Below are 246,281 nucleotides of genomic sequence, written 5' to 3' on the forward strand. Positions count from 1 at the left end.
CTGGCCGTAAAATGGGAATAACATTTGCACCAACTTCATCGGATGGTCTGTAGAGATTCAACGACATATTGCTTTTAAAGTGTTTAGTACAGTGTCTGATCCGTGGAAAACATTTTAAAATACTAGCTACTAATATTACTATTATTATTTGGAGAAAGTTACATAGTACAGTCATTTTACACAGGGTTATGATACATTACTCTGGAATTTAATACCTGAGTGTTAACTGTATGTGACATTAACTTCAACATACTGCTTGATCTTGCATTTCACTGTCCAATCAACTTGGACTAACGTCAAGATGAAAAAAAAAAGTAATTCCTCTATACTTAGCCAATCCTTCCCTGCCCCCCCAGTAATCATCTCTCAAACTCCGTATCTCCTCCCAAGTGTTCTCTCTTCTTGACTCATAAGAAGAGGCATCACTGCCAGTTGAAGATGGTGATCAACTACAGCGTGATTGTCAACAGAAAGGGCGTGTGTCCTCCAACAGCTCCCTCAATGCTGTGTGCAGCTCAGTGAAAAGGTTGTGTTTTGATTTGCAAAACGGCTATTTGCAACATCTGTTCCAAGTAAACAAATATACCAAACTACTTCTTGATCCAGGATTTGGGGTTTGGAAGCCCTGCCTTCTGTCTTGTTTTTCCAGGTGGAGAGTCTGATCACAATTCTCTCTCTCTCAAGCTTACCTCACGTTCCTGGGTCATAAACACCACGGCCATCACTCACTACCTCCCCGTAGTGTAAAATATCTCTCCCAAATACACTCTCAGTCCACGGACTTGGGGCCCACCCGTTTGTATCTTCTGCCACTGACAAGCTAAGCCACGATGTCCTTTCCAGACTCCTCCTCGACTGCAGATCCCCAGGTCTGCAGCCTTGCCCCTCATTCAACCTTGAAGTGGCCAGTCATCCTTTGTGTGTCATCTCTTCCAATGACACAGACATCCTCCCATTGGCCACCAAGTTCCCCTCTTTAGATTAGGTCTCTGAGAGCTTTTGATCCACAGAACATCTCCAACTCAAATTAATCTTGGGGTCATCAATCGAAAAGTTAAGGACTAGTAGCAATGAAACTAGGGCAGAGGCTCTGGCTAAACCACTAACTAGCTTAGCTAAGCACATCTCAGCTCCACCTCTACATCATGAGGGGATGGTCTGGATAAAGTGCTACCTTATAGCTCTAAGATCCTAAACTCCCACCCTCCCCATGTCAAAGTACACTTGTTTATTTATTAATGCAATAATTATTGAGTATCTAATACTGCAAAGCTACGTGCCTGGCACTGTGAGGGATTAAAGGTCATCTCCCAAAGAACTTATCATCTAGAATGGCAAATGAGACAACCACATCAACAGCTGTAAGAAACAGAAAGAGAGAATGCCACCGTTGGAGGTTATTTATAAAATAAAAAGAACATTACCAACACCCCAAACCTGAAGCTAAAGCAACTTTCAGAGTATCTTTTCTTCTCTGCATCTAGTTTCTGGCAACGTGGCATGCGGGATCTTAGTTCCTCGACCAGGGATTGAACCAGTGCCCCCTGCAGTGGAAGCTCAAAGTCTTAACCACTGGATTGCCAGGGAAGTCCCAGCATCTAGTCTCTTACAAATGCTTTCCCCTTTACAACACTTCTCACATCTGTGCCCTCCACTCTGCATTTAGAATCATATGCTTAAGTCCAGGCCTTAGGCAACTCTCCCCTGTTATGATTTGACTTTTGTCCCCAGAACTGCCCTAAATGGTCCATCATGACCTCTCACGAAGATATGAGAATCATCCCATCAGGCTGGTTTGACTTGGCCACTGTCTTGCTATAGCTCTAAGGTGGCCTCCCTCATTTCACAGAACATCCACATCAAATCCCTTTACCAAACCGTCCCTACTTCACTTCCTCCCTCCCACAAACAGTACCAAGAACATTACTGGTGCTTAATTCTGGGTGGGTTGTCTAAGTCATAGGCTTGAAGCTCCAAGAGCTTACACACACTGGTCAGGAAGTTGGGTTATGTACTAAAATTCAACAATCCTGGATACTAAAGACGAGGGATACTAGCACAGGCAACAGTAATAAACGTTAGAGGGTTCAGAAGGGGGAGAGCTACTTTCTGGCTGCAGTAATCAAGGAAGCCTTCTAGGAAGAGGCACACGTGAACTACACCTTGCAGCATACGCAGGATTTCAACATGGAGGGAGGCAAACAAGCATTCTGAGGCAAGGAAGGAGGGCGTCTTCAAGACCAGCCAATTGTTAGGTGGGGCTTGAATGAGAGGGTACTCTTTGAAAGGAGTTTACAAGGTACTAGCAAGCTTAGTAGCAGGAAGAGCTAATCTTCTGCCTAAGCCAGATTACAAAGTATAAGGAGGTAGAAGAGAAAAAGAAAGTGTAATAATCTAACCAAACTCTGAGGAGAGTATTGGCCAGGGATGGTAAAAAGAGCCCTGCAAATCAGAAAACCTGGGGCCTGGGCCCAGCTTTGCCAAGGAGGGGCTCCAGCAGCCACAGCAAGTCATTTAACCTCCTTGGTTTCAGTTTTCTCATTTGTAAACTGAAGCAGCTGAACTGGCTGACCTCGAAGGTCTCCACTGGCCAAAACTAAACCAACTGTATATTATTTCTGCCATTAAAACATTCATCATGGGCGGGGGCAGGAGGGGGGTGAAGGAAAAGGCAGATATCTGTATTCCCTTTCCATATAGGTTTCTCCTCCTGAACTAGAAATTTTTTTCCCCTAAACTTATTAATTCCATGTACACGCCTCCCACATCATAAATTTAACACTTAAAGAATGTTCAGTGTGGGGTCCCCAAATTTTGTTTATGGCTTACAGGTTATCCAAGAAATTTGTGCAGCATAACCTTAACCTCGTACACGCGTTGCCAATACCGCAGCCCCAGGGTAAAATATCTCTGTGAACTATTAAATGTGACAGGGTAAATAAAGGGGAGAAAAGTGAGAATTCTGTTACTCATGTAAAAGACCGCTTCCCGACATGGATGGATCTAGAGATTGTCATTTTGAGTGAAGTCAGACAGAGAAAGACAAATATATGATATCACTTAAATGCGGAATCCAAAAAAATTGGTACAAATGAACTTATTTACAAAACAGAAATAGAGTCACAGATGTAGAAAACAAACTTATGGTTACTAAGTGGTAAGGGGGGAAGAGATAAATTGGGAGATTGGGACTGACATATACACACTACTGTATATAAAATAGATAACTAATAAGAACCTACTGTATAGCACCGGGAACTCTACTCAGTACTCTTTAATGACCTATGTGGGAAAAGAATCTAAAAAAGAATGGATATATGTACATGTGGAGCTGATTCACTTTGCTGTACAGCAGAAACTAACACAACACTGTAAATCAACTATACTCCAATAAAAATTAATTTAAAAAAATAAAATAAAAGACCGCTTCCTTTTAAGACCAAACGATGCCTGAAATAACAGTAATGTAGAAAAGTAAGGGGGGGGGGAAATCTTCAACTTTACGAAGTCTCTACTTAAAAATGCAGCTGAAATGCAGAAAGTTTTGGGCACTGAAATGCGCTGAAAGTTAGCTTTTTTTTTTTTTTTTTTTTTTTTATGCCGCATCCAGGGACCCCCTGCTCCAGGAAAGGCACCAAAACCAGAAACCACGGATGCTGATTTCACTCTAGTCCTGCTGATCCTATGCACCAAAAGACCAAAGGCAAATAAACCAGTCACAGAAGTCCAGCGAAACAGGCTGGATCAGAAAGCCTCACCAGCGGCCACTCAAAGTTTAAAAGAGAGGAAAATAGAAAAGTTAACGCAATGCCTAACTTCATGCAGAGAATCATAATGCAGTACTCAGGCTTAGTGGGTAAATAGCATAAATACACGAGTTAACACCTGCCCGCACTACACGCTGCCCAGACTGAGCAGGAGCGCGCCCTGAGGTCGCCGGGCGCCGCACTGCACAGCGGACTCCGGGAGCCACCTCTCCAGCGAGGGAAACCCGGAGAGACTCCCCTGGAGCCGCCGCGGAGCGCCTGCGAGGAAGTAAAGCTTTGTTTTCTGCCTGTCGGTTCAGGCTTCCTCTCGGACCCCACCGCCGCGCCGCGTACCTGCCCTCCAGTCCGCAGCTCCCGCTCCCGCTCCAGGCACCCGCGGGTCAGTTCTGCGGCTACCCTGGCCGCGCCCGCCTAGCTGCTGCGCTCGCGTCACTACGCATGCCCGGCCGGCACCCGGGTCAGCAAACTTGAAATCCACTTGCCGGGTTTTGGTTGCGGCTCCCAGCGGAAAGGACCTGAGGCCAAGAGCTGAAGTGGAGCTGCAGGTGCTGGGAGAGGAGAGGCGGGGAGTGGTGGAGGGGCGCTGCGGCAACCTTATCCTTACTGCCCAAAGCTACCCAGGACGCACCTTCCTCCAAGCCTAAAGATGACCATCTACACAATTGGAATGATCTTAGCACAGTACTTCTCAAACTTGAGTGTGGATCTGAAGCACGTGGAGGGCTTGTTGAAACACAGTTCCCACACTCAAGTGTGGGACCATTCGCATGCCTAACATTTTCACAGGGGAAACAGGTACTACTAACTTGGATACCACACGTTGCGAACCTCCGGTCAAAAGAAAAGATATACATATTTGGTATTAAAAGAGGAAAGTTTTCTCTCCCCTTCTCCCTCTTTTTGGGATTTCACATAACACTTCCTCTTCATTTAACAGCCACACCTGCTTAAAAAATAAATAACTACAGCGCACACGCAAAGGTGGGATAGTTCCTCTAGCATGTGAATCAAGTAAGTGGAATGCAACGAGTTCTCAAGTATTTTGCCTGTAGCATAGCCTATGGTTGTGGTGTCTCCAGCTGTGTCCACACAACAGGAGGGGGCCCTAATTTGTTGCCCCTTTAACTCAAAGTCCTGTGTGACCATTTAGCGCCTAGGATAATACTGGGTACAAAATAGGTACCCAAGAAATCCTGAGATGATATTAGTATGGCTTGAGAGATGAAAAAGAAGGATGTTGGAATTATTTTAGGAACCCAACAGAATCGATAATCAATTAAAGATGGAAGTACGTGGGCTAAGGCTGAGGAGAATAAGGATATCTCCCTGCCTTACACCTAGAGAAATCAGTGGCTTAAGTATCCTTATCTGAGCCCAGATATAAAGGAGTTGTGAGTTATCACAATACATTTCTTAAAACGTTAAACACACATCTGCCATATAACCCATGCATTCCATTCGTAGTTATTACCCAAGAGAAGTACATGTTCACACAAAGATTTGAATATGAATGTCCACAGCGGCTTTTTATTTTCACAATAGCCCCAACCAGAAGGAACCCAAATGCCCACCAACAGGTGAATGGATAAACAAATTGTGCAATATCCATCTACGCAATGGAATACTACTCAGCAAAAAAAAAAAGGAAAGAATTACTCATATAGGCTTCAACATGGATAAATCTCAAAATTATTATGCTGGGTGAAAGAGGCCAGAGACAAATATATGATTCCATCTATATAAAGTTCAAACTAACCTAAAGTGACAAAAAGCAAACCAGTAATTGCCTGGAGCCAGGGGTAAAGGGAGGAATAGGCTGTCAAGGGGCAGTAAAAATCTTTTGGGGACGATGGAAAAGAAATCTTGTCTTGATTATAGTGGAGATTTCACAGGAGTCTCCAACTGTCAAAACTAAATTGTACACTTTAAATTTATTAAATGTATTTTATATAAATTATTTCCCCATAAAGGTAAAGAAAGAAATGGTGGGGTTTTTTTGGCTGCGTTGGGGCTTCGCTGCTGCCTGTGGGCTTTCTCTAGTTGAGGCGGGCGGGGGCTACTCTTTGTTGCGGTGCGCGGGCTTCTCAGTGCGGTGGCTACTCTTGTTGCGGAGCACGGGCTCTAGGCGCGTGGGCTTCAGTTGTTGTGGCGCGTGGGCTTAGTTGCTCCGCAGCATGTGGGATCTTCCTGGACCAGGGATCGAACCCACGTCCCCTACATTGGCAGGCGGATTCTTAACCACTGTACCACCAGGGAAGTCCGCAAGATACTTGTTAAAAGAAAAAAATATCCCAGGAAGACAAGAAAAACTGCCATGAACAAACCAGAAATGTTAAGAAAAGACAAAATACAGAGAGGATCATATCTCAGAGAACGAAGATGGAAGGAACGTTCAGCTCAAATCATACAGAGGAGGAGGCTAAGGCAAAGGATGGAGCAGTTGGGGGAAGGGCGTGCAAACTCAGCTAACAGATCAAGAAATGGAAGGAGGGCACTGAGGCACTGGTCAGAGAGAGTAACTGGGGAAAGAGATTTAGAGCAGCTAGGCTAGTCAACACCTTTTTCCTCCGCAGCCGGGTCTAAACTGTGGTCCTGGTAGCTACGGACTTCCAGGAAGAACACGAGTCTCCCATACCTGGAGGGTGAGCTGCCAATACATCCTGGCCTCTCGAGTACTGTTCCTTACCCCAAATTGGCAAAGGATGGCTACAGTGAATAAAAAGGTAAAACGAACAGAGGTTCTAAAATACAAAATTGTTAAATCAACACTACTTCAATAAAAATAAATAAAATAAAATACAAAATTGAACAGATAACTAAACATTATATCATACATTTGAGGAAAAAACAACTATGAGAGAAGCACCATCTCTACAACTAACAGTAGAGAAAACAGAGCTAGGCAACCATCAGATGACATTTGGAAAGTATAATTAATACCTTCAAATAATCATGAGAAGATGTCGCAAGTACAGAAATTTTGACCAGAGAGTTGGGAATTTAATACTTTGGTGACTGAGATAAAGAAGCAAATGGATGATCCAGGTTTCAGAAAAGACGCAGATGGTGAGCAGGTAGGGACTGGAAGATCAAGCTGAGGAGTTATTTCAGGATGAAGTCAGCCTAACAGGCAATGGCGGGGAAACGGCTTCAGGGCATAGAAAGATGATCTGGGGCAGTTTACTACATTCTTTATCCTCCCTCCACGCCCTGCCCATCCTTAGCTGAAAAAAATAAACTCATGTACAACATTAACTGAAACAGATGGGAAATAGGAAAACAGCTGTGGAGTGTGGCAAAGACTGATTGTTCTCAAATATTTTTTCATCTGTGCTGTACTTATGAAAACGATGATACATCAAAATAATGGGAGGGCTTCCCTGGTGGCGCAGTGGTTGAGAGTCCGCCTGCCGATGCAGGGAACACGGGTTTGTGCCCCGGTCTGGGAAGATCCCACATGCCACGGAGCGGCTGGGCCCGTGAGCCATGGACGCTGAGCCTGCGTGTCCGGAGCCTGTGCTCTGCAATGGGAGAGGTCACAGCAGTGAGAGGCCCGCGTACCACACACACACAAAATAATAATAATAATAATAATGGGAAAGTGATGGACTAGTCGATAAAACATTAACCAGACACTGTGGATTGCCCTAACTTGCTTCTTGAATCCCTTCCTGGAAAGCCAAAAACTACATTTCCCAGATGTACTTGTAGGTATAGTTCCAGATATGATTTAGGTTTCATCAGGTCATGTAAGACTTTGGTTGAAAATTGAATCGCATGAGGAGAGAGGGAAAGCATGATCCTCTTCTGGCAGCTTCCTGATCCTGTCAGAGTTAGCAACTGCCTTTACGGTAATTTGGGGAGTTCTTGGATTCTCATGATGAAGTCTGTTTCTCCCAATGATTCCATATATTATCTGCATCTCGTAATAAACGTCTTTATTCTTAAACTAGCAAAAGGGACTTTGATACTGACAAATGCATGTTCCATCTGGGAAACACATTGTCTTACTTGAAAATGATCAGTAAATAAATGAGAAAATGAATACTAGGAAACTCAAATACAAAAATCTTAGTAAAAAGTACAAAAGAACACTTGTAACCTTGAGGTTAACCTTCTTAGGCAAGACTCAAAACCCAGAAGCTGTAAGGGAAGATATGGACAGATCTGATACAATAAAAATGAAAATTTCTGTATGACAAGAAGAAACTGACAAAGAGAAAATATTTTCAGAGTATCTATCAGAAAAGGGTTAATGTCCATAATATATTAAAATGCTCCTATAAATCAATAAAAAGATAAAACCAAAATAAAACTCATAAAGTCCTGAGTAGGTAATTAACAGAAAACAAAATCCAAATGATTAATAGACATATGCATAGATGCTTGTTGGTAAGTAGACAAATGCGTATATATATATACACCTTACTCCAAATCAAATCAGAATCTCTGGGAATGCCCAGATACTTTTTATTTTTTATATTATTTTATAATTTTTTCTTCCAGTTTTATTGAGATATAGTTGACATACAGCACTGTATAGGTTTAGGGTGTACAGAATAAAGATTTGACTAACATACCTCATGAAATGTTTATTATAATAAGTTTAGTGAACATCCATCATCTCACAGATACAAAATTAAAGGAATAAAAACAAAATTTGTTTTCTTGTGATGAGAACTCAGGATTTATTCTCTTAACAACTTTCATATGTAACATATAGCAGTTAATTATATTTATCATGTTTTACATTACATCCCTAGTACTTACTTATAACTGGAGATTTGTAACTTTTGACCACCTTCATCCAATCCCTCCTCCCCCAACCCTTCTCCTCTGGTAACCACAAATCTGATCTCTTTATCTATGTTTGTTTATTTTTGAAGTATAACTGACCTAAAACACTATATTAGTTCCTGTTACACAACATAGTGAGTTGGTATTTCTATATATTTCAAAATGATCACCACAATAAATCTAGTTATGATACGTCACCATACAAGGATGTTACATAGTCATAGACTATATATCCCACACTACACATAGCCATATGTATGTGATTATTTTAAGTTGCTGATCCCTTAAGTTCAAAGCTATTTTAACAAGCCTGCATTTTTTTCTCCCCACCCCACACTTACTGTTTTCGACATCATATTTTACATTTTGTGTGTGTGTGTGTATCCCTTCACTACTTATCGTGGATATAGATGATTTTACTGCTTTTGTCTTTTAACCTTCCTACTAGCTTTATACATGGTGGATTTACTACTTTTATTGTATATTTGCCTTTGAGCTTTATCCTTTCATAATTTTCACGTTTCTAGTTGTGGTCTTTTTTGCTCAGCAAAGTCCCTTTAACATTTTTTGTAAAGTCGGTTTGGTGGTTCTGAACTCTTAGCTTTTGGCTTGTCTGTAAAACTTTTGATCTCTCCATCAAATCTGAATGAAAGCCTTGCCAGCTTGAGGTTTTTTTTTTTTAATAAATAAATTTATTTATTTATTTATTTTTGGCTGCATTGGGTCTTCATTGCTGCACGCAGGCTTTCTCTATTTGTGGTGAGCGGGGGCTACTCTTCGTTGCAGTGCGCAGGCTTCTCATTGCAGTGGTTTCTCTTGCTGTGGACCACGGGTGCTAGGTGTGTGGGCTTCAGTAGTTGTGGCTCACGGGCTCTAGAGCACAGTCTCAGTAGTTGTGGCGCACGGGCTTAGTTGCTCTGTGGCATGTGGGATCTTCCTGGACCAGGGCTCGAACCCATGTCCCCTGCATTGGCAGGCAGATTCTTAACCACTGTGCCACCAGGGAAGTCCCGGCTTGAGTATTCTTGATTGTAGGTTTTTCCCTTTTATCGCTTTAAATATATCATGCTACTCCGTTCTGGCCTGCAGAGTTTCTGCTGAAAAGTCAGTTGATAGGCTGATGGGAGTTCCCTTGTAGATAACTTGTGGCTTTTCCCTTGCTGCTTTTAATATTCTCTCTGTATCTTTAATTTTTGTCATTTTAATTACAATGTGTCTTGGTGTGGTCCCACTTGGGTTGATCTTGTTTGGGTCTCTCTGTGCTTCTTGGACCTGGTTGTCTGTTTCCTAACTTCTATTAGGGAAGTTTTCAACTATTATGTCTTCAAGTATGTTTTCTGTCCCTTTCTCTCTCCTCCTTCTGGGTTCTCTAATGTGAATGTTAGTATGCTTGATGCTGTCTCAGAGGTCTCTTAAACTGTTCTCATTTCTTTTTTTTTTTCTTTTTTCTGTTCAGCTTCAGTGATTTCTACTACTCTGTCTTCCAGCTTGCTAATCTGTTCCTCTGTATTATCTAATCTACTGTTGCTTCCTTCTAGTATACTTTTCATTTCAGTTATTGTATTCTTCATCTCTCTATGTTCTTTATATTTTTTAACTCTGTTAAAAACTTCTCATGGGGGCTTCCCTGGTGGCGCAGTGGTTGAGAATCTGCCTGCCAATGCAGAGGACACGGGTTTGAGCCCTGGTCCGGGAAGATCCCACATGCCGCAGAGCAACTGGGCCCGTGAGCCACAACTACTGAGCCTGCGCGTCTGGAGCCTGTGCTCTGCAACAAGAGAGGCTGTGATAGTGAGAGGCCCGCGCACCGCGATGAAGAGTGGCCCCCGCTTGCCACAACTAGAGAAAGCCCTTGCACAGAAACGAAGACCCAACACAGCCAAAAATAAATATACATTAAAAAAAAAAAACTGTTTTAAAAAAAAAAAAGAGTCCATAGTGGCCTCTGAAAAAAAAAAAAAAAAAACTTCTCCTGTCTCACTCTGTTCATCCAGTATTCTCCCTAGTTTTTTGAACATCTTTATGATCATTACCTTGAACCGTCTATCAGGTAGATTGCCTATCTCCGCTTAGTTCTTCTTCTGGGATTTTATCTTCTTCCTTCATTTAGAACATATTCCTCTGTTGCCTCTGTTTGCCAAATTGGCTGCTTTTATTTCTATGTATCTGGGAGGTTGGTTATGTTTCCTGACCTTGGAGAAGTGGCCTTTTGTACGAGATGTCCTATGTATTCCAACAACACACTGCCCTCTGGCCACCAGACCTATATATTCTAGGGGTGCTCCCCATTTGGGCTGCATGGGCCCTTCTGTTGTGGAAGGCTGACTACTGTGGGCAGTCTGTTAGGCATGGCTGGTCCCTGGTCTGGTTGGTTGCCAGGTCCTGCCTTGTGCAGAGGCTGCTGGCTCTGGTGCCCTGGTGGGTCTGGGGGCTAGTGCTGACCCACTGGTGGGCAGGGTCAGGTTCTGGAGTATGAGATTACAGGGTTGTAGGTCCTGGATCTAGTATTGGCCTGCTGGTGGGTGAGGCCAGTTCCTGATATAGGGTGTCCCAAAGCTGGTGTTGGCCCACTGGTGAGTGTGGCTGGATCCCAGGGCAGCTGGCTGAGGGGTACAATGTGTCTCAAAGCTGGTATCGGCTTGCTGGTGGGCAGGGTCAGTGTCCGGGTGGGGGATGTCCTAGGGCTGGTGTTAGTTTGCTCATGGGCTGGACTGGGACCCAGAGGGTCCTGGGGCTGGTGCTGGCCTGCAGGATGGTGGGTAGGGTGCAGGGCTGTAGTGGTCCTAGGACTGGTGTCCACCCACTGGTGAGTAAGGGTGGGTCCTAGGGCTAGTACCAGCCCACTGGTGGGCAAAGTTGCATCCCAGGGTCTCTGGTTGTAGGGCTTGGGGGTCCTGGAGCTGGTGTTTTGGCCCACAGTGGGTGGGGCTGGAGCCCAAGGGGTCCGAGGGCTGGTGCTTACCCACTGGTGTGCTACGCTGGTCCTTGGGCTAGTGCCAGCCCCTTGGTGGATGGAGCCAGATCCCAGGGTCTCTAGCTCTAGGGCTGTGGGGTCCCAGGGCTAGTGCTGGTGCACTCTCCCAGGCCCTCTGCTGTGTGGGGTTGGGTTAGGGTGTCTATGGGCTCAAGGGGTCTTAGGGCAGCAAGCCTGCTGGTAGTGAGGCTGTGTCTCCATCCAGTTAGTTGCTCGGCCTGAGGTTTTCCAGTACTGGTGCCAAAAGGCTGGTGGGCAGGGCTGGGCACTAGTGCTAATAAGCTAGAGTCAGGACTTCAAAATGGCATTTGCCAGCTCCAGTGTCCATGGGGTAGATGGTGCTCCCCAAAATGGCTACTACCAGTGCCTTTGTCCCCAGGATGAGCTCCAGCTGCTCCTGCCTCTCTGAGAGGCTCTCTAAGATCAGCAGGTGGGTCTGACCCAGGCTTGTTTCAAATTATTGCTTCTGCCCTGGGTCCTGGAGCGTGTGAGATTTTATGTGCGCCCTTTAAGAGTAGCCCTTTTCCCCCAGCCCTCTAGTTCTCCCACACTTGCCTTCAAAGCCAAACTTTCTGAGGTCCCTCTTCCTGGTGCAGGACCCCCAGGCTGGGGAGCCCAATGCGGAGCTCAAACCCCTCACTCCTTGGGGAGAGCCTCTGCAGTTGTGATTATCCTCCAGTTTGTGGGCTGTCCACCGGGGTCTTGACTATACCGTCTTTCTGCCCCTCTTACCCATCTCACGGTGGTTCCTTCTTTATATCTTTAGTTGTAGAAGATCTTTTCTGCTAGTCTGCCAGTCTTTCTCATCAGTAGTTGCTCTGTAAATAATTATGATTTGGGGGACTTCCCTGGTGGCACAGTGATTAAGAATCTGCCTGCCAGTGCAGGCAACACGGGTTTGAGCCCCGGCCCGTGAAGATCCCACATGCTGCGGAGCAACTAAGCCTGTGCGCCACAACTACTGAGCCTGTGCTCCAGATCCCACGAACCACAACTACTGAGCCCGTGAGCCACAACTACTGAAGCCCACGCGTCTAGAGCCCATGCTCTGCAACAAGAGGCCACCGCAATGAGAAGCCCATGCACCGCAAAGAAGAGTAGCCCCCACTCGCCGCAACGAAGAGTAGCCCCCACTTGCCACAACTAGAGAAAACCCGCGCACAGCAACGAAGACCCAACGCAACCAAAAATAAATATAAAAAAATAAATTATAATTTTGATGTGCCTGTGAGAGGAGGTGAGCTCAAGGTCTTCCTACTCCGCCATCTTGGACCCTAATGAGGCTCCATCATCACCCAGATACTTTAAAAAGCTTCCCACTCGTTGGGCCTCCCTGGTGGCGCAGTGGTTGGGAGTCCGCCTACCGATGCTAGGGGACACGGGTTCGTGCCCCGGTCTGGGAAGATCCCACACGCCGCGGAGCGGCTGGGCCCGTGAGCCATGGCCGCTGAGCCTGCGCGTCCCAAGCCTGTGCTCCGCAACGGGAGAGGCCACAACAGTGAGAGGCCTGCATACCGCAAAAAAAAGCTTCCCACTCACATAATTTCAATGCATAGTCAAGGTTAAGAAATGCTACTCTATAACAGTGCTAACTCAAAGTGTGGTCCATGGACAAGCAGCATCAGCACTACCTAAGAGCTTGTTAAAATGCAAGTTATTGCCTTCTCTTTCAGACCCATTGAATCCGAATGGGCTGGGGCTCAGAAATCTGTTTTAGTAAGCCCTCCAGGTGATTCTGCTGCATGCTCAAGTTCGAGAACTCAGAAACCTCTCCTCAAGCTTTATTTACATTACAGAGCTACTGGGAGGATAACAGCAGACGAAACCGATGAAAGGATTTTGAGAAAAGTAAAAAAATGGTTGCAAATGCAAATAATCATTACCATTTAAACACATTTGATATAAGCTTAGGGTCATGCTTGAGACCTTAGCAATGTAAGTGCCAATAATTCATTACTGAGATAGAAATCTCCTGGACACATGCAAAGGTACTCCATGTCATTTCTGAATTGTATCCAAATACAATGGAGTTCTTCTCCAAAATACAGACTTAGCAGATGTGAAACTGCCACATGGATAGGAAGACATATAGCTTTACATTTAAGTTTCTTCAATATTTTAAGTTCCTCTATGACAACTAGGTGTTTTTTGATAATGGGCTTTTTCAGTGTTTCTACTAAATGGGTTTAATAGAATTAAATTATTCATTAATGCAGTTTGGCTGTACAGGATCATTTGTTCTGCTTTATTAAGTTTCAGAATGTTGACTTGTGGTTATGTTGGTCTGTTATTTGAGGCTTTAGCCAATGAAAACCATTAGACACGTGCCCCTTTTTACCCACTAATCTGACAATATTCAATACACAGTCAAGCTACTGAAGCAGGGGAATTGCATAATCATACCTGGGTTTTGAAAAGGTGCTCTGTCTGCCATGTAGAACAATTCCAAACAACACTGGCATCATCTAGGAGCAAAGTTTTAAAAACTATTAACAATTGAAATTATTAAATAATAAAAAATAAATAACTTTTAAAATTATTAAAAATGAGGGACTTCCCTGGTGGTCTAGTGATAAAGAATCCGCCTTCCAATGCAGGGGATGCAGGTTCGATCCCTGGTGGGGGAACTAAGATCCCACATGCCGCAGGGCAACTAAGCCTGCGCGCCACAACTACAGAGCTCATGCGCCTCAATGAGAAAGCCCGTGTGCCACAAACTACAGAGCCCACGCTCCCACAGCCACAGCTAGAGAGAGAAGAACCCGCATGCCACAACTACAGAGAAGCCCGCGCCACAACGAAAGATCCCACATGCCTCAACGAAGATCCCAGGTACCGCAACTAAGATCTGATGCAGCCAAATAAATAAATAAATAAAAATTATTAAAAATTAAAGTTATTAAACATTATTTAAAATGAAAATTTGTGTGTGTGCGTACCAAGGAGGTGCATATTGAAGTCCATTCAGTTGTAGAAAGGAACATGGAAAACTGTTTATATTTTTAAATCTCATTTCTTTTAAGATTTCTATTTTAGTGTACACAGTAAAATCCTGACAAAATGGAGTTAAAAAAAAAAAAATCCAGGGACTTCCCTGGTGGCGCAGTGGTTAAGAATCTGCCTGCCAATGCAGGGAACACGGGTACCAGCCCTGGTCTGGGAAGATCCCACATGCCGCGGAGCAAGTAAGCCCGTGCGCCACAACTACTGAAGCCCTTGCGCCTAAAGCCTGTGCTCCGTAACAAGAGAAGCCACCGCAATGAGAAGCCCGAGCACCGCAACGAAGAGTAGTCCTCGCTCGCCACAACTTGAGGAAGCCCCGCGCACAGCAACGAAGACCCAACGCAGCCAAAAAAAAAAAAAAAATCCAATGCATTACAATGGAACTTGCAGAGCTAGGCAGCCAGGGGTTTGGGCATCTGACTGAGAACGAAGTCCATCTTGGTCTCATTTGGGTTGTGGTGCCACCTGGTGGTCACCTTCCACTCTAGTTTAATCATCCTTGGGGACAATTCTATACACACAGGCCGGCTGAAACTTCCAGGACATTGGTTGGTGCCCTGTTGTCAACTTGATCTGAGATGCTGGGCTTAGGAAACCAAGGTCCTAAGGACATAGGAACCCACCCACCTCATCCTCTCAGCTTCCTGCTTCACTCTCCCGACACACTCAACTTCCCAAATGATAAAACCGGGAGGGGGTGAGAGGAAGACAGGAAGCAATCAACAGCTGCATTATGTCCATGCATATTAGGATATATTACTAAATATATGTGGTTAGTAAATATGCACATATTAGGGTGCATATTTTAAAAATTTTCAATAATACTGTTGAAGAGAAAAAAAAGTTGTAATACTTCAGTGTAGAGAATACATTGGAGGGGAAACAAGCCCAAAGGAAGAAAGGCAAGCTAGAATGTCATGTAAGTAATCTGGGCACAAGACAGCAATGGTCTGAAACTAGAATGGTGATAATGGGATTTGGAGGGAAGTGGATGGGTTTGATATTTAGTAGGTAGAATTTAGTCCTTATCTTTAAGAGATACAAAATAAAGTGTTTACAGATAAATTGATGAGTTGTCTGAGATTTTCCTTAAGATAATCCAATTAGAGACGGGGAAATGGGAGGGGTAGTTACAGATGAAACAAAGACTGGTCATAAGCTGATAGTTGTTGAAGTTGGATGATGGGCATAAGGAGGGGGTCCTTATTCTACTCTCTCTACTTTTGTATATATTTGAAACTTTCCATAATAAAAATTTAAACAAAAATAAAATGCCTGGGGGGACTTCCCTGGCGGTCCAGTGGTTAAGACTCTGCGCTTACAATGCAGGGGGTGCGAGTTCGATCCCTGATTGGGGAACTAAGACCCCACGCGCCACATGGCAGAAAATAAAATAACATAAAATAAAATACCTGGGAAAAATTCAAGGGAAAGTAATTCAGTAGAAAGGAAGACATAATGAAATATAAAGCTCAGAGAGAGATCTGAACAGAAGGAAGAATTTGGGAGAGATCAGCACGTCATCCAAATATAACAAATTGTAGATTTGTCATGGTTAATCCAATCCTATTAAAAGAAAGCCTTCACAGATATGTTGAAACCTTCTCATTTCATTCCCTTCTCTCCCTCTGCAGAGGTACAACTCTCCTGGAGTTGATGTATATCCTTCCCAACCATGTTTTTATACTTTTATCATGTATGTATGTATACAAAATTCACTCACTAAAAGTCTTATTTTGTGGTTTTAAAATGGTATGTGATTTAATATTGTTATGTATACCTTTGCCATTTGCTTTTTTTTTCACTCAACATCGTTTTCAGAATTCATACTTCATTCATTTTAACTAAGAAATGGTATTCCACTGTAGGGCACTACCAGCTCTTTTTTAATCTTTTTTTTTTTTTTTTTTTTTGCGGTACGCGGACCTCTCACTGTTGTGGCCTCTCCCGTTGCGGAGCACAGGCTCCGGACGCACAGGCTCAGCGGCCATGGCTCACGGGCCCAGCCGCTCCGCGGCGTGTGGGATCTTCCCGGACCGGGGCACGAACCCGTGTCCCCTAGCATCGGTAGGTGGACTCCCAACCACTGCGCCACCAGGGAGGCCCCTCTTATTTAATCTTTACTGTAACCTTACAAGATAGATATTACTAATCTCATTTTATAGATGAAAAACTGAAGTACAGAGAGGTTAAGTAACTTTACTGAGTAACTTTAGTAACTATAGTTGCTAGCAGGTGAAATGAGAACTTGCACAGGGCTTCAACTTCTAATCCCATGTTCTTCCCACTATAGCATTCCACAATTTTACAAATATTTAGTACACACCAACTATGTACCAGGCACTGTTTTAGGTCCCGAGTATCTAAGCAGTGAATAAAACAGACAAAATCCTGCTCTCAGGATTTTAGCTTATATTCTAATTGGAGGAGACAGTCAATAAAATAGTATATAATTTGTTTCTACGTGTTATGAAGAAAATAAAGCAGGATGGAGGGGAAAAGAGTGTGAGTGTAAGTGTGCTAGTCTATGTGCTCTCTGGTGACATTTCAGCAAACATCTGAAGAAGGGTGATGAAAGAGGGGTGTTTAAGGTCAAGGCAAAGGGCACAGCAAATGTAAAATCCCTGAGGCGGAAGCGTATTTGGCTGTCACTCCATCACTTTGATTTTTTTTAGCATACTGTATAACGATTATTCTCATGTGTAAGGAAACAGTGTAAGCACACTGCATGGCCTTGCCTCATTAAATACATAATTTTGACATGTTAACAGCTTCTTATGATGACCATTTTTCGTATAAACAAACTGGGTTGAGGTAGGAAATGTCTACAGCCAAAAGCCACTGATTTTACTTTAAAAATTAAATCATAGGTAATAGATGCCCGTAATGGTGACATAAAAATACATAGTACTGCTGCTGACTAAATGAGACACAAATAAATATAATTCAACCCTCTTTTTAAATATTAAACGTTGGGAGAATCCTCAAGGAAACCTAACGGAGACTTCAAGTTGGGAAAAACAAAGGAACAAAAAAAACCCTGCTGAAACAAAAAGGACAAGGAGGAGCCCATCTTTTGCCCCGTATCTCTCAGAAAGGATGCCAAGAAAGTGGAAGAAAATGAGGGACCTGGAGGTGTGACTCCGCGGGGAGACCTGCGGTCTAATCCTGGGCCTTTAGCTGCTGAATTGTCTCAGTCTTCACATTTGTGATGCGAGGCGTTCTGCGCTGCTGCCCACCACGCCCCTTTCCTCCCCAGATCCAGGGGTCAGGCTTATCTGAGCCGCTCAGGCTGGGAGTGAGTGACAGAGCAGGACCGCAAAAAACCAAAACTCTCGCGAATCTCGCCTGCCGAGCTTTCCCGGCTCAGAACGCCCCCGACGCTGGAAATTTGACCGGAGCGCACCCCGCCCTTGCCCCGCCCCTTGCCCCGCCCCTTGCCCCGCCCCCTCGAGTCCTACGCGGAAAAGAACTCTGGCCTGGAGAGCGGATCGGCCGCGGCTTCCGGGAGGAGTTTTGGGCCCTGCGAGCCCCCGTCGGGCGCCGCGGTTTTTCACCAGAGAGAGCTGAGGAGACGCCAGGAGCCCGCCTCGGCGTGGTTGAAGAGTGCCTCGCGTCCTCACCATGGGCGAGCATGGCCTGGAGCTGGCGTCTATGATCCCGGCCCTGCGGGAGCTGGGCAGGTAGGGCCGGGCCGGCGTCTCACATGCTCTCCCTTCCCAGCCACGGACGTCCCGGCTCCGATCCCCTAACCCAGGCCGCGGCCCTTGTGGAGATGCTCCTCCGCTGACTTGAGCGCTTCTCCCTCAGAGAGGCCGTTGAAAGGACGCGGGGCGTCGCCGCAAACCTGCGGGATGCGGATCCGAGGGGAGGGGTAGTCGGCTGGCCCCACTTTACCTCAGCGGCGCCGGGGAGCTCGTCCCTCTCCCCCCCCCGCCCCAAACCCCAGGGGGATTGCCTCCGCAGCGGGAGGGAAAGGTCCCTTCCGAACACTTTCTGGTCACTTTCCTACATTCATTTGCTTCTTGAAAGCCTCTTCCCTTACATGGAGTACTTGACGCATGGACTTTCCCCAGTTTCTGTGCTTTATGATCGCTGGTGGAGGGATTGATTTTTACCTTTACGTTTTGACCCAAAACTACCCTCGGAAGAAAAATCACTAGTTCTGATTTCTGTCAAGGAAGGCCAGTTGCTAGGAAGAGTTCGTTTCTAAGTGAAATCATATGCCATTCTGGAGATGGGACCCCTTTCGTATCGATCATCCAGTCCTCAATCCGTTATTTTAGTCAGAAACCCCAGGGATCGGCCACAAAGTCCACAGAATATAAATGTGCACAGAGTATTGCCAACATTTGAAGATAATGTTCCATTTGCAAAAGCTCTTTTTTTTTTTTTCCTTTCTGTAAACCCAAGAGTAAAATCGTGTAAACCAGTATTCTGCCCGAAGAGAGTAGGTAGATGTTGATGGCTGCTGCCCCCATTCAGGACACACACAGCCTTTCCTAAACCTGACCTTAAGACGAGAAGGCAGGGTTTTTGTTTGTTTGCTTTTTAAAAAAAAAAAAAATTTGTAACCCACTGTGAACAGAAAATAAGTGAGCTTGTACCACTGCTGCTTGAACTATCAATTGGAATAGTTGCTTTCCGATTTCTTGAACTGGTTGGAAACTTAGCACGCAGCCACAACTGATGTTAAGCCCATGGGATATTTAATTCCCTTTCTTTTTGCAGTGCAGCTGTGTCCATCTCCACTTGTTGACCGTACAGAGACGCTGACATTTAGTCTTCCTCGATTACATACATAAGAGGATATAAATGAAGGGGCCATACTTGTCTTAACTGAATCATCATATTGTTGTGTGTATGATTTTTTTTCCACTTTGTATGAATGTTGCAAGCATACTTGTGTTAACAGTTTGTAAAGTAACATCTACCTTTCTAAAAGAAGATGAAGGCAAGTGTTCATATAGGAAGTTGATGTACAGATTTCATCTTTCAGGCTCGATGTGAAGCTCAGTGTACTTTTCCCACCTTGCTTTAATATAGAATTTGCTGATTAGTACTTCTCTTCCCTTTTCTTTCTTTCTCTGTGATACTTGTTAGTAAAAATAATAGGATCTTGGATTTATTTTTAGTCGCTTTCATCAACAGAGCTTATAGTTACCTTTCACTCATTTGTAGCCATTCTAAGAGATGGAATAGAAAAACTGACCCGTAGTGAATTGTCTGATAATAGTTTTTAATTGTCATGACTTTTTCATTGCAACTGCTTCATTCAAGCTTATTCAGTCTCACAGTATCTCCATGATATAGAATGGAGCAAATATTATCACTGTTTATTAAGAATCAGAGTCACAGGAATTGAAGTACCAAAGCCAGAGAGATAGCAGTTAGTATTAGAGCTGGGTTTCAGATTCAAGCCATCAAGACCTTGTCTCCTCAGTTGTTTTTTTTTTTTCTTCATTGACCATGGCAATTAGATTTCTGAAAAAAGTAAGATGTTACTGTTTTAATGTGTGGGCTCTTCTTCCTCTGTCTCTCAGGGATAAATTTTGCTTCAGTGTTTTTTTCTGTTAGCACTCTTTTCTCTGTCTAGTCTCTCTGGGTGATCTCATCCACTCTTCCTGCCTTCAACTACCACCTGCTATTTGATGACTCCAAATCCGTGTCTCCAAGCCATGTTTCTTTCATATAGAACCATATATGCAACTGTATACTGGCAGACTATGTTAGTATAACCCATTTGTTCCCTGGGTGTCCTATATGCAGTTAAGACTCAATATATCCAATTTAAATTCTTTGCATATCCCAAGCGGTTTTTCTTTTTGGTTTTTTTTTTAATTCCTCTTATTCATTGAGGTAGGGATATCTCAGTAAATGATACCGTGTCCACTTATTTTTCCAGACTGGAAATCTAGGAATCATTCTTGACTCCGTATGTGCTTTCGGGCTATATCATTAGTCCTCTTTCAATCTTCACTCTCTTCCTCAGTAACTTTGTCTAGTCCTATAAATTAAAATACCATCTATATGCTGATAACTCCCAAATTTATCACTCTAGCCCAGAGATATATATTAGGTTGCTTACTCAACATCTATACTCAGAAATGAAAATTAACATATCCAAAGCAGAACTGCTGATTTATTGTCCTTAAACCTGTTCCTTCCCCAGCTTATTGTAAATGTAGGAACCAAAAGCCTAAGAATTATCCTTGATTTTTTTTTTTTTCCCTTACCCCTTAATAATCCATCAGCAAGTCCTGTCAACTGTACCTTTAAAAACACTTTTTGGGCTTCCCTGGTGGCGCAGTGGTTGAGAGTCTGCCTGCCCATGCAGGGGACACGGGTTCGTGCCCCGGTCTGGGAAGATCCCACATGCCGCAGAGCGGCTGGGCCTGTGAGCCATGGCCGCTGAGCCTGCGCATCTGGACCCTGTGCTCCGCAACGGGAGAGGCCACAACAGTGAGAGGCCCAGGTACCGCAAAAAAAAAAAAAGCACTTTTCACCATCTCCACTGCTATCACCAAAATTTCTTATCTGGACTATTAGAGTAACCTCTCAGCTGATCTCTCCATTTCCACTTTTACCCACTTACAGTGGATTTCCCACTTAGCAACCAAAGTGATTTTTACAACTATAAATCATATTGTAGGTTATATAACATTACTCCCCTGCTCAAAATCTTCCTTTGGTTTTCCAACATACTTAGAATAAAATCCAAATTCCTTCCCAGGGCCTCTAAGGTCTGCCATAATCTGGCCTCTGCCTACCTCTGACCTCATGGCCTTGCTCATCCTGCCTACCTCATCCCTCCCTTGCTCACTCTACTCCAATGACATTCGCTTTATTTTTTTAATACACCAAGATCATTCCTGCCTTCATTCCTTTGCACTCGTTTCTTCTCTCTGAACACTGGCTAGTTCCATTCAGATGTCATTTCCAAGAACCTTCTCTGACCTTCCTTTTTAAAATTACTTTGTAATCACAAGATCTTTTCCAACAGTGATAGTTGCCATTAAAATGTTAAATGGGAAATGAGAGGGAGATGAGGGGCTGGGGAGCAGCAACATTAGCCACTAGAGGAGGTTTGGATGGTGAGAAGCCGCCAGTCATGTGAAACTGGGAGGAGAAGTGTCTGAGATGGAATAGAAAATACAAAGATCTCTAGGTGGGAATGAGGCTACTTTTTAAAGAGGAGGAAGAAGCCTGGAACATAGGGAGCAAAGATGGGAGTAGTATTAAGGATGGAAGAGTAGGCAGAGGCCAGATCCTTTAGCACTTTATAGGGCAGAATGAGGAATTAGATTTTATTTTAAGTTCAGTGGGAAGCCATTGGGGTGTTTTAAATAGAGAAATAACATAATTGAATTCATGTTTTAGAAACATGTTTAACCTTCACTCACCTGCTTAGAACCCTTCAGTGTCCTATTGCCTTCAGTACAAAATTCAAACTCGTTAGTCCTTTGCGCTTTGACCTTATCTTCCCTCTTCAGCTTCATTTCTAGATATACCTCCCTGTTCTTTGGCCATGTAGAACCTCTGACAGTTTCTAGAGCAGCTTATGTTCTTGTTCCTGACCCTTTGCACATGTTGTTTCCTCTGCTGGAATACTCACCTTCCTTCCCTTATTTTACCTGCCTAGCCCCCTAGGGACTCAGCTTTGTGTCACCTCCTCCAGGGAGCCTTGACTGATAGGTCCTGCTCAGGGCTGAGTTCTATCTTGGCTCTATTAACACTTAACCATGCTGTGTTAAAACTGCCTGCTTACTTTTTTGTCCTTTAAACTACGAATTCTTTTAGGGCAGATATATGGTACCTTGGTTTTCCTGGCGTTTGATACTTGCCCCAGGGGAGGTTTTCAAGTGTTTGTTAAATGTATCCAAACTTTATGTGATAAATTACCACCCAAATATTACTGTATACTTTTGAAAAAGTATACCCTCTTAGCTCAGTTCCAAGGTAGAGGTTGCAAAATAAGAAATCCTTACTCCTCAATGAATTTCTTTATTCTGATAGTACATCTAATAAATGACAATCACATCACCTTTATAAAAAAACTGATTTTTAAAAATTATGCAAATGAAATATGAATGCATAACCTTTTTTACAGAGTTACTTTATAGGAAACTCTGACCACCAGCCACAATCCTGGTTCCTCTCCACCACAAACCTCCTCATTAACATTTTTAAATGACACTCGTCAAATTACATTTGGTTTATGACAAAATCTCCTGACTTTGTCTAAAACAATTCATGTTATCTTGTAATTTCAGACTTAAAATTTTTTTTGTTATATTTAAATCTGTGATGTCCTATAACCTACTATGGACACCAGCCAAATGTTGCCACTGAGCGTTTCACATGTGGCTAATCTAAACTGAGATGTGCTCTAAATGTAAGATACTGGGTTTCAAAGACTTAATTACCACCCCCCTCCAAAAGGAATGTAAACAATGTCATTAATAATTTTTATATTATTACATGTTCAGATAATATTTCAGATATATTATTGGGATTAAAATTGCCTGTTTCTTTTTACATTCTTAATGTGACTACTAGAAAATTTAAAACTACACATGTGGCTTGCATTGTATTTCTATTGGTCAGTGCTGGTTTAAATAAGATAAGAAACACAAAATTTTTTCTCTTTCACTTATAAATACAACTACTTGTTCTTTGATTCTGTACACCTAGAGTTTATATTACTTGCAAATATTTATTAAGTTCAGTAACTTAGTTGTTTTCTATCAAGCAAGATACAGTTCTAGGTGTGGTGTAGGAGATGCAAAGGGAAGTGAAACACATTTTCTCTCCTGCAGGAGCTTATGGTCTAGTGGTGCTGCAGGAATTCATAGAGAAATAAAACATAGTCTCCACCTCTAGGAGCCTATGGTCTAGTGGCAGAGAACAGGTAGATAGATATTCCACAGGTCTGAAAAAGTTTATACATTAAGGATGAAGGAGACACAAGATGCAGAAAGATTCTTATGAACCGTTCATTCATTCAGCAAAATTTTTTGGAGTGTTTACCATGTACCAGGACCATTTCCATCATGGCAGTTATTAGCTGTAGATGCCTTGGATCCTGTATGTAATCAATTAGGATCGGACTTTGTGATTGAATAATCAAGAAAATAATTAACCTTCTCATTTTTTCTTTTAGCATTGTTTAAGTGGGAAAACATATGTACATTTATAGTACTATGTGGATGTTATAAGTTGTTATTTATATGAAATACATAATTTTATTTTGTGTAAATAACCAGCTTACCAGTTACTATATCCTCAGCTGTTTTGTTAGTAGAAGTGATGGAGTGAGCTAATCATTTATACACAACTTTCCATGAATCCTCTCTGCAGAGCTAGTTATTTCCTGCTTTGGGTGTATATGACACCTGATTAAAATTATTTGTGTGCTTTCTTACCCTCTCCCCAGTGACTTCCTTGAAGCAGGGCATCTGGCTTTATTTGTGTTTTGAATTTATTGTATTATTAAAGTCTGTACTCATCCTTTCCTCCTGTATTAATAAATATATATTAATGATTGTCATTAGGATTACTGATAATCATCCTGTCCAAGGATTATCTCTTTACTTATACATGATCCCAGGAAGGAAAGCCAAATTTCAAGAATAAATTGTTCAAGTCTTTCCATCTTAAGGGAAACAAAACAAAACCCTCTTGACCTCATATATTCCTTTAGTTACCACTAACTCCCAATTCTTCTCTTCATTCCATGGTCAAGCTTTAGAGAGAGCATGCTATTCTCAATATTCACATTTCATCTGTTTTTCACCCTTTGCAATCTGGCTTCTGCCTTTATCTCTACACTAAAACTTTAAAATCCAAAGGACAAAAAAAATTAACTCAAAATGAATCAAAGACCTAAATGTAAAACTATAAAACTCTTAGAAGAGAACTTTTAGGGGAAAAGCTTCCCGACATTAGATTCGGCAGTAACTTCTTGGCTATGACACCAAAAGCATGACAGCGTATGAAAAAATAGATCAAATTTAAAATTAAAAATTATCAAAATTTAAATCTTCTATGCAGCAAAGGACAGTATCAACAGAGTGAAAAGACAACCTATGGAATGAAAGTAAATGTTTGCAAGTCATATATCTGATAAGGAGTTAATATCCCCAAAATATTAAGAACTACATCTCAGTATCAACAACAAAAAGCAACCTGATTTAAAAATGAGGAAAGGGTCAGTAGAGTATGAGACTCTCAAAAATGAGGAAAGGACTTAAATAGACTTTCTCCAAAGAAGAAAGACAAATGGACAAAAAGCACATGAAAAAATGTTCAGCATCCCTAATTATTAGGGGATTGTGAATCAAAAGTACAATGAGATACCATTGCAGACCCATGAGGATGGCTGCTATTTTAAAACAACAACAACAACAAAACCAACAAGTGTTGGTGAGGATAAGGAAAAATTGGAACTTTGTAAGTTGTTGGTAGCAATGTAAAATGGTGCAGCTACCGTGGAAGCAGTATGGCAGTATCTCAAAAAACTAAACATGGAAGTACCATATGATCTTGCATTTCCACTTCTAGGTATATACCGAAAATAATTGAAAGGGACTGAAACAGATACTTGTACACCCATGTTCATAGAGGCATTAGTTACAGTAGCCAAAAGGTGGAAGCAATCCAAGTGTCTATGGAAACATGGATAGATAAATAAAATGTGGTATAAACACAGTAGAATATTATCTAGCTTTAAAGAGGAAGGAAATCCTGACACGTTACAACATGGATGAACAGTGAAGATGTATGCTAAGTGAAATAAGTCAGTCACAAGAGGACAAATATAGGATTCAACGTGTAGATGTAAGTAGTCAAATTCATAGAGACAGAATTGTCGGCAGGGGGAATGGGGAGGTATTGTTTAATGAGTACAGTTTCACTTTGGGAAGATGAAAAAGTTCTGGAGAGGGATGGTGGTGATGGTGTAGGATAATGTGAATGTACTTAATGGCACAGAACTGTACACTTAAAAATGGTTAAAATGGTAAATTTTATGTTAAGTGTATTTTACCATAATAAAAAAATATATCCAAAGGACATTTTAACAAACTAATTTTATTTGATTGTGTTGACAGCTCCCTCCTTAAAATTCTAACCTCCTTGGATTCTAGAACACATCTCTCATTGTTTTTCTTTCTGTTTCTCTGGCCCTTTCCTTTTCTCCTCGTGCCTCTACTAACCTTAACTTTGGGTTCTCTCTGGCTTTCTTATTACTTATTACATTTGCGTTCATATCCAAGGCTTCCACTACTACTAGCTCTAATAGTGGTAGATTATATAATCTCTGTAAGCACCAGTCTCCACATATGCAAATTAGGGTCCAATATCCCTATCTTATTTCTTGTGAAATATGAAATAATACAATGCGTTTAGCCTTGCTTGTTATGTACTATTATATATCGATAAGTTAATCTATATCTCTAGGCTAGAACTTGAGGTCTAGAACTGTAATTACAAAAATCTTTTGGACATTCCACTTAGTTGTTCCCTTGAGACCTTAAACTCAGTATTTCTAAAACTGAATTTCTTTTCTTCCCGTATGTGTGCTTCCACCTGTGTTAACTGTTTGGGTGAATGGCCTCATAATCCAGCCTGGATAGAGGGCTAGATTGATTTATCAGTCTCCTCCATTAAACTGTCTTTCACCTTCCCAACAGTAGCTTCTGATGTGTTGTGTGGTGCATTATAGGTACTCAGTAAATGTTTGTTGATTACACGAATAACTGTATGATTCCTCATTATGTAGTGGAACACAGGCTTTCTATTATTATGTTCTATTCCTTGGTTATTTACACAAATCATGGAACTCAGGTTGAGTTCATTCAGGATTCTAGGATACTCTTCCTCTGCTTAATTATTGTATCTCCTTTTAATAATATTTTTTTTTTTTTTTTTGCGGTACACGGGCCTCTCACTGCTGTGGCCTCTCCCGTTGCGGAGTACAGGCTCCGGACACGCAGGCTCAGCGGCCATGGCTCACGGGCCCAGCCGCTCCGCGGCATGTGGGATCCTCCAGGACCGGGGCACAAACCCGCGTCCCCTGCATCGGCAGGCGGACACTCAACCACTGCACCACCAGGGAGGCCCTATCTCCTTTTAGTATTGTTTTTTCATGATTGTTCTTAAGACTCAATATGTGTATTTTTCCCTAACATTTATTGAATTTTTATTGTGGAAAGTTTCAAACTTACAATAAAAGAGAAAATGGGGCTTCCCTGGTGGCACAGTGGTTGAGAGTCCGCCTGCCGATTCAGGGGATACGGGTTCGTGCCCCAGTCCGGGAAGATCCCACGTGCCGTGGAGCGGCTGGGCCCGTGAGCCATGGCCGCTGAGCCTGCGTGTCCGGAGCCTGTACTCCGCAACGGGAGAGGCCCACGTACCGCAAAAAAGAAAAAAAAAAAGAGAAAATGGTATAACTGATTTCCCATTTCACCTAATAATGATCAATTCATGGCTCGCTTCCTCTCCTCAGAGTACTTTGCAGCAAATTCCAGGCATCATTTTATCAATAAATACCAGTATTTATCTCTAAAAGATAAAGACTTTTTTGACATACCACATACCGTTATCACATCTAAAAATATAATTTCTTAATAGCATCAGATATCTAGTCTGTGTTCAGATATTCCCAATTGTCATATATAGTTTGCTATTTTTAGTTTTGATTCAGAATCCAATGTAGAGTCATATATTATAATTGGTTGATATGGCCCTTAAGTTCATTATGGGTTTCTCCTCCTCTATTTTTTCCCTTGGAATTTCTTTGTTGAAGAAACTGTTTTCTCTTGATTTTCTAAAAGTCTAGATCTGTTCAATAGAAATATAAAGCAAGCCATGTATGTAATTGAAATTTTCTAGTGGCTACATTACAAAAAGAAAGTAAGTGAAATTAATTTTAACAATATATATTATTACCATATTATATTACTTATATGTGGAATCTAAAATATGACACAAATGAATTTATTTATGAAACAGAAACAGATTCAGACATAGAGAACAGACTTGCGGTTGCCCAAAGGTGGGGGAGGGGAGGATTCGATTGGGAGTTTGAGAATAGCAGGTGCAAGCTATTATATATAGAATAGATAAACAGCAAGGCCCTATTGTATAGCACAGGGAACTATATTCGATATCCTGTAATAAACCATAATGGAAAAGAATATGAATCACTTTGCTGTACATGAGAAACTAACACAACATTGTAAATCAACTATACTTCAGTAAAAAAAGAACAAGAAAAACTTTAAAACCTCACAAAAAACCCAATGTATATTATTTAACTCAGTATATCCAGGTATTATCATTTCAACATGTAATTAATATAAAATTATTAATGCAGTATTACACATTTTTGGTAATGAATATTCAAAATCCAATGTGTATTTTATACTTGTAGCACATCCCAGTTTGGACTAACTACATATCAGGTTCTCACTAGCATGTGATAAGGGCTACCATATTGCGCAGGGCAGGTCTAGACTTTGCAGATTGGATACTTTGCAGAAGAATACTATCAGTGTCAACATTAAAACTAAGCACATTTGATAAGTTCAACTTTAGAGAATTTTTTACAAATGACACTGTGAGTCCCTTTAAGGGTTAAAAACATTTTATTTGTATTTTAGTTCCAGTCCAGAGGAATATAATACCGTTGTACAGAAGCCAAGACAAATTCTTTGTCAGTTCATTGACCGAATACTTACAGATGTAAATGTTGGTAAGAAACAATTATTTCTGGTATAAATTTTATAACTTAAATTGTTTTCTTTTCCATGTATACACATTATACTAGCATTTTTCTCCATATAATTTTAGATATATAGTTAGTGTTTATGTTAGTTACTATTTTCAGGCAAGTTCTTTACAATATTACTTGTTACATAATGTGATTTAGGCTTAATGTGATTTAGGCTTTTAAAGTAATTCTGTTTTCCTCTTTGTTATCTAGATTTTCTGCTGCTTGCTATGAGTTCTTCTTTGATATATGATATTATTATAGGTAAAAATATTTGGCCAGTTCTGTTTTAGCTAGGTCTTGTGTCAGTGGTTGAGAAACAGCAAATGCCATTAAAAAAAAACTCTTTAAATAAGGGTTGGCACCTTTGTCTATGGGAGGTAATAAGATTCTGTGAGTTGTCGAATCAACTATTTCCTGTTTGTGGCAATCTAAAAGATAAATATTACCAACTTGGCAAGATGGTGTCATATGTGTCATGTCTGTTAAAATTACGTGGAAGGGATAATACAGAGTGGCATTTGGCTCATGGTTTATAAATTTAATTCCAAATTTGACACAGATTTCATGACTTAACAATAGTCATTTAGCCTTTCTTTTTCAATCAGCGAAATTATAAGTTCCTGAAAAATAACAAATGACTACTGAATACTTGCAGGATGTGTTTTCATATGGTACTCCATCTGTTTAGACCACTTGTCCTTACCCTGTCTGTTTGACCAACTCCTCATCATCTAGGAATCAACTCCTTCAAGCATATTCCCAGACACTTGTTTCCTCTTTTGTAGATTAGTGCAGTTTACATATAATGACTAGTTTATTTGTCTGACTCCCTCACCTGATTTTGAGGGTTTTTTTAATCCTCAGATTTTCACACAGTGCCAGGCGTATTGTAGGCCTATGGCACATGTTTGGTGAATGGGTATATAACAGATGAATACATGTGATTATTAAACATTTAAAATTAGATAGGATTGTAGTGTGTTTTTAGCCCCATCGGTTTATCATGAGCACTGTGTTGGACATAATTCTTGTCACCAAAGTTTAGTTTCTTAAAAGCACTGCCATTTAATTTGTCATGACTCTTTAAAATGAAGCTTTTATTGTTTTAGTTGCTCTAGAACTTGTAAAGAAGACTGACTCTCAGCCAACCTCTGTGATGTTGCTCGATTTCATCCAGCATATCATGAAGTCCTCCCCACTTATGTTTGTAAATGTGAATGGAAGCCATGGACAAAATGAGGCCAAAGGCAGTTGTATTGGTAAGTCCTGCTGTTTGTGCATTCATTTTCAATTTCTTCTATGAATTCTACCCTCTTCTCTTCTGAACTATAACATTATAAATATAACAATATACACATTGTTACACATATTTTCGTCAAATTTGGTATAAACTGAGGGAGCAAAATGGTAATGGTTAGTTTTATTTCATGCATCCTTATTGTTTTCTTTTATTATGAACTAGGTACCCAGAATGGAGTGGAAGTAATTGAATATGTTCATATGCCATTGAAAACTTTAGAAGTTTTCTTTTTTCTGATTTTGGTAATCTCTTTCTTCTAGATCAGGCGTTAGCAAACCATGGCCCACAGGCTGGCCGCCTGTTTCTGTGAACAAAGTTTTATTGGAACACAGCCATGATCATTCGTTTACTTATTGTCTGCAACTACTTCAAAGGCAACACTGAGTAGTGGACATGGAGATCATATGGCCCTCAAGCCTAAAATGCTACTTTTGTCTCTTTATTGGCTTCCTCATAAAGAGGTGTAAAGCACATAGCTTTTTCTTTTTCTGTACAACACATAGAGTATTTAAAAATTTTTTTGCTTGAATTTAAGACTCAACTTTGATAGTATGTCCTCTAAAAAGTCTTTTCTGACCATTACTGACTGCCTACTCTAGGACTGGCTTAGTTGTTCTTTCTTTATGCTGTTAGTACAGAGTGTTCTATATTTCTTCTATCATAGTAGTTTTTAAACTATATTATAAATACCTGTTTGTCTAATATTCTTTGCTACACTGATTTTTAAAAAACAGGTTATAACCCATTTAGTGGGTATTGAAGATTAAATATAATTGACTAGAAAATATCATAGTACATTGCATGTAATAAGTACATGCAATGTACATGTAATAGGTACATGAAACTTTTGTTTCACATATTTAAATTTTTAAAATATGTATATGTATACTGGGTTGTGATATAAAATATATCTCTTAGTTGCAGTTAAGAAGTTTGAGAAACTATATTATAGGATTCAGGAGGACAGGACTATGACTGATTTGTTCTTATGCATCTGAGACAGAGTCACTACTCAATAATATTTGTTGAAGGAGTGATAATTACTATTTATTGAGCCTTTATTTAACTTGAGGCACTATGCTGAGAATTTCAAATATATTATCTTACTTGACCAGGGTAGCATATAAAGTAGGTGTCATTATTCCCCTTTCATAGATGAAGTTACAGAAGTTTAGAGAAATGAAAAGTTCACACGACTGATAAGTGGAGAGCTAGGAACTTGTCTGACACCAAAATTGGTATTCTAAATTATTATAATATGTTTCCATTGTGTAGGGAATGTTTTAGACTATTTTGTTAGTGAAGTTTACACTTTAAAAATAAATCATCAAGCATTTAGCAAATTGATTGGCACTCTTATGTATTTATTTATTTAATATCTTTTTTGTTTGTTTATTTCAAAGAATTCAGTAACTGGATCATAACAAGACTTCTACGGATTGCAGCAACTCCATCCTGTCACATGTTACACAAAAAAATCTGTGAAGTCATCTGCTCATTATTATTTCTTTTTAAAAGCAAGAGTCCTGCCATTTTTGGAGTACTGACGAAGGAATTATTACATCTTTTTGAAGATTTGATTTACCTCCACGAAAGAGATGCAACGGGACACTTTGTGGAATGGCCAGTGGTAGTTAGCCGATTTTTAAGTCAATTAGATGAACATGTAGGGTATTTACAACCAGCTCCTTTGCAGTTCATGAACATGCAAAATTTAGAGTTTATCGAAGTCACTTTATTAACGGTTCTTATTCGTATTATTGCAATTGTGTTTTTTAGAAGGCAAGAACTCTTGCTTTGGCGGATAGTTTGTGTTCTGCTAGAGTATGGTAGTCCAAAAGTTAAATCCTTAGCAATTAGCCTTTTAACTGAACTCTTTGAGCTTGGAGGACTACCGGCACAACCAGCCAGCACTTTTTTCAGCTCACTTTTGGAATTATTAAAACACCTTGTAGAAATGGATGCTGACCAATTGAAACTCTATGAAGAGCCATTATCAAAGCTGATAAAGACACTATTCCCCTTTGAAGCAGAAGCTTATAGAAATGTTGAGCCTGTCTATTTAAATATGCTGCTAGAAAAACTCTGTGTCATGTTTGAAGATGGTGTGCTTATGCAGCTTAAGTCTGATTTGCTAAAAGCAGCTTTGTGCCATTTACTGCAGTATTTCCTTAGATATGTGCCAGCTGGGTATGAATCTGCTTTACAAGTCAGGAAGGTTCATGTGAGAAATATTTGTAGAGCTCTTGTGGATGTGCTTGGAGCTCAGGTAGATGCAGAGGTAAGTCATTTGTAAGGTTACTTGTTAAGCATGTAATTTGTTCTTAATTTAAGTGTATGCATATATGCAAGATTAATAATGAGAAAATAAAATATCTTTAATAATGTACATTCAGAATGGGATGATTTTCATAATGTACTTTGGCTTCCTATTATGGATTTTTAATTTGATTTTAGAAACATTTGTGCACTACATTGGTAATGAACTGCCAATGGAGTTTTAAAGTAGAGTTTGTGAAGTGTAAACATGTTCGTTGCATTATTAATTAAAAAGGAGCCAGTTATCAACTTCATTGCAAAAACTTTGAGCACTCACATAGATTTTTCTTTGACAGGTTATAATCAGTCACTTCTAGAAAACCTATGAGTATATAGTACTAGTCATGCCAAATTATGCCTTTTTTTTCTATTTGGACTGTGGGAGACACTACAATAAAATAGATATACAATAAATTGATTAAATATTTTAGTTTATTTTATCTGTAAGTCTTGCTAGATTTGTAGTATAAAAGAAGTTAGTAATTCCCTTGTAGAATTTTTCTTTGTGTCATTTTGGTTTAGGGAAAAACAGGTTATAGAGAGAAGGATTTGTCTTAGGCCTTCTAAGACTATAGACCATAGTTCTAGATATAGAACTATACATATGTCGATGTATAGACTGTGAAATAATATAGATTAACTTAGGTTTTTGTTTGCCTGATGAGACTCTGAAAATAATTTACCTTATTTGACATCTTAATACCTAATACATTTTTGCTATGAATAATATAAACTTATTTTCTAAGAATTAGTTTTTTAAATTATTTTTGCTTTCTCAGTATTTGTTGGGCCCACTTTATGCAGCCTTAAAAATGGAAAGTATGGAAATCATTGAGGAGGTTCAGTGCCAAATTCAACAGGAAAACCTCAGCAGTAATAGCGATGGACTGTCACCCAAAAGGCGTCGACTCAGCTCATCTCTTAACTCTTCCAAAAGAGCACCAAAACAGACAGAGGAGTATGACCTTCATTCAGTTTGTATTTAGCCACTTAATAAAACTTTAGTCACTTAAAAATCATCTTTACGTAAGTGCTTTGACTTAAATACACAAAGAACATTTGTTCTTTCTATAGTTAGTCAAAGGAATGCTTAAAATATCTTAATAGTGCTTGTAGTCTATTCTAGTATAAGAGATTTCATGGCTAAATATGGTTACTTAAAAGACTTTTTAAGTCTTTACTTGCCTAATTTAACTTTTTAATACATGAAAAATCTCTGAGACTTTACATCTATAAGCAATTTAAAAAATGTTAACAAACTATTTTTTTGTAATGTAGCCAAAGAATTCCCATGCTTCAGCCAACTATAAAAGTTGTTTTAAATTTCAATAGTTGTAGGGTCCCTGGCAGTCCAGTGGTTAGGACTCAGTGCTTTCACTGCCGTGGCCCAGGTTCAATCCCTGGTTGGGGAACTAAGATCCCAGAAGCCACACAGTGTGGCCAAAAAAAAAAAAAATTTCAGTAGTTGCCATTACATGCTATCTTTTGTTTTAAATATTTTTCATATGTGAGCAAAATTATATAAGTTCATATGAATATCTTTATACTCTGGTTATAATTAATTACAGAATTAAACATGTGGATATGAACAAAAAGAGCATATTATGGAGTGCACTGATACAGAAGGCTGAGTCCCTTCAGGTTTTCCTTGAATTCAATAACCTGAAGAATCCTGTTATTGAGACTTTAGAAGGAATCGCTGTCATCCTACAACTGACTGCTCTGTGTACTGTTCATTGTTCTCATCAAAACATGGACTGGTAAAACAACTTGTATTTTCTGGGTGGGTTTTGTGTAATAAATTTGAATTTATTGTTTTAGAAGACCTCTTTATTCACTTGATTTTTGTGACCTTAGAACACAAACATTTCAGTGAAATAGAAATTTTTTTTTTGAGCACCTGCTAAATGCCAGATACTGTGTTAGGTACTGTACATATCTTATTTAATCTTTACAACAGTTCTGTGAAGTAAATGCTGTTATGTCCACTTTACACACTAGAAATTGAGGCTCAGAGAAATTGAGGCTCGTTTTTGTCTGAAGCCTAAACTAACTTTCCTGGGCAGAAAAGTAGAACACATTTTTATACAACTCAGAAGCCAGTGCTCTTCTAGCCAAACGTTTCGTCAAGAGAACTTTGCCCTTTGATCATAAAAGTAGGAATTTAAAACTCGTTAGAGGTATATTTTCAGTTTAGCATTCTTAATATAGGCTGATTATCAGAAGAAACAAAGTGTGAACCCCCTCTGAAGATTTAGTCTTATTTTTACTGCCACATTATAGACCAACACTCCTTGTTAATTTTTTACATAATCGTTTATTCTGTATTTTCTGACTCTTAGCTAGCTAATACAAAGTTATGAAGGAGATTTTAAAGAAACTGTATTAATTCAGATTGCATTAAATTTGGAATTTGAGATAACTTGAAGGAATAGCTAATTAGGTTGAAGTCTGCCTTTCTCATATAATTAAGAAACGGTTTACACGGCATATCTTCTATTATTTTAAAGCCTGGTGGTGTCACATTTAGGTATCATAGATTAGCTTTACCAAATCCTGAGTGATTTAGGCATAAAGGGATTAAACTTAAAATAATAATGATACATTCATTGATATGCACATTTACTTTGAATTAGTTTAAAGTTATAGGTTAGTTTCATACTCACAATTTTTTTTAATTAGTTTATTTATTTTTGGCTGCGTTGGGTCTTCTGCTGCGCACAGGCTTTCTCTAGTTGCAGCGAGCCGGGGCTACTCTTCCTTGCAGTGCGCGGGCTTTTCATTGCAGTGGCTTCTCTTGTTGCAGAGCACAGGCTCTAGGTGCGTGGCCTTCAGTAGTTGTGACATGTGGGCTCAATAGTTGTGGCTTGAGAGCTCTAGAGTGCAGGCTCAGTAGTTGTGGCGCACGGGCTTAGTTGCTCTGCACCATGTGGGATCTTCCCGGACCAGGGCTTGAACCCGTGTCCCCTGCATTGGCAGGCGGATTCTTAACCACTGCACCACCAGGGAAGCCCCATACTGAAAGTTTCTTTTGGCTTACTATGGTACTAGTTTTGACTATAACAAAATTCATTTTAATTCTATGTCTTAAAAAATGTTTTAACTGCAGCTACTGTGATTTCAAGGACTGTCAACAGAAATGTAAGAAGAAACCTTCAGTAGTGATAACTTGGATGTCTTTGGATTTTTACACAAAAGTGCTTAAGAGCTGCAGGACTTTGTTAGAATCTGTTCAGAAACCTGACCTGGAGACAATTATTGACAAAGTGGTAAAAATATATGATGCTTTGATGTATATTCAAGGTGAGTACAAAAACCCAATAGATCAAAATAACCTTAAAAGGTAATCAGTATAGAATAGGTTTTCTCTTTTGCCTGAGGCTTAAATATGCAATTGTTGGGACTACCCAAAAGTTTTTTCTTGACTTTAGTTCTATTAAGCTGAGTAATTTGTAAGTTCTAAATTTATTTGTCTAACATTTTGATTTATTCTTTTTCAGTCAATAGAAACTATAACTTTAAAATTTTTGATTTGAGAATCTGAAGAATGCTATGCTTCTTCTCCTAAAACACATATAAATGCATTTTTTTTTTTTTTTTGGCGGTACACGGGCCTCTCACTGTTGTGGCCTCTCCCATTGCGGAGCACAGGCTCTGGACGTGCAGGCTCAGCAGCCATGGCTCACGGGCCCAGCCACTCCGCGGCACGTGGGATCCTCCTGGACCGGGGCACGAACCCGTGTCCCCTGCATCGCAGGCGGACTCCCAACCACTGCGCCACCAGGGAAGCCCCTGTAAATGTATATTTTTATAAAGTCACATTTAATTCCTTTGAATTCACAGACCTCAGAACATCATCTCTGTGTTAAGAACCCCTGTTTATTGAATGTTTGCTGTAATTCCACTTGTAAAAGATGTTTAGAATGTCTTTTTTTTATTGAAAGAAGACACAGGTAAATATGATTAAAGAAAAGGTATAATTAATCACCTATTGTGTATTTCTGTAGTAAAAACTTCATTTGAAGATCATATCCTGGAAGACTTATGTGGAATGCTCTCACTTCCATGGATTTGTTCCCATTCTGATGATGACTCTTTAAAGTTGACCACATTTGCCACCAGCCTTCTAACAGTAAGCCAGAGGATTTCAGATAGCTACTGTAAGTGGTCACAAAATTCTATATGTGTGATTTGTTTTCTTTTCATTTATCTCTATATAGGACTTCTAACACTTATCATTTCTATTTTTTCAATAATTAGAAGAGAAGGTACGTTTTTTAATAATTTAAAAAGAAGGAGTTAGACATATAGAAAGGAGTAAATTGTAGGATTTGTACATCCTCAACTCTATCCTGCCAACATTGTTCTCCAAAGATGTCATTCCAGTTTATATTTCTGTTAGCAGAATATGTGAGTTCCTGTTGTTTCATATCCTCACCAGCACTTGGCATTGTCAAATTTTAAAATTTTGTTATCTTAAAAAAAAAAAAAAGAGGGAATTCCTTGGCCATCCAGTGGTTAGGACTGTGCTCTCACTGCAGAAGGCCCAGGTTCGATCCCTGGTCAGGTAGCTAAAATCCTACAAGCCACGCAGTGCGGCTAAAAAAAAAAAGAAAGAAAGAATGTCAGAGACATAACTACCTAAACAAACATATGTTTTTTGCTATCTGATGGGTGTTTCAATTTGGATTTCCCTGATTATCTAGTAAGATTGGGCATAGACCTTTTTCAGTGCACATGCTTTATTTTTGGAAAAGGAGCTTTTAATTAAATACTATATGTATTTTAAATGTTATTGACTTTACAACAGAGAGTAAATATATATATGTGTGTGTGTATATATATATATATAAAATTAACACTTAGAAATCTTGATTAATAGACTTAATTTTTTCAGCACCACAGGCACAGTCACGATGCGTATTTCTTCTAACTCTTTTTCCAAGAAGAATATACCTTGAGTGGAGAACCGCAGTTTACAGCTGGGCCCTGCAGAGCTCCCATGAAGTAATCCGGACAAGTTGTATTAATGGATTTTTTATCTTATTACAGCAGCAGAATTCTTATAACAGAGTTCCCAAGATTCTTATGTATGTATTAATATTTTAATTTGAATATACAACTTGATTGGACAGATATCATATATGCAAATTTATGTTTATTGCTGGGTATATAGAACAAACATTGCTTTTAGTTTTAGAATTAAAACTTTTTTCCTTCTACCTTTTGTTTTACCAGTACTTTTGCCTCAAATTAAACAAGACTATTTAGACCACAAAATTAAGCAAGAACGTTTAGTACTTTTTGTTTTTTTCCCCATAGAGATAAAGTCAAAGATGATTCTGACATTGTCAAGAAAGAATTTGCATCTATACTTGGTCAGCTTGTCTGTACACTTCATGGCATGTTTTATTTGACAAGTTCTTTATCAGAGCCTTTCTCTGAACATAGACGTATTGACCTCTTATGTAAGAGCCTAAAAGTCACTTCTCAACATGAATGTTCATCTTCTCGACTAAAAGTGTCTGTTTGCAAGCCATTCCTTTTCCTACTGAAAAAAAAATTACCTAGTCCTGTGAAACTTGGTGAGTGGTTTGTTATGATATATTTAATATTTTAAAACCTATTTAAGGGCTTCCCTGGTGGTGCAGTGGTTGAGAGTCCACCTGCCGATGCAGGGGACACGGGTTTGTGCCCCGGTCCGGGAAGATCCCACATGCCGCGGAGCGGCTGGGCCCGTGAGCCATGGCCATTGAGCCTGCGCGTCCAGAGCCTGTGCTCCACAACGGGAGAGGCCACAACAGTGAGAGGCCCACATACCACACACACACACACACAAAAAAAACCTATTTAAGCTCTGTTTTTAAAATCAGTGGTGGAATTAGGCTAAAGCCTTAAAAAATTAGACTTGCTTGATAGAGTCAATGCTTATGTAATGATCGTTCATAAAAGGGATGTCTGGTATTAGACTGTATCACAGAACTAACAATGGAAGTAATTTTTAGATTTTCTAAATGCTTTTTTGATTTGACAGTATAATGGGGCATACCTGATGTTTGTTTCAATATTGTGAGTTTCAGTATTCTGTATCCTCTTCAGTGATCCCAGGGACCTTGTTAATGTGTCCCCTGCCACTACTTTGGACCTTAAAACTTCAAATAGTTAGATACTTTGCCCAGCTGAGGAGTATGGATTGTACCTTTGCTGCTTTCCGATGGTAATGGTGTATGGATTTGTTGGGAGCATGAGATTTATACACATACTTGGAAGATTGCTTTGTTTGTGTAATAAATTACAACTTGCCCTCAAGTTTTCAAAGCAATGTATGATAGGTGATTTCTAGGACTCCCTAAATCTAGTAATGTAATGTAATGTAATATAAGATTAACAGGGACTGCCCTGGTGATCCAGTGGTAGAAAACCCGCCTTACAGTGTAGGGCACACAGGTTCAATCCCTGGTCAGGGAACTAAGATCCCACACCCGCGGGGCAACTAAGCCCCTGCGCCACAGCTACTGAGCTTGTGCTTCCTGGAGCCTGCGCGCAACAACTAGAGAGAGAAAACCCGTATGCCACAACTAGAGAGAAGTCTGTGCACCACAGCGAAGAGCCCGAGCACTGCAATGAAAGATCCCGCGTGCCGCAACTAAGACCTGACGTAGCCAAAAATAAATAAAATAAATAAGTAATAAATAAATCTGTAAAAACAAAGTAAGATTAACAGTAAGGCTAAGCTTGCCCTTAATTCACAGTTCTTTAGATTAGTGAAATGTGCTTTTAAATCTATCCCAGTAATATAATGATCTACAAAATCTAAGTGACTAGTCATTTTAAAACTTTAAAAAATTCTAGAATTTATTTTAGATTTAAATTATGTATAACTTTTATTAAGTAAAAGTAAATTTAAAAGTATTCAGTTTTATAAGTATTCAGTATTTATTCGTTTTAATCCTCCAGAATTCTGTGTGCTTTACAAATTTAAACACTAAATATTGACTTTATTAGACAACTTAGCATTCTTTGTAGTATATTATTTATTGACAGCATTTTTATAGTAAAACTTTTCTGTTTACTGTGTTAAATTAAGTATTTTATGCTTTTGCCCTTTAGCTTTCATAGATAATCTGTATCATCTTTGTAAGCACCTTGATTTTAGAGAAGATGAAACAGATGTAAAAATGGTTCTTGGAACTTTATTAAATTTAATGGAAGATCCAGACAAGGATGTTAGAGTGGCTTTTAGTGGAAATATCAAGCATATATTGGAATCCTTGGATGCTGAAGATGGATTTATAAAAGAGGTTGATGATTTTTATTTTAAATTTAAATTTTATTTTATTTTATTTTTATTTTATTTTATTTTATTAAAATTTTATTTAATTTTTTTGTGTGTGTTTTCATAAACCTGACTTTAAAAATTTAACTAGTTAATTTTATTGGTCTAGCTTTTTGTCTTAAGAATGAAGGAAGCATATACACATGCTCAGATCTCAAGAAATAATGAGTTGAAGGATACCTTGATTCTTACAACAGGGGATATTGGAAGGTATGTTTGGCAGCTTTTGTATACTTCCTTATTTATTTTGGCCATTTTCCTTTATTGTTTGCCTGCTGTTAGAAATGGTGATAGGAACAGGAATAAAGACACAGACCTACTGGAGAACGGACTTGAGGATATGGGGAGGGGGAAGGGTGAGCTGTGACAAAGCGAGAGAGAGGCATGGACATATATACACTAACAAACGTAAGGTAGATAGCTAGTGGGAAGCAGCTGCATAGCACAGGGATATCAGCTCAGTGCTTTGTGACCGCCTGGAGGGGTGGGATAGGGAGGGTGGGAGGGAGGGAGATGCAACAGGGAAGAGATATGGGAACATATGTATATGTATAACTGATTCACTTTGTTATATAGCAGAAACTAACACACCATTGTAAAGCAATTATACCCCAATAAAGGTGTTAAAAAAAAAAGAATCAAGAACATAAAACAGTTAAAATTCTAATTTGTGTACATTTTTGTTGCAGAGAAGCTTAAGAGGTGACTAATAAAAGATTTTCAAGCATTAAAAAAAAAGAAATGGTATTAGGAGAGATGTAATGTTATAGGAAGAAGTGTGATATCAGTATGCATTTATTTGTGGATTTCCATTTATTTTCAAAACATTGATGGTAACTTTTTTTTTTTTTAATAATTTTAGGGCAGCAAAAGGGGATTTGGTACCTTTTGCACTCTTGCACTTATTGCATTGTTTATTATCCAAGTCAGCATCTGTCTCTGGAGCAGCATACACAGAAATTAGAGCTCTGGTTGCAGCTAAAAGTGTTAAACTGCAAAACTTTTTCAGCCAGTATAAGAAACCCATCTGTCAGGTGAGAGTCAGCATTGGCCTTGACTATAGGAAATAGAATTACTTTGCAAAAGTTAAAAAAAGAACACATATATGTTTTACTTTTCTTGCTTTAAAAAAGAGGTATTTTTTAAAATGGTTTATTTAAAAGAATGTAAATCTCATTTTTATATTTTCGTATCTTGGTCTGAAGATATTGTTTATAAATGGGAGAGGGGAAAAATCATCTTATAATAATTATTACTCTCTATTGTTAATCTGTTAAGAGAAGCCTTTCTGTATTAGCCTTTCTTTTAGTGATAATAAACTTTTTTATGACTTGATATTATGGATAAGGCACTTTGTTTTAAAAAAAAAAGGTTGATTCAAGGCTGAAAAGTAAGGATATGTTTAAAATACAGGCTTTGTACTGTGTTAGTGGTGTAATCCTTAGCAAGATATTCAAGTTTCTTAACTAAGCCTGGTTACTTCATCTGTAAAAGGGAGTATATGCACAGTCTACCTCATTAAGATTGTTACAAAAATTAAATGAACTAATTTAGGTAATATGTTTAGAACACTGTCCAATACTGTCCTTTATGTTAACTTAAAACATATTAGTTAAATGTTCTTCCTTGTGTGAAAACTAATAAATCATTTTGCTTTAGTTTTTGGTAGAATCCCTCCACTCCAGTCAGATGACAGTGCTTCCTAGTACTCCATGCCAGAATGCTGAGATGCGGAAACAAGATGTGGCTCACCAGAGAGAAATGGCTTTAAATACCTTGTCTGAAATTGCCAATGTTTTTGACTTTCCTGATCTTAATCGTTTCCTTACTGTAAGTTGCAAAGTATAGTTGACTTAATTGAGGTTTTCAATTTAATATTTTGTGTTTATTCCATTCTAGATTTTTTTAAAATAAAATCTGGCAAGTACAATGTAGACCATAGATTTTCAAATTTGCATGTTTTCCTTTGACTTTGATATGATAATATTACTTATGTTATAAAAGTGAAATACGTGTTGATTTGAGTCATTGCTCTATAGAGTTAGCTATCTTGAAAGGTTCATACTATTTAATTAATGCTAATGAGTTCAGTTTACTGAGCCCTTATGTCTTTAGTGCTATGATTGGTTCCATTGGTAATGGAAAGTCTAATATGATCTTACCTAGCCCTAAGGAGTTGGAGTAATATAGTACAAACTAGTGCTATAGATGACCTGTGAATTCAGATGATAGAGTTTGTAGTATGAAGTAGTTTGGGAAGCCTTTGAAAAGTCATTAGTGGGGCTGAGGTTTGAAAGATGGATGGTGTAGATTATCTTCTTATGTTTTCCTGAAGGCAAAGTTTATTTTTCTTAGTTAATATTATAATAGTGACCCATGCAGAATTTTTCTCTACAGTATTATCATATTTTAACAAAGTTAAATTGCATGTAAATTGGACAAATCCTAGAAGGAAATATGATACTATACACTAAGGACCACAAAGATATTTTTACTTTTTCCCTCAGTAGTTCCATCTGGGAGCCCCAAAGCACAGATGTTTATTGCAACATTTTCCAAGTAGCAAATAGACAAAACCCAGAGAAGAAACTAGGTGTCTAATATTTAGGTCCTAGAATATTATGTACCTTAACATAATAATTATAAATACTTTAGAGAAACTACCTTATAATGTCATAACAGTCTTACAGGATTAATATTAAGTTGAAAGGCATAACAGAAATAAGGTTTAAGTGTCTCTGAGGGCAGGGCCTGAGTGTTATTTGCTGTCACATCTTCGGTGCCTAGGATAGTGGCTGACATGTAGTAGTTGTTCATTAGATACATAATAAATGAAAGATCAACCATTTTATGTTTGGAATTTTGTGTATTATTTTATGAACGAGATCTTAAAGGAAACAGACCAAAATCAAAGTAGATTTGCTGCCATGTTGGAATGGTGGGTGTGTTAAAAAGGTTTTCTTTAATTTTGCAGCATCAACTTTTTAATTTAAAAAATTTTAAATATTGCATTTATGGCTACTCTTGCTTATTGTCTAAATACTATAGTTAGCTCAAATAGTAAATCAGGCTTGGAACCACTGCCTTAAGAGCATGAGTATATTTTAACACATACTCATGAGAAATTATTTTCTTTGCTACTTGTACATTAGCTTATTTATTGTCTGTCTCTCCCCCTCTGCAGTGTAAACTCTGTGCCATCAGGGACCTTGTCTGTTTTTTCACTGCTGTATCTGAAGTGCCTGAATCATAATAGATGCTCGTTAAATATGTGTTGAATGAATAAATGGTATATCTGAATTCAGATATGTTGTATGTGGACTCCAAATTTGTGTGGCATTTTAAATTATTTTTGAACATAGCTTATATGAATATTTTATCACCTGGACAAATGTACTTTTTAGTAATTGTAGTGTTTCTTTTTCAGAGAACGTTACAAGTTCTGCTACCTGACCTTGCTGCCAAAGCAAGCCCTGCAGCTTCTGCTCTCATTCGAACTTTAGGAAAACAATTAAATGTCAATCGTAGAGAGATTTTAATAAATAATTTCAAGTATATTTTTTCCCATTTGGTCTGTTCCTGTTCCAAGGATGAATTAGAACGTGCCCTTCATTATCTAAAGGTAATTGAATATTTGTTTATATTTTACTCTTTTGTTTAAATTAGCATTATAGGAAAGCTGTTGTGACATTCTTATAGGAAATAGAGTGAGTAGTTTGTAGTCTATCCGTAGTTTATAATCTATCCTAGGGTAATATAAGTTCAAATGGTACGTAAATAAGCTTTGCCCTGGGCCAAGGAGAGTATTAAATAGAATTATTCTTTTGTTATATTCTTTGATTGTTTTACCATAATGGTATATGATAGGTAGTCATCCATTCATGGATCAGATTCTCAGCTAATTTCATTTTTTTTTTTTTTAATTTTATTTATTTATTTATTTTTATTTTGGCTGTGCCGGGTCTTAGTTGGGGCATGCGGGATCTTCACTGTGGCATGCAGACTTCCTAGTTGCAGCATGCAGACTTCTTAGTTGTGGCACGTGGGCTTCTTATTTACAGCACACGGACTCTTAGTTGTGGCATGCATGTCGGATCTAGTTCTCCGACCAGGGATCAAACCTGGGACCCCTGCATTGAGAGCATGGAGTCCTTCCCACTGGACCACCAGGGAAGTCCCAGCTAATTTCATTTTAGAATTTATTAATTGATTGGAGCTGTAAAATGACTAATGATATGCAAGTAATTACATCTATTGGAAGAGGCAGTATCCTTCACCTGTAGTACAGTGTTGGCACTGAGTTTAGTTACTTAGTGCTCTGATTACAGTTTGGCCCAGTTTCTTGCTAGTTTTCAAATTTAAAATTATAGCTTGTGCTTCTTTTTTTGGTGTTATAGTAGCAACAATATCTGAGGAATAAGAGGCTGTATGGGAACAAGAGAACCTATCAGATATGCATATGTAACTCTACTCTTTTTCTCTGATGTTAATTTATTTCACGTATTTCATGATATGCCAGCTATAGATCTCTTTCCACATGAGACTTTTTGAATATTGAGTATATTTATTCATTTTGAGAAAGAAAATCTTTATTGTAAAGGTGGAATGATAATAACATTTCAGTGCTTCTTACTACATGCCAGAAATTTTGCTAAACAATTTTTATGGATCATTTCACTTGGATAACTCCTCACAGTTACCCAGTGAGATAAAAGTACTATTTTTCCATTTGATAGTTGAGAAAACTAAGGCAGAGAAAGGTCAGATTAGGTTACTTGTCTAAGTCACAGCACAACTAATAAATGATAAAGCTGGAATTTAGATATCAGCAGTCTGTCCAGAAAGACTGTGCTCTGAGCCACTGATTTTCCTGTCAGGGTTACATTTCCATGAATAATGAGTGAATGACATTTTGAACCTTTATAGAAAACTAGACTCTCTTTTAAAAATTTTATTTCAAAATAAAGTCTGATCACTTGTTTTCATTACCTGTAGCCCATGGCAGACCTACCAGGAGAAATCAAGGTCAGAATCCTTTTCCAATGACTTTTTTATATCATTAGTAATTCTTGTCACCTGATCTAGAGCTCCTGATTAACTAATAGTGTATTAAAATCAGTATACTTATTTCCAAGGTATTAGTATGGAGAAAAAAATTTTTTCTTAAATTTTTGAAATGTGTCTTTGGGTTAGAATGAAACAGAAATTGAACTCGGGAGCCTGTTGAGACAAGATTTCCAAGGACTGCATAATGAACTATTGCTACGTATTGGAGAACACTATCAACAGGTTTTCAATGGTTTGTCAATACTTGCCTCATTTGCATCTAGTGATGATCCATATCAGGGCCCAAGAGATATCACGTCACCCGAACTAATGGTAAGGAATATGTTGTATGGGTTTTTTGCTTGGTTTTTCTCCTTTTTGTAGCTTAATTATGAAATTGGAGAAACAGGTGTTTTATATATTTTCCAAATGCTAGAGATTTATTTAAATTTTCGATTGGGATTTTTATTTTGAAAAGGCTGATGATTTAAATTACATTGTCACAGCATACATATTAGCATTGAAAAATATGCATTTTCATATGATCTTAGACTTTATTTTTTCATTCGGTAAAAATGTTCATTTTTCTTCACCACTTTTTCACTGTAGATTAGAGTGTGTTTGTAGCTCCCCGCGCTACCCCTTCCGTGGCATGACATGCTAACTTTATCACTTCTAACTATATTTAAATCCATTGTTAGATTTAAGATAAGTTAGAAAATATGTTATTCCTTTTTCTTTCCTTGTCTTAAATTCGTATCTGAAATCATCTTACTATTTTATTTCTTCACCTGAAAAAACATAAATCCTGAGGCTTACTATTTTTTATTTTGATTGCTTTCATTCTTTCAAGAGACTCAAATTTTGCTGATATTTTGCTGATATTTTGTCTATCAGCAAAATATCTTGAGAGGTTTCTATCTCTGCTTTCTCATTTCCCATTCATTCTTTAGCTTATTTTAGCCTGACTCTGTTCTAAATATTCTACTGAAATTCTCATCTTAAGGTCAAAAGCAGTCTTCCTGCTATCACATCTAATGGTCACTTCTCTTTTCCTATCTTATTCAGCTTCCAGTAGCATTCAGTACAACTGACCATCCTTTCTTATGTGGCATCTGTGACACTGCATTTTCTTGGTTTTCTTTTTGCTTCACTGTCTACTCATTCTTTATTTTTAATTTATTTTATTGAAGTATAGTTGATTTACAATGTGTTAATTTCTGCTGTATAGCAAAGTGATTCAGTTAACATACATATATTCTTTTTCATAGTCCTTTCCATTATGGTTTATTACAGAATACTGAATATAGTTCCCTGTGCTATACAGTAGGACCTTGTTTATCCATTCTATATATAATAGTTTACATCTGCTAATCCCAAACTCCCAATCTATCCCTCCCCCACCCCCTCCCCCTTGGCAACCACAGGTCTGTTCTCTATGTCTGTGAGTCTGTTTCTGTTTGGTCGATAAAGTTCATTTGTGTCATATTTTAGATTCCACATGTAAGTGATAGCATATGGTATTTGTCTTTCTCTTTCTGACTTATTTCACATAGTATTCACATAGTATGATAATCCCTTGGTTCATCCATGTTGCTACAAATGGTATTATTTCATTCTTTTTTATGGCTGAGTAGGATTCCATTGTATATATGTACCACATCTTTATCCATTCATCTGTTGATTGTCCACTCATTCTTTTTTTTTCTTTTTTTTGTCCACTCATTCTTAATCTTTACTTTATCTACTTTATCCTCTAAATGTTAGATTGGTTCAGTACTGTGTAATTGGGTCTTTTTCTCTATAAATATTCTCTCTTTAAATGAGAAAGAATCTGAATTCATCTGGTCCTGTAATATGATTTACATTTTGATGATTTCATAGTGGAAGTTCTAGTCCAGACCTCTCTTGAGCTTTGGACTTTTGGGCTTATGCAAGTTAGGTCCTGGCAGGAAACAGATGGAATACACAAAAATGTTTCACTGAAAAGAATTTAATGAAGGGACTATTTTCATTGATATGGGCAAGGTTAAGAGAACCAGCATGGAATGTTAAGGAGCCCAGGGACTAGAAACGGCAGAAAACATATGCTCCCCTTAGTCCTGGGCAGGAAGAAATGGCATTACCAGAGCCTGGTTGAGAGCTAGAATCATGGTGTGGGGGAAGGGCTCTCATTGTATATAACCACTGCCAGGGCCACCTCACAACGCAGAGAGAACAGGAAGTATAAATACCACATGCTCTCCTCCTGCCCTTTGTTCCCTTGTTGGTGCCTCCTGTTGACTGAATTTAGTGGGAAGACAGAGGGAAAGATACCTTGAGTGATGAAATCTGGTTAGCCTCCTAGGCACATAGCAAGGCAGGAAAGAGCAGAGAATGGATCTGAGGATGAGGGAAGATGACAGATAGAGACTGTCCAGCTTCCTCTTTGTAATCTCTATTTGTCCGTCTTTTAAACATCTCAATTCCAAACATTACATGTCCGTTAAAAAATCTTTATTTTCCCTTTAACCTGTTTCTCTCACAGTCTTCCCTTCTCAGGAGATGGTACCAGTGTCTACCTAGAAGCTCAGTTGCTTCAAAACCTGGAAGGTATTCATGAGCCCTTCACTTCTTATATCCTTTAAAATTGAGTAGCAACAAGTCCTTCCAAGTCTAGCCCCAAAATATATCTTTCCATCTCTGCCGCCACCACCCTTATACAAGTGACCGTCATCTTTCTCCAGGAATACTATAAAAACCTCCTAACAGTTCTCTCCTATTGCTCTTCCTTTCCTGCATCTTTAATCAGTTATTTACACAGCATTTGAAGTACTCTTCTTACAACTTATACTCACATTATCCCCTGCCTAAATTCCTTCTGTTGTTTTCATTGCTCTTATAAGGCTGTACGTGGTCTGTATATCTTTCCACCCTCATATTGTGCAACCTTTTTTTTTTTTTTGTGGTACGCGGCCTCTCACTGTTGTGGCCTCTCCCGTTGCGGAGCACAGGCTCTGGACGCGCGGGCTCAGCGGCCATGGCTCACGGGTCCAGCCGCTCCGCGGCATGTGGGATCTTCCCGGACTGGGGCACGAACCCGCGTCCCCTGCATCGGCAGGCAGACTCTCAACCACTGCGCCACCAGGGAGGCCCCATATTGTGCAACTTTTATCTTCCTTTCTCCCTGTATTTCAGCATTGTTTTGTTTGTGTTTCTTAAACATGTCAAGTCTTTTCCTGCTTTACAGCCTTTGCAATACGTAGTTTCTTTACTTGGAATATTATCCTGGATCTTTTTCATTCTTTAGATCTCAGAGTTTCCTGATCACCCTATCTAAGTTCCTGATCACCTCATCCCAGTTCTCTCTCATGTGATCACGTTTATTTCTTTATAACACTTATCACAACCTTATGTATGTACTTGTTTAATGTCTTCTTCTCATATCAGTGTCCCATGTAAACTAGTAGGGAGAGCTTATCTCGTACACCTGGCACAGTATTCTAGGCATACATAATAAATATTTGGTGAGTGGCAGATGAACGAACTATTTGTCTAAATATAAGAGCTTTAAAATTAGAATGTTGACACGGACTATGTGAGTATCATCTATATCTGCTTTTCATTTAAGAATGGGCTGGAACCATGCGATTAATGAATTATGGCTTATTAAACCTAAGTTGAGTCTTAATACAAATCAGAAGTTTGTAAATTAAATGTAATTTTAGGCTTTGGTAAAACTGATGATTCTCTGTGCTTTGGAAGAGAAAAAAAGTTTATCCCAACATCTAACCTGGAGAACGTGTTGGACACCTAATTTCCTCTCTACTGTGAGGTAGTGCACACCCTTCTTACTGCCCCCCGACCCCAGCCTGGCAGTGTGTGTAACCTAGAGATACTTAAATTAGGTGCCTCAATGCCAAACAATGCAACTTTCTCCTGGAGTTGGAAAATATTCTAATTGCTACTTCTCCCCAGCCCCCCCGCTTTTTTTTTTGGTCCCTTTTCTTGCCTATACATAAAGATTTTTAAAGAGGGGGAAATTCTTCTTTGCAGAGTACTCACATTCCCAGTTTTTAATAATACTAACTTAAGTTTATTTAACACTTTACTATATTCTAAGGGCTTAACACGTGATATCTTATTTAATCTCTACAACAAACTCTATGCAGTTGGTGCTTTCATTGTCCCATCTTACAGACCCAGAGAAGCTAAGTAACTTATCCAGCATCAAATACTAGGAAGTGTCAAAACTGGGATTCAAACCCAGGTTTGGCTGATTTTAAAGCCCATACCCACTCCTCTAGGACCCTTTTTCAAGAAAGAATTAACCCTGTCCACTTCAGGAGACCCAAAGTGCCATGGACAGTGATACCTAACCTGTAATTGTTGATGCCCAAGGCTTGTACCCCTTTGTTACTATTACATCAGTGGATTTGACCTCTATGTCAGACCTTCATTCTGGCAGGGTACCTATTCCGTAATCAAGTACTTTTTTTTTTCCACCTTAGCTCTAAATGCTCTAGATAAGGACATTCACTTGTCTTTCTCTATTCTTCTTCTCCTTAAGATAAATATCCTCTCCACTCTGGATGCTGACATGAGTCAGATCCTGAAAATCCCACCATAGCTCAACTGTAATTCAAAAGCTTATGATTTTCTCACTGTACAGTACTGTTTAATCATATTTTGATTGTAAATCAGTTTCACTAATTTTTAAAGTATTACATGTGAAAATATATGCTTTGGGAAAAATTTAATTCACCGACTGTTTATTTCCAATATTCTAACGTAGTTAGATAAAATAGAAATAATATAAATAAATTGTTGATTTATGAAATTTGATCTGTATAAAACTTATGTAGTACCTTTTTTATGTGGGTTTTTTTTTTCCCTTAGGCTGATTATTTGCAACCCAAGTTGTTGGGCATCTTGGCCTTTTTTAACATGCAGTTACTGAGCTCCAGTGTTGGCATTGAAGATAAGAAAATGGTAGGTGGTGATAGTTGAGTTGCAAAGTGCCAGAACAGAATTCATATAGAATATGCAGGAGACATGACTTCTCCTTCTAGCTGCAGACATTCAAAGATGAAAAATAATCAAACACATGATATTCTGTGTTCCTGAACAACTCACATAAGCTTTCGGGGAATCTAAAAAGAAAAATTATATCATTTACTGTTCTTTTGTTTATAAGGGACAGAAAACTCACCCAAACTGGCTTAAAGGAATTTGTTGGCTCTGTAACTAAAAGTGTAAGGATAATATAGCTTCGGGCATAGCTTGATTTTGGACACAGTATTCTCAGAATTAATCAGTTAGCTCAAATTCCTTTGGATTGGCTCTAACTTAAGTGCTAGGTGATGGCCCCAACGGCTTCAGGCTCACGTCGTCACAACATCTAGCTCAGTGGGAAGAAAAGAGACCAGCACTCCCTGATAGCTCAAACAGAAGTTGCATTATTGAATGCATTGGCCCAAATTGGTCTCATGTGAGTCATGGCCCATGGTGCTTTTGAATACCAAAAATGTTAAGTTACAGAAAGTAAAGTAACTTCAGTATTTGTCAGTGTATGTTTAAATACATTTGGCACAGTGAAATTTCCTTATGATTGCTGTCACAATTGGTCACCCCTGGAAATTTTTGTCTGTAGATTGGGATAGAATTTTAGGTACTGATTAAATTTCCCTTTTTATTTGTCTCCACTCTTCAGTCAGTAAAATTATAATGAAAGCCCATGAATGGAAGCTTTTATTTCAGTCTGTACTTCCCTTCTCTTAATTAATTAACCTCTAAAAATTTCAGCAACCAATACTTGTCCTTTTGGTGTCAACTGGTAAATTTAATCCCCCAAATAACTTGTATCTATGTGAAATCTTTCTTACTGTTATCCCAAGTGAGAGAATAACCTCAAATCTAAGAATACTAGAGTTAGTTTTAAACCATAAAGAGTTTGCATATTTTGGCACATAGTTAAGGTTGACTGGAGAGTTTCTTTACCTCTTCATTAGAATCTGGAGCTATTCATACAAGTCTGATTCTGTATTCCACCTCAATACAAATGTGTGTATTATTTTCTGAGTATGTCATTAGTTACCTATTTGTTTTATTACTAAATTAGAGCATGTTGAATTTAGTACCATTAGGACAAAAATGCATGTGCTGCATAGCAGTTTGGGATGGATATGAAGAAGATTAAACAGTAGGTATTAGATTCTTAATAAATTGGAAAATTACTGCTTAAGAGGACCATCAGAACCAAAATAACAAATCACCTTCAAAGAGGGAAAAAAAAAAGAACTCAACTCGTGTTTTTCAAATTTATAACTCTTACATAAGCACTTGGACAGAATAAACTGCCAACATTTATTAGACCTTGTGTTGCCAGAGAATACGTACTCTGAGATTAGTGTGGGAAGCACTTGTCCTTAAGGCTCATCTGCTCCTGCCAGCTTCTTTATGGCTTTATTTTGAAACCCTGCTTATTTTATAGGCCTTGAACAGTTTGATGTCTTTGATGAAATTAATGGGACCCAAACATGTCAGTTCTGTGAGGGTGAAGATGATGACCACACTGAGAACTGGCCTTCGATTCAAGGATGATTTTCCTGAATTGTGTTGCAGGTAAATGACTGCCTGAGTTCATTAGATTTTTTGCATTTCCCAATACTAACTTGATTTCTTCATCTCTTTGAGGGAATTTGGGTTCAAACCAGAAATAAGAAATAGTTAAGGTAGAAAGGCTATTTGTATTGAAAAGGGACTGTGTTTCCTTCTTTAAAAACATTTTTCTGTGAAGTATTTTAATATATTGGGAAATAGAATAATATAATGAACCCCTATATACCCGTTTCCCAGCCTCAGTAGTTATCAATATTGTTAATCTTATTTAATCTTTCCACCTCTACCTTTTTTATTGTTACTTGGAATGTTTTAAAGAAAACCCAGTATCATATCATTGTACTTCTAAATATACCTCAGATGTATCTAGAGGATAAGGACATTTAAAAAACTATATAACCATCATAAATTATTATACTTAGCAGAACTAATAGGAATTCCTTAATATTATCTAATTCAGCTTTCCCCAATTGTCTCAAAGATGTTTTTTCCCAAAGATGTTGGTTTGCTTGAATTAGAATCCACATAAGATGCACATGTCACACGTTTGGTTGTTTGACCCCCTAAGTAACTCTTAGAAACAGATTCGTCCCTTAAGTCTCCTCTCCACATTTCTTTTAGGCCACTGAGATTTTGGCGTGTAGGATTTAGCTGATTGCTAATTTAATTTAATTTCAGTAATACTGCTAACAATAAAACTACTGAATGCAGTTTAAGCTTCTGAGAGTTTCTTTTTGTTCTTGACTATATTTTATTGGAGATGTACAGTCAGAATAATATATTTTACTATATTCAAAACCCTGTGATAAACCATAATGGAAAAGAATATTAGAAAGAATTTTAAAAAATAATATGTTTTAAAGTCATGTGAAAGAATTCTTTCCTATATAGCTGTGCCATCTACTTGGTATTATTAGGTTCAATTTAAGTTTGCTTAAAATTTTTAGAGGTTGCTTTTTCCTTCTATTTTATTTAATTTAAAAATCATATAAAGCATTTACTTTGTCCCAAATTCAAATTTATGTAACAAGTAACACTCAGAGAATCTAGCCTTCATTCCTGAATTGCTAAAAATAGATGTGTCTATTTTTATTAATTTTTGTATAATCCCCCCCTTTCTAAAAGTATAAGCAAATGCACACTTACTCACAGATACTTTTTTTTTCATGTTAACCCTGCACCAAAAGGTAGCATATTATAAGCATTGTTTTTCACCTTGCTTTTTTTGACTTAGTGTATTACAGAGATCATTCTATTTGAGTATACAGTACTGATCTTTATTCCATTTTTACAGCTGCCTTGTAATCTTTTTGCTTGTATGTATCATTGTTTGTTCATCTAATAATTAACTGATGGAGCTCTGCAAATAATAAAAATGATGTGACTTTTAACTTTTGTTTTTTCACATAGGGCTTGGGACTGCTTTGTTCGTTGCCTGGATCACGCTTATCTAGGCTCCCTTCTCAGTCATGTAATAGTAGCTTTGTTACCTCTCATACACATCCAGCCTAAAGAAACTGCAGCTATATTTCACTACCTCATAATTGAAAACAGGTATTGTAAGTGAAATTAATAAAGATAACAGCTTTCTATTATTGCATTTTTATGTCTAAATGAAATTAATAAAGATAACAGCTTTCTATTACTGCATTTTTGTGTCTCAGGGTATTAAGGTTACTGTTGGTAGTGTGGAACTGTTCACATTCTTTTTAATTTAGAGTCCGTTAATAAACAGAAGTAATTGACATGCTTTAAGTCAGTACATACCAAACTGACACTCTTTCAGTTGTGACATGGCTTTTATTATTATTATATTTTAAGCTTAGTTGTTAGTATGTCAGTAACTCAAAATTATTTTTCATCAATTTTGAAAGGGGTGAGACTAATATTACCTTTCTTCTCACAGTTAAAAGGCAGACAATTGAATGCATGAGAAAGATTAGGAGAGCTAATAACTTTTTTTCTACAGCTTACCTTAGTTGAAACCCTTATTACTTCATTGCATTAACCAGCCTCCCTTCCTTTAAGCTTTTATTATGTTTCTTCATATTGTTCATATTTTAAAACATCTCTTTATCTGTATCATTTCAGCGTGCAGAGACACTCTGTGTTTCTCTGCTTCCTAGCTGATAAATTCCAAATTGTTTATTTTGATATTCAAGGCTTTCTAAAATCTGGCCACATCTTATTTCTTAAAATCATTTCCCAAGATTTTTCAAAGCAGATATTAGGCTGTAGCCAATCCAGACTGCTAATGCAAGAATATACATTACTCCTTCCCATTTTTATTTTTCACTCAGGCTGCTTTTTAGCCTGGAATGTCTTTCTATACACTGAAATTTTTTTTGTCCATTTTTACACATACTGTTGTATGTCATAGTTACTTCTGAAAAATTAGGATTTAAGTACTATTTATTTACTTACTTATCCTTATTCTGTTGCAGTTCCATTAATCATTTTCTGTAACTGTTCAGTCGGAGAAAATACAGAAGAAAAGGTTAATGGAGTTTTTTTCCAATTAAAATACTCTTATTTTTGGTATTTTGTACATAATGGAACAATATAATCACTGATCTAGATCACTTTTTAAATACCTTTTGGATTATTAAGCAAATAGCATATCTTTGCTGTTTATTTTAGAGGAATTATTTCTCTGCCTTTTCATATAATAAAAAAATTCTCTTTCACTCTGCCAGATAGAAGACCTTAAGCTCTCTGAGTGAAGGAGTTACCGCAGCTTTCTTTATTTTTACATCCCCAGTTTCTAGCAAATAGTAGCACACAGTAGTTACTTAATACCTGTTTGTTGCATGAGTTAATGAAGACTAGAATTTAGAAACACTTTTATTTGGACCCAGAAATATTAGGGCTTTATATTTGAAGCAAGTTAAAAATTGCAGCCTCAGTAAGAATTACTTACGTATTTTTCTCTAGTATATCTTTGTGAGAATTTGTGTTTTGGGGTTGGGTTTGTATTGCCGCATTATAAACCACTCCAAAACCTAGTGTCTTAAAACAACAAGCATTTTTATTTACTGATGATTTTGCAGTCTGGGCTGGGTTCAGCTGGTCAGTTCCTTGGCTGTTGTTACCAATGGTCATTGCAGTCAGCCAGCAGGTAGACTTGGCTGGGCTTCTCCCTCTTTCATTTAGTCTCAGAGCTTCTCTCTGTCTCCATGTAACCTGCCTCTGATGGTAGGCAGACTTCTTACATGGTGACTCAGGACTCTCATGAGGACAAAACCAGAAGCTTCCAGACCTTTTTAACACTTAGACCCCAAATAGGCCCAACATCTCTTCTGCCACATTCTGTTTTTTAAAGCAAGTCACACACCTAGCCCAAATTGAAGGTGAAATGACTACACAAAGGAGTATATACCAAGACATAGAGATTATTCAGGGCCACCAATGTAGCAGACTGCCACAGGGTGATTTTGTTAGATTTGATTATTTGTCACTATTACCTGAGAATCCTAGACATGGTTAGGAAAAATAATTTGCATGTCAACAGTCAACTAGCACTTTCAAGTGTGAATTAAGTTGGCCTTAGTTTCAACCTCTGCTTTGTGTTTTTTTTAATTTCATATTTGGCAAGTAATTCTTTTTCTTCCACCTAACTATTAGGGATGCTGTACAAGACTTTCTTCATGAAATATATTTTTTACCTGATCATCCAGAATTAAAAAAAATAAAAGCAGTTCTACAGGAATACAGAAAGGTATTTAATTTTTTATGTATGGTTTAGGAGATCATTGATACAAAATTATCCCTGAGTTCCAGAGCACTGAGTAGAGATTCTTTAGAATCATATCTAAGGATATTATAGTCATATTCTGGTGGGTAATTTCTGATGACTAGATAATCCTATCTTGAGTCCATGATTTTTAGAAGGAAGTTTTCATCTAGATCAAAGATGTAATAGGATTAGATAGAACAGAGAGCAAAGGATACAGTTCTTATGCCTTTACTACCCAGATCACTATGTTCTTACTTACAGTCCCTAAAAGAAGTGACTGTAGCTGTATACTCTGAGTAAAGAAAAAAAGCTGTGGGAGGATTCCAATTTTTTTGTGCTACAAACCATGTTATGGGAGTGTCAGATCTGATTCTGAGCTTAGATCTGATTACAAGGGGAATCATCTGTAGTTCCAACATCCTGAAGTTCAGTGAACTCTCTGAAATTATAAAAATATTAGTGATGATTCCATAGAATTTTAGGGCAGGAAGTGGGATACCTGACCTTGGGTCAGAATAGCAGATGTATTGACTACAGATCGCAAGATTGATTCTGAAGACTTTATATGCTTTTTTACTGGGTAAATCATCAGTCATAAGAAAGTAAGTCAAAATAAGGGGTGAATTATCTGCTTAATCTGTAGACCTCGTTCAAGGCTATTGTGTAGCCCTTTGTAAATTAAGGGAAACTTGCCTTTCTTACCAAGAAGGATTTATTTTGGATAAGTAAAGTCTTTAGTTGAAATAAAATTTTTCTCCAGATCTAAAGATTTTTGAATGAAATCCCTTTCCCTGAGAATTACTAAAAGTTCATATGCTATACAAAGGAAGAGATAGAAATTATTTTTTAAAACTGCTTTCAATTGGGGTACAGCTTAACTACTTTAATGGTAACTATGTAGGAAATACAGGCCTTCTGAAATGGTTCCTGAAGTGGTTAATTGATAAGGTGTATCTCTCTGTGCTCTTTATATAGGAGACCTCTGAGAGTACTGATCTTCAGACAACTCTTCAGCTATCAATGAAAGCAATTCAACATGAAAATGTAGATGTTCGTATTCATGCTCTTACAAGCTTGAAGGAAACCTTGTATAAAAATCAGGTATACCAAGATATAATTAAAGAGCTATAGAAAAGAAAGGTTGGAAGTTTAAAGAAAAGATGACCGATTGGTGTATTTGCTTGAGATTCAGTAGGTTCAATGAAAGAAGTGATTTTTATTTTACCAAGATTATCGATATGACTTAGAATCAGTAATTCATGAGATACCCTTTGAGGCTGAAGAGCTTTGCATATTTTTTTGTTGTTTTTGAATTGTCATGATTTGGCGGTTATATTTTAGGTTTACTGCATCTTCCTGAGGAAGGGTTGTTTGTGTTTGTACAGCAGCAGTTTTTGTGAGTTTTCTCATATAACTTCCTGTAGCTATCTTTCGTATACAATTTCAGTAATTATGCCATTTTACATTTTGATGGAATTAACTGTGTTTTAATGAAGCTAAATTTTTAAATTTCCTTTTTTATGGGACCATGAACTTTATTCTTTTCCTTGTCAGCATAATGTAGATTATCCCTAACCTTGGTAAGAGTGAGAATTGGTATTTAAAATACCAGATCACTATAGACTATAAATCATAAAGTGGAAAAATTTTAAATGAGGTATTCATTTTTGCATATCAAGAACCCATATGATGGGTCTTCCCTGGTGGGCCAATGGTTAAGACTTCGCCTTCCAATGCATGGGGTGCGGGTTCAATCCCTGGTTAGGGAGCTAAAATCCCACATGCCTTGTGGCCAAAAAACCAAAACATAAAACAGAAGCAATATTGTAACAAATTCAGTAAAGACTTTAAAAATGGTCTACATCAAAAAAAATCTTAGGGCTTCCCTGGTGGCACAGTGGTTGAGAGTCCGCCTGCTGATGCAGGGGACACGGGTTTGTGCCCCGGTCCCGGAGGATCCCACATGCCGCGGAGGCCGCTGAGCCTGCGCTCCACAATGGGAGAGGCCACAACAGTGAGAGGCCCGCGTACCGCAAAAAAAAAAAAATCTTAAAAAAAGGAAAAAGAACCCATATGATAAGATATGAGAGCCTAAGACCCTCGGGAGTTACTGAATTGCAAAACTGTGTTATATTTGTTTTCATGATAGAAGGAAGCATTTACTTAGGACAAAAGATATACATGATGGTAACAAGTACATGCTTCAGAGTCAGTGCACTTGTGTAACCAGTGTGGGAAACAGCCAACATGGAGATGATCCTACCACATGTGAGGAGCCTTGAATCTCCTTCACTGTAGGTTTCACACCCTCCTAACTTTAGATCTAGATTATCAGTAGATAATACAGTCAGTATACTGGCCCAAAACACTAGGAAAAAAGAGAGAAGGAAATGGTTTCTTTTCCAACTATAGCAAGAAGGTAACATCAAAGTTGAAAGCAGTTCAGTTAAGTTCTTGAATAGTGCTATCCAAAAGAATTTTTGGCGAGGATGGAAATGTTCTGCACCACATTGTATAAGTATTGCAGCCACTAGCCACATGTGGCTCTCTGGAGCACTTGAAATGTATGATTGAAGAACTGAATTTTTTATTTTATTTAATTTTGCTTAATTTAAATTTAAACAGCTGCATGTGGATAGTGGCTATCTTATTGGACTATCTTAGTGCAGCTCTAGAAGAACCTACAGCAATAACCAGAGTAGGAAAATGATGTAAGATAACAGGGTTAGAGATCAAGAGAGTCTTTGTAGCGATGCTGTGAGAGTCCGTGAAAGAACAAACACAAAAGATATTCTTTTAAAAGTTCAAATCTTAGCCACAGAGAAAGGAAAAGATACTTTAGGAGTGCATTGAAAGACAGTGTTTATCTAAAAATAGATCTAAAGTTGTATAACTGTATAAACAAATAATTTGGTATAATGTAGTAATAAAGCACACTTAAAGATGGTTTGACAGTTAATAAGGTGACGGCTAATGTAGCCTTGGATGCGTAACTATTTTGATGGACTGACCTTGCAAAAGTGCTGTACTCTAGGGTAGTCACCAGAGGCTCATTGACATTAAAGAAATGACAGCTTCTACTCCTTACTTTTAAGGAGGAATATACATTTTTGAAGGAATAGAGGGCAGCTAAGCTCAGTGGATAGCAGAAAAATTTAACTTATGTGTCAAAAAAAATCAGGCTATAGATCAAACTAAGCAACCGTATAACCACTTTATGAAAATTGATGCTGTTCAGGTTGAAGTGAATCCCTATGGTAAAATCCCAGAAGGACAAGTTGTTTGTGTTGAGACCAAAATAAACTTGGATGACAATGCAGAATAAATAATAAAAAGATATATTTACTAATAATTAAAAATCTGAGAATGAGCCCATTGAAAATAAAGCTGCTAGGGACTTCCAAGTTATCCTGGGATAATGGTGGATGTCTAAATGTGAATCTCTGTATACCCTGCAAAACGTCATAAATAGCAAAAAGGAGAGCAAATAAAACCACACATAAGTCACACCTTCAGCACAACTGTGAGACTGAGAATACTATGAACTTCAAATTACATGTAATCAGCAGAGCTATCTCTGGAGCTCATGCCACAAGCTTGTGTCGAGAGCAGTTAGATTCCGAGGAGACCCTATGAAAAAAAAGTGGACTGAAGGAACTATGGATGATGATAAAGCAAAGACAAAATCACCAACCGAGACGATCCCACTCTAGGTGCAACGATACTGAAAGTTGGCCTAAGATGTGGTACATCAGAGAATTGGTTATGGGGAAGGTACTTGAAAGTGTGTAGACCCTAAGGTTGCAGTCTTTGGAAGCTATTATCTCTGGGGAGAAGTAAAAGAATAGGTAGGGGAAGGCACTTTTTGGAGACAGTAGTAAACAGAAGGAAGAAAGTAAGAGAGAGAATGTTAAGGGTCCTGCAGAAATAAAAAGAAATCCACAAAATCAAAGATATACCTCCCCATACTACTCTCCTGCCAGTAAAAGCTACTTATGAAAAAAATTACACTGAGCTATGCTGACAGAAAAGAGTACTTACAAAATCAGAATCTTGTAAGCCACTACAAAATCCTTACTGTTAACTGCATACAGCTATTATGAAGGGCCCACAATATAAATAGAAAAAAATATGTGTTCTATACATATACTAAGTTACTATAAGACAAAAACAGAAAATGAAAATTAAATCTTTGGTTGATGACAATTTCTACCCCAAAACCAATCATAAAGCATAAGTAAACTAGACTTAGCACTATAACCTGAATTAAATATTTCAAGCAAGCATTTGCAGATATAAAAAAAGAATTAAGGGAATTTCCTGGCAGTCCAGTGGTTAGGACTCCACACTTGCACTGCTGAGGGCCCAGGTTCAACCCCTGGTCTGGGAACTAAGATCCTGCAAGCTGTGTGGCGTGGCCAAAAAAAAAAAAGAATTAAGTGAGAAATTTAAACAGAGAAATGGATAAAAAAACAAGATATGAAACAAGAGGTGACTGAACTGAAGAAATTGAAGAAATGAACGTTAAATTATAAGGACCGTGGGGGGAGAATATATATGACTAAAACTTTAGTAAGGAGCATTGACGAAAGGCAGAAGAATTATCAAGAGAACAAAAATGAGATTAGAGAAAGGAGTACAAAGGATCAAAGAAGTAGGTGAAATAGAAGTTCGGCAAAGATTTCACATACAAATAGAGTTTCTCAAAAAGAAAAATAAAACAATAGAACATAATATTTAAAACTATAATCCAAGAAAATTTCCTGGAAATAAAAGACTTTCATTTCATAAAATGAAAGGATCCATTGTGTACCTGTGAACATTGACGCCAGAATAGTCAACCCTGAGACATATCTTAGACTTTAATAATAAGAAATCTTCAGGACCTACAGGTGAAATATTTTTTTAAAAATCACTTAAAAGGGCAAGAAAAGTAAGTTAGTATCAGAATTCTCAACAGCAATATACAGAGTGAGCCTAGAGGATAGCAGCATTTTCAAAAACGTAAGGGACACAAAAATAAGCCAAGCTGTCCTTAGAATATCACAGATAAGAAACACAGTTTTAACATACAAGAATTGAAGAAATGAACTTTCCTGGCGCAGTGGTTGAGAGTCCGCCTGCCGATGCAGGGGACACGGGTTCGTGCCCCGGTCTGGGAAGATCCCACATGCTGCGGAGCGGCTGCGCCCATGAGCCGTGGCCGCTGAGCCTGCGCGTCCGGAGCCTGTTCTCCGCAATGAAAAAAAGAATTGAAGAAATATGAGTTTCACAAGCAAGCCCTTCCTAGGAGGTATGCTAGAGAATGGCTTCACTCAATCAAGAGATGACTGGGGAGACTTTGGCAAAAGAACTTATGGTTACTAGTTATATATTTAACTGAAACAACGGTGGGGACAAATTTGGGAGAATTCTATGTAAATGCTATATATTTTAATAAAATAGAAATTATGCAAGTTTTTAAATGGGAGAAGAAGAGACTAAGATATAAATTAAGTGAGCTTAGTCACTATTGCGTAGGCAACAACTAGGAATCAAAATATACTATTTAAAACTGGTAAACAGTTAAAGAAGGTTAAATAAAGAGACCAGAGACATTACAAAAGATATTTGTGTAAAGGGCACCTCTAGAACAAAAGTATAAATTTTCTTCTATACCAAAAGAAATTAATTTTTAGGAGCTAATTATAATTTTAAAAAACTTATAGAATTGAGGCCCGGCATATCAGGCATATTAATAAATGTGAAAGACCTTAAAAGAAAAAATATTACAAATTGACTTACAAAGCAGGAAACAACTCTGTGCAGTTTGTAATACACACGTATAAAATAAATTATTTAGAAAGGCTAAAAATAAAGGAGTGAGCAGATTTTTAAGTTGAAATAAGAAAGCAAGAATTCTGATTCTGCCCCTAGACAAAGTAGAATAGAAACCAAAAAGTATGAAATGTGACTAAAAAAGGGTACTTTATAATACTAAAAGCCGTAATTCACAAAAATACAATAGAAGATATGGAACTTACAAAGATGATACATTATGAATATATATACTCCTGAGCAAGCAAACCCATAGAGACAGAAGATAGATTAGTGGTTGCCTGGGCCTGGGAGGTTAGGAGGAAATGGTGAGTGAACTAATAATAGAATTAATGAAAAAAATCATACTGTTATTTTCATAAATGCTGAAACAGCCTTTGACAAACTGTACTATCCATTTCAGATAAAAACACTAAAGAAAATAGGAATCGATGGATAGTACTAATATATTATAAATGTATACATATACATATGTGTGTTTATGTTTACTGCATACACACGTGCACACACACATATGCACGCATGCACACTTGATGGGGAAATAAGATGCATTCCCACTGAAAGCAAGCTTGCTCATTATCTCCACTGCAATTTAACATTCAGTTGGAAATATTGACCAATGAATTTAGATAAGAGAAAACAATCAGAGGCATAAGAATTGGAAAAGACATGAAACTATCTCTATTTGCAGATGGCATGCTAATATACTTGGAAAACTCTAGAAAATATCAATAAACTAGCTCAGACAACAAACAAATTCAGTAAGATAGGAGAATATAAAAATCATAATCTTCATTTAGCAACAATAACCAGTTGGAAGACTTGTTGGAAAACCCAATTTACAGTAGTAACAGAAAAAGATAATATACTTAGGAGTAAGCGTAACAAGAAATGTATAAACCAATAAGAGGAAAACTGAAACACTTCTGAAAGACACAAAAATGTAATTGATTTAAACAAACAGAAACACCCCTTATTTATTGGGTAGGTTGACTCAATATTACAAAGATTTTAATTCTCCCTAGGATAGTTTATAAATTTAATGCCATCCCGAAGAAATGCCAAGTTGTTTGTTTTTTTAACTAGAGAAGTTCATACTAATGTTAAGATGGAAAAACAAACATGTAAAAAATAGCTAGGAAAAATCTGAAAAAAAAAGCAACTGTGGGAGTTCAGTAGCCCTCCCAGACATTAATATACTCTACAGCCTCTATATAACAGTGTGATACTGGTACATGAGTAAACAGACAGACCAGTGGGAAAAAAATAGTCTAGAAATAGACCCAAGTGTATATGGACATTTAGGACATGATAAAAACATGGATTTGTTTTTTTTCTTTTCTTTTCTTTCTTTATTTATTTATTGAACACACACTCATTTTATAAATTCTTTTGGAATTGAATATTTTTTGCTGAAAAATGAAACCCAGTTTATCTAACCTAGAAGTGAAGTAAAAACATTTTTAAGCACTTAGGAGAGAGGTATATTTTAAAATTACCTTTCTTTAGTGTTCATGTATGTATCGTCTTGAGTATGAACTGCATTTATCTTTGCCAACTAAAATGTTCTTTTCCTTATTGTTTTCTGGTTTTAGCAAGGTAATGTATGTCTATAATTATATTAGTTTTGCTGTTTATTGGTTACTAGTTCATCTATTTTAAGTATGCCTGAATAAACCTGTAATGTTATTTAAATGAGTTAATGTTGAAGTTTCTGGATGACATAAAATGTCTTTTTATTTTTCTTTTGAAACGTATTACTCTAATTTGAATCAGTTTTAACATGGAGTTTGAGATGCTCATATATGCTTTACTTTTGCTAGAAGGAAAATTTTGTAAACAAAGTAGTTCTAAAGTGGTCACACAGGTACAATATCTAAATCTAACTGGCTTGAGAATAGTCATTTCTTATGCCTAACAGTTTTTCTTACAGCATCCTCAGTAGATAGATGAAAAAAGATTACTTGAACCAACATATTTTTTCATAAAGCCTACCTCTTTCTTCCTATGTCTTTTTTTTTTAAATCATCCCCACAGGACTCTTTTCCCATATCTTTTTCTGCTGTACTAGCTTTTTATACACTCCTCAGTTTTCTTATTTTAATTAATAGCTCTTCCTTATTGACTTATTTACTAAAATATCTATTATCTTTGAAAAGATACTCTGAGCTCTTTTTCATCTTCTTCATTTCTTCTTTACCTTGTACACATATTTGTTATTGTACATATTGTATGATATTTTATCTGTTCGTTTGCATGTTTATTTTCCCTTTAGATTATAAACTCACTGGGATAAGACCATGTCTTATTTCTGTATACTGATGTAATAATACTCAGTAACTTTATTTAATGGATTAATGATTAAAACTTTTAAGCACACTTAATGATTCTAATCCCACAGAACATATTGTGGACTATATTATGTGAACTCAGCAAAAACTAGGTGAAAAGACTAAAGATATAGTAATTTAATTTTGTCAATATTTGTCAGATATTCCTTAATATTTTTAAGCTTTCTGGTTAGGACAATATACTAGTTTGTAGAAGTTATATATAAACTTTCTACTTTTATTTTAGGAAAAACTGATCAGATATGCAACAGATAGTGAAACAGTGGAACCTGTTATTTCACAGTTGGTGACAGTGCTTTTGAAAGGTTGCCAAGATGCAAACTCTCAAGCTCGGTTGCTCTGTGGGGAATGCTTAGGGGAATTGGGAGCAATAGATCCAGGTCGGCTAGATTTCTCAACCACTGAAACCCAAGGAAAAGATTTTACATTTGTGGTAAGTTCTGGTAATTTGGAATGACCAGAAGAGTTCACTGGCCTAATGGGGTTTCTATATTGCATTTACAAGAAACTGTTCAGGTTATCCTTAGTGGCAGCTTGATCTAAACTAGACAATTTAGGTAATTTCTGAGTTTATTCCTTAATACTATTGCAGAGACCTTTAGCCAAAAACTATAAAGTTGGAGTCCAGTCTAGTGTGCTATGTTCTTTTAAATAAACTTTCTAGGGACTTCCCTGGTGGCACAGTGGTTAAGCATCTGCCTGCCAATGCAGGGGGCACAGGTTCGATCCCTGGTCCGGGAAGATCCCACATGCTGTGGAGCAACTAAGCCCGTGTGCCACAACTACTGAGGCTGCGTGCCACAACTGAAGCCCCCGCGCCTAGAGCCCATGATCCGCAACAAGAGAAGCCACCGCAATGAGAAGCCCACGCACCACAGCGAAGACCCAACGCAGCCAAAAATAAATAAAACAAAAAAAATAAATAAGCTTTCTAACCTAATCACGACAGATACTTAAAATCTAATTATTTAAATTTTACTATTTAAACACAATTGCTAAGTGTCTCCATGGGAAACTGATTCCCAGGGTGTTTTAATAGTGTGTATATAAAAATGTTTCCATAGTCGAATGAGTGTGGGAAATCTTGTAAAACAAAATTAAACAGAACTTTTAATATATTGGGGAATGTTATGAATCTCCTAGAGAAGAGTGTGTGAAATTTATTTTTTGGAGCTTCTCAGCTGACCAAGGTTCTACAGAATGCAAGTTAGGAAATTCTATATGTACAATTTTCTTTCTAAGAGGTAAAAAACAAAAAATGCAAATTGCTGGATTTATGTAAAAGTTGAATGAGTCTAACACTTTATAAATGGTCTGAAAAGCCTTAGATTTGGCTTCTTAGCTACAGATTATATTTTAGTCTTGGTACCAAACTTTGTTTAAACCTTACTGAGCTTTCCTTTTCTAAGTTAAATTGACTTAGGTGACTAAGTTAAATTCACCATGGAATGAGGTACAGTTTAAGAAAATGTATACAAATTAGCCTGTAATTTTTTCTTGTTCTTATTGAGACTGGAGTAGAAGATGCAAACTTTGCCTATGGATTATTGATGGAACTAACAAGAGCTTACCTCGCATATGCAGATAACAGCCGAGCTCAAGATTCAGCTGCTTATGCCATTCAGGTAAGAGTGCATATAGACATTACTGGCTTTATGTTATTAAATTCTAGTAAGAAAGTTGTAAATTCTATGCTTTAGAAACTCCTATTTTTTTTTGACTGTCATTTTTATTATCAAAGTAATACAAGTTCTAAACAAAAATTTCAAAGAGTACAGAAGTGTACCCTCCTAACAGATTATTATATGTACTTTGAAGTTTTTTCTATGTATATACAAATATATATATGTTTCCTTCACCAAACAAGCAGATCATAGTACTTGATTTTCTTCTGTGCTTAATAGTCTTATCTTGTGTAATTTTCCATGTCAGTACATATATCTCTAATTCATTCTTTTCAATGACTTAATATTCAGTATGAACGTGCCGTAATTTGTTTAAGAAATTTATTTAACACATTTAGGTTGTGTTCAGTGTTTTGTTTTTACAAAAAAATGATTTTGAAAACATGCATAATTTCTAAGTACTTGAGTGAATATATATCAATAATATAAATATCCAGAAATTAAAATGTCTCAGAGCAGATACAGAGTTTACGTTTGATAGATTTCATCAAAAAAGTTTCACCAGTTTATATTCCCTTGACAAACCTGCCCTTAATTAAAATTTTAAGTCTTTGCCAGTGACAAATAAAAAATGATGTTGTTTCATTTTAATTTACATTTAATTATGAGAGAGGTGTAACATCTTTTATATATTTGTTGCTTTTTTGTGAATTTTCTCTACATGATCTTTTCCCATTTTTTCCTTGGTATTGGTCTTTTTTTTAACTGATTTTTTTTTTTTTTTTTAAGATACTGGGGGTAGGAGTTTATTTATTTATTTATTATTTTTGCTGTGTTGGGTCTTCATTTCTGTGCGAGGGCTTTCTCTGGTTGTGGCAAGCGGGAGCCACTCTTCATCGCGGTGCGCAGGCCTCTCACTATCGTGGCCTCTCCTGTTGCGGAGCACAGGCTCCAGATGCGCAGGCTCAGTAGTTGTGGCTCACGAACCTAGTTGCTCCGTGGCATGTGGGATCTTCCCAGACCAGGGCTTGAACCCGTGTCCCCTGCATTAGCAGGCAGATTCTCAACCACTGTGCCATCAGGGAAGCCCTTAACTGATTTTTTAAGACCTATTTTGATGTAGTGGAAATTAACCCTATGTCTACCATACGTGTAATGAATATTTTTCCAGTTTGACTTTTTTTGCCCCTTTTCATGATTTTTTTTTAATTAAAAGATTTTTTATTTTGTTAGATATTCAGGTCTGAAATTCATGGTTAGAGGTATGATTTAAACATATTTGGAAGTTTTCATAGTTCATAGTAGAGATAGCATTTACATCTGTGATTCTGGATGGGATGATCAAGAGAGGGAGTATGTATAGATTAAAAGGTTCTAATAATTGAGACCTGGAAAATGAGAGCTCAGTGAGAAGAGGGAAAAAGTAAGAAAACTGAGAAGGAGCTACCAATAAGGTAGGAGAATATGGTGTTCTGGAAGACAAAGTGTTTCAGGAAGTATGGAGTGATCCAAATGCTGATCATAGGTTTGATAATTTCAGGGTTGAGAATTGACCATTGGCTGTATTAACATAAAGGTCATTGGTGACCTTGACAAGAGCAGTTTCAGTGTAGTTTAGAAAGCCTCATTAGAGTATTTTTAAGAACATGTGGGAAGAGAGAATTAGAGAAATTACAGAAACTCTTTTGAGAAGTGTTGCTATCAAGGAGGGCGAAAGAATGAGATAGTAGCTGGGGAGGAAAGGGCGTAAAGATGACAAAAAAACAACATGTTTATCTGTTGCTTGGGAACAGTTCAGTGGGAGGAGAACAGCGTTGTTGTATAAGAGAATTGGTATAATACTATTTTAAATAGGTAAAGAGATGTGGAATATAGTGTACCAGTGGAAAGAGTAGCCTTAATTAAAAACAAACACAATTTGGGACTTCCCTGGTGGTCCAGGGGTTAAGACTCCATACTCCCAATGCAGGGTGCCTGGGTTTGATCCCTGGCCAGGGAACTAGAGCCTGCATGCTGCAACTAAGACCTGGCGCAGCCAAAAAAAAAAATTTAAAAAGAAAAAAAACAAACAAGGGACTTTCCTCATGGTGCAGTGTTTAAGAATCCACCTGCCAGTGCAGGGGACACAGGTTTGAGCCCTGGTCCGGGAAGATCCCACATGCCACAGAGCAACTAAGCCCATGCGCCACAGCTACTGAGCCTGTGCTCTAGAGCCCACGAGCCACAACTACTGAGCCCATGCGCCACAACTACTGAAGCCCACGTGCCTAGAACCCATGCTCTGCAAAAAGAGAAGCCTCCGCAATGAGAAGCCCGCGCACCTTTGGTAGTGTATATATGTCCATGCCACTCTCTCACTTCGTCCCAGCTTACCCTTCCCCCTCCAGCCGCATAGCACAGGGAGATCAGCTTGGTGCCTTGTGACCACCTAGAGGGGTGAGATAGGGAGGGTGGGAGGGAGATGCAAGAGAGGGGAGATGTGGGGATATATGCATATGTATAGCTGATGTTATAAAGCAGAAACTAACACACCATTGTAAAGCAATTATACTCCAATAAAGATGTTAAAAAAAAAGAAGCTTGCGCACTGCAGTGAAGAGTAGCCCCAGCTCGCCACAACTAGAGACAGCCCACGCACAGCAACGAAGACCCAACGCGGCCATATATTAACTAATTAATTAATTAATTAAAAAATAAAACATACAATTGTGACTCATTAAATTAGAGTAAATTAAAAAGGAAAAAACAACTCATCTGTAGTAACAAAAGAGAAAGCAGAGCATATAAGCACTGATACTGATATTGCCAGGCTGGGGAGATATTAGCATGGAAGTTGTGGAGATCTCTTGTGATTGCTTGTTTTCTCAGTGAAATATGAAGCAAGATCTACAACTGTAAGTATATGTGTTTTTTGTTTTTTCTTCCAATTTTATTGAGATATAATTGACATACAGAGCTGTCTAAGTTTAAGACGTGTAGCATAATGATTTGACTTACATTGTGAAATGATTATCACAATAAGTTTAGTGAACATCGATTATCTCATATAGATACAAAATTAAATTTTAAAAAAGATATTCTTCCTTGTGATTAGAACTCTTGGGATTTATTCTCTTAACAACTTTCATATATAACATATAGCAGTGTTAATTAATATTTATCATGTTGTACAATACATCCCTAGTATTTATTTATAACTGGAAGTTTGTACCTTTTGACTGCCTTTATCTAATTCCCCTCCCCTAACACTAAAAGTATAAATGGTCCCAAGACCAAAAAGTTAGCCGATTGCTGATTTACTAAGTCTGTTATTGGAGGTTGATTATGAGGACTTCTGTAGCCAGAGTGACTTTGCAAGCATCAGAAAAAGCTGGCTTCAAACAAAATTTTAATAACATTTTAAAGTTAAATGAAAATGTTTTGAATATTTCTGTATTTGAACTTTCATAAACTTCCTTACTTTTATTAAAAAATGCTAAATATAAGTATAAAGTACATATTCTATTAGACAGTATTTATACTTTGTAATTATTAGGAATACATCTATTGCATGTGGTCCTTTTCAGTGAAATTAGAAAGAAAGAATAGTAGATGATGGGAGATATAATACCCTAACATATTTGTCTTGTTTTAAAGATTGATATTGGAGACAAAGATTTTTCTTTTTCTTTATAAAATCCCACTTGTTTTATTTTCAGGAACGTAAAATATAACCATTTCATTGATGGACTTGAATAGTAAATTGGTCTTTAACATTTGCATCTTATTTTCAGAATTTTAAGCTCAGTACTTTATATATAGAATTTGAGATATCTTGAATTTTTGAACTATTTTGGATTTGTAGTTACATTCATTAAAATTCAGAAAAGGTTAAGTTCTAAAAATTCTACAAATATAGAAAATTCCAATTTTTTCCTCCAAATAGCTTAGTCATTTGTTTCAATACATGTTATGTACAACACAGAAATTGCATGTTCAAATATTACCACAGCTTTGTGACCTTGAGTAAGTCACCTAAATGGTTTTAAGCATTGAGACAACTCCAAAATTTTATCATTTTATGTATTTTTCTATGTATTTTTATGGCTGTAATGTGAAGAATGTTGACGGATGTAAAGGTTTATCTGTTTCATTGATGATTTACAACTGTAAAATATGTATTTGTAGGAGTTGCTTTCTATTTATGACTGTAGAGAGATGCAGACCGATGGCCCAGGTCACCAATTGTGGAGGAGATTTCCCGAGCATGTTCGGGAAATACTGGAACCTCATCTAAATACTAGGTCTGTAGACTCATTAAAACTATTTTCATAAAATTGTTTTTAATTTTATAAACTAAATGTTATCCTTGATATAACTTTTTAGCATTAAAAGTATTTTTAGTATGTTCTAATATGTGTTTTGCACTAAGATTTATGCTTATAATATTGTCAAAATGAGAAGTATAGTCTGCTCATTGTTTAAATTCTGTAACTTTATTTAGTATTTAGACAAATTCATTGAAGCTGAAAGGATTGATTTTTTTTTTTAATTCAACTGTCAGTAGTACTTTGAAAAATCTACTTTAAATTGAATGTGAGTTGAAATTTTTGATGGGTCTAATTAACACAGAAATTTAAGAATTTAAAGCTAGTCCCAAAGCCTTTAGTAATCCCGGTTAGAGATTAGAGATTTTTAGCCCTACCAATTTCTCCTCATGAAAATATTTTCTCCTTCTACTTTTAAAAAAAGTATTTTCTACCTTTTTTCCTCCCCATTTTAATAACTTTGTTAGGACTGATTGAAGGCCATAAATAATTTTTAGTTAGAAACTTTAATTTTAGGTAGTCTAAGTCACAAGCTTATTGGATATGTGACCTTGCATAAATGTAGTCTTTGAGCCTTAGTAGACATGTAGTAAAATCCTTTATAAAAGCCCTTAAGTATGCATACTTATTTGCTAGATACCCTTTAATATTTAGAAACCTTTTAAACATCATTTTATTTCTTAGGAAGAGCATTGTTTAAAGATGTAAAATAAATGTTTGTGTTTTCTTTTTTGAGGATTCCATACTTCTCCATTTATCTATATTTTATAGCACATATAGATGCTTAAGAGTTTCTGTGATCTCGTGGAAAGTTTATGGTTTTTAGAGTCATGTAGACCGAAATTTGAATCTTTTTTTTTTTTTTTTTTTTTTTTTTTGCTGTACACGGGCCTGTCACTGTTGTGGCCTCTCCCATTGCGGAGCACAGGCTCCGGACGTTCAGGCTCAGCGGCCATGGCTCACAGGCACAGCCGCTCCGCGTCATGTGGGATCTTCCCAGACCAGGGCACGAACCCGTGTCCCCTGCATTGACAGGCAGACTCTCAACCACTGCGCCACCAGGGAAGCCCCGAAATTTGAATCTTGACTCTGCATTTGCTCACTCTAAAAATCTTGGGCAATTTACTTAATATTTCCAAGTCTCAGTTTTTTTCATCTTGAAAATGTGGATAGCTTTACTTACGTTATATGACTGTTAGGAATAGAGAAGATAATGTTAAAAAGTACCTAGCAGAGTGCCTGACATTTGACTTAGACTCAATAATAAATGCTTATTCAATGTCAGCTTGTTGAATTTTGCTTTTTTTTGGAAGGGGTAGTGTGGCTATTCCCTACTTCATGTGAAGTAGAAGCCACCATTTCTGCCCACTTGTTATTCAATTTAGTATTTCTTAAGAAGCCAACATTTTCTGCCAACTTCTTATTCTTTCATAAGAAGAATATTTAAGTGGTCATTTATAAGAGTGATCTTAGCAAAGCAATGAGAATTCTTATGATCCTTCTACTTTTATATCTGGGAGTTTGAAGGAACCTCTCAGATGGTCCCTCAATGGTAGAAGTTCAATTTATCTAGCTGGAATCTGCTCATTGAAATCACCACCTCATAAATGTAAGAAGTCAATAGAGAGCAATATTAATGGAATTGACTCACTTTTGTATGAAACACCAAGATACCAGGTTAGCCTGTAGGGCAGTTTTATAGCTTGGACTGCTTGATATTTTCTCCACAGGGCCTAGGAGAAATAAAAGACTTCCTAAAACCATATCCTTGTTTTTGCTGCTTTAAAGTTACACTTCTATACTCTAATTTATTTTTTTTTCACTTGGGCTGTTTATACGCAGTCACTAAACCTAGGTCAAAGGGATGGCTATGTTTGGGAGATTTGATTTTTAGAACTAGATAGATCAACTACAGTTCAAAATTGCCACAGAAATAATTTTAGGAGAAAATATCAGGATGTGTCTTGACAGAACCTGACTTGTACCCCAATATCAGTAGTTTTCTAACTAAGTTTACCATAAAACTTGGTAAAATCATCTAGAGAATTCATGAAGATTCAAAATAGTGATGGTTAACTGAGAGATTATTGGGTTTTTCAGTTTTTAGCAATTTGTGATACAGTGAAATATATAATGTTTGCCGAGAACCTTGAGTATAGGGCATTAATTATATTTGTCATTTCCTAACCTTGCATTGGTGATTAAAAAGGAACCCACTCACCTCAAAAAATTGCTGTACACATGGGTAAGATGAGACCTGTTTGAACATGTTTAAGTGTTAACACTGAGGAGCAAATAGAAAGGATCATGTTGAAGTTATGGAAGAGAGAAGTGGTAATTGATATAATAGGGACCCCGAGGGGCATCCAAAATGGTAGCCATATATCTAATGGGAGATTAGATTAGAGGAAGTGAAATCTCTTTCTCTGTAATAGGGGAAGATAAAATAATGGATGGAACTCAGCAAATTTTACAGATTTAGTTGTGGGATTGTGTTAATGGTTTCTTCTTTTTTTTTTTTTTCATGAAGTAAGAAGTATAGGAGATGAGATTATTGGCTGAAAGTGGCAGTGGAGTTGGTATAGGTGATGTAAGGAGAGCGGTGATGATTTGAAATAGCCACTGTGGAAAGAGAAGAGAGAGCTGATAAGGAAAACTTAAAAGGATTTCTGGGCAGCGTAGAGGTCCGTTGAGGTTGAAGACTAAGATATGTAGTAGTACTAATCTCATAAGCAATTTAATGATTTTTCCTCTATCAATGCAGTGGCCTAGGTATCATTTCAGTGAAGGCAGGCATTTAGACTGATCCAAGGTTGGGAGCTTGGTGGATGGGTACAGCTGGTAAAGAAAATGTGGGAGTGGAGTGCATACAGGATATTACCAAGAGAGTACTTGAAGTGAAGCACTGTGGAGACCAAGCTGGCTAGGGAGAGAGGTAATGAAAGGAGGGTATTATAGATCAGGAGAGTTTAGCAGAGTCAAGGGACAAAAGGTTTCAGTGAGAGAACAGATGTGTCAGAGTAACTGAGCAAAAGAACTGGAACTTTGGGAAACTGGCCATAAAGTGAGGTCTAAATAGTACATTTTGGAAGTGAAGAACTTTCTCTGTATTGGGAAGGGAGTCCCGATAAAGAAGTAGAGGGGAAAGTCATTGAGAAGTTTTCATTTTGACTAGATGGTCCAGCCAGACATTGAAGTCACTCAGGATGATAAAACTTGGTGAAGAAAGAAAATGCAGAGCAATTTACTAAATTTATCAGTGAGTTTGGTAATCAATGGGTTTGGTAGATGCCCATAATGAGGAGTAGAGAATAGTATATATACCTGGGTGGCTTGAACCTCAAAGGAACAGATCTTTCTCGTACAATGATGGGGTTGGAAGGATCTGAAAGGAGCATTGAGGAAGGGAGGAAGCAGACTTAAATCCTTTGAAGTACTTGGGGTGTGCATGAATGACCTACTGCCCTGCCATTAAGAAGGCTTTAGGGAAAGTAATGTCTTTAGCCAGATTTCAATAAAGGCAAGGCAGTAGTGAGGTAGTCAGTGAAAGAGTTGATGTAGTTTCTTATGCTTTCTTTACTGAAGTTCTAAACAGATGGATATATATATATATATTATATTATAAAATATATATATATTTTTTTAATAAACAATTTTTAAAATTACAGATATAAGAGTTCGCAGAAGTCAACAGATTGGTCTGGAGTAAAGAAGCCAATTTACTTAAGTAAATTAGGTAATAACTTTGCAGAATGGTCAGCATCTTGGGCAGGTTATCTTATAACAAAGGTAAGAACTCTGTTCAGAATTTTTAACTGAACAGAAATTGTAAAGGAAACGAGAACATCTATCTGAATGCATAGTACACACAGTAGGAATTGTAATATTTGTGCTGATATAGAAGTTTTCATAGGAAATGTTTACTACTAGAGAGTAACAATTTCTCTGTTGTTACTAGTAACAGTTTCTGAGTAAGAAGGTAGTTGTTTTATCAAGCAAATTGCTATGTTCTTCATGTGTTTGTAAAATGTCTATTATGTCTGTTCATTTAAGGTTGTAAAATAATACTGTTTAAAAGGATATAAATGCTTTATCAGACTTTTTTACATAATAAAACGATTTCTTAGGTAATAAAAAGATAATATTATCCCTTAGTGGCTACTTCTAAAAGAGGATACATTATCTGAACTTCCTCCAAAATAAAAGTAGAGGTTTTTTAAAAATGAAATTTCATGGAAAAATAGAGGTATATTTCTGACGTTTTCCTAATATGAAATTTTTACATACCTGACAAACAAAAAGGTACCCTGTGTTCACCCAAAATGTTTAAGGTGTATTTAAATTTCACAACTTTTGTTTTTAATTCATATTTCTGTTAGTGTTTTAAAATATTACTATAATTTGTACCTGGTAATTTCAAGAAAGTGTCTCTCGTTTTTTAATGAACATACTGAAAATATGTGAAATATTAAATTAATACTCTTTAATTATTTTCAGCTATGGAATATTTTATTTAGTTGTAATTTAGTTTGTTTTTTTTTTTAAGTGAAGGATTTGTATTTGAAGAAGAAAAAGCCTTTAAATTTTTATAAGAGAACAGTAATGTTGGTAAATTGAAGGTTAGATTATACCAATAAAATTTGACTCTAACACCAAGTAATTTAATTGTTTTATTTCTTTCATTTTGTTTCCTATAGTTAATCACTGTTTATTACTTAATAAAAATGTGATCTTGTACTTAATGTGCTGGCCCAGAGAATACCTTCTGGTTACTTTCCTCATCTATGTGCTCAAGGAATAAATATACTAAATTTAAAGTTAGCTAAGTAAAATATTCTGTATTTAGGGAAGTTAATCTGTAACAAAACGTGATTCATTTTAAAATGAACTGTAAGGGGAAAAGACCATTTTTGCTGAGATAGTCGGCAGCCCAGGTAGCTACATTGCCTGTAGGGGTGTCAGCAGTTCAGGCACTTGACCAAAGGGATGGTGATCTGAAATTCTCCCTGCTTTGAGTGCATTTCTCCATAGAATACCCACTCTGCAATGTTAAATTAGCTCACATGTTATTTTTTGGCATTAATCAAAAGAATAAAATGAATAAAACTACTTACTCTCTCTAAACCATTGGAGTTTATAGGTGCGGCATGATCTTGCCAGTAAAATCTTCACCTGCTGTAGCATTATGATGAAGCATGATTTCAAGGTGACCATCTATCTTCTTCCACATATTCTAGTGTATGTTTTGTTGGGTTGTAATCAAGAAGATCAGCAGGAGGTAAGAAATATCATTTTATTTGGTTTCTGTTTGTCCAAACATTTATGCAGTATGATTAGTATTAAAAAGGCTACATATTAGTAGGAAATGTAGATCAAGGTATGCTATAATATGTAAGTACATATGAAAATGCTTACAAAATCCTTTTTTTATACTTTTATTTATCAAAGAGTTATATAATGCTTAGTTCATATCCTTTACCTATTTGTGGTTGTGTATGTGTGTGTCCTTTTTAAATAATTGGTAGTTCGATATGTATTCTGGATACCAGTTTGTGCCAGTCATATCTCACAGAAATTTTTTCCAGTTAGTGGTTTTCTTTTTAACCTTTGTTTATACCTTTTGCCATGCAGAAATCTTAAATATAAATGCCAAATTTATAAATCTTTTATAGCTTTTTAATTTAAACCTTTTATGTGATGCCTTCTCTTATCCAATGTCATGAACATATTTTCCTACATCTTTTTGATCCTTTTGTTTTAACATGCCCTTCAATTACTCTGAAATTGATTTTTACAGATACTGTGAGATATTGTTTAAAATTTTATTTTCTACTAGTTAACAAGTAGTTTCGTGATCATTTATTGAATAATCTAGAAGAATTTTTAAATATTTTTATATTTACTCTTGTGACTCTTTTACAGTATATTTTCTTTTCAGGGAAACATTTTATTGGCTTAATTATAGACGAGAAAAATGATTTATTATTAATGTATGATGGATTTTTTTCTTTTGAAAATTATTGCCTTAAAGTGGTTAGTCTTATATGTCAGGTAATTGTAAAATGATATTATGCAGACATATTATTCACCATAAAATGATTCTTCTTAGGTTTATGCAGAAATTATGGCAGTTCTAAAGCATGACGATCAGCATACCATAAGTACCCAAGACAGTGCATCTGATCTGTGTCAGCTCAGTACACAGACTGTGTTCTCCATGCTTGACCATCTCACACAGTGGGCAAGGCACAAATTTCAGGCACTGAATGCTGAAAAATTTCCACAAGGCAAATCAATCAGAAATAAGGTGGACTCCATGAGTAAGTCATAACTTCTGTATACTTCCTTCTCTTAATTATTAACAAGTTAGCTCCTTTCTGTATCAGTTCTGTAATTTAAGCATTAGCTTTTAAAAGACCTATGTTTTCTTGCATGCCTTTTCTTCCCCTTTAAGATGGCCTTTTTACTGAGAAAGAGCAGTGAATTTATAGTTAGAAAACCTCTCTTTAAATTCTTACTGTCACTTCCTTAAGCAAAACACATACCCAATTTTTCTTTGCATAAAATAGGGTTGATTTTATCTCCCTTAGAAGATTGAGGATTAATTGGGATGGTGATGATATAAATTAAGTGCGTATATATATGAATAGTGAAGTGTTCTTTATACTTTTTCACTTATAAGATACTCTTTGCAGTCTTTTTCACATTTAAGTTTTAAATTTCAAAGAGTTTACTTTCATTCACTTCATGGCCTATTTTTTTTTCTTTTTTAAATTCACCTCATTCTTTTTATTCTTCTTTCCCTTTCTCTGGTAGTGTTTGGTATCCAGCAGGCTCTCCAAATATGCTTAATATATGTTACTATACTATACTCTGCTACACCTACTATCGTGCTATTTCTTTCCCTGTGATATTACAACTCCCACAAAGGTGTCTAAAAGAAGAATCTCATTAGAGTTTAAAATGACACTTGCCCCTATGATACAAGCACTTGGTGAGAAGAATTATATTCATCAGACATTAATAGATACTCTTAATGTCTTTGAACTTTTGTGTTTTTCATTCTTGCAGCAAGTGGGTAAAGCATATGATACTTCTGCTTCTTGTATACTTTAGCCATTTAGTGGGATCACATGATTTTCCCCCAAAGCTTCGAGGCTAATTGGAAAAACTGACTAAGACCCTTAAAGAGGCCTTCACTTACACCAAGTTCTGTTTGTGAGCATTTCCCTCTTGTTCCTATATCTGTGGAAGCACATACATTCCTGTTGTTAAGCACAACAGTTTGTTATTTTTCTAAGATTTTTTGGACTTGCAAATAATTATGTTTAGGGGAATGTTTTTCTCTGCAGTGAGACTAATTATTGATATATTTTACATTATTTCAACAATTGAATGTTTGTTTCTGTTTCTGCATGTGAAAATGATAACAAAAAAATAAAACGCGAACTCCGTTATTACCATTTCTTACTAACATAGTAATGAAAATTCTAGCTTTTAAGAGTAACATTTGTAATGTTTCAAAAGTACAATACTTTAACATTTCTCATAATTTGAAATGATTTACAAATTTTGATGGAAGTAAAGAATTTATTTTAAATATAATTTCTTTTAAATTTACTATCTTGATTATGAAATTTATTTGTTTCCTGTTTTCTACATGCTGTTATGAGTCGTTATTGAAATTTATAAGTTTTAAATAAGAATTCTTAAACTGGATAGTCCAGAAGCTTCTCAGTTAGATCTTTTCTTAGACTCTTTAAAAAAATTACCATTTTAAAGTATTTGTGATTTTACTTGAAAGGTACTTTTACTTTTTATTTCCATTGTATTAGTTAATATTGTATATATAGCAACACAGGAAAAAAATTGTTAACAAATAATTTTAAAATTAAAAAGAAGGCTATTTCTATAATTCTGCTTTTTTCCTACTAATAGCTATACTTTATCAGTGTTTTTATAGTTATTAATAATAAATAACTCATCTCTGTATCTTTTGTATCATCTTTATATCTCCTCAACATTTAATATAAATTTACATTTAATTGTCACAACAGAATTGTAAGTAAGGCAAGACAGATACTAATATTTCCCTTTTATAAATGAGGAAACAGAAGCTCAAATAAGTTAAATGACTGTTCAAGGCAAGATAAGTCATAATGGTGCTGTTGGAGCAGGAATCTTCTGAGCAATCTTCTTGTTGGTAGTTACATTCTAAGTAAGATACCCTAATACATTTAGATTAATTTATTTCATGAAATAAATTAAAAATAAATAAATTGAAATTTAAACGGATACTTTTAAAATTTCATCTTCTCAGTCTTTAATTACTCAATTATCTTTTTATAATCTAGTACCTACTGTGGATTATGAAGACTATCAGAGTGTAACTCGTTTTCTAGACCTCATACCTCAGGATACTCTGGCAGTAGCGTCCTTTCGCTCCAAAGCATACACACGAGCTGTAATGCACTTTGAATCATTTATTACAGAAAAGAAGCAAAATATTCAAGAGCATCTTGGATTTTTACAGGTTTGATATTAGTATAGTGAACTTAATAATGACATTTAATATTGCCAGTCTTTTATGTTTAGATTGTTCATTTTATTGGTTTAGACAATAATACTATGACTGTGTAGGGAAGAAAAGAAAGTAAGGGCCAGTGGGCCTAATACAATGGATTAAATAAGAGGTCAAGATTGTTGGGCTTATTTTCAGGTCAAAAAGCAGAGTGTGGTGAGAGAACTGGAAAATGAGTAGCTTGTAGTCTTTGGATGATTAGTCCTATCCTGTCTTTTTCTCCCTTGTCTAGCTCTGAGTCTCTTGTTCATTGTTAAAGTCATTCCTTTACAAGGATGTTCAGCTCCCTCATCTTTCTCCCTCTGTGTTGTATTCACTTTGTAAGACTCCAGTGCTGGATAAACTCACCCATCTGCTTTCCCAGTGTCTGCATGTAAGCAGCTGAACATCACTGGAGAAAAATCACACAATGGATTTTTAACTGGTTTTCCTTTCAACTCATAATCTCAAACATCAGTGGGACTCTTTAACACTGCCTTCAGTCACTCTATGTTTCTCTAGTAAAGACTACTTTCGCACTCTTCAAGATGACTATTTCTTACCTTCTCTTCATTTCTCTGCTTCCACCTCACTTACTCTGTTGAGATGATCTTGCTTCATTGTTCATTAGGAAAGTAGAAGCCAGATGTCTACCAAATCTGAAAATACGTTGGCTTCTGTACCATATTCTCTTTCTTCCCTTCTCTTGTTCCTAAGGAAGGATCCTTTCCTGCCAAAATTCAGTTCTTCTACTTTTGTTCTTGATTTCAATCCTTCAGATATTCCTGCTTTCTCCAATATCATTAATTTTTCTTTCTCAACCAGAGTACATAGAGCATATAGACATGCTCTGGTGTCGCCTGTAAAAAATCTTAACTTTTTATAATTCCCTTGATCTTACAGTATCTTCTTCAGATACTTCCCATCTTTCTGTTTCCTTTCACAGTCAGTTTTTAAAAGAATTGCCCATCTTCTCTGTATTCCTTCTTTACTTCCCATTTACTCTTTGCCCGTTCCAACAAGAGTTCTTTCTCCATTGCACTGACACTACTCTTGCTAAGAAAATTGGTGGCCTCCATGTTACCAAATCCAATAAATGCTTCCCAGTCCTCATTTTCTTAATCTCATGGCATCATTTGACCACTTCTTTATTAAGGTATTTTCTTTTCTCTCACAACTTCTGGGATACCACATTCTCCAGGTTTCTTCAAACTACTCTGGCTTCTCCTCTCAGTTTCATTTGTTAGTTCTTCCTTGTCTATAAATATACAGGTACTCTGATGTCCTTCCCCAGTCCTCTTTTCTTCTCTCCCTCTATTCATTTCCTAAATCATTTCATCCTTTCCCCTGCCATCTTTGTGCTAATTGCTCCCAAATTTTTATCTTCATCCTGAATATCTCCTTTGAACCCAGATTTAGTCTCTTGTGTTTCTTGAAAGCATCTCAATATGAATATATTAAAATGCTGTTTAAAATGTTTTTAAGTTTTAAAATGCAATAAAATACTTATAAACTATACTCAACAGAATTTATTATATATTGGATTTTTAAAAGAGTTCAGGACTTTGAGGTTCTTTACAGCTCTCATTATCAATAACAGTTATTAGTATAGATTTGTATTTAAGCGGAATATGAGTATATTTAAGTGGAACAGAATGCCTGGAAATAAGTTTGCAGTTTCACTGTGAATCTATCTTGAAACAAATACATATTGTTGCTTTGAGAAAAAAATTCTTATATATTTTTTTACATAAACTGGTGGCTTTATAGTTTTATTTCCAGTTGTGTTTTTTTCCTCCCTTGATTGTTTTTTAATGATTGAACAAAGAAATTGTATGCTGCTATGCATGAACCAGATGGAGTGGCTGGAGTAAGTGCAATTCGAAAGGCAGAACCATCTCTAAAAGAACAGATCCTTGAACATGAAAGCATCGGCTTACTAAGGGATGCCACTGCTTGTTATGACAGGGCTATTCAGTTAGAACCAGACCAGGTAAGAGATAAATGAAAGGCCTTGTAACAAAAAGAACTCTGAACTAGGAACTTTGGAAACCTTAATTTCAATACTGTCTCTACCAGGGTCACAGTGTGTCTGGAAAATATTTAACCGTCTCTGAACTTGAGTTTCCTGATTGATAAAATTAGAGACATGCTAGAGGATCTCAGAGATCCCTTCCAATACCAAATTTCTGTGACCTTACAAATCTCCCAAATAAATGAGATTTACTGTGAAGTATACTTACATTAAACTCTATGTTGCATTACTCTAAAATTGATATAATTTTAGATTGCTATTAAAAGTATAAGACTTGCATCAATTTTTAATAATAATAGTGATTCTCTACAGCCTAAGAAACTTTTTCAGATTACACATGCCCCCTATCACCATCTGGGAATCTCTGAAATGGTCCCTTAGAATCACTGGGCTACAGTTGCTAACTGGGGGACGTTGCATATCTCATGTATGTTGGAACAGGAAAGGGGTTTAGAATCATTGATTTATAATCTTGACTTAGATCCTCTCTAATCTCGGGGTATTCCTTTTTGTCATAATTGACATGTTCATTTTCTCAGAAGTTCAGTGTGTAGGGCCTTTATTTTTCACAGGCTTGTTTTCAATTTTAAAGAATATTTCACAATCCTATTTAACTTTTCAGTTACTGAAGCCCAAAATCGATATTAATAATATTGTGACGTTTGAGTTTTAATTTTTAGGTGAGAAATAATATGACAAATAATCTTTAAACAAAGTATTAAGGAGTACTTGTTACTTTTATATTTGATCTGAACCAAAAATCAGACCGTATCTGGAAAAGATAATGAATGCAATCTGAGATTTTTTTATAGGTTATCTCCATTAAAAAAAAAAAAAATTCAGTTGTGTTTAGGACATCAGTAGAGGGCTCTGCCATATAGCCAAGCAAGTCAGTTGTTAAACTAAGAAAGGTAGGCTCAGTGAGGTAAATAGCATTTTTTAATGAATATCAGTTAAACACTTTTTGGTTCCTAAGATGTATTTGAAGTAACCGTTGCTATTTTAAATACTTTTAAATTTCCAGATCATTCACTATCATGGCGTAGTGAAGTCCATGTTAGGTCTTGGTCAGCTGTCTACTGTAATCACTCAGGTGAATGGAGTGCATGCTAACAGGTAATGTTTTTTAAAAGAATGATTTTCTTTTGTTGTTAGTTTGGAATGGGAAATTTTTAATTAATTAATTGGGTTGAAGTAATGTTTACTAAAGTAATGAAATCTTTTTTGTTTTCATGGTATTGGAGATAAACACCAAAAAATAATTTTTCCTGCTGTCTCTTAAGTCAATCTAGCACTTAACAGCTTATCGTCTATGCAAAGAGTCATCCTTGAATTAAATTTGCTTTATAACAGGAACCTGCAAGACTTCACCTACTATTGGTGAAGCTCATATTAGTATTTCCAGAAGATTATCTAACCTCTGCCTACATTATCAGCACCAGTTATTTTCTGTGCTGGGGAGAGGGAAACTTTGTGACTGAACTAAGGAATACCACTCTAGAATGTGTGGGTCGATTTTCTCCTAAAAGACTAGTAAAAATGAAATTAGCCTTCCTTTCCTAAAGAAAATGGTTTCTTATAGCAAACCAAACGATACCCACCAAAAAAGTACTTACATGTGGCAGAGATTAAGACATGCATGTTTCTTCTAGTTTAGAGAATTACTAGGAAGGTTGGTTGTGCTCTTGAAAAAGCCTTACTCCTTAATGTATTTACCAGACCCCAGTTGACTTTTCTGGACAGTGAGATCTGGTCAAAAGTGATGGGATCTTAGTTTGCCAAAGAGCACAGGCCACTGTTTTTAGTTAGTTCACGCTGAAAACAGCTCTATAATTTCTATAAATTCCAAACTGATTTATTAAAGACCACTGTTCTACAGTGTCTGGGAGTAGAGAAGCTTAGTGTTAGTTGGATGGTTAGTGGATTTACGAAATGATGAAAGAAGCTTTACAGAAGCAAGGAAAGATTTGTTATATGTTTTAGATATGTGTCTCCAGATTAATTGAGAGACCTTGTGAATAAAGGGGTTGCAGAAATTTGGGAAAGTTTGTTTTAGCTCAAGCCGAGGTGTCATGTTTCCTTATGATGCACACTGCACAGTCTTCTCTTTGGATCTGGGATACATAGAGCCTCCTGATCGTTCGATTTGTGGAAAGGCAAGTTTCAATATTCAATGAAGGATACTGTATCCTTGAAGCAAATGGTCATTGAGGGGACGAGTTTTCTTTGGGGAGAATATTTGCATTTAAACAAATATTTCTCCAAAATTATTGACTGTGCTTAACCTACACAGTCATTTTTTTAATACATTTATGGAAGTAAGTTCTCACAGCCTGATCCTCATTGCCATTTGGTACTTCTTGGTGTGATATATCCCCTCTGGAGAGCAACTCCTGCTAATTCTACTCAGATTTGTGTCCTAAAATTTTGATACTTTGGCATCGAGTGATAAGCTAGTGAAGTTATTCAAAGTTGGACTTTTGAAAATTATATTTCTATTGTATTTCTTTTAGCTTTGTTCTAAATTGTTCTTGGTGGTATTTAGACATTAGAGAATATTCGATATTTATGCTACTACTTTAGTTTTTTTTAATAAAAATTAATTGACTCATTTGTTATGTTTTCTTTATGTGTTTTTACTACAGAAAGAACAAGGAGGGCTTTTAAGGGCATTGATCCCAGCCTCCCTGAGTCTGTTACCTTATTTATAGTATGTGTACCTTTGGTATTATTAGGTAATTAAATAGAAAAATGTGCCTAGCTGAGGGTCTAGTATATAGCAGGTATTCAAATGATATGATTTAATAAAGAAGAAACATGGGGAAGTATAGCTTCTTCTATACAGTCATGATCTAAACATCACTAGCCATCTTAGTGTCACATAAGTAGGATACTTAGAAAAAATAATTACCTATATAATGCTGCTTTTAAAAACCCCAATTTTAAAGTAACTGAAAATAATTTAAGAATAGTTATGTATTTTAGGTAGCTAATTTTGTATCCTTTGTCATACTATTGACACATAATTTGTAACATTGTTATGCCTTTATTATTGAGTGTCCTATGTACCCCAGTACTCAACCTACCCCACCAGCTTCTATGTTTTTTGTCTTAAATTTAATTCAAAATACCAAGTTATTAGAATTGCTTACCTCTGAATGCATGTATGTTCAGTTGGCTCTTTTTTCTCCCTGCTCTTTGTTCAAGTTAAGCATGCAACTCATTTTACAACTGCTCTTTGTAATTATCCAGGCATTAATTCTGCTCTAATATATGACAAATTTGTCCAAAAAAATGGCATTTTTAAATGGCTGTATCAGAAGTAATTATTGAAAAAAATGTTTTGGGGGACTGGAAACATTAAAATTTGGGGGATTGTTTTGGCTAGAGATAATTATTTTGTACCTACATACAAAATACAATACCATACAAATACAATGAATAGAGCAATAAATAACTACAATAAATAGAGTATCTAAACCAATGAAAAAACCTCTAAATGCCACTTTAAATAAATGGTTAAGTGATACGTATTTCTTTTAACAGGTCTGAATGGACAGATGAATTAAACACATACAGAGTGGAAGCAGCTTGGAAATTGTCACAGTGGGATTTGGTAGAAAACTATTTGGCAGCAGGTAAAATTACTTCTTAAAATATAAGCAGTTTTAATATGCCATAAATATTTAGACTTAAGTAGCTAAGCAACTTTCGTAATTAATCTCTCAGCTTGTTTTATGATTGCCTTGTTTAAGTTCAAAGTGGAATGAAACTATCTGTTCCGGATTTCTGTTGACCATTTTATCAAATGAAATAAAGCTTGTTCTGGAATCCAGCTATCATGGCATGCCTTGACTCTTCATTTGTTTTTCAGATGGGAAATCTACAACATGGAGTGTCAGACTGGGACAGTTATTATTATCAGCTAAAAAAAAAGATATCACAGCTTTTTATGACACATTGAAACTAGTGAGAGCAGAACAAATTGTGCCTCTTTCAGCTGCAAGCTTTGAAAGAGGCTCTTACCAACGAGGATATGAATATATTGTGAGGTATTTTGAGGTTTCCATTTTTATATTCCTGGTCTGTAGGTGTCATATGACAGGCTTGGAATTTTGTGCTCGCTAAATAAGTGATAGTGTGTTTGGTGTTACGCAGAGCTCACAAAATGGCTCTTTTCATTTTTTTACCTCACAATCACCCTATCTATAGTTTTTTAAAATGTCCTAACATACATCCTTTTAATTAGAAAGGCAAATATGAGACTTCTAAAAAATAGCAAAAATATCTTACATTTGTCTTGTTGTGATGTCAGAGTTTATTTTCTATATAACCTAAATAACTAGACGTCTACTCTGCCTGGCACATTGGTACTCAGTACTTGTTGGTTCCCTTTCCTTTTTCTCTTTGAGAAATGCATTTGACATTTCCCACTCCCCCCTCAAATGTAGGTACTACATTACTCACAAGTAATATTAATATTACTCACAAGTAATAATAATTTTTAGAGGTAAGGAAGAAAATGATGGAAAACATTTTAGGTCTGTTAATTTACCTGAAGAAAAGAATAAAACATATGTTGTAATTGAACAACAGTAAATTAAAAAGAAAAATACGCTATTTTTTAAATTATATTTTGTATCAGCCCCTTTGGTAACAGCTTAATGAAACCAGAGATTGGACCACTGGGATTAATTCAGTTATGTAGCTACTCAACTGCATGCTTGAACACTGGGTTGTAGGCATGGGAAAAAGTTAATTTGAATGTATCACAAATGTTTCCATCAGCCGTAGGAAAAAAAAAAATTAAAATTGCATTCATTTCACAATTTTTTACTGGCATCTACTATGCCAGGTCCTCTTACAATAGCACCAGCAATATATACAAATATTTACATTGATTTATATTTTCTTTTATCTTTATACAGGTGGTAAAGTCTGGCTTTCATACATTTGAATTTAGTTTTATATACCCTTCTCCAATTTAATTAGAGGGGTCTAGGGATCATAGCAAAGCACTAACTATTCAAATCAACATAAATTAGTGTTTATACCCAATTTGAAAAGTTTTAAATGTTACTGTTTATATACCAAGAATATATATTGGTTAAAGTTCTTCCAAAGAAAACTGCACATTTCATATTCTTTATGGTTAATTTAAAGTACGTGCTTTATATGTCAGATTAATATGGCTGACTATTATAACATATTAACATAGGCTCTATGTGTCTTCAGATTGCACATGTTGTGTGAGTTGGAGCATAGCGTCAAACCAGTTTTTCACCAGTCTCCAGGTGACAGTACTCAAGAAGATTCACTAAATTGGGTAGCTCGACTAGAAATGACCCAGAATTCCTACAGAGCAAAGGAGCCCATACTGGCTCTCCGGAGAGCTTTATTAAGCCTCAACAAAAGGTTTTACACACTTTTTTTTTGCATGTCAGTTATTGTGAATTCAGTGTTATATTTGCATATTACTTGGGAGTATTTATCTTTCCTAATTTTCTCTCTGAATCTGTATTTTTCTATTGTCAGTTGTCAAGTCTACACTGTATAGTTAAAATGAGCCTAGAACTTAAAAATTACTTTTATGTGCAATATATCATGTTTTTAATGTTGAAAACGTATCTGGGGAAGGTACAGATATAAGTCAATAGTAAGGTCTTCATAGGCTTGTAATTGATAACAATGGAGAACTCTAAGAAAATTAAAATTAGTTTTTTAACATAAATATTCTTTGATTCCTTTGAAAAGATATATTGAGAAGGTTCCATGTTAGGAAGAGATATTTTAATTAAGCTGTTGAATATACTTAAAAATGCTCTTTCCCCCCGCCCATTTTGTCACATTCCTTTAGACCAGATTACAAAGACATGGTTGGAGAATGCTGGCTACAGAGTGCCAGAGTAGCTCGAAAGGCTGGTCACCACCAGACAGCCTACAATGCTCTCCTTAATGCTGGAGAATCACGACTTGCTGAACTGTATGTGGAAAGGGCAAAGTGGCTGTGGTCCAAGGTAATGGCCAAGGGGACGTCATTGTACGTACTTCCATCATAGGTACTTCCTACAAAGGCATGACAGAGATTAGATCCCTAATCTAAATTCAGAACCTTCTTTTTCTGTCACCTTTCTGCATCATTTATCTACTATCATCTGGAAGAAACTTCCTTCTATCCTGAAGTCCCCAATTTCAAGACTGAAAGTGCAGTTCTCTCTGTTTTCATCTGTCTTCCATTTTTTTCTTGAGGGAAATGACCAATTTTTCCTTTGTTTTTACTATATATATATATATATATATATATATATATACATATATATATACATGAGTGCACTCAAGAAATGTTTAGGTGAACATAACACTGTCCTTATTACATTCTTGGCAGATAATTAGTTTTGTGTAGACTTGCCACTGTTGCTGTAAAGATCCACTTCTAATCTAGCCTGTCAGAAAGGGCTTAGCTTCAGAACAAACGTCCTCAGCAATCCTCAGATTAAAGCTACAGTTATAAGAAGGGGGCTTTAAAATACACAAACTCCTTGAAAAGCTCATGCCGCAGATTTAAAGGACTCTTACTTTCATATCTCCTCATGCTTGCCACCAGTCTAGAATTAGTAGTAGGCATAGCATGTTCTGAAATTGACGGTTAGCAACTATAGTTGGTGCCATTTGTGATTAAACCAACTTTTATGGTGGCTAAGAAAGGACAGGGGAGGAGATGTTTCCTGGATGGGAGATGAAAGTAATAATTCAGCCCGCATTAGTCAGGTCATTTTCAGAGCTAGTGCTAGAACATGTATGTATTGTAATACCTTAAATTCAGTATGCTCAAAATGCAATTCATCATGTAAAATTCACTGCCTGTTTCTCCTCCCATATTCCTTATTTTTCTGAGTAGGACTCTGTCTCATCCTCTCATTTATGACAGTAATCTGGGCATCATCTTGAACTTCTTCCTCTCCCTCACTTTCCACATCAAGTTGGAGACTAAACTGACCTTAGAAATATCTTTTGAATCCTCTCCCTCTTATTTATCTTTGCTGCTTTCCTTCATGCCCTTAGCATTTACACCCTCTGGCAATATTAAGTTTTTTTTGAGGTCTCACCATTTCTTGGTGTTCATTACTGCAGTCTGTCATCTTTCTAAAATGTACACTGAATCATGTCACTCCCCCAGTTAAAATCCTTCAAAGTATTCTTCATGGCTTTAGGATTAAGTCAGAACTTTAGAAAGTACACAAGGCCCTTTCTCATCGAGTCTCAGCCTACCTCTTCAGGTTCAGTTGTCACAAACCCTTTAGTATTCACAAACCCTTTAGTCTTCACAAACCCTTTATCTCACAACCCTTTAATCTTCAGCTAAAACCAGACTACTTGCCTTTTTCTCAACTAAAATTGAGACACTCTTCTACCAAGAGTGTCCTTCACTGAATTCTTTGCCAGGAAAATTTCTACTCATTTTTTAAGACCTAACTTAGATTTTCCTCACGTGATTACTTTGCCTGACCACTGCTCAACTCCATTTTCCTATATCTTCAGGTAGATTTAGCAGACTGTCTTCTCTTTCCTACATAATATGCATGTATATTCTTCTGTTAATAACACTTAGCACATTGTGTTGTTGTTTTATAGTTTATTTCCTCACTTGGCTTTGAACTTTTTTTTTTTTTTCGGTACGCGGGCCTCTCACTGTTGTGGCCTCTCCCATTGCGGAGCACAGGCTCCGGACGCACAGGCTCAGCGGCCATGGCTCACGGGCCCAGCCGCTCCACGGCATGTGGGATCCTCCCGGACCGGGGCACGAACCCGCGTCCACTGCATCGGCAGATGGACTCTAACCACTGCGCCACCAGGGAAGCCCATACTGTGAACTTTTTTAAGCTAGAGATTTTGACATATTTATGTTTGTTTATCCCTAATCATCTACATATATCTTCAGTTCCCTGCACTTTGACTGACTGTAAAAAACAAGTGAATGAATGAATACAGGAGTTCTATATGAAATGAAGCAATGATTCCTGTTTAGGATTTTACTTTCATAGGAGGAAAATGAGAGATGAGCATGAAATTACAAATAGATTTATACATAAAATACCTTATGAACTTTAAATTCTAACAATTTTATTTGCTTTTCAGAAAATGGAAATATGTTCTTAAATTAAAAGGCTTGTTGTTGCCTTTTTTCTTTCAGGGTGATGTTCACCAGGCACTAATTGTTCTTCAGAAGGGTGTTGAGTTATGTTTTCCTGAAAATAAAACCCCAACTGAAAGTAAGAACATGTTAATCCATGGACGAGCTATGCTACTAGTGGGCCGTTTTATGGAAGAAACAGCTAACTTTGAAAGCAATGCAGTTATGAAAAAATATAAGGTAAGTGAATGTATAATGCAATTTCAGTTAGAAACTCACTTTTTTTGTTGTTTTTGAGAATAGATAAAATTATTTTAAGGTCCATATGGGAAGAGCACATGTATAAAAATAGCCAGGAAGCTTTTTTGACTTTTTAGTGAATATATAACATAAGTATAGTTGGAGGAATTATCACAAAATAAATATAGTCATGAAACCGCCACCCATATCAAGAAGTAGAATGTTCTTAATGCTCTAGAACTCACCCTTTCATCCTCCTTCCCAAAGTTAACCACAGTCTGGCCTGAAAATTTTTGAACAAACACAGTATATACTTTCCTTACTACGTATTAAGCCTTACATAGATGGTGTTAGAAAAGAGATACTTCTCAGTAACCCATGGGTCAAGGAAAAAATTGCAATGGAAATTGAAAAATACTTTGAACTGAATGATAATAAAAATATGACATAGCAAAACTTGGATTTAGCTAAAGCCATTCTTACAGGGAATTTGAAGTATTATTTACATATGTTAGAAGAAAATAAAGGCTCAAAATTAATAAGCTAAGAATCCATCTCAAGGAGTTAGAAAAGGAACTGAAAAAAAATTAAAAACATGGAATATAGAAGATACAAAATAATAAAATAAGAGTGGATGGCTAGAATTGTGAAGCAGACTAACCTGGAAAAAGGAGTTAGACAAAAAGTTCTAGATCTGCATTAGAATCACCACTGAGTCTTTGACTGAATACCATGATACACATGCATAACTCAAAACTATGAGGCCCCGCTGGAAACAGCTGCTAAGGAAAGAACAATCATGGGGGAACTATAAGAACAACAATTTCCAGAAGGCAAATAGGCCCACTGATAGAAATCAACAATGTCAATCTTTTGGATTATAGAGCAGAAAAGAGTGGAGTGACAAGTGTATTTTAGAGGGGCAAACTGAGAATAACCAGGATGTGTTTCAAGACTTATTATAAAGGCATAGAAATTAAGATGATGTTGTGTTCATGTAAGGCTAGGCAAATAACCAATAGAACAGAAGAGAGAACCCAGAAACAGATTCTAAGTGGTATTGTAGAGTTGAGAGAATGATCTTTTCCATAAACATTGTTGTGTTATTTGGATAGCTTATGGGAGGAGAAGTCAAACTTGATCCCTTCTTTACAACATAAACAAAAATAAACTTCAGGTAGATTGTAGATCTAAATGTGAAAGGCAAAATAATAAAGGTCCCAAAATAGAATATAGGAGAGTATCTTCAAACCTAGAGGTAGCTCAGGACATCTTAAACAGATCAAAAACAATAACTATAAAAGAAACGATTAATAAATTTGACTAGCTTAAAATTATGAATTTCTGTTCATCAAAAGATACCATTGAGAATGTAAAGGCAAGAAAGACGGGAGGTGGGTAGGGGGGAATAGATGAAGAGGATTAAGAGGTTTAAACTTTCAATTATATAATAAATAAGTCATGGAGACATACAGCATAAAGAATATGGTCAATAATATTGTAATAACTTAGTATGGGGACAGGTGGTTACTAGACTTATCATGGTGATCATTTTATAGTGTATGCAAATGTCAAATCATTATGTAGTACACCTGAAACTAACATATTGTACATCAGCTTTTATTTTTTACTTAAAAAATAAAAATATATATTTATTAATAAATATTTTTTAAAAGAATGTAAAGGTAAGCAATAGATTACAAGATATTTGCAATACATAAATGGTGAGGCTTATATCCAGAATATAATAAGAACTCTTAAAAGTCAATAAGAAAAATACAGACAACTCAATTTTAAAATTGAATAGAAGACTTAACAGAAGGATATATATAAATGACCCAAAAAAAGAAAATATCTTCACTGTAGTAGACAGGAATAGATGCAAATTTAAAAAGTATTATGATGAAACTAATACAATATTATAAATCAACTGCCGTTCAGTTTAAAGAAAAGTATTATGAGCTAACACTATATACCTACAAGAATGGTTAAAATTTAAAAGATTGATATTTTCAAGTGTTAGCAAGGCTATAGAGCATTTAGACGCTCATACAGTGCTGCTGGAAGTATAAGTTATTACAATCATTTTGGAAAACAGTTTGGTGTTTTCTCCTAAAGGTGATAATACTGTGACAGCCACTTTATCAATGCTCAACACGTCTCCATAGAACATGTACAAAAATGTTTATACCAACGTTATTTGTAGATTTTAAACTGGAAGTAGAAATGTCAATCAATTATAGAATGGATAAACGAATTATAACATATCCCTATAATGGAATACTGTATGTATAGCAATGAAGACCAACAAACCAAAGTTACATCCAACAACTTGAATGGTTCTCCCAAACTTAATGTTGAAGGAAAAAAGTCATATGAAAAAATCATACATGTAGTATGATTCCATTTATATAAAGTTCAGAAATGAGCAAAACAAAATTATTGTATCAGAAATGGAGATAGTGGTTGTTTTTAGTCCATATGCACTGCTATAACAAACATACCATATACTGGGTGGCTTAAGCAACATTTATTTTTCACAGTTCTGGAGGCTGAGAAGTCCAGAATTAAGGTGCTAGCAGATTCAGTCTGGTGAGGCCCTGCTTACATAGACAGCCATCTTCTCCTTATGACCTCACATGGCAGAAGAGGCAAGGGAGGGCCCTGGGGCCTCTTTTATAAGGGCACTAATCTTATTCATGAGGGTTCCACACTTGTGAGCTAATCACCTCCCAAAGGCCCCACCTCCACATACCATCACATTGGGGATTAGGCTTCAACATATGAATTGGGCGAGGGGGGAGGGGGGACAACACACAAATATTTAATCTGTAGTAGTGGTTATTTGGGAGGAGAACAAAGGGAGTAGTGTTTGGGAGGGCGAAAGGGGAGGCTCGTGTTTCTGGAGTTCTTATATAAGTGTGATCGCTTTGTGATAATTGAGCAAGCTTTGCATATAAGATTTATCTTTCTGTATGTAGATTTTATTTTCTAAAATAAAATTTTAACTTAAACCAGGAAGGAAGGAGAGAGGGAGGGAGGAAGAAAGGAAAGGAAGGGAGATAGAAAGATGATGAAACCAGATTGAAAATATCTTTTTAGAAGCAATCTTAATTAGCATTTTCCTTCATTCCATTTGCTTCTCCTTTGACTAGATGAGAAAAGCACACTGGGAGCCTCGTCCCTGTGGCCCGTTTTAGGCACATGAATCCAGCATCTGTTCCATATATCTAATCATGTCATTCTGTCCTCTATCCACAAGCAGGTTTGTATCTGTAAGGTTTTAGGATTAGATTTGGAGGAAACTTACAATCTCATTTTAAGGTTCCTGGTCTAAACTGTGTTCTCAAATTTGCTTGAATTAAGAGTCGAGCTGTATTTAAAAAATTTTTTTTACTCAGCTGTTCTATGTATTTTCCATCACATTTCAAGTAATATAATTAAAAATTAATAAACCACACACAATATACAAATATAAAGGAAAGGGAGAGGAAATGACAAAGGCGACTGAGTAGGAGTGGCCAGAAAGGTAGGAGAAAACTTGGAACACTGTGGCCTCACAGAAGCAAAAGGAAGAAAGTGATTCAAAGAAGAAATGGCATGGACAACAGAAACATGCTGAAGAGAGGTCACTCACGTGAGATCAGAATTGGAAAGTATGTCTGTTTAAGTTGCTACTTTAGTGGAGTGGTGTCTACTGAACCAAAAAGAAATAGTTTGAGGAATGACAGTGAGTTGGAGAATTCTTTTCAAAAGCCTGATTATGAAGGAGTTGAGAGAGAGGGCAATAACTTGTAGATCTTAGAGAAAAATGATATGTGATTTCTTTTTTAAACCATATTTGAATGCCTTTAAAGTCCTGTCCTCTTCAGAGATTTGATATTCTTCTTTCTCTGAGGTTTTTTTTTAAAACAATAAAAATATACCTGTACACACATACATGAAATACCTTAATCCATCTGAAAATTATTTTGATGTATCATATAAAGTGGCAATGTAAGTGGAGTGTTTTTCCCTATATAGCAAATTAGCATGACATGTTGATCAGCGGGCAACCCACCAGAACCCACCAGCTATCCTGAGAAAACCTTTGTAAGAAAGTAGCTATTCCTTATTTACACCAGAGTCAGTCTGCCTTTGACTTTGCTCTGCCTAGATGTCGGTCTCATACTTTTGATCCCTAATTATCTATTTATACTTTACTTCCCAGCATAGTGGGGGGTTTTATTAAGTGGATATTCTCTGTTATCTTTTACAGGATGTGACCTTGTTCCTGCCAGAGTGGGAGGATGGGCATTTCTACCTTGCCAAGTACTATGACAAATTGATGCCCATGGTCACAGACAACAAAATGGAAAAGCAGGGTGATCTCATTCGGTATATAGTCCTTCACTTTGGAAGGTGAGAGTGAGAACTGCATGTTTGCTGATTAAATATATCAAGGTGACTCTGTTGATGTTGAACTATTATCACAGATCTTAGCATATGTAGGATGTTTTCTGCTTTATGATTATCACCTTAGATAAGATATAAATTTTTTCTTTGTACAATTTTTTCCTTCCCTTTAAATGATAACTATTTTAATGGAATAAGTAATATATGCATTTTTTTTTAAATTCAGTAGTACCAAGAATATACAATGAAAATTAAGTGTCCTTCCCATTCTGGACCCTCATCCTCTGAGTCCCCTTCCCTAGAATTCCAGAAGACCCTAAATCTAGTACATTTAATGGTTTTATTTAATTGCTGTGGAATGTTTCCTTCCAGCCCATTCTCTAAGAAGTAGTATATATAAAAATGGTTTTGACATTAGACTTGTAGAAAGAGCTTATCGCTTAAACTAGGTAACAGGTGAAATGTAACTTAATTTCGTATATTAGTGTATTATAGTCAAATAGTGTATTGTCTCATGCCTACTGTTTATATTATCACAAGTTATTAATTCCTAAGAAGTAATAATAACGTTCCACTTATTTTCTTGTCATACTCGTGGACCATTGCTTTACTGATGAATAACTTACTTCATACTAATAAATTTATTTAAAGTTGCCTATTATCAGGTATTTTGACTTCTCAGTTCAATATTTTCAGGAATCAAAGCAATATATTTTTGTTCATCAGCAGTGTTAGGATTGCAAGATTTGGCCAAGCCTTTCTTCCCAAAATGGAATTCAATTTTTGTTTGCTTGTTTGTTTTTTTGTTGTTTGTTTGTTTTTTGGCCATGCCATATGGCTTGTGGGATCTCAATTCTCCAACCAGGGATTGAACCTGGGCCACGGCAGTGAAAGTCCGGAATCCTAACCTGTTGGCCACCAGGGAACTCCCTGGAATTCAAGTTTTATAAAATCCAAACCTAATTTAATTTATTATTGATTATTAATGACTTGTTATTGAGGAAGAATTCCTGGCATATTGGCATTTTGAAATGGAAGCATAAGCAGAGGACAGTTATTAAATTCATTTTTCTTTTCTAAAATGAATAATACCTCTCATTTGCTCTTTAGTCTTGACATATATCATATGCATTGGTATACAGAATTTATTTAATACATTTCTTCTAAAACGAGTTATTTGGAGTCCTTGATATGCATAAAACTATTAGGTATAGTGTGAGATTTTTAAAAGTACAGTTTAAGAAAGTAAGACTATTTTAGAATATATTTTATCCATAGTAGTTAAAATAAAACATATGGATGCTTAAAGGAGTAAATAAGCTCAGCTATCGATGCTTTTCCTCTGAGTCATTGAATTACTGTGTTATTGCTAATTAAGCATTAGTGTTTGCCCTCAAGGAGCTACAGTCCAACTGGGTAGAGAAACCTTAGCACACAAAATATTTAAATAATGGTACATAGTAGAATGTGATCAAATATCAAAATAAGTGGTACAAATATTAGAAATATCTTTTTGATATTAGCAAGATACCAAAAATGAACCAAACAAGTCCAGGAGTCATGGATTTGGGGCAAATCTGAAGTCAAAACTCAAACCACTGGCTTCATGATATCAAAAGTATCTCTTTGCACTGCATTGCCAGAGAAGTTTGGTAGGCCTTGTGAAGAAGGTAGGATTTAAAAGGTAATTAAATTCAAAAAAGAGAGGACATTACAGGCATATCTCATTTTATTGAGCTTCACAGATGCTGTGTTTTTTACAAATTGAAGTTTTGTGGCAACCCTGTGTTGAGCAAGTCTATCAGTTCCATTTTTCCAACAGCATTTATTCACTTCAGGTCTCTGTATACTCACATTTTGGTAATTCTTGCAATATTTCAAACTTTTTCATTATTATTGTGTTTGTTATGGTGATCTGTGGTCAGTGATCTTTGCTGTTAACTATTGTAATTGTTCTGGGGCACCATGAACTGCACCCATACAAGACAGCGAACTTATTCCATAAATGCTGTGTGTGTTCTGACTGCTCCACCAACTGGCCATTCCACCATCTCTTTTCTTCTCCTTGGGCCTCCCTATTCCCTGAGACAACAATATTGAAGTTAAGCCAATCAATAACCCTACAATGGTCTCTAAGTGTTCAAAGGAAGTGTTGAAAGGAAGAGTCACACATCTCTCACTTTAAATCAGAAGCTAGAGATGATTAAGCTTAGCGAGGAAGCCATGTCAAAAGCTGAGACAGGCAAAAAGCTAGGCCTCTTGTGCCAAAGAGTTAGCCAAGTTATGAATGCAAAGGAAAAGTTCTTGAAGGAAATTAAAAGTGCTACTCCAGGGCTTCCCTGGTGGCGCAGTGGTTGAGAGTCTGCCTGCCGATGGAGGGGACGCGGGTTCGTGCCCCGGTCCAGGAGGATCCCACATGCCATGGAGCAGCTGGGCCCATGAGCCATGGCCACTGAGCCTGCGCATCCAGAGCCTGTGCTCCGCAACGGGAGAGGCCACAGCAGTGAGAGGCCCGCGTACCACAAAAAAAAAAAAAAAAAAAGTGCTACTCCAGTTAACACATGAATAATAAGAAAGTGAAACAGCTTTATTGCTGATATGGAGAAAATTTTAGTAGTTTACAGAGATCAAATTGGACACCATATTTCCAAAGCCTAATCCAGAGCAAGGCCCTAACTTGCCTCAATTCTAAGAAGGCTGAAAGAGGTGAGAAAGCTGCAGAAAAAAAGTCTGAAGCTAGCAGACATTGGTTCATGAGGTTTAGGGAAAGAAACCGTCTCCATAACAGAAAAGTGCAAGGTGAAGCAACAAATGCTGATGTAGAAGCTGCAGCACATTATCCAGAAGATCTAGCTAAGATCATTAATGGTGGCTACACTAAACAACAGAATTTCGATGTAGACAAAACAGCCTTATATTGGAAGAAGATGCCATCTTTCATAGCTAGAGGAGAAGTCAATGCCTGGCTTCAAAGCTTCAAAGGACAGGCTGACTCTCTTATTAGGGCCTAATGCAGCTAGTGACTTACAACAGAATTTCGATGTAGACAAAACAGCCTTATATTGGAAGAAGATGCCATCTTTCATAGCTAGAGGAGAGGTCAATGCCTGGCTTCAAAGCTTCAAAGGACAGGCTGACTCTCTTATTAGGGCCTAATGCAGCTAGTGACTTACTACTCTGAAAATCCTAGAGCCCTAAGATTTATGCTAAGTCTATTTTGCCTGTGCTCTGTAAATGGAACCACAAAGCCTGGATGACACCACATCTGTTTACAACATGTTTTACTACATATTTTAAGCCCACGGTTGAGACCTACTGCTCAGAAAGAAAGATTCCTTTCAAAATGTCAGTGCTCATTGACAATGCACTTGGTCACCCAAGAACTCTGATAGAGATGTATAGTGAGATTAATGTTGTTTTCATGCCTGCTAACACAGCATCCATTCTGCAGCCCATGAATCAAGGAGCAGTTTCAACTTTCAAGTTTTATTGTTTAAGAAATACATTTTGTGATTGGAGTGATGTCAGCATTATGGCAGAGTGAAAAGCTACCTTTGTCTCACCCCATCAATCTACAACCAGTAAAACATCCACAGTACAACAAGGGTACTTCAGCTCAATACACCAGCACACCGGAGAATCCACACATTGGTACATCTAAAGGTGGGTGTACTGAAACACATAGAGAAGTTGAAAGCAAGGGAACAGCAGAGGTGGTGCCTGCAAAACCCAGCCCTCCAGCCACAGCAACTGAGTCTGCAGCCCCAGAGAACCCAACAGTGGCAGAGGAGGGAGGTACACATGATTCTAGCCTCCTGGCCCCAGCAGCTCCTGTGGCCACGGGTAACTGGGAAACAGTGGCAGTGGGGCCTGAGACCCTGTCCCTCCAGCCACTGAGGCGCCAACAACTCCAGGTCCACTGTGGCAGAGCCCCATGAACCTTACAATACCAGACACAGCAGAGACGCCCATGCAACCTCAGCTCACCTCCCAACTCTCCTCATTCCCCTCCCCCCATGGCAGTGGAGCCTGCAATTCATGGGATCCCAGATGAGATGGCAGAGCCTACCATCTAGATGTACCAAGCAGCAACACCAGTAACAGTGGGAGAAGGAGCTACCGTCGACTCCAGAGGCACAAGGTGCGATAATGAGGGCAGGGAGTCACACCTCTAACAGAGGAGGTGGAAGGTGGAAAGGGCCGACTCAAATAGAGCCAGAGGCACCTCAGGTAAAAGAAACCAAAAACCTATGCTATAGTGCCACCTACTGGAAAACAAAAGAAAGGCCTCTAATCTCAAACCTGTCCCTACTTCAGATGTACTGGCAGAGGAACAACTCATCTAGCACCATGAATAACCACAGTGACAGTACCACAAAAAGCAAATGATGATTTTCCAGAAACCAAACTTAAAGATGCAGAATATTGCAATTTGATAGATAATTCAGTATAGCTGTCATGAAGAAACCCAGTGAGCTGCAAGAAAACTTAGAAAGGCAGTTCAGTGAGCTCAGGAATAAATATTAATGAACAGAAGGAGTACTTAAACTCTAAAAAAGAACCAAACAGAAATTCTCGAGTTGAAGACCTCAATAAATGAGATGAAGAGTACATTTAAAAGCATTGGAAATAGAGCAGACCATATGGAAGAGAGAATTAGCAAACTTGAAATGGTACAAGTAGGACAGGAAAGAGAAGATATTTTAAAAACGAGGAAATTCTAGAGAGCTATTCAACTCTTTTAGGAAGGGCAACATTAGGGTAATGAGTATCCCCGAAGAGAAGAGAGGGAGAAGGGAGCAAAGCATTTATTTAAATAATAGCTGAGAACTTCCCAAACCTGGAGAAGAAACTGGGTATACAAGTTCATGAAGCTAAGAGAACACCTAATTACCTTCTCTAAGACAGATTGTATTAAAATTGTCAAAAGTCAATGACAAAGAAAGAATTTTAAAGGCAGCTAAGGAAAAAGGGATGGTAACCCACAAAGCTACTTCATTGGGCCATCAGATTTCTCAGCAGAAACTCCACAGACCAGGAGGAAGTGGAGTGACATTCTCAAAATACTGAAAGTCATCACTCAGCAATACTCTATCCAGCAAAGTTATCATTCAGATATGAAGGAGAAATAAAGACTTTCCCAGACAACCAAAAGCCAAGAGAGTTAATCAACATTAGACCTGCCTTACAAGAAATGTTGAAATGAGCTTTTCTACCAGAAACAGAATGGCAAAAAGTACACAGAACTTTGACTAAGGTGATAAGTAGACAGAATCAAAAGTTGCAAGTCTTTATCGCAACAGGTTTTTAAACACTTTGTTATAGCGTAAAGGTTAAAGAGGGAAAATGTTGAAAAAACAAATATAGCTGCTTCAATTCAGTAACAAACTCACAACATAAAATGGGATAATTTGAGACAACAAAAATATAAAAGGGAAAGAGGAAAAGGATGGAACCTATGTAGGTAAATGAAGGTAAGATCCTATCAGCAGAAAAAGGGCTATTTTATCTATGAGAGATTTCATACAAACCCCATGGTAACCACAAAACATAAATATAGAGTAGAGACATGAAACATAAAAAAAGAGGAAACTACAAAAAACAGAAAACCTCCAAACCAAAATGGCAGACAGAAACACAAGGAAAAAACAAAACAAAACAAAACAATGGATATATAGAGCAACCAGAAAACAAAAGCTAAACTGGCAGTGCTAAGTCCTCATCTGTCACCTAAAATGTAAATGGATTGAATTCACCAACCAAAAGACACAAAGTGGTTGGATGGGTTAAAAAAAACAAGACCCAACTATATGCGGCCTCCAGGAGCTCAGCTCTAAAGACAAACATCGGCTGAAAGTGAAGGAATTACCAAGAAAATGGAAATTAACAGCAACACAGTAATGGTAGGGGACTTTAACATCCCACTTGTGTCAGTGAATAGATCATCTGGAGAGAAATTCAAGGAAACAGCAGAACCAGATGGATTTGATAGATCTATACAGAACATTACATTCAAATGCAGCAGAATACATATTCTTCTCAAGTGCACGTGGAACTTTCTAAAGAACAAATCTCAATAAATTTAAAAAGATTGAAATCATATCAAGCATCTTTCCCAATCACAATGGTATGAAACTAGAAGTCAACTACAAGAAGAAAGGTAGAAAAATGACAAGTATATGGAGACTGAACAGCATGCTACTGAAGAGCTATTGGGTCAAAAAAAAATCAAAGAAGAAATTAAAAATTACCTGAAGACAAATGAAAATGAAAATATGACATACCAAAAAAATCTATGGGATGCAGCAAAAGTGGTACTAAGAGGGAACTTTATAGCAATACAGGCCTACCTCAAGAAACAAGAAAAATCTCAAACAATCTAACCTTACACCTAAAGGAAATAGAAAAAGAAGAACAAATGATGCCCAAAGTCCATAGAAGGAAGGAAATAATAACAATCAGAGTGGAAATAAATGAAATAGAGACTAGAAAGACAGTAGATAAGATCAGTGAAAATAAGAGCTGGATCTCTAAAAAGATAAACAAAATTTACAAACCTTTATCTAGACTCACCAAGAAAAAAAGAGAGAAGGGTCTGATAAATAAAATCAGAAATAAAAGAGGAGAAATAACAACGGATACCACAGAAAAACAAAGGATTGTAAGAGAATATTATGAACAAATTGGACAACCTAGAAGAAGTGGACAAATTCTTAGAATCATACACCCTTCCAAGACTGAATCATGAAGAAATAGAAGGACCAGACAGCTTCACAGTGCATTCTACCAAACATTCAAAGAAGATTTAATGCTCAAAGTCTGCCAAAAAATTGAAGAGGAAGGAATGCTTCCTAACTCATTTTATGAGGCCAACATCACCCTGATACCAAAACCAAACAAAGACAACACACAAAAAAGAAAATTATAGGCCAATATCTCTGATGAACATAGACACCAAAATCCTCAATAAAATATTAGCAAACCAGCTGCTACAATGCGTTAAAAGGATCATACACCATGATCAGTGGGATTTATTCTAGGGATGTAAGGATGATTCAACATACACAAATCAACCAGCATGGTACACCACATTAACAAAATGAAGGATAAAAACCATATGATCATCTCAATAGATGTAGAAAAAGCATTTGAGAAGATTCAATATCCATTTTTGATAAAAAGTGTCAATAAAGTGGGTATAGTAGAAACATACCACAAATTAGTAAAGGCCATGTATGTCAAACCCACAGCTAACATCATAGTCAACCATGAAAAACTGAAAGCTATCCCTTTAAAATCAGGAACAAGACAAAGATGCCCCCTCTCACCACTCTTATTCAACATAGTATTGGAAGCCGTAGTCAGAGCAAATAGGCAAGAAAAAGAAATAAAAGCCATCTAAATTGTAAAGGAAAAAGTAAAATTGTCACTATTTGTGGATGACATGATTTTTTATATAGAAAAGCCTGAAGAATACACGAAAAAACTATTAGAAATAATAAACAAATACAGTAAAGTTGCAGGATACAAAATCAGTATACAAAAATCTGTTGCATTTCTATTATACATGCTAGCAGTGAGCTAGCAGAAAGAGAAATTAATAAAACAATCCCATTTACAATTGCAGTAATAAGAATAAAATACATAGCAGTGAATTTAACCAAGGAGGTGAAAGACCTGTACACTGAAAACTATAAGACATTGCTGAAAGAAATTGAAAAAGACACAAATAAATGGAAAGATATTCCATGCTCATGGACTGGAAGAATTAACATTGTTAAAATGCCCATACCTAAAGCAACCTACAGATTCAATGCAATTCCTATCAAAATCCCAAGGACATTTTTCACAGAAATACAACAAAAAATTCTAAAACTTATATGGAACCACAAAGGACCCCAAATAGGCAAAGCAAACCTAAGAAAAAAGAACAGGGGCTTCCCTGGTGGTGCAGTGGTTGAGAGTCCGCCTGCCGATGCATGGGACGCGGGTTCATGCCCTGGTCCGGGAAGATCCCACATGCTGTGGAGCAGCTGGGCCCGTGAGCCATGGCCGCTGAGCCTGTGCATCTGGAGCCTGTGCTTCACAACGGGAGGGGCCACAACAGTGAGAGGCCCACGTACCGTAAAAAAAAGAAAAAAAAAAAGAACAAAGTTGGAGGTATCACATGCCCTGATTTCAAACTATATTACCAAGCTGTGGTAATCAAAATAGCATGGTACTGGCAGAAAATAGATACATAGATCAGTGGAACATAACTGAGAGACCAGCAAAACACCCAGGCTTCTATGGACAACTAACATTCAACAAAGCAGCAAAGAATATACAATGGAGAAAGGGTAGTCTCTTCAATAAATGATGTTAGGAAACTGGACATCCATGTGCAAAAAAAAAAATGAAACTAGACCACTATCTCATACCATACACAAAAATCAACTCAAAATGGATTAAAGACTTTAATGTAAGACCTGAAACCACAAACCTCCTAGAAGAAAACCTAGGCAGTACAGTCTTTGACATCCACGTCAGTAATATCCCTCTGGATATGACTCCTTAGGCAAGGGAAACCAAAGCAAAAATAAACAAATGGGACTACATCACACTAAAACATTTCTGCACAACAAATGAAACCATCAACAAAATGAAAAGACAGTCTACCAAAAAGGAGAAGATATTTGCAAATGGTATATCCAATAAGGGGTTAATATCCAAAATATATGAGAATTCACACAACAACAACAAAAACCAACCCAATTAAAAAGTGGGCAGAGGAGCTGAATAGACATTTTTCCAAAAAAGACATTCAGATGGCCAGCAGACACATGAAAAGATGTTCAACATCATTAATTATTAGGGAAATGTAAAACAAAACCACAATGAGATATCATCTCACTCCTGTTAGAATGACAGTTATCAAAAAGGCAAGAGAAATAACAAGTGTTAGAGGATGTAGAGAAAAGGGAACCCTCCTACAGTGTTGGTGGGAATGTAAATTGGTGCAGCCACTGTGGAAACAGTATGGAGATTCCTCAAAAATTTAAGAATAGAACTAGCATATGATCCAGCTATTCCACTTCTGGGTATTTATACAAAGAATATGAAAACACTAATTTGAAAAGGTATGTGCACCCCTATGTCCATCGCAGCATTATTAAAATAGCCAGGATATGGAAACAACCAAAGTGACCATCAACAGAAGAGTGGGCAAAGAAGTTGTGGTGTATACACGTATACAATAGAATACTACTCAGCCTTAAAAAAAGATGAAATCTTGCCATTGTGACAACATGGATGGACTTTGAGGGTATTATGCTAAGTGAGATAAGTCAAACAGAGAAAGACAAACACCGTATGATTTCATTCATATGTGGAATATAAAAAAACAAAGACACACAAAAACAAAACAAATGAACAAAACAAACCAAATAAAAACAAACAGGTAGATACAGAGTAGTGGTTACAGAGGGGAAGGGGAGAGTGAAATGGGTAAAGGGGATCAACCGTATGGTGATGGATGGGAACTAAATTTTTGGTGGTGAGCATGCTATAAGGTATATAGAAGTAGAAATGTAACGTACACATGAAACTTGTATAACGTTATAAACCAATGTTAACCTAAATAACATAAATAAATAATGAAAGTAAATTTTTTAAAAAAGAAATACATTTCGTATTGTAATAGCTGCCACAAGTAATAGCTGCCATAAATAGTGATTCCTCTGAAGGATCTGAGCAAAGTAAATTCCGGAAAGGGTTCACCATTCTAGATGCCATTAAGAACATTTGTGATTCACGGGAAGATGTGAAAGTATCAACGTTAACAGGAATTTGCAAGAAGTTGATTACAGTCCTCATGTATGACTTTGAGAGGTTCAAGACCACTGTGGAGGAAGGAACTGCAGATGTGGTGAAAGTAGCCAGAAGAACTAGAATTAGGAGTGGAATCTGAAGATGTGACTAAATTGCTGTAATCTCACGATAAAAACACAATAAAACGAATGAGGAGCTTTATGGATGAGCAAAGAAAGTGATTTCTTGAGATGGAATCTACTCTTGGTGAAGATGCTATGAACACTGTTGAAATGACAACAAAGGATTTAGAATCTCACCTAAACTTAGTTGATAAAGCAGTGGCAGGGTTTGAGAGATTGACTGCAATTTTGAAAGAAGTTTTCCTATGGGTACAATGCTATGAAACAGCATTGCATGCAACAGAGAAATCGTTCATGAAAGGAAGAGTCAGCGCAGCACACTTCATTGTTGTCTTATTTTAAGAAATCGCCACGGCCACCCAGCCTTCAGCAGCCCCCACCCTGATCAGTCAGCAGCCATCAACATCGAGGCAAGAGCCTCCGCCAGCAACAAGATTACAACTCGCTGAAGGCTCAGGTGATGATTAGCATTTTTTAGCAATAAAGTATTTTACAATTAAGGTATGTATATTGCTTTTTTTAGACATATGCTATTGCACACTTATTAGACTACAGTATAGTGTAAACATGACTTTTATATGCATTGGGAAACCCAAAAATTCGTGTGACTCCCTTTATTGTGATATTCGCTTTATCGCAGTGGTCCAGTACCAAACCTGCAATATGTCCGAGGTATGCCTGTACTAACTTTTCACAGATTTGGCAGAGACACAGGGTTGAGTGGTTTGTTGAGAGGATGGTGAGGAAATTGAACTTGATGGAAGATGTATGTGGTGAATAGTGAGAGACTAAGATTGCAAAGTTATAAAGAAAAAGCGCTGTATATATTTGAATCCCGAGCAGAGTCATTCATATAGTCTTAATCTAAAGGTAAGTGATTGCTGTTTTTAAACGGGGGGAGTATGATAAAGCTAGAATTTCAGAAATGGTAGCCTGGAATTTATTGAAGGGAAGAAATGTGGAATTAGGGAGACCAAGTTACTGTAATTTCCCAGAAATTGAGTGATTGGGCCTGACCTAGGCTTATGACCATGGAATACAAATAAAGGCACAGATCCTAAGGACAATTTAAAAGAAGTACTGACAGGAGTTTGACCAGGTCAAAACTTGAATTATTTTTGGTCAGTGTATTGATACTATAGAGGTTAGTGAGGAGTGAAGAAAGAAAAAAGTGGGGAGAGAGGAGTCAAAGATAATGTGTACTAGGAAGAAATACTGATGCTATAAAAATTTTTTTCAGAGGCCATATATTTCTCAAGTGATAGTTTAAATCTTTATATTTAATTCATATAATGTAAGAAAGAATACTACGTTAATATATTTTCTATGTAATTGCAGGTCTTTACAGTATGGAAATCAGTTCATATATCAATCAATGCCACGAATGTTATCACTATGGCTTGATTTTGGTGCTAAGGCATATGAATGGGAAAAAGGTATAATTTTTTGGTAAAATTTTTAAGGGACTGAGAAGAATTATGATTTATGTGAGAGCAAGAAACGAAATGTTAAAAAAGAGGAGAAAGACTAAGCATAGACTTTTTAAAGTAGTTGGAGTTGCAGGGCCTGGAAGTGTAAACCTGCTTGTTCCTTGGTAAACCTAACACATTTTGAAAAATATTAGTTTAAGCCAAATAATTTACGTTAAAAATTACAATGGATTGTGGCTTGTTCTGTTTGCTTCTAGTGAAAATATATGTATATGTATAGCTGATTCACTTTGTTATACAGCGGAAACTAACACACCGCTGTAAAGCAATTATACTCCAATAAAGATGTTAAATAAATAAATAAATAAAGTCTGTTTAAAAAATTTTAAAAAGAAATGGGCCTTGAGATTTTCAGTGGACTTAAATATTTTTTCCTACCTGGACAGAGAAAAGCATCTTTTCACAAATAGGCAAGTGATCTAGCTTTGGACATGGGAATAACATATATCTTAAAGCTGTTTTTAAAACAAAATTTTTTTTCTGTGAAATTGATATACTTTTTTACTGATATTTTTAACTTTGATTTTTTTTTTCCAGCTGGCCGCTCTGATCGTGTACAAATGAGAAATGATTTAGCTAAGATAAACAAAGTTATCACAGAGCACACAAATCACTTAGCTCCATATCAATTTTTGACTGCCTTTTCACAATTGATCTCCCGAATTTGTCATTCTCATGATGAAGTTTTTGTTGTCTTGATGGAAATTATAGCCAAAGTGTTTCTGGCCTATCCTCAACAAGCAATGTGGATGATGACAGCTGTGTCAAAGGTGATATATTAATCACAATAGTGTCTTTCCATTTTAATGCTAATATGTAGATACAAGTTCCAGGTTTTCTCTCTTATGTTAGATTTGTAGCAAGAAGATAAATTTTAAGTATTTTTAAAAAGAAACTATAGTACTATGTCTCATTATAAGATTTAGAAATATTTACTGTATCAAATGAAGTGACTAGTATGTTTAAGATTGAAGGATTTATCATGTGTTTTCTTTATGAAGTATAGTAAAGTGTTAGTGCTTGGTATAAAACAGTAACCTATTTTTTTTCCAAGTTTTTTAATCCAAAGTATCAGAACTATTAATACTAGAAAATTTTATTGCATTATTAATAGGAATGTACAAATTGGTAAATATATTGAATTAATAAATATTTTAGAGAATTTAGAAAATACAGAGAAATATAAAAAAGAAAATTAAAATTCACTGTTTATATCATTAATATTTTGATGTATTTTTGTATGTTTATTATCTATGCATATTTTAACACTAAATTTGGATTGCATAGATATGTAATTTCATATTTTTCACCTAAAATTGTTACCATAATCATGTTCCCATGTTAAATATTCATTGAAGAACCAATTTTTAAAATTTTATAAAATTCTATAATGGTTAGCCATCTATAATTTATTTAACTGCTGTTGATCATTAAGGTTGTTTACTTTCTTTGCTGTTGCAAAACATCTAGACACATCTATATTTATTCTCATTTCTGATTATTCCTTCAAGATAGACCCTAAGAAGGGAACTCATCAGGTCGCAGGATAGCAGCATTTTTATGGCTATTGATAGTATTGCCAAATTGATTTCCAGGAAATTTCTATCACTGTAAACTTTCATCATGCATACTGTTTAAGTTGATTTTTGTCAATCAGAACTTTTGTTATCTTTTAACAATTGCATTTAACTTTTTTTTTTTTATGACAGTCTTCTTATCCCATGCGTGTAAACAGATGCAAGGAAATCCTAAATAAAGCTATTCATATGAAAAAATCCTTAGAAAAGTTTGTTGGAGATGCAACTCGCCTAACAGATAAGCTTCTAGAATTGTGCAATAAATCGGTACTATCATAAATCTTACTACTTATAGACTAAGTTGGATGAAACTTCTATATGATTTCAGCTGGTTGTATTTCATTTGATTAATTAAATTTAAATTCTCATATATGTTGGTATACACATATATCAAAAGTTATCAAATTGTATACTTTAAATACGTGCAGTTTACCTTAATAAAGCTGTTTTTAAAATTTCTAACATATGTCCCTCTCTCAAATATCCTCTAAATTTCTAAAAGTTCTTCTTAATGTAAATTCTTCTGAGAGTAAATTATCCATATTTATTAGAAGTTTTTTTAAATAGAGGATATGAAATATAAGAATATAAGATACTCAGTTAAAGTTCTCTCTGTGATTGTTTTCTGTCTTATCTTTGAACTTTCAAAGCTCATATACATTAACCTACATACATGATAGGAAAGAAGACTGGAGTTTTGGGTTTCATCCTTTCAGTAACATTTCATTGTCTACCAGGGAACAAGCACTGTGCCTAAGGGAAACAAAGATGAGTAAGACATGTTCTCCTGCCTTGAAGTGCTCACAGTCTCATAGGAAGCCACTCAGATGGTTATCATATACTGTATAACTACTTTTTTCAGTAGGTTTATGACTAGAGTATAGACATGCTTATAGGAATGAACTAGTATTCTACCCAAGAAATTGGAGGGGAAAAAATCCTGAAGAATGTGTAGGAAGGGTAAAAGTGGGGGTAGGAGTAATTATAAGGAGGGACAGACTCTATAAGGTAAATAACTAGACTTTCCCTTACAAATATTCACTCTATCATCTATTTACAGGTGAGAAGGTAGAGACTACCCTATTTCTCACCTTCCCTTCCAATAAACATCTTGAAAGAGTAATCTGTTTTTGCTATCTGGATTAATCCTGTTTGTCCCCTGACACTCTTGACATTATGAAAGATAGTGTTATGATAATGGCCAACATTTATTAAACACTGGCACTTTTCTAGGTGCTTTACTTGTACAAACTTCCAGTTCTCTATGTGAAACCTTTGTGGCCAACTACATTTAGAAATTCAGGATTTTTAGATTTTTAAAGGTAATGCAGTACATATACTTTTTATTAAGTATCATCACTAGGAGTAATCTGGTAGAGTATCCTGTAATCAGATACATAGCTATTTCTTCAGTGAAACATATTAATCTTTGTACTAAGTGAGAAGTTCAGATATCTTTTTGCTGCCAAATGAGATTTGGTACAAAAAAAAAAGTTTGATTTACAGAGCTCTTTGGAATTTGTAATGTGTGATAACAAATTGTAGGCCGCTATTACCTACCTTAGTCATTTAACATCGTATAATGTAGGTACTATTTATTGATAAGTAAAAGAGTACAGAGAGGCTTAAATGAGGTGATGTATTTTTAAAAATTAGAAAAGTACAGACTGCTGAGCTATTGTAATTAAGATATTATAGAAGTGAAATTTTTGTTTTGAGTAAAAATAAGCATTCTATAATTCAAGGTAAACAGAGAAATTAAAATGTACTATTTTTCCCCCCCAGGTGGATGGAAGTAGTTCCACGCTGAGCATGAGCACTCATTTTAAAATGCTTAAAAAGCTGGTAGAAGAAGCAACATTTAGTGAAATCCTCATTCCTTTACAATCAGTCATGATACCCACTCTTCCATCAGTTCCGGGTGCCCATGCTAACCATGAGCCATTTCCTGGGCATTGGGCCTATATTGCAGGCTTTGATGATATGGTAAACTGCAATTTTATATAACTGTAACTATGCTTTTAAAATTAAGTTGAAATTTCAAATTAAGTTTAAAAGTGTTTTTCTCAGAGACTAAGTGGATTTTATTTGCAAAGAAAAAATGATTGGAAATACAGAAAAGTAAAACTATATAGTGATGGGACAAAATTAAGTGATAAAAATCTCATGTTCAACCTAGTATTTTGATTTTTTCAGATGTTCATATTGTTTTAATATGACTAAAATCTTTATTTTTTCCATAATTTGATTTTTCCATATTCATCTTTGTCCTAAAAATGGGGAACAGAAAGAGAACGAAATACAATTTTTGTTTGTAATTTGTATTTTGGGAGGAAGTGAATTTCAGCTAGGAAGAGCTTGATTCTTTTTTGTTGCTGTTGTTACTATCTTAAAGAAATGGTACCAGAGCACTTCTGAGTAAATACTTTTGAAAACTCTGTATTTATTCCAGTACTTCTGTGGCTCAAAACATTTGTTTAACTGCTTCAGACCAGTTAATAAGCCACATAATAAAATCATTCTCGTTACTTATAGTCATGCTTTGTTTTTAACTTAATATTATTCAACTTATTTACTTATATCTTTAGTTGGACATGATTTTGGAGGCATTTCTTTTGTCAAAAATAAAATTACTTTCCATTGATAAACATTTCTTACCATTAAAGAAAATTAAAAACCATCTTAGGTTCTGCAGAAAAGTCCTAAGAAAATGTTTCAAAAATCTTTTAAACATTACGGCTGCTTTAAGAGGCTGCCTAAATTTGAATGTGTGTATATTTACTTACACTGCTGACAGAATAATCCTGGTTTTTTTTTTTTAATAAATTTATTTATTTATTTGTTTGTTTTTATTTTTGGCTGTGTTGGGTCTTCGTTGAGGTGCGCGGGCTTCTCATTGTCGGGGCTTCTCTTGTTGCAGAGCACGGGCTCTTGGCGCGCAGGCTTCAATACTTGTGGCACATGGGCTCTAGAGCGCAGGCTCAGTAGTTGTGGCGCACGGGCTTAGTTGCTCCATGGCATGTGGGATTTTCCCAGGCCAGGGATCGAACCTGTGTCCCTTGCATTGGCAGGCGGATTCTAAACCACTGTGCCACCAGGGAAGCCCCAGACAGAGTAATCCTTTTACTTCAATAGCCATTTCTAATGGGTGAAAATGTGTCTCTATTTATGTCCAACCATTCTTTTCATAGATCATAATTAAGATAAATTATTAAAATAGTAAATTTGCTACATAATATAGGTTATTATATTTTCCTTTTTATTGTGTTAGGTAACACAATATTTATAATACACATAGAAGTTTAAACAAAGAATTTTGACCTTTATTTATATATAACTCATCATCTTTTAGGTAGAAATTCTTGCTTCTCTTCAGAAACCAAAGAAGATCTCTTTAAAAGGATCTGATGGAAAGTTCTACATTATGATGTGTAAGCCAAAAGATGACTTGAGAAAGGATTGTAGACTAATGGAATTCAATTCCTTGATTAATAAGGTTTGGATATAGTTTGCTTTTATTTTAGAATTGCCATAATTACTATCAATGAGATATGGGCAAATAGATCTCTCTTAAAAAGAGGAAATGAAGTACACTGCCTTTTTCATTTTCACTTAATTTGTTTTATTGGGATAAAATATACATAACATAAAATTTACCATCTTAACCATTTTTAAGTGTTCAGTTCAATTCAGTGGCATTAAGTACATTCACACTGTTGTGCAACCATCCCTCTCCAGAACTTTTTCATCTTCTCAAACTGAAACTGTATATCTGTTAAACAGTAACTCCCTATTCCCCTTTCCCCCAGGCTCTGGTAACCACCATTCTACTTTCTGTCTCTATGAATTTGACTACTCTAGATACCTTGTATAAGTGGAGTCATACAGTATTTGTATTTTACTGGCTTTCTTCACTTAGCATTATGTCTTCAAGGTTCATCCATGTTATAGCACATCAGAATTTCTTTCCTTTACAAGGTTGGATAATATACAGTTGCATGTGTATACCAATTTTGTTTATCCATTCACCCATCAGTGGATATGTGGGTTGCTTCCACTTTTTGGCTATTGTGAATATTGCTGCTATGAAGATAAGTGTACAGATAACTGTTCAAGTCCGTGCTTTCAGTCTTTTGGATATGTGCCCTGAAGTGGAATTGCTGGTTTCACTTAATTTTTAAAAAATAAGATACTTTTGTTATATTGAGAAAAATGTATAAGACATATTAACAAAGGAAAATATTTTCTATTTAATGTTTAATTATCTATAATATACTTTTTCTATCAGATTTATGTTTTATATTTTGATGCCAGAAAAAAAAATGTTAGGTTCTGTTTTTACCAACACACTTTTTAGAGGTGATCATTAGTATTTTTTTCAGTTCTGTTGGTAAGTGCTTGATTTCTATCTCAGAGATGATATGAGAAATCTCACTAAAGGGTTATTATAAATGTATAGTCTTAGGGGTTTTGAATTATTCTCTAGCCAGGTATTTATAAGTGCATAGCATCTGTTTTTCCATTGGTAAAAAATTAAACCATACTGTGAAAACTTTATTGTTTTCCTATAAGCTCTTTGTTCTGCCTCTCTATCCCCTTCCTGCATTTTACTGGTACCTCTTTTATTAACAGGAAAAAGTTATGGACCTTTAACATAGAAAATAAATAGCAGCAGATGAGTTCATTTTTTAAAAAGGAGAATTATGGTTTGTGCTTAGTTTAACCAAAAGTAATTTAAAAATTAATACCACAATAAAAACCCATTTCATAGGTATTAAGGGAAAGAATATTTTTATTTAAAATGTTGTTTGGTAAATTGGTAACTTAATTCCCAAAGCTCCTGGAGTGTTTTTCTAGTTGGGAGTATCAAGTGGCCTGGCTTTAATTTATAAATTTATCTTAATCAGCCTTGTTACCAATTAAGTTGTTTCATTACCTTTCCCCCACATTAACATGGTCAAATAAAATAGCCTGATTGTGAAAAACTCTTCTCATTACGTTGGTCTAGGAGGCTGTATACTGATATTTACATGTGATTCTCATGCCATACTATTTGGCTGACATTTATGTAGCCTATCTATTCCTAAAGTTTAAAATGTATTTTTGGTCAGTGATTGTGCTTTAAAATTTGACAGGTTACAATTATAGATGTGTGCTTAGTTTGTTTATTTCATACAGTTCCAGAATTAAACAAAATACTGTTTATCCTTACCTAGTATATTTCAGGATTAATCAGATGAGATGTGTAAAGCTTTCTTCTGCTAGGAGATAATTTTTCAAATGAAGCTATAATATTAAACTGTAAGAATAAGATATATGTTTTGGGGATATCATGAGACTCATACTTTTCTGTTCATGCATTGTTTTAGATAAACAGCATTCCCTGCGCCCAAGGACTTACTATTTCAGTAATATCTTAGAAGCAATTTTTAAAGACTATTTTGTCATTGTTAAATATATAACTATAACATTTTTGAACCCAGTATTGTTGTCACATTAGTACTGAATAATTAAAAGAAGTACTTACCCAAGGCATTTTTAATGATTTGGAAATAAATTAAGGATATTGTCCCAGTAGTTTCCTGCTCTACCTTTCTGAAGAATTATTCATCTATACTACATAATAAGCTTTTATGGACATTATTTTGCTATGAAATGAACAATCTTTAGATAGGTTTGATATAACATTTAGAAATTTTTAACTTTTAAGTTTATGTGTGTTTTTTTTTTATAGTGCTTAAGAAAAGATGCTGAGTCTCGTAGAAGAGAACTTCATATTAGAACATATGCAGTTATTCCACTGAATGATGAATGTGGGATTATTGAATGGGTTAACAACACTGCTGGCTTGAGACCTATTCTGACCAAACTGTATAAGGAAAAGGGTACTAAAATTAATTCTTACAATATAAGTATGTAATATGGGTATAATAGCTGCTAACATAATATAGGTATAATGGTTATTATCATTGTACATTTTGGGGGTATAAGCCATAGTAAAATTTCTTGGTACTATTGATACATACAGAAGTAGTTAAGTGATTTCTTCTTTCCTTCCTTGCGTTTTAATTCTTTCTCTATCTTTATCCCGAAAGAATTTGAGGTAGCTTACAAAAATGTATATGAAAATGTGTTTTTCTAGGAGTTACTGGTTAGCAATTCTGAAACTACTTTATGTGTAAACTAGACTTCAGCAAATAAGTAAATACATTGTGGCTAATGAGAGCTAGTTTTTCATATTAGAGAAAGAAAAAGAAAGGGAAAGCTAGAATGAAACCGAAAGTGTTAGATTAGAGTTAGAGTCTCCCACTGGCCAAACCTGGGATAACTTGAGCACCAAAATAAATAATAATAGTATTAGATTGTAACCCATGGAATAAAATAGACAGGAGTCCACACTTATGTAAACAAATACTTGAATTAATAAATAAATAAGTAGGAAGGTAGGAACAAGTTCTTCCTTAGAGTAGAATTACAATGAATTAATGTAGAAGAGATGATGAAAACAGAAAATTGCTAATTAGTAAATATCACAGTAATAATTGTTGCAGACAGTGATTAGCAATGACTGCTGCAATTCGTTGGCAAAAGTATGATGGAAAATAGGTTATTTGCAGAGTCTCAAAGTATCTCTCCACCAGATACTTATTAATTACAAAGGGGAAAAGGTAGTAACTTTACAATGAAGAAACAAAAATATAACAGGTCAGAACTCCTTAAAAATTTCATGGTAATGGAAGACAAAAACAGAAATTTCCCAGATTCGAGGACATTAAGGAGACATGACAACTGAATGCAGTAAGGGATCCTGAATTGGATCCTGACCCAGAAAAAGGACGATAGTGGGACAGTTGAATAAAGTCTGAAAGTTAGTTAATAATACTATGAAAAAATAATTTCTTGGTTTAGGTAATTGTATTCTATTATGAAAGAGATGAACACTGACAAAATCTGGCTGATGAATATATGGGAAATCTGTATATTTTTTGCAAGACTAAAATTATTTCAAAATAAAAAGTTTTAAAAATGTTTATGATAAAAAAATGTTTATGATGCAATACATTAAAAACAAATAGATCAAGTTACTAGAGTAAAGTAAAAAATATTAGTTCCCTAGGACTGCCATAACACATTACCACAAACTGTTCACAAACAACAGAAATTTACTCTCTCACAGTTGTGGAGACAAGGAGTCTAAAATCACTGTGTCAGTAGGGCTACAATATCTTTCAAGGCCAAAGGGGAGAATCCTTTCTATGCCTTTCTGTAAGTTTCTGGTGTTGCCAGCAATCTTTGACATTCCTTGGCTGTAGATGCTTCACTCCATTCTCTGCCTCTGTCATCACACAGCATTCTCCCTAAGTCTGTATGTCCCTGTTTTCTCTAATAAAAATATCAGTCATACTATATTAAGGGCTCACCGTAATGACCTCGTCTTAACCTGATTACATGGGCAAAGACCTTATTTTCAAATAAGGTCACATTCACAGGTACAAGGGTTATTTTTTTGACGGATACAATCAACCCATAGCATTAAGTAATATTGATAAATTACTATATTATGGGTATTATGCTAAGTATTTTGTATATATCATTTTTTTATTATTGTTAACAAGCCTAATTATCACTATTTTTGGACAGTGAAGTAACTTAATCCAAGTTACTAATATGTTGTAGAGCTGAAGTTCAAGCACACTTGAATCTGATTTCAAGGAACTTGCTATTGACTATTTTATTTAAAGATGAAATATTATATAAGTGTTAGTTATTGCTATTGGATTTTTAAAAATATATATATATTTTCCATCCTATCATGAACATAGTTGAACTGTGCAACATTTGAGGCTAAAAATCTCTAATCTCAAAACTTGTCTATGGAAATTTTAGCTGAACCTTGGGTCCAAAAAGCACCAAACCAAGGTGGGCCTAAAAGGCACTTTATAGACTGGAGTCATGTCAACCATATAATATGAACTCACAAATACATCAGAAGGAAAATTTCTTCTGCTTCCACTTATGATTTGAATTATACAAGATTAGTTTTAAAATCACGTATCCTGTGAATCTTATAGGCTAGCCTTCACACAGAGTAAATTATTTCAGAGCACCATTGTAGGTTTCTTAGTAATGATTCAGTGTGGACCCATACTGCCTGCTGATTAACAGAGAGATCACTGTAAATTTAGTGAGGGCTGTAGCATTTTTACATGCAGGGGCACTATTCACATTGGATTTATTCTGAGTGGCATCTTCTGGTATGTGTGGTCTTACTTGGCACTGATTATCATCAAGAGGCCTCACTCTAGATGAGTATTAAGTGAAGATAATGTGTTTATTATTTTCATATAGTATCAGAAGAAAGTTTACCTATGCATAATTGAAATGTTTCCATTTATTCTTGCTTTTGAATAAAAGTAGATATTTCCTGTCCTATTTTCACCAAAAAAAAAAAAAATACATTGCCCCTTTTCTCATTTGGCTTGTGTGATTAATGGAAATCACTCTACCTTGCAGGAGTTTATATGACAGGGAAGGAACTTCGCCAGTGTATGCTACCAAAATCGGCAGCTTTGTCTGAAAAACTCAAAGTATTCCAAGAATTTCTCCTGCCCAGGCATCCTCCTGTTTTTCATGAGTGGTTTCTGAGAACATTCCCTGATCCTACATCATGGTAAGTTACCAAAAATATAATACATTGTTATGGTTAGATTTTTTAAAAAATATTTTAGATGTATGTGACCCCATATGATACAAGGATACTTGATAGGCATTGTGTTTCCTTTAGGTACAGCAGCAGATCAGCATACTGCCGTTCCACTGCCGTTATGTCAATGGTTGGTTATATCCTGGGCCTTGGAGACCGTCATGGTGAAAACATTCTCTTTGATTCTTTGACTGGTGAATGTGTACATGTGGATTTCAACTGTCTCTTCAATAAGGTATATGATATGACTTACTGTAGTTAATTGTATGTTTTCTCCTAACTTCCTTTCCACAACAACTGTTCTTCCTAGACATACCTGTTAGTAGCAGCTATAGTCACAGTTGAGTCACATTGAGAGTGTGTTGACTGGTTTTGATCAGTGGATCCCATAGCCCTCAGTAAAGCAACGTAGGTTGGAGAGAACTCAGAAGAGTCATATAGGAAAACTAGCACTGAACTTGAAGTCCAAAAGCATAGATCCAAGTTCTGACTTATTGGTTCTTGGTTATATGAACATGGGGTGTTCATATAATATATGAACAGTTCATTTTACTGAGACTCAGTTTTAGAGAGACAGAGTAGTTTAATGTGATTGCTTCCAAACCTGGCAGCAGCATCTAAGAATTTTTTTTTTTTTTTAATGCAGGTACCTAGGAAACATCACAGGAAATTCAGATTGTGTAGGTCCAGCTGGGGTCTGGGAATAAATTGAGGTCATTTAGCTCTCCTTAAGGACCCCCTCCAGTTTTCCAATGTCATGATCCTGAAAGGCAGACTAATTATTAAACCCATTTTTTCCTTCATCCTTAGTTCTCTATGGGTTGCCGTCTGCTATCACAGGAAACCAAGAAAGGTCACAGACCCAACTGAAAACAAATCAAAGATAAACCACTGGTATAGGGGATTCATACAAGAGAGGAATTTAGGGAAACTGATTGGAGGGATGAAAAAGCCCTAGGAAAGGCAGGTGTTAGAGAATGGAAGAAAATAAATGAACTGGACTTCATTGTATTACATGTTACATTTCCTGTCTCAGGGATTGTGAGCATCTAACACTTGGCTATTTCTTTTCCCGTCCTGTTTTAAAGTGAAAGTCTTAAAGAAAAGAAGAAAATTATGAGAGTATTTTGTTTGTACTTTATACTATTCAAGAAGGATATTAAGGGAGTTAATATAAGGCTAAATATTGAATGCATAAATATTGCTCTATAATTCTCTATAATTACTTTAGTAATTCAGTGAAAGATGAATCCATCCATCCTCTAGATCTTATACAAGGAGTTGTGTTTCAACTCCTCAAAAGCAAAGGTAGAGTCATATGGCTCCTTCAGGATGTAGGCCTCTAACATAAGTTGCACATACAAATATTTTGAGGGTATGTTTGCTCTCTCCTAAAAGCTTTTAATGTTTTGCATAAAGATTTTTAAATTCCAGCATCTTTACTTTTTAATAAAATGCATTGTTTTAAGGGAGAAACCTTTGAGGTCCCAGAAATTGTTCCATTTCGCATGACTCATAATATGGTTAATGGAATGGGTCCTATGGGAACAGAAGGTCTTTTTCGAAGAGCTTGTGAAGTTACAATGAGGCTGATGCGAGATCAGAGAGAACCTTTAATGAGGTAATCATCTATATTTCGTAAACAGTAGTAACTTTGAATGTGATTATTGGTTTCTAAGTTGTTTTCTTTATATAGAGCTACTTTATACTGGTTGAAGTAGATGTTTTTTGGGGGGTTTTTTTGGGGTTTGTTTTTTTTTTTTCGGTATGTGGGCCTCTCACTGTTGTGGCCTCTCCCGTTGCGGAGCACAGGCTCCAGACGCGCAGGCTCAACGGCCATGGCTCACGGGCCCAGCCGCTCTGCAGCATGTGGGATCCTCCCGGACTGGGGCACGAACCCTTGTCCCCTGCATCGGCAGGCGGACTGTCAACCACTGCGCCACCAGGGAAGCCCTGAAGTAGATGTTTTTTAATAATAGCTTTTATTAAGATATATTTTACATACCATAAAATTTAGTCTTTTTTTTTTCTTAATTTATTTTTGGCTGCATTGGGTTTTCATTGCTGCTTTCTCTAGTTACGGCAAGCGGGGGCTACTCTTCCTTGCAGTGCGTGGGCTTCTCATTGTAGTGGCTTCTCTTTGTTCTGGAGCACAGGCTCTAGGCACACGGGCTTCAGTAGTTGTAGCATGCAGGCTCAGTAGTTGTGGCTCGCAGGCTCTAGAGCACAGGCTCAGTAGTTGTGGTGCACAGGCTGAGTTGCTCCATGGCATGTGGGATCTTCCCAGACCAGGGCTCAAACCCGTGTCCCCTGCATTGGCAGGCGGATTCTTAACCACTACATTACCAGGGAAGTCCAAAATTTGGTCTTTTAATATACATACTACAGTGGTTTTAGTATATTCACAAGATTGTGTGACCATCGCTGCTATCTAATTATGAAACATTTTCATCACCTCCAAAAGAAATTAGCAGTCACTCCCTAACTCTACTCCCCACCATCTCCTAGCAACCATGAATCTTTCTGTCTCTATAGATTTGCCTATTCTGGATATTTCATATATAAGTAGAATTATACAACATTTGGCCTTTAGTGTCTGTCTTCTTTCAGTAGCATGATGTTTTTAAGGTTTATCTATGCTCTAGCATGTATCAGTACTTCATTCTTTTTTATTGTCAAATAATATTCTATTATATGGATATACCACCTTTTGTTTATCCATTCATCAATTAATGGACATTTGGGATTGTTTTGGCTATTGTGAATAGTGTAGCTGTGAACATCTGTGTACAGGTTTTATGTGGATATATGTTTTCAGTTCTCTTGGTTATACCTATGAGTAGGATTGTGGATATGTTAACTCTAAGCTTAACATTTTGAGGAACTTTCAAACTGTTTTCCAAAGCAGATGTAACATGTTATAGTCCCACTAGCAATGTCTAAGTGTTCCAATTTCTCCACATCCTTACCAAAACTTGTTATTGTCTATCTATATTATTTTATCCATCTTGCTGGGTATGAAATTGTATCTAATTGTGTTTTAATTTGCATTTCCCTAATGACCAGTTATGTTGAGCATCTTTACATGTTTATTGGTCACTTGCATAACTTCTTTGGATGAATGTCTATTTAAATCCTTTGCCTGTTTTTTTTAATTGGATTATTTGTTTGTTTTTTTTAACATCTTTATTGGAGTATAATTGCTTTACAATGGTGTGTTAGTTTCTGCTGTAAAACAAAGTGAATCAGCTATACATATACATTTATCCCCATTTCTCCTTCCTCTGGCGTCTCCCTCCGACCCTCCCTATCCCACCCCTCTAGGTGGACACAAAGCACCAAGCTGATCTCCCTGTGCTATGCAGCTGCTTCCCACTAGCTATCTATTTTACATTTGGTAGTGTATATATGTCCATGCCACGCTCTCACTTCATCCCAGTGAGATGTCCATCCCCATATCCTCATGTCCATCCCCATATCCTCAAGCCCATTCTCTACATCTGCATCTTTATTCCTTTCCTGTCCCTAGTTTCTTCAGAACATTCTTTTTTTAGATTCCATATATATGTGTTAGCATACGATATTTGTTTTTCCCTTTCTGACTTACTTCACTCTGTATGACAGTCTTTAGGTCCATCCACCTCACTGCAAATAACTCAATTTTGTTTCTTTTTATGCCTGAGTAATATTCCATTGTATATATGTGCCACATCTTCCTTATCCATTCATCTGTCGATGGACACTTAGGTTGCTTCCATGTCCTGGCTATTGTAAATACTGCTGCAATGAACATTATGGTACATGACTGTTTTTGAATTATGGTTTTCTCAGGGTATATGCCCAGTAGTGGTATTGCTGGGTTGTATGGTAGTTCTATTTTTAGTTTTATAAGGAACTTCCATACTGTTCTCCGTAGTGGCTGTATCTGTTTACATTCCCACCAACAATGCAAGAGGATTCCCTTTTCTCCACACCCTCTCCAGCATTTATCATTTGTAGATTTTTTGATGATGGCCATTCTGACTGGTGTGAGATGATATCTCATTGTACTTTTGATTTGCATTTCTCTAACGATTAATGATGTTGAGCATTCTTTCACGTGTTTGTTGGCAATCTGTATATCTTCTTTGGAGAAATGTATATTTAGGTCTTCTGCCCATTTTTGGATTGGGTTGTTTGTTTTTTTGATATTGAGCTGCATGAGCTGCTTGTAAATTTTGGAGATTAATCCTTGGCCAGTTGCTTCGTTTGCAAATATTTTCTCCCATTCTGAGGGTTGTCTTTTTGTCTTGTTTATGGTTTCCTTTGCTGTGCAAAAGCTTTTAAGTTTCATTAGATCCCATTTGTTTTTGTTTTTATTTCCATTTCTCTAGGAGGTGGGTCAGAAAGGATCTTGCTGTGATTTATGTCATAGAGTGTTCTGCCTATGTTTTCCTCTAAGAGTTTGATAGTGTCTGGCCTTACATTTAGGTCTTTAACCCATTTTGAGTTTATTTTTGTGTATGGTGTTAGGGACTGTTCTAATTTTGTTCTTTTACATGTAGCTGTCCAGTTTTCCCAGCACCACTTATTGAAGAGGCTGTCTTTTTTCCATTGTATATTCTTGCCTCCTTTATCAAAAATAAGGTGACCATATATGCATGGGTTTATCTCTGGGCTTTCTACCTTGTTCCATTGATCTGTATTTCTGTTTTTGCCAGCACCATTTTTGAAGGGATTATTTTTCTCTATTTAATTGTCTTGACATTTCTGTTGAAAATCAATTGACCATACATGTAAGGGTGTATTTCTAGATACTCAGTTTTATTCCATTGATCTGTATGTCTAACCTTATGCCAATAGCACATTCTCCTGATTACTATAGCTTTGTAGTATGTTTTGAAGTCAGGAAGTGTGAATCCTCTGACTTTTTTTTCTTTTTCAAGACTATTTGACTGTTATGAGTCTCTTGCATTTCCATATGCATTTTAAGATCATCTTGCCAATTTCTGCAAAGGCCAGCCTGGAGTTTGATAGGAATGGCATTGAATCTGTAAATCAATTTAGGGAGTATTGCCATCTTAAGTCTTTTGATCCATGAACATAGGATATCTTTCCATTTATTTAAGTCTTCTTCAATTTCTTTCAACGTTTTATAATTTTTCGTTTGCAAATCTTGTATTTAACTTTTTTAAAATGTGTTCCTAAGTATTTCTAAATGGAATTTTTTTCTTAATTTCATGTTTGGATTGTTCATTGCTAGTGTATAGAAATATAACTAAATTTTTATATTGATCTTGTATCCTGCAACCTTAATGAACTCATTTGTTAGTTGTCATAGTTATTTTTGCAGATACCTTAAGATTTTCTCTCTACAACAACAGGTCACCTGTAGATAGGGATAGTTTTACTTTTTCTGATCTAATCTCAGTGCCTTTTCTTTTTCTTGCCTAATTGCCCTAGCTAGATCAATGTCAAATAGCCATGGTGAGACATCTACATCCTTGTCTTGTTCCTAATCTTAGGGGTGAAGAAGCCAGTCTTTTACCATTAAATATGATGTTAGCTGTGGGAAGTAGTTTTTCGAAAGGACATTTAAAGCTCACTTATTCACTTTTTTATTTAAAACCTGTCTACCAGGCATTATGGTAGAATACATTGGATAGTTAGATGTAGGCAAAGGCAAGTTCTCTGAAGGAGGAAGCATAGCATTTTCTGAAACGGTAGTAATGTGTTTTGTAAGAGTATTACCATTAGCTTCTCATCCTTCAGTAGTTATCCTTCACCTAAGTGTTGACTTTAATGAGAGTTCTTTTTACAAAGATAACATTGTATTATTACCATAATATTTGTTTCCATTTTAGTGTCTTAAAGACTTTTCTACATGATCCTCTTGTGGAATGGAGTAAACCAGTGAAAGGGCATTCCAAAGCACCACTGAATGAAACAGGGGAAGTTGTCAACGAAAAGGTTAGTAGAAGGTGTAGCTTGATATGAACTGATATTGTATATCTCTACAAATGGGAACTAATTCTAAATACTGTCAGTGACTGACCATTGAATACTCTGAAATTTAGTTCTCTGTCTAGTATGACAATGCCATAAGTTTTCTTTATTGTCATTACTAATGTTAACATTCTTATCATTAGTATAGTAAAAACAGAGTTCAACACATGCTTGTTTAACCATAAACAAATCACAGTTATGATATAGAGTGGGAAAAACTTGAACACAAATTGCCTGAATTTATAGAGCAGCAGGTCTCAGCTTCAATATGTAGAACTCTTTACTAACATAAGTAGTCCCTTGCCCCTTGATTTCCATGGGGGATAGGTTCCAGGACCCCCCTGTGGATACGAAAATCCTGGTATGCTCAACTCCCGTATATAAGATGCTGTAGGATTTGTATATAACCTGTGTATATCGTCCCATATACTTTAAGTCATCTCTAGATTACTTATAATATCTAGTACAATGTAAATACCATGTAAATAGTTGCAAATACAGTGTAAATGCTATGTAAATAGTTGCTGGTGCATGGCGAGTTGAAGTTTTCCTTTTTGGAACTTTATGGAATTTTTTTCCCCTGAATATTTTCAGTCCATGGTTGGTTGAATCATTGGCTGCAGAGAGCTGACTATATTAGTCGAATCCTCAAATTTTCCAGATAGTTATTTTAAATAAGTTAGAATAGATTTGAGGATTGTTTTTCTAATTACATCATTCTCACTTTTGCATTCTGATATGCTTTCTTGATTGAGAAAAATATGTAGAATTCCAAGTAGCTCACTTAGAACTCCCATTTGCATATAACATAATCTAAACATTAGGCATTAGAGTATTGTTGCTGTTATTAGAATACTAATATTCAAATGTTTAAGTCCTAAACACTTTTCAGAGTAGATTTTTTTATATTATTATTTTTCTAGACTCCTAACATGGAAGAGATTCCCTTGTATTTCAGAGTCCTGAAAAATGTCCAAACAGTTGATGTTAGATCAACATTGCAAGCCTCGAGATCAGTATCTCAAGTTATTGTATTTGTTTCATTGCTTCTCTCCTTTGTCTGCATTTGCTCTTACAAAAGGGGTAATGATCAGTAAAATGGCATTAATATTTGTTAGATAAAAGAAAGGCAGTAATTCCAAATTATAAACATCTACATGTCATTGGGTCCTTAGTCCTTATGATTTTCAATTTCTTTTTAGGCCAAAACCCATGTTCTTGACATTGAGCAGAGACTACAAGGTGTAATCAAGACCCGAAATAGAGTGACAGGACTGCCGTTATCTATTGAAGGACATGTGCATTACCTTATACAAGAAGCAACTGATGAAAACTTGCTATGCCAGATGTACCTTGGTTGGACCCCATATATGTGAAATGGAGTTACTTCAAAGAATATGTTAATAATCTAAAATTAATGCACTTGGATCATTAATCTGTGGTTGTATCTATTCAATTCCAAAGTACAACATGTTTATGTTCTCACAGTAACTGATATTTCTCTCTGATTGTTAACAATATTTAAAATAATATATGTTGTTAAATAAACTGCTTTCTTAACATATACTGTGTATAACTGGAGAAATGGAATATCATATGTTCTTATGCTCTTAAAAAGATGTATTTGCGAGAAACAAGCCAGCCTAATTTCATTTTACAACTTTCGTTGATTTTAAGTACTAACATAAGGATTCATTTGAACAAAAAATCATATTGAATAAATACTGTAGACAAAGCACGGATCCCCTTCCCTCTGGGAACTTTCTAGTAAGAGAGATGTAAACATAAATAGCACATCATTAAGTTCACTTAGTAATACTCTTTTTGTATTTGTTGAAAATGTGATAGGGAAAAAAAATTAGCCAATTAACATGAATATGAAAACTATATAAACATTCTGTAATTTTAAAGATGCTGCCATACTAAGTGTACCAGAATGCAGAATCCAGTGGTTGGGGGAAACAGCGTTACTTAAGATTTCATGAGGTTTTATAATCTAAAAAATTTTAACGTTAAATTTGGGGGTACATTTTATTGCAGAAGATTTAAAATAATTCCAAAGCAAAGAGGTTATTACATACAAATAAATGAAAACATAATCTTTTTGTAACAGATAATTTCACTTAAGTTTACCTTACAAAATTCTGCCTTTTTGTACAGCTGAAGTGTGATGGGGGAAAATATAATAACCCAAGAGGTATAAATGTGAAAACTAAACGTATACTTTCCTATCGAAGGCCTAATGTTAAGAGTTAAAGAGGAAGCTGGGTGGAGGGGAGTTAGGAAATCATTTTACGCAAATAATTTGGAAAAGAACGTTTTTAAGAGAAATTTTTGTTGTATCCTGAAAGAAAAAATTTCCGCTCACAAAACAAACTAAACCAAATAAATCATCAGACCTTTCCAAATCTGTGTTGAAAAACAGAGATTAGTAATCCCATAAGACGGAAGCAGCCAGGACTCTTCCAGTCGTCTCGTGAGGTTTTCACCCCCTTCCAAATCCACTTAACAGCGCTCAGGTCTGTCAACTGACATTTTCAGAACTGAATTTCACACACGCGTTCAAAAACACCTGGCGCTCTTAAATGTAACCAAGCAGCTCCGCGGCAGCGAGTTCGGGCCGGGGCTAGAGCCCCGCCCCGGAGATGCAGTCTCGAAGCCGGCCGCTCTAGGCCCGGCGGCCGCTCTCTATGGTTGGCCGGGCGGTGTGTTGTCATCTGCGGAGCGACGGCTGGAGGCGGCAGCGTAGGCCCCGGCGGGGCGTTTGGTTTCGGTTTGGCCCTGACTTGAGTTAGTACTGACGGTCGAAATGGGAGTCCCCAAGTTTTATCGATGGATCTCGGAGCGGTATCCCTGCCTCAGCGAAGTGGTGAAGGAGCATCAGGTGGGTAGGCAAGGGGTCAGAGGCCCAGAAGGCGGAGGACCCGGGGCTCGGCGGCCCTTTCTCCACCCTGGTACCGGGGCTCTCCGCCGCCTCCTTCTTGCTCGTCGTCAGCTGGCTGAGTGGCGAAGGGAGGGGAGCAGAACGTTTGAGGACACCCTGGTGATCTGAGTGGGGGCGAAGACGCAAGTCGCTTTCCTGTGGGCAGAGCGGCGGGGATGCGGCTGTTCTGACAGCTTCTGCCCGGCCCGGGCCTGCCGCGACTTCGCAATCAAGTCCCGGGGAGGAGCGCTTTCGGGAGTGCTTCCCTTTCCTCCCCAGGGAGCTGCAGGTTTCGTTTTTCTTTTTGGAGGTGGGATGGTTGTCCTCCTAGGACCTTCCTCCAATCCCCAGCCAGAGCAACAGGCCTACGTACAAACAATAATATCGGCCAACGCAGTTGAATCCCCTTGTTTACTTTCCCTTATCTAGAGCTGCATCCCGCCCTACCCCCAACGCGTAGACTTTTTGACGTGGCTGATGGTTCATATTTATGATACAGTTCGTTACTCTTTTTCTATTACCCCAAGGACCGTACCAATCCCCTGTTCCAAAAGAAATAAAAATACATTTGGACGGGGCCGGGGCAGTTATTTGGAAGCTTCATTGTGTGAATGTGCGTGTGTGTGTGTGAAAGAGAGAAGGGAGAGAGAGGGAGGAAGGAGATGAGGGAGGAAGGAGACGTGGGGTGAACGGAGAGAGAAACAGATTGTTAGAGCACTAATACTAGGAATAGTAATATTCGGTATATAATGACCCCAGGGCAACGTTTATGTGCAGACTTCAAAAATGTAGTTTAGGTATTGGAACTGCGGAAAAAAAATAGTAAGCAGTCGTCTATTAGGTAAAGTGGACTTTGGGTCTAGTGTTTGTCACATTTAATGGTTTTGGTAGCTCTTTTGCCCATTTTATATTTTACAGAAAAAAGTCATTTTTGTCTCCGAATGGAGGCGTGGGTTCAAATCCCACTTCTGACACACACACACACAAAGTCATTTTTGAAATTTGTACAGCTAATTGAGTTAGTTGAGATGGATAGCATTGTATTAACATGGAGGGAAATAATACAGTGAACACCATCATGCTGTCTATTAAATTATGGTTTATTATTTTTAAAAAGTACTGTAAGCATGAAGATGGGGTTAAACTTCTGGAAACGATTCTTTGTTGTTGGATTCCAGTCAGGTTTGGTATATGAGGAAAAGCTTACCAAAAATTCCAGAATGGTGGTTTGTCTTTAATTTATTTGAAGCATGGGTTGAATTAGATTTAGGGAAACATTTCTCTCTAGAGAAGAGGATAAAAATGGTGACAACTAACTTAGGCGTTTCCTGGATCCTTCACTCAAATATTTGAGTACCTGCCATGCATCAGGCACTTTATCTCTAAATTGAAAAATTCAGACTAACTTGACAATGCACAATCTGTTCAGTAATCTTTTTACTCTGTACTCTTTGGCACAGAATGTGGTTTGGTGTAAGGATCTTGGATTTTCTCCATCTTGAGGAATTTTGTTACTGAACAAAAATAATGGCTTTAAGGCAATTTTATGACACGAACACTAACAATAGGTTTAAAACTTGGTTCATCAAAGTGATGTCTTTCAAAAAGAAATCACCAGCTACTCTCTCAAGCAGTACTTAAAACATGGTAGTTCCTAAGTCACAGCAGTTCAAAAGCTAGTCCTTGGGGAAAGGGACTGGATGGAGGGGTGGGTTCTGGGAAGATGGTGGCAGTGGTGACATAGCATAGTTTTTGGTTTCTCTGAATCCTCATTTGAAAACAGAAAGAGAAACTAGATAGCTAAATTTAAAATCCATAGAACAATTACAACAAAACCATGTGACAGGGTATCCCCATGAACCCCAAGATACAATTTGGTGGGGACAGACTACCGATAGCCTCTAGACCCAGTTGGTATTGGCATGTGTGCAAGAGGAAGAAGGAGAAATGGGGCAACATCTGATGAACCTGAGAGCAGAACTCCAGAATATTCACTAAGGCTCTACAGGCCTATTAGATAGCAGTAGCTGTAACTGGGGGGTTTTAAAGGGCAGGAGCAGTCTAACTCCTGTGAACCCACAAAACTGACTTGGCAAGGTACCATTCTAAGGCAGAGCCCACCCTAAGGAGAAAGTGCTGGGAGTGAAATAAAATTTTATCAGGAAGGGGACAAGAGAGATAAGAAGGTCAAGATAAAAGTGAGGGAGGGTTACAGAGTCAAGAAATCTTAGAAAACAAACCAGGCAAGCCACCATATTTTTTAATACTACCCCAAAATAGCAGAAGAGGGAGCTTTGTAAAGTTAAAGCTTTCCTGAACCCCTTCTCATTCCAAAAGTTCAGGAAAATTAAGTTTACATAAAAATGAATGATAGAAAAGTGTCAAGGTCAAATAGTATACAAAGTTATTATGGGGGAAAAGGGGAACAAAATAATATTCATACAGACAGTAAAAGCTTGCAATAAAAACATGCACACATAACAGACCAAAACTACAACCTACTATTTCAGAATGAGCTAAAGGCACTAAGAAAATAAGACATGAAAGAACAACATATATCAATTACAAAAACTCAGGAATAAGGTGACAGAACCTAAAGAAAATCAGACATAAATGGCAAAATCACGTCAGAAGTGAAGCCTAAAGTAGTAGCAAGGCAAAAACAAATGATGCCATAAGAAAAAGATAGAAGGTGGAAATAAGAGAAAATTTTAGAAGATAAAAAGGTTCAAAGCAATATAACAGAACAAATACTAAAACTATAATTAAAGAAACCTTTCCTGAAATTTAAAAAAAAAACATTGAAGCCATGTTGAAAGAATATACCATGTACCCAAGAATATTGACTCAGATGACCAACATCAAGACATGTTCTAGTTAAATTCATGGACTTTAAAGAAAAAGAGAAAAAAGCTTTTGTCACCTACAAGAAAGGAACATATGACTTGCAAGGGAAAGAAAATCAGGTTCCCATCATAGTTTTTCACAGTAGTGCTTTATGCCAGAAAAAAGTGGAGTAACATAAAGATACTCAACTGATTTTTTTTTTTAATTTTATTTATTTATTTATTTATTATTTTTGGCTGTGTTGGGTCTTCGTTTCTGTATGAGGGCTTTCTCTAGTTGTGGCGAGTAGGGGCCACTCTTCATCACGGTGCGCGGGCCTCTCACTGTCGCGGCCTCTCTTGTTGCAGAGCACAGGCTCCAGACGCGCAGGCTCAGTAGCTGTGGCTCACGGTCCCAGTTGCTTCATGGCATGTGGGATCTTCCCAGACCAGGACTTCCCAGACCAGGACCGTGTCCCCTGCATTGGCAGGCAGATTCTCAACCACTGCACCACCAGGGAAGCCCTCAACTGACTTTTAAGTATAAACGATAAGCTGGTCAAATGATCAGTGTAGGAGAAGTCAGGCAATATTGTTCCTTTGAGCACTTTCTTGAGGAATCTGCTAGAGAATGAGCTTCAGACAATCAAAAGGACTGGGGAAATATCAACATAAATACCAGTGTTGAACATTAAATATAATTTCCTGTAGAACAAAATCAAAATAAGAGTGAAGAGAGAGTTTAGTATATGATGGCTATGTGTTCTGACAATGTTTAGATAGCACAACTATAAAATAAATGGGAGTAAGAGAGAATGGGGAAAAGTTATGCAAAAAAAATTGTATTACCATTAATCATATTAGTGGTAATATTAATATTGTTTTTCTGAAACTCGTGTGTGTGATATGATAAATACCTAATTAAAGGGTATTTTATTTTATTTATTTATTTATTTTTTGCGGTACGTGGGCCTCTCACTGTTGTGGCCTCTCCCGTAGCGGAGCACAGGGTCCGGACGCGCAGGCTCAGCTGCCATGGCTCACGGGCCCAGCCACTCCGTGGCATGTGAGATATTCCCAGACCGGGTCACGAACCCGCGTCCCCTGCATCGGCAGGCGGACTCTCAACCACTGCGCCACCAGGGAAGCTCCACAGTTCCCAATTTTGAAAACCTTTCCTGTACCACTGGGTAACCAAGAGGCAGAATGATCCCCTTTATAAAAGTATTACAATTAATAAAAAAAGAAGTGATAGAATATCACCATTTTGCAACCTCAAATAAGTTAATAGAAATAGGCATTAAGCACCAATGGCTGGTAATATTAGAAAAAAGAAAGAAAGGTGACACAAACAAATAGTAGAGCTTAACTCTATTCCTATTTTAGAGAATTCTTGACATGGATAGTACATACAAGACTTATATTGGTGTTTGAATGTGTACACACCTAGAACTACTTTTGATGCCTTGTTCAAGTGGTCCAGTAGTTTGGTAGAAGTATATTATGACTATAAAATTATAGTTATTTCATAAATCTGTATTGAATATAAAAATTATGTACCATAGGATCCAAAAATACGGAGATATATAATACTTTGTGCAGTCTTATCTCTTACTGTTAGCGTATTTCTTGTTCAGTGAAGGCTTGGGAGTGTAAGGAGTTAAGTAAATAAGTAAATAGGGAGAAAGAAAGGAAGGAAAGGAGAGGGAGGAGGGATGAAACCAAGCAAAACATTATTTTTTTAAAAAAGCACTTTCCTTAAAGTTGAGGACAATAGACTAGACCAGAATGTGGAAATTACAGAAAGATTATAAAATAGCAAACAAACAAAAAACAAAGCCTAATACAGAAAATCCAAGGGGAAGTTGCACGTCTACTATATGCTTACTCAATGTCCTAGGTTACTGGAGGTAGATGGGGGAAAAGAATTAAACCCTCTGACCAATAACATTTACCATTCTAAGAAACCACAAATTGCCCATACACTATGGTCCAGTTTCTATGCAGATACATATGTAGATAAATATTTTCAATAAGTGGGATAATAATTTACCTGCTGTTTTATAAACTACTTTTGTCACTTGACCATATGTATTATGTACATTATCCCATGCCAAATATGAATCTATATTATAATTTGTAATTGCTTTGTAGCAGTCCCTTGTGTAGATGTACCATTATCAATTTTCTTTATTATTAGGCATTGTTTTCATTTTTTATCTTTTCTTTTTTTTAACTTTTTATTTTATATTGGAGTATAGTTGATTAACAATGTTGTGTTAGTTTCAGGTGTACAGCAAAGTGATTCAGTTACACATATATTGACACGTATCCTTTTTCAAATTCTTTTCCCATTTGTTACATAATATAATTTTTTATCTCTTCCAAGCAATACTGCCATGAATAATCTTGTACTTATGTCTTTGTGCACATTTCTGATTATTTCTCAGGATAAATTTCCAATAGTAGAAGTCCTGGGTCACAGATGTGCACATACACACACACACACACACACACACACAAAAGATGTGCACGCCTCAAATTTTGATATATATTTTCATATTAGTTACACCAGTTTATATTCCCATCCGAGACTGTTGGGTATATGTCTATGCCACCTCTCTCCCTTTTAGCCCTGTGATTTTCCTCTAATATAAAATGGGGAATCGAAATATCTCTCTTTTAAGATTGTTATCATAATTAAGTGAGAGAATGAATGTAAGTGTTTAGCCCAATGTTTGGCACCTAATAAGCTAATAAATGCCAGCTATTGCTTTTAATAACATGAAATATGCATTTCTCCAAATCCTTACCAATATTGGGTAACATCCATCTTTCTAATCTTTGCTAACATGATGGGGAAGATGATGTATCATTTTAATTAGAAATTTGGGAATGTTGAACATTTTTTTCATATCATTTAGACTTTTGTGTTTCTTCTTTTGAATTGCTTTGCATTTTCCATACTTACTTTTAACATATGCTCTTTTTCTTACTTGATATTTGAGGGTTGTTCTATACATTAGGAATGTTGACTTGGTCCTAATTTGCAAGTATTTTCCTGCATTTTGTCATTTTCAGTTGGGCTTGTTTATGGCACTATTTTTTCCCTACAAGATTTTAAAAATACATTTTTAGGTAGCCAACTCCATCATTTGTTTGATTTATGATTTCTAACTTTCCCACGTGAAAATTGCCAAAATATTTGTATATAATTGTTTTACTTACATTTCTCACATTAAAATTTCTAATCCTTCTGGAATTTATTTTGTTATAAGGTGAAATACAGTTTTGTTTCCAAATAGTTACCTAGGTGCCCCATCCCTTTCTTTCACTGATTTGAAGTGTCTCTTATATACTAAATTTCTGTGTACATTTGGACCACTTCTAAACTATTTGGTTCAATTAAACTGTCTATTTTATAATTAAAAATATCATATAGGGCAGGTTTTCCTTCATTACGCTCCCTTTAATATGCTCTGTTACATGTTTATTTTTATTCTCCTAAGGAAACTTTGTAATCATTTTGTAAAGTACCCCCACCCCCTCAAAAAAAAATCACATTGAGATTTTGATTGAGGTTTTTAGATTTCTTGAAACAAACAGTAAATCTTGAATGTACATTTAAAACCCCATGATCACAGTTGTCATTTCATTCGAGTCTAATACTCACTACTGGCATTTAAATTTTTTTTACTTAGTCCAATCCTATGTAAATAGGTGTTTTATAAATGTATTTTTATGGTGTTCATTGATTCAAAGACCAAAACTTTTTACTCCTAAAACTCAAAGGCATGTTATTTTCTCAATAACAGGAAAATGTATTGTTACCTATGCATATGGTAAAATTTGAATAATTGTTTCAGAGATAGTTTTCATTAAGTTTATACAAAAATGCCCATTATGTTTTTATGTTTGAAAATTCAAAATACTTTTCTTCAATTAGTTTGTAAGGCAGACTACTCTCAGATCCCTTAATTACACTAGATATTAAGTTGTGCCCATTTTAGTTCCTTGTTAGTTTATATTTGTTTCAGTAGTGTTCCCAGTACTTGTTCACAGACATTTAAATAGAGGAAACGTCAATCAGAGTCAGAACCATGAAGGCCTTTCTATAAAAGTAGATGCCTGTTAGCCAAAGTTTAGAAACTATTTAATCCACCTATAAAAAACAAATCAGTTTTCAAAGTTTCCTAAATTTCTTGGCATAATCTAAGCTTTTTAAGTTAATATAACCAAATTAATGATTCTGTTTCAGTGAAACCAGATATACAATAAGGCTTTAAATCACTTGTAAAACCTTTTAATGACCATGTACAAATAGCCTTTTGATATAAATGGGCATTATGTTACTCATTTATAGAGGAAATTGAGGCTTTGAGGAGTTAATGTCAAATTGTAGGAAGAAAGGAAACTAATATTTTGAGTACCAAATCAACCAAGAGCTTTATTTGGTGTTTTCTCAGGTTACCTTATTTTAAATAAGTAGATAATTTCCTGACAGTAAATGTGATCAAGCTTTTGGTGCATAATGTAACCACATAATATGTCTCTGTCTTACTTATTCCTCCTGTTTACTTTCTTTATTCAACTGTGATTGTTTACTCAGTTTTTATATAATAAGAATAAGCCCCTATATCCTGCTTTTGATCAGATGTCTAGGTATCTGTGTTTGATTATAATAATGATCTTGATCATTTTTCTTTGTTTTTTAGATTCCTGAATTTGATAACTTATACCTGGATATGAATGGTATTATACATCAGTGTTCCCATCCTAATGATGATGATGTTCACTTCAGAATTTCAGATGATAAAATCTTTACTGATATTTTTCACTACTTGGAGGTGTTGTTTCGCATTATTAAACCTAGGAAAGTGTTCTTCATGGCCGTTGACGGTGTGGCTCCTCGAGCAAAGATGAACCAACAGCGTGGGAGGCGTTTTAGGTAAAACATTTATGGTTTATTTTAGAACACTATTTAGATTAATAAAATATACTACTTCAAAGGTAATTGACTTAACACAGTGCATCTCCCATTCATGTTTCTTTTCTGCTTAAATTTCCCCCCAGAAGTGGAAGTATCTCAGACTTACAATGTCATGTTTTATCAATCAAGTAAATGAATTAGGAATTCAAATGAGGTGTCATTTCTCAACGTATATGATGGGTTGTATAAAGTTACTCTGTTGTTCTCTGTCACAAATTTTTCAGACTTCCTAAAACTTGGTAATTTGGAAATGGTAGTAGTAGAGAAAGTTCCTAGAGTATTTCGTCCTGAGCTGTGGAACTGCAGAGTGAACTGAGAGATTGTTCTAATGAGAATATCACTGACATTTAATTTGACCCTGGGCTAGTTGCTGACCCTGCTTGAACATGGGTCCCCACTGGGTAGAAAGGCAAATTAGATTAGAAGGGGATGGATAGAGTATGAGAAGAGAACTGAGTTAGGACACTCGAGATATTATCAGCCCAGTGCATGACTTGGGTAGTAGAAGCAAAAGGTTGAAAAGGAGTTGTATACAGAGAGGATTTTAAAGTCAAAATCCTGGACCTGTGGAATATTTCTAAATAACAATGAAAACATGCAGTGTCCTTGTTATGAGTAACAGGAGTAAAGTTAAGAGGGTTGTTGGAACTGAAGGAAAGAAACCCTGAGTCTAGTGAGTTTGATAGGTCATTAGCCTAATAGATCCTTTCCTTTCATCACAATGACAGGTAAAGAAGTAGAAAGGGCACCTATGAATCAGATGTGGAAATCATCAAGGAAGGTGGGAGAGTACCTTGGAGAAGGCTAGCAGTGAGAATGGGTAGAGGATGGTAAACTCTACTAATTTAAATATCAAAAGAGAAAAGATACTGAAGATATTGGAACTGTGAAATCCTTGAAGACAAGGGCCATCTCTTACTAAAATTTAGATTCTCAAGTACCACCCAAGACTTACTTAATCTGAACCTCTAAAAACTAGGCCCTGGAAACTATGTTTACCAGATTCCCCTGGTATTTGTTAAACTAGTTTTGGGATGCTGCTGGGCTAGATAATCTAGTGTTGAGAAAGGGTTATATAAGCCCACTGTGTCAGTCAGTTGCAGGTAATAGAAATTTAACTATTCTGAGCAGAAAGAAGTATAATACAGAGAATTGGGTGCTTATAAAAGTCATTGTAAAAGCCAAAAGGTTGTGCATTTAGGTTAGCCTTTAAGAATGACTTCCAGAACAACACCATAGAACTCACCCACTGATGGCATCACTACTGCAACATTCAGGAAGGTGAGGAGTTCAGAGGCCCTGACCAGAACAGGTAGTTCTAGGAATTTATTCCTTTAGCTCTGATCCGGAGGTTAAGAAGCTAAGTCATATCCAGAAGCCTAGCTGCAGGGAAGCCTGAGAGTTTAATTTTTTTATAGCTTTCTTCCAACCTCTCCAGTATCAGAAGACAGACTAGGAGAGAGGAATGGGCGTCGAGGGCCAGTTGACCCTAACCACCACAAGCGTTCGCTCGGTACTGTGGCGGCATCGAGTGTGCCATGTTTCCTCCAAAACCCCCAGTCAGCTTTTCCTCATTCTCCATGGCGACTGTTTTCTTCGCTCATAATCTTTAATCCTCATCACTTCGCATCTCTGCCATCTTTTAAATCTGCTGCCATCTGTCTTTCATCCCCACCGTGCCACTGAAACTTCCTTACAAGATTATTAATAGACTCCTTAAAGGGGCTAAATGTAGAGAGTAATTCTGTCTTTACATTACTTCATTTATCTCTGGTATTTAGCAGTGTTGACCATTATTTCTTTATTGAACTTCCTTCCCATGACCTTCAGGTAACTATACTCTATGACCGGGGATTGAACCTGGGCCCCGGCAGTGGAAGTGCCAAGTTCTAACCACTGTACACCAGGGAATTCTTTCTGACTGTACCTTCTTAATCTCCTTGTTATATTCTCTTCCTCTGCTTTGTCTCAAATATTGATGTTTCTTAAGGTTCCGTCCTGGGTCCTAAGATATCTTATCCAATGACTTTAAGTACTGAATCTGTACTGATGACTCCCAAACTTATCTTTCTGGTGGATATCTCTTTCCAGAGCTTGTATACATCCAAATGCCTGCTAAATGCCTCCTCTGGATACCATAGATACATTTCAGGCTTAATATATTCAGAACTGAACTCATCTTTGCCTCAAACCTGCCTTCCTTCTATGTTTCGTGAATAACATCATGTAAATAGCTGCTCAACTCCAAAGTCCAAGAGTAATTGGACTTCTCTCTCTTCCTTATTCCTCACATCTAAGTCATATCTACTTACTTCTTTTCACCTTTACTGCTACTGTCAGCCTAGGCCACCATAATCTTCTACCTAGATTACTTTAATAGTTTTGCCTTGCCCCTGTCCCAAACATTCTCTATATTGCAGCTACGTTAGACATTATGGCTGTTTAATTTCTGTCTCCCCACTAGAGTGTAAATTCCGAGAAGAGGAATCATTTCTTTTTTGTTGTATCCCAAGAACTTGTCACATAGTAACATTGAATAATCATTTCTTCAGTCAAAGAAGGAAGGGGAGAAAAGAGGAAAGAATGGCTTCCACTGGAGAGATTACAAATGAGTTGATATCTTCAGAGTCTTTGTTATATTGAAGAGGTTGGTAAGAGAGAGAGGTTAAATATGAAGAAGAGTTTGTTTATCGCAGAAATAGAATTCCACAGGGCACAGTAGATAGAGCTAATAACAAGGCTGTAGAAAATGTACATAAAGCAGGACTTCCTAACTTGTATGCCATGTGACATATTTGTGTGCCACACATGGGTTACTGGAGAAGCCAGATTGGAATTGGGATGCCAGTATTCAAACCTGTGTCTATCGGACTCTAAAAATCATGTTCTTCTTAGTAAATCCTGTTGCCTCAAAAATGAGATCATTTTGGCTACTGATGTCATTAATGTTATTAGGTTTTCGCTTTAGATGTTTTCATGAGGAAACCCAAAGATATACATTACAATTTTATAATTATTTTTATATAATATTCTTAGAGATCATTTTAATGATGTACTTATTTGATATTATTAAATGTAGTGTGTATAATGAATGTTTATGCTATACTTTTGAAATTATTTCTAGAACTAATATGCTGTATATTTGTGATTAGAAAAGAATTACTTTATAATAAGTATTTGTAACATTCTTTGTCAGTTTTATACTGTTATAATGTTCTACTTCTATAGTCCCTAGCTGAAAAACTCAGTTCTTTAAATGAAAAGAAACAATTCTGAGGCTCATCTTTATTGATTATAGACATTTCAAAACTTATATGTTTTGAACTTAAAATTGAAGAATTAGTATTTTAGTTACAAAAACTTCTAAATAACCGTTTACTTTATGTAGAGATCTCTATTTTTTCCAGAAAGTTGAGCACTTCTTTTCCCCCTTAACATTTAAGGTCAGCAAAGGAGGCAGAAGACAAAATTAAAAAGGCAATAGAAAAAGGAGAAACTCTTCCTACAGAGGCCAGATTTGATTCCAACTGCATTACACCAGGTAAATTCACTGAGAGAAAAATTCTGGCAGATTTAAAATGTAAATGTAAATTTATTTCTCTTTTCTAACCTCTATTTATTTTGTCCTTAGGATTATATTTGCTCTATTTTCCCAGTTATGTCTCTTCATGAGATGGTTTGGTCACCTTGGTCATAAATGCTCCTATGGAGACCCACTGTAGGGATTTACAGATGCTGATAAGGGCACCTATGGACAGGACTCTCCCAGATGCACAAAATTCCTGACTTAGAAGGAACTTACAAGATCAGTCCTACTCCTGCCATTTATTTGTATGAAAGCTGACTCAATGAGGTTGTGGTTCACCCAAGTTCATAGAGCTAGCTTGTATTCAGGAGAAGAAACCCACTTTCCTCGTCTAGAGTGCTTACTCTTCTTCTCAGAGGCTGTTAAGATTTCTGTGACTTTAAGGAAGAATTAATTTATCAGTATTACAAGTTTAATCTTATATGCAACAGCACAGTCTGCCCTTCCTAGAGTTTTGTCTAACATTATTATAATTCTTTACATTGAAAAAAAATCTTATAATCATACTATCTCATTAATTTTTACTATGGTAGTTTTCTCTTTCATTAAGTCCCCTAATGACACATTGCCCAATTTAATAACCAGTTTTATCGTTATACAGTTTAAGACTTATTGCCTTTGACTATTGACTATCTGGGCTTTTCCTGAAACATAATCATTGTAGACTCAGTTTCCAGATTAATAGTAATTTTTCAGGTTAAAAATAGTAATGATAATAGTTGTTGTTACTGGCAATCTTATTGAAGCTACATGCCTTAAAAAAAAACAAAAAACTTTAGAATCCAGCAGAGAAATAGAAGATTGAAGTTTGTTGGAGTGTTGAAACCCTGCCCTTGTGTGAAAATATTTGAAGCATAGTCCTGAGGCAGTAGTAACCTTCTTTGAATTTCCCCATCTGACATTGACTTCATTTTGGGGTGCCTGGTAAAATTGGAAATAGTTGTGATATTTGGTTGGGAAAGATACAACATTACTCGCTTTTCAAGATAAGCAAGAGAGCTTTCGACCTCCTTGGGAGATCTTATACCTAGCTATTCCCTGGACACCCAGATCCAATTTCATGTTGTCACTGGGAACTCACTGTTTTTATATCTCTCTCAGATTAAATTTTTAAAAACCTTTTATTTTTAGGGACTGAATTCATGGCCAGGTTACACGAACATCTGAAGTATTTTGTAAATATGAAAATTTCTACAGACAAGTCGTGGCAAGGAGTTACCATCTATTTCTCAGGCCATGAGGTTATTATCTTATTTTATTTAAAGAGTTTTTTAAATTTAATCTTGAGAATTATAGCATATTACCGCATTTTTTTTAAACATTATATTTAGACTCCTGGAGAAGGAGAACATAAAATCATGGAATTTATCAGATCCGAGAAGGCAAAGCCAGATCATGATCCAAACACCAGACACTGTCTTTATGGCTTAGATGCTGACTTGGTAGGTATAATGTTTATTGTATTCTAATCTTATGCCATTGTAGTTAAAATATCTAGGAAACTTGGTCTTAATAAAAGAAGATTTCTGGGCTTCTCTGGTGGCGCAGTGGTTAAGAATCCGCCTGCCAATGCAGGAGACATGGGTTCGAGCCCTGGTCTGGGAAGATCCCACATGGTGCAGAGCAACTAAGCCCGTGCGCCACAACTACTGAGCCTGTGCTCTAGAGCCCACAAGCCACAACTACTGAGCCTGAGCTCTAGAGCTCGTGTGTCACAGCTACTGAAGCCCGTGCGCCTAGAGCCTGTGCTCCACAACGAGAAGTCACCACAATGAGAAGCCCACGCACTGCAACGAAGAGTAGCCCCCACTCGCGACAATGAGAGAAAGCCCACGCACGGCAATGAAGACCAAACGCAGCCAAAAAAAAAAAATTAAAAAAAACATTTAAGAAGATTTCTGGCTGTGGGAACAAATATCAGAGATATAATAATGATTGCTACTTCTGCTATTACCAAAGTTCTAAAACATTTGGAAAAGGAGTTCTTTTGCCATAGTTTATGATCAACAGGTCTCTATAGTTAGTGTTCACACCTGACTGACCCTAGTGCTATGAATACTCTGCTGACGTCAGGATAGAGGACCCTTTTTACCCTCATTCTTAATACACGATTTTTAATACCACCTGATCTGATGACTCCATAACCCAAGTTTGCTAGACTCTTTTTGTTTTAACTTTCTATTACAGAAATTTGCAAATATAAACAGATGTAAAGGAGAGAGCATAATGAACCTCCTTGTGTCCTTCATCTGTCTTCAGTAACCTTCAGCTCCTTTCCCTAATCATCTGTCTCCTTCCTTCTCCTCCCCTGGATTCTTTTTTTTTTTAAGACTTTTTTTCTTTTTTTTAAATAAATTTATGTATTTATTTATTTTTTGGCTGCGTTGGTCTTCGTTGCTGCGCGTGGGCTTTCTCTAGTTGCGGCGAGCGGGGGCTACTCTTCGTTGCAGTGTGCGGGCTTCTCATTGCGGTGGCTTCTCTTGTTGCAGAGCACAGGCTCTAGGCACGTGGGCTTCAGTAGTTATAGCACGTGGGCTCAGTAGTTGTGGCGCACGGGCTTAGTTGCTCCAGGGCATGTGGGATCTTCCTGGACCAGGGCTCGAACCCGTGTCCCCTGCATTGGCAGGCAGATTCTTAACAACTGTGCCATGAGGGAAGCCCATCCCCTGTATTCTTGAAGTATATGACATGTATTATTTAATCTATAAATATTTCATGATGGAGAATATTAAAAATGATAACCCCAATGATATCCCACATAAAACAAAAATTAACAAACCACTGTTTAATATATAAATAACCATTTAGTATTCTCATTTCCCTGATTGCTTCATAAATGTTTTATTTTCTTTGAATCAGGATTAAATGAAAATAAACAATATACATTGCAATTGGTTGATATGGCTCACTAGACTATTTGACTTACTTTGGGGATTAGAATACTATGTGAGAATATTAACTGAAAATATCCTTTTCCAGTTTTTTCTGAGTTTTCACATACTAAAGGTATCTTGGCCTCCAGAAGAGTCCTGTATTCTTCTGTCATGGAAATGCTGTTGCCCTAATTCCTTACCCATTCCTCCGTGGCAAGTGGAAAGGTGTAAAAACCAAGAGAACATTTTTGGGATTTTTTTATGGGGGTACAGTGGGGTGGTTATAAAGGTTATGTGAGTCTAAAGTGAACATTTTTTTTCTTAGAAAAGTACACAGAATTTACGCAATTTATAACCTGTAGATGTATCATATTTTGATATTTATACATTTAATTTGCTAATGAATTATTTTCCTTAAATAAGCATGTTCTCTATATAGAAACGTTTTTTGATTGCTTTTGTGAACCCGATGCTATAAAAAATGAGAGAATAGAAACATTTCTTCATCATTTTTCAACAGATTATGCTTGGATTAACAAGTCATGAAGCACATTTCTCTCTTTTAAGAGAAGAGGTTCGGTTTGGTGGCAAAAAGACACAAAGGTAAATCATACTGCCTATATATCAGAAGGTAGAACAGAAATTAAATTAGGAATAGTAATCCCTTAACAGGTATATGACCGGTAAATATTTTCTAGTCCATGGGTTGCCTTTTCACTCTGTTGATAGCATCATTTGATGTACAAAATTTTTAATTTTGATGAATTCCAATCTATTTTTTTCTTTTGTTGCCTGTACTTTTTAGTGTAATATGCAAGAAATCATTGCTGAATGCAATGTCATAAAGCCTTTTCCCATTTTATTCTAAGGGTTTTATAAGTATTAACTCTTAACATTTAGGTCTTTGATCTATGTCGAGTTAATTTTTATATGTGGTGTAAGGTAATGGTCTGTCTTCATTCTTTTGCATGTGGATGTCCAGTTTTCTGAACAACATTTGTTGAAAAACTGTCTTTTCCCCATTGAATGATCTTGGCTCCCTGGTCAAAAATCATGTGACCATATATGCAAGGCTTTGTTTCTGGGATCTGTATTCTATTCCGTTGGTCTATATGTCTGTCTTTATGCCAGTACCACAAGTATTTTGATAACTGTAGCTTTGTAGTAAGTTTTGAAATCAGGAAGGGTGAGACCTCCAACTATATTCTTCTTTTTCACGATTATTTTGGCTGTTCGGGGTCTCCTGAGGTTAATAATTTTTAAGATAGGTTTTCTGGTTTTTTTTGTAAAAAAGTTGGGATTTTGATCGGGACAGCATTGAATCTATAGATCCCTTTGGGTAGCATTCACATCTTGATATCAAGTCTTCCAGTCTGTTAACATAAAATGTCATTCCATTCATTTATGTCTTCTTTAATTTCTTTCAGTTTTGTAGTTTTAGTGTACAAGTCTTTTGCCTCCTTTCTTCTTTTTTATCCTTTAGTTGAAAATAATGTTTTTAAATATAGTTACCTGCTGTGCATTACATCCTCAGAGCTTATTTATCTTATAACTGGAAATTTATACCTTTTCATCGCCTTCACCCATTTCACCCACCCCCATCCCCTACCTTTGTGAATCATCAGTCTGTTCTCTGTATCTTTGATTTCAGTTTTTTGGCCTCTGGCTTTTTCTTTTGCTTCCTTGGTCAAGTTTATTTCCGAGTGTTTTATTCTTTTGGATGATATTGTAAGTGGAATTGTTTCTTAATTTCCTTTTTGGATTGTTTATTGCTGGTATGTAGAAACACAACTGATTTTTGTGTTGACCTTATACCCTGCACCTATGCTGAATTCATTTTTTAGTGCCAGTATTTTTTTTTTTTTTGTAGATTCTATGGGATTTCTACATATAGAATTACACCATCTGTAAATAGAGTTTTACTTCTTCTTCTGCAGTTTGGATACCTTTTATTTCTTTTCTTGCCTACTTGCCCTGGCTAGACTTCCAGCGTAATGTTGAATAACTATAGTGAAAATGGGCATCCTTGTCTTGTTACTGATCTTAGGAACAAGAATTCCTTTCCTTGGGAGGAAAGCTTTCAGTCTTTCACCATTGATTATGATATTAACTGTGGATTTTTCATAAATTCCCTTAATCACATTAAGGAAATTCCCTTCTGTTCCTACTTTGCTGAATGTTTTTATCATGAAAGAGTGTTGAATTTTGACGTATGCTTTTTCTGTTAAATGATTATGCGGGGGGTTTTCTCCCTTTGTTTATTAATATGCTGTATTACGTTGATTTATTTTCTTATGTTGGACTATTTTTGCATTCCTGAAGAAAATCCCATTTGTTCATGGTGTATAAATGCTTTTAATATGCTGTTAACAGCTTATATTCTTACTTGTAATTAATCCTGGAGTATAGGCCACAACCAGGAATATAGACCCCTATACCAAGCCCGGAAAAGGTAAGAGGAGGAAGTGATGGTGCCTCAACATTGAAGCCTTGGACTGTACTGCAGTAGATATAAAAGTATATGTACTCACTTATCTATATGCTTTCTGCTGGTGGCCAGCCTTAAATGGACCAGATCCCACTGGTTTATTACATCTATTATGTATTACTTAGACTTTCTCAATTCTGAGAGTCCTTCCACAGAAAGCATATTGTAAACCAATTATTATGAACTTTATCTCTGTTGTAATTGTAGTTATATTTTTATCTTAACATTACCCTGCAGCTTGCCTATAAATTACATGCCTTAATGACAAGAATTAACTATTTTCTAATGATGTTCTATTTTAAGCTACGTTTTTAAACTTGAACCTTAAAAATATAATAAGCTCTGTGTTGATCATCTGACTAATTACAGGGTATGCGCACCAGAAGAAACCACATTTCACCTTCTACACTTGTCTTTAATGAGAGAGTATATTGACTATGAGTTTTCAGCATTAAAAGTAAGTATTAATATAACCATGGGCCAAAGATGAATATGCAGAAATTTCCATAGGATTTGACTCTTCTCTTCATATTGCATAGGACAAGATCACATTTAAATATGATATTGAAAGGATAATAGATGATTGGATTTTGATGGGATTTCTTGTTGGCAATGATTTTATCCCTCATCTACCTCATTTACATATTAATCATGATGCACTGCCTCTTCTTTATGGAACATATATTACCATCCTGCCAGAACTTGGGGGTAAGAAAAGTTTAATATTTGTTTGAAGCTACTTTAAGTTAGCACTCAACTAACCCTAAAAATGTCACTCAGTTTATTAGATTATGGCATGCACAACTAAAGTAGGAAAAGAATTTGGAGTTTCTTTTAGTCTAAGGTGCCAAGCTCTCTAAAGTTGTAATTTTCAATGGTTCACAAGCAAAGAAGATGACGCCAGTTAAGCAGTCTCATTTATTGATACCTAACTAATCTCCACCTTAAATGGCTTAAGAAAGCCAGCAGAGGTTGCTCGTTTCACTTAGCTCGTTTCGTATTTAAGCATAGAAATTTAGTTTCCTGAATGGATAATCATCAGAGTATTTAATATGAGGGAGAGATTTTCAAGTTAAAATGGGAAACTGACAGATAGTGGTGATGCTGAATAAAACAGACGACAGGGAATTCCCTGGCTGTCCAGTAGTTAGGATTCCGCATTTTTACTGCAGAAGGCGCGGGTTCAATCCCTGGTCAGGGAACTAAGATCTGGCAAGTCACGCTGCACAGCAAATCAATCAGCTAATCAATCAGTCAATCAGCAGAGTAGCAGGACATTAGTCTTTTCTTTCTTAAGTTAACATATCAAATGAATGAGCTAGATAGATTCTAGAACATATTTAATTTAATTAACTGTCTCCCAGTGTTGTTTGGAAATTTGGGAAGATTATTACTATGTAAACCCGGAATTTTTTATATTTTCCTTCAGTTCTTACATACTGTGTACTATAGTAACATCAAGTTCATAGAAACTAGGGCCACTTACACAGTCCAACACTGAGTGTTTTTTCTTGATTAGTAGAATGTCAAAACTCAGTGTTTTGTAAAAATTTTGTAGAATTGTTTAGAAAAAATAATGTCAGCTTTTAGTACAAGTTTAGATTTTGTTCCTTTTAGGTTATATTAATGAAAGTGGACATCTCAACTTACCTCGATTTGAGAAATACCTTGTGAAACTATCAGATGTAAGTAACTAGAAGTTTTTGTTTTCCTGTCCCAGGGTAGCTATAAATGATCAGTAACCATTTACATAATACCAGAAGAAAAAGTTTTTGTGATTCTACTCAAGTTGGTCATTCTGTATAAGTAATTTCACCTAAGTTATTTTCATTTCTATTTGCTTTTCATTTTTAGTTTTCAGAGTAATAGATGAAGTCCCCATGTAAAAAAGTAATATCCTCTGATTTCCTATGCCCTAGAAGTAGTCACTGTTAAAAGTTTGGTCTGTATTCATCTAAACATACTTAAGTTATTTTAAACTAAATGTAAATATTTCTGTACAGTTTGATCGAGAGCACTTCAGTGAAGTTTTTGTGGACCTAAAGTGGTTTGAAAGCAAAGTTGGTAACAAGTACCTCAATGAAGCAGCAGGTGTCGCAGCAGAAGAAGCCAAGAACTACAAGGAAAAGAAAAAATCAAAGGTGTCCATTTTTTTAGGTGTCCTTTCATTTTTTTAGCTGTAAAGGTAAAACTGATATTCCTTGTTTCTCATTTTCTTTCTTATGATTTTAGGGTTGCCTCATTTTAGTTTCATTTCTTCTTTTCCTCTATGGACATTTTAAAAATTGTTTTGGTTTCTTTTTCTCTATTAGATCCTATCATTTAAATCTGATCTTTAAAAATCAGTTTATTTTTACCATCGAAGAACATTGTGTTTTCTTTGTTCTTCCACTCTATTAATAAGTGTATAAAACATTTCTAAATATAAGAGGCCAGAAAATTAGTTAAAGTGTGGATATTTATAGCATTTAATGTTATGAGACATTAACTAGATCAGTGATTTTTCTCTAGAAGTAATTTATATATAAAATCGTGTGTAAAATACAGTGATAGGCTAGGCTAAGAGTAGTTAATAGCACAATATGTGGTAACAGTTAGGTCCTCAATAAGTGACTAGAGTCAGAATATGCTAGTACACTGTAAAGCACCTCCAAGAAGCCCTAAAGAATGTCTTATGTGTGTTAGCTTGGAAAATAAACCTCTTCTGAAATTTTCCTCAGCTAACCCATAGTTATTGGATTCTGGTGAAACTGATGAGTTTCCTGCACTCTCTTTGCTGTACTGGTTTTATTCAGGCTCAAGCCCAATATCTCTTGCTCCAGGAAGGGCAACTGTCCTGATTTTCTTTAGTGCAGTCTTTCTAATTGCTTAACTTTTCCTCAGTGGAGCTTAACAGTAGTCAGTCTGCATTCTACTCTGTTTCTTATCTTAATAAAACAGGCTCTGCAACTTTTGGGGGACCCATACCCACGAACTTAAATATCAATAGTCCATGACTCCGCCCACCTCAGCTCAGTCCTTAAGCTTCACCAGTCATCCATGGGTGTGTAGTTAACATTAGAGACACTCGTAGATTGAAAGGAGCTGGAGAAACAGCCCAGACGCAGGAAATTGGCAGAGGCCCTAGCTTGGATGAGGAAAAGGAAATTGGGAATAAGGGAGTAGGAAGAACTAATGAGAGGCACCGGCAGTTGATAGGCAGTTAGAAGTAGAGGAGAGAAAGGATGAAATCACAAGGAGGAAGAATAGATGGGCAGGATATGAAGGATGTGATGAAATGGAAGAACTTTAGAAAAGCAGATGAGTTACATGGAAGAAAATTTAGAAGTGGCTGGTAGAGTCATAGGAATGATGGGATCCAGGGATACAAAAAAATAGGTAATGTTTGTAGTTATTGGATTCAATCATAAACAAACAGATTGTGTTAACAATAGCCCAGAATTTGACATATAAAAATGTTAAAGTTGAAAGAATTTGATATTGATTGTGTACTTTTCTCTAAGTAAATGAAATATTCTTGAAGTGTTTTGTTTTTGGAACACATATATAATTAAATATATTTATCTTTTATATTGGTGAACATTACTTGTTATTTATCATTGAGGGGTCTGAATGTTAAGTTCTACATAATAAAGATTTATAGCTTCAGGAAACAGTGATATAAAACCAAAAGCATTTACACAGCATTTGAGGAATATTTTTAAAACAAACTTTTGCAGTGTGTCACTGAAGGATCATTCAGTTATCTTTAGTATTTTTTAAATCTCCCTGTTAAATGTCTCACCTTAAAGTATATCCTGCCTTAATTTTATATTGATTTATAATTTGTATAGGGCCAGGAAAACTCAATATGTTGGGCTGCTTTAGACAAAAATGGAGAAGAAGTGGTAACTTCTAAGGGTGAGTACAAACTATGTATTTTAATAGATGCAATTTTTTTTGACAGAATAGTTATATCTTTCCTTTATTAGTACTAATTCAATAATATTGGATGAAGTAGATGTCTGTGGTAGTTTATAAGCATCTGCTTTGATATGTATCAAAGCATTAGATGTAAAAACGGAATGTTCGTAATTGTCAGCCACTGTCTTTGTGTCTTTTTTCCAGACAATTTAGAAGATGAGACTGAAGACGATGACTTGTTTGAAACCGAGTTCAGACAATATAAAAGAACATATTACATGACAAAGATGGGAGTTGACGTAGTTTCTGAGTACGTTTTTGCCAATGCTTTTACTTTAAAGTAGAAAAAAAATTAGACTTTGCAGCGAAAACAACATAATTTTGATAGTTATGGTAATGGGTGGAAAGGATTTTTTGTTTTCATAAATTATTGTAAGCCTTTCAACTAGTACCGTTTTGGACAAGGTAACATTAATTGACATGTGTTATGCAGTTGACCTTTGAACAACACGGGTTTGAACTGCACAGGTCCACTTATATACGGACTGTTTTTACTAAATACTTAATGCAGTACTACATGATTCACAGTTGGTTGAATCCACGATTGGTTGAATTCACAGATGCAGAACCACAGATACAGAGAGCCAACTAGTTATAGGTGGATTTTCTACTACACAGAGGGTTGGCGCCCCTAACTCCTGCATTGTTCAAGGGTCCTATGATAAAAATTGCCAAATAGAAAATGGTTAGTGTTTTGCTTCCCATCTTCAAAAGCTCACATCACACTTATCTCAAAGGGCACCTGGCTCAGCCCCAGGTTAATAACTAGTACAAAAGTTCCTTAACAACTTGACCTCTAGAATGGTGGTCCACACTTCTAAACTACAGCCCACAGTATGAATTACATATATTCGTATTTTATTTATTTTAATTAACAAACACTTATAAAGTGCTTACCAAGTACCAGGCACTATTCTAAACATTTGAAAAATATTAACTCATTTATATTTTAATAATATAAACATATATATATAACATGAAAATGTTAACTTGTAATTCTCACAATAATTCTTTAAGATAAGTAGAATTATTATTACCTTAAAATAGAGGAAATTAAGGAATGAGAGGTTTAAGTGACTTGCTTGAAGTGACATGCATAGGTAGTGAGTGGGAGAGCCAGGATTTAAACACAAGCAGTCTGGCTCCAGAGCCCATGCTTAACCACCAGATGAGGCTGCTTATCTATAAGTGAAATAAGAGTTTCGTGAAATGCTATGTACCCTTATTACATTAGAAAGTAGGACTTCTGAGACTTGAGAAATAACATATTTAAAATAGTTATGCTTTTAATCCTTTTTTCCTTTGTTCTTGTATTTCCTTGATTACAGTTAGATAGAACTGTAGTACATGCAGTTGACATTAAATGCTTAATTTGATAGGAAACTAGTCTTCTGTTTTATTTCTTTTTCCTTTTATATAGTAAAATATAGACTTATGAAAATGAGATACTATTTGTTTGCCTAGCAAATAAGCAAATCTTTTTAAGTTGTTATATTCAGTGTTAGTCCAGGAGTGGTAGTAGATTTCTTCCCTTAATTACTGGTGGAAATATAAATTGGTAAAATTATTTTGGAAACTACATATCCAAAAGCCTTTAAAATAGTCATCCCTTTGACCCAATAATTCTAATTGTTAAAATATCTTAAAAATATAAAGTTAAACACAGAAGATCCTTATACACAAGGAAGTTTATTACAAAGATTTTTAAAAGTAAAAAATTAGAAACAATGTACATGTCCAGTAAGAATGTTCATCATAATTGTCTCCACCTCCTCCTCATTACAGTCACTATCTCTGCCATTTCCAGTGTTTCCAGAATATGCGGAACTGTTAAACTGGTACTTATAGAAAGTTCATAACAATTCAGAAAGATACTTTCAGTATATCATTAAGTACAAATTTTAAAAGCAGGATACAAAAATAATGCACAGTATCCTCTCATTAATACTTAAAACAAAAAAAAAAAAAACCTGGGCATAGAAAAGAGATTGAGAAAAATACCAAAAGGTAATAGTGATTGCTATAAGGTGATAAAAATGCTTTTTGTCATTATCTGTATTTTCAGTAATGAGGAAATATTTCTTTTATAATAAAAAAGTAATGCATTTCATTTTAAAAAGCATAGCTCCCCGGACTTCCCTGGTGGCACAGTGGTTAAGAATCTGCCTGCCAATGCAGGAGACATGGGTTCGAGCCCTGGTCCGGGAAGATCCCACATGCCGTGGAGCAACTAAGCCCATGTGCCACAACTACTGAGCCTGCTCTCTAGAGCCCGTGAGCCACAACTACTGAGCCCACACACCACATCTACTGAAGCCCGCACGCCTAGAGCCCGTGCTCTGCAACAAGAGAAGCCACTGCAATGAGAAGCCTGCGCACCACAGTGAAGAGTAGCCCCCGCTCGCCTCACCTAGGGAAAACCTGCGAGCAGCAACGAAGACCCAACAGAGCCAAAAATAAATAAATTTTTTTTTTTTAAAAAAGGGCTTCTCTGGTGGCCCAGTGGTTGAGAATCTGCCTGCCAATGCAGGGGACACAGGTTTGATCCCTGGTCTGGGAAGATCCCACATGCCGCAGAGCAGCTAAGCCCACAACTACTGAGCCTGTGCTCTAGAGCCCGTGAGCCACAACTACTGAGCCCGCGTGCCACAACTACTGAAGCCCGCGCGCCTAGAGCCCATGCTCCACAATGAGAGAAACCACCGCCATGAGAAGCCTGCACACTGCAAAGAAGAGTAGCCCCCGCTCACCGCGACTAGAGAAAGCCCGCGTGCAGCAACAAAGACCCAACACAGCCAAAAATCGATAAATAAATAAATTTATTTTTTTTAAAAAAAAACGTAGTTCCCAGAAATAATGTAGATTCTAGAATTTCTAAGTGTATCTCTACCTGAATTTTGGTAACAGACACTAACAAGGTTTATAGCTACTTTGGGGTTTAACCTAGAGTGCTCTTTTTTGCTCTGTGTGTGTGTGTGTGTGTGTGTGTGCGCGTGTGTAATGTGTGTGTCATTATTTTACCTTAAATGATGGTTTTTGAGAAAAAGGGATTAGAGGGAATATTGTTCAGTGGATATCGCACTTTTCAAAGTGTGTTCTAGCTCTATAACCAGATTTTAAGATCTTCTGATTTCCTCCTGTGATTCTGTCAGGCATCCTCCCAAATAAAGAAGATTCCCATCCCTATCTCTCATCACACCCTGAATATTTAAGGAATTGGTAGTGCCACATTATAGAAAGTTTCATTAACTAAATCCTCAAACTTTAAACCAAAGGCACAGTACATTGACTGAATAAATATGCACAGCATGTTTAAGTATTCTGATGGTTGGTTTAGGAAAACTATAAGGCAAACCTTTAATCCGGCATGATGGAATTTTTAAAAAATAATATTTTGGAGTTTTTCTGATTGCAGTTTTTGGTTTATTCATTGATTAACTAAAACGTGAGACAGAATGTGATATCAGGAGATATGCTCTAAACACAATGGCCTGTCTTCAAAAAATAATGTTATAATGAAAATATTCTTTTCTGTTTTCAGTGACTTTCTGGCTGATCAAGCTGCATGTTATGTTCAGGCAATACAGTGGATTTTGCATTATTACTATCATGGAGTTCAGTCCTGGAGCTGGTGAGGGAATAAAAACAAAAAGCTTTGTCTTTTATAATGGTTCATTCTACTGTAAGCTCATTTGAGAATCTCTTTTCTTTTTATTTCTATTTATGATAGTATTTTTTAAAAGATACATACAGCCAAGTTTAAATGAAATACAGGTAATCTTTTTTTATATGAAAATACTTTAAAAAGACCCTTTTATAACAAAGATACTTCCAGCTATAGCAGATGGCCCATAATAAAAGCTCTCTGTTAATCTAAGGATTTAAAATTTTCTGTTATAATGAATGAAGTGTGACAAAGTCTTGATAATGAATGGGTCTGAGCAGTGGTTAAGTGGGATTGTTTATTATATTCTTCTCTACATTTTTATGTGTTTGAAAAAATTTTTCTATCAGGAGTAATTATTGAAGAATGGGTTATATGAATGTTAGACTGGGAAGGGTAAAGAAGAAAGGAGAAAGGAATTACTTGCTTTTCCTGGAAATAATAATAGTTTGTCTCGTTTCCTATTCCAGCAAGTTCCATCTACATTTCCAAACCATCCACTTGTTATAGAAAAAATAACAAGCCAAAATATGCTGCAGGGAAAAGCAGAGACTTTTAAGTGATGAGATAGCTTGTTTTGTTTTGTTTTCAGAACACCTACTAGGCTCTGTTTTAAAGCACCAACAGCAAAACAGACCAGTGCAAAATAATGTGGCATTAATTTCACATGATTTCACTTACTAATAGCCTTTACAAATCTTTGCAATAACTAACATGATTCTCAGGGCGTCTCTGAAGAGTATTCTATGACAAAAATCCTTGATTTGCCATTTTTTAAGAGGGTGAGTATAAGTTATCCCTATTATATTACCAGGCGTTAAGGCCAGGCACTTGAAAAGCATGTTCTCATATAATCCTCACAACTATTTAAAGTAAGCATTGTTCTCTGCCTTTTACAGATGAGGATTAGAGAGGTTAAGTAATCTTTCCAAGATGACATATACCCAAGAATCAAGTCCAAGGCTATCTGATTCCCAAAGTCTATACGTTTTGCCTTGTCTCACATGCCATTCTGCCTCCTAAACTTTCCCACCCTTTTGAAGTATGACATAATTGTGGAATATAAAAATATTTCTTGGGCTTCCCTGGTGGCACAGTGGTTGAGAGTCTGCCTGCCGATGCAGGGGACACGGGTTCGTGCCCTGGTCCGGGAAGATCCCACATGCCATGGAGCACCTAGGCCCATGAGCCATGGCCGCTGAGCCTGCGCGTCCGGAGCCTGTGCTCCGCAACAGGAGAGGCCACAACAGTGAGAGGCCCACGTACCGCAAAAAAAAAAAAAAAAAATTTCTTCATTGTTTTGTTGGTATCTTTAGTCAAACATTAAGAACATTGAAAGTTTTTTTAAAATTGTATGTTTCAAGTTTTGTAAAAATATTTTTCCTGTAGTTAAATATGGGAAAGTATTAAAAACAAAAATAGTTGGTGTGTATGATTGGTAAGTGGTTTAATCCTTACCACGAACACAATATGTATATACTAATGCAAAGATAAAAGTTCTTAGAACTGACTAGTAACAACCATATGAGCTCAGACTCACTGTTCCCTCTGTCCTTACAAGAGAAGCTCAGGCCCACATGAGCTAACTGAACGTCTTCTGACTACCTCATTACTTCATTCTAAGAACCTATTGTTTGGAAGACTCAACAGTCAACATTTTCGAAACTGAACAGCCATTATCGTATTTATATATATAAATAATAAATTATATATTATATATATTTATATATTATTAATATATATATCCTTGCATGCATCCAGATTTTGAGTGTGAAACTGCACTTAAAAAATTAAGGAAATAGAATATTTGTTGCCATCAAATGACCTAAATTCTCCAACATTGCTGATTTTTTATATTCAAGTAGCAGAATTATGAATGATTTTTTGTCTTTAGAATTATTGCCATGTGTTGTTAAAATAGAATATGGAGAAGTATATGCTTACCATTGACCTGTTTCATAAAATTGCCAATTGTTTAAAACTCAGTTTTGTTTTATAGGTTTTATCCGTACCATTATGCACCTTTCCTATCTGATATCCGCAACATCAGTACACTCAAAATCCATTTTGAACTAGGAAAACCTTTTAAGCCATTTGAACAGCTTCTTGCTGTACTTCCAGCAGCTAGCAAAAATTTACTTCCTACATGCTACCAGGTGAGTTTTAGAATTAAATGTGTTTACGGTCTTTTTAATATTTAGGAGCTCCTGCAAACTTAGAAACATCATACCCAAATTTCTTTAATAGCTAAATATATTTATATTCAGTTTCAAATACAGGATTCCTTAAACAAATCCCTTGAAAAGTAGTTTCTTGATTTAAAGTTAGCTTTGTTTTATATTTTATTTTTATTTATTTGGTTGTGCCGGGTCTTAGTTGCAGCCTGTGGGCTCCTTAGTTTCAGCACGTGGGCTCCTTAGTTGCGGCAGGTGGGCTCCTTAGTTGTGGCTCCCCGGCCCCTTAGTTGTGGCATGCGAACTCTTAGTTGCAGCATACATGTGGGATCTAGTTCCTTGACCAGGGATCAAACCTGGGCCCCCTGCATTGGGAGTGTGGAGTCTTAACCACTGCGCCACCAGGGAAGTCCCCAAGTTAGCTTTGTTTTAAAAAGGCAAACAAATTTCATAAGCCATTCAGAGCATAGCTTCTTTATTTTCAGTATCTTTAAGCACATCTTCAATTTGTCTCTGCACTGATGAAAGTAAACTGAGCCAGGCAAAATCCGAAGCCATCTACTTTGTCCAAATGTTTACAGATTTCATTTCAGTTCTCTTTTACCCTCTACCTATTAGAATACGGATGATTCTAATAAGTTATTTATACAACAAAAGTATTACCTCCATTTATATTTGGATTTTAAGCATTTCATTTATCAAATTGCGGAATAAAAGGCTTTTCTCTGGTTAACGTGTTTCACGTAACAGGAAAAAGATATTTCAGGGGTGATTGAGTCACCAAAATTACGCCAAGCCTGCTAAGCTGATTCTGAGAGTAAACTTCATTTAGTTCTTCTAGAGCGTCAATCTCTTCTTCTAATTCCATGGCCTGGTACAAGGAACTGGAGTAGGCACATATAAACACAAACACACACACCTGCCTTCACTGCTTGAACAGTATCAGGCTTCCTTCTGTATCTTTCTGAAACTTAACCTGTCCTTCATCCTGGCCCCTGGCCTTTCTTTCTTAAGTTTCTTTGATGGTTTTTTCCTACCTTCACATACATTAAGGATTGATACTCAACCACTCTGGACCAGTAACCATGCAGGTTTTTATAGCCACATCTGTTTTGATTGTTCTGTGCTCATGACTTGCTGATTATTAAATACTTTGAATATGACCTTGAGAAATATGCTATTTCTTTAAATTTTTTATATCATAATCTTCCATATTCTATTCCTAGAAGACATCTTTAACTTTCTTTATCTACTTCTGTTATAAAATCTCTAATAAAAACGTCGTATTGAACTTTTTATCTTTGCTATTGGTAGTAAAGAGATTTTGGATTTTAGGATTTTTTTTCTTTTTAATTATCTTAGTTCTTATATAACTTAATAAAATCAGTTGATTAGGACATGAAAATAAATTGCCTAAGGTTAAAAATGGAGTGTGTGAAATGAACTGAAGTCTGAATGGGAAAACAATTTAGATAGGCCTTGTAAAGTGAAAAGACAATAGAAGATAGAAATGATAAAATTCAGAGTAAAGATAGTTTTGCTACATAACTAGGTTAGTGGAACAGGAAAGTGGTGAACGGTGGTGAAATTAGAAGCCTCATACTTGAAAATCAAAATATAACAAGTATATTAGAACATATCTAAGATGTGAAAATTTACTTTTGCTTTGCTTAGAAATTTTAAACTGTTACAATTGAGGAAATATTATAAATATATTAGCAAAAAGCTACATTGATATTAGTTGTTACATTTCTATTACGCTATTTTATATTTTCACAGCATTTGATGACGAATGAAGACTCGCCAATTATAGAATATTATCCACCTGATTTTAAAACTGACCTAAATGGGAAGCAACAGGAATGGGAAGCTGTGGTTCTAATACCTTTCATTGATGAGGTCAGTGCATGAAATAGTTATATATACATGTATATTTTAATCAGATATTATTTCACATAAATTAATAAGCAGTGGATTTTAATCACCATTTGTGTTTTTTTAATGAGTTTTAACTACTCTCATCTTCATTATGTGCATCCAAACTTGTAGGTATGCTAATTATAAGAAAGCTGGCATTGCTTTACTAATAGTAGACAAAGTAGGCTTCAGAACAAGGAGCATTACCAGAAATCAAAGGCTTGAATAACACTGTAAACCTACTCAACTTCATTAATATATGTAGAACACTGTGCCCAACAACTAAAGAATACACATTTTTAAGTGAAAGTACATTCACCAAGATTATTTGGTGAGACATAAAACATGTCTGGGGCTTCCCTGGTGGCGCAGTGGTTGGGAGTCCGCCTGCCGATGCAGGGTTCGCGGGTTCGTGCCCCGGTCTGGGAAGATCCCACATGCCTCAGAGCGGCTGGGCCCGTGAGCCATGGCCGCTGAGCCTGCGCGTCTGGAGCCTGTGCTCCGCAACAGGAGACACCACAACAGTGAGAGGCCCGCGTATCGCAAAAAAAAAAAAAAAAAAAAAGTCTGAATAAATTTAAAAGGGTTGAAATCATAAAGAGAATGTTCTCTGACCACATGGAATTAAATTTAAAATCAGTAACAACTTTCTGGGAAACTTACAGATATTTTGAAATTAAATAACACACTTGTAAATAATCCATAGATTAAAGAAATTAAAAGGGATATTTGAAAATATTTATCTGAATGATAATGAGAACACGTATCGTAATCTATGATAAAGCTAAAGCAAGGCTTAAAGGGAGACTTAAGGTTCTAGATGCTTATCCTAAGCAATAAGACATTTTAAAATAAATTAAGCTTCCTACCATAAGAAGCTAGAAAAACAAGAGCAATTTAAGTCCAAACTAAGCAGAATGAAGGAAATAAAAATAGCAGAAATCTATGGAAAATGAGCAAACAATAGAGAAAAATCAATGAAACCAAAAGTTGGTCCTCTGAAAAGATTAATAAAATTGATAAATCCTAGCTAGACAGATCAAGAAAGGCTGAGAAAAGCCAGAGCACAAGGGGAGAACACATAAATTGCCAATATTTGGAATGAAAGAAGAGGTGTCCTATAAATTCTACAGCCATTAAAAGAATCCGTAAGGGATATTGTGAACAATTTTATGGCAACGATTTCAGCAACCTAAGTGAAATGAACACAGTTCTTTAAAGACACAGTTTAGCAAAACTGACCAAAAAACATGTAAAAATCTGAGTAGTCCTATATCTTTTAAAGACATTTAGTTTCATGATTTAAAATCTTCTCACAGAGAGAATTCTAGGTTCAGATGTCTTGACTTGTGAATTCTAGCAAGCATTCAAGGAAGAAATAATACTAATTTTACACAAACTTTGAAAACATAGAATAGGAATAATCACTTCCCAGTATATTTTATCAGACCAGCATGATGCAGATACCCATAGTAAATGATGTTACAAGAAAAGAAAATTACTTGCTAATATCCCTCCTAAAAGTAAATGCAAAAACGTTTAACAAAATAAAGCCAGATGGAATCCAATAATATGTTAGAAGGATAATACTCATAACCAAATGTCATTTATTTTAGAAACACAGTGTTGATTTGCGATGTGATTTACCACACTATCAGTATTCAACATCCAATTTTAATAGAAATGCTCAACATACAGTACTAGAAATAAGATGACACTTCCTCAACCAGATAAAGTGCATCTTAAAAAAACTTGCTAACAGTATACTTAATAGTAAAATTTTGAATGTTTTCTCTGTAAAATCAAGAGTAAGACAAGGATGTTTATTCTAACCAATTCTATTACTGTACTGGAAGTCCAGTGTATTAAGTCAAGGAAAAGAAATAAAGGCATGCAAATTAGAAAGGAAGAAGAAAAATTGTTTTTATATGCACATAGCACTATTACATATATTAAAAATTCTAAGCAGTCTTCAAAAAGATACTCTAATCAATAAGGAAATTTAGCAAGGTCACAGAAAATCTATACAAAATCTATATAAAGTCTATACAAAATTCAATTGTTTCTATATACTGGTAGTAAACAATTGGAAAATATAAATTTTTTTAAATAAAAAGATTTTTATTCTGCTTTCAATAGCATTAAGATATATAAAATACAGTTACAAATTTAACAGCATGCACACTGAGTACTACAATAGTGTTGAGATACAGAAACCTAAATAAATGGAGGGACATACCATGTTCAAGGAATAGAAGATTTAGTATTGTTAAGATGTACCCTCTTCCCAAATTGATCTTTGGATTCAACATAATCCCAATGAAAAGGCCAGCAGATTTTTATGTAGAAATCAGAAATCCTAAAGTCTTTATGAAATTGCAGAGAATCTAGAGTAGCCAAAGCAATCTATAGGAAGGAAAACAATACTGGAAGACTTTCATTCTCTGATTTCATGACTTACCATGAAGCTAAAGTAATCAAGGGAGTATGTTACTTACATGGCAATAGACAGATCAGTGGAACAGAATTGAGTCCAAACATAGATCTATACTTGTCCAGTTAATAAATTTTCAATTAAGACATCAGAGCTATTCAATGGGTAAAGAAAAAGCTTTTCAACAATTGGTGCTGAAACAGCTGGCTATATATGTTGAAAAAACCTGTACACTAATGTTCAGAGCAACTTATTTGTGATAACCCCAAACTGGAAAAAATTCGAACATCCTTCAATGAGTGAGTGAGTAAAAAAACTGTAGTACATCCATATAAAGGCATACTACTCAGCAATAAAAAGAACTATTGATATAAACAACGGATGGAAAAAAGTTCATTTGAGTGAAAAAGTCAATCTTGGAAGGTTTTATATAGTTCCATTTATATAATATTTTTGAAATGACAAAATTATTGTAATATAAAACACGTCAGTGGTTGTTAGGGGTTAGGGTTGGGGATAGGGTGTGACTATAAAGGGATAACATGAAGGGGTTTCTTGATGATGATGTGACAGTTCTGTATTCCAGTTTTAGTGGTGGTTACATGAATCTCTACATATGATAAAAATTCCATAGTACTGTATACACACACAAAATTTAGATATAAAAACTAGTGAAATCCGAATAAATCTGTAGTAGTGATGTACCAGTGTCAATTTCCTGGTTTTGATGATGTACTGTGGCTGTAAGATGTTATCATTGAAAGGTACATGGGAACACACCATACTAATTCTGCAAATTCTTATGAATCTTAATGTTTTTTGCCACTGTACACATGCTATGAAAAAAGGACTTGTGTGTTTATGTATTCTTTTTGTTTGTTTGTTTGTTAATGCATTCTTTTTTGTTGTTGTTGTTAATGCATTCTTATATATCAGAGATTTTATATTTGTAAGGTAGAATCCCCAAAGCAGGAATGCTTGGTTAATGGGAATGTGTATTTTTGTTTTAATGAATATTACCAGTCTTCTTTTTCAAGAAGACTGGTCTAATTTACACCAGCAATATTTAAGTGCCTACTTCTCTGCTTTTCTAGTCCTGAATATTATTGCTTTATTTAATTTTGATGATAAAGTCTACTGATGATAAAGAATGCCATTCATTCAAATTTATTTTTCCCTGATTCCTAATTTAAGTATATTTTGATGTACGTTTGTCTTTTGCATTTTCTCTTTTGTAAATTGTCTGTTTATATCCTTTTCCTCATTTTCTTTTTTTGATTTTGAACAACTCTTTTTATATTAGGAATATTTTTCCCCAGTGTGGCATTTGCCTGTTGATTTTTTTGTGACATCTTTTATCACATACATTTTCTTTTACTTGAAAAATGTCTTTTTCCTTAAAGCTGTTCAGCTTTTTCCTGCCTTATTTAAGAGTTTTTCACTCCAAATTATCAATAATCTCCTAGATTTTTTCCCATTATTTTTGTTGTCTCATTACTCTGACACTTGCTTTTGTATACGGTATGATATTGGAAAGTATATGTGCTTTCTCTCCTAGCTGGATAGCTAGTTATGACAAAAGCATTATTTAAATATCTGAAATACCATGTTTGACGTAGATTTGGATTTGTTTTTGAACTCTGTTTTGTTCTTCTGGTCTGTGGGTCTCTTGTGGTGTCAATACTTAAATGTTTTACTTACAGGTAGTTTTATAAAAAGTGATAGGATCTGGTAAGACAAGTTCCTGGTAACTTTGTGCAGCTCACACATTCATCCTTCGAATATGAACACTAACATCATTTTGTCCTTTAAAAACAAGTATTTTAAACCATTGTGATTTGATTGGAATTATGTTAAATACAAAAGATAATTGGAAAGATGAACATACCTATACCATTGTACAAGTAAGAGATCAATGAGCAGTGAATTAAGATAAATTATAATTACGATCAATTCATATTTAAATTTTGATTTTCTGCTGATTTTATCCACACGTTAGTGATTGCTGTTGGAGTGATAGTTTCAGAGGAATTTGTAGTGACAAGCAATATTCTAGGGCCCTTTGAAACAAGAATAGCACATCAGTTTTTCATGTAATGAAATGGAAAAGAATTGTATTAGTTAAGATTTTTGTTTTTCAAGAACACAAATAGTAATTCTGTATTCTGAGGGAAAATATTATTACAGAATTTTTGTATTTTTAACCCCTCTCTCCAATCTTTATATTCAGAAGCGATTGTTGGAAGCCATGGAGACATGCAACCACTCCCTGAAAAAAGAAGAGAGGAAAAGAAACCAACATAGTGAGTGCCTAATGTGCTGGTATGATAGCGAGACAGAGTTCACGTACCCCTCTCCATGGCCAGAAAAGTTCCCTGCCATAGGACGATGCTGCGCAAGGTAATGTTGTTTGGTAATTTTTCAACAACAGAGAGCTCAAAAAAAAAAAAAAAAAAAGCAAGCTTTTGAATATCTACTTGGAGAATTAACAAATAATTTATGACAGTTGTAGTCAATTGATAATGAATTACATTCAACTTGCCAAGAATCATAACATCTCTCTCTTTCTCTCTCTCTCTCACACAGTTGTTTCTGTAGTTCTCTGCTTTGGTCCAATTCTGCTTCTCTGTTTTCGTCTTCTGTTAAAGTTGTCCCACCCCCGTATATATCTGTTCTGTCCCTCAAGAAGTTGTATGAATTTTTGTTTCCATTGCCAGTGTCTGCTCTCGGCATTATTTGACATGCTATGACTTTGCCTCTTATACTCCCCAACCACCCAACTGGAAAGAAGGAGAACAAGAAATAAAAGAGCTCCTCTGGGGGTTTCCCTGGTGGCGCAGTGACTGAGAGTCCACCTGCCGATGCAGGGGACACGGGTTCGTGCCCCGGTCTGGGAAGATCCCACATGCCGCGGAGCGGCTGGGCCCGTGAGCCATGGCCGCTGAGCCTGCGCGTCCGGAGCCTCTGCTCCGCAACGGGAGAGGCCACAACAGTGAGAGGCCCGCATACCGCAAAAAAAAAAAAAAAAAGAGCTCCTCTGTTTCTTGCCTCAAACCTATTTCTACTTTCTCTTCTTCATTAAGATGTCTTCCTTGTTTTTTCTCTTCTCTCATCTTCTCTGCAAATAATATCTAGATGGCAGTTGTGTTGCAGATAAACGTTTCTCAGTTATGATTTTTCCTTTTGTTAAAGCAAAGAGAAAGATGAAATAGACATTATAAAATGTTTATTTTCCATTCTGGGTTTTGGAACATGGACGATATAGAGATTTGTAGTACGTTTTGTATGTTCCTTTAGTATAAAAATCATGTATATATACATATATAATTTATATATTTTATATTATATTTTTTATATATTATATATATTTTTTAAATTAATGGGGAGGACGTCCACTCAGTATCTTACAGGCATGGTTGTGTCTGGATCAATACCAAGGAAGAATCTGCTGCTCTATATTTTCTTTCTCTTAAAGGACGAATTGTTAATTCTCCTGTTAAAAGCAAGGAGGACTCTGGCAAAATACTGAAGGGAATGCTGAAAACCTGTGATTGCTTGTAATGTATGAATTTTAAATTAAATGCCTCCATTTATTTTCTAGGTATAGAATAATATCATTAGATGCTTGGCGTGTAGACATAAGCAAAAACAAAATAACCAGGGTTGACCAAAAGGCATTATATTTCTGTGGATTTCCTACTTTGAAACACATCAAACACAAAGTCAGTGGCTGTTTATTTTCATAAAATTTTTTCACTTTACTGAATGTGAAGTGATTATGGAGAAAAAATTAAAATTAAATTCTATGACTTCTTTTAAAGTTTTTTTTGAAGAAAAGTGGGGTTCAAGTATTCCAGCAAAGCAGTCGTGGAGAAAACATGATGTTGGAAATATTAGTGAATGCAGAATCAGATGAACTTGTAAGTATTTTCTTCATTATATATTTCTTAGGTGCTTATTATGCATAAAACTGTTTTAGCTGCAACGTGTTTTCCAAAGTGGTATAACATGTAGTAACTCCAGAAGTTCACAGGAAATAAGGATAAAGTAAAGAAACATTTACACAAATTAAAGGACATATATAATTGTGACATAATGAGCAAAAAAAAATGCTGTAGGAATTTGAAGAGGAGATGAGCTGTGTGAGCTAAAGATTAAGTACAGATCTGTAAATGAAAATAGGCTTGAGCTGGGTGCTAAAAGAAAGATTATCACAAAGAGGAAAAAGGAGGGGAAAGGTATTCCAGTTGAAAAGAATAACATGAGCTGGGAGTTATAGTAAAAAATAAATGTGATACATTATCTTATTTCTTTTAACCTTTTTGTATGTCTGAATTTTTTTTTTTTTTTAGAGTAGATGTGATGTATTTGAGGAGAAGGAATAGATAAACCTGACTGAATCAGAGGACTTGTATTGGGAAATAGTAGACAATAAGGTTGAAAAAACAGATTGAGGCCAGATTATGGAGGACCTTGAATACCAGGCTAAGGAGTTTGGACTTATTTTTCATGACTGTTATCTTGAAATTGGTATTTTCATAAAGATTAATTTGGTGGCAATATAGTAGACTAAAGTGCATACAAAAAAATGGAAAAGCCTGCAAGTTGAGGTTGTAGTTATAGAAGCCTTAGACAATAAGGACATAAACTGTGGGAGTGGTAATAGATCTAGATGAACAGGACTAAATAAAATTCACAAGTTTCATCATTTGTTCAAAAATAGGGGATGAAAAGAAAAAGAAAATATTAAATATGAATCACTCTTAGATATCAGACTAATTAACTGAAAAACAATTACTGTTTATTGGAATAAAGAAGTTAAAATGGGAGAGGCACTGGCTTGAGGGGATTAATTATCAGTAATAGAATTTTAAGTTGGTGCTAGGACATTTAACTGGAGCCGCCCTTTCAGCCTTTCTCAACAGAGTTCCACAAGAGTTTTAAGCCCTCTTGCCCTAAGTCATCCATTCGTTTATAATAGATTAATTTACCTTTTGTGCATTTAGAATGGTACTAGTTATGTACCATCCTTGGAAGAATTGGGGAAATACATAGTCAAATTGTTTTTTGTGTTCTGTGGTTCAGATGAAAAACTTCAGTCAAGAAAGGCAACTTATGGGCTTCCCTGGTGGCGCAGTGGTTGAGAGTCCGCCTGCCGATGCAGGGGACGCGGGTTCGTGCCCCGGTCCGGGAAGATCCCACATGCCGCGGAGCGGCTGGGCCCGTGAGCCATGGCCGCTGAGCCTGCGCGTCCGGAGCCTGTGCTCCGCAACGGGAGAGGCCACAAAAGTGAGAGGCCCGCGTACCGAAAAAAATAAATGAAAAAATAAATAAATAATTTAATTAATTAAAAAAGAAAGGCAACTTATACACAGTTGAATACCTGGAGCTAGAGCTTGTAAGACAATAGGGATATGTAGGGCATTAGCAAGGAAGTGATGGCTGGGGCCTCGGGGCTCATTTCCTTGAAGAAAGGGGATTCTCAGGGTTCAAGGTCCCAGCATGAGGAAGTACCCATGGGTGGAAAGGGTGGAAAAGGAACCAGTAAAAGTTACATAGTGTTCAGAGAAGAAAGAGAATAATTTCCATGTTTAGTAGTGTCACAGAAGCATGGAGTAGATGGTACATACAGTTCAAGAAAAGTGAAAACTAAAATAAGGTCTGTGAGTTTGTCCTTTGGGCATCATTACTGGACTTTGAGGATTCCATTCCCATAGGTTGTTGGAGGCAGAAGTCCAATTCCTAAGTACTAATCAGGGACTCGTTAGGTGGGAAGTCGAGGTAGCAAGTCTTAAGCCCTTGGTTAAGAAGTTTATTATTGAAAAGAGGGTTAGAAACATAACTGTAGGTAAAGAAGAGGCAGCTCATTTAGCAAATCCGTACAAAAGAAGAGAGGTAGAGCTAAAGAAGAAAGGAGCTCTTAAAGGCACTGTAGAGGGAAAGGATGTGAAGTGGATTGCCTCTAGGGCTTACGGGAAAGGATTAATCTAGGAAAGAAGGGAAAAGGATAATTAAGGGAGCCTAGTTCTAATGTTGAAACTTGTTTTATTTATCAGAATAGTTATTCTTTTATATGTTCACTGTAAGAGATGTCTAAATATAGTAAATAAAATAAAAAGTTACCCCCAAAAGTCTAAAAATAGTCATCTCTATTTGTTAAAGAAGTATTTGCTAATAATGATTAAGCATAATGAAAAGAAAAAATGTGAATCAAAATTTATATTTCAACTTCAGTTTCTACCACAAAGTTGTTGTCTTACCAACAGTAATAATAATAATAATGTTTCCTTTTAAGAATTTTTACTTAAGGTATTATTTCATACAGAATATTTATACAGTTGTCCCTCAGTATCCATGGGGCATTGGTTCCAGGACTCCCCACTGATACCAAAATCTGTGGATGCTCAAGTCTCTTATATAAAATGGTGTAATATTTGCATATGACCTACACACATCCTGCCTTATACTTTAGATCATCTCTTTTACTTATAATACTTAATACAGTATAAATAATTGTAAATACAATGCAAATGCTATGTAAATAGTTGCCAGCATTTGTTGAAACTTTCTGGAGTTTTTTCTAAATATTCTCCATCAGTAGTTGGTTTAATCTGCAGATGTGGAACCCATGGATACAGAGGGCCAACTGTGCAGCGTTTTATAGTTTAAAAAAGCTTTTGTGTATATTATTTTATCCTTAAATAAATATTGTGAGGTAGATGTTATAACTTCTTCTCATAAAAGAAAACTGAGACTCAGTGGGATTAAAGGATTTGCCTAAGAGTCCATAGCTGAAGAAAGGCAGAACCCAATTTTGGACCCATAGTTTCTAACTTGAAATAAGTCTAGTGTTCTTATTTAATTATACCAGCCACAAACTGAAATGAATTACATATTTTAGATTCTGTTTTATGCTATCTGATTATTTGATATGAAATAATAGTAGCCCTTTTCTAGACATCTATGCTGTTCTTTTCACTTTTCTCAGTTTCCATGAGAAAAATAAGCTGATAATCATGAGAATAATAGAATCATAGAATTTTACAACTGGATGGAATTTTGTGAGGCAACTAATCCAGCTCATTAATTTTACAATTTAAAAAACTTAAATGGAGATTGGAAAAGGGACATTCACTCAGCTAGTTAGCAGCAGAACTAAGAACCTAGATTTCTTGCTGAACATTATTTCTACTAATGTTGGCTATTATTGTGAACAGTAATACTCACATTATAGGTCAGTGTTCTTCTGTTTGATTTTACTGAAACCTGTTTTCTCGCCAAGTAATTTCATTTAGGATTAAAATCAGTGGGCCATCCTTCACTAATAACTGCCAGTGCTGTTGAAAAAATGAGGAGGCAAGCTTCCTAGTGTTGAGATGTTTATACTGCAGAAAATTACTTTTAAGTTGGTCATAGTTCCCTTCTAATAAGAAGAGATTGGCAGAGGGGAAGGGGAAGTTGGTAAACTTACACAGATTCATAATAAATTAAAGAATAAAGAAAGGCAGATAAGTAAAAACAACTGAAAAAAACTTTTTTTTTAAGAAGGAGGACTTCTCTGGTGGTCCAGTGGTTAAGACTGCACGCTTCCACTGCAGGGGGCTAGGGTTCAATCCCTGGTCAGGGAACTAAGATCCTGCATGCTGCGTGGCGTGGCCAAAAAAATTTTTTTAACAAAAATAAATAAATAAACTTAAAGGAAAGGGAAAAAAACAAAAATCTAAAAGAACAGAAATCCTGGAAAATGTACTAGAAAGACAGAGAGTAGTTGGCAATAAAGGCACAACTTAGAGAAGAGAAATTTTAAAACTGAATTCAAGTGGATGGAATAATTAAGTGGGAATAAAGCTGAGAAGAGCAGTTACTAATAGGGAATAATTGGCCTGAGCCATCAAATAATATTTTATATCTGTTTTAATTATTAAGGCATGGTTTTTATAGATTTTAAATACACTGTTATAAACACAAGCCAGTTTTAATTATTTAATTTCGCCTCTGTAAAATTCTCTCTTGGACCTAAAACATGAATGAACTTTTCTGTTTTTACTTTAAGAGTGTAGAAAATATAGCTTCATCAGTGCTTGGGAAGTCTCTCTTTGTTAATTGGCCTCATCTTGAAGAAGCTAGAGTTGTTGGTGTATCAGATGGAGAAACTAAGTAAGATTTTATTTATAATTTTTAAAGTTTATATGTGCTTTGCTATTTGTTGGCTTTTATTCATACATTTTAACTGATATAATATTTGTAAAATATTTACACTCTATAGTGAAAATGAAAGTCCTCTAATCATACCACTCCAGGTTCAACCACTATTGACAGTTTATTGTACATACCTTGAGATGCATATTTTTTATTAGTATTTTATTTTATTTTTTAAATTAAATTTTATTGGAGTATAGTTGCTTTATAATGTTGAGATGCATATTTTAGATGCATATATTATTTTTTCTCTTTTGCCTTCTTTTCCTTTCAATAGCTTGGAAGTTCTATATCCTAATTCTTTTCTACCACTTATCATTATATAAATTAGCAAATATATTTCTTTCTGACAAGAATAAATAGCATATGTAACCTTACCTTTTCCATGCCTTTCCCAGGTTTCATTTAAATAATATATTAAAAAACACGTATCTTCTATTCTAAAAATAATTTCTTAACATTTTATTCAAGTTCACAATCATTTTATCAGTGATTATTTAGACAAGCTATTCTTTGTCATCTTTTACTTGGTCTGATATCTTGTTCTTTTGTTATTTTTCATGTCTAGAACTTTCTAAAGTAATTTTTTTTTCAGAGAAAATGTGAGGATGTTAATGTTTTCTGAATTATTACATATCCAAAAGGTTTTTTTTGTTGTTTTCATAGGTTTAGAGTTAGAGGCCTAATCCTTTTTCCTTAGGTCTCTGCAAACGTATCTCAGTTGTGTTTTGTTGCGTAATTTTGTTGATGAGAAGTCAGTACCAGTATGAACTGGTATTGAACATTCTTTTTTAATCATCAAAATTCAGTTCCCCTGCCTTTTTGATGAAGTCCAGTTATCAGTTTTTAGTTTTATGGATCATGCTTTTGGTCTAAGAACTCTTGACCTAGCCCTAGGTCCCAAAGAAGATTTTCTCCAAAAAGTTTTATAGTTTTACCTTCTCCTTTTACATTTAAATCCATGATCCACTTTGAATTAATTTTTATATAAGGTATGAGGTTTGGGTCAAGTTTCATATGTTTACCTATGAATATTGAATTAACTCAAGTACTATTTGTTGAAAAAACTCTCCTTCCTCCATTAGTTTGCTTTTACACCTATGTCAAAAATAAGTTGAGCATATTTGTATGGGCCTACTTGTGGGTTCTCTGTTTTGTTGCATTTGTCTCTATGTCTATTTTTTATGCCTACACCACATTGTCTTGTTACTGTAGCTATGTAGTAAGTCTTACTTAGGTAGAGCGATTCCTTACTTTTTTTTTTTTCAAAATTGTTTTAACTATTTTTGGTCCTCTGCCTTTCTATATATAGTTTAGAATAAATTTTTTTATATTTATAAAAATCTTTGAGAAATTTTGATAGGAATTGTACTAAACTTATAATTTGTGGAGATTTGACATCTTTACTATGTTGAGTCTTCTGATCCAAATGGATAAATGAAGATCCATTTATCTCTCCATTTATTTTAATCTTTGATTTCTTTTATCACTATTTTGTTTCCTCAGCATACTGAACCTATATATGTTTTGTTAGATTTATACCTACCTAAGTATTTAAAAATTTTTGGAGCAACTATAGATAGTATTATGTTTTCAATTTCAGTTTCCCCAGCTAGTATATAGAAATATAATTGATTTCTGTATGTTGATTTTATATCCTAGGATCTGGCTAAACTTACTTCCCTGCCTTTTTTCTTAAAGTCCAAGCCAGTTATTTTTTAGAATTCTGAATTTACCTAGTTGTTTCCTCTTAGTGTCATTTAAGTTGGTCCTCCATCCCACATATTTCCTGTAAACTGGGAGTTAGGTATAGTGGCTTGATTAGAATCAAGTTAAACTTTTTTAGCAAAACTACTTTATTGAGGTTTCCCTGGTGGCGCAGTGGTTGAGAGTCCGCCTGCCGATGCAGGGGACACGGGTTCATGCCTCGGTCCGGGAAGATCCCACGTGCCGCGGAGCGGCTGGGCCCGTGAACCACGGCCGCTGAGCCTGCGCGTCCGGAGCCTGTGCTCCTCAACGGGAGAGGCCACAACAGTGAGAGGCCCATGTACCGCCAAAAAAAAAAAAAAAAAAAAAAAACTACTTTATTGAATTTGAGAGTATTAATTCTTTAAAAATTTATATTTTTATTATGTATTTAGTTTAATTTCTTATAGAGAAAGAATTGTAATTTGTTTTAAATTTTGATTAAAATTTTTTACAAGTGTTTGTTCTGAAATTCATATTACAATTTTAAAAAAGGAGGCTTTTGGTTTTTTGCCATTATACCATGTAGAAATCTTTTCACTTTGAAGACTCACACTACTACAACTCTATATTAAACCACAAATTTGCGGGTACTATAATTTTAATTTTTAAGGTTTTACTTGGAAGAACCTGCAGGAACACAGAAACTTTATTTGGGAAGAACTGCACCACCCTCTAAAGTGGTCCATCTTGGAGACAAAGAACAATCTAACTGGACAAAAGAAGTACAAGGAATTTCAGAATAGTGAGTGTCATAAATAGTATTTAATGTCATTGAACTAGAATGTGGTGGTCTAATGTACTTATTTTTTAACTTATTTTCCACTTAGTGTGATTACTCTGAATACTGACTGCATCTTCATTTTATGGTCTAAAAAAGTAATGAGTTCTAATTTAAAATAAAATCTGGTTAGCAGCAGTTAGAGCCTTGCCCAGTTTGTCACTAAAATACTTCATGATGTACAAAAAAAAAAGAAAAGACTTAATCACTTACACTAGAAATACACAGTTCATAAGTTGCCTGAATTTGAGAGTTAATTTCACTAACCATAAGGCCATTGAATTTCTTGGCCACATGTAACTAATAAAAATAGGAGGGCATACTCTCCTTTGTTCTTCACCCTTCCCTCCTCCCTACTCCCCTCCTCCCTACGCCCAAGCCCCTTATGCTCTGAATTCAGAAATGCAAGGTCTATACCAACTAAGTAAAGAAGAAGCTAACCCTCCTTGGAATGCTAATTTTCAGGGTGCTTTGTGTCCCATGATCCCACCCTAACAGTACCTCTCCTTTTTCATCCAAACACTAGAATTCCCTAAACCAAAACAGAATAATAGAAGCTGGCAGTGGCACGTGAAATGGTGTTATAAATGTATATCCGTCAGCCCTCCTGTTCATACTGTAGTAGCATCCATTGATAAATGGGAACTCAAGGAGACACCTCTTCTACAATTATAGGAGCTAATACCAGGCCATAATATCCTTATTCAAAGATGATTAAACAGGAAATATGTTAAAAGGCCATGAAAAGCTATCCAACATAAAAGGAGATGAACACAGCTGTCAGGGGGAGAAGAGCATTTTTGGCCTCCCAATAGTGTAAGTTAGATACCCCTGTCATAGCTCACATCATTCTGAATTTTCTTTTATAGCACATAAATAGAATCATAATAATAAATTTATGAATGTGGTTACTTTAAGACTCTTTTCATAGATAGTAGGCTCCATAAGGGTAGGGAACATATCTGGTTTTTTCACCATAATTTTAATTTTGCTATATAAAATATATGTATATATAATAATGTTATTTAACTATATACTATGTAACTATATATAGCGTATATTATATAATACATATATTTTTTATAAACACATATGAAAATAAAATTATGATTTCTATAATGAGCTCAGTAGATGGTCTGAATAGTAATATGGGCATACTGAAAACTGAATCAGTGGGCTAAAAGATCAAGCTGAGGAATTCCTTCAGCACATAGTACACAAAGAGATGAAAATAATGTAGTCAGAATTTCTGAAATGTAGCTGAGAGGAATTCTAGAAAGAGGAAATGGAAAGGAGACAAGAAAATATCCCTCACGTGAAGAATGATTGCATCTTCATATCAGGAATCAGCACACTTTTTCTGTAAAGGCCAAATAGTAAATACTTTAGGCTTTGTAGACTTTACAGTTTTTGTCACAACTTCTCAACTCTGTTGTTATATCACAAAAGCAGCCATAGATATTAAATAAATGATTGACTGTGTTCCAGTAAATTTTATTTATAAGAATAGGAGGCAGTCTGGATTTAGCCCGTTACCATAGTTTGCCAACCTCTACTTGAGACTGAAAAGGCCTACTGAATGCCCCTCCCTGTCAATCTCTATTTTCTGTCTTTCTGGATTTACCTATTCTGGATATTTCATATAAATAGAGTCACATAATATGTGACCTTTTGTGTCTGGCTTCTTTCACTTAGCATGTTTAGGGGGTTCATACACATTGTAGTATATGTCAATACTTGTTTCTTTTTATGGCCAAATATTTCATTGTATGGATATACCACCTTTTGTTTATGCATTCATCTGTTGGACATATGGCTTCTTTCCACCTTTTTGCTATTGTGAATAGTGCTGTTATGAGCATAGGCCTATAAATATTTGTTTGATTACTTGTTTCCAGTTCTTTGGTTACATACTTAGGAGTGGAATTGCCAGGCTGTTTGGCAGTTCTCTGTTTCACTTTTTGAGGAACTGTGAAACTGTTTTCCGCAGTGGCTGCACTGTTTTACATCCCCATCAGCAGTATACAAGTGTTCCAGTCTCTCCACATCCTTTCCAGCCCTTTTTTTTTTTTTTTTCTTTTTTTTGGCTGCGTTGGGTCTTCGTTGCTATACGTGGGCTTTCTCTAGTTGTGGCGAGTGGAGGCCACTCTTCGTTGCAATGCACGGGCTTCTCATTGTGGTGGCTTCTCTTGGTGCAGAGCATGGGCTCTAGGCGCACAGGCTTCAGTAGTTGTGGCACACGGGCTCAATAGTTGTGGCTCACGGGCTCTAGAGCACAGGCTCAGTAGTTGTGGCACAGGGGCTTAGTTGCTCCACAGCATGTGGGATCTTCCCAGACCAGGGCTTGAACCCGTGTCCCCAGCACTGGCAGGCTGATTCTTAACCACTGCGCCACCAGGGAGGTCCCACAGCACTTCTTGTTTTCAGTTTTTTGTTATAGCCAGCCTAGTGGGTATGAAACACAGGAGTTTCTTATAACTCTGTGAGTTCTTATTTAATCTTACAGACTTTGGGAAAGTTAGCCACAGGATAATGCAAAAAGTCTTAAGTTAGGTACTCAGAACTGCTAGCATATTTATTTAAAGTTTATTTAAGCATTTGATTATGAGTTGGTAGTTTGAATGATGGTTATCATCTTAGAATATATGCACACTCATACACATCTATATTTATTTTTTATTTTTTCTTTGAGCTACCTGAGAAGAAAAGGAATAATAATAAATGAAACATCTGCAGTTGTATATGGTCAGTTACTCACAGGTCGTAAATATCAAGTAAATCAAAATGGTGAAGTCCGTCTAGAGAAACAGTGGTCAAAACAAGTTCTTCCATTTGTTTATCAAACTATTGTCCAAGTAAGTCTCCTTCAGGTCTCAATTCTATCTTAACGTACACTGTTGCACACTGTATAAAGAAAACACTGTATCATATTAATATGCAGCAATATATAGTAGATATTATTATTTAATGTAATTTGCAAAATACTGTAGTGTTTAAAAGGAGTATAACATGCTCAGACACTCATTCTGTGCATGGTTAGGAAACTTCTTTTGTATTTATTTATTATTCTCACAAAAAGTTTGCTTTAAATAAATTAGTAAATACAAAAAGCATTTGCTTTTGTGTTCGTGATCTTAGATGTTGTAAGGGGGCAAATTTTTTTAAATGCATGTAGTGATCATGTAATTTGGGGGAAGCAGTATAGCATAGTGATTAAGAGTACTGACTGAGTTGACTTCTTAGCCATATGACCTTGGGCAAGATCACCTTTCTGTGCTTTAGTTTCCTCATCTATAAAGTGGGGCTAGTAATGGTCTCTGCCACAGAGGGTTGTCTTCAGGATATGAAGAAAATGAAATGAACTAATGAACTTCATTAGTGAAGTTCACTAATGAAATGAACTAATGAAATGAACTTCAGGAAATGAACTAATAAATGTGTAAAGTACCTAGAAGAGTGTCTGGCATATAAGGAGATAATAAATTTTAGATTCTGGTATTGTTATGTAGAAAATCTTTACATTTGACATTTGTAGACAGCATAGTCATAATCCCATAGGAAAAAATCTTGATATGCAGTCTATAGAAATTTTGACTGTAACGAATCACTTTTATATTTCATTCTACATAGGACATCCGAGCTTTTGACTCCCGTTTCTCCAATATTAAAACATTGGATGACTTGTTTCCTCCTAGAAGTATGGTCTTTATGCTGGGAACACCCTATTATGGATGCACTGGAGAAGTTAGTACCTGTTATTATTACTATTAAATTTCTTTATGGTTTCAAGTTAATACAGTTATTTAACTTCTCTTCATTTAGGCATAAAATAAAATGTAATACTGAAGGGGAAAAAAGAAAGAGTTCATTCATCTAATTTCTAAACGCAATATTTGGCTATATATCTTTAGTGTTGAGCACACTGAGATCAGGAGGTGGTGGAAGAAGAATTCAGGTTCTAATCTCTTTTTTCATAGGTTTATTTATTGTAGTATGGATGAAGCAATTCTGAAATTATTTTCAATGTATTATTGGGCTGATGAATTGATAAATGTGTTGATGTTTTGGGGAACTCCAGCTCTCACATGGGAAAAGGTACTTGTAAGTGTAGAACAGGAGAATGCAAGAAAGGACCTGTGGGGACAGATTAGAATTGGAGGTATTAATGTGAACTCATGATTGCTAAAATACTTTACACGTGTGTATGTGTATGTATATAGGCACATGTATATGGGTATATTTATGTATGTTTGTAGATATATGAATGCATATGTGCCTATACGTACATATATTTTCTAGCCCTATTTGCTCATAAGGATTGGAAGCAAAGATACCCTGGTAGCATGTAACACTCTGATCTTGATCTCTAACACCATATCCCACAAAAAGGAACTGGCCTTCTCAGAGAAGGCTGATTACAGGGCTGAGGCAGAATAAGTACACGATGAGCCTAGAACTACTAGTTATGCGGGAAAGCAAGGAGGTACTCACAAGAATGATGTGAGCATATGACAAACACAGGTAGCAGGTTGAAGAGGCTCCTACCGGCCAAATCTGGGACTGTTTAAGTACCAAAGTAATCGAGTACATATTGAATTATAAACCATCAGGGGCGGGGAATAGGAATGCGTGATTCCATAGTGATAATAAATAGGTAAATAAATGAAGAAAGGAAAGACTTTTGCCTATATTATCATGTCAGGGATAATTGTGGAGGGAATGAGGGAGTTGGAAAACCATCATTTAACAAGCATAATGATTCAGATTGAATCAGGCAACAATCATCATTGGAAGCTAAATCTAAGGGGAATTTTTGATCAGGAGCAAGATATTTTCATGGTCTTAGAAAGTGTCTCCCCACAGATTGTTTATTTAGTTGCAAGGAAAACAAAAAACTATAATTGTACAGTAAAGAAATTTAGCAACATCTTGATTGTATGATCAAAATTAATATAATAGTGAGGAACAGATGAACATCATGTACCTCCAGATGGGGTACTCTACAAAGGACACATCCTCTGTGCACTATTCTGGCTGAGGATATATAACATTAACCTAACCACGAGAAACACTAGACAAATCCCAAATGTAGAAATGTTTTTAAAAAGTCAGGGTAGGGGGCTTCCCTGGTGGCGCAGTGGTTGAGAGCCCGCTTGCCAATGCAGGGGACACGGGTTTGTGCCCCGGTCCGGGAGGATCCCACGTGCCGCGGAGCGGCTGGGCCCGTGAGCCATGGCTGCTGAGCCTGCGCATCCGGAGCCTGTGCTCCGCAACGGGAGAGGCCACAACAGTAAGAGGCCCGCGTATCGCAAAAAAAAAAAAAAAAAAAGTCAGGGTAGAGAGGGAGGAATGAACTATATTCTTCAAAATGTCAGTGTGTGAAAGACAAAGGCTCTGGATATATTAAAAGAGGCTAAAGAGATATGACAACTAAATACAATATCTGATCCTAGCCTGATCCTGTAGTAGAGGGAGTAAAGAGTTTTCTATAAATACAGGTCACTTTTAGGTCAACTGACAAAACTGGTGTATGGACAGTGGATTAGATAAAAGTATTGTGTCGTAAATTTATGTATTTAATAACTGTACTGTGGTAATATAACAAAATATCCTTCTTCTTAGGAAATATTCACCAAAGTATTTAGGGATAATGGACATGATATATATAATATGCCCTCAGAAAGTTTCAAAAAATAATTATGTGTATGTAAATACACACATAGAGCACAAATGTTAAATGGAGTTAAATGTCGATAATAGGTGAATCTGGGTAAATGTTCTTTGACTTGTTTTATTTTTGCAACTTTTTGGTAGTTTGAAATTATTTGCAAATTAAAGTTAATTTTTTTTAAAAGGCTGGTTAACAACTGGTTAAAGCAAGGTACAATGACTCAAATTTATAAGCACATCCACTTACAAATTCGAAGAAAATTTCCACTATCTACTTTTATTGTCTTACTGTATTTCAGAAATACTAAACACTACTCAAATAAGTAGAAAAGTAAATAAAATGTAGTGAAAGAGACTAAAACATACTGTGATTTTTTTTTTTTTTTTTTCCCTCCAAGGTTCAGGATTCAGGGGATGTGATTACAGAAGGCAGGATTCGTGTGGTTTTCAGTATTCCATGTGAACCCAATCTTGATGCTTTAATACAAAACCAGCATGTGAGTACTATAGTCCATGTGGTTTAATTTAGAATTGATTACCTTTAAAAATGTTAGAAAGATATTTTTGGTACCTCCTTTGAATTATTGCAAATATTTTATTTAACACTGATTAAATTCTTTCACAGTTGCATCTAGTATTAGTTAAAAATAAGTGGAATCTGTGCTCAAAACTTCATGCAAATCTTTGGGGGAAAAAACTGCTGAGATCCCACTATTAATCTATAATGGTTGTTGTTAATGGTTGTTGGTAGTGTGGCTTGTGGGATCTTAGTTCCATGACCAAGGATTGAACCCAGTCCCTCAGGAGTGAGAGCCCGGAGTCCTAACCAGTGGACTGCCAGGGAATTCCCAGTGGCACATTGATTAGCATACCCTCTGGGAATAGACTTGGGTTTTTTTAAACCTTTCATAATTAATCAAGGTCTGCATTTTTAGTTACAAGTAACAAATGACCTTCTTGCAAAGGTTATATGTCTCTACTCAGCTAAAGATGAACAGTCCCTAGAGAAAATTGGGAAACTGCACTTAAGTTCATGGCACCCTTTTATTTTTCTCTGTTAAAGTAAGGGGATAATCCCGATATCTATCATTTGTTTTTATTGATTGATTAGATAATTAACTTGACTGAAATTAATTCACATTCAGCCAGACGTTGCTACTTATATTTTATTTTTGCTAGTAGTAAAAATCTAAAACTTCGTTTCCTGTGAAATGAGTTTAAGGCATTAGGCATCAGCATACCCGTGAGGAACCTTTATGGAAAGCAGAGAAGTCCCTAAAATCTTGCCATCAGGTCTCTTTTGGAGAAATAATTCAGAAGGCATAGTCAGGAAATCCGGAGAGTGTCCCTTTAGATGAAGAAGCTGGAACTCTGTTTGGGAGTCAGTGGAGGCAGAAGAACTTGTTGCTTCATCCCTGGCTTTTTTTAGATCTGACAGAGCCTACCCAATTCTAAAGGTACAGTGTTGCTAGGCATGCCTTCTCCAGTATACTTTCTTTCTCTTTACGTATTTTCTTTATCTTTTACTCAAGCCTTCTTTCTCTACTTTTTATTTTATAATTTCTAGGGTATTTGTGGTGATTTAATTAACTTTAACTATACCATAATCCAATATTTTTCAAAAGGAGTAGTAATTGTATTTTGAGCAGGACTACTGTGTGTTAAATAGGACTGCCCTGTATATGGCAAGACAATTGGCATCTTGGTGCCTGGACACTAAGTGTTCTTAACCTGTGTCAATTATTGTAACTGAATGTGCCTCAACACATTTTCAGATACTTATTAGAAAAGTGGTACTACCTGTGATAGAGAACTATTGCCTTAATTCTTCCTTTATATTCTGAAATTATTTCTATATCTGATAATAGTTTTGATTGTGTTGCATTCTTTACTAGCATATTAATGTATTTTAATAGTGACTTTATGTACCAGGCCACTAAAAAAATTTATCCATTTAGGGGTCATTGTAGACATGATCATTAAAAAAATAATGGTGGAAAATAATTCCTTACCATTCTCTGTAAATTTTGTTTGCTGATGATAAAATATCCTTACATTCCCATGAAATAAGAATATAAAATATTTGTATAATTTATTAAATATAGTATATTTATTATATTTATATATTCATTTACATGAACATAGTATATGAAATCCATATAAAATAAGTATGTATTATTATTATTACATACATAATGTTAGGAGTATATGGTAGCTTACCATAGTTGGTACTGGATTTGTGAGTAATTTACTTCCTGGTTAAAAATTGTATGATCTGGTAATTTTTTTTTTAATTTGACTGTCTTCATAGTTTCTTCCCGTAAGTGCACAAATAAAGGTTACATTTCATTGACTGAATTATATTAACAATGTATTAATTATGAGCCTATTCATACTTATTTTCATATGATAAATGATTCGGGGAAACAAATATTACTTAAATCTATATATGAAGGACACTCAGTTTTGCTCAGTAGCAACTATTTTGATGACATACTCATGTTTTAATTCAATGTAATAATTACCAAGACCTCAGTTTTTCCCAGGTATTTTACCAGGTCCTTCTTAGAACATGAAAATTAATTTTTTAAAAATCGTTCTTGCCTACAGAGTTTGCCGTTTAATACTTACTGTAGAGTTTATTTCTTGAGGCAGTTTCACAAACTGTATGTTTCCTCCCCCTTTCATTCATCCTTGGGAATTCTGTTCTTTAAGGAGAGAGAGGAGCAGAAATATTCTTCCTATAAATCCTTTAACAAAAAGCAGGGTGGGGGGTAATAGGTCACTTACTTTTGAGAATCCTTACATTGCCACAATCCAAAATGTTAGTGATGCCTTATCTCCAGATTTTAAAGGTAAAGAAATGCTGCTTTAATGCTTTGTGTTTCCATAATTGACCTTTTTGTTTTTATATTTAAAGAAATATTCTATAAAGTACAACCCAGGATATGTGTTGGCCAGTCGCCTTGGAGTGAGTGGATACCTTGTTTCAAGGTTTACAGGAAGTATTTTTATTGGAAGAGGATCTAGGAGAAAGTAAGTTTATGTTAGAGAAATTTACTTAAAGTGGCAGAAAAAAATTAAATAATAAAGATAAAATGGTTAATATTTCAGTATTTATTTTCTCTTATTAATTGCTCTGAATTTTCTTTAAAAATTATGCATAGATTCCTCTGATGGTGATCTTTTATCTAAATGGCACATGCTTTAGGTGGTTGGAAAGACAGTTCTTATTTTTAGCAGCTAACAAATTGAACCTTGAAAAAAGGTATCAGATGGTGTGTGTGAATCTCAATTATATATTTCCCTACATTTCCTTATTTCATTCTCCTCTCAATTACATAATCTATTTGTATGCTTTGTTGACTTGGGTTTTGAAGCCTTTCCTCTAGTTTTTCCACTACTGCTACTTTGGAAATAACCATGATAACTAAAACGTAGAAAACCAATCAAGACTAAACTTTTCTAAAAATTGAAAGCAAAGCTTTTTATTCTTTGAACAAAATTTTAAAACTTTTGTGTGTATGTGTGTGTGTGGTTTAAATTCAGCCCTCATGGAGACCATAAAGCAAATGTGGGTTTGAATCTCAAATTCAACAAAAAAAATGAGGAGGTACCTGGATATACTAAGAAAGTTGGAAGTGAATGGATGTATTCATCTGCAGCAGAACAACTTCTTGCAGAGTACTTGGAGAGGTAAGTGCCTAGCAAGATCTTGCTAGGCATCCAAAAACGTAGGAATGTGATAACTATTTTGCCTTGCTGATAAGAAAAATGTTTCCTTTAGTAAAATGTGACATATGTTAATATAAACTTAATTTAGTGTCATGAAGCATCATAGCCACTAGTTACAATAGAGTAGAAAAATACTGTACTTATATTATTCAAAATTAAAAAGGATGATGAGAATTGGCCTCCTTTTAATTAAAAATTTCCTTAACTTACTATCGTAAGTTATTCACTACTCTGCATGTCTGTGTCAGTAGTAAGAGGATTGGTATGGATAAACAAAACAACTCTTGGCATAGTGAATTTTCTTAAAACTCCAGCTGGGCAATAGATTACTATCCTAGAATCACTGAATTTAATTGCTGAAATAAATAGTCTAAGAAATCAACAGGTCTCAGCCCCTCGTTATAAAAATGAGAAATCTGAGTACCAAGATTTACTGAATTAGTGTCAGTGATTCATAGGAAATGCTGTACTTCTGATTAGCAATTGAATGTTCTGTCCATTGTTCCACTGGTTTCTAACCTTCTTATATTTGAGGATCCCTGTATTAGTTTCCTAGAGCTGCCTTAACAAAATACCACAAACTGGTTGGCTTAAAACGACAGAAATTTATTGTCTCACAGTTCTGAACACCAGAGTCCAAAATCAAGATGTTGATAGGGCCATGCCTCCCCTGAAGGTGCTAGGGAAGGACCTGTTCCATACCTGTCTCCTAGCTTCCTGTAGCCTCACGAGTTTTGTTCCTTAGCCTATAGATGCATCACCCCAATCTTCCATCTTCACATGGTTTTCTCCTTATGTGTCTTCATATCATCTTTTTTTAAAATTTTATTGGAGTATAGTTGATTTACAATGTTGTGTTAGTTTCAGGTGTACAGCAAAGTTATTCAGTTATACGTATACATATATTCATTCATTTTTAGATTATTTTCTCTTACAGGTTATCACAGAATATTGAATAGAGTTCCCTGTGCTATACAGTATGTCCTTGTTGGTTATCTATCTTATATAAGTAGTGTGTGTATGTTCACCCCAAGCTCCTGATTTATCCCTCCCCGCCACATTTCCCCTCTGGTAACCATAAGTTTGTTTTGGATACCTGTAAGTCTGTTTCTGTTTTGTAAATAAGTACATTTGTATCATTTTTTTAAAAATTAGATTCCACATATGAGTGATATCATATATTTGTCTTTGTCTGACTTGCTTCACTTAGTATGATAATCTCTAGGTCCATCCATGTTGCTGCAAATGGCATTATTTCATTCTTTTTTATAGCTGAGTAATATTCGATTGTACATACGTACCACATCTTCTTTATCCATTTCTCTGTTGATGGACATTTAGGTTGCTTCCATGTCTTGACTATTATAAATAATAGTACTGCAATGAACATTGGGGTGTATGTGTCTTTTCGGATTATGGTTTTCTGCAGATATATGCCCAAGAGTGGGATTGCTGGATCATATGGTAGTTCTATTTTTAGTTTTTTAAGGAACCTCTATACTCTTCTCCATAGTTGTTGTTCCAATTTACATTCCCACCAACAGTGTAAGAGGGTTCCCTTTTCTCCACACCCTGTCCAGTGTTTACTGTTTGTGGAATTTTTGCTGATGGCCATTCTGACCCATGTGAGGTAATACCTCATTCTAGTTTTGATTTACATTTCTCTGATAATTAGCGATTTGAGCATCTTTTCATGTGCTTTTTGGCCATCTTTATGTCTTCTTTGGAAAAATGTCTATTTAGATCTGCCCATTTTTTGATTGGGTTGCTTATTTTTTTGATATAGAGCTACATGAGCTGTTTGTGTATTTTGGAGATTAATCCCTTGTCAGTCGCTTCATTTGCAAATATTTTCTCCCGTTCTAAGGGTTGTCTTTTCGTTTTGTTTATGGTTTCCTTTGCTGCATATCATCTTTCCTTTGTTTCTGTCTCTGTGCCCAAATTTCCCCTTTTTATAAGGACACCAGTCATATTGGATTAGGGCCTATCCTAATGACATTTTAGTTTGATTACTTCTTTTAAAATCCTATTTCAAAATAAAGTCAGATTCTGAGGTACTAGGAGTTGGGACTTCAGTTATGTCTTATGTTGGGGTGGGGGTGGGGGAGACACATTTCAACTGCATATTACCATCTAAAAATTTAGATAATTTCTTCTATTTACCTCCATGTTTCCTTAAAAATGTCATATTTAGACTGCTTTTTCTTGATTTTTCAACTTGACATATGCATTGATTTCATACCATGAATGATGAAGCTTTAGCTTTCTTTTACCAGCCCCACTCCCCATTCCCTTACCTCCCTACACACATGAACACATTTCCCCTCTCATTATAGTTTTATCACAATTTTTTAAATTAAATCAGTTCTTAAGGTTTAGTCGATTAAGGTAAATGTAAATGGTCACCTCTGGATCTTGTAGAGTATTGCATTTCCTTTCTTGTACACATTTTTGTTCTTTTCTGTGTTGTTTATTCATTTGTTTCTTATCTATGTTCACGTAACCAATGCGGCCCCAAACTCTGTGCCATAGCTGGAAAACTTAATACAGTCAAACAGGTCATGTGACCTCTCAGTTCCATTTTCTTCTTGTATACTTCCTCTTAAAACTGTCTTTCTTCCTGCTTCAGTGTAAACTAATTGCTCTCCTGGGCTGTTGTACAGCTTTCATTCAAGTTTCTCTTTACTCTCATCCTAGGAATTCCCTTCACCATTCTTCTGTATAGGATTCCTTTATTTCCTGGCTTTCATGCTTTATTCCTTCTGATTTATGTCTCCATTTTGATGGAGCACTTATGCCAGTGGCTTCCTGAGAAAGCTTACATGTCTGGAAATTTCTTTAAACCTCCCTGATACTTGGTTGATAGCTCGCCTGGGTCTAGAATCCTAGTTTGCAGATTATTTTCCTTCAGAATTTGAAAAGCGCTGCTCCATTCTCATGTTTCCTTTGCTGTCAAGAAGTCTTGTGTTATTCTGATTCTTAATCTTTGTGCATGATCTGTTTTTCATTTTCTGAAACCTTTTTAGAATCTTCCCTTTACCAATACTATTTAATAATGTGAAGATGTGTGCCTTGGAATGGGTCTTTTTTCTTTCATTTTGCTGTTCAGCCCTTTCAAACTTGAAACTGATGCCCTTCCATTCTGAGAAACTTTCTTGTATTATTTCTTTGATAATTTCCTCCTCACCATTTTGTTGTTGTCATTCTCTCTTTCTAGGACTCTTTTTTTTTTTTTGCGGTACGCGGGCTTCTCACTGTTGTGGCCTCTCCCATTGCGGAGCACAGGCTCCGGATGCTCAGGCTCAGCGGCCACGGCCCACGGGCCCAGCCGCTCCGCGGCATGTGGGATCTTCCTGGACCGCAGCACGAACCCGCATCCCCTGCATCGGCAGGTGGACTCTCAACCACTGCGCCACCATGGAAGCCCTCGGACTCCTTTTGATAGATGTTAGACCTTCTGGATTAATTCTCCTAATTTTCTTATCTCTTTTCATCCGTTTTCTGTATTATGCTCCTGTTCTACTCTGTGGGAGATTTCTTCAGCTTTAACTTATTTTTTATTTAATCATTTTTAATTTCTAGAAGTGTTTCCTTATTCTCTGGCATTCCTTTTTTTGTAGCATCTTGTTCTTATAATGAATGAAATATCTTCTTTTATTTCTCTGAAGATAGTAATCTAGATTTTCTTCTATTCTTAATACTTTCTGTTTACTACAAATTGCTTTTTTTTCCTTTCGTGTTTGATTTGATCTCTCCTTTCATGTTAAAGATTTTTTTTTTTTTTTTGGTCTTGTGGTTCTTTAGTGTCTTACCATATTTACTATTCAGTGATTAAAGAGCTGACTGGATGGGCTTCCCTGGTGGCGCAGCGGTTGAGAGTCTGCCTGCTGATGCAGGGGGCACGGCTTCATGCCCCGGTCTGGGAAGATCCCACATGCCACGGAGCGGCTGGGCCCATGAGCCATGGCCGCTGAGCCTGCGCATCCGGAGCCTGTGCTTCGCAACGGGAGAGGCCACAACAGTGAGAGGCCCACGTACTGCAAAAAAAAAAAAAAAAAAAAATGCTGACTGGAAATTTAATGTGCTTCAGTGAGGCTTCTCTGGTGGGACTTGGCTGTTTCAGCAGAGCATCTCCAAATATCACTACCTATATGTATATCTTTTCTCTTGAGCTGGGTAGTTTTCCTAGAAAGGTATTCTGCAGCCTTTCTCTTGGAGGACAGATATGGAGAACAAAACTGACTTCCAGTGTTCTGGAAATTAACCAGAGTAAGGGGGTCTCATTACATAGTGGATACTGTGGTACACACCCAGATGTCTCTTCACGACTCAGGACCTATTCCCTGGGCAGCAGGAATGCTGCTGTCTCACAGCCCTCAGCAGTGAGCCCTCTTCAGGAATTGCCCGACAGAAGAGAACTGCCTCACCTAAAGTTATGTCCCTTTCCCACAACAGCCACACATCCAGTACCTCATCAACAAGAAGATGTAAAGGCTCAGCCAACCTGATTGCCCCAGTTCAGGATAAGTCTGAGGAGCCATCCTACTTTGAGATCTCTGTGCTACTGGCCAAGGAGTTCATTAAGATTGAACCACAGCCCAACTTCTCCCTGGGCCCAATTCCCCTTCCTTCTTTCCCTTCCACAGGTGTTATTTCCACAGAACACACTAATAAACTTTTTCCATGTTTATCTCCATCTCAGAGTCTGCTTCTTAAAGATGTTATACTTCCTAGCCTGCTTCCTAGTGGCATGTTGTATAGTAATATTTTCACTGACCCCCTGTTTTCAGTAGGGCACCTATCCTCTCTTCCTCATGCCCCACCCATCCAGTTTCCTGTGCCTGGATTACCCAAGGCTCGAGCAGCCCCCATTTAGCCTCTCTGAAAGTAAACTACATGATTTACGCTGAGGTGGAGGTGACTGCCTAACTGCTTATTATACAAAATTTTCAACTAAAAGCCTGTTAAACCCACCCCATACTGCAGCATCAAAATGTACGGAGCCCATATCTCCTGAGCTTTTGCAGACTTCCACAGTTCACATCAACTTGCTTCTTGTTGACTTCCCACTCTGGTGACTTAGGGTACAGCTTATTCCTACCTGTCAAGTCAGTTCATACATATCTATTCAGTTTTCAGTTTCTAAAATTTTGTTAACTCAACATGTACTATCAGATTCTCTGCTTCTCTCTTCATCTGTCTTTATAGGTCCATGCCCTTTTTTCTACTTTACTGTTCTTTTAGCAGGCTGGGAAGGGAGCAGAAATAAGCACATGTGTTCAGTCTGCTACGTGTATTTGAAAGTACTACAGTACACTGTTAGAGAACAGTGGAATTTTGAGGAATATCAGAAGAAACTTTTAATGGATTTTCATTTGCTCTTTTGTGGAGTGCTCTAGCTTTATTGTGAAAACTAGAAAATGAACCTGTATACATTATTTTTGTCCATTTATCACCTGTCATTATAGTCTAAGAGGGATAGAGTCAGTAATTGAATCATCATAGTTTCAATTATAAAAATTTCAATTATAAAAATCATAGTTTAATTATACTTAAGAATTGAATCATTTCTCCCTCATCTTTTTTTGAGGAGCTATGAATACTTTCAATCTTTTGGTCTCTATCCCTTATATGTGTACATAATTAGTCCTCAGTATATTTAATATATCCCCTTAGGATCCAGAAATTTGATAGGAAGTTTATATGAAATTAGCCATATTTTTAAAAGCAGTATTTTTGTTTGTTTGTTCGGCTAGAGCTCCAGAACTGTTTAGTTATATAGCCAAAAATAGCCAAGAGGATGTGTTCTATGAAGATGACATTTGGCCTGGAGAAAATGAGAACGGGTAAGCAAAATTTATGAGATTTATTGCCGCATAGTTCAACTTAGTGGTTCTACTGAAGGGTAGTAGTTAGTTTATCAAGAATTTATATTACTCTTGGGGGGAGGGTTTTGTATTGTTTTGTTCTTGCTTTAAGATCTTAATATAATTTTTTATTTCATTTATATCAGTAAAGTACTTTTAAACTAATTTTTGTGTTTCTTTATAATTACTGAGAAATAACATGTCCATGTTTATATTGGATTCATAATTAGCCCCAATTAAGTGGTGTGATTGATTATATATTTGATATCTTTTATAATTCATAGCCCTCAGAAAGTTCATATCAGGCCTTTTATATAAACCCTCAGAAAGTTTCAATTAATGTGAAAAAATTATTGTTTTTAATATAGTGCTGAGAAAGTTCAAGAAATTATTACTTGGCTAAAGGGACATCCTGTCAGTACTTTGTCTCGTTCTTCTTGTGATTTACAAATTCTGGATGCAGCTATTGTTGAGAAAATTGAAGAAGAAGTTGAAAAGTGCAAGGTACTAATTTTCAATAACGAAGATTACTGATGAGATTTGAAGTTAAATGAACTACATGTTATCCTACAAATAATTTATTTGTATTTCAATCAGATAAAACATATACTCAGTGATTCTAAATTATGTCAAAATATTCTGTAATTTAAAAAAATATTCCAGCCTTTTCCAGTGTCCATTAAGTTTGTCTAAATAAATATAAATGCACATCTTTTTTCTTTTGGCCGCACCCTGTGGCATGTGGGATCTTAGTTCCCCGACCAGGGATCGAACCCATGGCCCTTGCATTGGGAGCATGGAGTCTTAACCACTGGAACACCAGGGAAGTCCCTAAAGCCATAGCATTTAAATTTTATGTCCTTGTAGTGTTTCTAATTTTAAGAATTAATATTTTCTGAGTCTAGTCAATAGAAAGTTTGTGATTGAGAAATAAGGTTAATTCCCTATTCTTTCCTATTCTAAGTTCTTTAAAAGATACAGTTCATCTTTTTATAGAACATAAAAATTATATTTATTTCACTTTTATTTCCCACTGATAAACTCATTCAGTTACTAAGTATTTTTGAAATCCCACTTAAACTATCCTTTATGTCTTGATTTTAAAAAGCAGTAACCTGTGTAGGCTTAACTGTTTTATCTGTTTTGATTCCCAATCTTGATGCAATAGAAAATGGGTTAATTTTATTCCTTTTTTTAACTTACAATTTTATTTTTCATATATTTGCCTTTTTATTAAAATGATGTTGCTTTCCTAACACAGTGCTCTCTTGTTTGAACTAATAGCAGAGTAAGTTAAGAACTGGTCTCTCACGTCATTTTCCCCCATCCCTCTTTCAGTACTTAAAACCTTAGGCAAGATAGTTAACCTTTCCATGCCTCCATTTCCTGATTGGTAAAATAAGAATAAAATAGTCCTCATATAGTCCTCAAAAGAATTAACTGAGTTAATACATATAAACTCCTAATAATGCCTAGCTATTATTAATGCTTAATAATACTTAGCTATTATTATTTGAATTCTCTTATCACATGCTCAAGAGCTATGAATTCGGTCTGGAAAATCACCACTAGATGACTCTTTAAGAAAAAATGTAAGGCTCAGAGCCAAGAGTTTGATATTTTGAAAGGTTAATGATATTCAGCTGAGGATAGAAAGCCTGCATTTCTTTTTAATTGTCTTTCAATGTAAAGTCTATTTGTCCACTATGGTTTTTGAAATGAGTTTTCCACTTAACAAAAGTTTATAGCTTTAAGCCCTCAAATTTTATTTGAACCCATTTGGATGCAGAGCTTTCTAAAATGTTTTACACATTCTCCCCTTACTTTGCAACCTGAAGATACACATACAAAGTTGTAGTCTATTATTTTGATTACAACATTTTTAAAATGTATGTACATATAGATAAGACAGGACTTTTTTATTAAACCTGTTAATGAGTCAAGGAGGAGCAGTTATGAGTGACTTTTTTTTTTCCCTTTTCAGTGTTACAATGTTATTAGAGTAATAAAGAAAAGAAGGAGAAAAAACTAAAAAATGAACATAACATTCTGAATATAATTTAAACTTTTATTTTTAATGCCGGGCCATCATTAAAAGTATTCCTAGTTTTCTTATTGACAGTGGTTCCCAAACTCAGCTAATTATCAAAATTACTGGAGGAGCTTTTTAAAAAACATGCATTCTGGATTCCACCCTCAGAGCAGTACTTCTTGAACTTTGCAAATGAATCACTGGGGGATCTTGATAAAATACAGATTCTGATTCAGTAGCTCTAGGATGAGCAGCTCTTGATATTCTGCATTTCTAGCAAGCTCCCAGGTGATCACACTTTCAGTAGTCATTCCCCAGAACTTCTCATTTTAGTAGCTGTGGGTTGGGGCCTATAGTGAAAATGCCCTAGTCTATTAATTTGCCTAATGAGTCAGGTTTGAATGCCATATTTTCTAATCAATGCTGTAATTATAGTAATAATGCCTAGGGATGTGTTAGATCATATGGATTGTTTTTTCATATGCAATCCTCCAGGCACAGTTCTTGTGTCTGCTTTTTTAAATTACTTTAAATCTTTTCTCATATTCCTTTTTCTTGCTATTGTCAGTAGGCACCAGTTGTACTCTATCAGTACTTCTAGTCTGCTATGCCCTGGAAACATAGACACCTTGTCAGTAAGACCTTCACTTTTCACCCTATTTAAAATTTCAGTCTCTCCCCACACTGCTGATCCCCCTTCTCTGCTTTATATTCCTCTATGCTTTTTATCTTCAAACATGCTATTTTTTTTCCCTTAGTTCGTTTCTTGTATGTCTCCCGCAACTAGAATAGAAGAACAGTTCGCTGTTCTATCTCCAGTACGTAAATCAATAAATGGCACATAAATAGAACTCAGTAAATATTTATTGATAGATAGAAATGAAATATCTCTATAATAAAAGAAAATAGACTCTGTTTAAAGGCTGGAGCATTTTACAGTATATAAATACAAGAACTCTATAGTACATGGACTCTGTAGCTTAGGGCTGTTTTGTGCCCTTTTGTACTTATGTCCATAAGCTATAGTCTAAAAATATCAGTCTAAAAACTATCATTACAAGTAAACTGCTGCCATTTTTCCTATCAGGTAAGAATTCACTTTTTGAAAATATTTAATGTAGATCGAAGTAATGGATTGCAATGGTTATAAAGTATTCTTACTTTTTTTTTTTTACACAGTATATTTTTCCCTGTTAATTTTTTTTAATAGATCTTTATTGGAGTATAATTGCTTCACAATACTATGTTAGTTTCTGTTGTACACCAAAGTGAATCAGCCATATGCATACATATGTCCCCATATCCCCTCCCTCTTGAGCCTCCCTCCCATCCTCCCTATCCCACCCCTCTAGGTCATCGCAAAGCACCGAGCTGATCTCCCTGTGCTATGCTGCTGCTTCCCACTATCTAACTATTTTACATTCGGTAGTGTATATATGTCAATGCTACTCTCACTTCACCCCAGCTTCCCCCTCCCACCCTGTGTCCTCAAGTCCATTCTCTATGTCTACATCTGTATTCCTGCCCTGCAACTAGGTTCATCCGTACCATTTTTTTTTCTAGATTCCATATATATGTGTTAGCATACGGTATTTGTTTTTCTCTTTCTGACTTACTTCACTCTATTGACAGACTCTGGGTCCATCCACCTCACTACAAATAACTCAATTTTGTTTCTTTTTATGGCTGAGTAATATTGCATTGTATACATGTGTCACATCTTTTCTTTTATAAAGTGAAAGGTTGTTTTTTTTTAATTTATTTATTTTATTTTTGGCTGCATTGGGTCTCTGTTGGGACATGGGCTTTTCTCTAGTTGCAGCGAGCGGGGGCTACTCTTCATTGTGGTGTGCGTTGTGGTGCGGTGGCTTCTCTTGCTGCGGAGCATGGGCCCTAGGCACGTGGGAGGCACGTGGGCTCAGTAGTTGTGGCTCGCGGGCTCTAGAGCACAGGCTCAGTAGTTGTGGCGCACGGGCTTAGTTGCTTCGCGGCATGTGAGATCTTCCCGGGCCAGGGCTCGAACCCGTGTCCCCTGCATTGGCAGGCGGATTCTTAACCGCTGTGCCACCAGAGAAACCCGCCACATCTTCTTTATCCATTCATCTGTCAATGGATATTTAGGTTGCTTCCATGTCCTGGCTATTGTAAATAGAGCTGCAATGAACATTTTGGTACATGACTCTTTTTGAATTATGGTTTTCTCAGGGTATATGCCCAGTAGTGGGATTCCTGGGTCATATGGTAGTTCTATTTTTAGTTTTTTGGTTTTTTTTTTTGCGGTACGTGGGCCTCTCACTGTTGTGGCCTCTCCCATTGCGGAGCACAGGCTCCAGATGCACAGGCTCAGCGGCCATGGCTTATGGGCCTAGCCACTCTGCAGCATGTGGGATCTTCCCGGACCAGGGCACGAACCCGTATCCCCTGCATCGGCAGGTGGACCCTCAACCACTGTGCCACCAGGGAAGCCCTCTATTTTTAGTTCTTTAAGGAACATCCATATGGTTCTCCATAGTGGTTGTGTCAATGTACATTCCCACCAACAGTGCAGGAGGGTTCCCTTTTCACCACACCCTTTCCAGCATTTATTGTTTCTACATTTTTTGATAACTGCCATTCTGACTGGTGTGATGTGATACCTCGTTGTAGTTTTGATTTGCATCTCTCTAATAATTAGTGATGTTGAGCATCTTTTCACGTGGCTCTTGGCCATTGTATGTCTTCCTTGGTGAAATGTCTGTTTAGGTCTTCTGCCCATGTTTTAATTGGATTGTTTGTTTTTTTGATATTGAGCTCCATGAGCTGTTTGTATATTTTGGACATTAATCCTTTGTCTGTTGTTTCATTTGCAAGTATTTTCTCCCATTCTGAGGGTTGTCTTTTTGTCTTGTTTATGGTTTGCTTTGCTGTGCAAAAGCTTTTAAGTTTAATTAAATCCCATTTACTTATTTTTGTTTTTATTTCCGTTACTCTAGGAGGTGGATCAAAAGAGATCTTGCTGTGGTTTATATCAAAGCGTATTTTTCCTATGTTTTCCTCTAAGAGTTTTATATTGTCTGGTCTTACATTTAGGTCTTTAATCCATTTGGAGTTTATTTTTGTGTATGGTGTTAGGGAGTGTTGTAGTCTAGTTCTTTCACATGTAGCTGTGCAGTTTTCCCAGCACCACTTATTGAAGAGGCTATTTTTTCTCCATTGAATGCTTTTGCCTCCTTTGTCATAAATTAGGTGACCATATGTGCGTGGGTTTATCTCTAGGCTTTCTATCCTGTACCATTGCTCTGTATTTCTGTTTTTGTACCAGTACCGTATTGTCTTGATTACTGTACCTTTGTGGTATATAGTTTGAGGTTAGGGAGCCTGATTCCTCGAACTCTGTTTTTCTTTCTCAAGATTGCTTTGGCTATTCGCGATCTTTTGTGTTTCCATACGAATTGTAAAATTCTCTGTTCTAATTCTGTGAAGAATGCCATTGGTAGTTTGATAGGGATTGCATTGAATCTGTAGATAGCTTTGGGTAGTATAGTTATTTTCACAATATTGATTCTTGCAATCCAAGAACATGGTATATTTCTCCATCTATTTGTGTCATCTTTGATTTCTTTCATCAGTGTTTTATAGTTTTCTGAGTACAAGTCTTACACCTCCTTAGGCAGGTTTATTCCTAGGTATTTTATTCTTTTTGTTGTGATGGTAAATTGTATTGTTTCCTTAATTTCTCTTTCTGATTTTTTGTTGTTGGTGTATAGGAATGCTAGAGATTTCTGTGCATTAATTTTGTATCCTGCAACCTTACCAAATTCATTGATTAGTTCTAGTAGTTTTCTGGTGGCATCTTTAGGATTTTCTATGTATAGTATCATGTCATTTGCAAACAATGACAGTTTGACTTCTTCTTTTCCAATTTGTATTCTTTTTATTTCTTTTTCTTCTCTGATTGCCGTGGCTGAGATTTCCAAAACTGTGTTGAATAAGAGTGGCGAGAGTGGACATCCTTCTTTGTCCCTGATCTTAGTGGAAATGCTTTCAGTTTTTCACCATTGAGCATGATGCTTGCTGTGGGTTTGTCATATATGGCCTTTATTATGTTGAGGTAGGTTCCCTCTATGCCAATTTTCTGGAGAGTTTTTATCATAAATGGGTGTTGAATTTTGTCAAAAGCTTTTTCTGCATCTGTTGAGATGATCATATGGTTTTTATTCCTTAATTTGTTAATGTGGTGTACCACATTGACTGATTTGCGTATATTGAAGAATCCTTGCATCCCTGGGATAAATCCCACTTGACCATGGTGTATGATCCTTTTAATGTGTTGTTGAATTCTGTTTGCTAGTATTTTGTTCAGGATTTTTGCATCTATGTTCATCAGTGTATTCATCTATAATTTTCTTTTTTTGTGATATCTTTTTCTGGTATTGATATCAGGGTGATGGTGGCTTCGTAGAATGAATTTGGGAGTGTTTCTCCCTCTGCAATTTTTTGGAAGAGTTTGAGAAGGATCGATGTTAGCTCTTCTCTAAATGTTTGATGGAATTTGCCTGTGAAGCCATCTGGTCCTGGACTTTTGTTTGTTGGAAGATTTTTAATTAGGGTTTCAATTTCAGTGCTTGTGATCGGTCTGTTTATATTTTCTAATTCTTCCTGGTTTAGTCTTGGAAAATTGTACCTTTCCAAGAATTTGTCCATTTCTTCGTGGTTGTCCATTTTATTGGCATATAGTTGTTTGTAGTAATCTCTTATAATCCTTTGTATTTCTGCGGTGTCAGTTTTGATTTCTCCGTTTGCATTTCTAATTTTACTGATTTGTATCCTCTCCCTTTTTTTCTTGATGAGTCTGGCTAAGGGTTTATCAATTTTGTTTATCTTCTCAAAGAATGAACTTTTAGTTTTATTGATCTTTGCTATTGTTTTCTTCATTTCTATTTCATTTATTTCTGCTCAGATTTTTATGATTTCTTTCCTTCTACTGACTTTGGGTTTTCTTTATTCTTCTTTCTGTAATTGTTTTCAGTGTAAGTTTAGATTGTTTATTTGAGGTTTTTCTTGTTTCTTGAGGTGAGATTGAATTGCTATAAACTTCCCTCTTGGAACTGCTTTTGCTGCATCCCATAGGTTTTGGGTCATCGTGTTTTCGTTGTCATTTGTTTCTATGTATTTTTTTATTTCTTCTTTGATTTCTTCAGTGATCTCTTGGTTATTTAGTAATGCACTGCTTAGCCTCCATGTATTTGTGTTTTTTACAGTTTTTTTTCCTGTAATTGATTTCCAGTCTCATAACGTTGTGGTCAGAAAAGACGCTTGATACGATTTCAATTTTCTTAAATTTTCTGGGGCTTGATTTGTGACCCAAGATGTGATCTATCCTGGAGAATGTTCCATGTGCACTTGAGAAGAAAGTGTATTCTGCCACTTTTGGGTGGAATGCTCTATAAATATCAATTAAATCTACCTGGTCTATTGTGTTATTGAAAGCTTGTGTTTCCTTATTTATTTTCTGTTTGGATGATCTTTCCATTGGTGTAAGTGGGGTGTTAAAGTCCCCTACTATTGTGTTACTGTCGATTTCTCCTTTTGTGGTTGTTAGCATTTGCCTTATGTATTGAGGTGCTCCTATGTTGGGTGCATAAACATTTTTTTTTACTTTATTTTATTTTTGGCTGCGTTGGGTCTTCGTTGCTGTTAGCGGGCTCACTCTAGATGCGGCGAGCGAGTGCTACTCTTTGTTGTGGTGCATGGGCTTCTCATTACACTGGCTTCTCTTGCTGTGGAGCACAGGCTCTAGGCTTGCGGGCTAAGTAGTTGTGGCACATGGGCTCAGTAGTTGTGGCTCACGGGCTCTAGAGTGCAGGCTCAATACTTGTGGTGCACGGGCTTAGTTGCTTCACGGCATGTGGAATCTTCCCGGGCCAGGGCTCTAACCCGTGTCCCCTGCATTGGCAGGCGGATTCTTAACCACTGTGCCATGAGGGAAGCCCCATAAACATTTATAATTGTTATATCTTCTTCTTGGATTGATCCTTTTATCATTATGTAGTGTCCCTCCTTATCTCTTGTAACAGTCTTTATTTTAAAGTCTGTTTTATCAGACACAAGTATTGGTACTCCAACTGTGTTTTGATTTCCATTTGCATGGATATCTTTTTCCATCCCTTCACTTTCAGTCTGTATGTGTCCCTAGGTCTGAAGTGGGTCTCTTGTAGACAGCATATATATGGGTCTTGTTTTGGTATCTATTCAGCCAGTCTGTGTCTTTTGGTTGGGGCATTTAATCCATTTACATTCAAGGTTATTATCAATATGTATGTTCCTATTACCATTTTCTTAATTGTTTTGGGTTTGTTTTTGTGGGTCTTTTTCTTCTCTTGTGTTTTCCACCTAGAGAAGCTTCTTTAGCATTTGTTGTAAAGCTGGTTTGGTGGTGCTGAATTCTCTTAGCTTTTGCTTGTCTGAAAAGCTTTTGATTTCTCCATCGAATCTGAATGAGATTCTTGCTGGGTAGAGTAATCTTGGTTGTAGGTTTTTCTCTTTTATCACTTTAAGTATATCCTGCCACTCCCTTCTGGCCTGCAGAGTTTTTGCTGAAAAATCAGCTGATAACCTTATGGGGATTTCTTTTTATGTTATTTTTTGTTTTTCCCTTGCTGCTTTTAATACTTTTTCTTTGAATTTAATTTTTGTTACTTTGATTAGTATGTATGTGTCTTCGTGTGTTATTCCTAGGGTTTATCCTGTATGAAATTCTCTTTGCTTCCTGGGCTTGGGTGACTGTTTCCTTTCCCACATTAGGGAAGTTTTCGACTATAATCTCTTCAAATATTTTCTCAGACCCTTTCTTTTTCTCTTCTTCTTCTGGGACCCCTATAATTCGATTGTTGGTGGATTTAGTGTTGTTCCAGAGGTTTCTGAGATTGTCTTCAATTCTTTTCATTCTTTTTTCTTTATTCTGCTGCTCAGCAGTTATTTCCACCATTTTGTCTTCCAGCTCACCTATTTGTTCTTCTGTCTCAGTTATTCTGTTACTGATTCCTTCTAGTGTATTTTTCATTTCAGTTATTGTGTTGTTCATCTCTGTTTGTTTGTTCTTTAGTCCTTCTAGATCTTTGTTAAACATTTCTTGTATTTTCTCAATCCATGCCTCCATTCTGGTTCTGAGCTTCTGGATCATCTTTACTATCATTACTCTGAATTCTTTTTCAGCTAAATTGCCTATTTCCTCTTCATTTATTTGGTCTTGTAGGTTTTTACCTTGCTCTTACGTCTGTGACATATGTTTTTGCCGTCTCTCTCTCCCTTTTTTTTTTTTTTTTTTTTTACTGAGCGGGATTGTGTTCCTGTCTTACTGGTTGTTTGGCCTGAGGCTTCCAACACTGGAGTTTGTAGGCTGTTGGGTAGAACTGGGTCTTGGTGCTGAGAGGAGGAACTCGTGAGACCTCACTCCAATGAATATTCGCTGGGGTCTAAGGTTCTCTGTTAGTCCAGTGGTTCCGTCACAGAACTCCCACCACAGGAGCTTCAGCCCGACCCCTGGCTCGTGAACCAAGATCCCGCAAGTCAAATGGGGTGGCAAAAAAAAAGAGAGAGAGAACAATAACAAAGTAAAAGATAAAATTAGACTAGGAAGCTAACAGATATGTTAGAAAGAATATAAAAATAAAAATATAGATGAATCAACAACTGGAAGGTACAACAGTACAATTGTAAAAAGGAGGCGGAGGGAAAAGAGGGAAAAAAAAAGGCAGGGGTGGAGGCCTTGGCTGTGGAGGGCAGGGCCTAAGCAAGGGCAAGGTTTGGGCAGTGGGTGGGGCCTGTGCTCAGGATCCACAGGGCCGGAAAAGGCCCTCAGGGCTGTGGGGGGTGGGGGGTGGGGCTTAGGCTCAAAGGAACAGGAGGGACCCAGGTGTACCCCCCACCCCTGGTCTCAGAGGGCAGGGGCCTCACCTGGGAGCCCAGCAGGCTCCCTGAGCCTGATTGGGAGGGGCAAACTCCCTCTGCTCCCCTCCCACTCCTCCTGGAGGGCCCCTCCCGCCTGCCTCGCCTGATCTCCCCAGCCTCCCTCCTGTGCTCCCACAGCCTGGAGGGGGCTTTGGAGAGCAGGGTCCAGATTGGGAGCTCAGCAGGCTCCCTGTGCCCACATGGGTGGGGCAAACAGCCTCTGCTCCTCTCCCATTACTCCCAGAGGGCCCCTCCCTCCTGCCTATCCTGCTCTCCCCAGCCTCCCTCCTATGCCTCTAGGACCCACGTGGCCTGAAGGAGGCATTGGTGGGGGGGGGCTACCGGCCTGGGAGCTCAGCAGGCTCCCTGGGCCAGAGTGGGCCGGGTGATCGCCCTCTGCTCCTTTCCTGCTCCTCTTGGAGGGCCCCTCCTGCCTGCCTTTCCTGATCTCCCTGGCCTCAGGCACCCATCCTGTCAGGCCTCCACTTCTCCTCCCCCCTGAGTTCCCCCACCTTGGGCGTCAGGGTCCCCCACCAGTGGCCGGCAGGCACCCTAGTTGTGGGGCGATGCTAACTTGGCATCTTCCCACACTGCCATCTTGACTCCTATTCTCACATTTTTATTAGGTAGAACAGGTAATATTATTTCCATCTTACAGATTGAAGGAAGCTGGTGCTTAAGTGTGAGGTCACAGAATTAACAAGTAGCAAATAGAGGAGAAAACTCTTCTTCCGGCATTTTTAGATAGTCCAAAATTTAAACACCAAAGCCAGTTTCCAAAAGCAAGGACTTTGTATGAATGTTACCTTAATTTTTATAAGTAGCCACAAAACCCAAAGTATTGACATAGATCAATACTTTATACCTGTTTTTCCTTTACTATTAATCTTTATTGACCATTATATACAATTCTTCTTAGGATAAAAAGGCATTTGAATAGGATAGTATTTACATAAAGTTCAAAACTGACAAGTATAATCTTTAGTGTTAGAAATAAGGTTACATTGGGGAGGGGTAGTAACTGGAAGACAATACAAGGGTTCCCTATTTTTAATTTCTTTTTTCAAGGTCTTTTATGTTGTGCTTAGTAGTGTTCTGTTTCTTGAACTGAGTGTGGATATACATACATATGCTCATACTATAAAAATTCGTCAGATTTTATACTTATAAGTTTGCATTTTTCTATATGTCTTACATATCAACAAAAAATTTTACTTTAAAAAATGTAAGAATTTATTCATCCTTGCTTGCATCTAAAGAAATTCACAAATCTTAAAATTACTCATTTCTTTTGGCTTTTTAACAATCAGGCATGTCCACATACTGAAAAATAATTTAAAATTTTAATATTTTAAAAATATTTTCAAATTCTTCTTTCCTCAGCAAAGAAAGAATAATAAGAAGGTTCGAGTGACAGTGAAGCCCCATTTGCTATACAGAGTAAGTTTCCTGTCAGAGAATTCAAAGTTGTTGTTTTTGCTTTGAAAGTATAGAAGGAACAAAATGTTTTCAATACATTAGTAGAAAAACTTCTTAAAATTAGAGTTAATAATAATAATTAAATCTTTCTTCTCTTCAGCCTTTAGAACAGCAACATGGAGTCATTCCTGATCGGGATGCAGAGTTTCGTCTCTTTGACCGAGTTGTAAATGTGAGAGAGAACTTTTCCGTTCCAGTTGGCCTTCGGGGCACCATCATAGGAATTAAAGGGGGTAATAACTCAATATTTGACGTGTCTCCAACTGCGTTTATATTGTAGAGTGAAACACAAACTTGTGTGTCTTATACGTAAGCAGTAAGCAACTATAAATCAGGAAAAACACTAAATCCTTTTATGTTTTAGTTAAGTTTTTTCCAGCTTTAGGTTTTCAGAGAAAATTCTTCTTCTCTATCTTGTGTAATCATCTGGGAAGTGATTAAAACGTGGGGAATTTGAGGAATGGCTGCTGAAAATTTGGTAGCTTATGTGTAGCACATTAAAATTATCTAAAACCTTAGAATACATACTCGTGTTTTCATGAAACTAAGACAAACATTTCATCGGGCTTCATCTAACCTTGTTCAGGGCTTTACCTTAATTGTCATTGTAATCTCTTGATATCTGTGGAGAAATAAACAAACATGATGCATCAGCTTATTTGTGGTTAAAAGATTTGCATATTTATTTGAATTTTATGAACACAACTAGATATTGTATGTAAAACAGACCTATCAAGCTGTTGTATAACAATGTGCATATAGTTAACACTACAATACTATACATTTAAAAATGGTTACAATGATAAATTTTATATGTTTTTTACAAAAAAAGAAAAAGAAAGAGAAATGAGAGTATGGAAAGAAAAGGGAAGAATTAGCTAAGGATCTAAAAATGCCTCAAAGGGATGCCTGGAGCGAGTAGCTTTGCAGCATAGATTCCAAAAAAAGTCAACCCAACATGAAACAGCAAATCAGGTACCTAGAGGTCAGAGCGCTGGCAGCACTGTCCCTCCATATCCCAGGCACTCAGCCTTGGTCTCACTGCCAGAAAGAAGGAAGAGCAGACAGGCCATGAGCCTAAGAGAGCTGCTTATTTATTGCCAACAGTGTGCCCGGCACTTTTACACTTTACATTTAACCCTCCCAACCACCTGAGAGGGAGATATTATTTCCTCGCCTAAGAGTTTATGTGACTTGCCCGAATTTACACAAATAAGTGGCAGAGCTGGGATTTGAACTCTGTGCCCTGTTTCTTTTCTAACTTTGAGCAGTGGTTCTCCACATTTGCACATCTTCTTAGGGTCTGCCTCTAAAAAGAGAATTTTCTTCCCTGATTTTTCTTTGAATTTTTTTGGATACATTTCTGGTGCTGAAAATGGAGGTGGGAAGGTTAAGTAGGTTAAGCCCAGGCTAAGTATGGTAAGGGTCAGATGGGTGCAATGAAGCAACCCTCCTGCTGCTATCTGTTCAGCCTTAGGCATTGGCAGTTCAAATGTTGAGCTTATTGGATTGTACTCTAATTAGATTGTCCTGAAAAAGCCTTAGGACTCTGATAGCATAGAAGTTTCCTTTCTTCTGACAACCCCTATCAGTAGTAGTGACCACTTGGAATTTTGTCTTGACAAAAATTTTAAAGCTACATCTACTCTGAGTGGAAAAAGCTCTGTCATTGATTAACCATGTCTGCCATGGACATGGAATATAAAGGGAAATATTTGTCTTACTGCCTTCAGCTGATACCTCATCTCCGTTGTCATCTCCACTAAAGGGGGTGAACAATCCTCTTGTCAATAATCTTTTGAGTAAGTGGCTTCTCCCTCAGACGGGAAACAGGAACTTAGAAAGTGGACCTTAAGCCTTCAGAGGAGAAACTCCCACCTTCCATTGAGCCCCACTTTCTTGGGTTTAGGTTTTAGGTAAAAGTGTCAGGCGAAAGGTACAGCCAGATGGGGGAGAATGAGTAAGCTCTGTAGGCCTGGTTTCATTTGGGCAATGAGGGACCAAGAATGAGGGAAACATCCCCCAACCCCTAACATAGTATCAGGTATGGTATTAGCGTTCTCCTGAGAAACAGAACCAATAGCATGGAAAGGGGTGGGGTTAGAGATGGGGGGAGAGAGAGAGAGAGAGAGAGAGAGTCAATTCTGAAGTTATGTGATAGACTCTTTTATTAATTTGGGCTTAGAATTCAAATATTATTATAGTTAATTATTTCACTTTATCTTGGCATTTTAGTAAATTTAAACTTTCCAGTTATATCCCATCATCCTCTCTGCCAAAATTTATTCTTTTCTGTTCCTCCTTAAGTTTATTGCACCACAGTCTTTCTCACGTGTCTCATGTCTCAGTCATGCCATCCATTATCTACCAAGTCATCTCAGCCAGAACTTTGGAGTAGTCTTTGACATCTCTGTTCTTTTTGTCTACACAGGTCACAAACTCCTGCCAGTTCTATCTAGTAGTATATCCGTTCTCTCCATTCTGTTCCTTTCATTACTGCCATGTCTTCAAATCTTCATTTCCTCTGTCTGATTGTAAGACCTTCTAAACCGCAAATTCCAAAGTTATCTCTTATTAACTCCCTTTTTATGAATAATTTCCAACATACACCAAAACAGAGAGAAAAATATAATTAATTCTCACAGCATCTAATTTAAAATAGTATTATTTTACTCTGTGAGCTTATTTTCTTTTCATTCACTCTCTGTATTGATGGTTGTAGTGCTTCTTATACCCCCAAAAACTCACATGCTGATTTTTCTTTTATCGTATGATTTTTCAGTCTCTCTCTTTTTTAAACAGCTAATAGAGAAGCTGATGTACTATTTGAAGTGTTATTTGATGAAGAATTTCCTGGAGGTTTAACAATAAGGTTTGTATTTCCAGATGATAATTATACTTTGTAAATATGCCCATGTGGCCAATAACTACATTACTTGTTTATTTGTCCACAATTTCAGTTCCTAGTATGTACAAGACATCATACTTGCTACCAGGAGTGTAACAGTGAATAAGACAGACATGGTTTCTACCCTCATGGAGCTTTCATTTTAGTAGGGGGGATACATTGAGTTGGCCAAAAAGTTCGCTTGGGTTTTTGGTAAGATGGTACCAAAAACCTGAACGAACTTTTTTGGCCAACCCAATAATTAACTTACTACAATATTAATTTTTTAATTAAAATGTGACAAGTGCTGGGAAGAAGTATTTCAGGTGTCTGTAAGAGTGTGATCTGTCCTGAGAGTTCTAGAAAGGCTTTAAGCAGTGACGTTTAAAATGGGACATGAAGAATAGGTAACTGGAGGAAGAGTGGCAAGTAGTCAGGAAGAAAGAATAGCATATGCAACAGAGGACATTTTCACTCATTTAAAAACTAAAAGAATGCAGGTGTGTCAACTTCAGCAACTGTGTAAGATTAGAGTAAGGGTGAAGAGCAAGGACCACACTGTGCAGGAACTGGTAAGCCACTTTCAGGACATGCTAAGGATCTTGGTATCATGGTCTCTATCATTAAAGCAATGTGAAGCCATCAAAATCAGAAATGGGACATGATCAGATTTGCATTTTTTTTATGGTTAAATAACTTGAGGAATAGAAATGTTCTTTGAATTGAGTGACATTTTAAGTCTTTGTCATTTGTTTTAGTGGAGTTGTGGGTGCTCAAGCTAGATTGGGTTGGTTTGAGGAGTGAATGGCAGGTGTAACAAGGGAGGCAAGAAACTGAGCTGACCCTTGAGAAGTTTGACCATGAAGGGGAGAAAAGATAACTGGGGGTGAGGAGGTTTAAAGGAAGAGGATTGGATTGTTTGTTTTTAATTTAACGTGGCAGAGACTTGTTCAAATCTATTTTGGGGAGCATTAATAGAAAGAAAGTTTAAAATTATAGGAAAAAGATCATGTTAGAATGAGAGGTGCCATGGAATATTAGAAAGTGTGGGCTCTTTCACTTAACCTTTGTGTTACCTTAGGTAGGTTAGTTAAAAGCATTCTGACCCTCAATTTCCTCATCTATAATGAAGATGTGCACTTCACTAGGTGATTGTGAGGGTTAAATGAAATCCTTTCCAGTTTTCCTTTCTCCCTTCTAAACACCAACTGGAAAACTGAACTGAAGTTAGCTTAGTTTCTTTTTCTCCTCTGTTTTGATTAGTGGTAATTAAAATAAAAAATTAATTACTCTTATTTAGCCTATTTGCATAAAATCACAATCTTCAGTCCTTACAAGTAGTGATCACATTCAGAATACTATTATTGTTTTGCAACTTGAATGTGCCTATTACCCAAAGACTTTACTGTCTGCACTCTTTTTTTTTTTTTTTGGCGGTACGTGGGCCTCTCACTGCTGCGGCCTCTCCCGTTGTGGAGCACAGGCTCCAGACGCGCAGGCTCAGCGGCCATGGCTCACGGGCCCAGCCGCTCTGCGGCATGTGGGATCCTCCCGGACCGGGGCACGAACCCGCGTGACCTGCATCGGCAGGCGGACTCTCAACCACTGCGCCACCAGGGAAGCCCTACTGTCTGCACTCTTAAATGCAGCAGCAGGGTCTGGATCCCATATCTGATTTTATTTTTCATGAAAATGTTTGATTACCAATAACTTCAGGCAAAATAACTTTGAGATATATTTTTAAGATGATTAACTTTTTTCTCAGGGTTTTTTTTTTCATCTCCTAGGTAGAGACACCGGATTTCTTGACTGACTGAGAGCTGTGTAAAAGATTACATGCCTGCCATATATTCATTTCTGTAATGCAGAATCTTAAACTGTAGTTCTCACAAAAATATTTTCTAGAAATCTTACGAAGATTTCTCATGAAGGAATTCTTTCCCATGATCTCAGAATATAAGAAAATTACTTTCTAAAGAGGTGATAGAGTTGAAAACTTTTGACCAGAGAAGGCTTATTTTAATATCTAAACACTTTTACCAAGGCCAGGAAGGAAGGAAATCGCAAATACTTGTCTCTCAGCCTTCCCAGTTCTGGAACATTAAGATGGGAAGATGAGGATAAAAAGAGCTGGACTCAACAATTGATCAGGAGACAAAAGTGATCAAAGCTAACATTTGCCCTGTTGCATAGGTAGAGCCACACTAGCTCCACACAGGGTAGCTTCATAACCTTTTAAAGAAGTTTGACATTTAATTCATGAATTTTTGGTTAACTCAGCTATTATGTTGCAAGCCTTCTGAGGACAAACTAACACACACACACCTCTACACATACAACTATACCTCTAGAACATTTTCGGAAACTTTTCAGAAATCTTATAAATTGAGCTCTTTCTATGATTTCAAGTTCCTCTACTGAATTTAAAAGTAATATTTCTTAATTAGGATTACGGAGTGTCCACCCCAAAATTATTTGATTCTTTTAGCTCCCTTTAGTATTAATTTCCTCTGACCCTGATAAAACTTTTTACCTTTAGGTGCTCACCTGGTAGAGGTTATCGACTGCCAACAAGTGCCTTGGTGAACCTTTCTCATGGGAGTCGCTCTGAAACAGGAAATCAGAAGTTGACAGCCATTGTGAAACCACAGCCAGCTGTGAATCACTATAGCTCAAGTTCATCAATTTCATCTGGGCATTTGGGAGGTCTGAACCATTCCCCTCAATCACTTTTTGTTCCTACTCAAGTAAGACTTTTATTTAAATAATGATCTTGAAAATATCTGTTTTCTCTCTGTATATTTACTTGGTAGACTAACACTTATTTTGTCTTATATCACCCAAATGTCCTATATTATCTCCTACAAAATGACATTAATTTGAAAGGTAAGGGAGAGGACTATATCATGTTTATCAAAAGCAATTTTCAAATTCCCACCATATAACTCATGAGTGATTTCCTTTATTTCATCTTCCTGAGGGCAAAACTTGAATTGTTTTGTGTAAGATACTTAACTTTATTTAATTCCATGGCCCCAAATTTTAACCAAACTTTTTGTTTTGTTTGTTTTGTTTTGTTTTTAAACATCTTTATTGGAGTATAATTGCTTTACGTTGTTGTGTTAGTTGCTGCTGTATAACAAAGTGAATCAGCTATACGTATCCATATATCCCCATATTCCCTCCCTCTTGCGTCTCCCTCCCACCCTCCCTATCCCACCCCTCTAGGTGGTCACAGAGCACTGAGCTGATCTCCCTGTGCTATGCAGCTGTTTCCCACTAGCTATCTGTTTTACATTTAGCCAAACTTTTTAATCCAAATAGCACATGTTTATTATAGACTAATTAGAAAACAGATAAGTAGATGATAACAAAGGAAACAAGCAAAAATCCTCTCAAATCTCATAGGTAACCACTGTCAAATTTTGTTGCGTATTTTTCTAGATTTTTAATTTGCATGAAATCAGTTCTCCATAAGTAATAGCTGATTTTTTTAATCAGATTATTTTTGTGTAAGATAAAAATTTTTTTAATTTTTTTAAAATTTTATTTATCTTTGGCTGCATTGGATCTTCGTTGCTGCACGCAGGCTTTCTCTAGTTGCAGCGAGCGGGGGCTACTTTGTAGTGGTGCACAGCCTTCTCATTGCAGTGGCTTTTCTTGTTGCGGAGCACAGGCTCTAGGTGCACGGGCTTCAGTAGTTACAGCACGTGGGCCCTAGAACCTGAGGGCTTCAGTAGTTGCGGCGCGTGGGCTCAATAGTTGCAGTGCATGGGCTCTAGAACACAGGCTCGGTAGTTGTGGTGCACGGGTTTGGTTGCTCCACGGCATGTGGGATCTCCCTGGACCAGTGATCGAACCTGTGTCCCCTGCATTGGAGGTGGATTCTTAACCACTGAGCCACTAGGGAAGTCCCAAAAATTTTTTAAATAAATATTATTAAATGTTAGCTTGAATAAGATAATATGCCAGTACACTGGAAGACCAAAAAAAAATCTTTTGGTGGGATATTGATTCAGTATAATCTTTTATAGCATTTGTTATGCTTTAAATATTTTTTAATAACCAATTACATCTGTAGAAGAACATTTTCACTCCAGCAGTATACTTTTATGGTTACTATACAGAGCTCCAGAAAAAAAAGAACTAAGATAACAGATAATGAAATTTAAATATCCTGTCTACTGCTAAATAGCTTTAATAAATAAATTATTTGATTTTTAGTCTGAATCTTTATTTTTTCATGTTTCAGTTTTCCTTAAGAAGTTTTTTGTACTTTCCCAGGTACCTGCTAAAGATGATGATGAATTTTGCAACATTTGGCAATCCTTACAGGGATCTGGAAAGGTTCAACACTTTCAGCCACCTCTACAAGAGAAGGTTAGTATACCTTGCTTGATGGACATTTAATTTTTTTTAATTTATTTTATATTTCTATTTTAGGTATACAGTGATTAATTTTCCTCCTGAAATCTCATAAAATAGAAATAACACTTTGATCTTGAATTTTCATAGTTCTCTTAGGCTACATGTGTTTTTGGACTAATGAGTAAGAATGTAGACAATTTTTCTTTTTAATAAAGGCTTTAATGGCACTCATTAACTTACTCACTTCCACTTGAATATATAGCTTTATGCCGGCAGTTGGTTGTCTTAGATGTGAATGAGCAAATTCACATTCCTTGATAGAGTTTAAGAAAAGGAAAGAAATTCTGCTAAAAGAGTAGACTCAGGCACCAAAAAAAAAGGAAAAAGAAAAGGAATGAATTCCTACTACATTTTTTGCTAATTACTAACCTAACTTCTCAGCTTAGGTCAAAAAGGAATGTCCTCTCAGGTTTATAAACCAGTAGCCTGCACCATGAGGGCCTCATTTATTCTAATGTCCTCCCGTGATGGTGGCATCATCAGTGCTAGGGAGGGGAAAATAGCAAAGGGAATGTTCGTAAAGTAAACGTGAACCGTGAGAGTGACAACAACACTGTAAGTCAACTGTACTTCAGTTTTTAAATAAATAATAATAAAGTGGGAAAAATAATCTAAACAAAGTAAAAAAAAAAAGTGAGAGTTAAAACGCACAGGTCACTTCTGCCAATATGCTCTTTTAAGTTTTCCTTAGATCATTCATAAATCTTTCTACATAAATGTAATCCATAACCAGATTTTTTAACCCTCTTTTCCTCTCTTATTTATTTAATATGGCTAATTCCTCAAGAGTGCTTTTTTATCATTCATTTAACATGTATTTATTAAGTGCCTACCATGTGCCAGGCATTGTTCTATGCACTGAGAATATAGCTGCAAACAAAACAAAAATCCTGGCTCTCATACAGTTAGTACTGTAGGGAGGAAAGGACAATAAATAAGACCAAAAAAAAAATGGTATATTAGATGATAATATAAGTTTGAGAAAAATTGCAGGGAAGCAGGATAGGGAATTTTGGGGAGGGGAAAGGCAAGGTTTTGCAGGGTTTTGTTTTTGTTTTCTTGTTATTGGTTTTTTAGGGGGGGATTTGTTTTTGTTTTTTTGCTTTGTTGATTTGTTTTCTGGTTTGGGTTTTTTTTTTAATTTTGGTTGTGCTGGGTCTTGGTTGTAGCAGGCAGGCTCCTTAGTTGCGGCTCATCAGCTCCTTAGTTGCAGCAGGTGGGCTCCTTAGTTGCAGCTCATCAGCTCCTTAGTTGCGGCACATGGGCTTCTGAGTTGCAGCAGGCGGTTTCCTTAGTTGTAGCTCACAGGCTCCTTAGTTGCGATTTACTGGCTTCTTAGTTGCAGCACATGGACTCCTTAGTTGTGGCATGCGAACTCTAAGTTGCAGCGTGCATGTGGGATCTAGTTCCCTGACCAGGGATCGAACCCGGGCCCCCTGCCTTGGGAGTGTGGAGTCTTAACCACTGCCCCACCAGGGAAATGCCCTGCAGTTTTAAGTGGAATGTTCAGGTAACATTTGAGCAAAGATTTGAACGAAATGAGGAGTGGATATACAGATATCTGAGGGGAGAGTATTCAAGACAAAGTCAAAGGCCCTGTTGGGGGTGGTGACCCCTGGCATACACAAGGATGAGGAGACCATTTGGCTGAATCAGTAGGGTGAGTTGTAGGAAATGTAATTAGAGAGGTAAGAGATTGATACTATGTAGGACCTCCTGGACCATTATAAGGACATTGGCTTTTTACTCAGTGAGATAGGGAATCAGCAGAGGGTTTTGCACACAGAGTGACATGATTTGACTTATATTTTAATAGGATCACTCTGCCTGCTATCTTGAGAATAGAATGTAGAGGAACCAAGGTGGAAACAGAGACTAGTTCAGAGACTACCGAAATCATCAAGATAGAGTTGATATTGACTTGGACCAGGGTAGTAGGACCCTGTGAAAAGTGGTCAAATTCTAAACATATTTGGAAGGGATTTCCAGCTGATGATGAATTGGATATGCGGGTAAAAGAGAAAGAATGTATTAAAGGACGTGACTCTTAAGGTCTGGATAGAGGGGCTATTAACTGAGATAGGCATGACTGCAGATCTGGTAGGTTTGTGGGGGAAGATCAGGAGTTCAATTTTGGTAAGTTTGAGATGTATACTAAACATTTAAGAAGAGTTATTGGAGTGAGATATTTGAGTGGAGACGTAGAGTTGGACATTGAGTCTGAAGGTCATCAATGTTGTCCAGGCTGGAGAGAGAAATTTGGGAATCATTATATACATATATATGTATATACACCCACACATATACATATATGTGTGTATATATGCATATGTGTGTGTATATATGTGTATATATCTATATCTATTTATCTATATCCAAGAAAGTGGATAGATAGAAAAAAAGTTCAACAACTTAGCCTTAGAGCATTCCATCCTTCAAGAGTCAGTGAGACTAGGTGGAACTAACAAAGAAGACTGAGAAGGAATGGCTGGTGACGGGAAGAAAACCAGGGAAGGGTGGTTTCTAGATGCCACGTGAAGAACAGATGTCAGAGAGAACAGAGTAATCAACTGTGTCAAACGCTGCTGATGGATCAATTAAGATGAAAACTGAGAATTGACTATGCACAGAATTTAGCACACAAAGGCCATTGGGAACCTTGACGAGAACAGTTTCAGTTAAGTGATAGGAGCGAAATACTGATTTGAGTGGGTTTAAGAGAAAAGAGGAAGAGAGAAATTGGAGGCAGCAAATATGGGTAATTCTTTCAAGGAGTTTTGCTCTAAGAGAAAACATTACCCCGAGTCTCTCCTCTTTCCTTTCCCTATTTGTTCAGGTTCTTTGTTAACCTCTGTTCTTCCAGCCTTTCACTGGGGGCTGTTCCCTAAAACGCAACAGTTTTCTTTTCCCTTTTGCCTTATTCCTTGACTGGTGACTTTGGGTCTTTCTTCTCTGCTAATTACCACTTAATCTATGTCTCTAATTCCAACCTTTCAATCAAGATCTAACCCAATATCTCCAACTTTCTAGAAGACAGGTATAGATGGATGCTCCGCCATCACCTCAACTTCAGGATATCTCACAACTGACCCCATCTAAAGCCTCTTCTCTTATCCTTATTTTCTAACACAACCATTTACTCAGGCATATAATCTGAAAAGCATGAAGTCAAAAATTTTTGCTTCTTCTCTCTAACATTTTTTGCATTGAGTCCCCAAATCTTTTTACCCCTTCTCAGTTTTTACAACTGGACCTTAAATTGTCATCCCAGCCCTAGATTAACCTCCTATCTGTGCTTCCTATTTCTTATGTCTTTCCTTTCTAGTCCTTCTTACATAGTACTTCCTACCTAATCTTTCCTAAAGAGCCTTTCACCAGTGTTGCTCAATCATGGCATAATTGAGCAACGTATCTAATAATTAATACGGACTCCTGCTTTTGAACTCAGTTTATGCCCTGTGGCAGTGTAGTGAAGATAAATCTGGTATTAGACTCAGAATCAGGAAATCGGGTTTTGTGCCTCAAGTTGCACAAATCTGATTTCCCTGGGCTTCTGTGGCCTCGTGTATAAAATTAAGGCTTGGACTTAGATGAACTCTGAGGTCTTTTCCAGCCCTCAAATAGTGTTGTTCAAATACTCTAGAATGTATAGGGCTTCCTGTTTAATACTAGTGGAATTCAACCTCAACTCAAACTAATATTTAGGCCTTCTATAATCCAACTCTGCCTAGTTCTTATATAAAGTATGTCAACTATTTGGTAAAATGGTCTGTTCTAATCAGATTGGTCTCCTAACTTTCCCTTTCCCATAAACAGGTAATTTCCATTTCAGATTATGTGTTTGCATTGTTCCTTCCACTTAGGATGCCCTTTCCTCTCTCACTGCCAAAAAGTCTACTAGCTATGACCACCAATTTCCTTGAGATGGAATGCCACACTTGATATTATATTTCCTCAGAATCTTCTGTATGCATCTCTTATTATTAGGTGCTATTTCATTATTTATATCAGCTGAACACTCCCATGTTTTATCTCTTGTATATTCTAAGAATTATGAGCCACCACATATAACACTTATATCCATGAAGCCTTAATAAGCAGCCTGGAATTCATCTGATAAGCAAATTATAGAGAACTCAACATGATTTTTTTTTATAAAAAAAGGTATTCATGCTTCTGGAAAAGGCAAAACTATAGAGTCAGTAAAAATATCAGTGGTTGCCAGAGATTATTGGGAATGGGAGAGATGAATTGGTGGAGCACAGAAGATTTTTAGAGCATTGAATATGCTCTGTATGATACTATAGTGATGGATATATGTTGTTACACACTTGTCCAAACCCATAGAATATACAACACCAAGAGTGAACCCAATGTAAAATAAGGACTTGGGGTAACAATTATATGTCATTGTAGGTTCAACAGTTGTCACAAATCCACCACTCCAGTGGGGATGTTGATAATGGGGAAGGCTATGCATGTGTGGGGCGGGAGGTATAGGGGAAATCTCTGTACCTTCCTCTCAGTATTGGTGTGAACCTAAAACTGCTCTTTCAAAAAGTCTTTAAGGGCTTCTGGTGGCGCAGTGGTTAAGAATCCACCTGCCAACGCAGGGGACACGGGTTCGAGCCCTGGTCTGGGAAGGTCCCACATGCCGCAGAGCAACTAAGCCTGTGCGCCACAACTACTGAGCCTGCGCTCTAGAGCCCGCGAGCCACAACTGCTGAGCCCGTGTGTCACAACTACTGAAGCCCACGCGCCTAGAGCCTGTGCTTCGCCACAAGAGAAGCCACCGCAATGAGAAGCCCACTCACCGCAACAAAGAGTAGCCCCCGCTCGCCACAACTAGAGAAAGCCCATGCCCAGCAACAAAGACCCAACACAGCCAAAAATAAATAAATAAATTTTTTTTTTAAAAAGTGTTTAAAAAAATATTCAAGTCTTTATTAGCAGAATATGACAATGTGAGTGACACAAATAGCTTTATGTAGACATCAAACAGAAGAACTCAAAAAAACATACTTAAAAGTAGTATATTTTCTTTCTAATTAAACTTAGGGCACTTTTTCTCTGAAATGGTACTGTGAACATGGGTTTTAGAGTTAGAGCTCAGATATCAGCTCTCCTATTTAGTTCTGTAACCAGTTACATTATCACTTTGAGCCTCAGTTTACTCCTCTATAACATGGAATCAAAATACACCATAGCAGTTTTATGATTATAGCATTATTATAATGATGTTAAGATAATGGATGCAAAGTACATCTTAACCATGCCTGGCACATAATAGACACACAGTATTCGTTCACACCAATTTATTGAACCTGCTGTTCTAATTCCCTTCTTTAGAGTCAGAATCCCCCACAAGCCATTGTGCTATGTGGATGGAAATCTCTTGGCCCTTTTTTTTAAAGAGTAAAGAGCCCTTTTTTTAAAAGAGTAAAGAGCCCTAGTAAAGAGCCCACATGTACCCAGTGTTCATTTGTCTGTGCTCAGAAAAAATTAAATAGGGCCCACCAAAAGCAAAATTGTGTAATCATTGTAAAGTGATTAATTTGTATTGAACATCTCCAGCCCCTACTTCTGCTTCCCCTTCCCACTTAAGCTGTGGCAAGTTATCTGTCTCTTTTTGCCTTCAGGTCTCTTCTCCCTATCAGAAAGCAAAAGGATCTGCTGTGATCTTTATATGAAACTTACTCATGTCATTTGCTAATTTTGTCCATTCATGCACTGTCTCAATTACAGCAGCTTTATAATCAGTCTTGCTATCTGGTAGTAGTAATAGTCTTCCAGCATTTGAAAACCTTGACATTATAAATATTAATTAATAAAAATCAGATATTAGGGGAAAGGATGTGAAAGGGCTAATAATATCCTCAACTTTTATAACATAGGGACAGGAATGATGAATTTTTTAAAACTCTGATGGAAATTTTTAAAATCACGAAGTCAAGAAAATAGTATAATAAATCTACATGTATCCATCCTTTACCTTGAACATGTCCAGTTCTGTTTCTTCCATGATACCTATTCATTTCCTATCCCCACATACCCCAGAGATAGGATTATTCTGAAGCAAATCTAGAGGGATCTTTAGAGGCTGATATTTCTGTTATGAAGAAACATTCACCTAAAGTTTAATCTTTAGTTTCTGTATTAACTTCAAACAAAATTAGATTGAATTATTTCTATTGAAAGCATTTTTGTAAAATGATTGTTTTCTGTGTACTTTACTATCTAACGAATGCATAGAGAAACGTCTGGAGTGGTGATCGTAATGTTAATGGTTATTTTGGGGGCGGTAGAATTTGAGTGGTTTTCTTAAATTCTCTATACTTTTCTGCATTCCTTAAATCTTTTTCTAGTGAGCTCTATAACTTTTATAAAAATAATAAAGTATTTATTAAGCATTGAGGAAGAGAAGTAGTTTTAATATTAAGAGTTTGTTTAAATCATTTATAAGAATTTTAATTTTCAGGGTGCAGTTCTACCTCAAGAAATAAGTCAAGTAACTCAACATCACAAATCTGGCTTTAATGAGAACAGTGTTAAGCAAAGAAAACATGAGCCTCACAGAAAATGTAAGTTATGAGTTAGAAAGTATACTTGTGGTGCTAACTGCTTCCTTTTATTTTTGTAATTAACAGCTTTATTGAGTTATAATTCATACATGATAAAATTCATCCTTTTAAAGTATACAATCAGTGTTTTTTGGTGTTTTCACAAAGTTGTACAACCAGTGCCACTGTCTAAATTTAGAACAATTTCATCTCCCCAAAAAGAAATACCATACTTGTTAGTAGTGATTCCCCTAGCCCTGGCAACCACTAATTTACTTCTGCCTCTGTGGATTGACCTATTCTGGATATTTCATGTAAACAGAACCATAAAATATGGGACCTTTGAGACTGGCTCCTTTCACTTGGCATAATCTTTTCAAGGTTCATCCATGTTGTAGCATGTATCAGTACTTCATTCCTTTTTACAGCTGAACAGTATTCTATAGTATGAATACTATATTTTGTTTATCCATTCATCCATTGATGGACATTTGGATTGTTTCCACCTTTGGGCTGTAATAAATAATGCTGCTGTGGATGTTCATGTACAAGTTTTTGTGTGAACATATGTTTGCAGTTCTCTTGGGCATATATGAATGAATGGAATAATTGAGTCATGTGTTAACTCTACGCTTAACTTTTTGTGGAACTACCAAACTGTTTTCCAAAGTAGCTGTACCATTTTACATTCCCACCAGCAATATATGAGGATCCAATTTCTTTACATCCTCTATAACACTTGTTATTAGCCATCTTTTTTATTATAGCCATCCTAGTGAATGTAAACTGGAGTCTCCTTGCGGTTTTCATTTGTAATTCATTAATGACTAATAGTGTTGAACATTTTTTCATGTGCTTATTGGCTGTTTGTATATCTTCTTTGGAGAAATATATATTCATATCCTTTGCTCATTTTAAAATTGGGTTATCTTTTTATTCTTGAGTTGTAAGACTTCTTTTTATATTCTATATCCTATATGCTGAGCAGATATTTGATTTGCAAATATGTGCTCTTGTTCTCTGGGTTGTCTTTTAACTTTTTATACAGTGTCCTTGAAGTACAAAAGTTTTTAATTTTCATCAAGTCCGATTTATCTGTTTTTTTCTACTTTTTCTTTGTTTGCTTATGCTTTAGGTATCATCTAAGAAACCATTGCCTAATTCAAGGTCACACAAATTTACACCTATGTTTTCTTCTAAGAGTGTTATAGTTTTAGCTCTAACATTTAGGTCCTTTTTTCATTTTTGAATAAGTATATACATGGTATGAGATAGGGGTCCGTATTCACTCTTTTGCATGTAGATATCTAGTTGTCCCAGAACTATTTGCTAAAAGACAGTTCTTTCCCCATAGAATTCTCTTTGCACTCCATTGAATTGTCTTGGCACCCTTGTCAGAAATCAGTTGACCATAGATGTATGGGTTTATTTCTAGTTTGTCAATTCCATTTCACCTATCTATATGACATCTTTTTGGAACAACACACCATCTTCATTACCAGAGCTTTGTTATCAGTTTTGAAATCGGGAAGTTTGAATCCTCCAACACTGTTTTTCTTTTTCAAGATTATTTTGTCTGTTCTGGTCTCTTGCATTGCCATATGAATTTTAGGATCAGCTTGTCTATTTCTGCAAATATGGCAGCTGGAATTTTTATAGGGATCATATTGAATCTGTAGACCACTTTGGGTAGTACTGTCATTTAGCAATATTAAGCCTTTCTACTTCTTTCAGTGATGTCTTGTAGTTTTCAGTGTACAAGTCTTGAACTTTTTTTGTTAAATTTATTTCTAAGTATTTTATTCTATGTAATACTATTGTCAGTGGAACTGTGTTCTTAATTTGGTGGGGGGGGAGATTGTTCATTACTACTTATAGAAATAAAACTGCCTTTTGTATATTGATCTTGTATCCTCCCACCTTGTTGAACTTATTTATTTGCCCTAATTTTTTTGGCTTCTGCAAATAGAGATAGTTTTACTTCTTCCTATACAATCTGGATGCCTTTTATTTTTCTTGCCTAATTGCTGCGGATAAAACCACCAGTACAGTGTTGAATAGCAGTGGTGTCACTTTTTATTCTCCTCCTTTTTGCAAGAATTCTTCCTTACCTTCCTTTCTTCCTTTCTTTTCCCCTCTCTGTTCCCTCTCTTCCCTTTCCTTCCCATCTTTGTCCCTTCCTTCCTCTCTCATTCCATCCCTTCCCTCCCTCTTACTTCTTTCCTCATCCTCTTTCCTCTTTTGTCTCTCCCTCTCTCCCTTCTTCCTCCCTTTCTTCCTTCCTTGTTTTCTTCTTTTTTCCCTTTCCTCCTTCCTCTTCTAATCCATCCTTTTCACTTTCTTTCTGTTCCCGTCATTTCCCCTTAACAGGAATACTAAAATAGCTTCCTACTTGGTCTCTTACTCCTTCTACCTAGCTAATAAGCCACTGCCATATTATAATTTTCTTAAGGCACAATTCTGATCAGATTCCTACCAGCTCAAAACCTTTCTGTGATTGTGCCTATTGCCTGCCAGTGTAATTCCGTAGTCTTCAGTCCTTTGCAGATTGTGGCTGCAGCCTGCTTCTCTAGTTAAATTAAGCTGCATTATACTCCTCAACCTCCAGCAGAACTGGTCTGTTTTTAGTTCCACAAATATTCCTTGCTTTCTGCTTCTACTATTATTTATCTTTCTCCTATTATTTCCTTTGCTGGAGTACTTAGCCTCTTATTCTGCCCTTTGGAAACCTGCCTTCCTGCAAGGCTCAGTTAGATGCCACCTTTCTTTTTCCCTTATTGTTGTCATCTGTGAGTTTCTCTTCTCACCCTCATCTAAATTATAAGTTCCTCAAGATCAGGGCCTTTGTCTCCTTGGAATTCTGTGAATTTTTTACACAGTGCCTTGCTATGGTAAATACTTGGTAAATTTAATTGGTGTGCAGCAAATTTCATTTAACAAAATTTCTGTTTTCTTGTCTCTAGTTAAAGAAGAGTGTAAGAGTCCTAAAACTGAGAGTCGGTCACAAAAAATATCAAATAGGCAGGTAAGGTTCTTAAAATCACATTTCTAGTAGCCCACTTTTTTTTTTCTTTTTTTTTAAACATCTTTATTGGAGTATAATTGCTTTACAATGGTGTGTTAGTTTCTGCTTTATAACAAAGTGAATCAGTTATACATATACATATGTCCCCATATCTCTTCCCTCTTGCGTCTCCCTCCCTCCCTCCCACCCTCCCTATCCCACCCCTCTAGGTGGTCACAAAGCACCGAGCTGATCTCCCTGCACTATGCTAGTAGCCCACTTTTTATTGCAGTTGGTGGCTCTGTGGCATCTGACTGAATTTTGCAGCCCTTTCAGCCAGATTCATAAAGTGCATGACAGGAGGGTTGCTGAGCCTGTCAGTCACTTGGATGGGAGGTTGTACAGCTAGAGTCCAGGATTTGGAACTAGAGAGACCTGAAGTTCTGGTCCTGCCATTTAACAGCTGGGTGGCCTTGAGCAGTTCACTACACTTCACACAGCCTCAATTTCTTCATCTTTAAAATGGAGATAAAAATATATCACTTGTGTCTCTCATTATATATAGTCTGTATATACATAAATACATACAAACATACCTACATATATGAATATATGTGGGTACATTATATATATAAAATATGTAGAAGTATGTTTGTATATTCAATGAAAGTATATGGACCAACATGGCAAAGTTAACAGTTAATTCTGTGGAGTTAGGTTAATGGGGGAAACTGAGATCATTTATGTTTTATTTTATATAGTTTGTTGTTTGATAAGGAGTATGTATATATTTTATAATCAAAAAAACATTTTAAGTCTAAAAATATTTATGTACACTTATGTGCATTTTATATGCATATTATATAACACAAAGTTCTTAAAAATTAGATCTCTTATAAGCTATAATATATTACATTTATAAAAGATACCTTAGGGCTTCCCTGGTGTCTCAGTGGTTGAGAGTCTGCCTGCTGATGCAGAGGACACGGGTTCGTGCCCCGGTCCGGGAAGATCCCACATGCCGTGGAGCGGCTGGGCCCGTGAGCCATGGCCGCTGAGCCTGCGCATCCGGAGCCTGTGCTCCGCAACGGGAGAGGCCACAACAGTGAGAAGCCCGCGTACCGCAAAAAAAAAAGAGATACCTTAGAAGATATCTTGGCACATAACAGGTTCTCAGCCCATTAATTTTTAGATACCAATAAAGGGTTGAATTGCATGACTTTCAGAGTCATCTCTTTCTGCAACTCTTATGCTATAATTTCCTTTCTTCTAGAGAAGGGGTTCATAAACTCTGTGCCGTGGACCTCTTTGGTGAAGCCTATGGACTCTTTCTCAGAATAATAGTTTTAATGCTACAGTAAAATACATAAGATTTGAAAGAAAACCAGTAATATTGAAATACCATTGGAATCACCACCATTGTGTTATATTGCCTACATTCATAATTGAAGGGAATACTAAGTCTCATTTAGAAATTAATGAAAATAAAGATGGAATTTTTTCCCTCATCAAGTTTATGGGCCCCCTTTTTTCTCATGGTATAAAAGAGAAAATAACACATTAAAAAGTTTGCAGCAATTTATTTAGAATACTGTTAAGTCGGAATTATAATTTTATTTGCACAAAAACTCATTCGTACTCTCTTACAGGCGTTTGAAGGGCCTGCCAAATGTAATGTTAAGCTTTTGAAGAGAAATGAGAGTGCAGAAGTCTCAGAAAACTGAAAGGTTGAAACTAGTTATCCAAATGCCATTGATAAGCTAAAAGACTGGTTTATACAAGTTCTCTTCCCAAACTTTAACACCTGGGAAGAAGATTGAGTGAAAATTAAATGATCATTTTTGTACATAAAACTCTCAGCTATTTTCGTGTCCTTGTACTTTCATCTTCATGCACAAAATATTTATTCTTTTAGCCTAATCCTGGAATTGAGAACTTCTTAGCATCCTTGAATATCTCCAAAGAAAATGAAGTACAGTCATCTCATCATGAAGAGCCTCCAAGCGAAGAACATTTGTCACCACAGTCATTTGCTATGGTTCGTATTTTGAAAGAGCTTGTACACTATGGTAATTTCATTACTGTTAGCCACACATACCCTGTGCAACAGTTAAAACACTTTCTCTTATGTAGACTGGTGTGTGGCATTATTATTGTCATCCTGTGAGAAAGATCGGGCTGCCCTGGGCAATTTAGCCACCATAGCTCCCTTGCTTTTCAAACATTGCCACTAGACAATTTGGTCAAAAGTTAAGCAGAATGATAAGTATTGTTTCTTTGCCAGGAAATGTGAATTTTTTTTTCAACTCTTATTTTCCTTATTCTCTATCTGAATGTAGTTATCATCTTAATTTTTAACAATGGAACTTATTAAAAGAAACATCAGTAAGGTCTGTAGCTTTTAACTTTTCTCCCTTATCCCTACTATCTCCATACCAATCATTTTCAAAATAGAAGGGAACTCGGATGCTTAAAGAAATTCTAAAAATTGATGGCTCTGACACTGTGGACCATAAGAATGAGATGAAACAATTTGGTAATGAAGTCACTGTTTCCTCCAATAGAAGAGATGAATATGGATCTTCCTCACAGCCTAAACAAAGTAAGAAATTAAGTAAGTAAGCTAAGTACTAGTACTAATAACCAATCACTTCAAAAATCCAGTTCATTTATTTTTTAATCATGTGATTTTTAAAGATAATTAAGTATAATTAAGAGTAACATGGGCTTCCCTGGTGGCACAGAGGTTGAGAGTCTGCCTGCCAATGCAGGGGACACGGGTTCGTGCCCCGGTCCGGGAAGATACCACATGCCACGGAGCAGCTAGGCCCGTGAGCCATGGCCGCTGAGCCTGTGCATCCGGAGCCTGTGCTCCGCAACGGGAGAGGCCACAACAGTGAGAGGCCCGCATACCGCAAAAAAAAAAGAGTAGCAAATAAGAGTACAATTTTATACTTGTGTCATTTATATAAGAATGTAACTATGTAACCAATAGATCTGTAGTCCCTAAATGTCTTCTACGTTTTTTCAATATTTCTTTTTTTTAATAAGTTTATTTTTTTAATTTAATTTAATTTTATTATTTATTTTGGTTGCACCGGGTCTTAATTGTGGCAGGCGGGCTCCTTAGTTGCGGTTCACCAGCTCCTTATTTGTGGCACGTGTGTTCCTTAGTTGCGACCAGCAGGCTCCATGAATGTGGGATCTAGTTCCCTGACCAGGGATCGAACCGGCATCCACTGCATTGGAAGGCGGATTCTTAAGAACTGTGCCACCAGGGAAGTCCCTCCTTGTGACTACTTAAATTATACTATTACAGATATTCATTCTGGAGATCCCAAACCTGGAAAGGTTTTCACATTTTAGCTTTTTCTCAGTAATTTAAAAATGATTATGTAACTTAAATACATTACTTAACTTTTCTATAAATTCTTTTATCTATAAAATAACATTGCAAATGACGGTTGTGATAATTGTATGACATATATAAAGCAGTTAGCACTGTGTCTGACACATCATAGGTGCGAATAATTGATATTAGTATTACGTTAAAATAACTTGACCAACATAAAAATAGAAGAAGCTGTAAAATCAATTTAAAATAATTAATGGAGGCACACACACTGGAAAGTGGGCACTTACCTAAAGTCTAAGAAGCCTATAGCATAACATCTGGCACATAGCTGGATTTCAGTAGATGTCCATCATTACCCCTACCTTCTGCATCCCCTGCACTTTAATATTTTGACTGTAATTATCTGCAAAATCCTACCAGGAAAAATGACTCATGTAAAAGTAGGTTGGGGACAGAAGTTTCTCAGAGAGGTAAAAGACATTTTGAAATAAGCTAACCTGCGTTTATTAAGTATCAAAATCAGAGCCTAACTTCATTTATACTCCACTGAGTATTGGGATAAATAATTTTAAATTCCAGTAACTATCAGGAAACAATATCTATCACAGGGACAGATATGCTCTTGAAATAGAGCAAAATAAAATTTTAAAACAATATTGGATAAATATGGTCCCACTGTCAAAAACAAGTAACTTTTACTATACTTCAGTATAGTAAAAAATATCATCTACCTTAGAGTCAAGAACTCGGAATCCAGCTCATGTAACAGAACTAATGTGTGACTTCAGGCAAGCCACTTAACTGCGGTACGCGGGCCTCTCACTGCTGTAGCCTCTCCCGCTGCAGAGCACAGGCTCCGGACGCGCAGGCTCAGCGGCCATGGCTCACGGGGCCCAGCCGCTCCGCGGCATGTGGGATCTTCCCGGACCGGGGCACGCACCCGCGTCCCCTGCATCAGCAGGCGGACTCTCAACCACTGCGCCACCAGGGAAGCCCACTTTTTTTTTTTTTAATCTATAACAGTAAGAGGTTTAGATTCATTCTTCACTGGGGTGTGCTTTTTGTTCTGTTGGTGAGTTTGTTGATTATAAAGAATGTGAACTTTCAGAGTTTTTATATCATAATAAAGGCACTTAAAAGACTCAATTTCAGAAAAACTTTTAAGAAGCATTATTTTAGAGCAAAAGAAACATTCATCCATGTGTCTCAGAAAATAGGATGGAATTTTGAGAAGACTGAAGCTAAAGCCTCAGAACTTAAGAATTAATTGTAAATCAGCTCAAGAAAGCCATTTGCATGTTTAGATTTTGCCTGTAAATAACTAAGTAGTCATTAATCTCTCACAATGCTAATTTTTGGCAGTCATCTACTTATATTTTTAAATCTTTGTCTTAATTATATATCAGTAATTAATTATAATCATCTAAAATCTTCATTGAATTCAGTCATTTTAGGCAAAACTAAATAGTTCTTATATTTGCTTCACGGGAGATTCCTCTTCTCACTTTTTAACAATGTCCTCCTTGCTATTCTGTAAAGCCCTGCCATAATTGCATAGTTTGAGATATCATTTAATGTGGATATGTCCTTTTCTCTTTTTTGGCAGCATCTTATATGAACAAGCCTCACAGTGCTAGTGAGTACCATAATGTTCAGTCTGTGGACAGTGTGTGCTGGCCTGCTGCCAGCCAGATTCCTCCTGTGTCCACACCAGTAACTGAACTTTCTCGAATTTGTTCCCTTGTTGGAATGCCACAACCAGATTTCTCCTTTCTGAGAACACCACAGGTATTGTATATTACCGTTCTTCCATTTACATAACTTATTGAACACTGAGCTTAAATAAATTGACTGAAACTCTTTGGCTAGAAATAATATAGTGGAGCTGATTTTTTTGACTTTATGAGCAGCATAGATTAATACCTCTCACTCTGGGTCTTCCATTTATGCATAACCAGACCCCTCAGAGAAACTGGTAGAGGAACCTGGGCCGCAGGTAGCCTCGCAAGATTCTTCAGACTGATAGAGCTAGGGATCTTGGTCTCCAGCAGCAGCTTTCAAACTTTTTGGTCTCAGAAACTCCCCATCTTTTTTTTGAGGACCCCAAAGAACTTTTGTTTACTTGTGTTATATCCATATTTACCAAATTCAAAATTAAAACTGAAAAAAATTTTTAATGTTGTTAATTAAAAATGACTTCGAGGGCTTCCCTGGTGGCACAGTGGTTGAGAGTCCACCTGCCGATGCAGGGGACACGGGTTTGTGCCCCGGTCCAGGAAGATCCCACATGCCGCAGAGCGGCTGGGCCCGTGAGCCATGGCCGCTGAGTCTACGCGTCCGGAACCTGTGCTCCACAACGGGAGAGGCCACAGCAGTGAGAGGCCCGCGTACCGCAAAAAAAAAAAAAAAAAAAAGACTTGGAAAAAAATTTAATGAGAAGAGTCGCATTGCTCTACATTTTTGCAAGTCTTATCCATCTTCTAGCTGAATAGAGAAGCTAGATTCTCATATCTGCTTCTTACTATCAATCTCTTGTAATACGTGGTTTTGGTTGAATTATATGAAGAAAATCTGGCCTCACACAAATAGATAGTTGGAAAAAGGAAGAAAATTTTAATAGCCTTTTCATATAACTGTGGATATTCTTTGATACTACATTAAAACATGGTATTTTCTTAAAAGTTAGGGCAATGTAGAATCTGAAATTATATCAATGAACTTTTTGTTCTCTGTATACTTATGAAAAAATGAGAGTGAAAAGGGCAAATAGCATTTTCATATTATAATAAAAATAGTTTGAACCTCAAGGATCCCCAGAAAGGGGCTCAGGGACCTCCAGGATCCCCACACTGCACCTTGAGAACCACAGCAGGAAGGCTGTTTTCTCCTTTTTACATCCAGATTCTTGACACATTCTCACCTAAAGCAGAAAGCATGATTAAGCTAATAATACTACATAAAAATGGCTACCTTTTGAAAAAGTAACATTTTTTTAAAATCTTTTTTATAAAAGAAAAGCGCATACTGTAAAGAGTTATCATTTAAATGTAAATATAAAATCAGTCAGAACCTCTGAGTCTTTTAAATTTTAGCAGTTAATTCATATTAGCGAAATATGTGCTATGTAAAGGATGGTGGAAAGCAGGGGTCAGCAGGTATTTTCTATAAATGGCCAGATAGTAAATATTTTAGGCTTTGTGGGCCATATCGTCTCTGTCACAACTACTCACCTCTACAATTCCAGGATGAAAACAGCCATAGGTGATACATAAGAGTGGGCTTGGCTGTGTTCCAATAAAATCTTACATACAAAACAAGTAGAAAACCTAGTTTCCTGATCCGAGATATAAAGAAAAAAGTTTTGCTGGCTTTCATTTACATTATGATGGTTGGTCCTTCAGCTAGCTTAGAGATCATTTTAACTTTGTAAACATTGAAAGATAAGGCAACAATTGTAAAGTTTTTGCATCATAAACCAGAACTTAAGCTGATAGTCCCTTTTTGAATTCTTAAATTTTTTTTTTAAAAATGTTAGATGAAATTATTCCATTTGTTTAAACTAAGCTTTGGAGGAGGAGGTCGACTTCCTGGACAGATAACTTCATAACCATTCATGTTCTTTTTTTTAGACAATGACAGTTTGCCAGGTAAAATTATCTAACGGCTTACTGGTACATGGGCCACAGTGCCATTCTGAAAATGAAGCCAAGGAAAAAGCTGCACTTTTTGCTTTACAACAATTGGTGAGAACTGTCCATGAATTCTCTACTAACTCTTTAATTAATCCCTCTGGATGTTTCTGTTGCATTGTTTTATAACTTTTAAATACTTCCATAGGGCTCCTTAGGAGTGAATTTCCCTTTGCCTCCACCAATATTTCCAAGTTATCCTCCTGCTGTACCACCTGGAACCATTCCTCCAGTTTTTCCCCAACCTACTGGTAAGGTATTTTGCTCTTCTCAATATTAGTTATTGAATTATATTGTTTTTAGAAATTTCTTTTAAGAAGCATCATTTTGAGGAAACAAAAAAAATTACCTAAATGTTTAGGTAATTTAAGGAGTTGTGAGAAGTAAGCCTGAAACCAGAGCCTGCAGGTTCATCTAAATACCATTTGCCCTCCTACAGTCTCTAGTGTGGCTAGATAGAGTAGGACGGTTCTCCGTTTTGGGCAGCCCAGTAGCTGCCAACGCATGAATTTGGGCTTAAGGTAGACATCAAAAACACAGGGACGGGGGGTGGGGGGGGGGGGCGCGGGGGTTGGTTGTAGGGAGTTGGGGGAGGTGTGGGAAGAAAAAACAGATGAAGGGAATAAGAAGCTGTGGATTTGAAAGAAACTGCCCTTGGTGATGAGGGAAATGAAGAGCAGAGGGGATTTTGAGCTTACTCTATGTATGTTTCTTAATATTCTCTCACATTAAGGATAGGTACATAGAAGACTAAAGAGCTTTTAAAAGATAATTACTCTTAAAAGAATTTTTTTTTAAGTTTTACAAAAAAAAAAACATAATCAGAGTACCTTACTTGGCTTTGCAGTAATAATATTTATACAGTCACATATCATAAACACTGTTTATAATTTTAAACAAACATTGTAATATACTTACATTGGGAGGACAGGGTAAGTAGTGAGGGGTGGTATGAAAGAACTGAATTTTGATCTATCATAACAGGAAGTCTAAAAATGCCTAAAATTGAAAAATCAACTAGCAGTATAAGCAAATTATTGAACAGTTTGGAAATAAACAGCTAAAACAGTTAAACCTGGGATGGACCGGATGACTGCTATATTATGTTGAAAACCCTTTTTATTACGATATGTATGTGTATAATTATCTTTACTTTGATTTGTATAAAAATGCAATTTGTCTAAGGTCATAAGTTACTAAGTAGCAGGAGTAGCATTCAAAAGCAAATATATCTAATTACAAAGCCCACAATTTTGTTACTGTACTACACTGGCATTCCTTTGCCTGTATAAACAATGTGTAGTCATAAAATTTTTATGACACAGTGGATCTGAAGTTTTCATATAGCCCAAGGTAGTAAGTCCACTATAACCTGGAAAATCTAATTTAACTGCTTTTTCACTTTCAAAAATGAATCCAGCAACTATATATCAATTAATTTTAAGTAATTAGTTCATGCAGGTTACCTAAAGGTCTACCCACAAGCTTCTCTCAAAAAGGATTTGTCTTATGAGAATATATTATCTAAAAGGAATGATTGTTTTCCCATTTATTATCGATATTTTATAGCTTGATATTTTACCTTTTTAATGTTGATTATTATGTTTACGTTCATTATTATATCATGTTTATTAGTGTATTCATACCTACGAAGAATTTTAAAGTTTAATTGGAGTTCTTTTGGTTTTGTGCTCTCCAGTGTTCCAATAATAATATATGATATAAAAGCCATGAGATTTGAATGTTAATCAGGAGAAAACAACTTATGCATCAGATTAAGATTTTAAAGTTATTTTGTAGATTTCCACTTTACGGTATGAAAGGGTCCCAATGGAGAAAAATATATTTTATATTTAGGACAGTGATTTTGGGAAATTGTTGAGTTGACCTATGCATAAGATTACTGTAGCATCTTTTAAATAGATCTTCTTAGTCTTATAACTGCCACCAAACTTGCACATAACTTTCTAAATCTTACTAGTGTGTTTTGTATTAAGACTGTTCTTTATCCTGGAATTTTTACATGTGTAATTCATAACATTGAAATATATTATGATTCTCTCTCCTGATCCAAACATTTTTCAAGTAGCTGAGTTTTAGTTAAGCTATACTGTCTTATAATTCTGGCTGCCTTTTTCTCTCTTTAAAAAGAAGGTTTGAGCACAGTACATACCTTCTTTGGTGGCAATGTGCTGGTGTCTCGATTGTCATTGTTTAGTGCAGTAGTTCCCAAATGTTGCACTGGTGCTGACTGTGGAAGAATCACCTGTGGAGCTTATTAACAATACAGATTACTGGGCCCCTCAGAGTCTGATGTACTAGGTCTGGAGCCTTGCCCAGGAATCTGTATTTCATAAGCTCCCTATGTGATTCAGATACACAAATCAGTCTTGGGAACCACTGATTCAATGTGCTTTTAATAAAAAAATGTAAATTTTTTTAAAATTCTTGAATTACAAATATTAGGATAGGGAGAAAGATTCTACTGTTATATGAAAGTGATCAGATTTCAAGACTTGAGCTTTTTTGGTTTTTTTGTAGGCTGGGATCACTATGGAAGCAACTTAGCATTGGGGGCAGGTGAGATTCTTAAGATTTCTCTCTTTGTGCCCTGGCTTTTCTCCCCCAAGGGACAGTTTCATGACCCTTTTATTATTTTTTAAAATATTATTACAAATATTCTTAAAGCTTATATCAGTATATGGTACTATTGGCCTTCGTATGCCAGACAGCATAATGATAAGCTGACTTCTGTAGATGATTCACAGTCCTTAAGGGGCTCCTGAGGTTGAACGTTGTAAGCAAGGGTAATCAGAAATTAAGTGTATATGCCCTTTGCCAAAGCAAAAAAAGCCAAAAAAGGGTAGCAGAAGGAGGTCTTAAATTTCAAGGCTTTTATGATACCATTTTACTAAAACAGCTTTTCCATAATTTTTAACAGCTAATATAATGCCCTCATCATCTCATCTCTTTGGCTCAATGCCATGGGCACCACCAGTGCCAGTTCCTGGGAAGCCCTTCCATCATACTTCATACGCTGGGACCATGCCCATGGCTGGAGGAATGCCAGCTGGTGTGCACAATCAGTTCATACCTCTACAGGTGAGACCTGAAGGAGAATTATTATATTTTTTTAACAGAATTAGTCTCTCACTGCTCAAAGACCATTGATAAAATTTTGTTTATTCAGTAATTATTCAGTGCCAACTAGAGGTCCATTCAGTACTGGTCTGGGTACTGAGAATATATTTTGACCAGTGGTGACCAGTCTGACCTGTTCCCTGCTATCTGAGTTTGTGTTCTAATAGATAATAATAATTGCAACAAGTAATAACATCCTTTTCTAGAACAAAGGGATTTAAAATCAGGAATATCAATTTTCTTTATATTTAAGTTATGGATAATTTTTAAATATTTTATTTGTAACCATATTCCTTGAATTTCTAAAGTCTGGTTTGGAGGTTATAAGTGGAAGTCACAAGTCAGCAGTGATTGACAAGTATTAGCAGCATGGTTTATGGTATTTTCTGACACTAGCTTTTTTGGTCTACACTGTTAATTAATGATGCTTTTATTCCTCAAAGGTAACTAAAAAAAGGGTTGCAAACAAAAAGAACTTTGAGAACAAGGATGCCCAGAGTTGTCAAGCCACCCTACTTCAGACTAGCCAGTCAGCATCTTCTGATGTCACCAAAGTGATTCCACAGGAGAGTTTATCAGCTCCCTTAAAGTCCCCTCAGCTTACTCAACTTGCGTCTCCTTTTCAAGTTGAAGCTGCCTCTGCAGGCCATAGTATGTCTCACCATAAGTCAACACCAAGCTCCTCAAGAAGAAAATCAAGAAAACTGGCTGTCAATTTTGGAGTTTCTAAACCTTCTGAATAAATTTGGTACTTGGAATTAAGTTAATTTCATTCCTTTCCTCCCACCTTTTTATAAATCTATATCTGTGTCTCAAAAAAAATTACAGTGTACTATTTTAAAACAATATATTTCAATTAAAATTTTTTAAATTTTTAGTTGTCAGGCACTTTTCATGCTATTTAAAAGACTATACATCAAATTGTGCATCTTAAGTATGTGCAATTTGTTTTACATCAATTATACCTCAATAAAGCTGTAAAAAAAGACTAAATTCAACCTTGTTTTAAAATAATATCAACGGACTAAGCATTCAGATGTACCACTCTAATCATTGGCCTCATCATTAGAAGCACCCTAAACTATGAATTAGACATCATATTGCAATAATTATAAACATTTTTTACACTATCATTGAGGGATAATTAAATGGAGCATGAAAATTGGGCCTCAAGTATAATTTACTGAATGTGGATTTTATTTCTCTTTTTAATGATGTAACAGAAGTGTCAGGAGAATGGCTCTTATTTATAGGTATTTTAACTTACGTTTTATTATATCTGAGGGTCCTTTGGACCTGTTGTGAAGTGATCACACTTGTGGTGGTGCTGCCAGTTTTGCTTTATTCTCAATTTTGTACCAAAGCAACTTCAGAATACTGATCAGAATATTTCATTTAACTGCTTAGAATTATAAATAGCAATCTAGATTTGAGTAAATAATTACAATTTTTTAGATTATTCAAGAACCAGCATTAGTAATTTCTAATAAAATTAAGTTTCAAAATCTACAGGATATAATGATTACAAATTAATCTTCTAATAGAATAAAGTACAAAATATTAATCATGTTAATTAAAATAAATTGTGTTATCAATTTGTATAGCTTTTTACCTGCTTACTTAAACATACATGAGAGCTCCGTTGTTGGTCCACGTGTAGTGCTTCCTGGAACTGATGAAATTCTAAATTTTTTAAAAATGCCTAGGTGTGCACAGGCACCATCAGTGTATACTGTACATTATTTATGTGACAAGTGCCCGTCTCATTCTCGTTCCATATTTTTAGCTTTATGCTGAACTGCCCAGGGACTCTGGCGTTTTGTCTTTGCATGTCACGTGTGGGTGTGTATTGTTCAAGCTGTAGCTGTTGAAATTATTTTAGAGTTTATGAAAATGTCTCAGTGGTACCAGGGCCTGAGTTTTTATATATATGTTTGTGCTTTCATTTTTGTGATATGCTTGTATTTTTAAGGAAGTAAGTTATCATACTTTTTTAAAAGTACGAACAACAGTCTTTGTATGGAACTGCTTATTATTATATTTAGTTTCATTTGGCTCATTGAAAACTCTGCCATGAGTCTTTGTTTGTTTTTAAAAATGCTAGTACTGAATTCAATGGATTTCTTTCTCTAACTGCTAAATGTTAGAGTTTCTCTAAATGTTAATAGGATATTTGTATATTAGTCGTGCCTTTAGTGTAAGAGATAAATGTTCATTATCTGTCATTTATCACAGTCATGTGAGTTTCTGTGATTTTATTTTCTATTAATTTTCCTAGATTCAGATGTTCCTTGGTTCCCAGAATTTCTTTTTTGGGGAATATTTGTTTCTCTGTAATGGGATCTTGAGTAATGAGGCTCAAGGAATTCTCAGTGTTTGTCCTTATTGCCTCACGACCTTTTTTTTTTTAAGGGAACGTCTATTTGGGGCATACAATACAAAAAAGTTAAATTGTGACGATAAGATTATGTCAACCTCTTACTACTTTAAAGTGTATAATATTTTTCACCTTATGTAACTTTACAAACTCCAGCATTCAAGAATTGCCTCACTCATCATTGCTCTGTGACCACTCTATAAACAATGTACAGCCCACATCTTTTTTAAAGCCCAGAAGAAGGAGCACGTGCCGTCTTCTGAAAACTCCAAGAGAAATTTCGGTAAGCACAGTGCCGCTGAACCCATATACGGATGTTTCCTCAGTACTCAAGCAAAGCAAGCTGACAATTCTAGGTGGATAGGCAGTAAAAGTGTTTTCTTTTCATTCTTTCTTCTCTTTTTAAAAAATGTATTATTCTAAAAGTCAAGACTAAAGAGAGATTAAAATGGGAGAGAGCTCCGTAATGACTAGATAGTGTCAGGCATTCATCTGTATTCTCTTTACCTTGTACACCTATTCTAAATGTGGGCCTGAGAGCAGTAGATGTGCCCTCCCTGGGGAGGATGTAAGAGGCAGAGACTGTTTTTAATCTCTCATGACAATCTTGAGGAGACTAGATACACTAATAGAATGGGAAACTTACAGTTTTTCCTTTTTTAGATGGTGCAGACTCAGAATACCCCGAAGTTTAGAAATACGCCCATTCAACTGTTGAATCTGTTGTGGCCTTTCTGTGGAAACCATGGGTTGTACAGGGCACAGAGGATCAGATTCCCCAAAATGCTTCATGTTTCCACGTAATAAGAGCAGTTAAATCTATTTAAACCTTCTTCTCCTCGCTGAAACATTATTTCTAAATATCCTTGTTCAATAAAGTTTTTTTTCTTTTTTTTTTTTGAGCAAATTAAGTGAATTTTGAAGATTGGTCCTTCAGCTCATTGTTCCTTTTCACCATTTCCTGCATTACCTGAGCTTTATAATTTTACAGATAGACTGTATTAATTGACTGAAACATCATGTAGACTCACGTCTTAAACATCTGAGACTCAGTTGCCTGAAAAATTAATTTCACCTCTGTATCTTGGTTTCAGTTTAAGACTTTCCTTGCTGTTCAGAGGGATAAGTAGTTCTTTTAGAACTAAAAAGATAAGGAGATCTTTTTTTTCCTGTTGGTGGGAGAGATGAAAAACTCCTGATGCAGGTTTTTTGTTTTTTATTTCCTTTTCTATAATCAGGTACTTGCTTTGGTTTTAGACTGATATTTTTCCAACTAATCTAGGTTTTGGGGGGAGGGGTCAGAGAGGGAGGCAGTTGGAAGAAGGAAACAGTTAAATAAGACCTATCCAACACTGCATTTTTAGACTATATCTTTCTAGCTCAAGGAAATAGATAAGTTGCAGGGTCTTTTTTATTCACTCACTTTTTTTTTAATGATTTTTTTTTTAATTGGAGTATAGTTGTTTTACAACGTTATGTTGGCTTCTACTGTACAGCAAAGTGAAGTAGAGCTCCCTGTGCTATACAGCAGGTTCTTATTAGTTATCTATTTTATACATATTAGTATTCACTCACTTTTAAATCATCTGTTTTATTTGTATTAATAAATCATACATTTTCATAGTGGTTGTCTAATTTTTACCTTTAAGATAGCTAGGACTGTCCAGCTCTCCTTTGAAGTTCATTGTAATATGCTTCATCTCATTGTCCAGAGCCTCTTTTTTAAAGCAACTGTGTACAATCTCCCAGCTTTTTGAGTTTGCTATATTTCTTAGTACCATCTGGCTTCCAAATTGTGTTTTTACTGTGGAGGAGAATTAATTTATTGGAGAGAAATGACCATGACAGACATTCTCAACCTTTAAAAAGAAATGAATCACAGAAATTCCCTTATTTTTTTTAGAGACAGTGATATAGAACTCAAACTGGCAGTGTTCTTATTTCGTAAGTTTTGTCAGTGAAACAGTGTTTTTTTGCAGGAGCTTCCTTTCCTAGTTAGGATAATGCTTAAAATTCCAGAAATGAATGTGTTTCAGACAGAGCTGGTTCAAATTTCCATCAGACCACTCCATCTTCTGCCAGGGAGCAGTATGAGACAGCGGCGAGACAGACAGAATGGGGGCAGGCGGAAGTTTCACTGACTTAACTCCAGCACCACTGATCCTTTGTTTAGAGGGAGAGAAAAAACAGGTATAAAATAGTTTTCATAGTTAAGAATATCACAATCCATAGCTGCTTTTGTGTGTGTGTGTGTGTGTGTGTGTGTGTGTGTGAGAGAGAGAGAGAGAGTGAACCAGCAGTAATGCCTTGCTCAATCGCATTCAGCCATCTCAAGTGCAATTCATGATGGAGACTCTGGTTTCCAACAGATAAAGTTTTACATAGTTAAACCTGTAAAAATTAATTTTTTTCAACAGTACACCTATTGCTATTATTTCAGCAATTGGTATACTATTAAATTGCCCAGGCCAAATAATTAAATTTCTGTAGATGTTTTAGTAATTCGAGCCAAATCCTCATACTGTTTTCTCATAAAGAATGAGAATTTGGTCCTCAGTTTGCTTTAAGTTCTCTTATTCCTTTCTTTCCCTTACAGTTAAAGGACTTTTTTGTTTGTTTTGGAGCTTGGGGGCTTTTTTTTGCCTGAAGTGTCATACATTTTCTTTTGCCTGCACCCAGTTGCTTCTTTGAGTGTTTTCATCTATTTTGATATATGAGTAATAGATAGTGTATTGTATCATCAGAGTGTTCCAACGTTTTGTTCTTTTAAACAATGTAAGTAAGTATAACTCATACATATATATCTTAATTCCTTTCTTTCCTCACATAAGTATTTTATAAGTAACCGGAATTTTTCATTAGATCTTATACAGAGCAGTATTTTATTAAAAGTTCAAAAGGGAAGACTTTTATGTGCTCATTTTGTAGTTTTTGGTTTATAAATATCTTTACATTGTCTGCAATTAAAGTGTTTTAAACTTGCATTGGAATGGACTCCAAATGTATTTTTGTGTTAAGCTGTACATTTGTAGATTTCTAGCATGAAGTTAGCCTCAAAATGTGCAAAAGGATTTTAAAATATATGAATCACTGAAAGAGTTTAAACATCTATACATGTTAAATGCTATATGGATTTTAATTAAACCTTTGAGAATGATTTCATAAGTTGTTTGTTCTTGTATGTTTGCAGTGATATTAAAAGCAGAAACATTACAGTATTCACTTAAACCTCATATCCTTTTTTTTAGCAAGTTTTTAAAAAATATTTATTTACTTATTTGGCTGTGTCGGGTCTTAGTTGCAGCACGTGGGATCTTCGTTGCAGCATGTGGGATCTTTTATTGCAGTGCACAGACTTCTCTAGTTGCAGCGTGCAGGCTTCTCTCTAGTTGTGGCACGCAGGCTCCAGAGCATGCAGTCTCGATAGTTGTGGCGCACGGGCTTAGTTGCACTGCAGCATGTGGGATCTCAGTTCCCCATCCGGGGATCAAATCTGCATCCCTTGCGTTGGAAGGTGGATTCTTACCCACTGGACCACCAGGGAAGTCCCAAACTCCATATCCTTTTATATTGGTATTTTGAAACTATGTCAGTTAGCATAAACTAGACAGCATGATTGGTGGAGAAAGTCAGACTATAGATTCTGTTGGCCACTGTTCAGATCCTACCTCTACTTCTAATTGTAAATAAATCATTCTCATTTTAGGACTGGCAAGTTATGTAATACCTAAGCCTCAGTTTCTTTATCTCCTAAAGGAAGAAAACAACACCCCTTGTATGGTTAATATGTTTAAAGCACTGGGTACATAGCAGATATATTACAGATGTTAGTAAATAAGGATTTGTCACATGAACCCAAACACACAGAGTCCTGTATGGTGCCAAATACCTCTGTGCTTTTCCCACTGAGTCCCTCTCCAGTATTCAATTCATGCAGAGTCCCCATGCCTCACTTAGGCATCTGGGAGACTTTTCTCTTTCTGTTCTTCCTTTTCCCTGCCATTGATCCCCTCTATCTTTTCTACCAAGGGGAAGGTTCTTACAGAGCCATGTTGGAAGAGGCTTTCATTCTTACTCATAAGACTGGGGAACCTACAATACTAACATCTTGCTAATTGGCCATGTCTCACAATATAACTCCAATGCATTATTATGCATATTACCAAAATCTCTCTATGGTAGGGGTGGGAAGGAGTTGGAAAGAAAGGGTTAATTTAAAGAGGGAAGAAAATTTCTACCTAGTAAATCTGCTTCCAGCTCTGCCCCTTCAACCTGAGTCTTTCTCTACTGTTGTACTTTTACTCAAGACCCCAAGGAGTGGTCACGTTCTGATACGGTGTTGGGCCACCTTCATCCAGCAGAAGGCACAAGGCCTAGGATCTCCAGTGGAGACATCGCCAACTGCTTTTCCACTTCATCCCCCAGACCGCCAGCCCCCCACAGTAACCACCCCTGTCTACCCCAACTCTGTAGCATCACTGGGCTCCCCCAACCTTGGTGTCAGTTTTTTTACTTGAAAATCAAAACTAAACAAACCAAAAGCCACTCAAGCTAGCTTAAGAAAAGGCAATTTGCTGTAAGAATATGGGGCTGTCTCAGAGAATCCAAGCAGGCTTCTCAGGAACTGAACCTTAGTCGAGGTGTCACCTTCCAATTCACTTTCTGTCTCCTCTCCATGGGGCCATGGGCTCTATAGTGTCTGTGACTCTCTGTAGATCAGGTCTTTGCTCCGACATCTATATTTGGGGGTGGGGGACAGGTCACCTTGAGGGGCCACCCCTGCTGAACTGTGGGTTGATGAGGAAATTTGGACCTATCAAAGGTAGGCTCTTAAGAAACAACCACATTCTGGGCTGACAGTCAGTCCTCATAGTTCATACATAAAAGAAGTCCTGCAGGGACTTCTCTCGTAGTCCAGGATGTACAGAAACCACCTAGAATCCGAAAGCAGAAACACGGCTGAGCTTCAAAGGGGCTTGGGCCAAGAGCAAGAAAGCTATCAGAAACATAGATACCTAACTTCTCCAGTCTTACCTCTGCCTTTCTGTTTAACACTCAAGCCTTCCATATTCCCTTTGTACATTGCTTTAGTTCTAGCAACCAGCCTCGGACTAGCATCTCTCCATCTCCACTCCAAATGGGCTAAGTTTGTATCAGGTGTCCACCTCCATGTAAGCAATTAACATCAACTAACACAAACATGGCTGCCAAGGCCCATTCATGTGGAGCGATGTTCTTCGGAGCAAGAAAGATCAGGATGTGAAGATACCCCTAAAAGCTATTCTCATAGGAGCTATTACATGATTTTAATTAAGTAGGGGTTATTTGCTCTCAAAATGAAAACTGGTGGCATTGCAGAGAATTGATTAGAGAGAGTGGAAATCATACACAAACAGAAAGCTGTTTCAGTCATCCAGGTAAGAATGATGTAGCTGCACTATTAGAAGCTCCTATATTGTTCAGTATGTTGAATGTCAAAGAGAAACAAGAAATGTGGAATCAGAGTTCCAGCATCACCCTCTCAGGCTGACCCCTTAATATTTTACCAGAGATTCTCTCCGGCATGTTGTAATTCATGGTGTAGCTGGTCTGGAAGCAACACAATAGATCCAAGCCTTCCTGAGGACAATTACGTTCTCCCACATCCTCCCGTGTATGACCTGCTGACTTTAGTATCTAAGAAATATGAGCTCTTTCCAAGAAGTCTCTCTCAGCCTGATGACACTTCCTAGAATGTCAAACAAACATGACTTCTGCAACTATATTCGTGGCTAGCAGGAGCAAAAACTATTTCTTTTTTTAATATTTATTTATTTTGGCTGCACTGGGTCTTAGTTGCGGCACGCGGGATCTTTTAGTTGCAGTGTGTGGATTTAGTTGCAGCATGGAGACTCTTGGTTGCGGCATGCATGTGGGATCTAATTCCCTGACCAGGGATCGAACCCGGGCCCCTTGCATTGGGAGCACAGAGTCTTACCCACTGGACCACCAGGGGAGTCCCACAAACTCCCATTTCTTACCAAGAATGTATCACATGGAGTCAGAGCTAGCCTCAATCACAAAATCCTGAATGACAGTAGGTACTCTTTGCTCATTATGTTAGTACATTATGTTCTACAAAAGACAACTGGGCACAAACTGATGGAGATATCCCTCACATAATGGCCAAGGCTGGGAATTTCTCCACTATGTCGGTTGCAGGGCAATTTGTATTGTTCACAGGCACAAGTCACATCATTAATTATGTCTCTATGAATATAGCACTGAAGGTTTGTGCTCCAGGCTCCGTGATAATAACAGTTACCACTTACGGGCTATCTGCTAGGTACCATCCACTTTATATAACACTTTCAATCTTCAAAACAACAGTAATATAGAATAGTATTAACTCATTTCACAAATAAGGAAAGTAAGACACAAAAATGGCTAACTTGCCCAAAGATACAATATGCAGCTGAATTGGAATTCAGAAGAGATCTGTTGCATCCCCAAACCCATGTTCTAGTTTACTTTCTCTTTTGAAATTAATTTCTAATTGTTTAGGTAACATATGGCTGCATTTCCTACAAATTTTGAAAGTATGGCAGGTAAGAGTAAAATCTTTGGACCACCTTCTAGAAGTAATTGTTGTGAGCATGTGGTGTGTGTCCTTCTAGCCTTTTTTGATGCCACCCTATCTGCACATACAACTACTTATAATTGCTTTTTTATTTTACATAAATGGCATCATGCTTTAGGCATCATTCTGAAACTTGCCTGTTTCCCTCAGCAAGTATCTCTGAGACTTGGCCTGCTCTGCCACTCATGCTGTTCCCCTTCCTAGGCCCACCTGCTTCTCTGAACACCTGGCAGAGCAAGAGGTAGTGATGAAGATCTCAGCTGATCACCACTGACGGCACCAGACACTTTGAGGGAATTTTTTTCTTTTTTCCAACATTTCGTTATGAACATTTTCTAATAGAGAGCAAATATTATACAATGAGCATGCATATACCCAATACCTAGATTCTACCGTTAACATATTACTATACTTGCTTTATTACATATCCATCCAACCACATTAGCAGAGCTCCCTGAAGCACCTCATTGAGCTATCAGCACTGCTCAGGTTGTCAAATGACCCATATGACACCTAACTGGATGAGCGGGGAGCAGTGGTCAAACTACCTGTGGAACCCAGTTTGTTAGATGTCAGCAGAGTTCTCTATCCTGGAAAGGATGTCTTTTATGGAGAAACCACCTATCCTGCAGGACATCCAAGACGATTTGACTGAAGGAATCACTCAAAATGGCCTAGAATTGTACTTAAGGTTGAAAAGACTGTAAGAGAATGGATTACATATCAGCCTGCCAAAGCAAACTATCCTGGGTCCCTACTTTTCGGGAGGGCGGCCCCAAGAGCTCCATCAAGAATCCAGACTGACTTCAAGGAAACCATCATGGTCGATAGCTTCCCCAAATGGATCCAGGTCTTCCCCTATCCAACTCATACCTCTGGAGAAACAGCCCTGAGAGAGACAACTGTTTGCAGCACCAGGATGTCAGGAACGACCATTTATGACAGTAAGTCTATATTTCATTTGACATGAGGAAATTTGTGGTCAAGATCCTTACTGTGCAGTACAGTGGGGCAGGTTGTAAAGACAGTACAGATCTCTAAGTACGAACTTGCCAGGTTTTGTGTCCCTCCATAGCAGATATTTTTTTAAGGAATGTGGCCAAGAGTGAATGAATGAATCAGCGTTTTTTAAAACAGCATTATCTTAAAGCTGGCTTTGCCTACTTGCAGCAAAACTTAAGGGGCATACAGCATTCTGGTTGCAGTTTTGTCTGTAGGGATTCTTGAGTTAGGTTTATTCCAGGAGTATATTCCCACCCCTGTGACTCGGGTTATTGGGCCTGTGACATGTACTAACAGACAGGCCATTGTGGTATCCCCACACATAGCTGAGGCAGAAGTGTTCCTCAAGGAATGCAAGGGGTGATATGGCACCAGAAGAGGTGAGCTTTCTGGCAGAGGGCAAGAAATTAGTGGAGGGAGTGCCAGCAGGGACCAGGGATAGATTTAGTGGAGCTGGCAGTGCAGAAGGGAAAACTTCCTATACTGCTTGAAGGAGATGCTTTGATATTGTTCCACAAGTATTAGTTGAAGGCCTGCTATGGGCTGGGCACTGTCAGGAAACCCAGGCTTCCAGGGAGGGACTCCAAAGGAAGGAGAAGAGAAGCCAGGACTCAGCCAGCATACAGACTTTATTCCCTTCACATAGAGGTGACTGTGTATTTATCACACAAGGCCACTACCTCATTCAGGACCCTCAAGGTCAGTTTTCTTTTTCTCTTTTTAATCAGAACATTTAAAAGTAAGCTGACATGATTTCCAGCCAAAGAGGGACTTTTGATAGGGAATTTTGCTCTCTTCCTTTGCTGCAAAATAATGTATATTTCTCTTCTGGGGAAAGAGCACACAGAGCTTGCTTAAGCACAATAGATATTAGTCACAGCTCACTGATTTCATCTGTTTCTCCCCCGGAAAGAAAAAAACCATTACAGGGTGATATCAGAGAGTCCTCATAAGGGGACTTGACTGAGAATACAATGCAAAGCTCAAATTAGCAGTATCAGACAAATGAGGGCGTCCATAGCAAGGAGTCTGGGAGCTAAAACCGCCAGGTCTGCACACGTTGCAGAATAAGCTATGAGACAATTTTTTTTTTCTTTTAAAGTAGAAAGCATTATTTATTTATTTATTTAGGCTGCCCCCTGTCTTAGTTGCGGCATGCATGCAGGATCTCGTTCCCCGACCAGGGATCGAACCCCAACCCCCTGCATTGGGAGAGGGGCGTCTTACCCACTGGACCACCAGGGAAGTCCCTATGAGATAAATTATTAATGCAGCTTTTGTGATCTTTGCTTTTCTTCTTTAAGCTGTAGTTCACCATTGCTAGATAAATGCTTCCTGAGTTCAACACACGCAAACAACTTTCCCCATCTCAATAGCTTAATCAAACACCAGTGGAGTCTTAACCAGTGTCTCTGGGGTTGTCAGATGATAATTTCCCAATGACACTTCCTTATCACCACTAAGTGAAGGAAGTCATCATTTTGGCCTGAAATGCCATCATGTGATATTTCTACATTTATTGCTAATAATAGAGGTCACAACTGCATGAGTCATCTTTGATTCCTCCTTTTCTTCACCCGCCACACGCACTTCGCTTGTCGTGGTGCAATGTCATCTCCTATATCTGCCCTCTTCTCTCCATCCTCATGGTTACCTTACCTTAATGCAGGTTCTCTTCTTCTCAAGCTTAGCCTATTGACATGGTCCTCTTTTTTTCCTGCTTCTAGACTCCAGTCCATAAGAACAACAATAGTAAGTACTGTTTACAGACCAAGTGCTTTATAGCATCCTGCCATTTAACTCTCACCACAGTGTTGTGAGAAAGGCATTTTTTAAGTTTTTTCTTTTATTGTGGTAAGAACACAACATGAGATCTACCCTCTTTACAAGATTTTAAATATAGAGCACAATACTGTTGACTGTAGATGCAATATTGTACAGCAAATCTCTAGAATTTATTCCTCTAAACTGAATTCATGTAGAACTTAAAACTTTATGCTCGGGACTTCCCTGGTGGCGCAGTGGTTAAGAATCCGCCTATCAATGCAGGGGACACAGGTTTGGTCCGGGAAGATCCCACATGCCGCGGAGCAGCTAAGCCCGTGCGCCACAGCTACTGAGCCTGTGTTCTACAGCCCACGAGCCACAACTACTGAGCCCGCGTGCCTAGAGCCCATGCTCTGCAACAAGAGAAGCCACCGCAATGAGAAGCCCATGCACTGCAACGAAGAGTAGCCCCCTCTTGCCACAACTAGAGAAAGCCCGTGCACAGCAATGAAGACTCAACACAGCAAAAAAAAAATAAAATAAGTAATTTTTTAAAAATATATTGAAAAAAATCATTAAAAAAAACCCTTTATGCTCATTAACTAGAAATTCTTCAATTTCAACCCCTGGCAACCACCTCAGGTTGAAATTTTCCTCAACTACCCAGCAATGAATGAACATATGCTAGGGTCCATCATCATGGCACTTTAAGATACTGAGGCAAAGAAGCTCTTGAAAGCTTTCAAGAAAAAAAAATCACATACAAAGGGTTAGGAGTAATAATGATTTAAGACATCTCAAAGGTAGTGCCAGAACCTAGAGAATAATGAAGCAAAGTCTTCAAAATACTGAAAGGAAATAATTTCTAACATACAATTCTATACTCAACCGAAGTATTGATAAAATATTAGGATATAATAAAGACATTTTCTAACGTAAAAGTCTCAAATAATGTAACACTTTTTTTTGGTTTTGGCCACACTGTGCAGCTTGTGGGATCTTAGTTCCCCAACCAAGGTTTGAACCCGTACCCGCAGCAGTGAAAGCACATAGTCCTAACCACTGAACCACCATGGAATTCCCTCAAATAATGTAACTTTTTTTTTTTTTCCTGTACGCAGGCCTCTCACTGTTGTGCCCCCTCCCGTTGCGGAGCACAGGGTCCGGATGCGCAGGCTCAGCGGTCATGGCTCACGGGCCCAGCCGCTCCGCGGTATGTGGGATCTTCCCGGACCGGGGCGCAAACCCACATCCCCTGCATCGGCAGGCGGACTCTCAACCACTGCGCCACCAGGGAAGCCCCAAATAATGTAACTTTTAACTGTCCTTTCTCAAGAAACTATTAGAAGATATGCACTAACAACGTGAGAATGTGACCCAAGACTGACGATTTAAACCAGATGGAAAGAGAAGTTCTAATTAACACAAGATAATTTCTTCAGTGATAGAAAACGGAGATTTCAGTATGGAAGCTGTCCATTAGGTCTAGAGGTTGACTAGTACAAACTGGAAAAAGTTAGAAAGCCCCAGAAGAGATGGCTTTAAGAAAATGAAACTGAGAAAATTCCTGATGTTTCTGAACATCCTAAGGGGAGATTTAGAAAATTATAAAAGGTACTTGGGTTGAATTAATAATAAATTTATAGAAAACCAGAAATATCAGATTAAATATTAACTCCAGAGAAAATGGAAAAGTTTTGCAGGAAAGGAAAATATTCATAATTTAGGTCTAGCAGAAAATAGATAGCATAATTCAGGAGACCTTAATAAAGATACTAAAAACTTGTAAGGGTGTAGGTAGACTTAAGAAAACTAAAAAGACTAATAACAACATAAGAATTGCTACCACTCCAGGACAAAAAAGGCAAAAAGAACATGCCCTTACTTGACTCCAAAGAGACGGAGGGTGTTGCCCGACAAGAGCTGTGACCTTTTGTAGAACTAAGCAGCTAACCCATGGCCACCTAGTTGGGCAGGAGCTGGGGAACATATACTATGACCTCATTGTTTCTCCCTCCAGTGTCCTGCTGGTGCTTTCTATTGGTCAAACCCAACTGAGTAACCATGGGGCAAGGGAACCCTTTGATGGAGTACGTGCAGATCAGCCTCCCAAGACACAGCAGAATGGAGAAGGATGAAGAGTGAATCTGGAAAGGCAAACAGAAGAGACACAGCATAGTACTGATACGCTGGGTCAACTGTGGATTATGGTTATAATAACCATGTTAAAACATATGATTATAATAATGGAAGCCAAATAGTCATCTAAACAAACGCATGTTATAACTGTATTAGGAAGATGGAAAGGGTGCACATATGTGGTGGCGGATGGAAATGTGTGTGTATTCTTCCATGGTGAACGTCAGTAGATCATGTCCCAAACTGATAAAATATGTCACTAATGGAAATACGAAAAGAAGATTTAATGTAACTGCCTACAATAAAATGAAATAAAACAATAAAAGAATTAACCGAGAAGACCTCTCACGTCTTTCTCAGCCCTAACACCTTATTATTATTACTCTCATGGTCCATAGGTGGAAAATTCTACATTTGACTAGTGAAACCTCCACCTCAAGAATGATTAGGGGCTTCCCTGGTAGCGCAGTGGTTGAGAGTCCGCCTGCCGATGCAGGGGACGCGGGTTCGTGCCCCGGTCCGGGAAGATCCCACATACCGCGGAGTGGCTGGACCCGTGAGCCATGGCCGCTGAGCCTGCGCGTCCGGAGCCTGTGCTCCACATCGGGAGAGGCCACAACAGTGAGAGGCCCGCGTACCGGAAAAAAAAAAAAAAAGAATGATTAGAAATTTAAAAATCCTAAATTAGGGACTTCCCTAGCAGTTCAGTGGTTAAGACTCCACACTTCCAATGCAGGGGCCGCAGGTTCAATCCCTGGTTGGGGAACTAGGATCCCACATGCCGTGAATAGAAAAAAAAAAAAATCCTAAATTAAGATTCTCACAAACTGGATTCTCACAGTCTCAAAAATATCACTGCATGGATTACTTATTAAGTACAGAAGGGGAGAATGTACCTTCATAGTGTGGAGATTTAGCAGTCACTATTTTAAGCAAATAGTCAAGCTTGGCAACGGTTGCAAGAGTAGTAGGGAAGGACTGACATTCTATACTTCTTGAAGTGATGCCAGTTGTTGAGGACTCAACATCTCCAGTGTGGTATTCTTGCCAAAAATGCTTGTCCTGACTCTAGTAGAGGGAGACACGTGGGATTTACAGCATAAATCAGGGCCAGATAACTGACCTGTTCTCTCCAAGGAAGGTTGGGGGCAGGGAGGGCTGGGAGAGATTCAAGAAAACTAATGGTCAGATACAATGTGTGAACCTTGATTGGATCTAGGTTAGGAAAAAATAACATTTATAAGGCACTTTATGGCTCAATGGGCTTCTTTGAATATGAGTGATGTTACTGAATTAGGGTCAGTTTTCTCAGGTACAGCAATGATGCCTCAGTTATGTAGGAGATGTTCATAATCTTGGAAGACACACAGTGTTGTATTTAGGTGTGAAGTGTCATGTACCTGCCTCCCACTTTCAGATGGTCTGGCATAAAGGAAGTGTAGAAAAGGAGGGAATGTGATCAGATGTCAACAATAGCCTTTTCGATGAGGACTCTTCAGGTAAGAATACTGAAGACTATTCTTTCAACTCCTCTGCAGATTCAAAAGAAAAGATTTTAAATGCTTCTGAGGAGGGACAAATGTGGGGATTGGTGGGGTATTGTTCCATAATAAACTTTGTTGAGCATGGGCTCTATCTACATATCTACATAGTACATATTTAGCCTTGATAAAGATAAAAACTAATAAAATAAAATCAGTCAAAGCCAACAGGAGGGACTTCCCTGGTGGTCCAGTGGCTAAGACTCTGTGTTCCCAGTGCAAGGGGCCCAGGTTCAATCCCTGATCAGGGAACTAGATCCCACATGCCACAACTAAGAGTTCACATGCTGCAACTAAAGATCCCGCATGCCGCAAGTAAAAGATCCCGCATGCCACAACTAAGACCGGGCACAGCTGAATAAATAAATAAACATTAAAAAAAAAAAGCCAACAGGAGAAACATTACAATTTTGATAAGTGTCATTTGGAAATTGGTACTTTTTACGTTTAGCAGTTGAGTCTTAGGGCTGGAACTTGCCTGGAGAACCTCTCAGCCTGCCTCCTCTGTTGTAGAGATTAATAAAGTGAGGCTCAGCAGAGTTAAGTGACTTGCCCAAGGTCACACACGTATGTAGCAGCGGAGCCAGGCCTAGGGTGGCCGCACTTCTGCTCCAATAATCTTTCCTTTATGTACCATGAATCATTCATCTTCTACTGAATGCCATTACTGCATAGTGAGTACACCGCTGTGCAGTGATCTGTGCTCTTTCTTAAGAACGGTAACACCAACAGCAGTGAAAGGGGAGAAGAGGGAAAACCAGGAGGCTACAAAGACCACAGTCCAATATTGGCTGGAAAGGGAAATTGACACTGACATTGCAGAGTGGTCCCTCTCAGGCAGTAAAGAATCCATTCTACCAAATTAGAGGGTTTCATCAGTTCACACTCTAATTGACCATTAAAGCTTAGTAATTGATACTAAGAAGCTTGTAAGCCTTTGCCTCCCAACGTTTGGCCCAGCTGTCAAAAGTCAGCGCAGTCAAGACAGACAATGAAGCTTTGTTGCTGCTTGTGGTCACCAGTGAGATTTTTAGACAAAGAGAAACAGTTCTTAGAATTTGGGGTACTTGGCTAGTTTTAAAAAATTTCCTTGCCACGTTTTAAGGCTCCAAACAATAAGGGTGTGTTTGACGATGTATATTTTATTCTTTTCCCCTATATCTTATTGTAAAAAGTTTCCAGACATGCTTAAAAAAATTACTTCTGAACATCCATATACACACCACCTAAATTCTACCATTACTATTCTACTATTCTTACGTTATTACCTATATTACATTATTACTTATATTACCTATATCCATCTCTCTTTCTATTTACCGGTCCATCTTGTTTTTGTGTGCATTTCAAAGTAAGTTGCAGACATCAGTATACTTCCCCCAGATACTTCAGCATGCATATCACTAACTAGAATTCAATATTTTATGGTGCCTTTTTGTTTCTTTACAGGTAAAATTTATATAAAGTGAAATGCACAAATTTTAAGTGGGCCATGAGGTCTGGCAAATATACACACACATGCAACCTAAATCATCACCAAGGCACAGAACAGGAACATTACACACACAAAATTCCCTCACACCCTCTCCCAATAAATCCTCAGCTGCCCAGAGGCAACCATTGTTCTGAAATTTTTTCACCAAAACTTAATTTTGCCAGCTCTAGAACTTCGTATCAATGGAAAAACACAATATGTACTCTTTTTTTTAAAAAATTGAAGTATAGTTGATTTACAGTATTATATTAGTTTCAGGTGTACAACATAGGGATTCAGTATAGAGTATATACTCTTTATGCCAGGTTTCTTTTACGCAATATAATGTTTTAGCATTCGTTCATGTTGTTGTGTGGATCAGTAGTTTGCTTCTCTTTATTTCTGAATAGTAGTCCATTGTGTGAAGAAGATAGCTTAAGATTTATTCTCCAACTGATGAACAGCTGATCTGTTTCCAGTTTCGGGTTCTTATGAATAAAGCTACTATGAATGTTCTTGTTCATAGCTTTTTGTAGACATTTGTTGGGTTTTTTTTAAAGATTTTTTTTTAATGTACTTTTTCTAAAAAATAAATTTATTTATTTATTTTTGGCTGCATTGGGTCTTCGTTGCGGTGCACGGGCTTCTCATTGCGGTGGCTTCTCTTGTTGCGGAGCACGGCCTGGGCTCTAGAGCACAGTTTCAGTAGTTGTGGTGCACGGGCTTAGTTGCTCCATGGCATGTGGGATCTTCGCGGACCAGGGCTTGAACCCATGTCCCCTGCACTGGCAGGCGGATTCTTAACCACTGCGCCACCAGGGAAGTCCTAGACATTTGTTTTCATTTATATTGGGTAAATACCTAGCAATGGAATTTGTGGGTCATAGGATATGCATATGTTTAGTTACATAAGAAACTGTCAGACTTTTTCGACGTGGTCATACTAACTCGTACTTTCACCATCAATGGGTGAGAATTCAATTTATTCCACATGTCCACCAACCTTTGTCTTCTTCGTCTTTAATATGAGCCATTCTGTTGGTGTGTATTCTTTATTCTTTGATAAACGCATTAATACCATTAAAATCAGTCTGTTTTTAGAAAAAAAGTGTATCCTCACTTAGAGAAGTTAAGACTTTGCTTTCTTGCACTCACAGGAAATTGACATACTTTAAAATATATACATGCAGTCTCTTTTTTTCTTAGACTCTGTCTTATTTTTTTTTGTCATTTTTCTGTAGTTTTTTTAAAATGTGGCAAAATACACATGATGAAATTTACCACTTTAACAATTTTAAAGTGTACAACACAGTGGTATTAAGTACATGTATGATGCTGTGCACTCATCGCTGTATCTAGCTGCAGAACTTTTTCATCAGCCCAAATGGAAACCCCACGTTTCACTCACCCTTCTCCTTCCTCCAAGCCCCCAGCACCCACAAATCTGATTTTTGTCTCTATGGATTTTCCTATTCTGGATATTTCATATAAATTGGATACTACAAAATGTGGCTGTTCTATGATTATAGGATAGTAGGTATGACTATAGACTCTTTGGTTGCCAGGACACAACACAAAGACACTCTGGGTAGATGAAAGGCAGAACATGTTGTTACTTACAGCTCCAAATGAGAGAAGGCTTCCTTGCAGGAACGCACTGGGTTGGCAGGGGACAGGGCAGCAAGAAGCCGGAGCCGTAGGAGGCAGCTCAGGTGTGACAAGCAGGGTGGGATTGAGCTTGGTTTTATGGGCTACCTGGGAAGTGGGAATTTTGAAGAATTATGTAGGTCTAAGGAAGAAGAGGTCACCCCTGTTAGGTATCTGGGAGCCTCTGGCAGTTGGGAATGTTTGTACATACCCCAGGAGTGTCAGAGCCCCAGAGGGAAGTAGTTGGGGTGGATGCTTAGCAAACTGCCCACAAAGGGGAAATGAGAATTTTCACCATGACTCAAATTGGGTCAAGAGAGCACTTGTGAAATATTATAGTACAGCAACCTTTTGTGTCAGATTTCTTTCACTGACTACAGTGTTTTCAAGGCTCATCCATATTGTAGCATGTGTCACTACTTCATTCTTTGCTGTGGCTGAATACTATTCCATTGTCTGGATATACCACATTTTGTTTATTCCTTCATCCATGTAATGGACATTTGGATGGTTTCCACCTTTTGGCTATTAGGAATAGTGCTGCTATAAACATTCATGTACAAGTTTTTATTTGAACACCTATTTTCAATTCTTTAAAGTATATTCCCAGTATATTCTTTAGAGTGGAATTGCTGGGTGGTATGTAATGTACTGAGGAATCTCCAAACCATTCTCTGAGTGGCTGCATGATTTTACATTTCTGCCAGAAATGGACAAAGATTCCAACTTCCCTACATGCTCACCAACACTTATTATTTTCCACCTTTTTATTATGACCAGTCTAGTGGGTATGAAGTGGTATCTCAGTGTGGTTTTTTTTTTTTCTTTTTTTTTTTTGCGGTACGCGGGCCTCTCACTGTTGTGGCCTCTCCCATTGTGGAGCGCAGGCTCCGGACGCGCAGGCTCAGCGGCCATGCCTCAGCGGCCATGGCTCGCGGGCGCAGCCGCTCCGCGGCATGTGGGATCTTCCCGGACCGGGGCACGAACCCGCGTCGCCTGCATTGGCAGGCGGACTCTCAACCACTGCGCCACCAGGGAAGCCCTCGCTGTGGTTTTGATTTGCATTTCCCTAATGACAGACGACAGTGAGCACCATTTTCTGTGCTTGTTGGCCATCTGTATATCCTCTTCTGAGAGACGTCTATTCAAGTCCTTTGCCCATTCCTAAACTGAGTTTTTTGTCTTTTTGCATGAAATCTATCTTAACTCCACAAGGCAACTTTCTTTTTTCTAAATAATTTCCCCTTATTTTCAATACAGGCATACCTCAGAGATATTGCGGGTTTGGATCCAAACCGCCGCAACAAAGCAAATATCACAACAAAGTGCGTCACATAAATTTTATGGTTTTCCAGTGCATACACAAGTTATGTTTACACTATACTATAGTCTCTTAAGTATTGCATTATGTCTAAAAAAGCAATGTACCTACCTTAATTTAAAAATAATGCTGTTGCGGGCTTCCCTGGTAGCGCAGTGGTTAAGAATCCACCTGCCAATGCAGGGGACATGGGTTTGATCCCTGGTCCAGGAAGATCCCACGTGCCGCGGAGCAACTAAGCCCGTGAACCACAACTACTGAAGCCCGCGCGCCTAGAGCCCGTGCTCCGCAACAAGAGTAAGCCAGCACAATGAGAAGCCTGCGCACTGCAACGAAGAGTAGTCCCTGCTCGCCGCAACTAGAGGAAGCCCGCGCGCAGCAACAAAGACCCAACGCAGCCAAAAATAAAATAAACAAATTTATTAAAAAAAAAATAATGCTGTTGGAAAAACGGTGCTGATATGCGTGCTCAATATGGGGTTGCCACAAACCTTCAATCTGTAAAAAATGCAATATCTGCAAAGTGTAAACAATAAAAGGAGGTATTGCCTGCGTTTGTAGTTTTAACTTAATAAAAGATAAAGGTTTGCTTATTCCAACACGCAATATTTTTAAAAGCACGGTTAAACAAAATATGTGCACTGTTTATGTAAAAGGATCAACTTTTCAGATGACATTATTCTAGTTTTCAGAAAAGAACTGAATATCCTGATTAGAAGGCATTAAATTAAACTGAAATCCAAACCTTATTATCCTATTATCAGAACAGGTGGCAAAAACACTATTCTTTTTTTTTTTAACGACTTTATTGGAGTATAATTGCTTTACAATGGTGTGTTAATTTCTGCTTTATAACAAAGTGAATCAGCTATATGTATACATATATCCCCATTTCTCCTCCCTCTTGCGTCTCCCTCCCACCCTCCCCATCCCACCCCTCTGGGTGGTCACAAAGCACCGAGCTGATTTCCATGTGCTATGCGGCTGCTTCCCACTAGCTATCTATTTTACATTTGGTAGTGTATATATGTCCATGGCACTCTCTCACTTCGTCCCAGCTTACACTTCCCCCTCCCCGTGTCCTCAAGTCCATTCTCTACATCTGCATCTTTATTCCTGTCCTGCCCCTAGGTTCTTCAGAACCATTTTTTTTTAGATTCCATATATATGTGTTAGCATACGGTATTTGTTTTTCTCTTTCTGACTTACTTCACTCTGTATGACAGACTCTAGGTCCATCCACACCACTACAAATAACTCAATTTTGTTTCTTTTTATGGCTGAGTAATATTCCACTGTATATATGTGCCACATCTTCTTTATCCATTCATCTGTCGATGGACACTTAGGTTGCTTCCATGACCTGGCTATTGTAAATAGAGCTGCAATGAACATTGTGGTACATGACTCTTTTTGAATTATGGTTTTCTCTGGGTATATGCCCAGTAGTGGGATTGCTGGGTCATATGGTTGTTCTATTTTTAGTTTTATAAGGAACCTCCATACTGTTCTCCATAGTGGCTGTATCAATTTACATTCCCACTAACAGTGCAAGAGGGTTTCCTTTTCTCCACACCCTCTCCAGCATTCATTGTTTGTAGATTTTTTGATGATGGCCATTCTGACTGGTGAAAAACACTACTCTTGAACGTAACAGGAGATGTTAAATACAATGGAGAAATGAGGAGTCTCCTCAATTAAACCTAATTAATCCTCCAAAATAATATTTTAAATGTGGGCAAAAGTTCATCAAGCTATAGTAAGAAAGCTAAATTTTAATACTATTAAAATTAATCAAAAAACAGGCCTTGGCCTCTATAATTCTAGGTAGTTTTTTTGCCTGCATCAGACAAACTGTATCATAACCAGGAAAATCATACCCAACATGACCAACTGAAGGATTTAACTTTTCACATACATACCAAATTGCAAATACCCAAGAGTCAGGGAACACACGAAAACTAACTCCTAGTAAATACTAATTGAATTCAACCCAGTTAGAAACCACAATTTCTCAAAGTAGAAAAACAGGCCAAAGCAATCCAATAGACTTCTTTCAAGTGCTAAATAGGTGGACAGAAATCATGTAAACAAGGATAAAATTTATTTAGCCTAGAAAAATGAGTGCAACTAAGCTTTATACCAAAATCTCTTTTAAGAAAATAAGAGGTTCCTAGGCCTAAAGGAAAATTTTTTCTGGAGAACTGCCTTAGAGATGAGAAACAGGGCAAGAAAAAATGGACTCCTCTTTTGATCTCAGGAATCAGGGTGCACACTTGTTTCATTTAACATATTGGTACTAAATCTGGGAGAGGAAGGTCATAGTGACATATTTAGGTTGTTTGATGAACCCAAATTGTTGTGTTATAAAAATGTCAATCGGGCTTCCCTGGTGGCGCAGTGGTTGAGAGTCCGCCTGCCGATGCAGGGGACACGGGTTCGTGCCCCGGTCCGGGAAGATCCCACGTGCTGCAGAGCGGTTGGGCCCGTGAGCCATGGCCGCTGAGCCTGCGCGTCCGGAGCCTGTGCTCCGCAACGGGAGAGGCCACAGCAGTGAGAGGCCCGTGTACCGCAAAAAAAAAAAAAAAAAAAAAAATGAGGGACATTCTACAAAATGAGTAGCCTGTACTTTTCAAAAATGTCATTGTCACTAAAGACAAAGACTGAGCAATGGTGCCAAGTGAAAGGAGACTAAGAAACATGACACTGAATGCAGCACACAATCTGGGATTTTCTTTTTCTGTAAGAGACACTGTTGTGATCATCAGTGAAATCTGAATAAGAACTCTAGATTAGCTAACAGGATTGTGTATGATTATACAAGAGAATATACTTGATTTTAGGAAGTTCTGACTCAAGTATTTTGGAGCAAATGGGCATCATGCCAGCAACTTACTTTCAAATGGTTCAGAAAAACATACAGGTAAATAGATAAACAGAAAAAGATAAACTTAATGTGGTAAAATGTTAGTGTTTGGGAAATCTGGGTAAAGGCTATATAGCAATTCTTTGTGCTATCTTGTAACTTTTCTGTAAGTCTGAAACTGTGTCAAAATCATTTTTTTAATCAAATATCTAATAGGAGAAACTAGGGAGGCTAGGAGGAGGCAACATGTACAAAGCAGTACATTTTCCAGAACTGAAGAGCCAGGTCTTCAGTCTGAAGGATAAACTAAAAAGAAGACCACACCTGTGAAGACCAGAACACTGAATCTGAATAGAAAATCTTAAAGGCACATAAGAGAAAAGACAAGAGTACCCACAAAAGAATGAGAATTAGACTGGCAGCAGACTTCTCATTAGTAATTACAGCCAAAAGCCAATGGAACAATATTTTCAAAGTGCAAAAGGAAAAGCTGTAAACTAGTATTCTCTACCATGTCAAACTATCTTTTAAAAGTGAAGATATATGTGTAGATATTCAAAAACTGGGGAAGTTCACTCCCCAAGCATCAGCACTGAAAAGAACTACTTACTTGTGTCATCTGAGAGAAAGGAAACTGGCTTAGAAAGATGGAAATTGAATGAGATATGAAAGGCAATGCTTGGAAAATAAATTGATCTACATGTTGCTAAATCTAAATATGGAGACTTAGAGAGACAGAGAGATGTGCACATTCTCAGCTGAGCTCAAATAAGATGACATTCTGCCTTCTTCTTTCAGCCTTCATACTGTAAACAGATGTCCTTTCTACTGTCTATTTAGTGCCGCATTTCTCACATGCTTGTGCTTTTTGTTGGTGATTTCATGTTTAAAATGGCCCCGGCATAGTACCAAAATGTTCTGAAGTGTTTCTAAGCCCAGGAAGGCCACGATGTGCCCTGCAGGGAGAATACATGTGTTAGATAAGCTTCATTCAGGCATAAATTATAGTGCTGTCAGCTCTTGATTCAATGTTGATGAATCAACAATATATATTAAGTAACATGTCTTTAAATAGAAACACATATTGAACAAGGTTACGTACTGATCAGTTGTTGGAAATGTGACCAGAGGCTGCAGGAGCCTAACCCTATATTTCCTCCAGCAAAAATGATTCGGTATTTGCCAATTGTGTTGGCCATAACTTTATAGAACAGTAACTACTGCAAATAATGAGAGTCAACTGTAATTCTTTTTCAGTTAACAAAATCTACTGGTTTTTTTTATGGCTCTTTATTTCTAGTTTCTTTACTTTGTGTTCTGAATTAATTAGATTTTATTCTGAGTTTCATCTCCTTTATAGTTAAAGGATCTATCTTATTAATAAAGCATAATAGAGATTATTAAGGCACACTATCTAGAGCTACAATTTGTGAAATACAACCTGTAGTAACTGTATTTCAAAAGAGGGCTTTTCCTTCCTTGACAGGATAAAATGTAAGCTTGCCAACTGAATGTTCTCATTGCTTAGAATCACTTCAAGTAGTGTGGATTTACTCAAAACATATAAAGGAACCAGGAAGTGTCAAGCTATTACACTTAGCTTTATGTAAGCATGTCATTTGGTGAAAACCCCAAGTCCACAATCTGGCCCACATGTCACGAGGACCAAGCTCATTTACAGTCAGTCTGGAACGGGCAACTTCCTTTTGGGATGGGTTGCATCTCAAATTACTGAGATCAATCTGCTAAATTCAAGTGTTCTGAGTTACGTATGCAGATGACATCACCTTATGCTCATAGTAAAGGATTCAGAGTACTGTGTGCAAAAGGGACTTTTTAGAGTGATGGAGATATTTTCTATATTAATGGTGGTGGTGATGGTTTCAGGGCTGCATATGTTTGTCAGAAGTCATAAAACTGTGCATCTCAATAAGTATGACTTCAAGAAAAGAATCCTGTGGGATCTGGGGAAAAAATAATGCCAACAGAGGCTAAGCAATATGTAAGGAGATGTTTCCTTCTTTATTCTGTGTTATTCTTAGCCAAAAGGCCGAGACAGAAATCTTTATTTTTGAAAACTTACCTCAAAAGTAGTAACAGTTACTTTTCTACATTTTCTTCCACAGTACCATTCTTTATTTTGGATTTAAAATTGCCTTGTACAAAAATTCAAAAATTTTCCTCAAAAAACAAAGTTTTATTTGTATCCATGAATTCAAAAGTGTTTTCAGCCATTCTGTAATGTGGTTTAAATCTTAACTCACAGAACTCATTCATTTGAGACTTTATAATCTCCCTAGTTGAATAAAGGCTTCTGACCACAAGTGAAACAGGATGATTGGGATGAGGAGGGAGGTAGAATGCTTTTGTTTTGTTTTGTTTTGTTTTTGCGGTACGCGGACCTGTCACTGTTGTGGCCTCTCCCGTTGCAGAGCACAGGCTCCGGACGCGCAGGCTCAGCGGCCATGGCTCACGGGCCCAGCAGCTCCGCGGCATGTGGGATCTTCCCGGACCGGGGCACGAACCCGTCTCCCCTGCATCGGCAGGCGGACTCTCAACCACTGCGCCGCCAGGGAAGCCCTAGGATGCTCCTTTTAAGCCATGGCCTCTCTTCAGAACTTTGCAGCCTCTGGGTGTTCACAAACATGAGAAACCTGGCCACATAAGGCTTCTTCCCCTCCCACAATGTATACAGACAGGTGAGTGAAGGAAAAGATTTCCTGTCACTTAATCCACTTCAGGAGGGGAGAAGTTAAGACACGGAGCAACGAGCCAGCTCATGTTTCTGACACTGGATGCCTCAGAAGGGCATGGAGATGAGCAAAGACCTGGGCAGGTGTGGCAGCTGTGGCTCTGGAAAGGACCTCAGCAGAACAATGGTGAGAAATGGGCAGGGTCTGGACCTTACGTTGGCCCAGATGGAGGAGGCCAGGGCTTGTAGCCATGACTACCCAGAGCTGTGTAGGGAGGACAGCCTTCATCAGCTGATGACGGTATTCAGGCGGCTCCGAACGGTGAACTGGGGACTGCGTTACTCAGAGTGCATGCCGACGGCATTCCGGACCACCACACTGGGATCCAGAGAGGAAGTCCTCCTGGCTTTGAGGACTATAGAAAGGTGGGGAGGGCTACGGTGTTTGGGTGTTTTTGAACTTTTATTGGAGTAGAGTCGATTTACAATGTTGTGCTAGTTTCAGGTGTACAGTAAAGTGAATCAGTTATACATATACATATATCCACCCTTTTCTTAAGATTCTTTTCCCATATAGGTCATTATAGAGTACTGAGTGGAGTTTCCTGTGCTATACAGTAGGTCCTTATTGGTTATCTATTATATATATATAGTAGTGTGTATATGTCAATCCCAATCTCCCAATTTATCCCTCCCCTGCCCGCTTTCCCTCCTGGTGGGAGGATTATGGTCCTGTGGGAATCGAAGCTTGTACAATTCGGAGGGCCCACTTTAGGAAAATAATACAGAAAGAATCCACTTTTGCAAATGCCATAAAGCACAAGATGCTGAACAGTTTGCTAGGGCTCTGCTCAGGGCCTCGGCAGGAGCCCATGCAAAGTGGGGGACGTGAAGACATACTACGGCACGTCTACCCCTGTGTTGAGGCCAGGGCTGCAGATGCAGTCAGGAGCGGAGCTACAGAGCAGGAAGCCGAAGAGGGAGTCCAACCCAAGTTCAGCTGAGCTCATGAAATAAGGGTGAAAAGAAAGGATGTGGTTTGACGCTCACGTGGGGATCTGGGGCTCAGTCCTGATGTTCCAGGCGCCAGGCTCAGGGCAGGCAGCCTGACCTCCCTTCCACATCAGAAGGGCTGCATCGGTGGTCAGATGACGACAAGCCCAGATGAAAGCAGACGTTAGGAAGGGTTCACTGCCCTCTGTGTCCTGTGGCCACGTCAGGCAGAAGGTAAGGTCTGATAAGGACTTGCAAACATTAACTTGTTTGTTCATTTAGTCATTCAGCAGTTACTTTGTGCCTCTTGGAGGAAAAATGACTAAGGCCCTGTTCCTGTCCTCAGGGAGCTCACTGTCTAAAAGCAGTGTCTGACACCTAAACATGAAGCAGCCAGCATCCCAAAGGAAGTCACCTGTGGACCCCAAGAGTCTCTGAGTTGTGAGGAGGACTGTTCTGGTTTTAGCATTGAATGTCCTGTGTTTCAAGAAATTCCTCAGTCCCTGGCAAATAGGTACAGTTGGTCACCCTAGGAGGGAAGGACAGTGATTTGTTTCCTTGGAGGGAGGAGGGCATCGAGTGAGGTCCCTGGACTCAGCCTTGAAGCACCATCCATTTCCCTTCAGGGAGTCCCAGGGAATGCTGGCCTCACACGCTTTCTGATCCAGCCCTGAGTAACCGCATCCACGTTTCTCAAGAGCCTGGGAGGCTGGTGCAAGTTGTAATTCTGGGCCTGCTGCCAGAGGAGAAAGGGTAAGGAGAGACAGTGGTGGGGAAGGAGCCTGGGAGAAAGCCTCAGTGGCCGCCTCTGGGCCAAGCCCAGAATCTGAGGGAAGCAGCAGGCAAGCCAGAGGCAGACCACGGCCATCAGGTGATGGAGCTCAGAGCAGCAGTGGCCTCTGAATCAAGAACAATGAACCGACCCACTAGCAAAGGGACTTTCAGAGTTTCTGAGCTCTGCGCTCTGTAGCCACTTGCTCCTTTCCCTGAGGGCGGAGCAGGGTGAGAGGCGCTAGCAGAGAACAATGAAGGAGGAGGAAACACAGTATCCCTTTGTTCCCCCAGGCCTCTCCTAGGCAACAGTCTGTCCAGGTTAGGGAATTCACTCTGGATTTTTAATCTGAGATCTTTATGTTTAGTTTATCCCACACCCACCTGAAACCTCATGCCAAGTATTGTGTATATAAGCATGTTCTTGGGAAGATAGCATCATCAGGATCTCAAAGTTGTTCAAGATCAGAAACAGATTAAGAAACACTAGACTAAGTGGTTGCTAAGCTCCCTGTTTTCACAGTCTGTGATTCTTTGATAATGCTCAAGATCACTTGATGCGGATGTATAAAAAGAATCACAAAAGAAGTTACTGTAGGTGCCCAAGAAGCCCAAGAATTATCACTTTGAGAAATATGCTAAATGTTCATATCAGGAATACAAAACAGCTTTCTCTCTTGTGAAAGGGGACCTGTGATGGTTAATTTTATGTGTCAGCTTGACTAAGCTAGTGGGCACACTGTAAAGGTGCCCCGTTGTTTGGGCAAGCACCAATCTAGATGCTGCTGTGAGATATTTTTTAGATGTGATTAACATTTAAATCAATAGACCTTGAGTAAAGCAAATGACCCTTCACAATGTTGGTGGGCCGCACCCAATCAGTTGAAGGCCTTAAGAGCAAAGATCGAGGTTTCCCAAAGAAGAATTCT

General features: G+C 36.9%; 2 protein-coding genes across 10 annotated transcripts; both read left to right on the plus strand.

The window, feature by feature from the left end:
• Positions 1-18,001: 18,001 nt before the first annotated feature.
• Positions 18,002-121,366, plus strand: ATR (ATR checkpoint kinase). Of its 3 annotated transcripts, XM_022582664.3 has the most exons (48): positions 18,002-18,224; positions 28,206-28,297; positions 29,428-29,577; positions 31,022-31,899; positions 32,717-32,895; positions 33,506-33,697; positions 35,047-35,240; positions 35,945-36,097; positions 36,835-37,027; positions 37,260-37,522; positions 39,048-39,238; positions 39,383-39,483; positions 40,136-40,307; positions 40,933-41,103; positions 42,701-42,895; positions 44,269-44,298; positions 44,467-44,652; positions 49,198-49,290; positions 50,792-50,922; positions 52,330-52,473; positions 54,544-54,637; positions 55,631-55,756; positions 63,050-63,256; positions 64,335-64,448; positions 68,616-68,731; positions 72,424-72,544; positions 73,896-74,033; positions 74,865-75,075; positions 77,110-77,288; positions 79,144-79,308; positions 80,375-80,466; positions 82,897-82,988; positions 83,225-83,402; positions 84,586-84,765; positions 85,208-85,367; positions 87,542-87,721; positions 91,980-92,122; positions 103,387-103,484; positions 104,076-104,308; positions 105,248-105,382; positions 106,901-107,101; positions 108,468-108,611; positions 110,850-111,000; positions 113,630-113,786; positions 113,901-114,054; positions 115,289-115,440; positions 119,663-119,768; positions 121,007-121,366. In XM_022582664.3, exons 1-48 carry the CDS (start codon positions 18,166-18,168, stop codon positions 121,178-121,180), a joined length of 7,968 nt encoding a protein of 2,655 aa, XP_022438372.1. In that variant the 5' UTR covers positions 18,002-18,165; the 3' UTR covers positions 121,181-121,366. The 3 variants fall into 3 exon arrangements, with proteins under 3 accessions (XP_022438372.1, XP_022438373.1, XP_089767171.1); XM_022582665.2 differs by lacking the exon at positions 44,269-44,298; XM_089911045.1 differs by lacking the exon at positions 28,206-28,297.
• A 1,160-nt stretch (positions 121,367-122,526) lies between these two features.
• Positions 122,527-223,677, plus strand: XRN1 (5'-3' exoribonuclease 1). Of its 7 annotated transcripts, XM_089911047.1 has the most exons (44): positions 122,527-122,688; positions 130,268-130,500; positions 133,986-134,083; positions 135,260-135,369; positions 135,460-135,570; positions 137,522-137,604; positions 139,859-139,946; positions 140,029-140,197; positions 141,107-141,174; positions 141,493-141,630; positions 143,323-143,389; positions 143,597-143,702; positions 146,994-147,083; positions 149,116-149,272; positions 151,070-151,189; positions 155,872-156,041; positions 157,243-157,363; positions 157,463-157,561; positions 158,727-158,930; positions 161,695-161,798; positions 164,200-164,331; positions 167,060-167,222; positions 167,998-168,111; positions 170,436-170,534; positions 172,958-173,073; positions 173,587-173,733; positions 179,529-179,618; positions 180,008-180,143; positions 190,984-191,040; positions 191,180-191,312; positions 193,882-193,951; positions 196,506-196,713; positions 198,251-198,346; positions 204,873-204,975; positions 207,918-207,979; positions 209,874-209,996; positions 210,413-210,572; positions 212,920-213,101; positions 214,943-215,056; positions 215,151-215,253; positions 217,544-217,582; positions 217,944-218,104; positions 218,587-218,891; positions 220,677-223,677. In XM_089911047.1, exons 1-43 carry the CDS (start codon positions 122,614-122,616, stop codon positions 218,884-218,886), a joined length of 5,319 nt encoding a protein of 1,772 aa, XP_089767173.1. In that variant the 5' UTR covers positions 122,527-122,613; the 3' UTR covers positions 218,887-218,891; positions 220,677-223,677. The 7 variants fall into 7 exon arrangements, with proteins under 7 accessions (XP_089767173.1, XP_089767172.1, XP_089767175.1 ...); XM_089911046.1 differs by having other exon boundaries at positions 218,587-223,677; XM_089911048.1 differs by having other exon boundaries at positions 122,528-122,688; positions 210,413-210,560; positions 218,587-223,677.
• Positions 223,678-246,281: the final 22,604 nt, after the last annotated feature.

The sequence above is a fragment of the Delphinapterus leucas genome, chromosome 4 (assembly GCF_059928025.1).
Source record: "Delphinapterus leucas isolate spDelLeu-1000000601 "Yukka" chromosome 4, BTC_Dleu_Yukka2, whole genome shotgun sequence".
Lineage (NCBI taxonomy): Eukaryota > Metazoa > Chordata > Mammalia > Artiodactyla > Monodontidae > Delphinapterus > Delphinapterus leucas.

What these genes read in the sequence shown, in the direction of transcription:
- ATR (XM_022582664.3), top strand. Translation starts at nt 18,166, where the DNA reads ATGGGCGAGCATGGCCTGGAGCTGGCGTCTATGATCCCGGCCCTGCGG. An exon ending in AGAGTTCCCAAGATTCTTAT is followed by an intron (nt 37,028 to 37,259) that starts GTATGTATTAAT and finishes TTTTCCCCATAG; the next exon opens with AGATAAAGTCAAAGATGATT. An exon ending in ATCTTAATCGTTTCCTTACT is followed by an intron (nt 41,104 to 42,700) that starts GTAAGTTGCAAA and finishes TTTCTTTTTCAG; the next exon opens with AGAACGTTACAAGTTCTGCT.
- XRN1 (XM_089911046.1), top strand. Translation starts at nt 122,614, where the DNA reads ATGGGAGTCCCCAAGTTTTATCGATGGATCTCGGAGCGGTATCCCTGC. An exon ending in GTATCAGATGGAGAAACTAA is followed by an intron (nt 161,799 to 164,199) that starts GTAAGATTTTAT and finishes TTAATTTTTAAG; the next exon opens with GTTTTACTTGGAAGAACCTG. An exon ending in ACATGAGCCTCACAGAAAAT is followed by an intron (nt 204,976 to 207,917) that starts GTAAGTTATGAG and finishes TCTTGTCTCTAG; the next exon opens with TTAAAGAAGAGTGTAAGAGT.